The following is a 229,228-nucleotide window of genomic DNA, read 5'->3' on the forward strand; positions in this document are numbered from 1 at the left end:
CCTTGACAGGCGGGATGGAAGCCTGACTGGTGGCCTCGTGGTATGAAGTATCAGGAGGTGGCAATTCAACATATGGAAATGGAGGAGAAAGTGGTTGCGGGCAGGCTACTTTGCGCAGTGCCCGTCGATTCCTTCGCACGATGGAGCCATCAGCCATACGTACAACATAAGAGTGGGGGCCGGCCTGTCGAACAACGACAGCAGGGACAGACAACCCACCATCCGGTATCTTGATCCTGACAGTGTCTGCCGGGGATAGCACGGCCAGATCGGTGGCATGGGCATCATAGCCCTGCTTTTGACGGTCTCTGAGCTGCTGCATCTTCTGCAGCACCGGGAGGTGATCCAGGTTGGGCAGGTGTATGGCTGGAAGCGTTGTCCGCTGATCCCTGTTCATCAGGAGTTGAGCCGGCGACATGCCAGTGGACAATGGAGTTGCCCTGTACAGAGCAGTGCAAGGTGTATGTTGGAAGCAGAGAGAGTCCGCGGCCTTGCAGATGAGCTGTTTCACAATGTGCACCCCTTTCTCGACTTTTCCATTGGACTGCGGATAGTGCGGACTGGAGGTGACATGCTGGAAATTGTATGACCTGGTAAACGTGGACCATTCTTGACTGGTAAAGCACGGGCCATTGTCGCTCATGACGGTGATTGGGATTCCATGTCATGAGAACGTCTCCTTAAAGGCTTTGATGACGGTCCGAGAGGTGAGGTCCAGGAGCTTCAGCACCTCAGGGTAATTCGAGAAATAGCCGATGACCAATACGTAGTCGCGACTATTCGCATGAAAGAGGTCGATGCCAACGTTGGACCATGGAGAGGTCACTGTGTAATGCAGTTGGAGCATCTCCTTGCTCTGCACTGGCTGGAACCACTGACAGGTAGCTCAGTTCAGGACCGTGTTCATGATGTCCTGGCTGATGCCAGGCCAGTAGACAGCTTGCCGGGCTCTGCGTCTGCACTTCTCGATGCCCAGGTGTCCCTCATGAATCTGGTGCAGCACCAAGCTCTGGAGACTGAGCGGAATGACAATCCTGTCCAGCTTGAGGAGGATACCATCAATCACCGTCAGGTCATCCTTCACATTGTAAAATTGTGGGCACTGCCCTTTCTGCCAGCCATTGGTGAGGTTGTGGATGATGCGCTGCAAGAGGGGATCTTTGGCTGTCTCATCACAGATGAGAACTACCTTCTCATCTGTCGCCGGGAGAGTGCTAGCACACAGCTGCACCTGCGATTCGATGTGCTGGATGATCTCCAGCGGCTCACTGGGCAGGGTGACGGAGCGGGACAATGCATCAGCAATGATGAGCTCCTTGCCAGGTGTGTACACCAAGTTGAAGTCATACCTCCTAAGTTTAAGCAGGATTCTCTGCAACCAAGGCGTCATGTTGTTCAGGTCCTTGTGGATGATGTGGACCAGAGGCCTATGATCCGTCTCGACAGTGAATGTTGGCAGGCCGTAGACATAATCATGAAATTTGAGGATGCTGGTGAGAAGACCCAAGCATTCCTTCTCAATCTGAGCATATCTGGTTTCAGTAGGCGTCAACGCCCTTGATGCGTCGGCTACTGGTGCCCAGGATGATGTGTCATCTCGTTGAAGCAACACCGCACTGAAGCCATCCTGACTCGCATCTGTGGATATCTTTGTCTCCCGGTCCGGGTCAAAGAATGCCAGGACTGGTGCAGTGGTGAGCTTGGCTTTCAGCTCCAGCCACACTGTCTGGTGTGCCGCCTTCCACTCAAAGGCAGTTGATTATTTTCACCAGGTTGCGTAGGGCCTTGGTGTGTGTGGCTATGTTTGGAATGAACTTGCCCAGAAAATTGACCATACCCAAGAAGCGCAGCACCACCTTTTTGTCCTCAGGGACCTTCATCGCCTCGATGGCCTCGATTTTGTCTGTGTCCGGGCGCACACCATGCTGTGAGATCTGGTCGCCTAAGAACTTGAGCGTCGATGTGCCAAAACAACATTTGGGCCTGTTTAACTTTAGGCCGTTGGCATGTACACGGCGGAATATCTTCTGGAGACGGGGCACATGTTCTTCAGGGGTCGAGAACCATATAATGATGTCGTCCACGTACACACAAACCCCTTCAATGCCTTCCATCATCTGCTCCATGATGCGAGAGAATATCTCCGATGCCGAGATGATGCCAAATGGCATGCGATTGTAGCAGTATCTGCCAAAAGGCGTGTTGAAGGTGCAGAGCCTTCTGCTGGACTCTTCCAGCTGGATTTGCCAAAATCCCTGTGATGCATCCAATTTGGTGAAGAAGCGTGCATGTGCCATCTCACTTGTGAGTTCCTCCCGCTTCGGGATGGGTTAGTGTCCCCGCATGATATTCTTATTGAGATTCTTGGGATCAATGCAGATGCGCAGGTCCCCCAAAGGCTTCTTGATGCCTTTTTGCCGAAGATCCTTGAGCTGTGCCTGCAGGCGCTCTCTCAGTGGAGCAGGGACATGTCGTGGTGCGTGGACCACTGGCTTGGCATCAGGTCGTAGCAGAATCTTGTATCGATATGGCAGCGTGCCCATCCTGTTGAACACATCTGGATACTGGACGAGGATGTCATCGATGCCGGCCTGAAGATCCACATGGGAGGATGTTGTGGTGTAAACCTTTTGAATGAGGTTCAGCTGCTTGCAGGCATGTGCACCTAATAGGGATGCCCTGTCCAGCTTAACAATTTCAAAGCATAACCGTGCTTGTGTGTGTCGGTTGGACACGTGCAGATGGCATAATCCCAGTGCTGTGATGGCAGTCCGTTGTAATCCAGGAGCTTGCAGGCAGCTGGAAGGACCGTGGGGGGCTTCTTAATGCGTCTGAAGTCTGCCTGTGAGAGGAGGTTGGCAGAGGCACCTGTGTCCAGCTTGAACTGGATGGGGCAGTGGTTGACCTTCATCACTGCTCGCCATTCGTCCTCGGAATCCACAGCTAGGATTGACTGGACTTGCGATGAATCTGGTGTGGCATATTCACACGTTGTAATAATGCCCACACTGTAGGCGTTGTCCAGGCATTCATCAGCTAGATCCGTTGCACTGCCGGGATCAGAATCCTCTAGGCGTTGTTGCACATTCCAGATGTGCCATCATCAGAATTGGGAGCGCTGGCTCCTGACTGGCGGTGCCGATCTGCACAGGGCTGCATAGTGCCCAGGCTTCCCGCAGTTTAAACATCGTCTGCTTCTTGCAGGGCAGTGTTTCTTTAAATGGGCGGTGCCACAGTTCGAACACGTCATGATGTCGGCCCCGTGCATCGTAGCACATGCGCAGTGCGGTTCTCAGATGTCTGCACCTGCGCAGTGCAGGTTTCGGCCGCTTCGTTATCCCGTTCGCATTGCGCATGCGTCGGGCTGCAGGAAGAGCGTGCGAAATGGCCGCTTTCGTCAATGTTGAGGCGATGCATCCGGGAGATGGGAGGCTAGTTTATCATTTTCTGCCGTTTTGTACTGGGAATAGTGATTTTTAGCATGTTCATGCACTGTGTATGTTTCAAACGCAACTGGCAGGGTCATATGCATGATCTTCAGTAACTGCTCTCTCAGAGGATCAGAGTGAACTCCAAAAACGATTTTGTCTCTGATCATGGAGTCAGTGATAGCACCGAAGTTGCAGGATTGCGCTAGCAATCTAAGGTTAGTTAAATATGAGGTGAAGGATTCGTCTTTACCTTGCAATCGCTGCTTGAATATGTAGCACTCAATGATTTTGATGGTGTCCACCTCACAGTGGCTGTCAAACTTGTCCAGGATGGTCTGAAACTTTGTCTTGTCTTGGTCTTCGGCGTAGTGAAAGGAGTTGAATATTTCCAAGGCATGATCACCCGCTGTGGTGAGGATAAGAGCTATCGTCCATGCCTTAGGCGCACCATTGAGGTCTGATGCTTCGACGTAAAGCTGACATTTCTGCTTGAATGTCCGTCAGTTGGCACTGAGACTGCCGGAGGTCCTGAGCTGATGAGGAGCCTGAATCTTCTCCATTGTGCCGGTATACATTCGCTGGTCATCACGGATCTTGCTGAGTTGAACTAACTAGATTGAACAGACCCCTGGTACCATGTTGTGTTATGTAATTTGGAATAACACGAACTGCCATTTGATGCAGGTTTGGGTAAAAGATGCTCCAGACTTTGAAGTGAGTTCAATGTGTTTTATTGAACTATTAGCACAGTTCTCAATGAGTTTGAAGTTCTGCTAATCTAAATGTAGTAACTCAGTCTAACTGAACCAGCCTTGCTCTCAGCCACGTGCTGGGGTGTGATGCTGAGGATACACCCTGTCTCAGTCTGTCGATGTTGGTCTGTGGGAAGAGGTGCCCCATCCCCTCCACAGTGAGACACCACCTCTGAGTGCCCCAACCGCCCACCGGCCGTGCCCCACTCCATGTGCTCATCAGCTGCATGTTTGCATATCATGACAAGGGTTACACTCCTGGACTAGTTCCGCAGCCCGCTCCCTCAAACACTCACAATGACTTCACTTGGACCTGGGGCTCAACAGCTTGAAATGCATGTTGACGCATTGTGAAACAACTTTGTTCTGTTCATCGGCTTCATAGCCGCGCGGCTTCAGTATTATTGTAATTATTTATGGAAAGATTTAAAAGCAAAGCTCCACTTGCCGCTCAGAATGAAAAATGTTCAGCCCCGAGACCTTCAGTCATTTGCAATTCAAATGACGTTTCAGGGCAATTGAGTTTGATTCAATTAGAGTTAGTAAATAATAATTTTGAAAGTAAAAGCCTTTTGCCATTAAAGCAATCTGAACTAAGCACAAAGCTATTTTGTCTATGTAATCCCCCCAACACAATCTTCCAACACTTTGTGGAGACTGAGATCATCCTTTCAGTGAGCAGACATCCCCCCACCCCCCTCTCACACACACACTTTCACCGTATTTCAAATACAGAATTCAAATCTTAGCATTACAGGCTGCGGATTATAAAACAAAACAAAATCTGTGTTAATTATTGGAGCCCGGAAATGATTTAAATGATGGATCTCTGAAGACATGTAATAATTTAGTAATAGTCTAAATGGGAAAGTCCCAGGGCAGAGATACCAAACAAGTCTCTTCAGTTTGAGTCTTCTCGTTGAGGAAACACCAGCTGGATTCCGGCCTCGTGAAGTTTACAAACGGACCTGAAAAACATCATTGATGTTTACCCAATTATCAAACCGCATTGTGGGTGGGATATTATTGCACCATTTGCAGCCCTGATTATTTTTCATTGTGGATCATTTCGATGCCAGTTCTTTGATCGATTTTCTTTTTCAGAACGGAGGAATCCTTGAAATTTCGATTTTGTTTTAAACTGTTACGGGGTGAGAGAGGGGGGATCGTATATCTCTCAGTGACTCCAAGCGTCCACCATCCAGCCTGTATCCACTCTACACGATAACCGGAGTAACTGCTCGGACTGCTGGTGTCCTCAGTGTCACTTGTAGCCTTTGCCTGAGGAAGGATCTTAAAGACAAGGGGCGAAATTCTCCCCCAACGGCGGGATGCCCGCCGACTGGCGCCAAAGCCGGCGCAAATCAGACGGGCATCGCGCCGGCAAAAAGGTGCGGAAGTCTCCGCATCTTTGGCGGCCTAGCCCCAACATTGAGGGGCTAGGCCGACGCCGGAGGGATTTCCGCCCCGCCAGCTGGCGGAAATGGCGTTTGTTGCCCCGCCAGCTGGCGCGGAAATGCGGCGCATGCGCGGGAGCGTCAGCGGCCGCTGTCAGTTTCCCCGCGCATGCGCGGGAGCGTCAGCGGCCGCCGAAAGTTTCCCGCGCATGCGCAGTGGGGAGAGTCTCTTCCGCCTCCGCCATGGTGGAGGCCGTAGCGGAGGCGGAAGGGAAAGAGTGCCCCCACGGCACAGGCCCGCCCGCGGATCGGTGGGCCCCGATCGCGGGCCAGGCCACCGTGGGGGCACCCCCCGGGGTCAGATCGCCCCGCGCCCCCCCCCAGGACCCCGGAGCCCGCCCACGCCGCCTGGTCCCGCCGGTAAATACCAGGTTTGATTTACGTCGGCGGGACAGGCAATTCCTGGGCGGGACTTCGGCCCATCCGGGCCGGAGAATCCAGCGGGGGGTCCCGCCAACCGGCGCGGCTGGATTCCCGCCCCCGCCCAATCTCCGGGAGCGGAGACTTCGGCGGGGGCGGGGGCGGGATTCACGGCGGCCAACGGCCATTCTCCGACCCGGCGGGGGGTCGGAGAATGACGCCCAAGCAGTCTGGGGGAATCCTTTGACCGAACGATTGTTACAAATAGGCCACTGGCGGCTTCCACTATATAGGATTAGGCCAAAGCGTATTTTCATCTGCACCGTTTTGCGAGATGTAACCAGTTTTTAATGACAGTTAATGATAACCCCTCCACTTGGATCACTGCTGATGGTGTTTCTTAAATCAAGAAATAGTCAATTAACCAAAAAAACAATTAACGTGACTATAATCATGGGCTTTATGAATAATGCATGCCATTTTCATAATTACAGCTACAGATTGGATTTCTACTAAATGTGTCCAAAACAGTGGGTAGCTTGAAGCAGTGAAGTTTCCATTATATGTTTACTACATTGTAAATATTTATAATTTACTGGTTCAGGAATAACAATCAGCAACATGTTCTGTATAAGAACTTCTTCCCGTCGATAATGATTGATTTTTACAGTAATATCACTGCGAATTCTTTTTCTTTTAGTCTAGAATAGACAGGGCGGGCCATCAATTAATTATAATTGTGCAACTGGACGTGGCCCATCCCTCAAGCAATCTGCCGTGACACACATCTCCAACTTGGGTCAATGTGAAGAATAAAGGTCCCAGATGACCAGAGGCTGCTTTCCCCTTTGAGAGGGGGGTGGGGGGGGGGGGGGGGGGAGAGGGGAGGGGAGAGGTGACTGGTGGTGATTTACCCTGAGGATCACCACACCTCAGGCGAGGGGCAAGGTTAAGAAGGCTTGAATAGTCAGACCGGCTATTCTCATTGCCTGGGTCTGCCATGCTGAAGGGTGAAAATCACTGTATTAATATACTGGTTCAACTTCAATCACAACTTCAATCGCAAAAGTCGATCGATTCTTTTAAATGCCACCGGGAAGTTTGCTTTCTCCTTGTTAAGTTTCACTCTGAGATTGGAGGAAGCGCTGGGGCAGGTTTCCAATCAGATGAAGGGGCTGAGGTTCGACACTCTAGGCTAACCTGAGTGTCAGACGTGAAGCTCTTGGACATTTCACAAGAGTGCGGTTCAACCCAGAACGTTCCCTGTACATGTGATGCTGCTGCTGCTGTTGTTTTGTCTAGTGCCCAGGCTGAGGTTGGCGCTGCTGGCGACAAGCACCAGGGAAGTGGAGACCTGTCAATCATTGCGATCTTTAGGAATAAAACTGCCGGCAGCTCGGCCAGCCTGTTCCAGCTCCGCTCACACACTACCTGCATTGAACCAATCCTCATGCGGCGGCAGCAACGGGTTTCAGGGTCTTTTTTTTTAAAGGGGTTAGAACAATTTAATTCTTTTCAATTCTCTGACTCGGTCAGCCAGCGCGATATCGATGTAGTTTGCCGAAACTATGGACAAGACTTATTCTTTGACGGCTCATTACGACGAGTTTCAAGAAGTTAAGTACGTGAATAAATTTAGCTCCGGGACTCTGCACAATGGTTTAAACCTTCACCTGAGCTCCCGCAAGCAGGACAGGAGCGGCAAAAGTAGAAAGGGAGAAGTGAGATGGAGCAAGAGGGAGATCTGCCTGCTTTCTGGCTTGGTGTTTGCAACAGGGCTGTGCATCATCCTGAGCAGCATGCTGGTGCTCAAGTACTTGGCAGCCGAGCAGGAAAGTCACTGCCGGGAGGAGTGCAGCCGCAGGAAAACCTTCAGCAAGGCGGCCAGGTTGATTGCAAGCAACATCGACCCCACCATCGACCCGTGCAAAGATTTTTACACTTTCTCCTGCGGCGGCTGGCTCAGAAGACACGGTATCCCCGAGGACAAACTCAGTTACGGGACGGTCACCGCCATCGCCGAGCAGAACGAAGCCAAACTGCAGCGGCTCCTCATGCAACCGGTGAGGAGGTATTCCAGGGAGTCGGCCGAGAGGAAGGTCAAGCAGTTTTACAAATCCTGCATCAATCTGAAAGAGATCGATCGGCTGGGAGCGAAACCCATGTTGGACATCATTGAGAGCTGCGGCGGCTGGGACATCACTGGCAGCGGGAAGAGAGCTGCGCGGAGTTTCGGCGAACTTTTGTATAAAACACAGGGCGTGTACAGCACCGCCGCCTTCTTCTCCCTGAATGTGAACGTGGACGATAAAAACTCTTCCCGGAATGTGATCAGAGTAAGTCTTGTGAAATGTGTAGAAGCAAGAATGGAAAATATAGGAATTCTGCCCTAAATTGGATCAGTCCATTAAATAAATGTCATTCACTGCACACAGTCACACCCAGACAGCTCAGCGATCAGAACCCATACCCAATCGTATTGGCTGAAGTAAGGACTCGCATTAATATCCAGACTATCCTGATTCTCAAATTGGAGACAGAATCTTTAATTGGGGAAGTGCATCATTATAGTGTGTCTGGACAAGCCATATAAAAATACAAAGAGCGGAAAGAGAACGAAACCTGTGCTCTGAAGTAGTGTTCAGCATCGCGGCTTTTCAATTACTGTCTAGGGGACAGAGGCATTTCTAATCCACTAACCAAACTCCCTTCAAAATATACTGTACCCGTTAGAGCGCTTACACAATAAGACTAAATGAACCTTTAGCTCGCAAATTAGTATCTAATTTATCCCACTAACTGCGGGGAAGTTACTATTATTAAAGAGTCTGAGCACGTGGACAACTATGAAGTGATCAGAGAGCCAGCAAGGGCATGTGAAGGGGAAGTCAAGTCCAACAATTTAGTTGATATTTTTGTTGATACAGTAGCTGGGGTGGTAAGGAAGCTTTGAATGTTATTCATATGGAATTCCAGAAGACATTCAATAAGGTTTCACACTGTTCTCAAAAATGAAAACATGGGCAACTGGAGGTAATCTATCGGCAGGGCTGGATAATTGATTAGATAGGTGAGCGAGAGAGAGTGAGAATAATCATGGATATGTACTTAAATTGGCAGGATGTGACTAGTGGCACCACCCCAACCACATACACAATGGTCCATACCAAAACCTCAGCTTTGCATTCTAAATTAATTGGACAGAGGATTCGAGAGCCATTTATCCAAGTTTGCTGATGACGCATTAAAGAGTGTAAATGGAAACAAAAAGTTGCCAAGGTGCATTGATCGATTAAGTGGGTGGGCAAAATTGTGGCAGATGAAGGCTGATTTTTTGGGGGGGACGGGACATGTGAGGTCACCGGGATGGAGTAAGAAAGATAATTTGGTAGGAAACTAGGACATGTGGAAAAGGAAAGAGATTTAAGGATCCCAATAAAAGTGGGTAGATAAGTAGAAAAAAAATCAAAAGATCAATTTGATGTTGGCCTTTATCACCTATGAGTTAGAAGATATGGTGCAGTTACTTTAGGGGTTGGTTTAGCACAGTGGGCTAAAAACAGCTGGCTTGTAATGCCCAAACAGACACCAGAATGTGACGTCTAGGGGCTTTTCACAGTAACTTAATTGAAGCCTACTTGTGACAATAAGCGATTATTATTATTAGTTAGACTCCATTTGGAACATTGCATTCAATTCTAGGCACTTCATCTCAAAAATGATAACTTGGGGCTGGTGGGAGTACACTGCCGATTTACTGAATGCTAGAAGGGTTAAATTGCATGCACTCAGTTTGTATTAGTGTGAGCATAGACGATTAAGGAGTTGCCTAATTGAGCTCTTTAAGATGATGAGAAGGTTTGATCGAATAGATAGAAACTATTTCCTCTGGTGGGGGAGTCTAGAAGAAAGGGACATGACCTTGGAATTGGAGCGAGACATTTACTGTCACATCAGGAAACACATTTTCCACAAAACGGGTAGTGGGAACCTAGAATTCTCCCAAAAAGACTTGAGGCTTGCTCAGTTTCAAAACTGAGAGTCACGGTAAAGCAAGGGTATTAATGGTTACAGAACAATGATGGGAAAATAGAGCTAAGATATAGATCAACCATGATGTAACTGAATGATGCAACAGATTTGAGGGAAAGGATGGCTCATTCCTGTTCCTGTGTTCCAAAGTGCAAATTCAGTCTTCTTCCATCTCAAGATACAAACATAGTTGCAGTTTTATTCAGGTGATGGTCAGACATCTTTATAATCATTAAAAAGCATAATCCCGGCACAGACAAATTTAGAGAACAGCTTTTGATTGTAGCTGTTTATCATGTGGTGGATTCGCAATGTAGGAGGAGACCTGCCTTCAATAGATCATTAGATCTGAGAAGTGACAACTCCCTTCCTCAGACAGAACAATCTGTGTAATAATGCAGGTCATCAATTTCACATAGGTGGAATATTGCTTTTAATTGACTCGAAGTAATGGTGTGGCAAAATATCATTCAAAAACAAAATAAAATGTAGATATTTGCCCAATGAATGCATTATGAAAAGTAAGATAAAATCAGGATACAATCTTATTTCTATTATTTTTGAGCCAAATATTAGCTGATCCTTTCTGGCTATAAAATAACTAATGTTTTATTTTGTTGTGAACTAAACTGTACAGCTTCAGATAATTTCAGAATAATTTGTGCCATATACATCTATTTTAACATATTTGTGCTTACTGGTTTTAATAAACTGTAAGTGTAATAAGCATATTATTCAATTGTGTAAACATCTTGGCCAGGTCCACATTTCAACTGGTTTCCATCTATGATGATTCTTACTCCTTTACACCAGAAAGCTATCAACTCGTCGAGTTGCAAACACTGGATAAAATGTTTTTTTGTTGGATCACAGTAGCAAATCTGCCCTTCCCTAAGACCTGTTTAATAATCTTTCCTTAACAGTCTTAGTGTTGCAGAGAAAATCTCTTTATGACCCATTCTGCTATCTTGCTCAGATACAACTCTCCATGCCCTGGATCCCTTGTGGCTCTGGCCATGACCTGATCCAGATCCCACGCTCCTTGGGCGCGATTCTCCACTCCCACGCTGGTTGGGAGAATCGCCTGGGCCGCCAAAATTTCCGGGGACGCCGGTCCGACGACCTCCCGCGATTCTCCCAAGCAGCGGGAACGGCCCGGTCGAGTTTCGCGGGCCGCAGGCCGGAGAATCGCCGGAGACACCCAAAATGGCGATTCTCCGGCACCCCCGCGATTCTGAGGCCCGGATGGGCCGGGTGGCCAGGCCAAAACGGCGGGTTCCCCCCGGTGCCGTCCACACCTGGTCGCTGCAGTCGTGGGCGGTACGTGAACGCTGGGGGGGCGGCCTGTGGGGGGGGGCGAGGGGGGATCCTGCACCAGGCTTCACCTGCAATGTGGGGTGGCCCGCGATCGGTGCCCACCTATCGTCGGGCTGTCCTCTCTGAAGGAGGACCTCCTTCCTTCCGCGGCCCCACAAGATCCGTCCCCCATCTTCTTGCGGTGCGGATTTGGACAGGACGGCAACCACGCATGTGCGGGTTGGCGCCGGCCAACCTGCACATGCGCGGATGACATCCGTTATGCGGCGCCGGCCGCATCATCTATGCGACGCCGCTTTTACGCGGGCGACAAGGCCTGGCGTGTGTAGATGACGCGGCCCCGATACTGGCCCATTGTCAGGGCCTGAATCGGTCGGGACCGGGGCCGTTCAGCGTCATCTTGAACCTCGACGGCGTTCACGACGGCGCGGCCACTTCGGCGTGGGAGTGGAGAATCACGCCCCTTGTTCTCGATCAATACCCTATGTACCGGGTAAAAGCTCAGATTTCCAGATAGTCCAGGTTTCCATTCCAACTATGCATCCCTTCCTCCAGCTGACTTAAATCTCTTTCCCTCAGCACAGAATAACTTTCTCCTTCCCTTTAGTTGTATCTCATTCAGCCCAACAAACAAAAGGTTACTCTGCAAGTTACCAGCCTAATAATTGCTGCAACTATGCTCAAATATCTCATAATACTTTTCTCTTTCTCATCATAGACTTGTGGCCAGCAATATTTTAGCCCTGTCTCATTCAACGTTGAGGCTTCAAGTTGCCCCTGTGCACAAGGTGAAACCTTACAAAAAGTTTATTACTGTTAATGTTCAACATTAATTAACTGAATCTGCTGGACCATCATATCTTACGCATATCACTTTTCTGCAGGGGTAAAATGTATTACAGCATGAAAAATGTATTAAGTCAGGTTGGACTTTAACCTGGTGTAAGATTTCTTACTGTGCTCACCCCAGTTCAACGCCGGCATCTCCACATCATAGCATGAAAAACGAGTAAGGAGGGAAACATATAAAAAAATTAAAGTGTCATATATATTAAATCGGACATTGGAAGTCATTTGGTATTAACTTTGTTACATTCACAAGCTGTGATTATTAATTTGCTGACACTTAATGTCATTAAATATGAGTCAAACATGTGCCACGTAAGGAAAAGCAAAGAACCAAAACTAAACCGTTATTTACAAATTAAAAAAGACCCTTATAAAGAAACAAATTCTGCAACAGAATAAATTACTCAAACTAATTTACATAAAAGAGAAAAAGACAGGCATTTGTATAGCATCTTACACAACCTCGGGGTGTCTCATTGTGCTTTATAGGCAATGGAGCAATTTTGCCATTGTTGTAATGTAGGAAATGTGGCAGATAATGTTTGCATAGCAAGATACCACAAGCAGCAATAGTGGTGTGACCTCTTTTTGAACCACTGCAGTCCATGTGGTGTAGGTACACCCATGGTGCTGTTAGGGATGGAGTTCCAGCATTTTGACCCAATAACTGTAAAGGAACAGTGATATATTTCCAAGCCAGGATGGTGTGTGACTTGTGAATGGAAATTGCAGGTGGTGGAATTCCCATGCATCTGCTGCCCTTATCTTTCCAGGAGGTTGATGTGACGAATTTGGGCGGTGTTGCCGAAGGAGCCTTGGTTCGCAGTGCATTTTGCAAACGGTTTACACTGTTGGCATTGTGCACCAGTGGTGGTGGTATGAATGTTTCAAGGGTGCATTGGGTCACACGGGAGGGTTTAAACTAGTATGGCAGGGGGGTGGGCACGGGAGCAATAGGTCAGAAGGTGAGAGCATTGAGGGAGAACTAGGGAATAGGAACAGTGTGGCTCTGAGGCAGAGCAGACGGGGAGAAGTTGCTGAACACAGCGGGTCTGGTGGCCTGAAGTGCATATGTTTTAATGCAAGGAGCATTACGGGTAAGGCAGATGAACTTAGAGCTTGGATTACTACTTGGAACTATGATGTTGTTGCCATTACAGAGACCTGGTTGAGGGAAGGGCAGGATTGGCAGCTAAACATTCCAGAATTTAGATGTTTCAGGCGGGATAGAGGGGGATGTAAAAGGGGAGGTGGAGTTGCGCTACTTGTTCGGGAGAATATCACAGCTATACTGCGAGAGGACACCTCAGAGGGCAGTGAGGCTATATGGGTAGAGATCAGGAATAAGAAGGGTGCAGTCACAATGTTGGGGGTATACTACAGGCCTCCCAACAGCCAGCGGGAGATAGAGGAGCAGATAGGTAGACAGATTTTGGAAAAGAGTAAAAACAACAGGGTTGTGGTGATGGGAGACTTCAACTTCCCCAATATTGACTGGGACTCACTTAGTGCCAGGGGCTTAGACGGGGCGGAGTTTGTAAGGAGCATCCAGGAGGGCTTCTTAAAACAATATGTAAACAGTCCAACTAGGGAAGGGGCGGTTCTGGACCTGGTATTGGGGAATGAGCCCGGCCAGGTGGTAGATGTTTCAGTAGGGGAGCATTTCGGTAACAGTGACCACAATTCAGTAAGTTTTAAAGTACTGGTGGACAAGGATAAGAGTGGTCCGAGGATGAATGTGCTAAATTGGGGGAAGGCTAATTATAACAATATTAGGCGGGAACTGAAGAACATAGATTGGGGGCGGATGTTTGAGGGCAAATCAACATCTGACATGTGGGAGGCTTTCAAGTGTCAGTTGAAAGGAATACAGGACCGGCATGTTCCTGTGAGGAAGAAAGATAAATACGGCAATTTTCGGGAACTTTGGATGACGAGTGATATTGTAGGCCTCGTCAAAAAGAAAAAGGAGGCATTTGTCAGGGCTAAAAGGCTGGGAACAGACGAAGCCTGTGTGGCATATAAGGAAAGTAGGAAGGAACTTAAGCAAGGAGTCAGGAGGGCTAGAAGGGGTCACGAAAAGTCATTAGCAAATAGGGTTAAGGAAAATCCCAAGGCTTTTTACACGTACATAAAAAGCAAGAGGGTAGCCAGGGAAAGGGTTGGCCCACTGAAGGATAGGCAAGGGAATCTATGTGTGGAGCCAGAGGAAATGGGCGAGGTACTAAATGAATACTTTGCATCAGTATTCACCAAAGAGAAGGAATTGGTAGATGTTGAGTCTGGAGAAGGGGGTGTAGATAGCCTGGGTAACATTGTGATCCAAAAAGACGAGGTGTTGGGTGTCTTGAAAAATATTAAGGTAGATAAGTCCCCAGGGCCTGATGGGATCTACCCCAGAATACTGAAGGAGGCTGGAGAGGAAATTGCTGAGGCCTTGACAGAAATCTTTGGATCCTCGTTGTCTTCAGGGGATGTCCCGGAGGACTAGAGAATAGCCAATGTTGTTCCTCTGTTTAAGAAGGGTAGCAAGGATAATCCCGGGAACTACAGGCCGGTGAGCCTTACGTCAGTGGTAGGGAAATTACTGGAGAGAATTCTTAGAGACAGGATCTACTCCCATTTGGAAGCAAATGGACGTATTAGTGAGAGGCAGCACGGTTTTGTGAAGGGGAAGTCGTGTCTCACTAACTTGATAGAGTTTTTCGAGGAGGTCACTAAGATGATTGATGCAGGTAGGGCAGTAGATGTTGTCTATATGGACTTCAGTAAGGCCTTTGACAAGGTCCCTCATGGTAGACTAGTACAAAAGGTGAAGTCACACGGGATCAGGGGTGAACTGGCAAGGTGGATACAGAACTGGCTAGGCCATAGAAGGCAGAGGGTAGCAATGGAGGGATGCTTTTCTAATTGGAGGGCTGTGACCAGTGGTGTTCCACAGGGATCAGTGCTGGGACCTTTGCTCTTTGTAGTATATATAAATGATTTGGAGGAAAATGTAACTGGTCTGATTAGTAAGTTTGCAGACGACACAAAGATTGGTGGAATTGCGGATAGCGATGAGGACTGTCTGAGGATACAGCAGGATTTAGATTGTCTGGAGACTTGGGCGGAGAGATGGCAGATGGAGTTTAATCCGGACAAATGTGAGGTAATGCATTTTGGAAGGTCTAATGCAGGTAGGGAATATACAGTGAATGGTAGAACCCTCAAGAGTATTGAAAGTCAAAGAGATCTAGGAGTACAGGTCCACAGGTCATTGAAAGGGGCAACACAGGTGGAGAAGGTAGTCAAGAAGGCATACGGCATGCTTGCCTTCATTGGCCGGGGCATTGAGTATAAGAATTGGCAAGTTATGTTGCAGCTGTATAGAACCTTAGTTAGGCCACACTTAGAGTATAGTGTTCAATTCTGGTCGCCACACTACCAGAAGGATGTGGAGGCTTTAGAGAGGGTGCAGAAGAGATTTACCAGAATGTTGCCTGGTATGGAGGGCATAAGCTATGAGGAGAGGTTGAATAAACTCGGTTTGTTCTCACTGGAACGAAGGAGGTTAAGGGGCGACCTGATAGAGGTATACAAAATTATGAGGGGCATAGACAGAGTGGATAGTCAGAGGCTTTTCCCCAGGGTAGAGGGGTCAATTACTAGGGGGCATAGGTTTAAGGTGAGAGGGGCAAGGTTTAGAGTAGATGTACGAGGCAAGTTTTTTACGCAGAGGGTAGTGGGTACCTGGAACTCGCTACCGGAGGAGGTAGTGGAAGCAGGGACGATAGGGACATTTAAGGGGCATCTTGACAAATATATGAATAGGATGGGAATAGAAGGATACGGACCCAGGAAGTGTAGAAGATTGTAGTTTAGTCGGGCAGTATGGTCGGCACGGGCTTGGAGGGCCGAAGGGCCTGTTCCTGTGCTGTACATTTCTTTGTTCTTTGTTCTTTGTTCTTTATCAAGCAGGTTGAATTGTTTTGAATAGTGTCAAACTTATTGAGTATTATTGGAGCTGCACTTATCTAGGCAAATAGAGTATATTCCAGCGCAATCCTGGATGGTGCCTTGTAGTTGATGGACATTTCTGGTAAATGGTAATCCCTAGGATGTTGAAGGTGGGGTGTTCAATGATGGTAATGCCAATATCAAGGGGAGGTTGTTTGGATCTCCCTTGTTGGTGATGGTTACTGCTTGGAACTTGTATGGCATGAATGTCCCACTTATCAGACCAAAACTGTGTGTTGTCCAGGTTTTGCTTCATGTGAACATGGACTATGTCAGAATTTGAGGAGTTGTGAATGGTACTGAACGGCGTGCAACATCAGCGAACATCCCCACTTCTGACCATGTGTTGGAGGGAAGGTCAATGATGAATGAACAGAAAATGGTTGGGCCTAGGTCATTAACTTTAGGAACTCCTGCAGCGATGTTCTAGGGCTGGATGATTGGTCGATAACAATAATAATCATTTTCCTTTACGCTAGGTACAACGCCAATCAGTGGAGAGTTCCTATTGATTTTAATTTGGTTGTGGTTCTGCTACTTTTGAGGGCAAGGGCAAAGTACTGCTGAGTAAATCCCTGATTTGTTATGAGTTTGTTAATGAGCATAAAACTATATTGTGGACCTGTGATAGAAAAGAATTGGAATTTTCCTTTGGAAAGATATAAAGGAATAAAGAGCCTTGAACTTCCATTCACAATTTGGCAGTATACCCAAACGTTTTCCGCATGTAACCCCATTTTAAGCCTCAGATTTTGAATGGCCCCCCTCCCCACATTGAGTGAAAATTATGGGCGAGTGGTGGGGGGAGTTGGTGAGTGGGGCAGTAAAGTTTGAGAGATGTTCAGCTGGGGAAGGGTTTAAAACTGCTGGGTTTGCCTTGAAAAAAAATCAAAGACCCACCTTGTTACAGGCTGCGTTATAGCTGCAACCAGGCCTCGGAGAACAGACAATTAAGCCACACCCACCGACATATATAAAAGAAGAACATTTAAAGCTGTCAAAACTCAGTCCAAGCTCCACTGCCGCCATTGTTGCCTCAAAGGTTGCGACCTCAAAGCCCCATCCTGCAACCCCACTGGGAGTTGCAACCCACAGTTTGGGAATCCCTGCAATAGGGGTATATCACATGAAAGAAGCCCACAGCTGGTGGTTGAAGTGGAATTTGTTAATGGGTGCTCACACAATGGAGAATTTTGAACCCCCAAAACTGGATAGATTTGGGTGTTATGAGCATTACAATTTTCAGACCCAATTGCAGCATTCCATGAACCTGCCCAAGGATGGGGTTTGGTGACTAACCCACTCTCAGGAAGTTTCTCTCATTTGAATATTTTCATAAGGTTGCGTGCTTCCAATTTTTCTTGACCGTTTCAGCTTTAACGTTGGTTATCTATGTTTCCCAGAAACTTCACAGTTAAAGGCAGACAAGGGCTGTTGCATGGACTGGGTTAGTGCCTTTGCAGCACTACTTGTGAATGCAATCGTACCCCTCATCTGGCGATCCAGTTCCCACCCAGTGTCCTCCACGACCTGCAACCTTCTCCCTGTGCCTGCCCAGACTCCCACATGACCTCCGAAGGCTCTCTGTAGTCTTCTACATCCCACTCTCTCTGCCTCTCTATGATCTTCTCCTCTGATCATCTATGCTGCCCAGCTGCACTCTGGAGTTGCAGGCTTACCCGCCCACCATCCAGCCTCTTAATTTCACTACTGTGGCTGGGGAGGGAACTATCAAAAATAACAATCTGCTTTTAAATTTGGCAAGACCTGAGCGGGGCCAGTTCTTATTGGTTACCCAAGTGTGCTGGCCAAATAATATTCTGTACTAACATCTTATATATGTGTCTCTTTAGTTTGGTGTAACATGATAACCTCTATTGGGGTTTGGTTTAAGCCCCAATCCATAACTTGGAGACATGACTTATTATATTGTGGGAAGTGATAACTCTTGGATGAGGACTTCAGCTGATCCCATTGCAGCTTTTGATAAAGAGGTTGTCCTGAAGTACTTCAACTAGGACCACCAAAGTGAAATTACCCGCTGATTCCTCTTATTGCTGTTTTTTGGACAGTGCTCTGTGAATCGGCGACTGTTGTGAATACATTTGAAAAATTATTATGTAATTGTAAAGTGCTTTGAAACTCCTGGAACCTGAGAAAGGTGCTATATTAATGTAGTTTTCTATCTATCTGTATATTGTCATATCACTGTATATAACGTCTGGTTCAGTAAGTTCAATATGTTGGCTAGTTGGCAGAAACATATCTATTTAGTAAACTTCATTTTTTTAATGAAGAGAGTGTGACTTTTCAAGATTTGTGGGACCATTTTTTCACCAACCTCTTTTTGCAAATTTTATTAAATTTTGTGGTTAAAACAATTCTCTCCATGCACATTTAAAAATCACTATTTGTGATCCTAGGTAGTTACGATGCTAATGAACTAGATTTAATATTGTTTCCTCATAGACTGCAAGCAATTGGCATTTGCAGGCTTATCTCTTGTGGTAGTCACCACTGATTGTATAATAATTGTAACGATGATTATTAGAGGTAATATGGTAAGGCTCCTGTAGTATAGGTACCGGGGTAAATCTCTGCCTGCTGGCTCCGCCCAGTAGGCGGAGTATAAATGTGTGTGCACACCCGAGCTGCTTCCATTCTGGTAGCAGCTCTAGGAGGCCACACATCTCTGCTTAATAAAGCCTCCATTATTCTCTACTCTCGTGTCGTAGTAATTGATAGTGCATCAATTTATTAAGCAGAGATATTACAGCGATGGAACTTCGTATCAAGCTTGATCGCCTACAGCTGCACCCTCAAGCAGACAATGCCACGTCAGCCTTCGGCCACTGGCTAGCTTGCTTCGGAAGCTACCTCAGATCATCGACTGAACAACCCTCGGACGCACAGAAGCTCCAGGTCCTGTACTCACGGGTGAGCTCCGATATTCTTCCCCTTATCCGGGATGCGCACACTTACACTGAAGCAATGGAGCTTATGAAAGGACATTAAATTCGGCCGATCAACAAACTCTACGCCAGGCACCTCCTGTCCACGAGACAGCAACTCCCCGGTGAGTCATCCGCCGATATTTGGCGTGCCCTGCACATCCTGACAAGGAATGTGATTGCCAGGCAGTTTCAGCAGTCGAACATATGGAACTTTTAATCAGGGACGCTTTTGTTACGGGCATGGGGTCGGCGTACATCCGCCAGCGTTTATTAGAAGGGGGTACGCTTCACCTCGAGGCGACCAGACAGCTTGAGAACTCAATAACAGTAGCATCCTGTAATGTACAGTCGTAAGCCCCCAACCGCACGGCACCCTCATGGACATCGTGGGCCCCACCAGCTACAGCTACCACCCCCAACACACCTCAAGCCTGCACCGTGTGGCAGCCAGCCAACCCCGGGGGGCGCAAATGCTACTTCTGCGGGCAGACCAAATACCCCCGGCAGCGCTGCCCGGCGCGGAGTGCAACCTGCAAGGCCTGCGGGAAGAAGGGACATTTTGCTGCGGTGTGTCAGGCCCGATCGATCACTGCAGTTTCTAGCCCCAGCGTTCCTACACCCCCCATTGGCAACCCATGGGCGCCACCATTTACGTCCCTGCAGACCACTTGCGGCCTGTGGGCGCTGCCACCTTCCTCCCAGCAGACCACGTGCGGCCCGTAGGCGCCGCCATCTTTAACGCCGCCTGCCGTGGGCGCCGCCATCTTCGGCGCCATTTTGGACGGCACCCCAGGACCCCTGCTCGTCGGGAACTTAATCTGGCCATTCATCGCCTGCCACCAACGCAGACCAGCCCGGGTTCTACCGGCACCAGCCGCAGCTCGCCTCCACCACGCTCGACCAGTCCCGGCCTCACAACCTCGCAACCGCGACGACGACAATGAAAGTCGATGGGCACAAGACTTCCTGCCTTCTTGACTCCGGGAGCACGGAAAGCTTCATCTACCCCTCTACGGTAAGGTGCTGCTCCCTCGCGGTACACCCCGTTACCCAGAGAATCTCCCTGGCCTCCGGATCCCATTCCATGGAAATCCGGGGGTACTGCATCGCCACCCTCACTGTCCAGGGCGTAGAGTTCAGCAACTTCCGACTCTACATCCTTCCCAACCTCTGCACTGCCCTGTTACTCGGCCTGGACTTCCAGTACAACCTCCAAAGCCTAACTCTAAAATTCGGCGGACCCCTACCACCCCTCACCGTATGCGGCCTCACGACCCTTAAGGTCCACCCACCTTCCCTGTTTGCAAACCTCACCCCGGATTGCAAACGCGTTGCCACCAGGAGCAGACGGTACAGTGCCCAGGACAGGACCTTCCTCAGGTCGGAGGTCCAGCGGCTATTGCGGGAAGGCATCATTGAGGCCAGCAACAGCCCCTGGAGAGCCCAAGTGGTAGTAGTTAAGACTGGGGAGAAACACAGGATGGTCTTTGACTACAGTCAGACCATCAATTGGTACACACAGTTCGACGCATACCCCCTCCCAGGCATATCTGATATGGTCAATCAGATTGCACAGTATCGGGTCTTTTCTACAGTGGACCTGAAATCTGCCTACCACCAGCTCCCCATCTGCAAGGCGGACCGCCAATACACTGCGTTCGAAGCAGATGGCCGCCTTTACCATTTCCTTAGGGTTCCTTTCGGCGTCACTAATGGGGTCTTGGTCTTCCAACGTGAGATGGACCGAATGGTTGACCGGTACAAACTGCGGGCCACCTACCTAGATAACGTCACCATCTGCGGCCACGGTCAGCAGGACCATGACGCTAACCTTCTCAAATTTCTCCACACCGCCAAACTCCTTAACCTCACGTACAATAAGGAGAAGTGAGTGTTCCGCACCAACCGCTTAGCCATCCTTGGCTATGTTGTGGAAAACAGAGTTCTAGGGCTCAACCCCGACCGCATGCGCCCCCTCATGGAACTACCCCTCCCCCACTGCCCCAAGGTCCTGAAACGCTGCCTGGGGTTTTTCTCTTATTATGCCCAGTGGGTCCCTAAATAACTATGCGGACAAGGCCCGCCCACTCATCCACTCCACAGTTTTCCCCCTGACGGCTGAGGCCCACCAGGCCTTCAACCGCATCAAGGCAGACATCGCCAAGGCCACGATGCACGCGGTCGACGAGTCCCTCCTTTTCAGGTCGAGAGCGATGCATCGGACGTTGCTCTGGTCGTCACCCTCAACCAGGCAGGCAGACCTGTGGCATTCTTTTCCCGCACCCTCCAAACCTCCGAAATTCAGGACTCCTCTGTCGAAAAGGAGGCCCAAGCCATCATGGAAGCAGTGCGGCATTGGAGGCATTACCTGGCCGGCAGGAGATTCACTCTCCTCACTGACCAACGGTGGGTAGCCTTCATGTTCAATAATACACAGTGGGGCAAGATCAAAAATGATAAAATCTTAAGGTGGAGGATCGAGCTCTCCACCTACAATTACGAGATTTTGTATCGCCCCGGGAAGTTCAATGAGCCCCCCGATGCCCTATTCCGAGGTACATGTGCCAGCGCACAAGTGGACCGACTCCGGGCCCTACACGATGGTCTCTGTCACCCAGGGGTCACCCGGTTCTTTCACTTCATCAAGGCCCGCAACCTGCCCTACTCCATTGCGGAAGTCAGGGCGGTCACCAGAGACTGCCAGGTCTGCGCGGAGTGCAAACCGCACATCTACCGGCCAGACCGAGCACACATGGTGAAGGCCCCCCGCCCCTTTGAACGCCTCAGCATGGACTTCAAAGGGCCCCACCCCTCCACCGACCGAAACACATACTTCCTGAACGTGGTCGATGAGTACTCCAGATTCCCCTTCGCCATCCCATGCCCCGATATGACATCTGCCACGGTCATTAAAGCACTCAACAGCATCTTCGCCTTTTTCAGTTTCCCCGCGTACACCCACAGCGACCGGGGATCCTCCTTTATGAGTGATAAGCTGCGTCAGTTCCTGCTCAGCAAGGGCATTGCCTCGAGCAAGACGACCAGCTACAACCCCCGGCGAAACGGGCAGGTGGAGAGGGAGAATGGGACGGTCTGGAAGGCCGTCCTGCTGGCCATGCGGTCTAAAAATCTCCCGGTCTCCCACTGGCAGGAGGTCCTCCCCGACGCGCTCCACTCCATCCGATCACTACTCTGCACTGCAACGAATGAAACCCCCCCCCATGAACATCTCCTTGCCTTCCAGGAAAGGGTACAACTACTGCACGAGAACCCGCAGTATGTCTAAGTGGCGTACCCTGACTGGCGCCAGGACACAGTCTCGCTCCGGGACCTGGCACAAGCTGGATCCCCACCCTTTCACCTGGGGATGAAGATGAGGACAGCACGTTCCCGGAGTCACAGGTGACCAAGTTGGCGCCTGCATCACCACCGGCACCGAGGCGCTCACAGCGGAGGATCAAGGCACCCGACCGGCTGAATTTGTAAATGTCGCCTGGACTGTAAATTTTTCTCCAAACTGTAAATTTTTCCACCACCCCCACTGGACTCCTTTTAACAGGGGGTGAATGTGGTAGTCACCACTGATTGTATAATAGTTGTAACGATGTTTATTAGAGGTAATACGGTAAGGCTCCTGTAGTATAGGTACCGGGGTAAATCCCTGCCTGCTGGCTCCGCCCAGTAGGCGGAGTATAAATGTGTGTGCACACCCGAGCTGCTCCCATTCTGGTAGCAGCTGCAGGAGGCCACACATCTCTGCTTAATAAAGCCTCGATTATTCTCTACTCTCGTCTCGTAATAATTGATAGTGCATCATCTCTGTAATCAATAAACATCTCATAGCCATTGTGTTGGGGAATCACTGGTCCCAGTTGTTTATACAGGCCTTGCTATGAACTGTGAGAGATGAAAAATGCACACAATTTTGACACAGAATGCAGATTGTACAAATAACAGGTTATTGTGCAGAAAAAGGATATGAAAAGATTGGAGTGCAGAACACAGGGATCAAATTCATCTTGTTTGAGTGAAATAACCTGATACAATGAAACAGGAAATGGAAATAATCAGCAGGTCTGGCAGCACAGAGAGAAACAGAAGACGAAATACAGATTATCATATTTAAGTGAGCCATTAGACACTTTTCTGCACCTCACCACACCGTCGAAACTCTATAGTGAGACAATATGGCAGCATAGAAAGATTAACCACATGATCTCTTGTCAGCCATGACCATTCACCTGAGAAGATGGAAGTTTAGTGGCTCCCCTCCACCCGCCATGCCTCTTGAAGGCCACAAACTCCCTCCTTCCCTCCCTCCCTTCCTTCCCTGCCTCTGACTGCAGCCAATGGCATAATGAAAGGCAGCTCTGCACCATCGTCGGGTCTTGATGTTGTGAGACCCATGAGTCTGGACCAGCCTGCTTCAATGTGAGCTTCACCATAGAGTGGATGGAGAACACAAGAGAGCAGTTTTGACATTCAGTTGCCTTATAATTATTAGGGTGACCTTTTAGTTGGCCATTTGTGCTGACCTTGAACTGCACTCACCCAAAAAGACCCTCCTCCCACCTTGAGGGATCGCTCAGACTGAGTAACTGCATTGTCAAAGTCAGTTTGGAAAAATAGTCCACATCAGCTTTGAAACTCGTTCCACCACTTTCTATCCTCCCCCTGCCCCCATGAACCACTGAATATCACCGTTCCTCTCCCCTCTGTCACACTTGAACTTCCCCTATTACCCTGGGTCCCGTCATGATCCACCTCCGCATGGCTTCACTGCCCTCAGAGCCGACAGTTGTTACCATCCCTAAGCCCACCCTAACCCTGCTCCCTCCCATTATCCAAGCCATCTGTTCTGTCCTACTCTGTGACCAACTAGATGAGATCAACATCCAGCAGACTCTCACCCTGGGCCTGCCACCCTACCGGAGCCCACCCCACTGTGACTGTGCCCTCCTATCAACAGGACCCTCCTCGGACATTCAGTCCTCCCCCCCCCCCTTTACTTCCCCTGATTTGCCACTCCTCTTCCCTTGATACTTTCCCCACCCTTCTCCTGTACACCTGCCTCACCAGTCCAGCCTTCGCTCCACACCTCCACCCTCCCCCACCTGCCACCCCTCCTCCCCTCCCTTCCAGCCTTCACCTGCCTCCCTTGCCCAGCCTTGGTGCAGCTTTTGTTTGGCACTCAATATGAGTGAAATTCTGCGAGGTCTCCAACAAGATGAATGTAACATCCACAGAACTCAAAGCTTTGGAAGAGGTGAAGGTTACCAGGTGCACGCCACTTATATACAGTCGTAAAACTCAATGTTGTAAATCTCGCTGGTGGGGAACTTAATTTTGAGGGGAAGCTTGCTCCGGGTACGCTACCTATTATAACCCTGCATGGGACTCATCCAGCAGGGGCCGATTGTTCCCTAGTGCTGATTGGATTGTGAGTTAACCAGCACTAGTATAATCCCAGCAGTAGGTCAGTTACTGTAGCAGCTGACAGAAAAGAGTGAAGGCCCAGAGATGTGTAACTGAGTTCTGTGTAAATACTGCTGTTATGCTGACTAAACATCTTTCCTATGAACTCTTTGGACTCCCCCTTTGCCATTTACTTCAGTACCCTTTAAATGAACATGCAGGAGATGCTAACGTTTACAAGTGGAGCTCCTGACAGTTTGCGTTGAGAAGCGCGACCCATCTTTAACCTGCCGTGAAAGTCAGGAAAACAAAATTCCAACAGTCTGCCAGCATCGGAAAACAGATTTCGTTTGCCTCCCACAATGTTTAAGTTCCCCTCTCACTATGATTGCCACTGCTGGTGGGAGCAGAAAATTCCACCCTGTTTGTCTCTCCTGCCAGATGCTTCTGTAAGGCAACTTACTGACGGAGTGCAGCATAGTACGTTTGACATGCTTTTTATTGATGCGACCATCAATTCACACGAGGTGAAGAGTTGAAGTGAACAGCGGTTTTAATCAGCTAGATCTGTACTGAGTGCTGCCTACAGGCTGCAGATCTATATTCCTCCCCCGAAGGGGCGGAGCCATAGTCAGAGCCCAAAAGGGCATCAACATAATACAATACAATGTAATGCAATACAATGATGAATGGTAGCAGTAATACATTCACCACATTCACCCCCTGTTAAAAAATTGAAGTCCAACGGGGATGAAGTGGGCTCACAGATCGAGTCTGTCCAGCACCTTGATCGTTCACTGCGATCGTCTGAGCTCTGGCTTTGCTGCGAGCATGGGTGTTGAACTCGTTGACTCCGGGAGCGTGTCGTCTGGAGCTTCATCACTGTAGGTCGGCGATGGGGGAGGTGTAGGCCATGTAGGGGCAGAGGCAGTGTTTGGTGTAGGGTGGGGGCATAGGTGATGGTCGCAGGGGAACCGGCGGGTGCCAGATCCCAGAGGGAGACTGTACCTTGTCGGCCGTCGTAGGCATACTGAGGGTTGCCGTGAAGGAGCTGGACCATCTCGACAAGGGGGTCGGACTTAAGGTTCCTCACGTGCTTTCAGAGGAGAACAGGCCCCGGCGTTGTCAGCCAGGACAGAAGCGAGCCCCCGAGGTGGATTTCCTGGGGAAGACAAAAAGGCGGTCATGAGGGGTCTCATTCGTGGCTGTGCAGAGGAGTGACCTAATTGAGTGGAGCGCGTCGGGGAGGACCTCCTGCCAGTGGGAAACTGGGAGACGTCTCGACCATAGGGCCAGAAGGACGGCCTTCCATACCGTTGCGTTCTCCCTCTCCACCTGTCCGTTTTCCCGGGGGTTGTAACTGGTAGTCCTGCTCGAGGTGATGCCCTTACCGAGCAGGTACTGACGCAGTTCGTCGCTCATAAACGAGGAGCCCCGGTCACTGTGGACGTAAGTGGGGAAACCGAACAGGATGAAGATGCTGTGCAGGGCCTTAATGAAGGTGGCTGCGGTCATGTCGGGGCATGGGATTGCAAAGGGGAAGAGCGAGTACTCGTCAACGACGTTAAGAAAATACACGTTGCGGTCAGTGGAGGGGAGGGGCCCTTTGAAATCGACGCTGAGGCTTTCAAAGGGGCGGGATGCCTTCACCAGATGGGCGTTGTCTGGCCGATAGAAGTGCGGCTTGCACTCCGCGCAGACTTGCCAGTCCCTGGTCATGGCCCTGAACTCCTCGGTGGAGTGGGGCAGGTTGCGGGCCTTGATGAAATGGAGAAGCCGGGTGACCCCCAGGTGATAGAGGTCATTGTGGATGGCCCGGAGTCGGTCATCTTGCGCGCTGGCGCATGTGCCGCGGGGCAGTGCATCTGGGGGCTCGTTGAGCTTCCCCGGACGATACACAATATCGTAATTATAGGTGGAGAGTTCGATTCTCCACCTCAAGATTTTATCATTCTTGATCTTGCCCCTTTATGTTGTTGAACATAAAGGCTACCGATCGTTGGCCGGTGATGAGGGTGAACCTCCTACCAGCCAGGTAGTGCCTCCAATGCCGCACAGCTTCCACAATGGCTTGAGCTTCTTTTTCGACCGAGGAGTGTCGAATCTTGGAGGCGTTGAGCGTACGGGAAAAAAAGGCCACGAGCCTGCCTGCCTGGTTCAGGGTAGCAGTCAGGGCGACATCTGACGCGTCGCTCTCCACCTGGAAGGGGATGGACTCGTCCACCGCGTGCATTGCGGCCTTGGTAATGTCTGCTTTGATGCGGCTGAAGGCCAGGTGGGCCTCAGTCGTCTGGGGGAAGATGGTGGCTTTGATAAGTGGGCGGGCTTTGTCCGCATAGTTGGGGACCCACTGGGCATAGTATGAAAAGAACCTGAGGCATCTTTCCAGGGCCTTGGGGCAGTGGGGGAAGGGGGGTTGTAGGAAGGGGGCGCATGCGGTCCGGGGTCGGGCCCTAGGACTCCGTTTTCCATGACATAGCCGAGGATGGCTAGTCGGGTTGTGCGAAAAACGCATTTCTCCTTGCTGTAGGTGAGATTGAGGGCTTGAGCGGTTTGGAGGAACTTCTGAAGGTTAACGTCGTGGTCCTGCTGATCGTGGCCGCAGATGGTGACATTATCCAAGTACGGAAACGTGGCCCGCAGCCCGTACTGGTCCACCATTCGGTCCATCGTTCTTTGGAAAACCGAGACCCCGTTGGTGACGCCGAAGGGAACCCTGAGGAAGTGGAAGAGGCGTCTGCCTGCCTCCAAGGCAGTGTAGTGGCGGTCTTCCGGGCGGATTGGGAGGTGGTGGTATGCGGACTTCAGATCTACCGTGGAGAAAACCCGGTAGGGTGCAATCTGATTCACCATGTCCGCTATCCGGGGAAGGGGGTACGCATCGAGCTGCGTGTACCGATTTATGGTCTGGCTGTAGTCTACAACCATCCGGTTCTTTTACCCGGTCCTGACGACCACCACTTGGGCTCTCCAGGGGCTATTACTGGCCTCGATGATCCCCTCCCTCAGGATGCGCTGGACCTCTGACTTGATAAAAGTCCTGTCCTGGACACTGTGCCGCCTGCTCCTGGTGGCGACGGATTTACAGTCGGGGTGAGGTTCGCGAAGAGCGAGGGTAGGCCTCAAAACAGCTATTCGACAATGTGAATCTACTCCCACTAAATCAGGGCAACGTAGCAACTGGCGCCACTGAATCCAAAAGGGATTTCTTGGCAGATTCTCCGATTGTAAGAAGGAGCTGGAATTTGTTATCATAGCTACCCTGTATGGTCCTGATCACCCAATGTGACTATCTCCAAAGGAAGTTCAGCCGATTGTAGGTTGAACTGAACACACCACCGCATTAAATAGTAGTATATTGTTTACTGGAGTTGTGAGTTTGTTAGAACTGAAGGTTTATCAAGATGGTGGATTTACCATCAGGGGCAGAATGGTAGCATTGTGGATAGCACAATTGCTTCACAGCTCCAGGGTCCCAGGTTGGATTCCGGCTTGGGTCACTGTCTGTGCGGAGTCTGCACATCCTCCCCGTGTGTGCGTGGGTTTTCTCCGGGTGCTCCGGTTTCCTCCCACAGTCCAAAGATGTGCAGGTTAGGTGGATTGGCCATGATAAACTGCCCTTAGTGTCCAAAATTGCCCTTAGTGTTGGGTGGGGTTACTGGGTTATGGGGATAGGGTGGCGGTGTTGACCTTGGGTAGGGTGCTCTTTCCAAGAGCCGGTGCAGACTCGATGGGCCGAATGGCCTCCTTCTGCACTGTAAGTTCTATGAACAGGTCGCAGATTTATCAATCCCATGACCTTTGAGGATTTTAGCAGTTGAGAGTAGGTTAACAGCCCCAAACCTAGCACAATATTGTGATAAGCTGCAGTTACGCACAGAGATTGATATATCTTGGTATCCTGTGATAAACAGAGCCAGATTTTATGCGAAGCTGGATTCGTACAGTTTACAGAGGTGACACATCTTATTTAATAGAAGCTAGAGGAGTTTTGATCTATCTTCCTGTGTGTATATGCGGAGGTAATGCCCTTGAGGACAACTATGGAGATTGCTCAGGGAAAATGTGGCAAGAAGTAAAGTTAGATTTTGTTTTGACTGATTCAACACATTTTAAAAAGTGGAATTAGAAAGCCAGCTATGAAGAGTGGAGAAAGAGAGTGGTGTAGAAAAACACTTATATTCCTGCCTGAGCACTCCACATATACGCTGTGAGAAAGAAAATATTTTAATGGCGTTTTGAGTTATATAATTCTGGTTATACATTATATTGAGGGATAATATGACAGAATTCTTTATCATGGTGGATAGAGAGGTAGTTGATTCTAACACTAGAGTCCTGAATCTCAATAAAGGTAACTATGATGGTGTGAGACATAAGTTCGCTATGATGGACTGGAATACATTACTGAACACGGACAGTGGCCAGGCATTTAAAGAACGAATGGATGAACTCCAAAAATTGTTTATTCCTATTTGGCGCAAGAGTAGAAAGGGAACTGAGGCCAAACCATGGCTGACAATGGAAATTAGAGATGATATTACATTCAAAGAAGGGGCTTAAAAATTAGTAAGAAAAAGCAATCGACCTAAGGATTGGGAACAGTGTAAAATTCAGCAAAAGAAGACCAAAGGATTGATTAGGAAAGGGAAAATACAATATGAAAGTAAGCTAGCGGGGAACATAAAAGCTGACTGTAAAAGTTCGTATCGGTATGTAAAGAGAAAGGGATTGATAAAAACGAATGTAGGCCCCTACATCAGAAAGGGGGAATTCATAACAGGGAACAAGATAAATGGTGGATAAATCTCCAGGCCCTGATAATCTTCATCCCAGAGTACTTAAGGAAGTGGCCCTAGAAAGAGTAGATCCATTGGTGATTATTTTCCAAAATTCTCTGGACTGGAATGGTTCCTACAGATTAAAGGGTGGCTAATATAACCCTGCTTTTCAAAAAGGGAGGTAGAGAGAAAACAGGAAACTGTAGACCAGCGAACCTAACATCGGTAGTAGGGAAGTTGCTAGAGTCCATTAACAATGATTCCATAGCACAGCATTTGGAAAGCAGTGGTGTAACCAGACAAAGTCAGCATGGATTTACGAAAGGGAAATCATGCTTGACAAATCTACTGGAATTCTGTACTGTACTGGAAGATGTAATTAGTCGTGTTGACCAGGGAGACCCGATGGATGTGGTTTATTTAGACTTTCAGAAGGCTTTCGACAAGGTCTCACATAGTAGATTACTATGTAAAGTTAAAGCGCCTTCGATTGCCGTTAGTTTCTTGAGATGGATAGAAATCTGGTTAGCAGACAGGAAGCAAAACGTTGGAAGCTCATGCTAACTTTTAGTGATGGGGGGAGGTTGCCCCTCAGGAGTCAAGGATTAGAGGTGTTGCCCATGTCTGCAGGAGTTGCATTTTCCATGAGTGGGAGTGTGGGGAACCTCAACCTCACTTTGAGGTCAGGGGACCCTTTCAAAATGGCACCCTGATCTCAGAGGAGCCGGTCTTGCCATCGGGTTTAGTTCAACATTACAGAAAAGGTTCTAAGGGCACAATCTACTGGCCATGCTGCACCCGAAAAGCAGCGCTCCCAGGATCTACCCGGCTCGTCACCCCTCGCAAGATCTAATGCGATCTCGTGAGACGTCGTGATGTGACGCCCGCCCATTGTGGGCGGGATCACCTTTTGTCAAATCTGCATATTAGAGCAAAGCAGGTAGTAACACTCTAATATTCAGTTCCCTGAGGAACACACGATGTTGGGATCTATCCCCTTCACCTTGGAGACCTTGAAGAGCGCCGTTCAGAACTGGTCTCCACAAAAGGCACTCCCGGGGGCTGGAGGCCCCAGGAGCATGCCCTCTGGGCAGGATGGTACCCTGGCCTCCGAGACATTCTGGCACTGCCAGCCTGGAATCCTGGCAGTGCCACCTGGGTGTCAGCCTGGTACTGCCAGTATGCGCAGGTGGTGCTGTCAGGGGCACTGCCAGGGTGCAGGCTGACACTGCCATGGTACCAAGCTGGCATTTTCTGCATGGTGGTGATTGGGCAGGGATGCCCTGTTTGTGTGTGGGGGGTGCCCAGGGACCCCCTTACAGTGTTTTTGAGCATGGAAAAGTGAGGATGACGTGTTGGGGGCTAGAGAGATCGGGATGCCATTCGATCTCTCCCTGCACTGAGGAGTTTCAGCGAGCGGGGCTCAAAGGTGCAGGAAAGGGAACAAGTGCGGCCTTGGTCGCACATTCCCTGCTAACCAGAGTTGTGTTAGATATCATTGTGTTTCTCATTGCTGCGAGTTCCAGAAAAACGTGGCTAAACGCGTTCGCCATGGGACATAGTTCCCTAAGTGTGGGATTTACCAGTGCGAAACTCCCCAATCTTCAAAGAAAATGACTAGGTGTGGGTGAATACCGGTCTGGATTTCACCAAAAGGGCCGATGTGAATCACGGCGTCAAACCTACCCAAAATGGCACATAGGGCACAATTCAGCGACTCCGTTGCGCCCGGCACGGCCCATGCGCAACGGGTCAATCGCGCGAGAGCCCCAAATCGGGCTCCGCGCTGGGCCTATCGTGAGTGACCTGACTCGCTCCGCCCAATCTGGATCGTGCACATGCTGGGCAAGCAGCCATTCCTGCTGGTGAAATCAGCTCACCAGCAGGAAATCTCTCCAAGTGTGGCGTCAGTGGCGAGAAACTCCCCAAGGCCAAATACAAACGCCAATGTGCCGTGGAATGTCAGGGTGATTCCCAGCACTGGAGCCACCGAGAAACACCCCACCAAACATGGCTGAAAGAGGACTTAGCTTTAAGTCCGCTGAATCGCACCCAAGATTATTTTCAATTTGTGACACCTTCTCCTTCAATCACACTCTGGTGCTTTGTGGTAAGGCCCTATACTACAGGTACGGGGGTAGTTCCCCGCTTTCTGGCTCCGCCCAGTAGGCGGAGTATAAATATGTGTGCTCCTCGTACAGCAGCCATTTCGCCAGCTGCTGTAGGAGGCCACAAACCTTAGTGTAATAAAGCCTCGATTGCATCCAACTCTCGTCTTTGTGTAATTGATCATGCACCAAACTGGTTTTCCCTTACCTAACTCTCCCGGTTTCAGTTAAAGTTGTGCTCTGTATCCTTTTGTATTTTATATACTTTTATACTGTTACAGCTCAATTGTCTCAATTGAAACTTGAAGCTGGAAAAAACAATCTCTTCAGTCCTTCTTCATGACTCACTTGTTTGATACTACAAATCAAATGAGGACTTGAATGTCTGTCACTTTGAACTCTTATTCTAGATCTGATATAACTAGAGAATTATATAGTTGAAGCAGGACTTTCTGTATTTTTGTCAGGGCCACGAAGAATCCAGCATGAGTTTTAAGGATACAAAGTAATAACATTTATTTACAATAACATATATGTATAACAGCAGCAACTTCCCTTGCTGCACACTCCTTCCTGCTGGTTCCAAACTGGCCAGCTTTATTTATACTTGGAGTTTACTAGTGGTTTCTCCGCCCCCCTCATTGGGGAAGCTCATACTCCCACAGGATTGTGGGATTGTCATTAGTCCCCAGCCAATGGTAAGCAGGCAGGTTACAACATGTATCTTGTAGTTTATGGTTCTGACCATGTCAGCCAGCATTTTAATTGTTAAATAAAACCAAACATTGATGGGAATACACTGCCGGTAAGTCAGCATGAATAAAGTGAAAACAAGGTTATTTTGTGTGTGTACAGCTCTGTTAAGAGCCATCTTTTCTCTTTACAGATGCTCTGTGATCTGAAGTGTATTTCCTGCATTTTCTATCTTTATGTCAGGTTTTCAGGATCTACAGTATTTCTTCTATCCTATTTGCATTGTTGATTATTGATTAAGTGTACTAAAGCTCTAGTACCAGATTGCCTCAGTTAGTTGATTCAGAATCAGGGGCGGGATTCTCCGACCCCCGCCGGGTTGGAGAATCGCCGGGGGCTGGCGTGAATCCCGCCCCCTCCGGTTGCCGAATTCTCCGGCACCGGATATTCGGCGGGGGAGGCAATCGCGCCGCGCCGGTTGGCGGGCCCCCCCCCCCCCCGGCGATTCTCCGGCCCGCGTTGGGCCGAAGTCCCGCTGCTGGAATGCCTGTCCCACCGGCGTGGATTAAACCACCTCTCTTACCGGCGGGACAAGGCGGCGCGGGTGGACTCCGGGGTCCTGGGGGGGGCGCGGGGCGATCTGGCCCCAGGGGGGTGCCCCCACGGTGGCCTGGCCCGTGATCAGGGCCCACCGATCCGCGGGCAGGCCTGTGCCGTGGGGGCACTCTTTTCCTTCCGCCTTCGCCATGGTCTCCACTATAGCGGAGGCGGAAGAGACCCCCTCCACTGTGCATGCACGGGGATGCCTTGAGCGGCCGCTGAAGCTCCCGCGCATACGTCGCCCGGCAAAGTCATTTCCGCGCCAGCTGGCGGGGCACCAAAGGCCTTTCCCGGCAGCTGGCGGGGCGGAAATCAGTCTGGCGTGGGCCTAACCCCTCAAGGTGAGGGCTCGGCCCCTCAAGATGCGGAGACTTCCGCACCTTTGGGGCGGCGCGATGCCGGACTGATTCGCGCCTTTTTTGGCGCCGGTCGGCGGACATCGCGCCGTTTACGGAGAATCCCGCCCCAGAAATTTGTGGATCCAAATCCTATTAACCTATTTGCGTGCAATATTTGACCTGGCCATTCAGGATTGTGAGGATTGCTGCTGAAATAAACAGCAAAGGGGAGTCCGGAGAGTTCATAAGAAAGACATTTATTCAGCACAGCAGCAGTATTTACACAATACCTGGTTACACATCCCAGGGTCCTCACTCCTTGTGATACTAGTGCTGGTTACCTCACAGCCCAATCAGCACTAGGGAACAATTAACCCCAGCTGGATGAGTCCCATGCAGGGTTCTAACAGCTGCATTATCAGGAGCATTTTCATTTGGACCCTCTGTATTTTCTGGTTGTTAAGATCACGTTCTTCAAAGAAGAGTGTGAATTCTCCTCGTATGTTGACCATCCTTCCCCTTTCAAACTAAGCCAACAAAACAGATTGGGCATTGATTTGACAGGTGTTTGGGGGACTTTACTACATGTAAAATGACATGTTTGAATATATAACAGTATCTGCATTGCAAATGTGAATTATTGCCCGTAACATGCCGTGGGACAATTATGAGAGATGTGATGAGGTGTTACATCCATATAAATGCTTTATTTCTCAACCTCTTTGTCAAGATGTAGCTATGTAAAAAACAGTGGATGCCAGCTCACATAATTTTAAATCTGAGATTGATTGATTATAGCTAGTCATGAGTATGAAGAGAAGTGGAGCCAAGGCACGTAAATTAAGTTATCATACAGATCTGCCATGATCCCATGGGACGTGGGCATTGCAGGTAAGGGCAGCATTTATTGCCCTTCTCTAATTGTCATTGAAAAGGTATTAGTGAGCTAGCTTCTTGAATCCAACTCAGTGACTTTCTCAGTTATTTCATAGGGCAGTTGCAAAATTAACCACCTTGCTGTGGGTCAGAACAACATAAGATATATGACCAGAGGAAACCATATGGCCCCTCCAGCCTGCTCCACCATTCAATGCAATCCTGCCTAACCTTCAGCCTCAACCCCACTTTCTTACCTTCTTTCCCTCTCCCGTGACTTTCTGAGGGACCAATAATCTGCCTTTCGCAGCCTTAAGTATATTCAGCAATGGAGCAGCCACAAAATGGAAACAAAGTGGAAGAGCAGAAAAGCAAGAGAAGCTGGTAGTAGATATAAAAACTTCACTGCCATGAGCAGGATGGGAAAATAAATGGTGTTAGAATAGTACTAAGTGAGGAAATGAAGGACAAGGTGCTGGATGCGGACACAATCAATGCCGGAATCGTCAAAGTGAAGAAACCAGGAGCGAAATAGTTATTTTTCACCACAGAACGTGTGCGGACCAGAGATGAAAAAAGAATTCTGGGAACAGATGGACAGCATAATTCAACGGGTGGCACAGTAGCACAGTGGTCAGCACTATTGCTTCACAGCGCCAGGGACCTGGGTTTGATTCCCGGCTGAGGTCACTGTCTGTGTGGAGTTTGCAAGTTCTCCCCATGTCTGCTTGGGTTTCCTCCGGGTGCTCCGGTTTCCTTCCACAAGTCCCGAAAGACGTGCTGTTAGGTGAATTGGACATTCTGAATTCTCCTTCGGTGTACCAGACTAGGGGATTTTCACAGTAACTTCATTGCATTATTAATGTAAGCCTACTTGTAACACAAATAAAGATTATTATTATTATTATTAAATAATACCAAGCAGTGACAGGTTAGAGGCAGCAGGTGATACCAATGGACACATTGTCATCCTTGCTGGACACGGTTTGGAGAAACAAATGAAGAAGATTCCAACATCCTAGAGTTTACCGTGTCAGACCAACTGACAATGCCAAATAACCGGTACCAAAAATACAGAAACTGTCTTATAATCTACAGCGGTGGTGGTAGAAATGGGACTACATCGTGGTTAAAAAAACATACAAAGAAAACAAATAAGCGCAAAGGCTTCCCAAGTGAGGAATTGACCAGCCAACATAGAGTGTTGATGTTGGAGCTGGTTGCAAAGAAACAGTAGAAAACAAGTGGTTGATAGAACATCAAATGGTGGAAGCTCAAAGGTCCACAAGTGAAAGGGGAATTCAAACAGCCGATGGAGAGACAGCTAAGGGAAATAAAAGAAATTATAACAGACACCGTGGAAGACCTGTGGAACCCAGTGGCAGACCGGATTAGGAAAACTGGTAAAGAAGAATGTGAAAGATGATCAGGGAGGAGAAAGGGTGGAAATGGAACTTGGTGCTGAAATGAAAGTACAGAAAGTGCCGTCAAAGAAAAGAAGGAATTCAGACTCAAAGAAGACAAAAATTGGAATACTAGTCCAGTGACATAACCATTATGCTACCATCCCCACTACCCTGCATTCAGTTCATAGGTTTTCCAACTGATGCTTCTAGTTTTGTAACATCTGTGCATTTGAACATTTCCTGCTGAGTTTTAAATTCAGATCAGTAACATATGTTGAAAAACAGCAAGGGACACCCATCACCGATCCATGGGGTACTCGATTCAGCACTCTTCCCCTTCCATAATCAGCTCAGAAATAATTTTCTAACATCTGTCTGCTATTTCCTAACCTTCATTAAATTTCTGAGCCTTTCCCAGAATCTTTCTTTCCACTTAAGCTTTTTGATCAAAATGCCGTAAAAAGCTTTTTGGAAGCCTCCATCTGCAGCATTTCTCAGTCCATTTGGGGTGTCACTTGCTCAAAAAAAATTAAGACCTTTAGTCAGGCAGATCTGCCCCTTGTCAAGCCATGTTGAGTTCATGTTGCATAGCTGTCAATATACAGGTAAGCTGCAACTTTATTCTTGTTTTATTTGATTTATGAATAAACAATCCACCATCCAAATAATTTTGACTGAGTGTACTACATTTCATGCATTGGTGATGTGCTGCTCAACAGGTCGACTGCAATTTCTCGAGGCTGTTTATTGAATTTAGACTAATATCATTTGGCTGCTGTTTGCAATTGCTTACCAAAAGCAAGAGAATTTTCAATAGTAGCAGCTTCAGAATTACCCACTAATGAAAAGGGAAATCATTCTCCAAAGTTTGACTACAATACTGACTCATTCTTGGTGGTTCTTCCGATCAGTGAGACTGTAGGCGAGGTTTTACCGGTGGGGAAATTGGCGTTGGAGCCATCGACAGTAATGGTGGCTTTCTCTGTCGTATAGTCATGGACATTGGGGGAAAAAAATCAAAGGGGGGGTCCCATGATGTATCATCATTGGTGGGACAACTTCTAATATGCTCGCCCTGTGAGCAACCTAGACACTCGTGGAACAGGGCGCCATTTTTAATGCTGCCTGACCACAGTGAGAGTTCATCCTGGAATGCCCCCACTCCTGCCCCGACCCCTCTTCAGCACTGCTCGGGCACTGACCTCCGGGAGGGTGGGGGTGGGGGGTGGGAAGTGGTAGCGCCGGGGAGCAGTGCCAGAGGGCAGTACCCGGACATGACCTTCTCCTGCGCTCACCTGAGCCCTTCAGGGAGGTCGACCCACCAGGTGCAGTTTGTTTTAACATGAAAGCTGTCGACTCGTCAGTGGTATCACTCCTGTGGCGCAGTAACATTTCCTCACAGATTTACCAAATGCAATTAGTTGGGTTTCTACTCTGGAATCCTAACCAAAATTTGGGGTTTTGTTCTGGATCCGTAACAAACTTAAATTCTTCAGCTCCTGTGGTGGCATTTGAACTGGTGGTTGGAATACTAGTCCAGTAACATAACCATTATGCTACCACCAGGGAGAGACCCGTTGTGATTCACGCCATTCTGCCCTCACACCGTCGTGGATGTATTTTCTGAGCGAGGCTGGGGAGGGCGTTGGGGTGCGGGGAGGGGGTTTGACTCATGTGTAGGGGCCTGGTAATCATATATTGATATATTCAAATGATAGCCCCAATGTTAAATATCGGGAAACACGGCCGTGACCAGCAGGAGAGGAGACAATCACCTCAAATGTATACATTGACGTAAAACGCAATTTGGAAGTTCTCATGATATTTTCTGCTCCCATCTCGGAACCCGCCAAGCACAAACAGGTGCAGAACATCCAGGTTTGTAGAATTTGGGAACTGGACAAAGGAATAGGTCCTCATGTGACTGAGCTTTGACTGTGGTGGCATTTGGCAATAGGATTGCAACAGGGCCATGAATCTTAAATAAAAGTAGTGTTAAATTAACTGATGTGGTAATAAACAGAATGATGAATGTGACCATACTAAAGTGCTTCAAACAGTGATGACAGTGAGTAGTTGCTGCTGAAAAATAATCAGTGACAGATTGAAGTGGAAACTGATTAATTTGGCTTCAGCCCCATATTGACCCAACTTTTGCCAGATATATATTTTCTACCAATGTAAATTCTTGCAAATTCAAGTAAATCATATAAATTCACTAATTTCTATGTATGAGTTGGAAAATAATTAAATTTATTAATAACTGTCCAACTCGATTGCTTCCTGAGATAAGAGGGCTGCTCTGTGAAGAGAGATTGAGTAGATTGGGCCTATACTTCCTGGAGTTTAGGAGAATGGGAGGTGATGTCATTGAAACATAAAGCTGCAAAAAATTTTCAGAGGCAACAGCACGAAACAGATGCTGTCTAATCAGCTACCTGTTAACAGCAGTGTCGGATATTCAGTTCTTCTGCAGTCAATGGAATGAAGTATCAGCCGCTGCATGTGGTGGATAGGCGGCTTCTTTTGTGCCACTGCCCAAGGGGAATTACTACCCCACAGAAATCTTAGATGGCTTGGCAGAATAGATGGTGGCAGGCTACTTCCTTGGCAAGAAAGTCTAGAACTAAGGGTTAGTGCCTCTGTACAACAGATCGGTCATTTAGGACTACTCAGAACGAGGGCAATTAGGGACGAGCAATAAATGCTGGCCTAGCCAGCGACATCTAGATCCTCTAAATGAATAAAATAAATGTCATCACACTGAAGGTCATATGCCTTCGTAATTATCTACCCCTGAGGGCTGTAGATGTTCAGTCATTGAATACACGCAAGACTGGGATAAACACTGATTGATATTAAGATATATGGGGTTAGAGCAAGAAAGTGGAATTGCAATCCTAGTGCAAATATTGAAATATATTAGCAAACATGTATACTCACTATCCTGTATATTATTAGCAGACAAGGCGCTTTAGAAATTTTATGAGAAATAGTTTATTAAATCAGTAATGACACATTTGTTTCCTTTCAAACTCTGAATTATTCTCAGTTACAACTAAAAAAGTCTTAGTTTCTAGCTTGTATTTACTTTTGTAAAATTAAACATATTGGGTGCGATTCTCCCCCCAAACTTCTAAGTTAATTTGTGGTGGGTTTTTCAGGGTGTTTTCCATTGGCTCTGCCAGTGAGCTTCCCATCGGTATCCAATGACACTTTGTCACTTCTTTGGGCCTTTCTCACTGATTTAGCCCACACTTAATTTTGTTTAGCACTGGGGAGCTGAACTCCGAGATCGGGCTGCCATTTTGAAAGGGTGCCCCGATCTCTAAGTGAGCTTGTGGGTCACTCCCCACCCATGGGCACTGTCACCTCCCACACACATGGACACGACCCAACATCCCACAAGTGAGGACAGCCCGCTATGGGGGCCCTGGGGGTCCCCTCTCTTCAGGCCCCCCCTAAGCCCCCACCCATCACCCCCACAACCTTCCGGAGGCCCCTACTTACCTGTCCTGCACTGCCCCACCCTTAAACCCCCCCCCCAACCCTCATTTCATGGGCATGGCCCCCCACGCCCCCTGGCAGTGCCACCCTGGCATTCGAGCACCCTTGCACTGCCACCCTGGCACTCAGGCAGTGCTCCCAGCTTGGCAGTATCATCCGGGCACCTTGAAAGTTCCAGGGTGGCAGTGCCAAGTTACCAGATGGCCAATGCCAAAGTGCCCAAGTTCCAAGGGGAGGGCCAGTGGGCCACCCTGCGCTTACCCTGACCACCCAGCAGTCTCCGAAGGCCTGGGAGACCCCCCAGGTGCCGTCCGCCTGGTCCACGCAAACGTGGACCAGCACTGATCAACGTCTGGCTGCAGCCTCCCTGGGAGGCTAGAGTATCGACAGAGGCCGGTGGATCCCGGGCAGGTAGACTGTAAGTAGATTTACGACCTACTTTCAGGAGCGATGTTTGGTCACGTCCATTTGGGGAGGAGTTCCGACTCTGACGTCTCAAGGGATTTTGGTGAATCCTGCGACGCGGGGACGATGTTGGGAGGCTCGCTGCAGGCCTCTTCCAGGATTCTCCGGCCGCGTTGTGCTCTCACTTGAGCGCAACATGGCTGGCGAATTGCACCCATAATGTACTTTATGAATATCAATGAAAAGATTGCTGAGGTACGTGCAAGGTTTAACATAAGACCATAAGAAATAGGAGCAGGAGCCATTCAACCCTTCAAGCCGCACCGTCACTCAATAAGATAATGGCGGATCTTCTAGTTCAACACCTGGGGCTGGATTCTCCGCACCGCCGAGCCACATTTTTGCCTCGACCCGCCGGCAGGATTCTCCGTTACACCGGCTGGTCAATGGAATTTCCCATTGTGGGGCAGCCCCACGCCGTCGGGAAACCACTGGGTGCCGGCAAAACGGTGAATCCCGCCCCGCTTGCTGCACCATTCCTGTGTTGTGTGATGTTTTTAATATGTTTTTAAAAAATGTTTCTATTGGGTTTTATACATGGTATACTTGCAAATGTACATACAGAGAAACCAAAAAGAGATTTAAAAAAAATAAAAACAAAAACATAGGGAGTAAAAAAAACCAGAGGAAGCATGTATACAAAGAAGCAAGAAAAATGTCCCCCCTTCTCTTTCTTTTTTATACACAAAACCAATAAAACAAAAGCAGGTGGAAGGGGGACCTGGTGGTGCCCCTGATGCCACTTGCATCTCTTGGTCGGTTTTCTTTTTTGTTTTTGGCCATTTTCCATTTGCCTCAGCTCCGGCCAGCTGTCATTCCTTCTTCCTCTTTCTCTCTTTCGCTTGCTGTGCTTGTTGTGGTCGTTGTCGTTTCCTGTGCTCTCCCCCCAGTTTGTGTTCCCTCTCTTTCCTCCCTTCTGGCTCCCCTCTGTTGTTCTCCTTCCCTCGTCCTTCCTCCCTCCCTCCCTTCCCTCTCTTCTATCGCATCTTGGCTACCTTCCCCTGGCTCTTGGCTACTTGTTTATTTGTTTGTTTGTCAGCCACAAACAGGTCCCAGAACAGTCAGGTGAATGGCTCCATGTTTTGCGGAAGCCATCTTCCAACCCTCGGATGGAAAATTTGATTTTCTCCATTTGGAGAAATTCCGATAGGTCGTACAGCCAATCTGCAGCTTTAGGTGGTGTTGCTGACCACCAGCCGAGCAGGATTCGACGGCACATGATCAGGGAGGCAAAGGCAAGGGCATCTGCCTCCTCTCCATGTAGAAATCTGGCTGATCTGATACCCCGAAGACTGCCACTTTCGGGCATTGCTCCACCTCATCCCCACCACTTTGAACATTGCCTTGAAGAAGGCTGTCCAGTACCCAGCAAGTCTGGGGCAAGACCAGAACATGTGGGCGTGGTTGGCCGGGCCGCCTTGGCACCATTCACATCTGTCCTCCACCTCCGAGAAGAACCTACTTATTTGGGTTCTTGTTAAGTGGGCTCTATGTACCACTTTTAGTTCTGTTAGGTTGAGTCTTGCACACGTGGAGGTGGAGTTGACCCTATGTAGTGCTTTTCTCCAGAGTCCCCACCCCATTTTGAGCCCCAAGTCTTCCTCCCATTTCCTCCTCGACATGTCCAGTACAGTGTCGGTCCTCTATCAGCCATTCGTACATGTCGCTACAGTTTCCTCTACCTAGAATGTCTGCGTCCAGTAGTTCTTCTAGTAGCATCTGTTGCGGTGGTCGGGGTACGTCCTTGTCTCCTTCCTCAGGAAGTTTATAAGCTGCAGGTATCTGTTTGTCACTCTTAGCTAGCTTGAATATCTCGGTCAGTTCATCCAGTGTTGTGAACCTGCCGTCCGTGTGTAGGTCCCTGACTGTCAGTGTCCCCCCTGCCCTGTCTCCACCTTTTAACAGTGGCGTCCGTAAGTGATGGCGCAAACCTATGGCTATCTCAGGTGGGGACTTTGTTGGCCATTTTGGTCAGGCCGAATTGTTGCAGTGGCTGCTTCCAGGTCTGGAGGGTGGCTACCACCACTGGGATGCTGGAGTGTTTATTGGGTGGGGATGGGAGTGCCGCAGTGGCGAGGACCCGGCACGAGGTCCCCATGCAGGAGGCCTCCTCCACGCGCACCCACTCGGCTTCTGGCTCCTTAATCCATCCCATTACTCTTTCTGCTGTCGCTGCCCAGTGGTAGTACTGTAGGTTTGGGAGGGCTAGCCCCCGCTGGACTTTGTTTTCTGTAGGATTATTTCTAAGTAAGAAGAGGTACCTAGGCAGCACGGTTATTTTGATCGTCTGCACTCTCCCCGCGAGGGAGAGTGGGAGTGTGTTCCATTTCTGCAGGTCCTTTTTTACTTCCTCTGTCAGACTGGTGAGGTTCCACGCGTGAACCCCTGTCCAGTCATGAGCGATTTGGAGCCCCAGGTGGTGGGATTTGTATCGGGCTTGTTTAAATGGCAGTCCCACCAGTGCTGCCCCTCCCCCTTGCGGGTTCACCGGGAAGATCTTGCTTTTGCTCAAGTTGAGTTTGTAGCCCGAGAAGCCACCAAACTCTTTCAGGAGAGTAATGATTCCGTCCATGCTGCTTTGTGGGTCCGAGATGTAGAGGAGTAGGTCATCCGCATCGAGCGAGACTCTGTGCTCTCTGCCTCCCCTTTAGATCCCCCTCCAGTTCTTTGCTGTCTGAGAGCGATCGCTAGTGATTTGATCGCTAGGGCGAACCGCAGCGGGGACAACGGGCATCCCTGCCTGGTACCCCTGTACAGCTAGAAGTACTGGGAGCTGGTGTTGTTTGTCCGTACTCTCACCATGGGAGCGTTGATGTTTTTAACATGTATAATTCTATCGATCTTATTGAACATACTCAGCGACTGACCCTCTCAGCCCTCTGGGACAGAGAATTCTAAAGATTCACCATCCCCTGAGTGAAGAAATTCCTCCTCCTCTCAATTCTAAATGACCTGTCTCTTATTCGGAGACTGTATCCCGTGGTTCTAGATCCCTCCCAACCACGGGAAACATCCTTCCTACATCTATTGTGCCGACCCTGTAAGAATTTTGTATGTTTTGAATTAAATCACCTCTAATTCTTCTAAAGTCCAGAGAATAAAGGCCCATCTTTCCTCATAGAACAATCCTTCCATCCCAGGAATTAGGTTTTGTTGCACTCCCTGTCTGGCAAGTATATCTTTTGTTAGGTAAGGAAATCAAAATTACACCCAATACTCCAGGTGTGGTTTCACCAAGGCTCTATATAATTACAGTAAGACATCTTTACTCCTACCCCCAAATCTTCTTGTAATGAAGGCCAACATACAATTGGCCTTCCTAATTGCTTGCTGTACATGCATGTTAGCTTTCCGTGACTCATGAACAAGAACATGCAAGTCCCTTTGAGGTTGCATTTCTTAGCCTCTTACCATTTAAGAAATACTCTGTATTGCTGTTTTTCCTACCAAAGTAAATAAGCTCACATTTTTCCACATTACAATCCATCTGCTAGATTTCTGCCCGCTAGCATTGCCATAATGTCATAGAGTTGATGAAATATCATTTTAATTTCTGTACATGACGGAAGCTCCAACATTTTAAAATGGCATTTAGGAAGAAAGAAGTATCAAATGTACAGTGTTTATTGGAGTAAGTTTCTCCGACAACAATGTAAATCTAAATCCATATATTGCATCCACCTCCATACCCAGGCAAGTGATTCATCTGCCAATTATGAAACATCATTCATTCTTCAGTGCACAGATGATAGCATCTCCATGCTATCATCTACCTGCACCTTTTACAACATGGACTTTAAATCCAGCTCTCCAAACATTTCAATCTAATATTTGTAAGTGCTTCAGTTTTGCATGGGGCTGCCACTACATGGTGGATTAATGACGTTTGGGATTGAGACCAGTTAAGCAGCTAATTAGCTACTTGATAAATATGAAACTAGTATAATTATAGGTCTATTGAGATTGACCAGCTTCTTGTCATTAAAAGACTCAAATTCTTATTTCATGAATCTAACAAAAGGAAAACGCCCACTGGTTGCCATTTTGATTAACAACCAATAACATTTCAAATAAAAATGTTCTCTTTAAAGAGCAGAATATACTCCGGTATTTTTCAGTCTTAATTTGATTTACTTTTTGTTATCTGAATATATCTGTATTGTATCACATATTGTTATCTTGAAACATAAATATAGTTAATAGATACTGCATTCCCTCAACCAGACCAATTACCACTTGATATAGTGCCACAATGCGATCAGTTAAGATATACAACCGATAATAGATTTTAGTTCTAGTCTGATTTCTAGGCAAATCAGGTGTAGTTTTAAATGTTCTTGCATTTATTCTGGGTCATGTTTTGTTTAATCTGTGGGGAGAAAAACTGAAAAAAAGACACAATTTTTGCAGCATTTGAGAATCCCACTTTTTACAATCCAGTCATAATTATATTGATGCGCATTTTAAGATTTTTACTAATAATGCCTGCCAGCACAGAGTTAGCAATATAAGATCCAAAGCATTGTTTATCTTTTGAATGTTCGCTAATATTAATTGGTTTTGTTCAAACATCCACTTAAAACAAAAAGAAGAATCTTTCCCTTTGGAACAAAGCCATATTTGACATTCTAGATTAATAGATGTGAAAGTGAAATTCGTTTGTTACCGTGTTTTATAGATTGACCAAGATGGACTCACACTGCCAGAGCGTACACTTTATTTTGGGCAAGATGAAGAAAGTGAAAAGGTAAAGCATCCATAAATCTTTTTGGTGTATTAAAACATAAATGAAATAATCAGAAGAAATCTACACGTGCCACTTAATTTCAGCTGTGGTTAAGTAGGTATACAAATTAGATCAGATTGTACTCGGATGATAAGTTAATCAGTAGAATAATACTGTGCATTTCCAAGCTTTAATTTAGAGAGTGAATGGTGCAGCGACTTACAACATTTTCTTACCTCAATTGGGATGTGAACTCAGATACAGACAATAGGAATGCAATCATTTCACATCCTTTGCACATCTTTGAGGAATTGCCTATTTTGATAGCTTTCAGTGAAAAGGCCTGTGAAAATGTCACCATGATGTTCCATGTGTTGCATTTGCTCTCCTAGTCCCTTATATATCTGTACTTGTACCATTGCTCCGGTTAATTTTCCCTAGCTAAAGATTCTTCAGCCATGAAATTGGTCTTCCAAGTGCCACTAGAGCTGGCCCAGTCTGTGTAATGCCTGTGTAGCCATACTAGCATTCACCAGAAGCATCTAGAATGGGCAGGTCATTGACAGAAAGAAGAAATGCAGAAGGGGAAGGTTAGTTTGAAGGAAGTGGGTTGGGTGGAAAGCAAGAGTTTGATGGTGACACCATCTGCTGTTTGCCCTTCATGTCAGATAGCAGGATGAGAGTGAAGTGGGATATGAGAAAGGGTGTGAGGCAGGAAAGTACCATCATCCTCAGTGTTCTCAGTGATGTCACAGCCATCCCCATGGAGCAACGCACTGTCTCCAGAGGGCCCTGGAAAGGCATGTTTGTTAGTCTCTGGTCAGTTGTTTGCTATTCCCTGCTGTTATGAAGCACCTTGTCCTGCAAGAGAGAGAAAGGAATTGCCAACGAGTGTTTTACAATGTTTTCGGTGATATACTTGCCATGGTTGAATAACTGTCGGTATGTGGAAGCAAAGAGAAATGGTTGTGAGTGTATGAGGGCAGAGTTAGAGTTTCTGTGCAGCATTTGTCCTGATTGCTGACGAGTGAATAACAGGAATGTGCTTCAGTTAACAACGTGAGAGGTTTGAGGCACCATGGGTAGGAGATGCCATTCAAGGGTCTTGACCACTTGTGAGAGGTCACTGAATTTTTGCAGACATTGCAGCCTCAGGGCTGGACTCCAGGAACTGATTCCTGACTACCTGTTCCCATTCCTTTCTCAAGATATTACTTGAGGACCTCTGGGGAAACATGGCGGCCGGGATTCTCCGACACGGCGCCGGGTCGGAGAATCCCGGGGGGGCGAGAATCGTGCCCCGACACCAGCCTCCCTATTCACCAGCGTTGTTTTTTGGGTGCCGGCGGGATCGCCTCCACGCCGGTTGGCGGCCGTTGACAGCGGCCCCACCCCCCTGGCGATTTTCCGGGCCCCGATGGGCCTAGTTGCCGATGAGTTTGGCCCAGTCCCCCCGGCGTGGATTACTCACCTCACACACGGCGGGACCTGGAAGGTAAGTGTGCAGGGGCCTTCCTGGGGGGGGGGGGATCCAACCCCGGGAGGTGGTCCCACGATGGCCTGGCCCGCGATCGGGGTCTATCGATCGGCGGGCGGGCTGGTTCCGTGGGGGCTTACTTTACTCCGCGCCGGGCACCTGTAGGGCTCCGCCATATTGCCCGGGGGCTGGCGAAGGGAATGCATGTGCGTAAATACGCCGGCCGTTCCGCACATGCGCGAGATCACGCCGGCCATTCTGCGCATGGGCGGACTCGCGGGGGCCGTTCCCCACCGGCTGGAGCTGTGGGGACAACTTCGGCGGCAACCTAGCCCCCTAGAAAGGTGAGAATTCCGCACTTTCGGGGGCAGTTGACGCCAGAATCGTCGGCACCGGTTTTCCCGCTGGCGTGGGGGACATAGCCCCATTTTTAGAGAATCCCATCCGGCATCTTTCCTCCTTTCCATCTTGTTTACTAAGTCCTGCAGCACCCCATCTGAAAACTTGGGACTCTTTTCTTTGACCTATTGCTTCATTTACTGAGCTTTACCTTTAAGCCAAACCTCGCAGAGACTGGTGCATTTCTGTTGCACGTAGCTTCTCTTTAAGAGCTCTAGGCTAGTTATGTGTTGACCTTGATCTGCAAGCGCCTGGGCCCCCGTTGAGTGTGCAGCTAGTAAATGGCACGTTTTGTGTTTGGCTGGATGTTCAAATCATTTAGATGTGCAAGAAGTATAACATTTACTGCATAATTACACCCACAAAGGGCCTTGTTAAATATTTCCCCCTTTGTGTTCAACTTCCTGATATTAAAATTTTGGAACAGAGCTGCCTATATCTTCTATTAGTTCATTTGAAGAAGCCAACTGCACAGATTTGGGATGTCTCTCCCCACCACCCAGCCTGCAGTCTCTCCGGACTGAGAGACCCCTAGAATGCTGAATGCTGCTTCCGTGCTAACTCTGTTGCACTCAGAGTAGACCAACCGGGCCTGTTTGCCTGGAATCACCTCAGCTCACTGAGCTGCTTTGGATATGCTTGTGTTCAGGGATCATTTATTCCCATTGCATCTGACAGCAATCGGTCAGTGTGTAATAAGGAAAATGATTTTCATACTTGTACAGCTCTTCAATCTACCACGTTTCTAGTTTTTGTTCAAATGTTTAGGTATTAACTAAACCTTGTACAGCCAGAATCACATCAATCAACTCACAAGCGTAAATGTTGTGTTCTCTAGTGTAACATCAACAACTTGCCATGCAAAAAATTAAAAATCTCAACGGCAAGAGCAGTTCTAACTCGCAGCAAATGCTGAAATGCTCCTCTGCAGCAAAATCAGGGCCCATGACGAGGCAGTACCACAAACCGCCACCAGATGTTTACTCTTGCAGAGAAAGTGCTTAAACATTTCTCCAGTTTTAATGAATATAAATCTTTAAATTGTTGATGCCGCTTGTTTTTTCTGTTGTATTTAGTAATTTGTGAATAAATAGGTCAGCTTGTCAAATTCAGTCACGCAACATTTAGGGCGCGATTTACTGCCTCATGTGCCCAACTTGGTGGCGTGATGAGGCTGTTGAATCTCACTGAGTGGGACACAGATCAGCATATTTAAATGAGCCGTTTGGCTCATTTAAATCTGCCTGCGCGGATTCTCCCAGCATCTGGTGACGAACAGCCGCACCAGCGCGGTCTGGACTAGGCGCTGTTTAGTACTGGCCTTCACAAACGTGGACCTGGGGGATTTCCCAGGCATTTTAGGTGGTCGAGGACAGGGCAGGGTGGCTACCTGGCTGTCCCACTGGCTTCTGGGCACCTTGGCACTGCCAGGGGTGCCAGGGTGGCACTGCCAGACTGGGGCACTGTCAGAGTACTGGGGCGGCAGTGCCAGGGTGACCATGTGTCAGGGTGACACTGCCAAAGATCAGAGCCTGAGGAGGTCCATGCCCTTGAAAGAGGGTTGAGGGGTTTATGAAGGGTGAAGAGGTGAAGGTCAGGTATGAATGGGCTTCATAAAGGTTGGGGGTCCTAAAAGGGGGAAGTCCCGAAAAGGAGGTGGGGAGGCCTGAAAAGGGGGGGGGGCCCTCAGCACTCCCATAGCGGGGTGTCCTCACTTGGGGCGTGTAGCGTAGTGCCCATATGTATTGGGGGTGGGGGGGGGGGGGGGGGGGGGGGTGGGTGACATTGCTAGTGGGTGAGCGGGGGAGGGGAATCCTCAAGCTCACTTAGAGATCAGGGCACACTTTCAAAATGGCAGCCCGATCTCTGAGGAGCCGGTGTGGCGGCGGGTTCGGCTCCCCAATGATGCAAACATTTCTAAGTGTGGACATGATGGGGGAGAAACCCCCCATGCACAGAAAAGTGTGATTGAATAGTGGTGTGGATCCCACCCAAAAAGCAGGTGAGAAGCATCTTGCCAAGCGCACCCAAAATGACATTTAAGGTGCGGTTTCATGGAAAGGTTTCTCAGTGCTCAAGCAGGAAGTGCCGTGAGCTTTCCGACGCCCGGCCTGACGAGACCCTCACGCTGAAAATGACTGTCCCACCGGCTGATTCACTGGGACAGCGCTTGCCAGCCCCCAGCTAAAAAAGGAGAGCAGCACTTAAACCGGTCCTGCACAGTCAACCCCACACAGCTGAGAGCCATGCAACCGAGGAGACCGGCCCCACAATTCGGGGATGCCAACCTGGCTAGATTGTTGGACGCGGTCAAAACCAGATGGGATGCCCTGTTTCTCGGAGGGGCTCAACGGGCCAGCCACAGGGCAGCCAGTGCCACATGGGAGGACGTGGCAGCCCCCTCAGCTCGGGGAGTGCCACCTGGGAGGAATGGCAGCCTGTGCTGCCACTGGGCTGCACGGGTGAGTTACCCCCCAGCCCCCAATACTCGTCATCCCCCCCATATTCCCCATTGCCTCCCATACTTCCATCCCCCCCATACTCACACCTCCGCCCCGCGATGAACGAAGCATGCGGTTCACGATGCCCTCTCTCAGTCCTCACAGGAGAGGTTGACACACAACAAACGGGAGAGGGCATTGGCGGGTGGCGGGGTGCCGACATCAGAGTCCTCATCCCTCTACAAGGAAAGGGCCCTGGAGGTCGCAGTGTGGCCTGAGGACCGATCTATCACCGACCTAGAGGTTGGCGTACGGCACAGAGGTGAGCTTCCACTAGCCCCACCTAGATTACCGTCACAAGTGAGTTGTTAATGCCGTGCAAACTGAACTATCCCTCCCACGGACCATGTGTCCATTCTTCCATGCGATCCTCATCCGACGGTGCCGTCCCATCTGACATTGTTCCCTCCCCCGGCTCCGATGAGAACACCTTGGAGGGGAGTTCCAAGGAGACCACTGTATTCACGGCACAGCTGTCACCTCCACCCTCCACCAGCACAGAGACAGTAGTGGACAGGCTTCTGGGGCACATCCTGGTGAGCACCACACAGCTGCTGATGTACATCAGGCGAAGGCCGGAATGCCCAGACGAGACTGTCAGAGGTATACTGGATCCCAGGACCCAGCTGGTTCCCAGTCCGATGCTGAGCCTCTGGACCAGGTTTACCCGGAGTTGATGCAGATGCTAGGGTGCAGCCGAGATATTCAGAGGGAAATGTCAAAAAGGCTACGGGTGCAGGAGATAGCATAGAGGCCAACACTGCTAGATTGATGACCGCAGGGGAGAGCCTGGTGTATGACGATGGCAGCATGAGTGGAGGTACCCAAGGCATGGTTCAGTCGGTGCTGGCCATGGCTGAGTGCCTTGACAGCATGTCCGAGTCGCTGGGGGTTCGTGTCCCAGTCCCACGTGGACCTTGATGAGTCGCTGCGGAGCATATCCCAGTCTCAGGTAGGCCTTGTCGGGGTGCTCCAGAGCATGTCCCAGTCACTGAGGAGCATCACTGAGGGCGTTGACACCATGCTCCAGACATTGGGGAGCCGCCAGGGCTAGCAGATCCAGGTTATGGAGAGGCAGCTGGGGCTCAATCCAGCTGTCCCCCCGTCCCAAGGTGAACCCAAGAGCCCTATGGCCATCATCCGGGAGGTGGGGCACTGGGTGCTAACACGGAGCCACCCTACAGAGTGGCCACCACCAGCTCCCTTGAGTTCCACCCCCCTGACAATGGCGAGTCTCGGAACCCGGAACGGGGTAGCACAGCGGGACATTTGCCGCTGGCAAGTGGGCCAAGCCCTTCTGGCCCCAGGGCCCCGAGAGGATGCCTGCCAGGGGCATCGGAGGCCATTGGGCACAGTAGGCAGCAGGCTGCCTCCACCTCTGATGTGCATCATGGGGACACAGCTCAGCGGTAGAGCAGGTCGAAGATCACTGAGAGGGCATGGGGTGGGGGGGGGGGAGGACGCGATGAGGGGGAAGGAGGGGTGTGGGAGGTGGGGCGGCATCATTAGGGGATTGGGGCAGTTGGGGCCACATATGTATAGAATTTCTAAAAGTTGCACTACAACCGTGGGCAGCACGGTAGCACAGTGGTTAGCACAGTTGCTTCAAAAATCCAGGGTCCCAAGTTCGAATCTGGGCTTGGATCACTGTCTGTGCGGAGTCTGCACGTTCTCCCCGTGTCTGCGTGAGTTTCCTCCGGGTGCTCCGGTTTCCTCCCACAGTCCAAAGATGTGTAGGTTAGGTGGATTGGCCATGATAAATTGTACCTCAGTGTCCAAAAAAGGTTGGGTGGGGTTACGGGGATAGAGTGATGGTGTGGGCTTGGGTAGGGTGCTTGAGCCGGTGCAGACTCAATGGGCATGGAGCTCCAGGGAGGGAGGGGAGGGGAAAAGCTGAGGGATGGTGGTAGGGAGGGTGGGAAGAGGGGAGGGAGGGAATAGGGGAGGGGGTTTGATGACGGACGAGGCCACATCCTTTGTGAAGAGGGAAACGATGAGGGGTTCCCTGGCCCTCCGGACTTGCCGGACCCTCGCTGCTGCCTGATGCATGATCAACTGCACAAAGACTAAAGTTGGGTACAACTGTGGCTTTATTACAGTCAGATGCGTGGCCTCCTGCTGCAGCTGGCGAAATGGCAGGGCACTGGAGGTCATGCATATTTATACAGTTCTCCCTGGGCGGAGCCAGCCGGCAGGAGCTACCGGCGAACCTGTAGTGCAGGTCCTACCTTACATCTCCTATTACAGTGGTTCACCACATTCACCCCCTGTTAAAAATGAGTCTGGCGGGGGTGACGTGAAACTATATACCAATTAGTGCAATTATGTACAGTGGTAGGGAAAGAAAAGTCCATGTTGACGGTCCGGTGTCCGTCAAAGGTTCAGCCGGTCCGGTGCTTTGGTGCTTCGTTGGGAGCGGCGTAACGGTAGCGGGGAAGTCGGTGCTGGCGGTGGTGGAGGTGGCACCGATGACGGTGGTGGCGGTGCTGATGCTGGCCAGTCATCGGGGAGCTCCGGGAGCGTGCAGAAGTCCTCTTCGTCCTCTTGTGCGGAAAAGGGGGGGGTGCTCTGGTGGGGTCAATATTGGCGGCGCGGTGGGAGGTGGGGGTGGGCGCATTGGTGGGGGTGTGTTGGGGTGGAACCTGAAGGTGCCAGGTCCCTGAGTGAGACAGTATCTTGGCAGCCGTCGGGGAACTCAAAGTAGGCATATTGAGGGTTGGCGTGGAGCAGGTGAACCCTGTCCACCAAGGGGTTTGCCTTGTGGAGTCGGACGTGCCTACGGAGAAGGACCGGTCCTGGAGCAGGGAGCCAAGTCGGGAGCGACACCCCGGATGTGGACTTCCTGGGGAAGGTAAAGACACGTTCATGGGGTGTGTTATTAGTGGCGGTGCACAATAGTGACCGGATGGAGTGTAGAGCGTCAGGGAGGACTTCCTGCCAGCGAGAGGCTGGGAGGTTCCTGGACCGTAGGGCCATCTGGACGGCCCTCCAAACCGTCCCATTCTCCCGTTCTACTTGCCCGTTCCCCCGGGGTTGTAGCTGGTCGTCCTGCTGGAGGCTATACCGCTGCTGAGCAGGAACTGACGCAGCTCATCGCTCATGAATGAGGATCCCCTGTCACTGTGGATGTAGGCGGGGAAACCGAACAGAGCAAAGATGGTGCTGAGGGCCTTGATGACGGTGGCAGACGTCGTATCGGGGCATGGGATGGCGAAGGGGAATCTGGAGTACTCATCGACCACACTGAGAATGTACGTGTTACGGTCGGTGGAGGGGAGGGGCCCTTTGAAATCCACGCTGAGGCGTTCAAAGGGGCGGGAAGCCTTCACCAGGCGCGCATGGTCTGGCTGGTAGAAGTGAGGCTTGCACTCCGCACAGACCTGGCAGTCCCTGGTGACTGTCCTTACTTCCTCGATGGAGTAGGGCAGATTGCGAGCTTTGACCAGATGGCACAATCGAGTGACCCCTGGGTGACAAAAGCTGTTGTGTATGGCCCGGAGTTGGTCCACTTGTGCGCTGGCACATGTACCTCGGGAGAGGGCGTCTGGGGGCTCGTTGAGTTTACCGGGGCGATACAAGATCTCGTAATTATAGGTGGCGAGCTCGATTCTCCACCGCAAGATTTTATCATTTTTGATCTTGCCCCGCTGTGTGTTATTGAACATGAAGGCTACCGACCGTTGGTCCGTAAGGAGAGTGAATCTCTTACCAGCCAGGTAATGCCTCCAATGCCGCAAGCTTCAACGATAGCTTGGGCCTCCTTTTCGACGGATGAGTGTCGAATTTCAGAGGCATGAAGGGTGCGGGGAAAGGTTGCCACGGGTCTGCCTGCCTGGTTTAGGGTGGCGGCAAGGGCGATGTCTGAAGCGTCGCTTTCTACTTGGAAAGGCAGTGACTCGTCCACTGCGGCATCCCGGCCTTGGCGATATCTGCTCTGATGCGGGCGAAAGCGTGTTGTACCTCGGCCGCGAGGGGGAATTGGGTGGACTGGATGGGTGGGCGGGCCTTGTCCGCATAGTTTGGGACCCACTGAGCGTAGTAGGAAAAGAACCCCAGGTAGCGTTTGAGGGCCTTGGGGGAGTGGGGGAGGGGAAGCTCCATGAGGGGGCGCATGCGGTCGGGGTCGGGCACGAGAAGTCCGTTTTGGACTATATAGCCGAGAATGGCTAACCGGGTCGTGCTGAACACACACTTCTCTTTGTTGTAGGTCAGGTTGAGAAGAGTGGCAGTGCGGAGGAATGTATCGAGGTTGGCATCGTGATCCTGCTGGTCATGGCCGCAGATGGTGACATTATCTAAGTACGGAAAGGTGGCCCGCAAACCGTATTGGTCGACCATTCGGTCCATCGCTCTTTGGAAGACCGAGATCCCATTTGTGACACCGAAAGGGACCCGAAGGAAGTGGTAGAGGCGACCATCCGCCTCGAAGGCAGTGTATGGCCGGTCCGACCTCCGGATGGGGAGCTGGTGGTAGGCGGATTTCAGGTCAATTGTTGAGAAGACCCGGTACTGCGCAATCTGATTGACCATATCAGATATGTGTGGGAGGGGGTACGCGTCGAGCTGCGTGTACCGATTGATGGTCTGGCTGTAGTCCACGACCATCCTGTGTTTCTCCCCAGTTTCAACCACTACCACTTGGGCTCTCCAGGGGCTGTTGCTGGCCTCAATAATACCCTCCTCAAGCAGCCGCTGGACTTCGGACCTGATGAAGGTCTTGTCCTGGGTGCTGTACTGTCTGTTCCTATTGGCAACAGGCTTGCAATGCGCAGTTAGATTGGCAAAAAGGGAGGGGGGATCGACCTTGAGGGTCGCGAGGCCGCAAACGGTAAGGGGGGGTAAGGGCCCGCCGAATTTGAGGGTGAGGCTCTGGAGATTGCACTGGAATTCCAGGCCCAACAGGAGTGCAGCGCAGAGATTAGGAAGGACATAGAGGCGGAAGTTACTAAATTCTATGCCCTGGACCGTGAGGGTGACTGTACAAAAGCCTCGGATTGGGACGGAGTGGGATCCGGAGGCTAGCGAGATCCTTTGATTGGCAGGGTGGACCGCGAGGGAGGAGTGCCTTACCATATCTGGGTGAACAAAGCTTTCAGTGCTCCCGGAGTCCAGCAGGCATGAGGTCGCATGGCCGTTGATTTTAACCGTCGTTGACGCGGTGGCCAGGTTGTGCGGGCGAGATTGGTCCAGCGTCATCGAAGCAAGCTGCGGATGCTTCAGGTGGCGAGCGTGTGCGGTTCCGATGTCGGGGTGTCCGGGGACCCTGTGAGGAACACGATGGCGGCGCCCATGGTGCGTTCATTGCGGGGTCGGGACAAGATGGCGGTGCCCATGGTGCGCACATTGCGGGGTCGGGACAAGATGGCAGCGGCCATGGGGCGCACGGGCCGAAGGGGGACAAGATGGTGGCGCCCATTGGTTGCACATGGACCCGGGAGGAGAAGATGGCGGCTCCCATTGTGTGTCTGGCGTGGGGGAGGGAGCGATAGCGGGTGCGATCGCAGCGACTGCGCAGGCCTGGCACACAGCCGCGAAGTGGCCCTTTTTACTGCAGGCTTTACAAACTGCAGTGCGGGCCGGGCAGTGTTGGCAGGGGTGCTGCTGCTGACCGCAGAAGTAGCAGCGGGGACCCCCGGGGTGCGCGGATCGGCATGCGGTGCAGGCGTATTGCGAAGACAGGGCCCCGGCTGAGGAGGTCGTCCGCGGGGTCCAGGAGGGGTAGGAAGGGGTAGAAGGGTAGGCAGCGCAGTGGGAGAGGTACGATTGTACGTTATGGGATGCGCCCGTCATGGAGAGCGCCAAGGTTTTTGTCTCCGCCAGTTCGAGTGTGGCCCCTTCCAGCAATCGTTCTCGGATGCGGTCCGACGCAATCCCCGTCACGAAGGCATCGCGCATGAGGAGATTCGCGTGTTCGGCGGCCGTGACGGCCTGACAGTCACAGTCCCGTACGAGTGGGATAAGTGCCTTCCAGAAGTCTTCGATGGACTCACCAGGTAGTTGCGAGCGGGTGGCAAGTACATGCCTGGCGAAGAGCGAGTTTGCCTTCTGCTTGTAGTGTTCTTTGAGGAGTTCCATTGCTTTTGTGTAAGTCGTGGCATCTTGGATCAACGGGAACACGCTGGAGCTCAGTCTGGAGTACGGGACGTTTATCTTCTGAGCCTTCGTTGGCGCGGGGTCCACAGCGTTGATGCAGGCCACGAAACATGCTCGCCAGTGAGTAAAGTCTTTCCTGGCGTCGGGCGAGTGCGGATCCAGCTGCAGGCAATCGGGCTTAATTTGGATATCCATTCTGTGGAAAATCTGACTGTAATAAATTGATGCGCAATCAATTGCACAAAGACTAAAGTTGGGTACAACTGTGGCTTTATTACAGTCAGATGTGTGGCCTCCTGCAGCAGCTGGCGAAATGGCAGGGCACTGGAGGTCATGCATATTTATACAGTTCTCCGTGGGCGGAGCCAGACGGCAGGAGCTACCGGCGAACCTGTAGTGCAGGTCCTACCTTACATCTCCTATTACAGTGGTTCACCACACTGCCATCTGTCCTTCAGCCACCGGCTGATCCTATGGGTCCTCCTGGGGATCGTCTTCCAGCCCCTCCTGGTCCGGTACCTTCTCAACCTGGTGTCATTAGCCAGTTCCTCAGCGGGTACCCCATATCCCCTAAGAGCCAGCCGCCTATCCTGGGGTGCTCCTCGAAGAGGTGGGGAATGTCGGACTGCCCCAGGATGTAGCTGTCATGCACACTCCCGGGAAGCGTGCACACACGTGCATGATCTTTATGTAGTGGTCGCACACGAGCTGGATGTTCAGGGATGTGGAAACACTTCCTGTTGATTGAGGGCACTCGCAGATGGCCCGGTGAGCACAAGGCGACATACGTGCCATCTATTACCCCCTGGACCTGGGGCATCACGGTGATATTGGAGAATCCTGCTGCCCGGGCATCCTGTTAGGTCTGGTCCATGTCAAAGTTTATATATCATGTGGAGATGCCGGCGTTGGACTGGGGTGAGCACAGTAAGAAGTCTTACAACACCAGGTTAAAGTCCAACAGGTTTGTTTCAAATCACTAGCTTTCGGAGCATTGCTCCTTCATCAAGTTTATACAGTTTGCTGCCAGGGCAAACAGGGCATCTGTGATCTTGCGGACTGTAGCTTGTGAGGTGCCGCACAAGTCCCTGCTTGAGCCCTGGGATGACCCTGAGGCGCAGATGTTCAGGGCTGGGAGACCTTGACGGACAGCGGGAGTGGGTATCCTCCTCCTCCACGTGGTGCCAAGTCCACAAGGACATGGCACAGGCACCGCACTGTCTTCTTGTTGAGGCGGAGTCTCCTGCAGGACCCGTCATTTGCTCGAAGGACCAGCGACGCCAATACATCCTGGGTTGTTGCCGGCCTCCTCCTCTGTGCCCTCCCTGGCCTGATGAGTGGCCAGGTCCTCAGGGTGTGGGGCGGGCCCCTGCATATGTGCCGCCATCTGGAGCCTGTATCGACGCTGCTGACCCTCCGCCTTCTCCAGCGTCTGGCCCCACGGCCTGCCAGCAGCACCATGAGGGCTGCCTCTGCAGGGTCCAAGATATCATCCATTCTGAGTAATATCTGTAAGGATTAGAGAGGGTGTCCCTGGCACAGGGGCCCAGCTCCCGGGTGTTCATATGTTGGCTGCTGCATCCGTGGTGTTGCCTCCGCAGTGTTCTGCCACAGTGTTCATGCATCAACTTCTGATTGGGATGCTAGGCAATAAATCACTCTTGCTACATTGCACGCCTACCCATGGGAATCCACCAGGGAGCTGTGCACTGCTCACTTAACTATGATTGCCAGTTCCCTATTAGCAATGGCCTTCAGCCGCCCGGTCAGAGGCCTCTGCGGTCAGTAGAATTTACGGTGGGGCGAGGGCTGGGGTTACCCCTGGAATGGGAACACACAATTCCCAGGGGTGGCATGGCGGACCCGCGGGCACTGAGCCACCCATCTTCTTTCCTCCCCGCCAGGCCATGGGCGGGAACCCCGAGTGACCCGCTCTGGGTCACTGTCCGTGTGGAGTTTGCACATTCTCCCCGTGTTTGCGTGAATTTTGCCCCCACAATTCAAAGATGTGCAGGGTAGGTGGATTGGCCGCGCTAAATTGCCCCTTAATTGGAAAAAATTATTTGGGTATAGTAAATTTATTTTTAACAAAAGAAATGTTTTCGTTGAATTCCGTCCTTAAAATGTAAGGCTCCTAATTTTGTCACAGGACTGATAATTCTTATAACCAGCAAAGAGAAATGTCTTTATTGGATCTATTATTAGCCTTCTGGCATAACGTCACACAAAGTTACAAAATATTTTCAACAACTTTTACATTATTCATGTCAGGAAGCAAAAGCATGATAACTGATTTTTAGTACTTTACTAACACAAGATTAAGAATCAAAAGTATAGGAATTCACAAATATCCCAGTAAGTTATTCCAAATTAGTAACAGCAGTAATAGAAAACATGATATTAATATACACCTGTTATGCAATTTCCTATCTATTGCACATTTAACAATATGTGTGAAAATCTTGCTATGGTTTGCTCAATCACATCAAGTTGCATATCTGAGGCCTTCAAAAATTTCGTTTTGTAAAATATTACTGTAAAATATGAAAGCTGCTGACGGTGTATGGAGGTTACTTGTATGGCTGCACGAGAGTGGAGGATTATTTAATAGAACATTTCTCAGGCAGGATATTCCGATTGGAATGTCCTGCTCCTAATCTAGGCTAATATTCCAGTGCAGTAATGAGGAGGTCAGCTAGCATCTTCTGGATGAGACCAAGACACTGTCTGCCCTCTCAGGTGGACGTAAAGATAATGGGCCTGGTTTTCCTACCGTGTTGCCCCCGGCGCTGATCCTGTTGGGTGGGAGTATCACGAGAGGCCAAAAACAGGCCTTGCGCCAGGCTCAGAACTACACCTGATCTGTGGCACCCAGAACAAACTGGATCACGCCCTCGCAGCCGTGATCCAGGTAATGATTAACATAGGATGATTAACATAGAATTTACAGTGCAGAAGGAGGCCATTCGGCCCATTGAGACTGCACCGGCTCTTGGAAAGAGCACCCTACCCAAGGTCAACACCGCCACCCGATCCCCATAACCCAGTAACCCCACCCAACACTAAGGGCAATTTTGGACAGTAAGGGCAATTTATCATGGCCAATCCACCTAACCTGCACATCTTTGGACTGTGGGAGGAAACCGGAGCACCCGGAGGAAACCCACGCACACACGGGGAGGATGTGCAGACTCCGCACAGACAGTAACCCGAGCCGGAATCGAAACTGGGATCCTGGAGCTGTGAAACAATTGTGCTATCCACAATGCTACCGTGCTGCCCCCAATGATAGTAATGATAGTAATGGCTCATTCAAATATACACAGCCGGGTTGAGGCCACATTCATCCGGCTCCCAGAGTCACCAGCCGCGACAGTGAGTCCTCACTCGAGCATTGATTAGTACGTGTCTGCACAAACTGAGACCAAGCATGGTGGCCACTCCAACGTCTCCGATGCGATTGGAGGCTTCCGGATAGTCGGGGACAGTGCAGGGCAATGCTTTGCCTCCTGGCATCAGGGCACCCAGGCATCTTGGCAGTGTCAGGTTGGCACTGCCAAACTGTCAGGGCCTGAGGTGGCCATTCCCGTGAAAGGGGTGGTGAAGGGGAATATGAAGGGTGAGGGGCTGGAAGGGGGGAATATGAGGAGACATTTTGCACTGATCGCCACAAACAAGGAACAGCCAGAGTGGCACTCGGAGGAGCCTCCCTGGAGGAGACGTCATGAAGATTGGGGAAATGAAGGAGGGTGTCCTGAAAGGGGGGGCTAAAGAGGGGAGGGGGGAACTAAAAGGGGAAGACCTAAAGATGGCGAGGCCCTCAATGCCCCCATAGCAGGGTGTGCGGTGAGGGGTGGGGGGTAATCGCTATGTCTATGGGGAGTCATGATGTCTGTGAGTATGGGGGACCCTAAAGCTCACTTTGAGATCAGGCCACCCTTTCAAAACGCCCCCCCCCCCCCCCCCCCCCCAAACCTCTGAGGGACCAGACTGGTCGGCGCGTTAGTTTGCACTGCAGAAAGAATTTAGAAGTGTGGGCTTGACTGGTAAGAGACTCCCCAAACCCCCCAAAAATGACTACGGGCGCGATTTACTGGCCACGTCCTGCCGGATCCTGGACGGGACACAGCCGGTAGATCCCGGGAGAGGCATCTTGCGGGATTCCCAATGTCGGAACGCCTCGCTAGATCTAACCAGTTCTCCTGAGATGTTGCGATCCGAATCTCGCCTACAATGGGCGGGACCCAGTCTCGCACACCGTTAAGTGAGTTTAAAAACTCACCGCTGGATCGAACGGCTACCCAACATCTATTGGCCTTGCTGAGGAGAGCCCAGTCGGGTGTCGTTTTGCACTGGTCCCCACAAAGGGGGTGCAGCCAGAGTGGCACTTGGAGGGGCCTCCCAGGCAATTAGAGGCCCCAAGGTGTCCCTCCATGGGCAGGGTGGCACCCTCACACTGCTGGTGCCACCCAGGGACCTTGGCACTGCCAGCCTGGCACCCTGGCAATGCCACTGTGGCACCTTGGCAGTGCCACCTGGGTGCCAGCTTGGCACTGCCATGGTAAATCAGGTAGCACTACCAGGCCAGATGGGGTGGTGCCAGGGTGGCACTGCCAGGCTGCCAAGCTGGCCTTTTTCCCATGCCAGGGATTGAGCCTGGGAGTTTCCTGCTCATGTGAACAAAACACAAAGAACAATACAGCACAGGAACAGGTCCTGCAGCCCTCCAAGCCTGCGCTGACCATGGTACCTGCCTAAACTAAAACCGTCTGCACTTAGAGTCCGTATCCTTCCATTCCCACCCTATTCATATATTTGTCTAGATGTCCCTTAAATGCCACTATTGTACCCGCTCTCACCACCTCCCCAGGCAGCGCGTTCCATATATTTACCACCCTCTGTGTAAAAAGCTTGCCTCGCACATCTGCTCTAAACTTTCCCCCATGCACTCTAAACCTATGTCCCCTAGTACTTGACTCTTCTACCCTAGTACGAAGTCTTACTACACAAGGTTAAAGTCCAACAGGTTTGTTTCGATGTCACTAGCTTTCGGAGCGCTGCTCCTTCCTCAGGTGAATGAAGAGGTATGTTCCAGAAATACATATATAGACAAATTCAAAGATGCCAAACAATGCTTGGAATGCGACCATTAGCAGGTGATTAAATCTTTACAGATCCAGCGATGGGTAACCCCAGGTTAAAGAGGTGTGAATTGTATCAAGCCAGGACAGTTAGTAGAATTTCGCAGGCCAGATGGTGGGGGATGAATGTAATGCGACATGAATGAAACTCCATCTTCTACCCTAGGAAAGAGCATCTGACTATCCACTCTGTCCTTGACACTCATAATCTTGTAGATCTCGATCAGGTCGGCTCTCAACCTCTGTCGTTCCAGTGAGAACAGACCGAGTTTATCTAACCTCTCCTCATAGCTAATGCCCTCCACACTAGGCAACATCCTAGTAAACCACTTCTGTACCCTCTCCAAAGCATCCACATCCTTCTGGTAGTGTGGCGACCAAAATTGTACACAATATTCCAAATGAGGCCTAACTAAGGTCCTGTACAGCTGCAACATGACTTTCCAATTTTTATATTCAATGCCTGAACGATGAAGGCCAGCATGCTGTATGCCTTCTTGACCACCTTATCCACATGCGTTGCCACTTTCAGTGATCGGTGGACATGCGTGCCCAGATCTCTCTGCCTGTCAATACGCGCAAGAGTTCGACCATTTATTGTGTAATTCCTCCATGTATTGGACCTTCCAAAGTGCATAACCTCATACTTGTCCAGATTAAACTCCATCTGCCATTTCTCCACCCAAGACTCCAACCGGTTTATATCCTGTTGTATCCTCTGACAATCTTCTTCACTATCCGCAAGTCCACCAATTTTTGTGTCGCCTGCGAACTTACTAATCAGACCAGCTACATTTTATTCTAAATCATTTATATACACCACAAACAACAACGACCCCAGAACTGATTCCTGTGGAACGCTGCTAGTCACAGCCTTCCATTCAGAAAAGCACCCTTCTACTGCTACCCTCTGTCTTCTGTGCCCAAGCCAGTTCTGTATCCAACTTGCCAGCTGTCCTCTGATCCCATGTGACTTCACCTTTTGTACCAGTCTACCAAGCGATACCTTGTCAAAGGCTTTACTGAAGTCCACGTATACAACATCTACTGCCTTTCCCTCATCTATCATCTTTGTCACTTCCTCGAAAAACTCGATCAAATTAGTGAGGCACGACCTCCCCTTCAGAAAACCACGCTGTCCATCACTAATAAATCCATTTGTTTCCAAATGTGAGCAAATTCTACCTCTAAGAATCTTTTCCAATAGTTTCCCTACCACTGACATAAGGTTCACCGGCCTATAATTTCTTGAATTATCTCTGCTGCACTTCGTAAACAATGGAACAACATTGGCTATTCTCCAGTCCTCTGGAACTTCACCTGTAGCCAATGGGGATACAAAGATTACTTCAAGGCCTCAGCAATTCCTCCATTGCCTCCCTTAGTATTCTGGGGTAGATCCCATTAGGCCCTGGGGACTTATCTACTTTAATGATTTTTAAGATGCCCAACACCTCCTCCTTATAGGTGAGTTGGGGGAGGCAGTCTGGGAGTCGCATTTATGGTTCGGAAGATTGGGACGGCATTTAAAAATGGTGTCCCGATCTTTCCTGCATCAGTGCAGGAAATGTGTCTGAGTGCAACCTCCGTGGAGCAAGTCCTGCCATGACTCGAAAAAAAGCCAAAGTGCCGTTAGATACTGAAGTCGTTCCGGGAAGGACCCTGCTAATCCCATCCAGAACATACTTTTTTTTAGTTAAATCGGGCTCTAAGTGTGAGTGAGTACGTGTTTGGGTCTCACCCAAAAAGCCGACGGAAACACCTTCACCAAATGAGCCCAAATGACTCTTAGGCCGCAAGTCAACAGAAGTTCAGTTTGGGAGCCTTTGGTGGGTGTTTCTCGGCTGGCGTGTTGGCGAGATCGCAGCTTGTATTTCCCCTGTGGTTGTCCCCCTCTCGAACAGATATACCCCTTTGGATACTGTCGGGGGGGATAGCCTATCAGGGGAAAACAGCAGCAGCCAGAGCAGTGGCACCACGGCTGGCTCTGATGTTCAGAAGGGAGGGTCAAAGCGCAAAAGAGTAATAGTTATAGGGGACTCTATAGTCAGGGGAACAGATAGGCGCTTCTGTGGACGTGAAAGAGACTCCAGGATGGTATGTTGCCTCCCTGGTGCCAGGGTCCAGGATGTCTCCGAACGGGTAGAGGGAATCCTGAAGGGGGAGGGCAAACAGGTAGAGGTCGTTGTACATATTGGTACTAACGACATAGGCAGGAAGAGGCATGAGGTCCTGCAGCAGGAGTTCAGGGAGCTAGGCAGAAAGTTAAAAGACAGGACCTCGAGGGTTGTAATCTCGGGATTACTCCCTGTGCCACGTGCCAGTGAGGCTAGAAATAGGAAGATAGAGCAGACAAACACGTGGCTAAACAGCTGGTGTAGGAGGGAGGGTTTCGGTTATCTGGACCACTGGGAGCTCTTCCGGGGCAGGTGTGACCTGTATAAGATGGACGGGTTGCATCTAAACCGGAGAGGCATAAATATCCTGGCCGCGAGATTTGCTAGTGTCACACGGGAGGGTTTAAACTAGTATGGCAGGGGGGTGGGCACGGGAGCAATAGGTCAGAAGGTGAGAGCGTTGAGGGAGAACTAGGGAATATGGACAGTGTGGCTCTGAGGCAGAGCAGACGGGGAGAAGTTGCTGAACACAGCGGGTCTGGTGGCCTGAAGTGCATATGTTTTAATGCAAGGAGCATTACGGGTAAGGCAGATGAACTTAGAGCTTGGATTACTACTTGGAACTATGATGTTGTTGCCATTACAGAGACCTGGTTGAGGGAAGGGCAGGATTGGCAGCTAAACGTTCCAGGATTTAGATGTTTCAGGCGGGATAGAGGGGGATGTAAAAGGGGAGGCGGAGTTGCGCTACTTGTTCAGGAGAGTATCACAGCTATACAGCGAGAGGACACCTCAGAGGGCAGTGAGGCTATATGGGTAGAGATCAGGAATAAGAAGGGTGCAGTCACAATGTTGGGGGTATACTACAGGCCTCCCAACAGCCAGCGGGAGATAGAGGAGCAGATAGGTAGACAGATTTTGGAAAAGAGTAAAAACAACAGGGTTGTGGTGATGGGAGACTTCAACTTCCCCAATATTGACTGGGACTCACTTAGTGCCAGGGGCTTAGACGGGGCAGAGTTTGTAAGGAGCATCCAGGAGGGCTTCTTAAAACAATATGTAAACAGTCCAACTAGGGAAGAGGCGGTACTGGACCTGGTATTGGGGAATGAGCCCGGCCAGGTGGTAGATGTTTCAGTAGGGGAGCATTTCGGTAACAGTGACCACAATTCAGTAAGTTTTAAAGTACTGGTGGACAAGGATAAGAGTGGTCCGAGGATGAATGTGCTAAATTGGGGGAAGGCTAATTATAACAATATTAGGCGGGAACTGAAGAGCATAGATTGGGGGCGGATGTTTGAGGGCAAATCAACATCTGACATGTGGGAGGCTTTCAAGTGTCAGTTGATAGGAATACAGGACAGGCATGTTCCTGTGAGGAAGAAAGACAAATACGGCAATTTTCGGGAACCTTGGATGACGAATGATATTGTAGGCCTCGTCAAAAAGAAAAAGGAGGCATTTGTCAGGGCTAAAAGGCTGGGAACAGACGAAGCCTGTGTGGCATATAAGGAAAGTAGGAAGGAACTTAAGCAGGGAGTCAGGAGGGCTAGAAGGGGTCATGAAAAGTCATTGGCAAATAGGGTTAAGGAAAATCCCAAGGCTTTTTACACTTACATAAAAAGCAAGAGGGTAGCCAGGGAAAGGGTTGGCCCACTGAAGGATAGGCAAGGGAATCTATGTGTGGAGCCAGAGGAAATGGGCGAGGTACTAAATGAATACTTTGCATCAGTATTCACCAAAGAGAAGGAATTGGTAGATGTTGAGTCTGGAGAAGGGGGTGTAGATAGCCTGGGTCACATTGTGATCCAAAAAGACGAGGTGTTGGGTGTCTTAAAAAATATTAAGGTAGATAAGTCCCCAGGGCCGGATGGGATCTACCCCAGAATACTGAAGGAGGCTGGAGAGGAAATTGCTGAGGCCTTGACAGAAATCTTTGGATCCTCGCTGTCTTCAGGGGATGTCCCGGAGGACTGGAGAATAGCCAATGTTGTTCCTCTGTTTAAGAAGGGTGGCAGGGATAATCCCGGGAACTACAGGCCGGTGAGCCTTACTTCAGTGGTAGGGAAATTACTGGAGAGAATTCTTCGAGACAGGATCTACTCCCATTTGGAAGCAAATGGACGTATTAGTGAGAGGCAGCACGGTTTTGTGAAGGGGAGGTCGTGTCTCACTAACTTGATAGAGTTTTTCGAGGAGGTCACTAAGATGATTGATGCAGGTAGGGCAGTAGATGTTGTCTATATGGACTTCAGTAAGGCCTTTGACAAGGTCCCTCATGGTAGACTAGTACAAAAGGTGAAGTCACACGGGATCAGGGGTGAACTGGCAAGGTGGATACAGAACTGGCTAGGCCATAGAAGGCAGAGGGTAGCAATGGAGGGATGCTTTTCTAATTGGAGGGCTGTGACCAGTGGTGTTCCACAGGGATCAGTGCTGGGACCTTTGCTCTTTGTAGTATATATAAATGATTTGGAGGAAAATGTAACTGGTCTGATTAGTAAGTTTGCAGACGACACAAAGGTTGGTGGAATTGCGGATAGCGATGAGGACTGTCTGAGGATACAGCAGGATTTAGATTGTCTGGAGACTTGGGCGGAGAGATGGCAGATGGAGTTTAACCTGGACAAATGTGAGGTAATGCATTTTGGAAGGGCTAATGCAGGTAGGGAATATACAGTGAATGGTAGAACCCTCAAGAGTATTGAAAGTCAAAGAGATCTAGGAGTACAGGTCCACAGATCACTGAAAGGGGCTACACAGGTGGAGAAGGTAGTCAAGAAGGCATACGGCATGCTTGCCTTCATTGGCCGGGGCATTGAGTATAAGAATTGGCAAGTCATGTTGCAGCTGTATAGAACCTTAGTTAGGCCACACTTGGAGTATAGTGTTCAATTCTGGTCGCCACACTACCAGAAGGATGTGGAGGCTTTAGAGAGGGTGCAGAAGAGATTTACCAGAATGTTGCCTGGTATGGAGGGCATAAGCTATGAGGAGCGATTGAATAAACTCGGTTTGTTCTCACTGGAACGAAGGAGGTTGAGGGGCGACCTGATAGAGGTATACAAAATTATGAGGGGCATAGACAGAGTGGATAGTCAGAGGCTTTTCCCCAGGGTAGAGGGGTCAATTACTAGGGGGCATAGGTTTAAGGTGAGAGGGGCAAAGTTTAGAGTAGATGTACGAGGCAAGTTTTTTACGCAGAGGGTAGTGGGTGCCTGGAACTCACTACCGGAGGAGGTAGTGGAGGCAGGGACGATAGGGACATTTAAGGGGCATCTTGACAAATATATGAATAGGATGGGAATAGAAGGATACGGACCCAGGAAGTGTAGAAGATTGTAGTTTAGTCGGGCAGTATGGTCGGCACGGGCTTGGAGGGCCGAAGGGCCTGTTCCTGTGCTGTACATTTCTTTGTTCTTTGTTGTTCTTTGTATTCAACGGCACTTAGTGCCAAAAATTAAGCCCCTGTGAATCTTGATATTACTGGCTCCCTCGCCGTCTGATTCGCAGGAGGAACAAGAGGGAGATGCTTTTAACGTTCCTTCAGTACTCGCTCACTGTTAATACACAAGCATGGCAGGCCTGCTCCTTGCTTTGGTGATGCTGACCTGATCAGGCTTCTCGATGCTGTGGATGAGAGGCGAGTCACCCTGTTCCCTCGAGGGGGCCGGAGAACCAGCAGCAGGATCAGCAATGTCGCCTGGGAGACAGTGGCACCTGCAGTGAATGTGGGCAGTATGACCAGGTGGACCGCCGTCTAATGTCGGAAGAAGACAAGTCACCTCCAACGATCGGCAAGGGTCAGTTACCACCTCTGTCCTGGCATCAGTTCCGCCTGCCACCCCTCAACATCCCAAACTGACTCCTTCCCCCCCAATTGACTGGCTGACATCTCACACCCTTACAACATCCATTCGCCAAGCTTGTTCCTCAGAACTCCCTGGCACTACCAGCACACCCCTTCATTTCCAGGTGAGGTGCCCTCATATGACACCTCCAATAGACCCCCCGACCCATCAACCGTGCGGCTCACCATGCCCTCTCTTTGTCCCCACAGGAGAAGATGGCCATAATAAGTGTGAAAAGGTGAAGATGGGGGGTGGAGTCCCAGAGATCCAAATCCCCAACCCCTATGAGGAATGAACCCTGGAGATTGCAGGCTTGCCTGAGGAGAGAGCAATGACCGGCAGCAAGGTTGGCCTGCTTCAGAAAGATGAGGATCCACTGCCTCTTCACCCAGATAACTTGTTTCAAGTGAGTTGTTCATGTCCTATTAAATTAACCTTTCCCTTTCACTGATCACGGGCGTCATTCTCCGACCCCCCGCCGGGTCGGAGAATCGCCGGGGGCTGGCGTGAATCCCGCCCCCGCCGGTTGCCCCCCCCCCCCCCCGCTGGATTCTCCGGCCCGGATGGGCCGAAGTCCCGCCGATAAATTGCCTGTCCCGCCGGCGTGGATTAAACCACCTTTTGAACGGCGGGACAAGGCGGTGTGGGCGGGCTCCGGGGTCCTGGGGGGGACGCGGGGCGATCTGGCCCGGGGGGTGCCCCCATGGTGGCCTGGCCTGCGATCGGGGCCCACCGATCCGCGGGCGGGCCTGTGCCGTGGGGGCACTCTTTCCCTTCCGCCTCCGCCACGGTCTCCACCATGGTGGAGGTGGAAGAGACTCCCTCCACTGCGCATGCGTGGGAAACTGTCAGCGGCCGCTGACGCTCCCGCGCATGCGCCGCCCGGAGATGTCATTTCCGCGCCAGCTGGCGGGGCAACAAAGGCCGTTTCCACCAGCTGGCGGGGCGGAAATTCCTCCGGCGCCGGCCTAGCCCCTCAATGTTGGGGCTCGGACCCCAAAGATGTGGAGCATTCCGCACCTTTGGGGCGGCGCGATGCCCGTCTGATTGGCGCCGTTTTGGGCGCCAGTCGGCGGACATCGCGCCGTTTCGGGAGAATTTCGCCCCACATGTCCATTGTCTTGTAGGATCTCCATCTAGTGAGGCCAAGCCATCCGGAGTACCCCCCCCCCCCCCCCCCCCACCCCTCCCCGAGTCTTAAAACATTCAGGTGCTTGCAATGCGTGGCACCGAGGCCAACACTGCTAGGGTGGCGGCCACAGTGAAAAACCTGGGCCACGACATCTGCACCTTGAGTGATGTCCAAGGCATGGCTCAGTCTGTGACGACCATGGCTGAGGGCCTCGATATCATGCCCCCCCCCCACAATCCTGATACCGGCGCATCTGAACGGCTGTGGGCAGAACAGGTTGGCATGGCGACACCTGGGCCTCCAGCTCCAGGCCCACCAGAGGATGTCCGCCACAGGAGAATGCGGAAGGCAGCAGGCTCCCTCCACCTCTGATGTGCATCCCGGGGATACACCTAGACGTACCACCAGACCACTGAAGGTCAAGAAGAGTGAGGAACACTGAGTGGGCACTGGTGAGGTCACTATCTGTAGCTACATGGAGTGGAAATCTGACACAGTAAAATGTTCACCATTAAAACATGTCATACCTCAGACTTGTGAAGCCTCTACATCAGGCCTATGTGCACCCCCACCCCATGTTCCCCCGCCCCATGCCTTGCCCCCCTCCTTGGGCACAGTGGTCCAAGATCAAAAGCCCCCGGTGCAGACTCCGTTCAGAGGATGGGTGTGAGCAGAAAGACAGGAGTCAAAATTTATCAGATCCTGAGGAGCACCAGAGCTCTGCTCACAGCGAGTGATCATCACTCGCCTGCTTTCTATGGTGAGCCGCTGACAATAGCAACACAAGCCATCATCCTGGAGTGATGGTACAGCGTGGTCGGGGTGGGGGCAGTGTGATGGGGGCAGGGGGGTTGGGGGAGGGAAATGGGTGGGGGGAAGGGAAATGGTGGGGGGGGGAAATGGGAGGGAAGGAAATGGGGTGAGGGGGGAATTGGGGGAGGCGGGTTTCAGCTGATGGAAACTGCCGACGATGAGGACCTCCCTGGTCCTCCTTGCATGTCGGAACCTCGCTGCAGCATGTCCCCCATCTTCCGGCTCCTCCTTGGGCTCGTCCTCCAGCCCCTCCTGGTCCGCTTTCTCCTTAGATGAGGCTGCATTCCACCCCCCACCCCGCCCATCCGGCCTCATATCTGTGCCAGATTGTTGAGGGGACAGTAGACCACCACAAAGCGGGAGATCTCGTGGTGGGGTGTACTATAGTGCACCACCAGACCGCTCCAGGCATCGGAACCACATTTTCAGCAACCCTATGCACCGCTCAATGCCAGCACGGCTAGCAAAGTGGGCCTTACTGTATCGACTCCCCACCTTGGTCTCAGGCCTCTGCACCAGCGTCATTAGCCATCTCCTTAGCAGGGATCCCTTGTCCCCCACGAGCCAACCCTCCATCTTGGAGATACTGGAAATCTCCAAGTGCCCCAGGAAGTAGCTGTCTTGCACGCTTCCAGGGTAGCAGGCACACATGTGCATATTTCTGAGGCGGTGGTCACATAAAATCTGACCATTCAGGGAGTGGAACCTCTTCCTGTTAACATAGGGCATTCCCTGATGCCCCGGTCGCTCGCATGGTGACATGTGTGATAGTCACCACTGTTGTATTATATTATATATATGGGTATTACGATAAGGCCCCTGTACCACAGGTACAGGGGTAGATCCCTGCCTGCTGGCTCCGCCCAGGAGGCGGAGTATAAATGTGTGTGCTCTCCGAACAGCAGACATTTCGTAAGCTGCTGTAGGAGGCCACACATCTCTGTGTAATAAAGCCTCGATTACATTCTACTCTCGTCTCGTCGCAATTGATAGTGCATCAATTTATTACACAGAGATTTTTCAGAGATGGACCTCCGCATCAAGCAGAATCGCCTGCAGCTGCATCCTCAAGCAGACAACGCCAAAAAGGACTTCCAACATTGGCTAGCTTGCTTTGAAGCATACATCGGGTCTGCGCCAGGCCCATTCTCAGAAGCACAGAAGCTCCAGATTCTGTACATACGGCTGAGCTCCAACATTTTTTCCCCTCCTCCAGGACGCGCCTACCTACGCAGAGGCCATGGCACTACTGAAGGAGAATTACGCTCAGCAGACCAACAAGATCTATGCCAGGCACATCCTATCCACGCGGCACCAACTTCCTGGTGAGTCTGTGGAAGATTTCTGGCGTGCCCTGCTCGCCCTGGTGTGAGACTGTGACTGCCAGGCTGTTTCGGCCACTGAACATTCGAACCTGCTAATGAGAGACACGTTCATTACGGGCATAGGGTCTGACTACATCCACCAGCGCCTCTTAGAAGGGGCCACGCTTGACCGCGCGGTGACCAAGAAACTAGCGCTCTCGCTCACCTCACGCAACGTACAGGCTTATTCCTCCGACCGCACGGCCCACCTCCCCTGTGCATCATGGGCCCCACCAGCGGCCACCCCATCGTGGACCCCATCAGCGACCGCCCTCAGCCAAACCCACGCCTGTGCCGTCCGGCAGCCAACCAACCCTGGGGGACCCAAGTGCTACTTCTGTGGACAGACAAAATACCCCCGGCAGTGCTGCCTGGCGCGGTGCGTGCTCTGCAAGGCCTGTGGCAAGAAGGGACATTTCGCTGCAGTGTGCCAGGCCTGCTCAATCGCCGCTATTGTCCCAGCACCCCCCACATGCAGCCAGTGGGCGCCACCATCTTCCCCTCCTCAGACCACGTGCAGCCAGTGGGCGGCACCATCTTCCCCTCCTCAGACCACGAGGGCGGCGCCATCTTGCTCCACTCACAACATGTGCGACCCGTGGGCGCCGCCATCTTGCTTGCTTCAGAACCAATGGGCACCGCCATCTTGCCTGCCCCAGGACACGTGCGGCCCATGGGCGCCGCCATCTTACCTGCCTCAGGACCCCTGCCCGTTGGGCACCTCATTGGGCCGCTCATCGCCTGCAACTGCCGACGAGGCGTCTCGCCTCGGTCACGATCGACCAGTCTCAACCGCACAACCTCGCGACCGCTTCGACAAAGGTGAAGGTCGACGGGCACGAGATATCCTGCCTTCTGGACTCCGGGAGCACTGAGAGCTTCATCCACCCCGATACGGTAAGGCGCTGCTCCCTCGGGGTACACCCCATTAACCAAAGAATCTCCCTAGCCTCCGGACCCCTAGTCCGTGGCGATCTGGGGGTACTGCATCGCCACCCTCACCATCCAGGTCATAGAGTTCAGCGGCTTCCGGCTCTATGTCCTCCCCAACCTCTGCGCTACCTTGCTACTCGGCCTGGACTTCCAGTGCAACCTCCAGAGCCTAACCCTGAAATTTGGCGGGCCCCTACCACCCCTTACTGTTTGCGGCCTCGCGACCCTTAAGGTCAACCTGCCTTCCCTGTTTGCAAACCTCACCCCGGATTGCAAACCCGTTGCCACCAGAAGCAGATGGTACAGCGCCCAGGACAGGACCTTCATCAGGTCTGAGGTCCAGCGGCTGCTGCGGGAAGGTAACATCAAGGCCAGCAACAGCCCCTGGAGAGCCCAAGTGGTAGTGGTGAAAACTGGGGAGAAAAACAGGATGGCCGTTGACTACAGTCAGGCCATCAATCGGTACACGCAGTTCGACGCGTACCCCCTCCCACTCATATCTGATATGGTCAATCAGATTGCACAGTACCGGGTCTTCTCGACAGTGGACCTTAAATCTGCCTACCACCAGCTCCACATCCGTGAGGCGGACCGTCCGTACACCGCGTTTGAAACAGACGGCCGCCTTTACCATTTCCTTAGGGTTCCCTTCGGCGTCACCAACGGGGTCTCGATCTTCCAACGGGAGATGGACCGAATGGTTGACCGGTACGGGCTGCGGGCCACTTTCCCGTACCTGGACAACGTCACCATCTGCGGCCACGACCAGCAGGACCACGACGCTAACCTTTTCAAATTTCTCCACACCGCCACCCTCCTCAACCTAACTTATAACAAGGAGAAATGTGTATTCAGCACAAACCAATTAGCCATCCTCAGCTATGTGGTTCAGAACGGCGTTCTAGGGCCCGATCCCGATCGCATATGCCCCCTGATGGAACTCCCCCTCCCCCACTGCCCCAAAGCCCTCAAACAATGCCTGGGGTTGTTTTCGTATTACGCCCAGTGGGTCCCAAACTATGGGGACAAGGCCCGCCCACTCATTCAATCCACCGCTTTTGCACTGATGGCCAAGGCTCACCAGGCCTTCAACCGTATCAAGCCCAACATCGCCAAGGCCGCGATGCACGCAGTCAACGAGACGCTCCCCTTCCATGTCGAGAGCGACGCATCAGACGTTGCTCTGGCCGCCACCCTCAACCAGGCAGGCAGGCCCGTGGTATTCTTTTCCCGCACCCTCCATGCCTCCGAAATTCGGCACTCCTCCGTCAAAAAGGAGGCCCAAGCCATCGTTGAAGCTGTGCGACATTGGAGGCATTACCTGGCCGGCAGGAGATTCACTCTCCTCACTGACCAATGGCCGGTTGCCTTTATGTTTAACAACACACAGCAGAGTAAGATCAAAAATGATAAGATCTTGAGGTGGAGGATCGAGCTCTCCACCTACAATTACGAGATTTTGTATCACCCCGATAAGCTCAACGAGCCCCCCGATGCCCTATCCTGAGGTACATGTGCCAGCGCACAAGAGGACCGACTCCGGACCCTGCACGGCGATCTCTGTCACCCGGGTCACCCGCTTTTACCACTTCATTAAGGCCCGCAATCTGCCCTACTCCATCGAGGAAGTCAGGGCTATCACCAGAGACTGCCAGGTCTGCGCGGAGTGTAAAGCGCACTTCTACCGGCCAGACCATGCGCGCCTGGTGAAGGCTTCCCGCCCCTTTGAATGCCTCAGCGTGGACTTCAAAGGGCCCCTCCCCTCCACCGACCGCAACATGTACTTTCTTAATGTGGTCGACGAGTATTCCCGATTCCCCTTCGCCATCCCATGCCCCGATATGACATCTGCCATCGTCATCAAAGCCCTCAACACCTCTTCGCTCTGTTCGGTTTCCCCGCCTACTTCCACAGCGACCGGCGATCCTCATTTATGAGCGAGGAGCTGCGCCAGTACCTGCTCAACAGGGGCATTGCCTCGAGCAGGACGACCAGCTACAACCCCCGGGGAAACGGGCAGGCGGAGCGGGAGAATGGGATGGTCTGGAGGGCCGTCAGCTGGCCCTACGGTCCAGAAATCTCCCGGCCTCCGCTGGCAGGCGGTCCTCCCTGACGCACTTCACTCCATTCGGTCGCTCCTGTGCACCGCGACCAACTAAACCCCCCATGAACGTCTCTTTGCCTTCCCCAGGAAGTCCACCTCTGGAGTTTCGCTCCCATCGTGGCTGGCAGCTCCAGGACCCGTTCTCCTCTGCAAGCACGTGCGGCTCCACAAGGTGGACCCGTTGGTCGAGAGGGTACAGCTACTCCCTGCAAACCCGCAGTACGCCTACGTAGCGTACCCCGACGGTCGCCAAGACACAGTCTCCCTCAGGGATCTGGCACCAGCTGGGTCCCCCCCCCCGCCCTGGCGCCACCCTCCCCTCCCCCGGCACACCCCACCGCGGCCCCCGCTCCAGGATAATCCGTCCTCCCCTTGCTCCCACCCAGGGATGAAGAGGATTTCGACACGCTCCCGGAGTCACCGAAGACCAAGCCGACGCCTGAGTCGTCACCAGCGCTGCGCCGTTCTCAACGACAGTTCAAGGCGCCCGATCGTCTAAATTTGTAACCTTCTCTGTAATTTTAAAACCAATCTGTATGTATATAAGTTTCCACAACCCCTGTTGGGGGTGTATGTGGTAGTCACCACTGTAATATTATATTGTATATATGGGTATTCCCAGCCAAGGCGGAAAGTCCTGCAGCCCAGAATCTTGGTGGGCCTGTTCCAGTTCGTAGGTGATATAGTCTGATGCCAAGGCATACAGAACATCGGTCACCTCACGGTTGCATTTGTGGGTGGAAGATTGAGATATGCCACACAGCTTCCTGCTTGAGCCCTGGAATGACCCGGCGGCATAGTGGTTTAGTGCTGCAGTGATCCTCATGGCCACCGGGAGTGGGTGTCCTCCTCATCCATGGGGTGTCACATCCGTGAGGACACGACACTGGTGCCACACTGTCTCTCATCCGAGATGGAGTCTTCTGTGGCATATGCTGTCTGTCAGCTCACAGAATGGGCAACAGCGCCTGTACACCTTGGGCTGTCACGGTGTCCCCTTCTAGGTCCCTCCTCAGCTTGATGGATGGCCAGGTCTTCAGGGTGTGTGGCCCCCTGCACATGGGGTGCCTCTGCTGGTGTTGTGGCCTTCTATGTCGTCTGTCCACCTCGGCTGCAACAACATAGCGAGGGCGGCCTCCCCGACATCCACACCAGCAAACACTTTTTTATCTGCAAGAAATTGGAGAAGGAGAAAGACCGACATCAGTTAAGGCTTCCACCCCGGGACCCTCAAATCCCTCAAGCATCTCCACCCTTACCATGACTGTCCCACCTTCTCTCAGAGTGCCATCCAGCAAGCCCGTTGTGCTGGCAAATCTTGCTCTGCACACTCGCTCCTGGCCACATTAGGAGCCCCTACATCCCAGACCTCTTCCGGGAACATTAGGAAGGCCGTGCTCAGCTGCCGTCCAGTCATCCAGACTTTTACCCTATGTCTGCCAGAGGATCCTCAATGGTGAAGCTCTGCTCTTTAGTGCATGTAGTGCACTAATCTTCCTCTGAGTCATGGCACCTGAACTTTCGAGGAGGGACTTGGGAGTTCAGGAGTGTGAAGTGCTCTCACAACTAACAGGGCTAATTCCTCACTTGAAATAGCCTTCAGCTGTGGAGCTAGAGGCTGCTCACAGTCAAAGGGGGTGAAATTAACTTTAAGGAGAGAAACTGTAGCAGGGCTCTGTCCTGGGAAAGTTTGGTAGGACAGACAGGCTGCAGCTGTCGTTGTCCCTGTTATGGGTCTCCACAATATTTAAAGATGGCTTGAAGGCCTCACAGATCATCTGCTCACTTATGTTTCTTCTTTAAATGGTCATTGGATAAACATATGGGTGATAATGGAGTAGTGTCGATGGGCTTTAGATTGGTTTCACAGGTCGGCGCAGAAGGACTGTACTGCGCCGTAATGTTCTATGTTCTATGTTCTGTTCATGGAAGCTTTGTGTGAGCAAATTGGCTGCTGCATTTCCTACATTATGCTTAATCACTTGTATGATGCTTTATTAAGTTCTGAGGTTCGGAAGGGCACTATATAAGTGCAAATCTTTCTTGACCTTTTCTTTGCAAAAAGTAGTAATGGATTTTAGCAGATATGCGGAGAAGGAGCGTTAATCTTCTCATTTTTGTATGCGTTCAAACTTGGGTTTAGTGGCCAGGTTAGGCTGTAGTTAGTCATACACTTACTCTTGAGCTTCACTGCATGTTTGGCTTTTTTACCCATGATATTTTGCTTCAGTGTTCCTCTCATTTCTTTCAGCCCAATAAACCAGTTTTTCAGCAACTTGCAAAGTATGAAACTAGCAAAATGAGAGCAAGAGAACCTTTCTTCATTCAAGGGTAAAATTCAGTGCATCAAATCTAGTTCATGCAAATTAATTTAAGAACTAACACTAAAGTTAACTTGCTAATGTAGAATGCATGTGGCAATCTCACTGAAAGAGTTCATTGCTGCTAGTGAAAGAACCAGGATAGGAAATAACAGAATTGGCAGATGGAAATTAATAAATCTAGATTTTCAGAAGGCAATTGATAAAGTGCCTCAAAAGAGACTTGTGTCTAAAATGAAAGCTCTTATGATAAAGGAGGAATTGTAAATTACTTCATAAATTGACTTCTTAATTGGAAACCAAAGGTAGATCAATGGTAGTAATTCTAATTGGACAGCTGTGATAGCAGAGTCGCAGAGTTCAATCTTGAGACTTAAGCTATTCTGAATATAAATGACATTTCATATTAAAAAATGTAGGTTGAAGATATTGATGCAAAATGTATGACACCAGCTGCAAAGAAAAATACCTGGGGCGAAATTCTCCCCCAACGGCGCGATGTCCGCCGACTGGCGCCCAAATTGGCGCCAATCAGACGGGCATCGCGGCGGCCCAAAGGTGCGGAATGCTCCGCATCTTTTGGGGCCAAGCCCCAACATTGAGGGGCTAGGCCGGCGCCGGAGGGATTTCCGCCCCGCCAGCTGGCGGAAATGGCGTTTGTTGCCCCGCCAGCTGGCGCGGAAATGCGGCGCATGCGCGGGAGCGTCAGCGGCCGCTGACAGTTTCCCAGCGCATGCGCGGGAGCGTCAACGGCCGCTGAAAGTTCCCCGCGCATGCGCAGTGGGGAGAGTCTCTTCCACCTCCGCCATGGTGGAGGCTGTGGCGGAGGCGGAAGGGAAAGAGTGCCCCCATAGCACAGGCCCGCCCGCGGATCAGTGGGCCCCGATCGCGGGCCAGGCCACCGTGGGGGCACCCCCCGGGGTCAGATCGCCCTGCGCCCCCCCCCCACCACCCAGGACCCCGGAGCCCGCCCACGCCGCCTGGTCCCGCCGGTAAATACCAGGTTTAATTTACGCCGGCGGGACAGGCAATTTCTCGGCGGGACTTCGGCCCATCCGGGCCGGAGAATTGAGCGGGGGGTCCCGCCAACCGGCGCGGCCCGATTCCCACCCCCGCCCAATCTCCGGTACCGGAGACTTCGGCGGGGGCGGGGGCGGGATTCACGGCGGCCAACGGCCATTCTCCGACCCGGCGGGGGGTCGGAGAATGACGTCCCTGTTATCCAAGCAGATTCATCGAATATAAATCTAAGGATGTTATTCTGACATTTTATGAAGCATTCAAAAAGCCACATTTGAGCAGTACATCACATATGATTACCATATATAGAAATGACTTTGAGGCATCAGAGTGGATTCAGAGAAATGCAACAAAATGATTCCAGATTCATATTCTTTTAATGAAGAGAGCACAAGCATTTGAATTTACTCCATTACAAAAATGATTAAGGTGGATGTGACTCAATTGTCTTAAAATAATCAAGGAACGAGGTAAATTGATTAAGAGTACTTTCGTACTTTATGTAAAAGTACAGTTGAATAATTAGAGAACATGATCATGAAGCGAGTTTTTGATTTATGCAATAGTGTGCCACCATTTGTGATATATTCTCTGCTGACACACTCGAGGTAATTGTCATGATATGCAGACACACATAATGATATACAGACAAGCAGCTAATGGACACAGAGAACAGGACATGACCAATAAGCAGGCAGGACACTTAGGGGTGGGATCTGACTATAAAAGACACAAGGCACTCACACTCCGCCTCTTTCCACTGATGAACATCTAGAGAGTCAGTCAAGGGTGTTGTTACAATCTCACACCTCCACCATGTGGCTAAGAACTAGTAGGTTCAGTCAGACCGAGTAACCACACTTAAGTTAGCAGAGAGTCGAACTCACAGAGAACTGTGCTAACTGTGCTATTAGTTCAATAAACCTGATTGAACTAACTTCAAGGTCTGGAGTATCTTTCTGATCTAAGCTGTATCCAGTTGCAGCCAGTGTTAGACCAGTGTACCTAACACAATATGACACCCAGGAGACTACTAATTTAAGGTGGCTTACCTCAGTCCATTCCGTGACGACCAGCAAATGTATCCCGGCACCATGGAGAAGATTCAGGCTCCTCACCAGCTCAGGACCTCCGGCAATCTCAGTGCCAACTGGTGGATATTCAAGCAAAAGTTTCTGCTGTACATCGAAGCCTCAGATCCCGTGGGTGCGACTGATGCAAGAAAGATCGCGCTTCTCCTCTCAACAGCGGGTGATCAAGCGATCAAACTCTTCAACTTGTTTAACTTCACCGAAGGCCAGGACAAGACAAAGTTTCAGACCATCCTGGACAAGGGGCTGGTTTAGCACAGGGCTAAAGAGCTGGCTTTTAAAGCAGACCAAGGCAAGCCAGCAGCATGGTTCAATTCCCGTACCAGCCTCCCCGAACAGGCGCCGGAACGTGGCGACTAGGGGCTTTTCACAGTAACTTCATTTGAAGCCTACTTGTGACAATAAGCGATTTTCATTTCATTTTTTCATGTCCATCTGGTCCGGGACCTGGTCCATCATTCTCAGAGGGCTGGTCTGTCGAGCGCGTTCCTGTCCCTTGATCAGGAGAAGGCGTTCGACAGGGTGGATCACAAATATTTATCGGGACTCTGCAAGCATTCGGGTTTGGGATGGATTTCATTTCACAAGTTCGATAGTCACTGTGAAGTGGACATCAATGAAATCTTCAAGCGCTGCATATTCAAACAACTCTTCAAGGTAACGATGAATCTTTCAATGCCTTCTTAACTAGCCTCCGCCTGCTAGCGCTGTCCTGCAGCTTTGGTGATATTGCTGACTCCATGATCAGAGGCCAAATCGTGTTTGGAGTTCACTCTGATCCACTGAGAGAGCAGCTCTTAAAAATCAAGGGACCCTGCCAGTCGCGATTGAAACATGTACAGTGCATGAGCATGCATAAAATTGGTATTCACAATACAAATCGGCTGAAAATGAGAAACTTGCCTCCCACGAGGCAATGAGCATGCAGGCCATCTCCCGGATGCAGCGCCTCAGCATTGAAGACAGCGGCCATCTCGCACGCTTTTCCCGGAGCCCTACGAATGCGCGATGCGAACGGGATAACGAAGCGGCCGACACCCACACTGCACAGGTGCAGACGTCTGCCGACCGCACTGCGCATGTGCAACGACGTACACGGCGTCACGACGCCGACGTCATGACGTGCCCGAACTGTGGCAACGCCCACTTAAAGGGACACTGCCCTGCAAGAGGCAGGCGATGTTTAAACTGCGGGAAACCTGGACACTATGCAGCCTTGTGCAGGTCTGCACCACCAGTCAGAGGCCAGCGCTCCCAATTCCGACGACGGCCCGTCCAGAATGTGCAACGATGATTACAGGACTCGGTAGGCGGACCCCACATGAACATGCCACACCTAACTCATCTCGCATTCAGTCCATCCTTGCTGTGGATTCGGAGGACAAATGGCGTGCGGTGATGCAGGTCAACCGCTGCTCCATCCAGTTCAAGCTGGACACAGGTGCTTCTGCCAACCTCCTCTCACAGGCAGACTTCAAACGCATCATGAAGCCCCCCAAGGTCCTTCCAGCAGCCTGCCAGCTCCTGGACTATAACAGTAATGCCATCACGGCACTGGGGTCCCGCCACCTCGTCTGCAACCGGAGTACCCGTGCAAGGCGAAGGTTTGAAATTGTCAAGCTGGACAGGGCAACCCTACTGGGCGCGCAGGCCTGCAAAAAGCTAAACCTGGTGGAGTAGGTTTATTCAATGACATCCTCCAACGTGGATCTTCAAGCTGGCATTGACGACATCCTCGCTCAGTATCCAGCTGTGTTTGACGGGATGGGCACTTTGCCATACCGGTACAAGATCCGACTGCGACCTGATGCCAAGCCACTGGTCCATGCACCACGCCGGGTCCCGGCTCCGCTGAAGGAGCGCCTGAAGGAACAGCTCAAGGAACTGCAGCAGCAGGGGATCATTTCCAGGGTAACCGAACCAACTGACTGGTCAGCTCGATGGTGGTGGTTAAAAAACCCTCTGGAGACCTGCGAATCTGCATTGATCCCAAGGATCTCAACCAGAATATAATGCGTGAACACTACCCCATCCCGAAGCGGGAGGAACTCACCAGTGAGATGGCACATGCACGGTTTTTCACGAAGTTAGATGCGTCACATGGATTTTGGCAAATCCAGCTGGATGAGTCCAGCAGAAGGCTCTGTACCTTCAACATACCGTTCGGTAGGTACTGCTATAACCGTATGCCGTTCGGCATCGTCTCGCCATCGAAGATATTTCATCGCATCATGGAGCAGATGAAGGAGGGCATCGAAGGGGTTCGTGTTTACGTGGACGACATCATCATGTGGTCCACGACCCCTGAGGAGCATGTTTCCAGTCTCCAGCAGGAATTCTGCCATGTCCACACCAATGGCCTGAAGCCGACCATGGCCAAATGTTGCTTTGGCATGTCGACACTCATGTTCCTAGGAGACCAGATCTCTCAGCAGCGCGTGAAGTCCCGGAAGACAAGAAGGCGGTATTGCGCTTCCTGGGCATGGTCAATTTTCTGGGCAAGTTCATCCCAAACATGGCCTCACACACCACGGCCCTACGAAACCTAGTGAAGAAGTCCACTGCCTTCGAGTGGAAGGCGTCCCATCAGGCAGAGTGGTTGGAGCTGAATGCCAAGCTCACCACGGCACCCGTATTGGCATTTTTCGACCCAGACAGGGAAACTAAAATCTCGACAGATGCGAGCCAGGATGGCATCGGTGCGGTCCTGCTGCAACGCGATGACACTGCATCCTGGGCACCAGTTGCCTACGCATCAAGGGCAATGACGCCCACCAAACAAAAGTATGCACAAATCGAGAAGGAATGCCTGGGCCTTCTCACTGGCATTCTCAAGTTTCACGACTATGTCTACGGCGTGCCGACATTCTCAGTCGAGACGGATCACAGGCCCCTGGTCCACATTATCCACAAGGACCTTAATGACGTGACGCCTCGGTTGCAGCGCATCCTCCTCAAACTCAGAAGGTACGACATTGACCTGGTCTACACGCCTGGTAAGGAGCTCATCATTGCCGATACACTGACCCGCTCCATCATCGTGCCTAGTGAACCACTAAAAGTCATCCGGCAAATTGAGTCACAGGTTGAATCACAGGTGCAGATGTGTGCTAGCACCCTCCCGGCAACTGATGAGATGGTGATTCGTATCCGTGAGGAGACAGCCAAAGACCCCCTCTTGCAGCGTGTTATGCAACACCTCGCCAATGGCTGGCAAAAAGGGCAGTGCCCTGAATTTTTCAATGTAAAGGACGACCTGACGGTGGTTGATGGTATCCTCCTCAAACTGGACCGGATTGCAATTCCACACAGTCTCCAGAGCTTGGTGCTCCGTCAAATCCATGAGGGACACCTGGGTATGGAAAAGTGCAGACACAGAGCTAGGCAGGCTGTCTATTCGCCCGGGATCAGCCAGGACATCATGAACATGGTCCTTAACTGTGCGACCTGTCAACGCTTCCAGCCAGCGCAAAGTAAGGAGACACTTCAGCAGCATGAAATCGAAATCTTTCCGTGGTCCAAGGTTGGCATCGACCTCTTTCATGCAAATGGTCGTGATTACGTGTTAATCATTGATTACTTTTCCAATTACCCTGAAGTTGTGAAGCTCTCAGACCTCACATCGCAGACCGTCAACAAGGCCTGTAAGGAGACGTTCTCCAGGCATGGTATCCCACTCACTGTGATGAGTGACAATGGCCCGTGCTTCAACAGCCATAAATGGTCTCTGTTTGCCCAGTCGTATGAGTTCAAACACATCACTTCCAGCCCACACTATCCGCAGTCAAACGGAAAAGTTGAGAAAGGGGTACACATAGTGAAGCAGCTCATCTGCAAGGCCGCGGATTCTGCATCTGACATTCACCTTGTGCTGCTTGCGTACAGGGCGACCGACCCCACTGTCCACTGGCATGTCGCCGGCTCAACTCCTGATGAACATGGACCTGCGAACGACACTTCCAGCCATACACTTGCCCAACCCGGATCACCTTCCGGTGCTGCAGAAGGTGCAGCAACTCCGAGACTGGCAAAAACAGGGCTATGATGCTCATGCCACTGATTTTCCCGTGTTATCCCCGTCAGACACTGTTCGGGTCAAGATCCCTGATGGAGGCTGGTCAGCTCCAGCTGTCGTTGTTCGACAGGCTGACCCCGCTCGTATGTTGTGCGTCTGGCTGATGGTTCTGTTGTGTGACGAAACAGACGGGCACTGCGCAAAGTTGCCTGCCCGCAACCACATTCTTCTCCGTTTCCTTCTGTTGTTTTGCCACCTCCTGATACCTCGACTCACGAGGCCACCAGTCAGGCCTCACTCCCGCCCATCAAGGCGCTGTCGTCCCCACCGCCACCTCTCCGGTGGTCGACCAGGATCAGACGCAAGCCACAGAGACTGGACTTATGAACATTTGTTCTGTTTGCTATGTTCTATGTTCTCGCATTAGACCACTATTTTCACATGTACATATGTTCACATCCACTGCATGTATATATGTTAATATTGGCCTATTCCTGTAAATACGTTCACATTTTTCATCCAAACATAGAAAAAGGGGCGATGTCATGATATGCAGACACACACATAGTGATATACAGACAAGCAGCTAATTGACACAGAGAACAGGACATGACCAATAAGCAGGCAGGACACTCAGGAGTGGGATCTGACTATAAAAGACACGAGGCACTCACACTCCACCTCTTTCCACTGATGAACATCTAGAGAGTCAGTCAAGGGTGTTGTTACAATCTCACACCTCCACCACGTGGCTAAGAGCTAGTCTGGTTCAGTCAGACAGAGTAACCACGCTTAAGTTAGCAGAGAGTCGAACTCACAGAGAGCTGTGCTAACTGTGCTATTAGTTCAATAAACCTGATTGAACTAACTTCAAAGTCTGGAGTATCTTTCTGATCTAAACTGCATTCAGTTGCAGCCAGTGTTAGACCAGTGTACCTAACACAACAGTAATCATGTTCATTCTTGATTCAGGTGAGAAGGGGGTTTTGCCAAAACGCGGGTAAATGTTTTTTTTTAAAGGATATGATCAGATTTTGAGAAAGTACTAGATAGTAGAGAGAACTGACTGGGCCAAATAACCTTTTCTTATTCCTCTGTCCTTGCGTTCTAATGAATTTTCTGGCAAATTAAAATATTGCTCAAAAGGAATTCATTTTTATATTCCCAGCAATTCACTTCAGTCGTTAAAATTGGTTTGTCAGATAATCAGGTCCCAAACCACTTATGTACATTGCCACGAGCATGCTGCAATGATTAGTGAAGAAATGTATTGTGCAGTTGTTGTCTCTGTCTGCCTTTAATGTGTCACCGTTGGTATTTGGTGTTCTTCTGAATGGTGATTTTGCTATCTGGGGCTTGGTGCACTAAGTGAGACTCCAAGTGCAGGCCCCAGGCTGCTTGCCAATTCTTCCAATGCATGGGATAAGCCAAGGATCGCATGCCTAGTTTGTGGTATGCCCCATAGATGCTTCAGATGTAGGTTACTTGAAGAGGGCTGAACTCTAACCTAGTTTGGGATGTACCTTCTAAACCTGTAGTAGTGAGAGCTACACTAGTCTCTGACAGTGATCCATCGACAAACAGAATTTGAAATATGTGTAGGGCTTCAAAAGGTTATCATGATTTTTGTGTAAAGTATTAAAATAAAATGATATTTTCAGCCCTCGTTCGGAGAATAATTTGCAACATATAATTGGATTATAGCAGATTTTTGGGCCGATGGACGTCAAACATGTCAAATGACTAATTTTAATTTTAGATGCTTGGCGGGAAGTGAATGGGCAGAGCATGAACCTCGTTACCATTGTTACTGGTATGCAATCCAAGTCATTTAGAGATTCAAGCCTTATTTGCATACTGTCAGCGAGTTGTCATAGCCAAACTGAACGCTGTGTAGACCAAAGCCGTAGCTCTCAGGATCAAGTTCTCCACACCCGTCCCATTGGAAAGCAGGTCAATGTCCAATGTCCAGCCCATTGCCCTCTAACAGTAGTTACACTGCAGGACAAAGTATACAGGAAGAAATATCTGGGGTGTGTGAGAAAGGTACTGCATTAATCATGGGTGACTTTAATCTTCATATAGATTGGGCAAAACAAATTGGCAAAGGTAGCCTGGAACATGATTTATAGAATATATTCGGGACAATTTCTTGCAGCGTTACCTTTTAATGCCAACAAGGTTGCAGGCTATTCTAGATCGGGTAATGAGCAATGAGACTAGATTTCAATGCAATGAACATAACAGTGAACTAGGAAACTAGGTTAGAAGGTCGGATACTAGAGATGCAGTAACTGACTTTTCAAGAGATATTTAGTAACTCTTAGCTAAGATTTATCCCAGAGAAAGAAAGACTCTTTGAGAAGGGTGCATCATCTGTGGCTAAATAATGAAGTTACGAGTTGTATCAAATTGAAAGGAGCACTGTAGAAATCTAAAAAGATTAGTGTCAGGGCAGAAGATCAGTCAGATTTTAAGAACCAACAGAAAATGACTAAAAACAAGTGATAAATTAACGAACGAGAGAAACTAGCTAGTAATATAAAGAATAGATAGTAAGTGTTTCTACAGTATTTAAATAGGAAAAGTCCAAGTAAAAACTCATGTTGGTTCTCTAGACAGTGAATATGGGGAAATAATAATTTAGAACATGGAAATGTAGGAGGTATTGAACAGATATTTAGTGTCTGTCTTCACTATAGAATACTTAGCGAACTTCCCAAAGATACTGGAAAATCAAGAGGTGAACAGGAGAGAGGAACTTAAAACAATTACCATCACCAGGGAAAGGATACCAGAAAAACTATTAAACCTAAACACTGACAAGTCCCTAGGACTAAAGGGCCTGCATCCTCAGGTCTTAAAGAAAGTGGCTGCAGAGATAGTAGATGCATTGGTTCTAATCTTCCAAAATTCATTAGATTCTGGAAGGGCCTGAGCAGGTAGGACAATAGCTAACGTTACTGCTACTCAACAAAGGAGGAAGACATAAAGCTTGAATCTACAGGTCAGTTAGCCTAATGTCCGTCATAGGTAAATTGTTAGAATTCATTATTGAGGACGTGATAGCAGGATGCTGGGAAATCATAATGTGATCAGCCAGAGCCAACATAACTTTCTGAAAGGGATCTCATTTTTAACTACTTTATTGGTCTTTTTTGAGGAAGCAGCAACAATAAGGTAGATAATGGGAACCTGTAGATGTGGTATACTTAGTCAGTAAAACAAAGATAGTTTTAAGGGATATATATTTGCATCGGTAAACATTATAAATAAGGGCTGGATTCTTTGGCTGCGCCCACAGCAAGATCACCACGGACGGGACACGGACCGTGTAAAGACCCATTGACCCCGAGTGGGAATTTCCAGTCGCCTGGCGAGCAAGGCCGAAGAATCCCGCCCAAGGTGTAGTTTTAAACGTGTTTAATTTATGTTTTTATGCCTGGAAAGGTAAAACCTGTCGTTAGATTCATGCTGGACAAAGATGTTTGTATGTGTGGGGGTTAGTTAAGTTTCAACTGAGTTTCTATTTCGCTTAGAGAGGGCAACGGTGTGAAAAATAAATCAAAGGCACAAGCATGCAGTTGCTCAGCAACTGGAGTTCCTTGTAAGGTAGAAAGTTTTTAAATTTAGTTTAGATAATTTGAGAGCAGTTGGAGACAGGAGGCGGGATTCTCCGAGCCTCCGTGCTGAAATTGCGCTTGGCGCGGGGTGGAGAATGGGCGTCAATCACGAGATCAGGGGCGTCATTCTCCGACCCCCCGCCGGTTGGCGGGACCCCCCATTCAATTCTCCGGCCCGGATGGGCCGAAGTCCCGCCCAGAAATTGCCTGTCCCGCCGGCGTAAATCAAACCTGGTATTTACCGGCGGGACCAGGCGGCGTGGGCGGGCTCCGGGGTCCTGGGGGGGGGCGCGGGGCGATCTGACCCCGGGGGGTGCCCCCACGGTGGCCTGGCCCGCGATCGGGGCCCACCGATCCGCGGGCGGGCCTGTGCCGTGGGGGCACTCTTTCCCTTCCTCTTTCCACCATGACGCCCCTGATCAGTTATTGCAGCTGATAGGTGTAGTTTAACTCGTAGTAGATATTGTGTTTGCATGTCGAAGTAATGTGTGTGTAAATAAACCATCTTTTGAACTGACTAACTGGTTGTGTGGTCATTTGACCGATATAAGGGAAAGACTTATGGTTCACCGAGATAAATAGAAATACCCACAATATTGGCAACGCTGTTGGGACATAACATCATATTGACGACTTTAAAGAGCAACAGTGGGAGCTGCAAAGAGGCAGGCTTCCAAAAGTACAAGTTACAGTCCAGATAACCAGGGAATTGGGATAGAAAGAGTATTTAAGACGACTGGAGTTAAGTGAACAGAGACCAAAGTATTGTTCGGAAGAATTCAAGGAAGAGTGAACAAAGTTTTCTGAGTTAAAGAGACATCGCGGCAAATAGGCTTAAAGTGGGACAGTAGACTTCCGAGATGGATGAAAAACTTGATGTAATTTTAATACAGTCTGAGGATCGAGAATTAAAGCAATTGTGAGCAGTTTGCACAGTGGTCAAGACAAAGAAATCTTTTGGCGCTGGTTCGAAATCCTGGACTGGATTTGCTGTTAAAAGTGGAGAGGAAGAGACATACCTAAAGGTTACAGACCAGACGAGATTGAGGAAGGGGTGGGTTAGCCAAGTGTTCCACTCAGGACTGGACTCAAAGACCAGGGGGGTAGCGATCTTGATCAGCAAACGAGTGGCATTCGAGGCAGGGAGAATCGTGTCAGACAAGGGGGTTAGGTACATAATGGTGAGTGGGAAGCTCGAGGGGGGGCGAGTGGTACTTGTGAACATATATGCTCTGAATTGGGACGACGTGGAATTTATGAGGCGGGTGTTAGGTAAAATCCCAGACTTAGAGTCACATAACCTGATCATGGGAGGGGACTTCAACACAGTCATTGATCCGGAACTGGACCGGTCAAAATCCAGGACAGGGAGGAGGCCGGCTGCGGCAAAGGAATTGAAGGGTTTTATGGAACAGATGGGGGGAGTAGATCCATGGAGGTTTGCACGTCCAAGGACGAAGGAGTTTTCCTTTTTTTCACATGTCCACAAGGTATACTCTCGCATCGACCTTTTTTTATTCTGAGCAGTGCGCTAATACCGAAGGTGGTGGATACTGAGTACTCGGCAATTGCATGCCCCACACTGGGTGGATCTACGATATAGTGTGGAGAGAGGGCAACGCCCGCTGTGGAGACTGGATGTGGGGTTTCTAGCGGACGAGGCGGTCTGTGGGCGGGTTAACAAGTCCATCCAGAACTACCTGGAAACAAATGATACGGGGGAGGTCTCTGCAGCGACGGTCTGGGAAGCTTTCAAGGCAGTAGTCAGAGGGGAATTAATCTCGATATGGAACCACAGAGAAAAGGTGGAACGGGCTGAGAGGGATAGATTAGTGGAATAGATACTCCAGGTGGACAGGAGATACTCGGAGGCCCCGGATGTGGTGTTACTGAGGGAGCGGCGGAGGTTACTGGTGGAGTTTGGGCTGTTGACCACAGGGAAAGCAGTGGAACAGTTGAAGAAGGCAAGGGGGCGATCTAGGAGTATGGGGAAAAGGCAAGCAGAATGTTGGTGCACCAGCTCAGGAAAAGAGAGGTGGCCAAGGAGATAGGTAAAGTAAAGAGTAGAGACAGTAATACTGTCCTGGACCCAGCGGGGGTGAACGAGGTGTTTAAGGACTTTTATAGTAAATTAGATGAGTCAGAACCCCCGGCTGGCGTGGAGGCGATGAGGCAATTTCTGGATCAGTTGAGGTTCCCGAGGGTGAAGGAAGACCTGGTGGAGGGGCTGGGAGCCCCAATTGAGATTGAAGAAACAATTGGTGGAATTCTATAATAGATGTTCAGAGATATTGAGCCCATTGCTGGTGAGGACATTTAAGGAAGCAAGAGAGAAGGGAGTCCTCCCCCCAACAATGTCGCAGGCCTCGATTTCATTGATCTTGAAACGGGCGAAGGATCCAGAGCAATGCGGGTCATACAGGCTGATTTCTCTACTGAATGTGGATGCCAAACTGCTGGCTGAGGTACTGGCCACAAGTATAGAGGATTGTGTCCCGGGGGTGATAGGGGAAGACCAGACGGGATTTGTAAAAGGCAGGCAACTCAAGCCCAATATTCGAAGGCTTCTAAATGTTATTATGATGCCCTCAGAAGGAGAGGAGGCGGAGGTGGTGGTAGCGATGGATACGGAGAAGGCTTTTGATCGGGTGGAGTGGGATTACCTGTGGGAGGCGCTGGGAAGGTTTGGGTTTGGTGAGGGCTTTATTCACTGGGTGCGGCTGCTCTATCAGGCACCAGTAGCGAGTATGCATACGAACTGGCTGAGGTCAGGGTATTTGGAACTACACCGAGGGGCGAGGCAAGTGTGCCCCCTCTCCCCGTTACTGTTTGCTCTGGCCATAGAGCCATTGGCCATTGCGTTAAGGGCCTCTAGGAACTGGAAATGACTGGTTTGGGGGGGGGGTGGAGCACCGGGTCTCGCTCTACGCAGATGACCTGCTCTTGTACATTTCGGACCCGTTGGAGGGGATGGGGGAAGTAATGTGAATCTTGGCGATTTTTCGGGTTATAAATTGAACATGGGGAAAAGCGAGATGTTTGCGATCCAGGCAAGAGGGCAGGAGAAGAGACTGGGAGAGCTGCCGCTTAGAATGGTAGGGAAGAGCTTGCGATATCTGGGAATCCAGGTGCCAGGAAATGGGAGGTACTACACAAGTTAAACCTATCCCGGTTGGTAGAACAAATGGAAGGGGACTTTAAGAGATGGGACATGCTCCCGCTATCACTGGTGTGGAGGGTACAGACCATGAAAATGACGGTCCTCCCCAGATTTCTGTTTGTCTTTCAGTGCCTCCCCATCTTCATCCCTAAGGCCTTTTCCAATCGGGTGAATAAGATTATTTTGGGCTTTGTGTGGGCGGGTAAAACCCTGCGAGTGAAGAAAGTGTTGCTGGAGCGCAGTCAAGGGGAGGGTGGGTTGGCGCTGCCAAACTTCTGCAATTACTACTGGGTGGCTAATATAGCCATGATCAGGAAGTTTGATAGTGGGGGAGGGGCCGGCATGGGCGTCATGTAAAGACACCAGTCTGGGAGCATTGGTAACGGCACCACTGCCGTTCTCGCTGGCCCGATACTCCACAAGTCCGGTGGTAGTGGCGGCTCTGAGGATCTGGGGGCAGTGGAGGAGATATAAGAGAGTGGAGGGAGCATCGATTTGGACCCCAATTTATAACAACCACAAGTTTGTACTGGGTAGGTTAGATGGCGGGTTCCGGAGTTGGCAAAGGGCAGTAATTAGAAGGATGGGGGATCTATTTATAGACGGGAGCTTTCCCAGCTTGAAAGCTTTGGAGGATAAATTTAAATTGACAGCAGGGAATGGTTTTAGGTATTTGCAGGTGCGAGACTTCCTGAGAAAACAGGTGCCGGCCTTTCTGCTGATGCCGCCACGGGGGATATAGGATAGAGTAGTCTCCAGTACCTGGGTGGGAGAGGGGAAGGTTTCAGATATTTACCAGGAGCTTTCGGAGGCGGAGGGAACTCTGGTGGAGAAGCTTAAGGGCAAGTGGGAGATCGCGCTAGGAGGAGAGATGGGCGGATGCCCTAAGCAGGGTTAATACCTCTTCATCGTGCGCCACGCTTAGCCTGATACAATTTAAGGTAGTCTGCCGGGCACACATGACAGTGGCTAGGATGAACAGGTTTTTCGGGGTAGAGGACAGGGGTGCGAGGTGCGCGGGAAGCCCAGCAAATCATGTCCACATGTTTTGGGCATGCCCGAAGCTGAGAGGGTTTTGCTAAGGCAATGTCCACGGTGCTAAAAACACGGGTGGTGCCGAGTCTGGAGGTAGCGATCTTTGGAGTGTCGGAAGTTCCGGGAGTTCAGGGGGCGAAAGAGGCCGACGTCTTGGCCTTTGCCTCCCTGGTAGCTCGGAGACGGATCTTATTAATGTGGAGGGACTCGAAGCCCCCGAGTGTACAGACCTGGGTTAGTGACATGGCTGGGTTTCTCAGTCTCGAGAAAATAAAGTTCGCCTTAAGAGGGTCAATGTTAGGGTTCACCCGGAGGTGGCAGCCGTTCGTCGACTTTCTCGGGGAAAATTAAAAATGTCAGCAGAAGCAGCATTCTGAGGGGTGGGGGGGGGGGAGGGGGGGGGGTGGATTGTTGTTGTCTGGTTGAGGTGTGTGAAGATTGGGCTGGGGGGGGGGAAATGTTTATTTTACCATGTTGATGTCATTGTTTTTGTTATTGTTATAAACATTTTCAAATACCTTAATAAAATATTATTTTTAAAAAAGTGGAGTGGAAGCTTTGTTTAGCAGTGTTATTTGTAAAACTCGATTTCGGAAAGAGAACCAACGAGGGAAAGCATTATAATAGGAAAATATTTTTTTAAGTGTATTTTTGGAAGTGGAGTTTCAAAATTCTCGTGTGCCAATTATCTGAGGGGGATTCTGAGGAGAAAGCCACAAACATTAACTTGGGTTCACAGTGGTGCGTATATTTGACCACAGACATCTTGTGTGCTTAAAAACGGACTTTGTGTTAATGAGACCACTGTAGAATAAGATATACTTTGTAATCTGCGTTGATCCTAAAACCAGGGTTTAATTGTTAAACTAAGGGGAAGGGGGGAGTAAAGGCATATTGTATTATAATACAATGTTTTCATATTTAATAAATATTTTTTCTTGTTAAAACTAATTAGTGGTCCTGTGACTCTGTTCCTGCACATTTTATCAAAAAAAGGTAAAAGTTATGCTTTTTTGAGCCAGGTTTCTCTTTTAAGATCTTCCCGTCCAGTTATAACATCAACTGGGATCATAACAACTTAGAATTTCAAAAGATATTGATAAGGTGCCACAGCAAAGATTAATACACAAGATAACTAACAGGAAGTAGAGAGTAGGGAAACAATTGTATTTTTTGGGTTGCCAAGTTCCAAGGAATGGAGTGCCACAGAGACCACTGCTGGACCGCAACTATTTACAACTATATCAATGACTTGGATTAAGGGACAAAAGGTAACTAAATCTGTCAAGGACGCCAGGATAGGTAGGAAAGTACATTGTTAAGAGGAGGTAAAGAGTGCAAAGGGTTAAGTGAGGGGGCAGATGGAGTATAATGTGAGAAAATGTGAATTTTCCACATTGACAGGAAGATTAGAAAAGTAGAATATTATTGAAATGGAGAGAGATTACAGAACTGGGTGGTAGAGAGGGATCTGTATAGAATATCTGTATATAATATTAGGAAGGTTTTACTACAGCTGTACAGGGTATTATTGAGACCACTTATGGAGTACTGCATAGTGTTTTCTGGGGCGAAATTCTCCTCAAACGACGCGATGTCCGCCGACTGCTGCCCAAAACGGCGCCAATCAGACGGGCATCGCGCCGCCCCAAAGGTGCGGAATGCTCCGCATCTTTTGGGGCCGAGCCCCAACATTGAGGGGCTGGGCCGACACCGGAGGAATTTCCGCCCCGCCAGCTGGCGGAAACGGCCTTTGTTGCCCCGCCAGCTGGCGCGGAAATGACATGTCGGGGCGGCGCATGCGCGGGAGCGTCAGCGGCCGCTGAAAGTTTCCCGCGCATGCGCAGTGGAGGGAGTCTCTTCCGCCTCCGCCATGGTGGAGACCATAGCGGAGGCGGAAGGGAAAGAGTGCCCCCATGGCACAGGCCCGCCCGCGGATCGGTGGGTCCCGATCGCGGGCCAGGCCACCGTGGGGGCACCCCCCAGGGCCAGATCGCCCCAGGATCCCGAAGCCCGCCCACGCCGCCTTGTCCCGCCGTTGAAAAGGTGGTTTAATCCACGCAGGTGAGACAGACAATTTATCGGCGGGACTTCGGCCCATCTGGGCTGGAGAATCCAGCGGGGGGGCCCGCCAACCGGTACGGCCCGATTCCCGCCCCCGCCGAATATCCGGTACCGGAGACTTCGGCAACCGGCGGGGGCGGGATTCACGGCAGCCCCCGGCGATTCTCCAACCCGGCAGGGGGTCGGAGAATGACGCCCCTGGTCTCCTTATTTGAAAAAAAGATAAAATTGCGCTGGAAGCAGTTCAGGGAAGGTTCACCCGACTTATTCTTGGGGTGAAGGGCTTATCTTACGACGAAAGGTTGAACAAGTTGAACTTACAGTGGAGTTTACAAGATGGAGACATATAAGATCCTTGATAGCATGGCTAACGAGAGCATATTTCCTCTTGTGGAGACTAGAAATAGGGGACACAGTTTAAGAATAAGAATTTAAGACTGAGATGAGGAGAATTTTTTTCTCTCAGAGGGTCATTAGTCTGTGAAATTCTCATACCCAGAAAGCAATGAAGACTGAGTCACTACATTTATTCAAGGCAGAGTAAGATAGATTTTTGCTAGACAAGAGAGTCGAGGGTTATTGGAGATAGACAGGAAAGTAGAGTTGAGACCATAACAGTTCAGCCATGATAATCTAGTGGAACAGGCTCAAAGGCTGAATGGTATATGCCTGCTCCTAAGTCGTATGTTCCTAGATCACAGAATTACTTAGAATTATGCAGAAATTGTAAGAAAGAAACTGGCTATTTGTCCAAATGATCTATGGAAGTGTTTATCATACACATGTGCTAACCCTGCATTCCTGCTATGTCCCTATATCTTGTTTTCTTCCTGTTCCTTTAAACACCTATCTGACTAATTATTTTAAATGTTCATACCTTGCTTCAGTCACTGCCATGAATAATATCTTTCATAGCTTACAACCCTCTTTGAAAAATTGCCCGAAATTCCTTGTGTTTAATTTTGTATCAGTGGGTTGAATTTAATTGAATTTAATACTACGTAGGTGCGCTGGGAGACAGTGGGGCCCATATAATCAGATGGAAAGGTGTGGATGAAGACCCTGTGGTCTTCCCAAACCCCCCCCCCCCCCCCGCCCTCCCACCCAGTAAGTCCAAGGCAGGAAACATAAAGGAAAGCCTTCTCAATGGAAATCAATTGATGCTACTTAAGGTCCTCATCTTGTCATTACTGTGCTACTGCATTAAATCATCAGTGGGTGGGGGCCATGCCATGTGGGCAACCAACTAAGTGAACCCTGGAAGGTATACCTGTGGCCTGGGGACAGGGGCCCTCCTACTTGGGCTGTTCATACCCCGTGGAGACACCCACCGGAGGTAAGGGCTACCCACAGTTGAAGCCTGCCCTTCAAAATTAACTCTCCTCCCCTCATCAGTGCCTCCGCAACTGGTCCTGGCGAACCTGCTGTATCTACTCACCCTCCAGGCTCCAGCGGTGATCCCGCAACCCGGACATCTAACAGAATCAACAGTGTCCACTGCTCCTGGTGACTCGATGGGCATTGGAGATCTGCTGGCCTTGATTAGTCAGCAGTTATTGGAGGCAGGATATCCACCCCTGGACACAATCAGGAATTAGATGCTAACCAGGTAAACGCCTAATTGGCACCAAATCGAGTGGAAGGGTTCAGAATGGCTCTCTAACCATGGTTCAGCTGGGCCACCATCGCAAGCAATAAATTTTGCCCTATGTCCCCATATTCTAGGCTCATCAATCAATAGAAACAATTTGTTTATATCAATCTAATCGCTTTATAATTTCTTTAACAACTCTTTCAAATCACTCTGTAATCTTCTCTGTATGAAATCAGTCATAATTCCTTTTTCATATCTGTATTTCGTTATACCACGCTGCTTCATAGAGTTTCACTGCGGTATCCTCTCTATTGTCTCAATGCTCTTCCTACAGCTTTGAGACCAGGGCTGCACAGAGATATATTTTCACTAATATTTTATACCTATTCACCACTACTTCTCAATTTTTATTTTTATATTTCTCACACGAAGAAAGTCAAGGCTGGACAAGAGCCCAGAGTTGGAGGGTTGTGAGGGTTTAGGAAGTTGCAGAGATAGGGAGGAGTGAGGCCATGGAAGGATCTGAAAAAAAGGACAAGAATTTTAAGTTTGAGGCTTTGATGTATTGGGAGCTAATGCAGGTTAGTATGCACAGCGGTGGGTCAACAGGATTTGGTGTGAGTTGGGACAAAGGTGACAGAGCTTCGGGTAAGCTCATGTTTATGGAGGGTAGAAATTGGGAGGCCAGCTAGGAGAGCTTTGTAATTGTGGAGCTTGGTGGTAAGAAAAGCGTGGTTGAGCCTGCAACCATGACATTCCCCCCTTTTCTAACCCCTTCTTTGTGACAGGGAATTGAATATGTTCCAGAAACAGGGGCGGGATTCTCCGACCCCCCGCCAGGTCGGAGAATCGCCGGGGGCTGGCGTGAATCCCACCCCCGCCAGTTGCCGAATTCTCCGGCACCGGAGATTCGGAGGGGGCGGGAATCGCGCAGCGCCAGTTGGCGGGCCCCACCCGGTGATTCTCCGGCCCGGATAGGCCGAAGTCCAGCTGCTGGAATGCCTGTCCCGCCGTCGTGGATTAAACCACCTCTCTTACCGGCGGGACAAGGCGGCGTGGGCGGGCTCCGGGGTACTGGGGGGGGGGGCGATCTGGACCGGGGGGTGGCCCCACGGTGGCCTGGCCCGCGATCGGGGCCCACCAATCCGCGGGCGGGCCTGTGCTGTGGGGGCACTCTTTTCCTTCCGCCTTCGCCACGGTCACCACCGTGAAGAGACCCCCTCCACTGCGCATGCGCGGGGATGCCGTGAGCGGCTGCTGACGCTCCCGCGCATGCGCCGCCCGGCAATGTCATTTCCGCGCCAGCTGGCGGGGCACCAAAGGCCTTTCCCGCCAGTTGGCGGGGCGGAAATCAGTCCGGCACGGGCCTAGCCCCTCAAGGTTAGGGCTCGGCGGCTCAAGATGCGGAGGATTCCGCACCTTTGGGGCGGCGCAATGCCGGACTGATTTGCGCCATTTTTGGCACCGGTTGGCGGACTTCGCGCCGTTTACGGAGAATTTCGCCCCAGATTTCTGGTCTGACCAATGTCAATGGGGTTTCCCACTGCAGGTACCTGGGAAACCCACAGCGGCCGTTTGCCGTCGACGGGACCGGCCTGAAAATTCTCACCAATATTTGAAGGCCCAGTGGTGACTTCCCACCACCATTTTACAAGATCTGCCAGCCTTTGAAACTGCAGAGCTTAACCCCTGACAGTGCACACCCCCACCCTCCTGACAGTGCACACCCCACTCACACTCCTTACAGTGCTCCTCCCCACTCACCCTCCTGACAGTGCACACCCCACTCACCCTCCTAACAGCGCTCCCCCAATCACCCTCCTGACATTGCACCCCCACTCACCCTCCTGACAGTGCAGCCCCCACTCACCCTCCTTACAGTGCACCCCCCCACTCACCCTCCTGACAGTGCACGCCCCCACTCACCCTCCTAACAGCGCTCCCCCCAATCACCCTCCTGACAGTGCACCCCCCCACTCACCCTCCTGACAGTGCACACCCCCACTCACCCTCCTAACAGCGCACCCCCCACTCACCCTCCTGACAGTGCACCCCCTCACTCACCCTCCTGACAGTGCACCCCCCACTCACCCTCCTGACAGCGCACACCCCCACTCACCCTCCTGACTGTACTCCCCCCCACTCACCCTCCTAACAGTGCACATCCCCACTCATCCTCCTGACAGCGCACACCCCCACTCACTCTCCTGACCGTGCACCCCCCCACTCACCCTCCTGACAGCACCACCCCCACTCACCCTCCTGACAGTGCTCCCCCCACTCACCCTCCTGACAGTGCTCCCCCCACTCACCCTCCTGACAGTGCTCCCCCCACTCACCCTCCTGACTGTACTCCCCCCCACTCACCCTTCTGACAGTGCACCCCCCCACTCACCCTCCTGACAGCGCACACCCCCACTCACCCTCCTGACTGTACTCCCCCCCACTCACCCTCCTAACAGTGCACATCCCCACTCATCCTCCTGACAGCGCACACCCCCACTCACTCTCCTGACCGTGCACCCCCCACTCACTCTCCTGACAGTGCACCACCCCACTCACTCTCCTGACAGTGCTCCCCCCACTCACCCTCCTGACTGTACTCCCCCCCACTCACCCTTCTGACAGTGCTCCCCCCACTCACCCTCCTGACTGTACTCCCCCCCACTCACCCTTCTGACAGTGCACCCCCCACTCACCCTCCTGACTGTACTCCCCCCCACTCACCCTCCTGACTGTACTCCCCCCACTCACTCTCCTGACAGTGCGCCCCCCACTCACCCTCCTGACAGTGCACCCCCCACTCACCCTCCTGACAGTGCACCCCCCACTCACTCTCCTGACAGTGCACCCCCCACTCACCCTCCTGACAGTGCGCCTCCCACTCACCCTCCTGACTGTACTCCCCCCCACTCACCCTCCTGACAGTGCACCCCCACTCACCCTCCTGACTGTACTCCCCCCCACTCACCCTCCTGACAGTGCACCCCCCCACTCACCCTCCTGACAGTGCACCCCCCACTCACCCTCCTGACAGTGCACCCCCCACTCACCCTCCTGACTGTGCACCCCCCCACTCACCCTCCTGACAGTGCACCACCCTACTCACCCTCCTGACAGCGCACACCCCCACTCACCCTCCTGACTGTGCACCACCCCACTCACCCTCCTGACAGTGCACCCCCCCACTCACCCTCCTGACAGTGCACCACCCCACTCACCCTCCTGACATCGCACGCCCCACTCACCCTCCTGACAGTGCTCCCCCCCACTCACTCTCCTGACAGTGCTCCCCCCCACTCACTCTCCTGACAGTGCTCCCCACTCATCCTCCTGACTGTACTCCCCCCCACTCACCCTCCTGACAGTGCACCACCCCACTCACTCTCCTGACAGTGCTCCCCCACTCACCCTCCTGACAGTGCACCACCCCACTCACCCTCCTGACAGCGCACACCCCCCACTCACCCTCCTGACAGTACTCCCCCACTCACCCTCCTGACAGTGCAACCCCCACTCACTCTCCTGACAGTGCACCCCCTCACTCACCCTCCTGACAGTGCACCCCCCTACTCACCCTCCTGAAAGTGCGCCTCCCACTCACCCTCCTGACAGCGCACACCCCCACTCACCCCCTGACAATGCAGCCCCCAGTCACCCTCCTGACAGCGCACACCCCCACTCAGCCTCCTGACAGTGCACCACCCCACTCATCCTCCTGACTGTACTCCCCCCACTCACCCTCCTGACAGTGCACCCCCCCACTCACCCTCCTGACAGTGCACCCCCCACTCACCCTCCTGACTGTGCACCCCCCCACTCACCCTCCTGACTGTACTCCCCCCCACTCACCCTCCTGACAGTGCACCCCTCACTCACCCTCCTGACTGTACTCCCCCCACTCACTCTCCTGACAGTGCGCCCCCCACTCACCCTCCTGACAGTGCACCCCCCACTCACCCTCCTGACAGAGCACCCCCACTCACCCTCCTGACAGTGCACCACCCCACTCACCCTCCTGACAGTGCACCCCCCACTCACCCTCCTAACAGTGCACACCCCCACTCACCCTCCTGACAGTGCACCCCCCACTCACCCTCCTGACAGTGCACCCCCCACTCACCCTCCTGACTGTGCACCCCCCCACTCACCCTCCTGACAGTGCACCACTCCACTCACCCTCCTGACAGTGCTCCCCCCACTCACCCTCCTGACAGTGCACCACCCCACTCACTCTCCTGACAGTGCTGCCCCACTCACCCTCCTGACAGTGCACCCCCCCACTCACCCTCCTGACAGTGCACCCCCCCACTCACTCTCCTGACAGTACTCCCCCCCCACTCACTCTCCTGACAGCGCACCCCCCCACTCACTCTCCTGACAGTACTCCCCCCCCACTCACCCTCCTGACAGTGCACCCCCCCACTCACTCTCCTGACAGCGCACACCCCCCACTCACCCTCCTGACAGTGCACCCCACCACTCACTCTCCTGACAGCGCACCCCCCCCACTCACCCTCCTGACAGCGCATCCCCCACTCACCCTCCTAACAGTGCTCCCCCCCACTCACCCTCCTGACAGTGCACCACCCCACTCACTCTCCTGACAGTGCTCCCCCCACTCACCCTCCTGACTGTGCTCCCCCCACTCACCCTCCTGACTGTACTCCCCCCCACTCACCCTTCTGACAGAGCACCACCCACTCACCCTCCTGACAGTGCACCCCCCACTCACTCTCCTGACTGTGCTCCCCCACTCACCCTCCTGACTGTACTCCCCCCCACTCACCCTCCTGACAGTGCACCACCCCACTCACCCTCCTGACAGTGCTCCCCCACTCACCCTCCTGACTGTACTCCCCCCCACTCACTCTCCTGACAGTGCGCCCCCCACTCACCCTCCTGACAGTGCACCCCCCACTCACCCTCCTGACAGTGCACCACCCCACTCACTCTCCTGACAGTGCACCACCCCACTCATCCTCCTGACAGTGCTCCCCCACTCACCCTCCTGACAGTGCACCCCCCCACTCACCCTCATGACAGTGCACCACCCCACTCACCCTCCTGACAGTGCACCCCCCACTCACCCTCCTGACAGTGCACCCCCCCACTCACCCTCATGACAGTGCACCACCCCACTCACCCTCCTGACAGTGCAACCCCCACTCACCCTCCTGACAGTGCACCCCCCCACTCACCCTCCTGACAGTGCACCACCCCAGTCACCCTCCTGACATCGCACGCCCCACTCACCCTCCTGACATCGCACCCCCCACTCACCCTCCTGACAGTGCACCCCCCACTCACCCTCCTGACAGTGCATCCCCCACTCACTCTCCTGACAGTGCATCCCCCACTCACCCTCCTGACAGTGCACCACCCCACTCACCCTCCTGACAGTGCACCCCCCCCACTCACTCTCCTGACAGTGCTCCCCCCACTCACCCTCCTGACAGTGCTCCCCCCCCACTCACCCTCCTGACAGTGCTCCCCCACTCATCCTCCTGACTGTACTCCCCCCCACTCACCCTCCTGACAGTGCACCCCCCCACTCACCCTCCTGACAGTGCTCTCCCACTCACCCTCCTGACAGTGCACCCCCCCACTCACTCTCCTGACAGCGCACACCCCCCACTCACCCTCCTGACAGTGCAACCCCCACTCACTCTCCTGACAGTGCACCCCCTCACTCACCCTCCTGACAGTGCACCCCCCTACTCACCCTCCTGACAGTGCGCCTCCCACTCACCCTCCTGACAGCGCACATCCCAACTCACCCCCTGACAATGCAGCCCCCAGTCACCCTCCTGACAGCGCACACCCCCACTCACCCTCCTGACTGTACTCCCCCCCACTCACCCTCCTGACAGTGCACCCCCCCACTCACCCTCCTGACAGTGCACCCCCCACTCACCCTCCTGACTGTGCACCCCCCCACTCACCCTCCTGACTGTACTCCCCCCCACTCACCCTCCTGACAGTGCACCCCTCACTCACCCTCCTGACTGTACTCCCCCCACTCACTCTCCTGACAGTGCGCCCCCCACTCACCCTCCTGACAGTGCACACCCCCACTCACCCTCCTGACAGTGCACCCCCCACTCACTCTCCTGACAGTGCTCCCCCCACTCATCCTCCTGACTGTACTCCCCCCCACTCACCCTCCTGACAGTGCACCCCCCCACTCACCCTCCTGACAGTGCACCCCCCACTCACCCTCCTGACAGTGCACCCCCCACTCACCCTCCTGACTGTGCACCCCCCCACTCACCCTCCTGACAGTGCTCCCCCACTCACCCTCCTGACTGTACTCCCCCCCACTCACCCTCCTGACTGTACTCCCCCCCCACTCACCCTCCTGACAGTGCACCACCCCACTCACCCTCCTGACAGTGCACCCCCCACTCACCCTCCTAACAGTGCACACCCCCACTCACCCTCCTGACAGTGCACCCCCCACTCACTCTCCTGACAGTGCTCCCCCCACTCATCCTCCTGACTGTACTCCCCCCCCACTCACCCTCCTGACAGTGCACCCCCCCACTCACCCTCCTGACAGTGCACCCCCCACTCACCCTCCTGACAGTGCACCCCCCACTCACCCTCCTGACTGTGCACCCCCCCACTCACCCTCCTGACAGTGCACCACTCCACTCACCCTCCTGACAGCGCACCCCCCACTCACCCTCCTGACAGTGCTCCCCCACTCACCCTCCTGACTGTACTCCCCCCCACTCACCCTCCTGACAGTGCACCCCCCCACTCACTCTCCTGACAGCGCACACCCCCCACTCACTCTCCTGACAGTACTCCCCCCCCACTCACCCTCCTGACTGTACTCCCCCCCACTCACCCTCCTGACAGTGCTCCCCCCACTCACTCTCCTGACAGTACTCCCCCCCCACTCACCCTCCTGACAGTGCACGCCCCCACTCACTCTCCTGACAGCGCACACCCCCCACTCACCCTCCTGACAGTGCACCCCCCCCACTCACTCTCCTGACAGCGCACACCCCCCACTCACCCTCCTGACAGTGCACCACCCCACTCACCCTCATGACAGTGCACCACCCCACTCACCCTCCTGACAGCGCACGCCCCACTCACCCTCCTGACAGTGCATCACCCCACTCACTCTCCTGACAGTGCATCCCCCACTCACCCTCCTGATAGTGCACCCCCCCACTCACTCTCCTGACAGTGCTCCCCCACTCATCCTCCTGACTGTACTCCCCCCCACTCACCCTCCTGACAGTGCTCCCCCACTCATCCTCCTGACTGTACTCCCCCCCACTCACTCTCCTGACAGTGCTCCCCCCACTCACCCTCCTGACAGTGCGCCTCCCACTCACCCTCCTGACAGCGCACACCCCCACTCACCCTCCTGACAGTGCAACCCCCACTCACCCTCCTGACAGTGCACCACCCCACTCACCCTCCTGACAGTGCAACCCCCACTCACCCTCCTGACAGTGCGCCTCCCACTCACCCTCCTGACAGCGCACACCCCCACTCACCCCCCTGACAATGCAGCCCCCAGTCACCCTCCTGACAGCGCACACCCCCACTCACCCTCCTGACAGTGCACCCCCCCCCCACTCCCCCTCCTGACAGTGCACCTCCCACTCCCCCTCCTCACAGTGCACACCCCCCACTCCCCCTCCTGACAGTGCACCCCCCCAGTCACCCCTCTGACAGTGCACCCCCAACTCACCCTCCTGACAGCACACACCCCCCACTCACCCCCCTGACAGTGCACCCCCCCACTCCCCCTCCTGACAGTGCACCCCCCCCAGTCACCCTCCTGACAGCGCACACCCCCACTCAGGGCACCCCCCACTTCCCCTCCTGACAGTGCCACCCCCCAGTCACCCTCCTGACAATGTACCCCCCCACTCACCCTCCTGACAGTGCACCCCCCCAGTCACCCTCCTGACAATGCACCCCCCCACTCATCCTCCTGACAGTGCACCCCCCCCAGTCACCCTCCTGACAATGCACCCACCCCCCACTCACCCTCCTGACAGTGCACCCCCCCAGTCACCTTCCTGACAGTGCACACCCCCCACTCCCCCTCCTGACAGTGCACCCCCCCAGTCACCCTCCTGACAATGCACCCCTCCACTCCCCCTCCTGACTGTGCACCCCCCCAGACACCCTCCTGACAATGCACCCCCCCACTCCCCCTCCTGACTGTGCACCCCCCACTCACCCTCCTGACAGTGCACACCCCCCACTCACCCTCCTGACAGCGAACCCCCCCAGTCACCCTCCTGACAATGCACCCCCCCCACTCACCCTCCCGACAGTGCGCCCCCCCACTCCCCCTCCTGACAATGCACCCCCCCCACTCACACTCCCGACAGTGCGCCCCCCCACTCCCCCTCCCGACAGTGCACCCCCCCCACTCACCCTCCCGACAGTGCACCCCCAACTCACCCTCCCGACAGTGCGCCCCCCCACTCCCCCTCCCGACAGTGCACACCCCCCACTCACCCTCCCGACAGTGCACCCCCCCACTCACCCTCCTGACAATGCACCCCCCCACTCCCCCTCCTGACAGTGCACTCCCCCACTCACCCTCCCGATAGTGCACCCCCCCACTCACCCTCCTGACAGTGCACCCCCCCAGTCACCCTCCCGTCAGTGCGCACCCCCACTTATTGCCTGGGTTGCCATCGTGCTGGTGAGCTCTGACATGCTAGCTGATTCACTCAGAGCTGCACTCCTTTATATCTCAGAAAGTTCTAAGTAAATCTTCAGAAACCAGCGTTAGTCTTGGGGAAACAATCCATGTCTGAGTGGATGTAGCTAATCTTTCCTCTAACGTAGGGAATCACACAGCAATCAAGGCAGGGTAAAACATCATTCCAAAATTTTAAACTTCCCCCAAAAGTACCACACCTGTGCACAAATCAGGAGTTTTTTAAGCTCCCGAGGCACATCACGGACTTAAATTATGTATTTCGCTGCTCCCCATATTGGGAAATTGAGGTCATTGTCTTTTTGTGCTGTATAATTTTGTATGTTTCTGAGTTCCTCTCCTGTTTCTGGCTTCTTTAAGTGAAACTGACAATTAATTTAAATTATGAGTACATTTCTGCCATTGTCTCACTGAGATCTACTTCTATGAAAGAAGATATAACTGATGGCAAATTTGCAATGTCAGTTGCACTTATAGATGTCGTAGCTGAGTTCTATTGTTCAGGTGACAGTGGAGACCCACGTTGGGCTGTGTTTTGTCAGCTGCTGCCTGATCTCCAGTTAAAATTAAATAGCACAGACTGTGATTCACTGAATGACAAGTATGTGTCTTCGACTATCAGCAAGTCTTCCTTACGAGTGGGAGCACCAGCGAAAGTGAAGCAGTGCAATGCATTGTAATTGCAAGTCCTGAGATTGAATACAACACTTTGACTCTCTTGAGAAAATATAAAGCACATTTATAAAACCCTGGCTATGATTTTCCTGGCCTGTTAGTCACGGGCGCAAATCCCGCAATGGCTGGAAACTCTAGAGGGAGGGCCATATGTGCCCCCCCCCCCCCCCGCCCACTACCCACTACTGGCTACGTAATCAGGTTCATGCTCCAGTGAGGGTGTGAACCTGATTTCCATTAATTTAAATACAGTTACGTGTTCAAAATCGGCTTAACACCGAATATTCCGGAAACGTCAAATGTTCCTACCGCTGGCAAAACAGAGACCAGATGTGATGGCCACGCCAGTGGCTTGGAGGCCATTGTAGTCCCCTGGTGGTCGGGGACATGGCAAGGCAGTGCCCTGGTACTATCCTCTGGCAGTACCGACTTCGGGGAAGGGCCCAAAGGGGGAAGAGCCCAAAGGGGGAGGGGTATGAAAGGGGAGGGGCCTATGGGACATCTATTGGGATGGCCCCAATGCCCTGATGATGGTGATCAGCAATTCCTGTTAAAAATAACTCTGGTTCTAGTTTCCAGGGTCAGAATTGACAGTCTATTGAGCAACTACATAAGGATCAAGAGCAGGAGTAGGCCATTCAGCCTATCAAGCCTGCTCCACCTTTCAAAAAGATCTTTGTTGCTCTGATTGTGGCCTCACCTCTGTGGTATTATCATAAATGTAAGAACTGCAAAGGTTAATGAAATGTCTAGATCAGCCACCAGAGGGAGCTAGAGTTACAAGTATATAAGACATTGATGCTAAGCCTTGTGGGGAGAGAAGTGAAAGAGATAGCTTGAGTACAGACTGATGGAAAGATAGTGTGAGTGAGAGCAGATCATAGTTTATAATAGTGTTGAGATTGGTTGTAGATGGGTGTAGATTGTATGTTAATTATCAACTTTATTATATAGGAGTACTTGTCAAATCCAAATTAGTAGCGTTAATAAATTTATAGCTTTGTTCAAGTTAAAGCTACTTTGTGAATACTACGCCAATCATCCTGAATTTAGCAACACACATGAACACCACAACCTCTGCTTTCCTGCCGGTGTATGGGAACATGAGAGAAAATAACACCTTGAAATCAACGCGGTGGTCAAGCAATTCCAGAGCTCATTCTGACATTAAGGAACCATGAAGTTCTTGAGAAAGAGAAAACAATTCTCAGTTTAAAATAACTACAACAATTTATTGATATCTTATCCATTAACGGCACATGTTTTTATCGAACAGATTTTGATAGCATACAAAGATCTGATGGAAAAATTAGTGAGTCTCCTTGGGGGAGGTGATGCCAAAAAGAAGACAGAAGAGATATTACAATTAGAGATGCAATTGGCAAATGTAAGTAAAACAACAAACTGGCTGTGACTTACTGTAAGGCTTTGACATAAATCAATGTTAAATCGATTATTCCTGTTTTACTCCTAATTACAGTCATAATTCCATTCATAAGAGAAAGCAAATTGAATAGCATAAAAGTAGGCTATAAATAATGTACTTCGTCAATTCTAGGATGCAGTAGATATTACCGAATCATATTGGACATTAGGTTATGGAACTCTCGCATTGATCAATATTTACTTGACACTTGTGACCACAGTGTGATCGACCGGCAATAGCTACTTCAGTTCAATAAGAACATAGAATATCATAACAGGTATTTTTTGAAAGATCAGTAAATATGGTTAAATGTTGCTGAAACCAATGAAAAGAAAATGTACATTAGGCAAAATGGCTGGAGAAGCACACATGTGGCCATGGAATGATGAGCTGTTATATCAGCAAAGCCAGCATTAAGAGTACAGTACAGCATTTAAAAAATCTTATTTGTTAGTTTGGCATGCACCACCTGAAGGATGGTGGAAGCAGATCCAATAGTAACTTTCAAAAGAGAATTGGCTAAGTATTTGCAAAGTCAAAATTTACAGGGCTTTTTTGGGGGGGGGGTTGATGATGAGGAGGAAAGCAGGGGGGTGGGACGAATTGGTTAGCTCTTTGAAAGAGCTAGCACCGACATTGCGGCTGCATGGTCTTCTCTGTATGATTCTAATTTCAAGGTCTGTTTCATAAATTCTAAACCAGCTCATCTGAGGACTCCTTGTTTTCAGGGTGATTTAGCGAAAGAACATATCAATGAAAAGCATTTGCTGGAAGACAACTGACATAAATCAACAGAGTTTGATTACAGGAAATAATGGAAAGAATTTGGCCAAAAACGTACATCACCTGAAAATGTGTTTTGATTCAGTGGTGCATTGCACCAAGTGGTTGTCCAACACACTGTGGCAGCGGCATAGCAGGTTTCCCTAAAGTTGTGATTACAAAGTGCTTGCATGTAATATATTTGATTACATTTCATTGTGAATTGCAAGTCACGAGTCGGTGAAGTCACAAGTGAATGACGAGTGTTGGGATGACTGCCCACACATCGTGTTATCTTGTACTTCTGCTTTGACATTGTTTTTCACACAGGACCCAATGGGAATGGCCACGTATTGACTGATTGAACTTAGATTGCAAAAGTGCCTAATCTGATTGAGGAAGTGACCAAACGGTTGACCACTGTGGTTACTGCCTTTGTCAGCATCCAGCAGAGACCAATAGTACAACCAACCAATCATGATTTGTGGTTGTCATTTCTTTATTGTTGAAATGTGAGTAACAGGTTAATTTAAGGAAACTATTTGTTGCAATAGTGCATTTTGTGGAAATATCTCATACAATTTATTTTCCTAAAAAAAAAATGACTGAAGGTAACAATTTCTGAATCGGATACTCTAAGAAGAGACATCAATACCATGTACAACAAAATCACTTTGAGAGAATTGCAGCGCATAGCACCAACTGTGAGTAGCTTTAGTTTATTGAAAATAAATTTGTAGAGTTAATCTTCTCACCTATAATTGTACATGTAAGTACCATCCCTTTTCCATTTCACAGGTTCAGTGGAAACGTTTACTGGACAGAATTTTTCATGATAACCTTTCAGAGGATGAAGAAATTGTAGTGCTAGCCACTGATTACATGCAGAGAGTTTCGGAACTCATATCAAAGACTTCTCCAAGGTAAGATGTTTCAAGACTTATGAAATGTTTTTACTGTGCTACAGAGTTATTTTATTGAATCAAATTCCTAAGATTCCCTCATCTATTTTGTGGTAGATTATTACAGTACTGTAATTCACGTAAAAGGCTTAAGATATAGACTAGGTACTTTGTAGGAAGTGGAATACAAAATTAGCCTATTAATGGAAATCTGACTTGAGTTATATAGGCGGGCCATCTTCCAAATGGAATATACCACAGGGTTTCATTGAATATTGGGGGTTCAAGAGGTAGCTCACCACCACCTTTTCAAAGGAAATTACCATGTCCATTAATACTCTTTTCCCGTGGCTTCTGTGTCTATTAGCACCCCGTTTCCCTGGGTTTCTGTGGCTATGACTCATCTTTCATTCTCACTCCACAGTATAAATATTTCCCACTTTCTCTGTCTTATAGCTTTAACAAAGGGTCATCTGGACTCGAAACGTTCGCTCTTTTCTCTCCCTACAGATGCTGCCAGACCTGCTGAGATTTTCCGGCATGGGCTCAAGGGAAATTAGGGATGGACAATAAATTCTGGCCAAGCCAGCAATGCCCACATCCCATGAATAAATAAAAAGAAAATAAATTCCTGTATATAGTGATAAATGTTGAATAATTTATGTAAACATTATGGAATTTGGGCTCATTGCATGATATTACACAGAGGGAATAAGTAGGCTACAAGCCTTCTCAATATTTTGTATATATTATGCTTAGACTCAACTAGCAGGGAGAGCATAAGCAAATCTTTTTATGCTCCAAGCATGCACATGTAGAACCTTCCTCCTTCCCACTGCACTTCAAAGCAGGGTCTAACAATTAACGGCAGAATAGATTCCTATCTTGGAATAAGACTGCAGATTTTAGCAATGTTAACTTGGGGAGCTGAACCTTTGCTACCTCTGAGTCTTCAATTTCAAAACAGATTACATTGTACTTAAAGAACAGGCTCCTTTAACCCGAGTACAAAAACAGGACATCAGCACATGGAAGTTGTTCTCAAAACAGAATGCAATGTTAAGAATGACTGAGAAAAATCAGAGGTTATAATTTTAGAAACTTCCTTGTCTCCCCTAAGTATGGCGTGAGCTATAGACTTCACATCTCCTCTGATCACAATTGATTTGATTACGTCTAATAAAATTGTAATTTAGTATGCTGTTTTGTTTCATTTTCTCTGATTGCATCACCACATTATGCTGGGCTGTTTCCAGTCGATCAACAAAGACAATCTAGCAGCCATAAAAATTTTAATACCTGTTGGGATATAACGTTTAATACCTGTTAGATATAAATGTTTTACCGGCAGTTATATACCCATTTCAAATAAGTGACTTTTATATTTGCTCAGATAAGTCATTAAAGAAATAATTCAATTAAATTCTAGACAATAAACAGGGTGCAGACATTTTCCTAAAGTTCAAAATCTAAAAGGCGCATCTTGGGCGCCAAAAACGGAGCGAATCAGTCCGGCATCGCGCTGCCCCAAAGGTGCGGAATTCTCCGCATCTTGAGGGGCCGAGCCCTCACCTTGAGGGGCTAGGCCCGCGCCGGAGTGATTTCCACCCCGCCGGCTGGCGGGAAAGGACTTTGGCGCCCCGCCAGCTGGCGCGGAAATGACTTTGCCGTGCGACGCATGCGCGGGAGCGTCGGCGGCCGCACACGGCATCCCCGTGCATGCGCAGTGGAGGGGGTCTCTTCCGCCGCTGCCATAGTGAAGACCATGGCGAAGGCGGAAGGAAAAGAGTGCCCCCACGGCACAGGCCTGCCTGCGGATCGGTGGGCCCCGGTCGCGGGCCAGGCCATCGTGGGGGCACCCCCCGGGGCCAGATTGCCCCGCGCCCCCCCAGAACCCCAGAGCCCGCCCGCGCCGCCTTGACCCGCCGTTCGAAAGGTGGTTCAATCCACGCCGGCTGGCGTAGGTTGACAGCGCTCAGACGCCGGCGCGATTTCCGCCGACCGGCGCGATTCCCGCCCCTGCCGAATCTCTGGTGGCGGAGAATTCGGGACACGGCGGGGGTGGGATTCACGCCAGTCCCCGGCGATTCTCCGACCCGGTGGGGGGTCGGAGAATCAAGCCCCTTATTTCTGAGCTTCAACTTCATTCCTTCAAACTTGCCATCTTTTGAATCACAAAAAGAAATGATTCAACCAATCGTTTCCTGTGCTTTTCCTTTCCTTTGTGATGATCATAAATGCATGCCCCCAGAATGGGAGAGTTAGAAGGGAGCTATTTTGTTGATATCCTCTAGCTGGAGAAAACTGGCCTACAATGATCTACAGGAGGAAAAAGACAAAAGCTGCTGTTAGAAAGTTGTCAATGGCAGCCCTCTTACAGCCCACGGCAACCTTCAAATAAATGCAGGCCAGTGAGTTGAAAGACCCATTGGCCGGGATTCTCCGTTCCGCCAGCCGGCCAATGGGGTTTCCCATTGTGGGCAGCCCCACGCCGTGGGTGCGCTCTGGCGCAACGGAGAATCCCGACACCAGAGAATCCAGCCCATTATTTTGACTCGGGCGAAATTCTCCGGTATCGGCTCGATGTCCACCGATCGGCGCCCAAAACGGTGCAAATCAGTCGGGCATCGCGCCGCCCCAAAGTTGCGGAATCCTCCGCATCTTTGGGGGCCGAGCCCCAACCATAAGGGGCTAGGCCCGCACCGGACTAATTTCCGCCCGGCCAGCTGGCGGAAAAGGCTCTTGGTGCCCCGCCAGCAGGCGGGGAAATGACATCTCCGGGCGGCGCATGCGCGGGAGCGTTAGCGGCCGCTCACGGCATCCCCACGCATGCGCTGTGGAGGGAGTCTCTTCCGCCTCCGCCATGGTGGAGACCGTGGAGACCGTGGCGAAGGCGGAACGAAAAGAGTGCCCCCACGGCACAGGCCTGCCCGCGGACTGGTGGGCCCGCCCGCGGGCCAGGCCACCGTGGGGACACCCCCCGGGGCCAGATCGCCCGCGCCCCCCCCCAGGACCCCGGAGCCCGCCTTGTCCCACCGGTAAGGTAGGTGGTTTAATCTACGCCGGCGGGACAAGCATTCTAGCAGCGGGACTTCGGCCCATCCGGAGAATCGCGGGGGGGGGGCGGCAACCTGCGCAGCGCGATTCCCGCCCCCGCCGAATATCCGGTGCCGGAGAATTCGGCAACCGGCGGGGGCGGGATTCACGCCAGCCCCCGGCGATTCTCCGACCTGGCGGGGGGTCGGAGAATCTCGCCCAGTATTTCCGGCAGGTGATTAGAGTGAGTCTTGCAGGTTTACCTCTGGGCTGCTGCTGGCCATTCGAGTCCATTGGGAGCTGGTGCTACTGGGGTGGCCTTTAACCCAATTTAAGAACAGCTAAAGAAGAAAGCACCGGACAATATCAAATTAAAAATAAATTAAATTAAGCAACTTGGATATTAACATTAATTCAATCTGTCTACTCAAACTTAATATAAGTTGATATCAAGCCTCAGTTAACTAGTAGAAAAATACCTAATATTCAGATTGGTATGGGAAAACTTGGAGAAACAAATAATTAGGTCATAAATCCCAAAGGATTGTTTGATTTTAGGGGAAAGAATTTTTTCAGATCAGGATAATCTGCTTTTTAATCTGCGTGAGTAGCAATTGGCATTCACGAGTGTAACCATTTTTGTTTCTGCGCAATTTATTTCTCAATGTGCTATTTCCCTTTTCAGCTTTCCTAAAGCTGTTGCCTTCTCATTATTAGTAGCCTAGGGCTAGTCATTATTCACATATGAACATTGACCATGATTGTTGGCAGACTTTGAATTTGAAGTATTATTTGTGGAAGTGTCTGGAAAGCTGAAGTGGCCAACCACACAAAATTACTGTGATAAATATGTAGAGGTTGAAACCTACGCCCGATTTTAATGGGGGGACCAGTTTGGCGTGAATGAGTCAGGGCCCGGCTTTTTACGGAGTCAAGTTGAGTCGGGAGCCCTTTAAAAATGGCAGGCTGATCCCGCTTCCAGAATTCTTGACCAGAATTGCATGTTGTGTGGTTTTCGGGTTAGTCTTTTAGCGGATGCGGGCTGGTTCCTGTCAAAATCCTCCATCTGGCATTCCCAACCTGGCCAGCTTCATTGTGAAGGTCTTCAACTGCTCCTCAATTTTTGTTGAGTCGGGCCAGGTTTTTAAAGAGTCGTGGTTCTCAGCTACTCAGAGGAGTCATGAACCTGAGTGTGGATGAGGGGGCCACATTATGCCCTTCCACCCACCCCCTGGGGAGGATTCTTTGTTCCCTGCCGCCAGTAGTGGAGTTCCCCATGCAGCATAGAATGCTGTGCAAGGGAAAAAATGGGATCGGCACCGATGCTCCGCCCCTCGTTGCAGCAGCATTGGGGTTCACGGGAGGATGCAAATGGGTCATTTGAACTTATTTGTAACCCATTAAAGCGCTAGACACTGGATTCTTGATGCCTGCATGGTGCTCCAGCTCTCTGGGCCTGGATTCACGTGGACCCGGATTGATGCAAGTATTTGCCAGTGTGGCCCTGACGCGATGGACCTCACGGTGGGCCAAGGGGGTAAGTATTTAAGGAAGGTGCCCCCAAAGGCCATCAGAGGGCCCACTACCCCACAACGCAATTCCTGTCCATCCCTCCCACCAGATCCCCCCCATCAGCCCCTCCCATCAGAACCTCCATTCAGTGACCCCCATAACAGAGACCCGTTCCCCAACATCTAGTCATAATTGACAGCTCCTGACCACATCAAAAGCAGTTAAGTGGTTTCTGCTGAGAAAAAGAGGAGTGAAACACTTAACTCCAAGATTTATATAAACATTGCGGTTAGGTCAAAGCAGGGTACTTCAGATGCATTCAAGCGTGAAGGGACATGAAAATAAGCAATCCAGATATATGGCTGTCTGGAAGATATTACCCTGTCAATTGCAGCCTACTATTTCTCTTTGATAGTGAATAGAAACCTTGCAACTCAAACGATCTGAGGGGGTTTAATACTTTATGATGTGTTTTGACTTTCTAATAGCTTCTGCTTTCTGGACATTTGCCTGAGGCACCAGGTGTAGGGTGCACTTTAGCCCCTTTAGTAAGGACCACTCTTTAGCTTCCAAACATGGGTGACTGATATGTGGGAGTGGTCTCTGATATGGGGGGGGGGTCTCTGGTGCGTGTTGCCTGATGGGGAGGTCTCTGATGGAGGGTTCATTGAAGAGGGGGATCAGGTCACCCTCATGTATGTGTCCTGTGTGTGTGTGGGGGGGGGGGGGGGGGGGGGGGAATCCAGCAATTCTTGTGGTGGTGAGGGGGAGGATGCCCCTATGTTTCAGGAAGGGGCTGAAAAGCCTTTCCCGAAAACCACACAACATGCAATAGGGGTCAGGAATTCTGGGCCTTGCTATTGGGCTGCCTGCTCAAAATGGCGGCCTGCTCAAAATGGCGGCCTGATAGCGGCATACAGAATGGAATCTCTTGCACTCCCCACCATGCATGAATTTGTATAGTTAGGGTGAACAAATCATGTCTGGATGCTGCTCCTAGTGCCGGCGCAAATCAGAAGCAATTCAGTTCCAGTGGGAGAGCAAGGGGCTGGATTCTCCGTTTCAACGGCTAACTGCCGGCTGAAACGGAGAGTTTGCAGGCGTTTTATGATGCCAAAATTGACGGCGAACCCTCACTGATTCTGGGACTGGTGAGGGGCTAGCAGTGGCGCCAGGTGAAACACCCAGCTCTCACGCCGTAAACGGCCGGAGAATGGCTGAGTCCATGGTCACGCATGCGCACGGCGATAACCTGCAGCGGCCACACTGTACAACATGGCACCGGCCATGCATGGACCCCACAGGCCACTCCTTGGCCACCCCCAACAGTACTCCCAGCCCTCGCGGAAGCCCCCCTCCCCCGGCCAGAGGCACGGCTCCCGGCCGAGTGTGGCGGCGCTGGACACAGTCTGCAGCTGCCGCGCTGGGTTCCCGACCGCTCAGACCACATGTCAACCGCGCGCTCCAGAACTCGGCCCATTGGGGGCGGAGTATCACGGGAGTGCCTTCCGGTGACGCGCCAACGCCGTTCCAATGGCGTGCAGCGCCTGACGAGATTGCAGTATGTCCGTCGGGATGAGCATGGCTGACCGGCGTTAAACCACGCTGGCCCCGATTTGGACATCGAAAGGGATTCTCTGCCCGATCGCTGATTATGGTATCGGCATCGGGCAATGGAGAATCCCGCCCAATATCTCCCAAATGGAGAATCCAGTTCCCTATGTCTCTTCATGCCCCCATGCCAAGTTATGCTTCCCAAGCACCACTTCAGGCCTCTCATGCTACCTATCCAGCTCGCCCTTCCACACTCCCATTAAGGTGTTTCATGCCTCCTATGCCAAGTTACACTGCACTATCCATCACCTCACCCCTGCTCCCCTCCCCCCTCCCCCAGGCCACCCATGATCCATGTCCCCTATGTAAATTCTTGCACTTCCATGTCCATTGGCCCACTGTACATTTTCTTGAACCAATTAAAATTGCAGTGTAAAATGGGGTGTGTTAAAATAGGCTTTGAAAAATGGACTCCTTTCATCACTTTCCCCGACACTTTAAAAAGGGTCAATTATCCAGGCCCTTCGAAGTTTCAAAAACTACAAGCATTTGAACACTAATGTGAACAGACATTATGAAATTGACTGCAAAGATCAGAGATCTTGTGCTGCCAGTCAAACAATGTCTCTTCTGGGGAGCTGATGTTTCATTATTCTAGTAGGTAGCTTGCTGAGCCCAGGCATTGGAATTTTCCCAGATCCTCCTACCGACCTCGAAAATGAAAATCCTGGCCCCAGATGTCAGCACAAAAGGCACCTAGTCTGACAGAAAGAGGCTTTGGGTATTTTAACTTCCGGGCCTTATTTAAATAGCACCTGCTGACTTCCCACACAATTCAGGCAGTAAACAGAGCAAATTTGTGCAAAGAGTCAACCTGTTGAGCCAGAAAGCCAATCTCTTTCAATGGTTAATGCAAGGATTCCTGATTTGAAGATCAGAGGGAGGATTTTCCTCGTTCTTCTCATGGGTATTGTAAGGGTTCTTCCTGTTTATTCCCTTATTTCCCCTTCCTTTTATTTTTCCGTTATTATTTTTGACCGAAGGATGATTAATGGACCTGTATCTTTAAGTCACACAGCAGACTTCAGGGGCGGGATTCTCCGACCCCCCCCGCCGGGTCGGAGAATCGCCGGGGGCTGGCGTGAATCCCGCCCCCGCCGGTTGCCGAATTCTCCGGCACCGGATATTCGGCAGGGGTGGGAGTCTCGCCCCGCCGGTTGGCGGCCCCCCCCCCCGGCGATTCTCCGGCCCGCGATGGGCCGAAGTCCCGCTGCTGGAATGCCTGTCCTACCAGCGAGAATCAAACCACCTCTCTTAGCGGCGGGACAAGGCGGCGCGGGCGGGCTCCGGGGTCCTGGGGGGGGCGCGGGGCGATCTGGCCCCAGGGGGTGCCCCCACGGTGGCCTGGCCCGCGATCGGGGCCCACCGATCCGCGGGCGGGCCTGTGCCATGGGGGCACTCTTTTCCTTCCGCCTTCGCCATGGTCTCCACTATGGCGGAAGTGGAAGAGACCCCCTCCACTGCGCATGCGCGGGGATGCCGTGAGCGGCCGCTGACGCTCCCGCGCATGCGCCGCACGGCAAAGTCATTTCCGCGCCAGCTGGCGGGGCACCAAAGGCCTTCCCCGCCAGCTGGCGGGGCAGAAATCAGTCCGGCGCGGGCCTAGTCCCTCAAGGCGAGGGCTCTCCGCACCTTTAGGGCGGCGCGATGCTGGACTGATTCGCGCCGTTTTTGGTGCCGGTCGGCGGACATCGCGCCGATTGCGGAGAATCCCGACCCAGAAGTTACAGGAGAGATCAATCTCCTAGGGCGTGATCCAATGGCCACGCTGTGCCCAAAAAGCAACACACCGTGACGTGGCCGATAAAAGCTGGGAGACCCCGCTCCCAGGCTCTACCTGACTTGCAACAACTCCCGAGATCCAATGCACTCTCGCGAGACGTTGCAATGTACATCCCACCCATTGTGGGCGGGATCTCTTTTTGGCAAATCTGCATATGAGAGTGAGACAACTAGTCACTCTTGCAGATTCCCAAGATTCCTGAGGCTTTGGGATTTATCCCCTTCGCCTTGGAGACCTCGGGTGACTGCTGTTTGGTACAGGTCTCCACAAAAGGGGACCAGATGGAACGGCACTTGTGGGATCTCCCAGGGGTTCAGAGGCCCCAGAAGCATGCCCTTATGGAAGGTTGGTGGCAAGGTGCACAGATGGCACTGCAAGCTGGCATGGGCGGTGCCAAGCTGACATTTTTGCATGCAAGCAATCGGACCAGGGGTGCCCTGCGTGGGTGTTCCGTGGGTGCCGGGGACCCTCCCATAGAGCCGCGGGCTGCAGAAATGTCGGGGGTTGCTTTGGGGGCCTCGGAAATCGGGACGCCATTTTTAATGGCTACGCTTGGGTGTTCCAGCGAGTTGAGCTCCCCAATGTACAAAACATGGCTATGTGCAGTCTCAACTGCGTGTTCCCTGCTGAGGCCCCTTATACAATGTGAGTCGCGTTCTATAGCCATATGTTTGTCGGCACTGCAAGCGTTGGTAAAGACATAGCTAAACAAGCTCCCCATGGGACTTTGTTTCCAATTAGTTGAATTGCGCCCCTAATCTCTGCTTGTTTGAACAGGAACTGCAGACGTGTCAGCACCAGAGAGTGAGAGATAGGGTGGGACTCGGTTTAATTGATTGGCTGATGGGAAATGAATTGGTCCAAAAGACCATACTCTGCCCAGTATGATTAGTGGTGTTTGGATCCTATCCCAGTGGAATGTCTTTTAGAGCCTCAAGGAGTTTCAGTTTTTAGGCACAGGGAGAAGGTCTCTCTCGCTCCTGTGTTCTCTCCAGAAAATCTGTGAGGGCTGAATTTCTGAACTTGCAAAGAACCTGAATTAATCCATCTACAGGAAAACCATTACAGGCAGCAAACAAAAACCAGAACCTGCTATCTCTCTCCAGAAAGACTGTGAGTGCTTCATCTGAAACTACAGAGGTATGAACGAATCTACAATAAAGATAATCATCGGAAACAAAGACTCTTTTTTCCTTTTTACTTATGATTTTTTTATCCCTTTATTCCTTTCTGTGTTTGTCTGCCCTGTGTGTATATAGAGTGTGAGGGGGCAAGTTAAAGTAGGGTTTAGGAATTAGATAATAGTAAACCAGTTGCATTTGCTGCATATTTCATCACAGCTCTTGTTATGAATAAAAAGTAATTGTGTTTTCATTTACAAATCTGGTGGCTGTAATTATTGGGCAGCCAAGGGCCAAAGACTTATGGGGCGGAATTCCCCCCCCCCCCAAAGCCGGGCGGGAGAATCGCTGGGGCGCGCGCGTGTCCCGCCCCAACGCCCGCACGCGATTCTCCCACCCCCCCCCCCACATCGGCGCGGCGAGAATCACGGCAGGCCGCTGGGAGAATCGCCGCCCGCCGTTTGCAACGGGCGAGCGGCGATTCTCCTGCCCGGATGGGCCGAGCGGCCTGCCCAATACGATGTGTTCCCACTGGCACCGTCCTCCCCTGGTCACTGCCGGTGGGAACAGCGCATGAACGCTGGGGGGGGGGGGGGGGGGGGGGGGGCGGCCTGTGGGGGGGGGGGGGGTTCCTGCACCGTGGGGGGGGGGCCTCCAATGGGGTCTGGCCCGTGATCGGTGCCCACCAACTGGCGGGCCGGCCTCTCTGAAGGAGGACCTCCTTTCCTCCGCTGCCCCGCAAGATCCATCCGACATCTTACTGTGGGGCGGCCTCGGGGAGGACGGCAACCGCGCATGTGCGGGTGACGTCATTTACACGGCGCCAGCCGTGTCACTTACACGGCGCCAAGGCCCGGCGCGCGTAAATGATGCGACGCCGCTCCTAGCCCCCCGGGGGCAGGAGAATAGGGGGCTGGGAGCGGGCTCCGATGCCGGAGTGAAACATTCCGGTTTTCACTCCGGCGTCGGCACTTAGGCTCCTGATGGGAGAATTGCGCCCAGGCTATTTTCCCAAGAATTATTGGTTAATTCACTTGTGTTGTGACTCCAGGTTAAGTGGGGCTGGCATTGACCGTGCACTAACCCAGGGTGTTGAAACAGTATGTGCTGAGTATCGAAAATATTGGAACAATGAGCAAGTCGGAACACACTCCATTTGATCACTACCAAAGAGTAAAAGGTTAGAAAGACAGAGAGCAAAGAGAGATGTGAGGGCGTTGCAATTAACAAATATGCCAATCACAGAGGTGAATTGAGCGACTTGCAAATTGCATAATAGAGACTGTTGGATGATAGAAATTATAATCAGTGTGGTCATGGAGTAACATGAAAAGAATATAATGTAGATAACACGAGAGAATCAAGGAGGCACCAAAATGGAAAAATGGGGGAGAAAGGAGCTTCAACAAAGCAGAACTGAAATTTAAATAGCAAATACTGGCTAAATGCTGTGTTGTGCCAGTCCAAGAACATAATTAATCACAATAGGGGCAGATCTTTCACACATACTGAAATTCTGACAGTCTCCACCATAAATGCTTTTTCCTATTTCCCTCCAGCTGGAAATCTGTTGACTCAATCAACCACACACAGTGGTCAGAATTATTTTTCAAAGTGTTGGTTCCGATGAAAAAACCAGTGAGGTTCCCGCTGATGCCAACCGCAGGAAAACTCACCAAGTACTGAGCCTCTTTAACAATGTTTTGTTCCCATATGATTAACGCTCTGTTGTGGCGGCTTAACTCCGATTCACTCGCCCCGGCAAAGCATATCTCTGCAATCGGTGGGGCGCTCCTTTTAAACGTCTCCACAGCACTTCTTCCAAGTCCTGTTGGGGGATGGCTGCCACGAAGATAGCACCAACATTTCCGGTGGAACCCCTCACCAAAGTCCTGGGTGGTGTGGAACAGCCATGTGACATCCTCTACTCACGTTCCTGCAGTTGGCCATCAATCAAGGTCAGTGGGCAGTGGGCGCAATAGTGAGTGCCAGCTCACTCCACAAGAGGAGAGGTCAACATTGCTGGAAAGAAGATGAATGACCTTCTTTGTGAGAGTGGATAATCTACTCCTCACAGCCCTGCTCTCTGTCACCTCCCACCCATGCCAGACTTCATCACCATCTAAACCAGCATGACTCCCATCTCCACTCTCCCCATCCCTCTCATTGCAGGCAAAACCGGTGTGAGCGGGAACAGCCTGCCAGAGTCGTGCCCGCGCTGAGAACTCTAATGCCCTGTGAGGAGAGAGCCCTGGAGCTGCTGGGGAGGAGCAGGACTGCACCTGTTCAGAGGGCGAAGTGGGGACACAAGACAAAAGTGAGAACCATCAAGACATGCAGCCGTGTGCAAGCCTCATCATGTAAGTTAACTTTCTCTCATCATTTATCCTCCGTGATGCACTAATGCCATCTCACTTCCCGTGCAGGTCATCCTCCACCAGCGCAGATACTCCCACCCCTGTGGGATTAACTAGTAGGCAGGCTTCTGGGCCACTTACTGGTGAGCACCTCACAGCTGAAGATCCACAGCAGGCAGAGGAAAGAACATTTCAAGGAACTGGCACTCTGAGGGATGCCAGAGCCCAGGACTCAGCTGAGCCCCTGGCCTGTGATGCACCCCTGGATCCAGTCATCCCAGAGCATCTGGAGATACAAAGGCAAAGTTGTGAACATCAAGAAAGGATGACCGCATCCCTCCTGGGATTGCAAGGCCAACTGGAGGAGTCCCATTGCCTACTGTACAAGGAGATGATGCGTCACTCCAGTGCAATGGAGACATCACTGTAAAGATGGAGTTCGCAATTGAGTCCTTGGCACAGGACATGCACTTCATGGCGGGCAATGTCTGCTCCATGGTTCAGCTCATGACCTCCATGGCTGAGGGCATTAGCTCCATGGTGCAAGGCTTCAACTGCATGTGCAGGCACTAGTGAAAATCCATGAGTGTCAGCTCCAAAAGATGACAGGGCTTCTGGATCTCACTCCAGCTGCTACTCCAGCACATGGAGGAGCCCCAGTCCCCGGGAACCTGAATGGAAGAAGACTGGCAGGAGCGCAGCCAAAGGCTTTCCACCCAGCAGATTCTGGGGGTGTCCAGCCCACCTGACACCCCCCCTCCAGGCCACACGCTGAGGAGAGCAGCACTGGAACAACCTATGCAGCCCAGACCCTCAAGGTCCAAACTTCCCAGGGGACGCCCACCAAGGTCATCTCGGGCAACAAGGTGTGGAAGCTACCAGGTCACCTAAACCTCTGCTGTGGATCCAGGGGATAAACCTAGATGTAGTGGGAGGGTGAGGAAGAGTCAGAAACCAAAGGCACCTAGTGTGTATGGGTGAACATCGGCACTTATAGAGATAAATCACCATTGTAATATCGCTGGAGTATTAAACTTCACTTAGTTCACCCATACAGATCCTCCATGCTGTCATTTCATGGCACCATACTCTGCAAACTCTCACGCACACTCAGGCCTTCACCCTGTGGAGTGTGAGAATTTTTCATAGAATTTACAGTGCAGAAGGAGGCATTCGGCCCATCGAGTCTGCACCGGCTCTTGGAAAGAGCACCCTACCCAAGGTCCACACCTCCACCCTATCCCCATAACCCAGTAACCCCACCCAACACTAAGGGCAATTTTGGACACTAAGGGCAATTTATCATGGCCAATCCACCTAACCTGCACATCTTTGGACTGTGGGAGGAAACCGGAGCACCCGGAGGAAACCCCGCACACACGGGGAGGATGTGCAGACTCCGCACAGACAGTGACCCAAGCCGGAATCGAACCTGGGACCCTGGAGCTGTGAAGCAATTGTGCTATCCACAATGCTACCGTGCTGCCCGAATTGCAGTGCTGTGACTCCCACCTCCCACACCGACAACGCAGTAAAGACGCGCCACTGCTGACACAGCCCACCCCCCACAGATGACAAAGTGTGGAGATCCTGTCCATCTCATACGTAAGGTGGAGAAAAATATCAAGACCCCTGACTTCGGATGGGCAGTCGCAGTTGCATTTTGTTGGCCAGCGACTCTGAACCCCACGATAAGCCCATTCATGGGCAGGATGCGCTCAGCTCTCTGTCAAGCAGGAGTCAGACATATCACTGAGGATGAGAGGAGATTCGCTCTGTCCTCAATGGATGATATAATCATTCTCCTGCAGTATGGGCTTTAGCGCGCTGCCCATGAATGTGGGAACTATCACGGGAACTTCCTGCAGGCATCACATTAGTGAACTGATGTCAGACTTCATGGTGGAGAGCTCTTCACTCCCTAGTCCTGGTTGTCTCCAAATCAAGGGGCAACGAGGACGTCTCTAGCCCGTGGCCCCATGCGGGCCTGGTCATCACCAGAGGTCCTTCCTTCTCCTTCTCCATGTGTTGACCCTTGCCGCCCTCCTTGACCTCCTTCATTCAAGGCACTCCTCCTGGTCCAGCTGTTCTCCCCGCTGCAGTCCCAGGTGTGCAGAGTGCAGCAGACCACAATGATGTGAGACACCTTCTGGAGGCTGACTTGGAGGGCTCTCCCGACCCATCCTGACACCGGAACTGCATCGTCAGCCATCCAATCGCCTGTTTGACCAGCGCATGCTTAGACATATAAGCTTTGTTGTAGCGAGCCTCAGCGGGTGTTTGTGGCCTCTGCACTGGCATCGTCAGCCACATCCTGAAGGGGTACAAGAGGAGCCATCTCGCCAGCTGCTGCTCTCCCTCGAGGATGGCTGGGATCTTTGAACACTGCAAGATGTAACTATCATGGATGCTCCCTGGGAAACGGGCACACATCTGAATGATGTATATTGCGTGGTCACAGACAAGTTGGACATTGAGGGAGTGGTTTTCCTTGTGGGTCATAAATGGCGTCCTATGCCACCATGGAGACCACAGAGCCACTTGGGTGCAGTTGTAGGCACCCTGCATCTGGGACATGCCCGCTAAGCGGGCAAAGCCCCTGGCCCTGGCGTCCTGGCTCGCCTGGTCCCGGTCCAAGTTGATGAACATGGGAGCCCTCACAAAGAACACACCTGTGATGTCCCTTATGCATTTGTTACTGCACAGGGCACCTCTGTTTTCCTGAAATGAGCCGCTGGCATAGAAGTTCAGAGCGGCAGTAACTTCCATGCAGCTCATGCCCTCTGGCTTCACAGTGCTGCCAGAGTGTGTGGGTTCATTCGCACTGAACGCCCCCCCTCCCCCACCTCCCCCAGCCCCGAGTTGAGCCCAGCTGGGTCACCACACCCCCTTCGCTGCCTTCTCTGTGACAGTTACCCCGGGTGCTAATAGCAATCCAGAGGTGAGGTCATCAGGTTCTTGTTTTTATATAGCGTTGTAAACCGCGTCAGCGTGACATCACGCCGGCGACTGATGAATATTCAATGAGTGGGGAAGTCCCGGAGGGAGGGTTCATTCATATTATAATGTATCAAAATGTGGTTCCCGGCCTTCCACAGCAGAGTTCTCATCACACCGCTGGTCAGGGGCCTGGAAAATCACAAATCAAAATCTCACTGGAGAGAATCACATTTTCTGATTCTCATTGTAATTTCTACTCACATCATCGTTCTCACTGAGAGCTAACACAGGCTCAAAATCGCCCAAGTGTGTCCTATCAAGATGGATGGTGACAGCTACTGACCAAAACTATTAAAGTCAATGTTCAGATCAGAGAGTTGCAGTGGACTCAGAAGAAGGACAAAATGCTGTTCCTGCATTGATCTGGCTGGAATAGTGCAGAGCGATCGAACAGAATCTTCTAGAAGCGGCGGGAGTCTTAGCAATGGCTGCAGAGCCAATGAGAGCCCCGCTGTCATATCTTTGAGTTTGCTGCAAAGAGAAAAGTTATGGAGGTGCCCACAGTCTGGATTCTTACAAACAAAAGTAGACGTTTTATTTAGGGATGTTGCTCATACAATTGAAGATGGAGAACTTGAAGCCCGCGCAAACACTCACTGCTGACATTACTACAAGATCACGTGACACTTCACCAGCAGGGATGTATTCTCTGATACTTAACGCCTGCGTTCCCTCTTTTACTGAAGACCTGCATCATCTTGTTCAATTCAGGCATTTCACACACCAGCTGTGAGCCTTCCATGGGAACAAGTATCATGGGGTTGAAGTCCTGCCTGCTGAGAGCTGCCAGCCATGGGGCTAGTAATTCTATTGAATGGTGGCGGCACACTGGGAGGCGGTGGCTGCTGCTGGTATGACATCTAACTGAGGCCTAGTATCATCATTGGATCTCAGGCCAGAGTTAAGTGGTGACAGGATGGTGGTAGCTGCAGGATAATGGTTGCTAGAAGGCTTAAGACTAGAAGCAGAAAGCAGGAATGGAGTATATGGCATCAGGGAGTGGGGCAGAGGTATGTCAAGAGAGTGTCAGTGGAGTTGATATTTGGGGGTTGGGTTTAGACCATGGCTAAGGCGGGAGGTCATGGAGGGTTGAAGGAATCATGAGGGTTATATGGTCAGGGTGGAACTTGAGGAGATCACAGGCTGTGGGGTGATTCTGAGATGATAAATCGATATGGCAGCATCTGGTTGTGAGTAGGAGTCTAATCACAGTGATGGAATCGAGATTGTTTGAGGACCTGTTGAATCCTGCTATTCGTGCTTCCCTTCAGTTATTGGATCTCCCAATAGGAAGTGTGGCCCAAAGCCTGCTATAGTCTGAGGCATATCGCCTTTGGAGCATATTTAAATATAATTCTTGAGAGCAGTCAAATTGCACATTCCAACCCGTCTCTATTAAAAGTGGAAGTGGGAATCATAGAATCATAGAAGTTTACAGCATGGAAACAGGCCCTTCGGCCCAACCAGTCCATGCCGCCCAGTTTTTACCAGTAAGCTAGTCCCAGTTACCCGCACTTGGCCCATAACCCTCTATACCCATCTTACCCATGTAACTATCTAAATGCTTTTTAAAAGACACAATTGTACCCGCCTCTACTACTACCTCTGGCAGCCCATTCCAGACACTCACTACCCTCTGAATGAAGAAATTGCCCCTCTGGGCCCTTCTGAATCTCTCCCCTCTCACCTTAAACCTATGCCCTCTAGTTTTAGACTCCCCTACCTTTGGGAAAAGATGTTGACTATCTACCTTATCTATGCCCCTCATTATTTTATAGGCCTCTATAAGATCACCCCTAAGCCTCCTACGCTCCAGGGAAAAAAGTCCCAGTCTATCCAGCCTCTCCTTATAACTCAAACCATCAAGTCCCGGCAACATCCTAGTAAATCTTTTCTGCACTCTTTCTAGTTTAATAATATCCGTTCTATAATAGGGTGACCAGAACTGCACACAGTATTCCAAGTGTGGCCGTACCAATGTCTTGTACAACTTCAACAAGACGTCCCAACTCCTGTATTTAATGTTCTGACCAATGAAACCAAGCATGCCGAATGCCTTCTTCACCACCCTGTCCACCTGCGACTCCACCTTCAAGGAGCTATGAACCTGTACTCCTAGGTCTCTTTGTTCTATAACTCTCCCCAACGCCATACCATTAACTGAGTAGGTCCTGGCCTGATTCGATCTGCCAAAATGCATCACCTCACATTTATCTAAATTAAACTCCATCTGCCATTCGTCGGCCCACTCGCCTAATTGATCAAGATCCCGTTGCAATCCTAGATAACCTTCTTCACTATCCACTGTGCCACCAATCTTGGTGTCATCTGCAAACTTACTAACCATGCCTCCTAAATTCTCATCCAAATCATTAATATAAATCACAAATAACAGTGGACCCAGCACCGATCCCTGAGGCACACCACTGGTCACAGGCCTCCAGTTTGAAAAACAACCCTCTACAACCACCCTCATTTCTTCTGTCGTCCAGCCAATTTTGAATCCAATTGGCAACCTCACCCTGGATCCCGTGAGCTTTAAGCTTCTGCAACAACCTACCATGCGGTACCTTGTCAAAGGCTTTGCTAAAGTCCATGTCGACAACGTCTACTGCACTGCCCTCATCTACCTTCTTGGTCACCCCCTCAAAAAACTCAATCAAATTTGTGAGACATGATTTTCCACGCACAAAGCCATGCTGACTGCCCCAAATCAGTCCTTGCCTCTCTAAATGCTTGTAGATCCTGTCTCTTGGAATACCTTCTAGCAACTTACCTACTACAGACGTTAGGCTCACCGGTCTGTAGTTCCCAGGCTTTTCCCTGCTGCCCTTCTTAAACAAGGGCACAACATTCGCCACTCTCCAATCTTCAGGCACCTCACCTGTGGCTGCCGATGATTCAAATATCTCTGTTAGGGGACCCGCAATTTCCTGCCTAGCCTCCCACAACATCCTGGGATACATTTCATCAGGTCCCGGGGATTTATCTACTTTGATGCGCTTTAAGGAATAGGGAAGGGAAGGTAGTCATCGGCGGGAGGGGGGGGGGGGGGGTGGGGGTAGGAGATCCGGCAGGGCTGAATAAGGTGTTCAGGGACTTCTATAGTAACTTTACACCTCGGAACCCCCCCACCCTCCCCCCGGGGCTGGAGGGGATGGGGCGCTTTCTGGATGGACTGAACTTCCCAAAAGTGGGCAGGGGATTGGTGGACGGGTTGGGGCCCCCGATCAGGACCGAAGAAATATTGAGGGGCTTTGAGGGCCATGCAATGGGGTAAAGCCCCGGGGCCGGATGGGTATCCGGTGGAGTTTTATAAAAAGTTCTCTGAGATAGTGGGGCCGGTGCTGGTTAGGGTTATAATGAGGCAAGAGTCAGAGGGGTTTTACCCCAATGATGTCACAGGCCACCATCTCCCTGATATTGAAACGGGACAAAGACCTGAAGGCATGTGGGTCCTATAGGCTGATCTCTCTGCTCAACGTAGATGCTAAAATACTGGCCAAGCTCTTGGCGGCTAGGATTGAGGACTGTGTGGCGGACGTTATTATGGAAGATCAAACCGGGTTCGTCAAGGGCAGGCAGCTGGTGGCCAACCTAAGAAGGCTGCTGAATGTGATCATGATGCTCTTGGAGAGTAGGGAGGCAGAGGTAGTTGTGGCAATGGATGCCGAGAAGGATTTCGACCGAGTGGAGTGGGACTACTAATGGGAGGTGCTGGGACGATTTGGGTTCGGGGAGGGCTTTGTCGACTTGGTCAGACTGTTGTACCAGACTCCGGAGGCGAGTGTGAGGACGAATAGGATGACATCTGACTATTTCAGACTTTACCGTGGGACAAGGCAGGGGTGTCCCCTCTCCCCACTGCTGTTTGCGTTAGCAATAGAGCCGCTGGCAATTGCCCTGAGAGCTTCCAGGGGTTGGAAGGGGCTGGTACGGGGGGGGGGGGGGGGGGGGGGCGGGGGGGTGGAACACCGAGTTTCATTGTATGCAGACGACCTGCTCTTATACATCACGGATCCAGTGGCTGGGATGGATGAAATCATGGGAAACCTGAAGGAATTCAGCCGGTTCTCGGAGTACAAACTGAACATGGCAAAGAATGAGTTGTTTGTAGTCCAGGCGAGGGGCCAGGAGGGTAGGTTGAGGGGGCTGCCATTCAGGCTAGTGGGGAACAGCTTTAGGTACTTAGGGATACAGGTGGCACGGGACTGGGGCCCTCTGCACAAGTTGAACTTATCTCGGTTGGTGGAGCAAATGAGGGCTGAGTTCCGGAGGTGGGCTGCGCTCCCACTGACACTAGCGGGGAGAGTGCTGACGGTTAAAATGACGATCTTCCCGAGATTCCTGTTCGACTTCCAGTGTCTCCCCATTTTCATTCCGCGGTCTTTTCTCAAGAAGGTCAATAAAATGATTACGGGATTTGTGTGGGCGGGGATGTCCCCGCGGGTGCGGAGATTGATGCTCAAGAGGAACCGAGGGGAAGGGGGGCTGGCGTTGCCAAACTTTAGTAACTACTACTGGGCAGCCAGCATAGCTATGATAAGGAAGTGGATGGTGGGTGCGGGGTCGGTTTGGGGGTGAATGGAGGCCGCTTCATGCAGGGGCGCCAGTTTGGCAGCCCTGGTCACGGCTCCCCTGCTACTCCCGCCAGCACGGTACTCCACCAGCCCCATAGTGGTGGCGACTTTGCAGATCTGGGGCCAATGGAGAAGGCACGTGGGGGGAGTGGGAACATTGGTTTGGTCCCCAATTTGCGATAATCACCGGTTTGCCCCGGGGAATATGGACGGTGGGTTCCGAGCATGGCGGAGGGCTGGGATTGAGAGGATGGGGGATTTGTTCTTGGAAGGGAGCTACCCGAGATTGAGGGTGTTAGAGGAGAAATTTGGGCTGGCGAGAGGGAATGAGTTCAGGTACTTGCAGGCGCGGGACTTTCTACGCAGACAGATTCCATTCTTCCCACACCTGCCACTTAGGGGGATCCAGGACAGGGTAGTGTCCAGTGGATAGGTGGGGGAGGGGAGGGTCTCGGATATAAAAAAGGAATTTATGGGAGCAGAGGAGACACAGACCGAGGAGCTGAAGCTTAATTGGGAAGAGGAGCTCGGGGGTGAGATGGAAGAGGGCTTGTGGGTGGAGGCGTTGAGTAGGGTAAACGCGATCGCAACATGCGCCAGGCTCAGCCTGATTCAATTCAAGGTTGTCCATGTCATGATATTCAAACACACACATCATGATGGACACACTAACAGGCAAATCAGAGTACACAACACCACAACCAATCACAGACAAGAACACCAACCACATAAAAAGCACGAGCACGACACCTGGAGGTCAGTAGGTCTGGGGAGAAGGAAGCATGAAAGAGCTGTTGAAACACCACAAGCAGGGAGCCCCCCACGTGCAGAGTGCAAAGACCAAGTTGTAAATAGTGAGTTTAAATAAACAAGCGTTGTACCATATGCAACTGTGTTGGCTCTTCTGTGTGTTAGAACACCCAACACCACATGGTACAGGAGTGGATCGATACCTGCCTACCAACCTGCCATTCTGGACATGGACCACACCGGCAAACCGCAGCCGATGCAAGTCACGGGGAACCTAGGCACCAACTGGAAGCTCTACAGGCAGCGATTTGACCTGTACATCCGTGCCACCGAAAAACAGAATGTCTCGGATGATTCGAAGATTGCAATGCTCCTCTTCTACGCAGGCCCCCACCCAAATGATGTCTTTAATTCACTGGTGTTCGAGGAAGGCGAAAACCAGGCCAAATATGACACGGTCATCCTCAAAATGGACCAGCACTTTCAAACTGAAGTAAACGAAACTTTCGAAAGATACATCTTTCAGCAACGCCTGCAAGGTAAGGAGGAGCTTTTTCAACCCTTTTTGACGCACCTCCGGATTCTGGCGCAGTCCTGCGGTTACGGCACCACCACAGAGTCCATGATCAGGGACCAGATTGTTTTTGGCGTTGCCTCCAGTGGCCTACGCCAGCAGCTTCTTAAAATAAAGAGCCTCACCTTAGCGTCTGCTGTGGAAGCCTGTGTCCTCCATGAGAATGCTGCCTGCCGTTTTGCCCGATTTCAGGCGTCCGAGTTGGCACGGAGGGGGTCCCCAGCCGTCGAATCGGCAAGCCAGGCCGCCCACGACGTTGAACGCATCCAGGCCGTCGATTTCTTCCCGCCCCACGGCCCGGACGACAGCGGCCGCTTCCCGCGCTTTTCGCGGTCTCCCGCGCAGGTGCGCGCCAAGAATAACGGCCACAACGAGGGACGCACTGCGCAGGCGCGCCCACCGCAAGATCGCACTGCGCATGCGCAGTGGCGCAACGAACGCCGTGACGTCATGACGTGCAGCAAGTGTGGAGGTCTACACTTAAAAGGGCAATGTCCTGCAAAATACCAACAGTGCAACAGATGTGCCATGATAGGCCACTACGCAGCCCGCTGTCGTGCGGCTCAACCCATGGATCCGGCGCATCCTCGACAACCTCGCACACGAGTCAGGACCGTCCAGCCCACGCATCAAGACTTCCAGTTAAGTGATGCAGATGACCAGGATGACTTCAGAGTTGCCGTCATTGATGTCAACAAGGTCAATGCCATCAATCCAGACGATGAGTGGTGTGCCACCCTGACGGTCAACCGATCGCGCGTCGCCTTCCGTCTGGACACCGGCGCATCCGCCAACCTGATTGCTTACTCTGCAGTCCAGGCCATGAAGGTCAAACCACTCATCACACCATCCCGGCTTAAGATGGTTGACTATAACGGGAACGTTATCCCGTCCGTAGGATCTTGCCAGCTACAGGTGACTCACAAGAGGTACACGGCCACACTCCCCTTCGAAGTTGTGGGCTCATCAAAGGACTCGTTACTGGGCGCACAAGCGTGTAAGGTCCTTCACCTGGTACAGCGCATCATGTCTCTCTCTCCAGATGAGATATCCGACTTCCCGGATGCTGAGTTCCACGCGAATCTCCATTCCCTCCTCGCTCACAACCAGGAGGTTTTTGAAGGCATGGGGACATTGCCACACACGTACAAGATTCGACTCAGACCGGACGCCATCCCTGTCGTTCACGCACCTCGCAGGGTTCCTGCGCCTCTCAAAGACCGCCTCAAGGCACAACTGCAGATTCTTCAGGACCAAGGGGTCCTATCCAAGGTCACGGAGCCCACGCCATGGGTCAGCTCCATGGTCTGTGTAAAGAAGCCCTCTGGCGAGCTCCGTATATGTATAGATCCAAAAGATCTGAACAACAACATCATGCGGGAACACTATCCCATCCCGAAACGAGAAGACCTCACCAGCGAGATGGCGCGAGCCAACATATTCACTAAATTGGATGCGTCCAAAGGATTCTGGCAGATCCAACTGGACCCGGCCAGCCGAAGACTATGCACATTCAACACCCCTTTTGGCAGATTCTGCTACAACCGGATGCCATTCGGCATCATTTCGGCATCTGAAGTATTCCACCGCATTATGGAGCAGATGATGGAAGGCATCGAAGGGGTACGTGTATATGTGGACGATATCATCATTTGGTCCACCACTCCGCAGGAACACATGCATCGTCTTCGACGTGTCTTCACCCGCATACGGCAAAATGGCCTGCGTCTCAACCGTGCGAAGTGTGCTTTCGGCCAGACGGAGCTGAAATTCCTCGGGGACCACATCTCAAGGTCCGGGGTCCGTCCCGATGCAGACAAGGTTAGCGCCATCACAGCCATGCCACGACCGGCTGACAAGAAGGCTGTCTTAAGATTCCTGGGCATGGTCAACTTCCTTGGGAAGTTCATTCCCAACCTGGCTTCTCATACAACAAACATGCGCCATCTCGTAAAAAAATCGACGGAATTCAACTGGCACCAGTCGCATCAGCAGGAATGGGAGGAGCTCAAGCACAAACTGGTCACGGCACCAGTGCTGGCCTTCTTTGACGCGACTCGCCCTACAAAGATCTCAACAGACGCCAGCCAATCTGGTATTGGAGCGGTACTCCTGCAAAAAGACAGCACGTCATCATGGGCCCCGGTTGCGTATGCCTCACGAGCCATGACCCCTACCGAACAGCGCTACGCGCAAATCGAAAAAGAATGCCTGGGCTTGTTAACTGGACTGGACAAGTTCCACGACTATGTGTATGGCCTGCCACGATTCACGGTCGAAACTGACCACCGCCCCCTGGTCAACATCATTAACAAAGACCTGAACGACATGACTCCTCGCCTCCAGCGCATCTTACTCAAACTCAGGAGGTACGATTTTGAACTGATCTACACTCCGGGGAAGGAACTCATAGTGGCGGACACTCTTTCCCGAGCAGTGAGCACACCACCAGATGCGGAGGGGTTCGTGCGTCAAATTGAGGCACACGTGACTCTGACAGCAGCAAATATGCCAGCTGATGATCCTTGTCTGGCCCACATACGCGCAGAGACGGCGACTGACCCTCTGCTGCAGCGAGTGATGCGCCACATGACGGAAGGGTGGCTAAAAGGGCAGTGCCCCCAGTTTTACAATGTGCGAGATGATCTCACCAATATAGACGGGGTCCTTATGAAATCGCATAGGATCGTCATTCCACACAGTGTGCGCCAGATGATTCTTCGTCAACTACACGAAGGCCACTTGGGTGTCGAAAAATGCAGACGAAGGGCCCGGGCGGCGGTATATTGGCCGGGTATTAATGAAGACATAGCCAACATGGTGCTCAACTGCACAACCTGTCAGAGGTTTCAGCCGGCGCAACCTCCGGAAACACTTCTACCACACGAGATGGTGACGTCCCCCTGGGCGAAGGTGGGTGTTGACCTATTTCACGCGCTCGGCAGAGATTACATTGTTATTATAGACTACTTCTCAAACTACCCGGAAGTCATGCCTCTCCATGATCTGACGTCGTCCGCAGTCATTGGGGCCTGCAAGGAAACGTTTGCTCGCCATGGCATTCCAAGGACTGTCATGTCAGACAATGGACCTTGTTTTGCCAGCCGTGAATGGTCGTCCTTTGCCGCAGCATATGGTTTCACTCATGTGACATCCAGCCCTCTGCATCCACAATCGAACGGGAAGGCTGAAAAGGGTGTCCACATCGCAAAGCGGCTCCTGTGCAAGGCGGCTGATGCCGGATCGGACTTTAACCTTGCCTTGCTGGCCTATCGATCGGCCCCGTTATCCACGGGCCTCTCGCCAGCGCAGCTACTAATGGGTCGCTCCCTCAGGACGACGGTACCTTCCGTCCTGGCACCGACAACAGACCATGAGGCGGTTCTTCGGGACATGCAACTGCAGCGTGATCGCCAGAAAGGTCGGTACGACACACGAGCGACGGACCTGCCCCCCCTGTCCTCCGGGGACAAAGTACGCGTCCATCAACCGTATGGTGGCTGGTCAGCACCGGCCGAAGTCCTCCGACAAGTGGCTCCCCGCTCGTTCCTGGTTCGCATGCCGGATGGTTCCGTGCGTCGCCGCAATCGGCGCGCCCTTCGCCGACTTCCACGTTCACAGCCACACAACACGCCAGATCCTCAACAGGCTTCCGAGGATGACTTTGTGGAGCTGCCGCACATCACGCCCTTTCCATCGCCACCCATGGCCATGCCTGCACAGCAGCCGGTGGTTCTTGATCCACCCTTAAGGCGGTCAACCCGAATTCGTCGCAAACCCATTAGAATGGACTTATAATACAGTTCATATGTTTAATAAGTTGGACAATTTTACATGATAACCTGTTGTTGTTTATCGTTCCAGATGTCGTCTGACTGGACAACTGTTCAAAATTTTTTTTCTTCTTCTCTCGTTCGCATTTCTGTTATGTTATGGTACAACTGGATTCATGTGACGCACTCGACATCGCCCCATGTACATAGTTCCGTCATAGACACATGCTGCACACGACACACACACACTCTTAGATGCACTCACGTCACGATCATATTTATTACCACGTAGGCACATATCTTTGTAAAAAGGGGGGATGTCATGATATTCAAACACACACATCATGATGGACACACTAACAGGCAAATCAGAGTACACAACACCACAACCAATCACAGACAAGAACACCAACCACATAAAAAGCACGAGCACGACACCTGGAGGTCAGTAGGTCTGGGGAGAAGGAAGCATGAAAGAGCTGTTGAAACACCACAAGCAGGGAGCCCCCCACGTGCAGAGTGCAAAGACCAAGTTGTAAATAGTGAGTTTAAATAAACAAGCGTTGTACCATATGCAACTGTGTTGGCTCTTCTGTGTGTTAGAACACCCAACACCACAGTCCACTGGGCCTACATGACAGTGGCCCGGATGAGCACATTTTTCGGAGTGGAGGACGGGTGTGCCAGATGTTTGGGAGGACCGGCGAACCACGTCCACATGTTTTGGGCATGCCCAAATCTCAGGGGGTACTGGCAGGGGTTCGCGGATGTTATGTCCCGGGTACTGAAAACAGAGGTGGTGATGAGTCCAGAGGTGGCAATTTTGGGGGTTTCGGAGGACCCGTGAGTCCAGGAGGAGAGAGAGGCTGATGTTTTGGCCTTTGCCTCCCTGGTAGCCCGACGACGAACTCTGTCGGCATGGAGGGACTCAAAGCCCCCGAAGTCGGAGGCCTGGCTATCAGATATGGCGAGCTTGCTAGGTCTGGAGAAAATTAAGTTCGCTTTGAGAGGGTCACTGTCAGGGTTCGCCCGGAGGTGGCAACCATTTATTGACTTCTTCACAGAAAATTAATCGATGGCGAGGGGTGGGTTAGGGTAACGTAGATTAGGGGGGTAGTTAAGCTGGTCTTTGGTCTTTGTAGGAGGGGAACTGGTTGTCTTGCACTATAATGATTGTTTTTTGCACACTGTTTTATAATGTTGTTGTTTATTGTGCCAAAATGTCTTAATTAAATTGTTTATCAAAAAAAAAGTGAAAGTGGGAGCATTTGCATTTGAAATTTTAACCTATGCTCCACCATTATTGGAATAGGAACATGGGTTTTCATAACTCAATATGATATGAACCTGTGACTCCTCCAAATCATCTCATGCATTTCCAGCGTAAATTTGTATAGCCGAATATTGCCGAGGACCTTTTTATTCCTGTATTAATTTAATCAGATCTTTATATGGTCACTATTTCAGTGTGTCCTCGCCTACAGAAAACCAATGAAGATCTATGTCAGTCATCTGTGTATGATACCCATTACCGAAAGTGCTCAAGACTGCACTTACCTGCTTTCAGAATCAGAGGCAGAAGTAAAAAGCGACAAAGATGAGGGAAAATAAGTAAACAAAATACATTTAAAAAGTGATGAACATGAGGAAGCCTTGGACACTGTTATAAATTTAATACAAATGACTCATAAAAATGGTAATATTTATTTACAAAGGCCTGGTATTTTGCCAGGCCTGCCGTGTTGATTATGCAAACCTACAATGAAGCGTTATATTTGTTTTTCACTCCCCATGACAGGCCATCAATGATAATTTCAAGTGTTTACACTCTAACAGAACCTCTGAATACTCAAGTGGCTTTAAAGCTATTACAAATTCAGTCTGAATTGATTCTATCATTGCACCCTTAATGCAGACGTTAACTTGTATTTTGACCTATTTTAACCCTTTTATTGCCAACTGAGTATTTGCTTCGGAAGGTGGAGATGGTTTGTTTTAACAATTATGTTCAACCTTCAATAATGTGATTGACTAATTGTTCAGGGCGCGATTTAACAGAAACATTTCTAAGTGTCATTTTGGGCGCGATTGGTGGGGTGTTTCTCGACGGCCGTATTGGCGCGATCGTGGCCTGAATTTAAACCCCCACAAGCTTCTCCCATTACTGGTGGTCTCGCCATCTGATTTGCGAGGCTCGTGCCTCAGCATCTCGCCACTAACAAGCGGGAGCTGCTTTTAAACACTCCCTCACCACTCACTCCCAGTCAACACAAGCATGGCAGCGCAGCACGCAGACCTGCTCCTCGCTTTGGGGATGCCGACCAGGCCAGGCTTCTTGACGCTGTCTATTTAGGACATCCTGTTTCCCCAAGGGGGGCGGAGAACCAGCAGCTGGGACACCAATACCGCTTCGGAAGCAGTGGCAGCGGCTGTCAGTGCCGGCAGTTCAATGTCGTAAGAAGACTGATGACCTCCATCGAGCTGCAAGAGTAAGTTACCACCTCTCTCCTGACATCAGTTCTGCCAGCCCTCAAGTTCCCAATACAACACCCCTCCCACAAAACAATGGCTGACACCTCGTACCCTCCCCACATTCAATCTTCGTGCTTGTTCCTTAGCAGCCCCTGACACCCACCAGCACAACCCTTTCATGCCCATTGCAGTGCCCACACATGCCACCTGCTATAGACTCCTCAATCCATCAAGCGTGCAGCTCACAATGCCCTCTCTTTGTCCCCACAAGTGAAGAAAATTCATAATAAGTGGGAAAGGGCCAAGACTGGGGCAGAGTACCAGGGATCTGAGTCCTCACCCTCTATGAGGAATGGAAATCACAGGAGTGTCTGAGGAGAGAGCAGTCAGCGACAGCGAGGTTAACGTGCGCCGCAGATGTGAGGATCCACTGTCCCTTTACCCAGATGACCTGTCCCAAGTGAGTTGTTCATGTCAGACAAAATGATCCTTCCTTCTCACTGACCACTTGCCCATTCACTCACAGGATCTCCATCAGAGTCAGCTCCCCGCCCCCCCCACCCAAGAGACCACGTCAGAGGAGAGCTCCAAGGAGACTACCATCGATGCATCAGAGCTATCACCCTCATCTTCACCATGGTGGAGATACACACTTTGGTGGGTGACATTAGTAGACAGGTTTCTGTGGCACAAAGTGGTGAGCCCCACACAGTTGCTGATGCACATCAGGTGGAGACAGAAACATCCAAGGGAATTAGCAGTCAGAGGTCTGCCGGCCCCCAGGACTCTGCTGAGTTCCAGTCAAAATCCGAGCCTCTGGACTAGGCTATCCCAAAGCTAATGCAGATGCTAGGATATGGCTATGAGATTCAGGAGGGGATATCAGCAACATTCCAGTGAGTGCATAGCCGTTTGGAGGCGTCCCAATGGCTATGGGCGTAGGAGATGATCCCAACAATGCATGGCACCGAGGTCAACACTGCAACTGCAGTGGAAAGCCTGCAGCACGAGGTAGTGTCTTGAATGATGGTGTCCAAGGCATAGCCCCTTACACCCACCAGCACAACCCCTTCATGTCCAGTTGCGGTACCCACACATGCCACGTGCCAAAGACGCCCTGACCCATCAAGGTTCAGAATGCCCTCTCTTTGTATCCACAGGAGACGATAATCCGTAATAAACAGGAAAGGGCCAAGACGGGGGGGTTGGAGTACCAGAGATCCGAGTCCTCACTCCCTATGAGGAATTGGCCCTGCAAATTGCAGGGTTGTCTGAGGAGTCTTTGACGACCATGGCTGAGGGCCTCGACATCATGCCCCAGTCACTGAGGGACATGTCCCATACGCTGGTAGACATTGACAAGGCACTGCAAAGCGTGGCCCAGTCACTGAGGGGCATTGCTGAGGATTTTGACATCATGGTGCATACAATGGGGAGCCAGGACTGGCAGAGGCAGATGACACAGAGGTCTCTGGAGCTCACTCCAGCTGCCCCTTTGTTGCATGGAGACCTCCAGGGCCCTGTGGCTCCATCAGGGAGAAAGAAGCTTGGAGGCCTACCCGGGACCTGCCACCAAGGAGACAATGGTGGTCTCCAGTTCTTCCGAACCCCCCCCCCGTGCACTTTCTGACACCGGTGCATCTCAAGGGCACTCTACAGAACAGGGTGGCACAGCGAAGCAAGTGACAGCGGTAAGTCGGCCTGTGCCCACCCGCTCCAGAGGATGTTCGCCAAGGACATGAAAGGCCACTGGGTGCAACAAGCAGCAGGCTGCCTCCACCGCTGATGTGCGTGCTGGGGTCACAGCTAGACGTAGCACAAACAATGTGAGATCAAGAAGATTGTGGAGCATTGGGGGGTGCAGGGGTGGGTGAAGGTCACTATGTGTAATTAGGGGAAATAGGTGTTTGGTGAGACAAAGTTTCCTGCAGCACATGCTGTCTATCACCTCCTTGAAAGACCAACAACACCTTGGGCCATCGCTGGCGTTTCTCTCCCCCCGCCCCCACCACCGCCACCACAATCACCACCACCACCACCTCGGCCTCGACCACCTTGGGCAGCACGGTAGCATTGTGGTTAGCACAATTGCTTCACAGCTCCAGGGTCCCAGGTTCGATTCCGGCTTGGGTCACTGTCTGTGCGGAGTCTGCACATCCTCCCCGTGTGTGCGTGGGTTTCCTCTGGGTGCTCCGGTTTCCTCCCACAGTCCAAAGATGTGCAGGTTAGGTGGATTGGCCATGATAAATTGCCCTTAGTGTCCAAAATTGTCCTTAGTGTTGGATGCGGTTACTGGGTTATGGGGATAGGGTGGAGGTGTTGACCTTGGGTAAGGTGCTCTTTCCAAGAGCCAGTGCAGACTCGATGGGCTGAATGGCCTCCTTCTGCACTGTAAATTCTATGATAATCAAATGCTCCTGCACCCATACCCTTGCCAGGAACATTAATGAGACCATGCTCAGGTGCCCTCCCCTGATCCACATACTTACCCGATGGCTGCAAGGATATTCCCAGTGCTGAAGCCCAGCTCTTCACTTCAGTGTTTGATTGTTGGCTGCTGCCTCTATGGTGCTGACACTTCTAGAGTTCAGACAAACTGTTCAGGCTTCAAAGTGTGATTGAAATACGATACAATATTCATTGTCTGAGACATGGCACGTGTACCCACGAGAAGCCAGCTGAGAATATTTTATTTATTAAATGGTCAAATGTAACAAAGATTTGAAAATCAACTGTGTAACATTCCACATCGCCACACTAACCATTAAACAACAAGGAAAGGTCACTGTTCCATCTTGGTACCAACATAAAGCTATATCTGCTCATTTTCACGAACAAAAACAGATAGTGTCACCCCTCGCAGGTTCCTCAACAGAAATAGATGATAAGCCTGAGAATGTGTTATCACCTCCAGAACTTTGTCGTGGAAATGATCTGTCCATCAATGTGTGACTTGTACCATGTATCAGTGCCTTTTTCTGTCCAGGAGCCACAGCTGTGCAGGCCCAATCTCACCAGAACCAAATCTTAGCATCCACATATTCCACTGGTGCTCAAGCTGCAGTTGACCATCCTTGACTTCCAGCGTGTTTAACCCGCGGTGACCTGCCAGTTACATGCAGCACTCACCACACCAGCAACAAAAGCATCAGCAATCTGCAAAAGCATTCCGTCATCAGTTGGCCCATTTGGATCGATGTCACGCACCAGGTCCCGCAGCATCTTCTTGCCTCAAACCGGATTGCCTTCTAGACAAATACATCCCAAGAGCCTGGTGTCCTAGGACCCAGGTACCGTCAAAAAAATTGTCCTTCCTTCTGGCTGCAGTAAAGGAAGGAAACAGCAACAGCAGCCTCCAGGCATCTGTAACAACCAGCAGGAGCAAGCAGCAAACACAACCTGCAGTTGTGAAGTGCTCTCACATCTAAAACGGCCAATTCCTCAATAGCAATAGCCTTCAGCTGTGAAGCTAGAGGTTACTTACAGTCAAAGGGAGTTAAAGTGACCTTCAGCATATAACCAAGAGCAGGGCTGTGCCTGAAGTGTTTGGTAGGATAGTCAGGTAGCAGCTGTAGTTGCCCCTGTTATGGGTATCCACAATATTTAAAGATGGTTTGAAGGCCTCACGGACAAAAAGCCCCTTACACCCCCACCTCCACCTCTGGCCCAGGGTCGATACCTGACCTTAAATGCTTCAGACCCCACCCCCCACCCCCGACCACGCCCAACCCCTCTGAAGGGTACTCCCCGAGAACTGGGGCAGCAGCTCTGGTGCCCTTGAGCTGCATGGTGGAAAACGGAATGGTTACTCACCACCTCAGTTCCCCTCAGCGGCCATTGCGCCAGCTTCACATTTTTAAGAAGTAGTACTAAACGCGCCGGTGTGATTTCACCCTCGGGAGCCAGTTAATTCCCAGGTGGCCATTCGTTACATTCGACTTCAATGCAATTAATGCAAATTAGGGTTAATGATACGCTCGCCATTTGTGGTGAGATCCGGCGCTCGCCATCGAGAGCGGGCCGGTTAGATCGCAAACTGAATTGTGCATGGCGCAAATCTCAATATTGGCCTTTCCCGCTATTTAACCGGCGCATGCAGCTCCACGCCGGACGCAACACAATGGTTAAATCACACCCATAATCTGTTACTTGAGCAGAAAGGCAAAGTGATTGGCATATTCAGACATGAATATGAAATGATTTAAACATAAAAGTTTTCTCCACATGCTTACTCCCAGGGAGTGACTGAAAAAGGAAAGCTTCAAATTTAAAATTCCAATTGAAAGAGACAGTAAACATAATTACTGGTCATTGCTATTTATTTTACGCTGAATCTCCTCTACTGGAGGCATGGACACCTTACCTGGAGATGGTCCTATGGTGCCAGATATTCTCCCGCACATTGAACAAAAGGTCGTTGGAGACACTGGGGCGGGGTTTTCCAGCCTCCCTGCAGCATGTTTTCCAGTGGCAAAGGCTCACCATTGACCGGCAGCAAAATCTCACCAATGCCTACAGTGTTTTGAATGGCTCGCCCATCCTGCCATGTGTGGGGGGATCGTCTTTAGCAGGACTGGAAAGTCCCACCAGTGGGAAGAACTAGAATATCCCGTATTGGCAGATTGATTCTATAGGATTAACAACTTCAAGCCAAATTGCTCCCCCTAACCAAGAGGCACTACGGTTAATTTCAGTACCCTTACCACCACTCCTATTAACGTCCATTAACTTCACTAGACCTTAACTTGGTGAACCTTCATTGCACTTCCTCACTGGCAAATGTATCTTTCCTTGGGTAAGGAGACCAAAACTGCACACAATACTCCAGGTGCGACCTCACCAAGACTATATAATTGCAGTGTGATGTTTTTATCCCTATACTCAAACCATCTTATAATAAACAAAAGAGAAAATGCTGGAAAATCTCAGCAGGTCTGGCAGCATATATAGGGAGAGAAAGGAGCTAATGTTTCGAGTCCGATGACTCTTTGTCACAGCTTTGAAAAAAAGTCATTGGACTTGAAACGTTAGCTCCTTTCTCTCCCTACAGGTGATGCCAGACCTGCTGAGATTTTCCAGCATTTTCTCTTTCGTTTCAGATTCCAGCATCCACAGTAATTTGCTTTTATCCTCTTATAATAAAGGTCAACATATCATTTCTCTTCTTAGTTGCTTGCTGTACCTGTGTTAACTTTCAGCAACTCATGAGCAAGGACACCCAATTCCATTTGTAGATCAACACTTCTCAGATTCTCACCACTTAAGAAATACTCTGTATTTCTGTCTCTGCTATTAAAATGAATAACCTCACGTTTCTCCATATTTCATTCCATCTGCCAATTATTTTTCCCACTCGCTTAACCGCTCCAAATCCACTTGTAGTGTCTTTGCATCCTCCTCACAACTCTCACTTCTACCTGATTTTGTGTCATCTGCAAACTTGGAAATATTACCTTTAATCCCCACATCCAAATCATTGATAAATTGTCAATAGCTGGGTCTCAAGCACTGATACTTGCGTTACCCCATTAATCACAGCCTGCCAAGCTGAAATGATGATTTATTCCTTCTCCGTTTTCTGTCCATTAATCAGTTCTCAATCCATGCCATATAGTCCCCCTAATTTCATGCACTCTAAATTTGTTTGCTAACCTCTTGTGTGGAGCCCCAATCAAAAACTTTCTGGAAAGCTAAATATATCACATCCACTACTTCCCCCTTATCTATTCTCCTAATTATATCATCAACAAACTTCACCGGGCTTGTTAAACATGATTTCCCTTTTATAAATACATGTTGACTCTGTCCAATCCTACCATTATTTTCTAAGTGTCCTGTTATCACATTCTTTATTATAGATTCCATAATTCACAGGAGGAGCTGGGGAACTGGCAAGATGGATGCCGCACAAAATTTCCTTGTCTCCATTCTTGGCCTTTCCCGGGCCTTAACATTCTCCCCCGAAAATCAAACCTGGGTCTTCCTCATCCGAGTGCCTCAGCTAATTAGTGGATACACTCAAGGGTCCATTGTGGAGCTTGTTTGAACTCTCAGGGGACTCATACCAATCATTAACAACAAACTTAGAAGCTTTCTATATTGGGGAGAAAAATCAAATTTCTTGTTTCCTACTGAAGGTGGTAGAATAGGGACTAAATATCCAGATTTCTCATCTGTGTAGTTAATAGTGCAAACCATATAAAATATCGATAAACAGAAGTAAATATTTCTAATTTAATAGTGTAATTATGAATAGCCCACAGAATATTATTTGATGTGCAGCAATGACGTACTTGATCTTTCAGAATACTGCACAATTACATGATTTGGCGCATTGTCGTTGCTCTGAGCGAACATCTGTCTACACCATTCAGAGATGCAATTCATGAGTTCTCTAAAGAATTAGATGGCACGGAGAAACAGATTGATCTGGGTAAAATGTGCTTAAACCAAGCCAATAAACAATTTGGGATGGCTCTCGGAGCTCTTTTTGTTGAAGAATACTTCACATCTTCCAGCAAAATAAAAGTAAGTTTTTTTCCCATTAAGATTCTGACAGCAGAATAATTTAATACTTTGAATTATCATGCAGATAAGCCATCAGTTTAAAGAACTATGATTATTTTTATTCTGATAAGGTACAACAACTAGTTGAAGACATTAAGCATGCATTTGATCGTCAACTAGATGAATTAGATTGGATGGATGAAAAGACAAAAGAAGCAGCAAGAGCAAAGGTCTGTTGCAATAATCCTACTGAAATATCATTAAGCGGCACTAAATAATATTGGGTTTTAATATCGGATTTTGCATCATGTAATTAGGTTTGACATGAAATGCAGTCTAAAATCAATGATAATACATCAGTCCTCGTCCTCCTCTGTAATTAGATTACAACTGTACATTGTCAGTTTGACTTATTTGCATGTGAAAAAGGAAGAATTTCCATTATACAGTACCTTATCATGTCTCTTAGAAATGTCCCAAAGTGTTTCACATAGATTGAATTACACTGTGCAGCTACCCTTGTTACATGGATAAACTCTGTCTGATCATTTTCAATGTTACACAGGAAAGTTCAGTGCTAATTGTAAACACAATGTAAGTTTGATGAGTTCAGTCTGACCTCCAGCAATGTAAAAAAAAATCCAGATTCGGATACCAAAATGAAGTTAAGGATTTAGTAAGTGGCACAACTTAAAAATGTGGCATAAAGGATATTCTCCATTGCACTGCAAGCCTGCTGCTCAAGGACGCAATGAAACTTGAGCTCTAGCAAATGTTTATACCATAGAGTATGTTTCAGAATAGTACCGTGTGCATTAATACTATTTCAAGTTTTTGCCAGTATGGTTAATAAGATAATCAAAGGGCAGCACGGTGGCACAGTGGGTTAGCCCTGCTGCCTCACGGCACCGAGGTCCCAGGTTCGATCCCGGCTCTGGATCACTGTCTGTGTGGAGTTTGCACATTCTCCCCTTGTTTGCGTTGGTTTCGCCCCCACAATCCAAAGATGTGCAGGCTAGGTGGATTGGCCACGCTAAATTGGCCCTTAATTGGAAACAATGAATTTGGTACTCTAAAAAAAATTTTTTAATAAGATAATCAGCCGTTCACAGGATGCTTCATTAACCAAATCATGTGATTTTAACAGTTGTAGTATTGGGATTTATTTCCCTGCATGTCATAGGAAAATTGCAATGTTTCTGAATATTATATTCTAATGCACTTTTATTGTTTGCAGCTTCAGTATATGATGGTCATGATTGGCTATCCAGACTTTTTATTAATTACCAATGCTGTTGATAATGAATATGGTGTAAGTATTGAAAATTTCTGCTTCCAAGTGTTTCCAAGATAAATGACTATTATTAGCACCCTATATATTCTATCTGATTTGATTCATGTTGGCAGATTACCATATGAGACGAGTTTGGAGGTGGTTGAAAAGTTGATGATTAACAATCAATGGTGCAATATTAATGCTGTGAAGAATGTCTAACAATATCCTCTTTATATCCACTAGAGGATTATTCAATATTTGACCACAGTGGTGTGTACATTGATAATTAAAAGATAAACATGTACTTCTTTTTGTAGTTGTTAGATTTATTTTGTTACCAGGAAATAAAAATGAATAATAATTAGATGATACAATGTGGGCATACTTCATGTTGGGAGCCCAAATTAACATTTGAAAATTGCTACAGGGAGACTGGGAGTGCTGGAAGTTGTCAGATGCACTGATGGGTGGAGGAATTTTTTCCTCTTCCCCCCCCCAAAATGTAAACAAAATAAAACTAACAACTACAAAATTGAGCTGCCTTGCTAATGTATATTGCCCTGTGCCTAACAGGCATTAATAATGCAAGGCTAGCATCATGATGCTTGTAGATGTGATGGGGCAGAATTTACCGGCTGCTCATGCCAGCAGGATATTCCTGTCCCACCGACGGCGCATGTGTTTCACAGCGACGAGGAGTGCTGTCAACGGGACATCCGGTTGACAAAGGCAGGATCAGAAAATCCCACTGGTGGGCTCACTCCGCCGCCGAAAAACACGTGGTGGGTTGGTCAGTAAATCCTGCCGTTGTACAGGAAATTCTGTCCACAGCTTGTCCAAGCAGCAATAATAGGATCATGACCTATTCAGAATCATAGGAAAATACAGAAGCAGTAAATTCCCTTTGATAACATCAAGTTCGAGCAAATTTCTGGAATCCATAATTTAAGATAGAAAGATTAAGCGTACACAAATGGCTCAACCAAGAAGAGCAGCATAGATTTATTAAATACTTTTGATAAATTTAATAGACATTTTAAACAAACGTTGAAGAAAATTGACAAAGGCAATGAAGCAGTCAACATGGTACATATGGATTTTTAGAAGACATTGAATAAGATATCTAGAAAGAAGCTTTTAAGGTAAATTCAGACAATGTGCAAAATCTGTTTCAAAGAACTGACACAGGCACAATGGATCAAATGACCTCTTTCTATGTTCTATCAATTCCAAGGTTTTATGATCTTAAATAAGAGGAAAGGTGGTGATATGGGTAGAAAGTTGGCTTATAGAGGGGAAGCAAAGACTGAGGAATGAGTTGTGAGAGCAGTAGAAATGGGAACATAGTGGGAGCAGCAGCAATGAGAACAGAGAGAGAGCAGCAGCAATGGGAACACAGTGAGAGCAGGAGCAATGGGAACACAGAGAGAGTGGCAGCAATGGGAACACAGTGAGGGCAGCAGCAATGGGAACACAGTGAGAGTAGCAGCAATGGGAACACAGTGGGAGCAGCAGCAATGGGAACACGGTGAAAGCAGCAGCAAGAGAACACAGTGAGAGCAGCAGCAAGGGAACACAGAGAGAGCAGCAGCAATGGGAACACAGTGGGAGCAGCAATGAGAACACAGAGAGAGCAGCAGAAAGGGAACACAGAGAGAGCAGCAATGGGAACACGGTGAGAGCAGCAATGGGAACACACAGAGAGCAGCAGCAATGGGAACACAGTGAGAGCAGCAGCAAGGGGAACACAGTGAGAGCAGCAGCAATGGGAACACAGAGAGAGCAGCAATGGGAACATAGTGAGAGCAGCAGCAATGGGAACACGGTGAAAGCAGCAGCAAGAGAACTCAGTGAGAGCAGCAGCAATGGGAACACAGTGAGAGCAGCAATGGGAACACAGTGGTAGCAGCAGCAAGGGAACAGTGAGAGCAGAAGCATTGGGAACACAGAGACCAGCAGCAATGGGAACATAGAGCAGCAATGGGAACACAGTGGGAGCAGCAATGGGAACAGAGAGAGAGCAGCAGCAATGGGAACTCAGAGAGAGCAGCAATGGGAACACGGTGAGAGCAGCAATGGGAACACACAGAGAGCAGCAGCAAGGGGAACACAGTGAGAGCAGCAGCAATGGGAACACAGTGAGAACAGCAGCAATGGGAACACAGTGAGAGCAGCAGCAATGGGAACACAGAGAGAGCAGCAGCAATGGAAACGCAGAGAGAGCAGTAACAATGGGAACACAGAGAGAGCAGTAGCAATGGGAACACAGTGGGAGCAGCAATGAGAACACAGAGAGAGCAGCAGCAAGGGAACACAGTGTGAGCAGCAATGGGAACACGGTGAGAGCAGCAATGGGAACACACAGAGAGCAGCAGCAATGGAAACGCAGAGAGAGCAGCAGCAATGGGAACACAGAGCGAGCAGCAGCAATGAGAACACAGTGAGAGCAGCAGCAAGGGAACACAGTGAGAGCAGCAGCAATGGGAACACAGTGAGAGCAGCAGCAATGGGAACACAGAGAGAGCAGCAGCAATGGGAACACAGTGAGAGCAGCAGCAATGGGAACACAGTGAGAGCAGCAATGGGAACACAGAGAGCAGCAGCAATGGGAACACGGTGTGAGCAGCAGCAATGGGAACACAGTGAGAGCAGCAGCAATGGGAACACACAGAGAACAGCAGCAATGGGAACACAGTGAGAACAGCAATGGGAACTCAGAGGAGAAGCAGCAAGGGAACACAGTCGGTGCAGCAATGGGACACTGTGAGAGCAGCAGCAATGGGAACAGAGAGAGAGAGCAACAGCAATGAGAACACAGTGAGAGCAGCAGCAATGGGAACACAGGGAGAGCAGGAGCAATGGGAACACAGAGAGAGTGGCAGCAATGGGAACACAGTGAGGGCAGCAGCAATGGGAACACAGTGAGAGTAGCAGCAATGGGAACACAGTGGGAGCAGCAATGGGAACACCGTGAGAGCAGCAGCAATGGGAACACGGTGAAAGCAGCAGCAAGAGAACACAGTGAGAGCAGCAGCAAGGGAACACAGTGAGAGCAGAAGCATTGGGAACACAGAGACCAGCAGCAATGGGAACACAGTGAGAGCAGCAATCGGAACACAGTGGGAGCAGCAATGGGTACACAGAGAGAGCAGCAGCAATGGGAACACAGAGAGAGCAGCAATGGAAACACACAGAGAGCAGCAGCAAGGGGAACACAGTGAGAGCAGCAGCAATGGGAACACAGAGAGAGCAGCAATGGGAACACAGTGAGAGCAGCAGCAATGGGAACACAGTGTGAGCAGCAGCAATGGGAACACAGTGAGAACAGCAGCAATGGAACACAGTGAGAGCAGCAGCAATGGGAACACACACAGAGCAGCAGCAATGGGAACAGAGTGAGAACAGCAATGGAAACGCAGAGAGAGCAGCAGCAATGGGAACACAGAGAGAGCAGCAGCAATGGGAACACAGTGGGAGCAGCAATGAGAACACAGAGAGAGCAGCAGCAAGGGAACACAGTGAGAGCAGCAATGGGAACACGGTGAGAGCAGCAATGGGAACACACAGAGAGCAGCAGCAAGGGGAACACAGTGAGAGCAGCAGCAATGGGAACACAGAGGGAGCAGCAGCAATGGGAACACAGAGAGAGCATCAGCAATGGGAACACACAGAGAGCAGCAGCAATGGGAACACAGTGAAAACAGCAATGTAAACGCAGAGAGAGCAGCAGCAATGGGAACACAGAGAGAGCAGCAGCAATGGGAACACAGTGGGAGCAGCAATGAGAACACAGAGAGAGCAGCAGAAAGGGCAGCACGGTAGCATAGTGGATAGCACAATTGCTTCACAGCTCCATGGTCCCAGGTTCGATTCCTGGCTTGGGTCACTGTCTGTGCGGAGTCTGCACGTCCTCCCCGTGTGTGCGTGGGTTTCCTCCGGGTGCTCCGGTTTCCTCCCACAGTCCAAAGATGTGCAGGTTAGGTGGATTGGCCATGTTAAATTGTCCTTAGTGTCCAAAATTGCCCTTAGTGTTGGGTGTGGTTACTGGGTTAAGGGGTTATGGGGACAGGGTGGAGGTGTGGGCCTCGGTAGGGTGCTCTTTCCAAGAGCCGGTGCAGACTCGATGGGCCGAATGGCCTTCTGCACTGTAAATTCTATGAAAAGGTAACACAGAGAGAGCAGCAACGGGAACACGGTGAGAGCAGCAATGGGAACACACAGAGAGCAGCAGCAATGGGAACACAGTGAGAGTAGCAGCAAGGTGAACACAGTGAGAGCAGCAGCAATGGGAACACAGAGAGAGCAGCAATGGGAACACAGTGAGAGCAGCAGCAATGGGAACACAGTGAAAGCAGCAGCAAGAGAACACAGTGAGAGCAGCAGCAATGGGAACACAGTGAGAGCAGCAGCAATGGGAACACAGAGGGAGCAGCAGCAATGGGAACACAGAGAGAGCATCAGCAATGGGAACACACAGAGAGCAGCAGCAATGGGAACACAGTGAGAACAGCAATGGAAACGCAGAGAGAGCAGCAGCAATGGGAACACAGAGAGAGCAGCAGCAATGGGAACACAGTGGGAGCAGCAATGAGAACACAGAGAGAGCAGCAGAAAGGGAACACAGAGAGAGCAGCAATGGGAACACGGTGAGAGCAGCAATGGGAACACACAGAGAGCAGCAGCAACGGGAACACAGTGAGAGCAGCAGCAAGGGGAACACAGTGAGAGCAGCAGCAATGGGAACACAGAGAGAGCAGCAATGGGAACATAGTGAGAGCAGCAGCAATGGGAACACGGTGAAAGCAGCAGCAAGAGAACACAGTGAGAGCAGCAGCAATGGGAACACAGTGAGAGCAGCAATGGGAACACAGTGGTAGCAGCAGCAAGGGAACAGTGAGAGCAGAAGCATTGGGAACACAGAGACCAGCAGCAATGGGAACATAGAGCAGCAATGGGAACACAGTGGGAGCAGCAATGGGAACAGAGAGAGAGCAGCAGCAATGGGAACTCAGAGAGAGCAGCAATGGGAACACGGTGAGAGCAGCAATGGGAACACACAGAGAGCAGCAGCAAGGGGAACACAGTGAGAGCAGCAGCAATGGGAACACAGTGAGAACAGCAGCAATGGGAACACAGTGAGAGCAGCAGCAATGGGAACACAGAGAGAGCAGCAGCAATGGGAACACAGTGAGAGCAGCAATGGAAACGCAGAGAGAGCAGTAACAATGGGAACACAGAGAGAGCAGTAGCAATGGGAACACAGTGGGAGCAGCAATGAGAACACAGAGAGAGCAGCAGCAAGGGAACACAGTGTGAGCAGCAATGGGAACACGGTGAGAGCAGCAATGGGAACACACAGAGAGCAGCAGCAATGGAAACGCAGAGAGAGCAGCAGCAATGGGAACACAGAGCGAGCAGCAGCAATGGGAACACAGTGAGAGCAGCAGCAAGGGAACACAGTGAGAGCAGCAGCAATGGGAACACAGTGAGAGCAGCAGCAAGGGAACACAGTCGGTGCAGCAATGGGACACCGTGAGAGCAGCAGCAATGGGAACAGAGAGAGAGAGCAACAGCAATGAGAACACAGTGAGAGCAGCAGCAATGGGAACACAGGGAGATCGGCAATGGGAACACGGAGAGAGCAGCAGCAATGGGAACACAGGGAGATCGGCAATGGGAACACAGAGAGAGCATCAGCAATGGGAACACAGTGAGAGCAGCAATGAGAACACAGAGAGAGCAGCAGCAAGGGAACATAGTGAGAGCAGCAATGGGAACACGGTGAGAGCAGCAATGGAACACACAGAGAGCAGCAGCAAGGGGAACACAGAGAGAACATCAGCAATGGGAACACAGTGAGAGGAGCAGCAATGGGAACACAGAGAGAGCAGCAGCAATGGGAACACAGTGAGAGCAGCAATGGAAACGCAGAGAGAGCAGCAGCAATGGGAACACAGTGAGAGCAGCAGCAATGGGAACACAGTGAGAGCAGCAGGAAGGGGAACACAGTGAGAGCAGCAGCAATGGGAACACAGAGAGAGCAGCAATGGGAACACAGTGAGAGCAGCAGCAATGGGAACACGGTGAAAGCAGCAGCAAGAGAACACAGTGAGAGCAGCAGCAATGGGAACACAGTGAGAGCAGCAGCAATGGGAACACAGAGGGAGCAGCAGCAATGGGAACACAGAGAGAGCATCAGCAATGGGAACACACAGAGAGCAGCAGCAATGGGAACACAGTGAGAACAGCAATGGAAACGCAGAGAGAGCAGCAGCAATGGGAACACAGAGAGAGCAGCAGAAAGGGAACACAGAGAGAGCAGCAATGGGAACACGGTGAGAGCAGCAATGGGAACACACAGACAGCAGCAGCAACGGGAACACAGTGAGAGCAGCAGCAAGGGGAACACAGTGAGAGCAGCAGCAATGGGAACACAGAGAGAGCAGCAATGGGAACATAGTGAGAGCAGCAGCAATGGGAACACGGTGAAAGCAGCAGCAAGAGAACACAGTGAGAGCAGCAGCAATGGGAACACAGTGAGAGCAGCAATGGGAACACAGTGGTAGCAGCAGCAAGGGAACAGTGAGAGCAGAAGCATTGAGAACACAGAGACCAGCAGCAATGGGAACATAGAGCAGCAATGGGAACACAGTGGGAGCAGCAATGGGAACAGAGAGAGAGCAGCAGCAATGGGAACTCAGAGAGAGCAGCAATGGGAACACGGTGAGAGCAGCAATGGGAACACACAGAGAGCAGCAGCAAGGGGAACACAGTGAGAGCAGCAGCAATGGGAACACAGTGAGAACAGCAGCAATGGGAACACAGTGAGAGCAGCAGCAATGGGAACACAGAGAGAGCAGCAGCAATGGGAACACAGTGAGAGCAGCAATGGAAACGCAGAGAGAGCAGCAGCAATGGGAACACAGTGAGAGCAGCAGCAATGGGAACACAGTGAGAGCAGCAATGGAAACGCAGAGAGAGCAGTAACAATGGGAACACAGAGAGAGCAGTAGCAATGGGAACACAGTGGGAGCAGCAATGAGAACACAGAGAGAGCAGCAGCAAGGGAACACAGTGTGAGCAGCAATGGGAACACGGTGAGAGCAGCAATGGGAACACACAGAAAGCAGCAGCAATGGAAACGCAGAGAGAGCAGCAGAAATGGGAACACAGAGCGAGCAGCAGCAATGGGAACACAGTGAGAGCAGCAGCAAGGGAACACAGTGAGAGCAGCAGCAATGGGAACACAGTGAGAGCAGCAGCAATGGGAACACAGAGAGAGCAGCAGCAATGGGAACACAGTGAGAGCAGCAGAAATGGGAACACAGTGAGAGCAGCAATGGGAACACAGAGAGCAGCAGCAATGGGAACACAGTGAGAGCAGCAGCAATGGGAACACACAGAGAACAGCAGCAATGGGAACACAGTGAGAACAGCAATGGGAACTCAGAGGAGCAGCAGCAAGGGAACACAGTCGGTGCAGCAATGGGACACCGTGAGAGCAGCAGCAATGGGAACAGAGAGAGAGAGCAACAGCAATGAGAACACAGTGAGAGCAGCAGCAATGGGAACACAGGGAGATCGGCAATGGGAACACGGAGAGAGCAGCAGCAATGGGAACACGGGGAGATCGGCAATGGGAACACAGAGAGAGCATCAGCAATGGGAACACAGTGAGAGCAGCAATGAGAACACAGAGAGAGCAGCAGCAAGGGAACATAGTGAGAGCAGCAATGGGAACACGGTGAGAGCAGCAATGGAACACACAGAGAGCAGCAGCAAGGGGAACACAGAGAGAACATCAGCAATGGGAACACAGTGAGAGGAGCAGCAATGGGAACACAGAGAGAGCAGCAGCAATGGGAACACAGTGAGAGCAGCAATGGAAACGCAGAGAGAGCAGCAGCAATGGGAACACAGTGAGAGCAGCAGCAATGGGAACACAGTGAGAGCAGCAATGGAAACGCAGAGAGAGCAGCAGCAGTGGGAACACAGAGCGAGCTGTAGCAATGGGAACACAGTGGGAGCAGCAATGAGAACACAGAGAGAGCAGCAGCAAGGGAACACAGTGAGAGCAGCAATGGGAACACGGTGAGAGCAGCAATGGGAACACACAGAGAGCAGCAGCAAGGGGAACACAGTGAGAGCAGCAGCAATGGGAACACAGAGAGAGCAGCAGCAATGGGAACACAGTGAGAGCAGCAATGGAAACGCAGAGAGAGCAGCAGCAATGGGAACACAGTGAGAGCAGCAGCAATGGGAACACAGTGAGAGCAGCAATGGAAATGCAGAGAGAGCAGCAGCAATGGGAACACAGAGAGAGCAGTAGCAATAGGAACACAGTGGGAGCAGCAATAAGAACACAGAGAGAGCAGCAGCAAGGGAACACAGTGAGAGCAGCAATGGGAACACGGTGAGAGCAGCAATGGGAACACACAGAGAGCAGCAGCAATGGGAACACACAGAGAGCAGCAGCAATGGGAACACAGTGAGAGCAGCAATGGAAACGCAGAGAGAGCAGCAGCAATGGGAACACAGTGAGAACAGCAGCAATGGGAACACAGTGAGAGCAGCAATGGAAATGCAGAGAGAGCAGCAGCAATGGGAACACAGAGAGAGCAGTAGCAATAGGAACACAGTGGGAGCAGCAATAAGAACACAGAGAGAGCAGCAGCAAGGGAACACAGTGAGAGCAGCAATGGGAACACGGTGAGAGCAGCAATGGGAACACACAGAGAGCAGCAGCAAGGGGAACACAGTGAGAGCAGCAGCAATGGGAACACAGAGAGAGCAGAAATGGGAACACAGTGAGAGCAGCAGCAATGGGAACACAGAGAGAGCAGCAGCAAGGGAACACAGAGAGAGCCGCAACAATGAGAACACAGTGAGAGCAGCAATAATACAAAGAACAAAGAAAAGTACAACACAGGAACAGGCCCTTTGGCCCTCCAAGCCCGTTCTGACGATGCTGCCCGTCTAAACTAAAATCTTCTACACTTCCTGGGTCCGTATCCCTCCATTCCCATCCTATTCATGTATTTGTAAAGATGCCCCTTAAATGTCACTATCGGCCCTGCTTCCACCACCTCCTCCGGCAGCGAGTTCCAGGCACCCACTACCCTCTGTGTACAAAACGTGCCTCGTACATCTCCTCTAAACCTTGCCCCTTGCACCTTAAACCTATGCCCCCTAGTAATTGACCCCTCTACCCTGGGGAAAAGCCTCTGACTATCCACTCTGTCTATGCCCCACATAATGGGAACACAGTGAGAGCAGCAGCAATGGTTACACAGTAAGAGCGGCAGCAACGGGCAGCACGGTAACATTGTGCATAGCACAATTGCTTCACAGCTCCAGGGTCGCAGGTTCGATTCTGGCTTGGGTCACTGTCTGTGCGGAGTTTGCACATCCTCCCCGTGTGTGCGTGGGTTTCCTACGGGTGCTCCGATTTCCTCCCACAGTCCAAAGATGTGCAGGTTAGGTGGATTGGCCATGATAAATTGCCCTTAGTGTCCAAAATTGCCCTTAGTGTTGGGTGGGGTTACTGGGTTATGGGGATAGGGTGGAGGTGTTGACCGTGGGTAGGGTGCTCTTTCCAAGAGCCGGTGCAGACTCGATGGGCCAAATGGCCTCCTTCTGCACTGTAAATTCTATGATAATCTATGAATGAGAACACAGTGAGAGCAGCAATAATGGGAACACAGTGAGAGCAGCAATGGGAACACCAAGAGAGCAGCAATGGGAACACACAGAGAGCAGCAGCAATGGAAACGCAGAGAGAGCAGCAGCAATGGGAACACAGAGAGAGCAGAAGCAATAGGGACATAGTGAGAGCAGCAGCAACGGAACACAGTGAAAGCAGCAGCAACGGAACACAGTGAGAGCAGCAGCAACGGAACACAGTGAGAGCAGCAGCAATGGGAACACAGTGAGAGCAGCAGCAATGGGAACACAGTGAGAGCAGCAATGGGAACACAGAGAGAGCAGCAGCAATGTGAACACGGTGTGAGCAGCAGCAATGGGAACACAGTGAGAGCAGCAGCAATGGGAACACAGTGAGAACAGCAGCAATGGGAACACAGTGAGAACAGCAATGGGAACTCAGAGGGAGCAGCAGCAAGGGAACACAGTCGGTGCAGCAATGGGACACAGTGAGAGCAGCAGCAATGGGAACAGCGAGAGAGAAACAGCAATGAGAACACAGAGAGCAGCAATGGGAACACAGGGAGATCGGCAATGGGAACACAGTGAGAGCAGCAATGGGAACACAGAGAGAGAATCAGCAATGGGAACACAGTGAGAGCAGCAGCAATGGGAACACAGTGGGAGCAGCAATGGGAACACAGTGAAAGCCGCAGCAATGGGAACACCGTGAGAGCAGCAGCAATGGGAACACAGAGAGAGCAGCAATGGGAACACAGAGAGAGCAGCAGCAATGGGAACACACACAACAGCAGCAATGGGAACACGGTGAGGGCAGCAGCAATGGGAACACAGTAGGAGCATCAGCAATGGGAACACAAAGAGAGCAGCAGCAATGGGAACACACACAGCAGCAGCAATGGGAACACGGTGAGGGCAGCAGCAATGGGAACACAGTGGGTGCATCAGCAATGGGGACACAGAGAGAGCAGCAGCAATGGGAACACAGTGAGAGCAGCAATGGGAACACAGTGAGAGCAGCAACAATGGGAACACAGTGAGTGCAGCAGCAGTGGGAACACAGGGAGAGCAGCAGCAATGGGAACACAGTGAGAGCAGCAATGGGAACACGGTGAGAGCAGCAATGGGAACACACAGAGAGCAGCAGCAAGAGGAACACAGTGAGAGCAGCAGCAATGGGAACACAGAGGGAGCAGCAGCAATGGGAACACAGAGAGAACATCAGCAATGGGAACACAGTGTGAGCAGCAGCAATGGGAACACAGTGAGAACAGCAGCAATGGAACACAGTGAGAGGAGCAGCAATGGGAACACAGAGAGAGCAGCAGCAATGGGAACACACACAGCAGCACCAATGGGAACACGGTGAGGGCAGCAGCAATGGGAACACAGTGGGAGCATCAGCAATGGGAACACAAAGAGAGCAGCAGCAATGGGAACACAGTGAGAGCAGCAATGGGAACACAGAGAGAGCAGCAGCAATGGGAACACAGTGAGAGCAGCAATGGGAACACCGTGAGAGCAGCAGCAATGGGAACACAGTGAGAGCAGCAGCAATGGGAACACACACAGCAGCAGCAATGGGAACACGGTGAGGGCAGCAGCAATGGGAACACAGTGGGTGCATCAGCAATGGGAACACTGAGAGAGCAGCAGCAATGGGAACACAGTGAGTGCAGCAATGGGAACACAGTGAGAGCAGCAACAATGGGAACACAGTGAGTGCAGCAGCAATGGGAACACAGTGGGAGCAGCAGTGGGAACACAGAGAGAGCAGCAGCAATGGGAACACAGAGAGAGCAGCATCAATGGGAACACAGTGAGAGCAGCGGCAAGGAAACACAGTGAGAGCAGCAGCAATGGGAACACAGAGAGAGCAGCAGCATTGGGAACACAGTGAGTGCAGCAGCATTGGGAACACAGTGAGTGCAGCAGCAATGGGAACACTGTGAGAGCAGCAGTGGAAAGGAATATGGGCATTGTCCATGATTCCGGACTTGTCTGCATGTGGTTCGAGCAGCTACTATTGAAGGCAATTGTAATTGTTGACCTTTCGTGCAAGGAGAGGGGGGCTTGTGGCTAGGGGGGTGTGAGTGGAGTAGAAAAATAGAGAAGTCATGCTACAACTGCTCGAGACAAATGTGAGACTGCAACTGGAGCACTCTGTCTAGTTTGGTGTCCTTATTTAAGGAGGGATGTACTGCCTTGGAAACAGTTCAGAGAAGGTTCACTAGTCTGACTCCTGAGTTGAAGGGAATGGCCAATAAGAAAAGATTGGGCCGCTACTCATTGGACTTTAGAAGAATGAGGGATGATCTTATCGACACATGTGAGATTCTGAGTGGGTTTGGCAGGGTAGATGCTGAGTTGTTTCCCCAATGGGGGAATATAAAATTAGGGGTCACAGTTTAAAAATGTTGGATCCCCAATTTATGAAGTAGATGAGGAGGAGTTTATACTTTAAGTGGGTCGTTTGGTTGGAATTCTGTACCCCAGACAGCAGTGGAGCCTGGCTCATTGAACATATTCAGGCTGAGTTCGACAAATATTTGTTCGACAAGGTAGTCAAGGGCAAGGGGTATGGGGTTCAGGCCGGAAAGTGGAGTTCAGGCCACGGTCACATTAGACATGATCGAATTGAATGACAGAGCAGGTTTTGTCAGCCAAATGGCCCAGTGTTGTTCCTCTTTCTTATATTCTTATTGCGAAATTACCGTTTGAGAACAAAATATTGCTTTTCAGCCTTTATGCAGCTACAGTTCTTAAAATTTCCTCTCCTGTTTCAGTTCGAAGTGAATGAGAGCACATATTTTAAAAATGTGCTTAACAGCATAATGTACAATATCAAGCTCTCAGTAAAGAAAATACGGCAACAAGTGGACAAGACTGCGTGAGTATTTTTCTCTTTCACTTTCTGAAACAAACCCAACTTGGTGAAAACCGTAATATCAGTCTTGTGGTGTTACATAACATAAGAACTAGGAGCAGGAGTAGGCCATCTGGCCCCTCGAGCCTGCTCCACCATTCAATGAGATCATGGCTGATCTTTTGTGGACTCAGCTCCACTTTCCGGCCCGAACACCATAACCCTTAATCCCTTTATTCTTCAAAAAACTATCTATCTTTATCTTAAAAACATTTAATGAAGGAGCCTCTACTGCTTCACTGGGCAAGGAATTCCATAGATTCACAACCCTTTGAGTGAAGAAGTTCCACCTAAACTCAGTCCTAAATCTACTTCCCCTTATTTTGAGGCTATGCCCCTTAGTTCTGCTTTCACCCACCAATGGAAACAACCTGCCCGCATCTATCCTATCTATTCCCTTCATAATCTTATATGTTTCTATAAGATCCCCCCATATCCTTCTAAATTCCAACGAGTACAGTCCCAGTCTACTCAACCTCTCCTCGTAATCCAACCCCTTCAGCTCTGGGATTAACCTAGTGAATCTCCTCTGCACACCCTCCAGTGCCAGTACGTCCTTTCTCAAGTAAGGAGACCCAAGTTGCTGTACATTAGTAACCTGGAGTGCAGACATACTGCTGTATGAATCCTGTCAATCTTAGTTGGGTTACTGCAGGGAAGCACAATATAAAGCAGATGCTTTCCTGTCCTGAGTTGTAGATTTAACAATTGTAAATTACTGTGTTGTATTCTTTGTTGTTGGTAATTATATTGTCACTGAAATAATTTTCAACAAAATTTGATAACATTTGTAATTCAAGAATATCTTTGTTTACAGATGGCTACTTCCTCCTCAAACTCTAAATGCTTATTATTTATCCACACAAAACCAAATGGGTAAGTGAACGGAGATCAGTATATCACTGTCGTGATTATCAATAAAGCTTCCTTTTCTACTACGATGGTAGTCAAGAAGAGGTCCGGAAAGGAGAATAAAAATGATTTGTTTTCAACCCTTAGTGTAGGAAAGGTATATATAAACAACAGTCCAGGTCCAGTCGAGACTATTCTGGACCCAGCTCATACCTTGGCCGGGTTTTATCCTGTGGAATTAATGAGCCCGTTGCTGCACCTCAGCCTCTCAGCTGGGGAGCTGTTACTCCAGGAGGCTCACGAGGAGATTAATCAGGTCATCCCTGTGGGTATCGTGGGGGTTATAACATCCCCCCCCCCCAAGTCCATAATTTCCTCTGAAGTATGGATGTAGGAGGTCTTCCTCTCTTTGCCCATGGCTGTATCTCCTGTGGCTGAAGGGCTGGATCGGGGTTGTTTAGCGTGTCGAGGATCACCATTTCCTCAAACACCATCTGGGGGTACTGCTGCCGACTGATCCCAGTCAAGGTCCCATCGGAAACCTCGGATGGTTGGGTCGCCATCTCGGAGTCCAAGTCCACCACCTGTCTCATCTTGGTGTCGGGACCCCCAGGGGGCGACACTCCCAGGCCGCCATGTGCTGAGCTGATGTGGCTTGAAGACAGGGATGTGTCCTACCACTGACCCCTGCTCCGGAGCTGATCAAGGTGCTGTCCGATCAGAAGTCTTTACTTGGTACGAGACTGGTCGGAAGAACTACCGTCTAGCGATCATCCCCAACTATAGCACTTGCTTTGAAAATATAACGCGTGTGCTCCATGTACTGAGCCCAGTCCTCCACACCCACATCAAATGCATTGAGTCTGTCAAAGAGCGGCATTTAAAAAATGGTGCAAACTGTATTCTTACGTGAAGAAAGGTGGCTGTACACCAAATGCCTCAAAGTGCCGACTGTGATTCTGCTTTACCCTCTTTGACAATATGGTAGCCAAGGAAGAGTCCAGAAAGGAGATTCAAAGATGGTTTATTTTCAACCCTTGATTTAGGAAAAGTACATAGTCCAAGCAATAGTCCAAGTCCCAGCCGGGACTATTCAGGATGCCAGAGATCCGAGCCTCACAGCCTATGAGGAACGGGCCCTGGATATCGCAGGATTGTCCAAGGAGAGAGCAGTCACCGTCAGCGAGGTTGGCTTGCGCCACAGAGGTGAGGATCCACTGCCCTGTCACCCAGATGGTCTGTCTCAAGTGAGTTGTTCATGTCAGACAAAATGAACCTTCCCTCTCCCTGACCACATGCCCATTCGCTTGCAGGATCTCCAAATGATGGGGCCAAGCCATCCAGAGTCATGCCCCTTCCTGCCACCCAAGAGACCAGCTTGGAGGAGAGCTCCGAGGAGACCATCATCGAGTCCTCACAGCTATCACCACCACCTCCACCAGCACAGAGTCACACACCTTGGTGGGCGATATTAGTGACAAGGCCTCGGGGGGCACAGTTGCTGCTGCACAGCAGGTGGAGGCAGGAACATCCAATGCCGGGGCACGTCAGAGCGTGGCCCAGTCACTGAGGAGCATCACTGAGGATGTCAACTCTATGGGGAGGTGCCAGGACTGGCAGAGCCAAATGACACTGAGGCCTCTGGCATTCACACCAGTTGCCCCTCCATCCTATGGAGTCCCCCCAGGGCCCCACAGGCACTGTCAGGGAGGAGGAAGCACTGGAAGACAACCCGGGGATGGCCACCAAGGAGACAATGGCAGTCTCCAGTTCTTCTGAATCCCCCCCCCCCCCCTCCTGACACCGGTGCATATCAGGGGCGGAGGGCAGAACAGAGTGGCATGGCAACGCCAGTGACACCGATATGTCGGCCAGAACCCACCGGGGCCTCTCGGCCTCCAAAGGATGTCTGCCAAGGGCACAGGGTGTGGAAAGAAGCAGGCTGCCTCCATCTCTGAGGTGCACCCTAGGGACACACATAGAGGTAGCAGTAGACCGCAAAAGATTAAGAAGAGTGAGGAGCACTGAGTGGTCACTGGGGCTATCACTATCTGTGACAAATATTGAATTCTTTACCCATCAGTCTGGCCTCAATAAAACTCGAGATGGATTTGTAGGCATAGTATTATTTATTTTTACCCGACTTGCAAGTCTGACTCGCTTCACAAAAACCCAGAACACAAGCAGCCTCCTGGGTCTTCAGAATCGAGTGCTATTGGAGACTAAGCCGGTCCCGCAGGTGTAACCCGCAGCTGGAAGAGTGCAACGGGGAGCAACTTAAGCCATGTCAGTCCCGTGTCTGCTCGTAATTTAGCCAATTTAGTTTTGAGGGTCTGATTGTGTCTCTCAACCAACCCGGCCGCCTGCGGTCTATAAGCACAGTGTAACTGCTGGCGTATACCCAACAGGGAGCAGAACTCCTTGTTAATCTGTCCAATAAAATGAGGCCCGTTATCAGAACTTAACTGAGCTGGTATACCGTACCGAGGAATGATTTCCCGCATCAGAACTTGAACCACAGTAGCAGCTTTATTATCGGTAGTCGGAAACGCCTTGACCCATCTGCTGAACACATCCACAATGACCAAAACATATTTATAACATTGACACCTTTCTAACTCAAAGTAATCTATTTGGAGCATCTCAAAGGGACCATTGGGCAACGGGGTTTGCCCCATACCACAAGGGGTACCTTTGCCGGTGTTATATTGACAGATCAAACACCGATTACTGATACTCTGGGCCAACCCCTGCATTTTAGGGTGCCACCAAGTGTCCAGCAACAAATCACTAGTCCCCCGAGCCCCACAATGAGTTGCAAAGTGTACACATTCGATGACCCATAAAGCCAGTACATCAGACATACAAGTCTGATGTGCTGGCGTGGTCCATAAAGAGGAAACAGAATCATACGTACAACCTAACCGTTTCCACATTTGTTTATCACTCTCAGGAGCGTCCTCCTGTAACCTTATGACGTCTTGGATGGTTGGCATTGGCTTGTCAGAAGCAGACATATTTATAGCAGATCGTTTAGTCTGACTTAACATTTTAGGCACCATCACTTGCTGAATTTGCGCAGCTGTCCGCGCTGCACAATCTGCTTGTTCATTACCAACGTCAACTGGGGTCTTACCGTTTGTATGGGCAGCGCATTTAATGACGGAAATCTGCGCGGGCATAAGGAGGGCCTGCAGTATGTCATTAACTAAACCCCGGTGGGATATTTCCGTGCCGGCCGAGGTAAGGAATCCCCTATTCTTCCAGAGCTGTCCGAAGTCATGAACTACTCCGAAGGCGTATCGGGAGTCAGTGTAAATATTTACCCGACGATCTACCCCTAATATACATGCACGGGTAAGGGCAAAAAGTTTGGCTTGTTGGGCTGAATAAGGGGTCTGAAAAGCGGCCGCTTCTAGGATCAGACCATCCTGATCTACGATTGCGTAACCGGACAGTTTCCGGCCAGTGGGGCTTACTAATGCACTGCCATCAACATACATAATCATGTCAGGTTGTTCTAATGGAATATCACTCAGATCGTCCCTTATTGTGGTAGTTTCCTGAATCAAGGCTAAACAGTCGTGGCCAGGTGCGTCTTCATGGACAGAGGGACCGCTAAGAAAACAGGCTGGATTGATAGTGATACAGTATTTAAATGTCAGACGTGGATTGTTCAAAAGGTATATTTCATACCTATTCTGACGAGCTGCGGTAAGATGCTGAGTCTGCAATTGCCCCAGTAGTGCGATGACCGAGTGGGAGCTATACACCGTAATATCCTGTTGGAGAGTTATATTGGCAGCAGCCTGCAAACTATTGTATATCGCTGCCAAGATCTGGGTGCAAACAGGGTGGCCCAACGCCACTGGATCAAGTTTGGAAGAGTAATATGCTACGGGCCGGTGCTTGTCCCCATGTTGCTGGGTGAGTACCGCTGTTGAACATCCTTCCAGAACAGTACAGTATATCTGGAACGGTCAGTCATACAATGGCCTACCGAGGGCTGGTGCTTGTAACAAGGCCTGCTTCAGGCAATGGAAGGCTTCGAGTGCCTCGGTGGTGAGAGTAAAATTCCCCCCTTCACTAGTGTAAGGCGTCAGCAGCTTTGCATAGACAACGATGTTTGGTATCCACTGCCTACAATAATTCACCATACCCAGCCAATGACGGACCTCCTTAGCTGTGGTAGGGGCGGGGAATTGGCATATTGGTTCAATCCTACTGGGTTCGAGACTTCTTTCTGTGGCTGTAAGTAAAACTCCTAAGAACTTGACCTTTGTCTGAGCCACCAGGACCTTTGATTGTGAAACAACATAACCCAACGAGGATAGGTGGTTTAATAACTGGATCACATCATCCCTGTTACTGGGCTCGTCAGGACTCGCTACCAATATGTCATCTACATACTGCACTAGAGTGGAACCATGCTCCAATGTCAAGGCTTGGAGTTGGGTCTGCAGACATCTGGAGAAGTGCGTAGGTGAGTTGACGAACCCCTGTGGCAGTCGGGTCCAGGTATACTGCTGTCCATTGTAAGTGAGGGCAAACAAATATTGGCTTTCAGATGCGAGTGGAAGGGCAAAGAAGGCGTGCTGAAGGTCAATTATGGCGAAGACCCGGGCTTGAGCTGGAATTTGAGCCAGTATGTGGGCAGGATTAGGGACGAGAGCATGTAACGGCTGTGCAATGGCATTGATTGAATGTAAATCCTGTACTAATCGGTACTGGTCTGGTTTGGCTGGTTTAGGCACAGCAAGTATGGGGGTGTTACATTCTGATTGGCAAGGGACCAAAATACCCTGTTGCAACAGCTCTCGGATTAATTTGTCTATAGACGGGGCAGCTTGGGGTTTCAGGGAGTATTGCCGAATGGAAGGCAGCTTTACAAGGTCCTTAATCGTTACCTTAATAGGTGTAACATTTGTCTTTCCCACTTGTGATGGGTATTCCGCCCAGACCTGTGGATTGACATATTCCAAAACATCACGTCCCCGGTGATGCTGAAGTCGAATGTTAATCGTTTCAGGGACCTCAAAATATTTTATGGAAGTGCCTTCTGGCGTGACATGAAGTGCGTACTCTGTTGGATCTGAATGATCCACTGCCCTCCTTACCATAGGCCCAAGATCCTTGGCATGGTACTGGTCGTGGACCTGGCGTGTAATATGAGGGCCTACAGAAGCTGACTGTGGCCATAAATATGGTGGTATTGTAACAAAATCGGCCGTGACTGTGGCTGTAACTTTGACTTGCCTTTCGGTCCCAATTAACGGCCGGTATTTGTCCTCCAACTCCCTGTTTTGTCCAGTTCTGTCATAGGTCAGGGTAACGTGATGCAGTGAATGTTCAATGTCTAACGTCCACCACTGGGGAATGATAGAAATATAGCACTGTTGTCTCATCCTCCATGATTGAGCCGTTACCCCTTCGTCTCCGCACTCTAGCTGTAGCTGGAAGATACACAGTAAATCTCGGGCCAACAAGTTACAGTCCAATCCAGTAGTCACCACAAACTGATGATCCGCAGACTTATTCTCGTAAGTGACTGTCACAGGTTCAGAAATAGAATACTCACACACCTGTCCTTGGAACCCCGACAAATGCTGGGCGTGGTCGGATAATGGTAGTCGAAGTTCTGATTGTACCGAAGACATGGCTGCTCCAGTGTCGATTACAAATGGGCAGTGTTGATCTCCTATCTGCAGAGAAATAATAGGTTCCCTGTCCGATTGGAGAGTCATTATGACTAAATTAGCTAGTCAATCCTGTGTTGGGAAAGGGTTTGCCTGGGAGAAGTCAGTGTATCTCGTCTGTCCGCCCCTTGGTGGGTACCCCCTTATTTGGGTCGGGTTGTCTCCTTCTGCTGCCCGTCTTTTAAAGGGGCATTCCTGTTGCCAGTGATCTGCACGGCTGCAATTAAAATATGCATTGTTCCCTCTATAATTGCCCCGTCCTCTTTTCCCAGTAGACCAATGGCCCCTCAGAGGGGGCGGCAGTTGTAAAGCTATTGGTACATACGGTGGGCCATAAAGAGGAGCTGAGTGTCCATTTGGGTGGGTTTGATATCCTCCCCCGTGTTGATCCACCCACCCAAGGTCACAATATTGGGGTTCCAGCTGGTAAGCCACCGTTTCTGCCGCTGGTTGGGGTCTCAGATCATCCTTTTTCATTACATACTCAGTCTTAATCTTTGTAACTGAGCCTCCTTCTTGTCCTCCACCCTCCTTCCAATAAAATCTGACTGCCCTCGCCATCTGAGGAGGGTCATTCTCTGTCCAATTCATGTTATTACATTTCACGACAGTAGCCACGGAAGGTGGTAGGCAATGCATTAACATAGCACAATATTGACGGGAATTCTGACCATTTTGGTATGGCAAGTCGCCTGACTGCCCACGGTAGATTTCATTAAAACTTTCCAGAAATTCCTCTGGCTCTTCAGTCTTTTTAGGTTTGAGGTCTAAGATAGCAGAAATGTTTATGGGCTTTTGAAATGTGACATTCGACGCATTCAGAATTTGTGCCCGTCTATCATCGTCCAAAGCATGGGCTTGCTGGAGTGCGGCGTGGCTAGCATAATTCAAGTGATTGAGATGATTGCGGTACTCTGCTGGGGTTAAAACCTGCTGGACTAGGGCCCAGAGGTCCCTAGAATCAGCTTGATAAACTGAGATGGTAGTTCTCATATAATCCACGAAAGCAGCAGGAGATTTCTTCCTGTCTGGGATTGCAGCCAGAATAGCCATCATCTCACTGGGTCTCCATGGGAAATAAACATCTATCGTGGGCTGGGCAGCCGCCGTCACAGCGTCAGGGTTTGGTATTTTCCTAATCGGCAACGGTCTCAGAGTCTCACTAGGGGGCGCTCTAGCTGATTCCTCTGGCTCTTCAAAGACTTCGACGTCCTTCCCTGTCACTAGGGGGAGCTCCAGCTCCTCAGAACCATCCCCATCCTCTTTCTTTGTTCTCATACTTTTCTGTCCTACCATATCGGTCTGAAGGGATCTAGGTGGTATGTGTGATTGTTTCTGGATAGGATCAGGCCCCTCTCTCATTGTCCGAGATCGGGTCCTAGATCTAACTGGGCTTGTTGAAAAGAGCTCTCCTTCTCTAACAGACAGTGAAGATGCTAAAATAGGACCCAACATATCAACCGAAGGGGCTGGAGAGGCTGGCATGATTTGAATCTGGGGAGCAGTGACTGGATATAAATTATGATGCTCTGGTGGTTCCAGAATTAATGCAGACAATGCTACTGGTGCAGTCGGGACTCTGGCCGACATGGTCCAATTTTCTAATTCTTCATCTTCTGTCAATGCAAGGCCAGCCATTGAACTACGTAGCCCTTTTTTTTTTGTTGAGTCCACCCTGTCTTTACTTGCGCGTTTTTTGAATGCACACTCCTTTTTCAAGATCTCCAGAGTTTTCTGGTTCCCCCCTTCACTAATTGGAATTCCCATTTTAAGGGTATTTTCTTGCCAACTTGATAACATGATCTTATCTCTTTCCTCTTGACAATATTGTCTCCATAATCCAATTAATTATTTTGCTTTCATACTTTGGCTCTTTTTCCAGATTTTTCCCTGAATTTTCTTAACGATGTCCAGGTCTTTAGTGCCCCCTAGTGGCCATTCATCACCCAATTTGTTCCTTAAGGTTGCTGACATTTTCCTAAAATCTCTCGCTTTATCTGGATAAATATCACATAATATTTGCAATGGCGTGTCTGGATCATTCGTGTTATTCAAGCAATTCCCCATAATCTCAAACTAGTCCTCAAGACTGCGGTTTTTCGCCACTCCAGTCCAAGGATACAATTTTAGCTCAATCAACTATAGATTTAAAAACACTCATTGAACTAAACCCTCTATATCTGAGGTCCCATCAGTTCATCAAAAACACTCACACATGGAATTAAACCATCATTTTGATGTCCCATCAATTCCAAAACTAACCCAAAACCGAATCATCAATTATGAAATCCTATCAGTTAAATTTTCTAATCCCCAGACTGACCTTTGATTTCGTTGAGACGATCTTTCCATACCAACCGCGAGTGACCAGACTAATCAGACCATAAGAAGAGGGGAAAAATCAATGCGCAGACATTTTCCAGCTATACATTGTGGGCCCTTTTCCACTTTCCTTGTCCAAAATCAGTCTAATTCTGATTTTGCGGTTGGTCAGAACCGTCTTGAGAAATCCCGGGTTTCCGGCACCAAATGACAAATATTGAATTCTTTACCCGTCAGTCTGTCCTCAATAAAACTCGAGATGGATTTGTAGGCATAGTATTATTTATTTTTACCCGACTTGCAAGTCTGACTTGCTTCACAAAAACCCAGAACACAAGCAGCCTCCTGGGTCTTCAGAATCGCGTGCTATTGGAGACAAAGGAATCTCTACAAATACATTCAAATGGCATCAAGTTTCACATAAACGATTCCCATAGGTCATCCTATACCCCTCCTGACCTGGCCATACAACCTAATTGACTCACTTCTCATTCGTTCCCCTGGCCTCTAGTTACCCAGCATCCTTTTCTCCTCCTCTACCAGACACCACTCCCCCCTTCCTTGCCATGCTCTCTGAAATCCTTTGTCTGTGAACTCCCTAGAATTAGACCGGCCTACATCTACATTACTGTAACTAATATATTTAACCTAACTATTTTATATCACATTCGTCATCTGTAGCTAGGGGGAATGGAAATGTAAAATGTTCACTATTAAAACATGTAACGCCTGATACATGTGAAGCCTGTCATTTTATTCTCTCACAGTAGGCCTGCCTCCACCCAAACCTCCTGTTGCCCTCCGCTACCCCCATCCCACTTTTGCAGAAACTGAGAGCAGCAGAACTTTCTTCACAGCGAGTTTTCATTGTTACATTACCGGGTTTAAGTAATATATGTCGTTACTAACTAGATGATATTGAAGAACACTCGAGTCTTCAAAGTAAACTGAAAGAATTCATTAAGTAATGATAAAACAAATAAATGAGTTTGACACTCTACTGAACTAACTCTAGCAATAAAGTAAGGATAACTAACTGTACAAACTGTATCTAAGTTACACGTGGTGGCTCGGCTGAGACCTCTCTGTTACACTGCTGTTCACTGCTAACTCCTGCTGGAAAGAGAGGGAGAGCTTCTGTGAGCTCAGTTAATATAGTGGGTTTTGTAATACCCTCTAGTGGTCATGCCACAGCTCGGTGTTGTGATTCCCCCTTTAGTTACATGTATCATTACAATCATCACTCTCTTGCCTTGAATAGTGATCCACTGACAGTGCCGACACAGACCCATCATCATGGAGTGATGTTGCATAGACCCTTGGAGGATGGAATAGGGAGGTCGGGAGTAAGTGGTGTAAGGGCAGCACGGTAGCATGGTGGTTCACAGCTCCAGGGTCCCAGGTTCGATTCCCGGCTTGGGTCACTGTCTGCGCAGAGTCTGCACATCCTCCCCGTGTGTGCGTGGGTTTCTTCCGGGTGCTCCGGTTTCCTCCCACAGTCCAAAGATGTGCAGGTTAGGTGGATTGGCCATGCGAAATTGCCCTTAGTGTTGGATGGGGTTACTGGGTTATGGGGATAGGGTGGAGGTGTGGGCTAGGGTAGGGTGCTCTTTCAAAGAGCCGGTGCAGACTCGATGGGCCGAATGGCCTCCTTCTGCAATGTAAATTCTATGATAATGGGGGGGGGTAGATTGGAGGGAGACGAGATTGGGAAAGAGGGGGGTATGGGGGGGAGGGGAAAGGAGGGAAATGGGGGGAAGAGGCTTGGAAGGTGGAAAATGGGGAGGGGAATTTTTGGGAAGGAAGGGAAATGGGGGGTGGGTGAATAGGGGTGTTGAGCTAACTCATCCTATGAGAATCTGGAGATGTTGTGGGCCTCCCTGGCATGTCGGACCATTGCTGCTGCCTCTCCTCTTATCCACCAGCTCCAACTCGGACACGTCCTCCAACCCCTCCTGGCCTGCCCCCTTCTCCTCAACAGCCGCATGTCCCACCTCCTCCAGCCTGTTGCACCAACCCCCCGCTGTGCCAGGTTGTGGGCACAGCAGAACACCACAAAGCGAGAGACCCTCTGGGGGGTGCACTGCAGGGCACCACCAGAATGGTCCTGACGAGAAGCTTGATTTTGGCCAGTCCCACTATTCACCCAGCGTACCCTGATCCGCGCCGGGTGTAACGCATGGTTAAATCACACCCCACACCTAAAAGGGCTCCATTTCCATCTGAGGTGTTTTGTTGATGTAGTTGAGAAAAATCAGTATTTTCTTGCACCCTGTTATTTTTGGTCATTCTTATCAAATGTCTTATGAAAGTGTACAGAACTGTGGGGTTTACTGTAGCTGGCACTTCCTCAAATAGATTAAGGAGATTAGTCAGGCATTATTTTCCCCAACAGAAGCTGTGCTGACTTATTTTAACTGGATTGTTGTTATGCAGATAAACAACCAACTTACTTCTGCTCATGTGCTAAAGTTTAGAAATGACAAACATTTTCTGTACTGTATTCCTGTGGAAGCTTGATCAGCTAAGAATAGAATAGTGAGTGTTGTGTTTGTTATTTGTCAGGATTGGTTATCTATTTAACATTTTTACCTTGACAAGGCTTTCGCTACATTTAGAACTGGTCTCGAGGCAATGAAAACATTGTTCAATCTCATGGTCCTAACTTGTCATTATTGTTAGAAATGTAAAAAAGATTGTTTTCTTTAATCTGCAGTGATTTCATGACCCCAGCAGAGAATCTATACATGAAAAGAGCCAGAAATAAAGAAATGACCCTAATTTCCTGACTGACATTTGCTTCACATTTAGCTGCCTACGGAAACAGTGTACCCCTAAGTGTATGCATACAAATTTGTAAATTGTGCATCAACTTGTTTTCCAGTAATAGATATGTTACTGATGCGAGGGCGGGGGTGGGGATCATTCATTTAAATAGACCTGAGCGTAAAATGGTCGACAAAGGAGGGGGAATAATAATTAGGAACCAAAAAGGAAATAGTCTTGTGGAGCCAGAGGGCCTGGCAGAGGTGTTAAGTGAGCACTTTGGATCAATCCTTCCACGCAGAAAAAGCTGGGCTGGGTTCTCCAGCACCCCAGCTTTGCGTTTTTCCTGTTTGCTGGTGGTGGGATCCTCTACTCCCTCCCCTTGTCAATGGGAGTTCCCATTGAAGCCACCCCACGCTGCCAGGAAACCAGCGGGAAAGGAGAATTCCAATGGCTGGAGAATTCCAGCTCTGATTTCCCCCTGCTTCCCCCTTATGTTGGGATGTTTCCCAAACCCTCAGAGTGGTGTGATCCAATTCTCTATTGAGTTGAATCAGTCTTGCAGGTGTTAAGACATAGGAGCAGAATTAGGCCATTCGGCCCATCAAGTCTGCTCCATTCAATCATGGCCGTTATATTTCTCATCCCCATTTTCCTGCCTTCTCCCCGTAACTCCTGATCCCCCTAAAATTCAAGAGCCTATCTATCTCTGTCTTAAAGACATTCAGTGAATTGGCCTCCACAGCCTACTGCAGCAATGAGTTCCATAGATTCACCACCCTCTGGCTGAAGAAATTCCTCTTCATCTCTGTTTTGAAGGATCGGCCCTTCAGTCTGAGGCTGTACCCTCGGGTTATAGTTTCTCCTACTAGTGGATACATCCTCTCCACATCCACTCTATCCAGGCCTCTCAGAACAGAGGTTCCAGTTTAAGCAGTATAGAGTCAGGCATTCAAACCTGGACAGAGCTCATTTTCTGTGCTGCTGCTTGCAAATGGTGAAAATGGCAAACCAAGGTTTCTTAGTACCACAGGACAATATTACTGGTTCCACCAGCTAGGAGATAATGTCACGTGACTCTCACCATTCTACTTTGGCTTTGGCAAAGGGTGTGTATCCCTTTCTCTGGATCCCTGAGATTATTGCTCCAAACATTAAGTTTTAAAGGCAGGTTGTTGGGTCTAAGCAGATGAATCAGCTCCGGTTTGCCAGGCCTGGCGTATGAAATGTAGATGGCCTTTATATTGTTCCCTTTTGAATTTGGTCTCTGCACCCTCCAGGGTGTTGTTAGGGTCTCTTTGGGGATAATGAGATGCCAGTTTCTACGAAACTGCCATATTAGCACTTATTGTTCGAGGGTCCCAGACAGACATATCTTCCGTGATTTTAAAAAGGATCCTTGTCTCGTTTTTTAAATTTTGGAACCTAGCCATGGGGATAGTGTATGTATATTAATGTGTTTGGCATCTTTTGTATTCACCTCTTCAGTATTTCCAGCTGGGATCCTGCAGCCTCCACTTTATGATCCTGAATTTCCCCAGTAAGTATTCCAAATCAATAGCATGTCCTAGCTCATGAACATTAATCATTTTGATAAATCACTTTTTAAATTGCTTCGTGCCAAATTATCTGTTGACAGGTCCCTGAACTATGGAGGTATCGGCACTATTATAGGACATGAATTGACACATGGCTATGATGACTGGGGTATGTTTTAGCCTCAGAAAAAATCTTACACTTTCTGCTTTTGTGTGCCATAAAACTGGATCCAGTATTTATATTTCCATTCTGATATACAGGGCAGAAATTATAATCATTTGCCGTGTCATTAAATCCTTCACTGCAATCTATCACATATTCTGGTGGATGAACAAGGTTAGTGGGAATGTGTTTGTGGTTGCAGCTGTAATGCTGGAGATTTACAATGAGACTTCTAAAAAAAATTATGGACACACAGAAAACATTTACGGTGAACAAAAATTATAGTTAGCATTGTCTCAAAATGTGCATGGTGACATTATACGGGTTTTGCCAGTAAAGGATGAGGGTAAAATACTAGAGAAACAAGAAAACTAACAGTAAATCAAGAGGAGGTAGTAACTGGATTCAATATAAGTTTTTAAAAAGGTGATGGAGAAAGTGAGCAGATTAAAGATAGACCTCTGTTCAGCAACTGATGGCTTCTACTCCAGGATGCTAAAAGACAAAGATCCGCACTATCATATTGTTCTGACTCCCTGGGCCAGCGCGCAGTCAATCCCAGCCCCATTAGACCAAGAGTTGCAACGCAATTGGAATTAATAAATTATTCTTCGAAAAACACCCAATGTCTTTGACTCTTGGCTGCCCAATAACTGCAATCAACAGGTCCGTAAATTTAAACACAATTAAGTTTATTAATAACGTGGTGCAGTGGTTAGCACTGCTGCCTCACGGCACCGAAGACCTGGGTTTGATCCCGACCCTGGGTCACTATCCATGTGGGGTTTGTACATTCTCCCCGTGGGTCTAACCCCCACACCCTAAAGATGTGCCGGGTAGGTGAATTGGCCACACTAAATTGCCCTTAAATGGAAAAAAAGAATTAGGCACCCTAAATTTATTTTTTTTAAAAGAAAAAGTTTAATAACAATAACTATAATTAAATATGTAGCAAATGCAACAGGTTAACTATTATCCAATTCTTATCCCTCACACTCTCTCTCTACAAAACACACACAAGGGGGAAAGAAAGAGAGAGAGGAGGGAGGGGAGAGAAAAGATGGAGGGAGGGAGGGACGGAGAGAGAGACAGAGAGAGTGTGAGTGAATGAGTGAGAGAGAAAGAAAAGGGGGGAGAGAGAGAGAGAAAAGAGGGAGAGAAAGAGAACAGAGGGAGAGAAAGAGAGAGAAAAGAGGGAGAGAGAGAGGAAAGAGAAAAGAGAGAAAGAGAAATGCTTATTTTCACTGACATCCATAACTCCCCATGGTTCTCTGAAAAATCATCCGACATGGACAGGATCCAATCACCGTCTGTTGCCGGGCAGAAAATCACCTTTTGGCCAATTCATTGGCCGCATCCACTATTCTCCCCTTTCTTTCCTATCTTTTTTCTTTCCTTACTTTAATCTTCTTATTTTCCTACATCAGTCTTATCTCTGCTTGGTCTTTTGCCTTCCATTTCAAACATAATGAAACTGCTGGTCCTGCTCATTACCTTGTGGTTATGAGTGTTTAGATCAATGCAGGCACTAAGGATTCCATAATGTCTGGTGTGCAAGGATAAAAATCAACTGTTTATGTTCACATCATAACAGAAATTTGGTTTAAAATCTAAAATTGTCATTTCAATCTAATTAGACAGAATAAAGTTATCTTAAAAAGCAATTCCAAAAACTGTCTTTTGATTACTTATGCAACTACTTTGGACAGAAGGCCCACCTCTGCTTAATATAATAATTTTTCATGCTTGTTGTCGTAGTAATTAACGAAGCCTCGAGAAATGTTTCACCCATTCCAAACAGAGAACAAAATAAATGTTGCTCAATAGGTGGTACTTATTTTGGTGAATTGTCCAACTGTGAAAAACATGTATGTTGGCAGGCAGTTACATAGAGATATCATATCAAATCACTGTATCATATCGTAAACTCATTCTATAGTGAATTGCCATATGCAAATGCAAAATAACCCAGTTGCAGTACAATTGATTCCCAAATGACTATGGAGCTGAGTCCCTGACTCGCAGTTTCACAAATGTTGGTTTATGTTATTAAGTAGAGGATTTAATGGGAGCCAGAACACTCAGAGTGAAATTGAAACAGGAGGAGGAGTTGTCAGTGTACAAAAATGCTTTTGAATGTAAATTTGCATGCCACATAATGTGAAAATGCCATTGTTATAAAGGTTTTGCACAATATTTGTTCTGTTTCAGGAAGTCATTATGACAAATATGGCAATTTGAAAAAATGGTGGACAGAAGAATCCTATGATAAATTTATTCAGAGAGCGCAATGCATTATAAATCTGTATGAAAACTTTACTGTTTACGACCAACGGGTAAGCTCTCTGATGCCCATTTCTTCTGAATAATCATGAGTTATGTATTAAGCTAGAAACACTTATATAGATGATTCCTAGAAAAGCAAAAGTAGTTTTAAAATGTGTATCAGAATGTTGTAAAAAAAAAATAGTAAGGAAGCAAGATATTTTGTAGATCCATTCAGGCTCATTGAACAGAATATTAGTGAAGGGTCTTAAGATCTGAAAACTGGAGGGAATCAAGAATAGGCACATTTATATATGATATTCTCAGGCTGAATTTTCTTATATTATGACACCCCCAAATCAGGCAGAATAATGGTGTTAAAAGGGGTGAAGAGTTAATGCCAAAAGCCACCTTTTTTTAAAGTATTTTTATTCGCTATATTGTCATCATTTTCACCATACAAAAGAAAAACAGAAACAAAATCAATCCCAACAATATAAAGAAGAAAACAGCCCCCCCCCCCAAACCACACCTCCTTCCCCCCCCAACAGTCAACGGCAACCAACTCCCAAAAGTGCATAATAAACAACCCTCAAAAATTGTAGAATCCAACTTTGCCCCCCACTCAGCTCAAAATTCACGTTCTCTAGGGTCAAAAGCTCCAGTAGGTCCCCTCGCCACACCGAGGCACAGGGTGGAGAGACTGAACTCCACCCCAACAGGGCCGCCTACGAGTGATCAGCGAGGCGAAGGCTAAAAGATCTGCCCCTGCACTCGCCTGCAATTCAGGCCGGTCTGACACCCTGAAAATAGAACATCAATGTGCTAAATGTGCTCGGGGCTTTTCACAGTAAATTCATTGCAGTATAATGTAAGCCTAAGGTGACAATAAAGATTATTTTTATTTATTATTATTATTAAATACCGTCCTCCAAAACCTTTCCAGCTTCGGGCAGGAAGAAAACATATGAACGTGGTTTGCGGGGTCCCTCCCACATTGCTCACAAACATCCTCCACCCTCTTGAAAATCTGGCCCATCGTTGATTTTGTGAGGTGCGCCCTGTGCACCACTTTCAACTGTATCTGCCCCAGCCTTGCATATGAGGTTGAGGCATTTGCCCTCTGCAGCATCTCACAACTCCTTCAGATCCGTGAATCATCCCCAAAGAAACAAGTCCTTCATTTCTTTGATCCCCCTTTCGTTCCATCTCCGAAACCTCACATCTATCCCCCCCAGCTCGAACCCATGATTCCCCTTAATCGGCATCCCCCTGACCCAGCCCTCAGCTTAAAATGGTGCCTAAACTGCCTCCAGATCTTCAATATGGCCACCGCCACTGGACTCACCGAGTACCTTCCTGGAGTCGTTGGGAGGGGCGCTGTTGCCAGCGCCCGCAACTCCGACCCCCTACATGAGCCCTCCTCCATCTTAACCCATCGGGCCTCCCCCTCCTGTGTCCAGCCCGGCATCTGAAAATGAAAGAAATGAATGCATCTTCTCTGCATTCGCCGCCCAATAGTAGTACAGTAATTTTGGGAGGCCTAGCCGATAAGAAATCTCAAACCTCTGCCTGTCGCCTTCTCTGCAAGATGACCTCCCACCACCCCCCAGATAAATGAGGAGATCAATTTGTCCACCCCCCTGATACACCATCAATAATAGACGATGGGTGATAAACATAACTAAGGCTTTTATACACTAAACAGCAAGCCTCCTGCCTCTGGACCTGAACTGGGTCCGGAGGCGGAGACTTGCCACTTTTATACAGAAGTCCCGAGGGAGGAGCCACAGGCGGAGCCAGCCTGGACAAGCCCAGGCATATACAACACAGCACAGTGAATATAATACAATGAACACAATAATGTAGTTTACCACATTCACTCCCTGTTTAAAAAAAGTCCAGTGGGGGGTGAAGTGCTGTTAAAGGTCAAGTCTGTCGGGGACCTTGACCTTCCGCTGTGACCGCCTCAGTCCCGCCTGTGGTGTGGGCGCCGGCATCGAGACCTGCGCGTCCGGGAGTGTGTTGTCATCTTCTTCACCCAGATGTTGAGTCGGTGAAGGGGGGGGGGGGGGGCGGTGCCTGCGGGAGTCAGTTCGTGAGGGAGGTGGGTGGAGTTGGGGGGGGGGGGGGGGGGGTTGGCGGTGTAGGGTGGGGGGTGGTGCTAATGGTCGCCGGGGAGCCTGCAGGAGCCAAATGCCGAGAGAGACCGTGTCCTGCCGCCCGTTCTGGTGTGTCATGTAGGCATATTGGGGGGTTCGCATGGAGCAGCAGGACCTTCTCGACAAGGGGTTCGGTTTTATGGCTCCTCGCATGCTTGCGGAGAAGAACGGGCCCCGGGACTGTCAGCCAGGATGGAAGCGAGACCCCGGAGGTGGACTTCCTGGGGAAGGCAAACATACGCTCATGAGGAGTCTGGTTAGTGGCCATACATAGAAGCGACCGGATGGAGTGGAGCGCATCGGGGAGGACCTCCTGCCAGTGGGAGACTGGGAGACTTTTCGACCGTAGGGCCAGAAGGACGGCCTTCCAGACCGACACGTTCTCCCTCTCCACCTGTCCGTTTCCACGGGGGTTGTAGCTGGTCGTCCTGCTGGAGGCAATGCCTTTGCTGAACAGGAACTGGCGCAACTCGTCGCTCATAAAGGAGGAGCCCTGACCACTGTGGATGTAGGCGCGGAACCCGAACAGGGTGAAAAGGCTGTGCAGGGACTTGATACCGGAGGCAGAGGTCATGTCAGAGCAGGGGATGGCGAAGGGGAATCTGGAGTACTCATCAGCGATGTTGAGGAAGTACACGTTATGGTCAGTGGAGGGGAGGGTCCCTTTGAAGTCCATGCTGATGCACTCAAAAGGGAGGGAGGCCATTACCAGATGTGCTCTGTCTGGCTGATAGAAGTGTGGTTTGCACTCCGCGCAGACCTGGTTGTCCCTGGTCATGGACCTGACCTCCTCGATGGAGTCGGGCTGATTGCGAGCCTTGATAAAGTGGAAAAAGCGGGTGACCCCCGGGTGACAGCGGTCGTTGTGGAAGGCTCCGAGTCGGTCTACTTGTGCGCTGGCACATGTACCGCGGGACAGGGCATCTGGGGGCTCATTGAGCTTCCCGGGCCGATACAAGATGTCATAGCTGTAGGTGGAGAGCTCGATCGTCCACCTCAGGATCTTGTCGTTCTTGATTTTGCCCCACTGCGTATTGTTAAACATGAAGGCAACCGACCGTTGATCAGTGAGGAGGGTGAATCGGCTGCCGACCAGGTAATGCCTCCAATGTCTCACAGCTTCTACTATGGCTTGGGCCTCTTTTTCGACGGAGGAGTGTCGAATTTCGGAGGCATGGAGGGTACGGAAGAAGAAAGCCACGGGCCTCCCTGCCTGGTTGAGTGTTACGGCCAGAGCAAAGTCCGACACATCGCTCTCCACTTGGAAAGGGATGGACTCGTCCACAGCGTGCATCGCGGCTTTGGCGATGTCTGCTTTGATGCGATCGAAGGCTAGTCGGACCTCAGTCGCCAGGGGAAACGTGGTGGACATGATCAGTAGGCGGGCCTTGTCCGCGGAGTTGGGGACCCACTGGGCATAGTAAGAGAAGAACCCCAGGCATCTCTTCAGGGCCTTGGGGCAGTGGGGAAGGGGGAGTTCCAGGAGGGGGCGCATGCGGTTGGGGTCGGGCCCTAGGGTTGGATTGGATTGGATTGGATTTGTTTATTGTCACGTGTACCGAGGTACAGTGAAAAGTATTTTTCTGCGAGCAGCTCAACAGATCATTAAGTACATGGTAAGAAAAGGAAATAAAAGAAAATACATAATAGGGCAACACAACATATACAATGTAACTACATAAGCACTGTCATCAGATGAAGCATACAGGGTACAATGTTAATGAGGTCAGTCCATAAGAGGGTTATTTAGGAGTCTGGTGACAGTGGGGAAGAAGCTGTTTTTGAGTCTGTTCGTGCGTGTTCTCAGACTTCTGTATCTCCTGCCCGATGGAAGAAGTTGGAAGAGTGAGTAAGCCGGGTGGGAGGGATCTTTGATAATGCTGCCCGCTTTCCCCCGGCAGCGGGAGGTGTAGATGGAGTCAATGGATGGGAGGCAGGTTCGTGTGATGGACTGGGCGGTGTTCACGACTCTCTGAAGTTTCTTGTGGTCTTGGGCTGAGCAGTTGCCATATCAGGCTGTGACGCAGCCCGATAGGATGCTTTCTATGGTGCATCTGTAAAAGTTGGTAAGGGTTAATGTGGACATGCCGAATTTCTTTAGTTTCCTGAGGAAGTATAGGCGCTGTTGTGCTTTCTTGGTGGTAGCGTCGACATGGGTGGCCAGGACAGATTTTTGGAGATGTGCACCCCTAGGAATTTGAAACTGCTAACCACTCCGTGTTCCATGACATAGCCGAGGATGGCCAGGCGGGTTGTGCGAAAGACGCATTTCTCTCTATTATAAGTAAGGTTCAGGAGTTTCGCGGTGTGGAGGAATTGCCGGAGGTTCTCGTCATGGTCCTGCTGGTCACGGCCGCAGATGGTGACGTTGTCTAGGTACGGGAACGTGGCCCGCAGCCCGTATTGGTCAACCATTCGGTCCATTTCCCTTTGGAAGACCGAGACCCCGTTCGTGACGCCGAAGGGAGCCCTGAGGAAGTGATAGAGGCGGCCGTCTGCCTCGAAGGCAATGTATTGGCGGTCCTCCGGGCGGATAGGGAGTTGGTGGTACGCAGACTTCAAGTCGACTGTAGAGAAGACTCGATGCTGCGCAATCTGATTGACCATGTCAGATATGCGGGGGAGGGTGTATGCATCGAGCTGCGTGTACCGGTTGATGGTCTGGCTATAATCGATGACCATCCGGTGCTTTTCCCCAGTCTTGACGACCACCACTTGGCTCTCCAGGGGCTGTTACTAGCCTCAATGATCCCCTCTCGCAGGAGTCGCTGGACCTCTGACCTGATGAAGGCCCTGTCCTGGGCACTGTAGCGTCTGCTTCTGGTAGCGACGGGCTTACAGTCCGGGGTGAGGTTTACGAAGAGGGCGGGTGGGGCGACCTTAAGGGTCGCGAGGCTACAGACGGTGAGGGGGGGGCAGGGGTCCATTGAACTTTAGGGTAAGGCTCTGGAGGTGGCACTGGAAGTCGAGCCCCAGTAATAGGGCAGCACAGAGATGGGGGAGGACGTAGAGCCTAAAGTTGGTGTACTCTACGCCTTGCACAGTGAGGGTCGCGACACAGTACCCCTGGATCTCCACTGCGTGGGATCTGGAAGCCAGGGAGATTTTCTGGGTCGCGGGTAGGATGGGGAGGGAGCAGCGCCTGACCGTATCTGGGTGTATGAAGCTGTCCATGCTCCTGGAGTCGAAAAGGCAGGTCGTCTCGAGCCCGTTGATCCGGACGGTCATTGTAGACTTCGCGAGGTGGTGCGGCCGGGACTGGTCCAGTGTGACGGAGGCGAGTGTCGGAAGATGGTCGGCGGACCGGTCGGCGGTAGCGGCGGCCAGCGTACGGTCGGGCGAGCTGGGTTCCCGGGAGGCAGCGGAGGTGCCCCAAGGTGGCGGCCCCCATGAGTCGCACATGGCGGGCGGGGTGCAAGATGGTGTCCAAGATGGCGGCCCACGTGGGTCGCACGTGTCGGCTGAGATTAAAGATGGCGGCACCCAGGGGTCGCACATGGCGGGTGGCGCGGCAGCTGGAGGTGGCCCCGACCGGCAGCAGGCAGCACTGCTGGGCCTAGAAGATTTAGAGGGGGTCGGGGCTGGCAGGCTTTTGCGAAGTGGCCCTTCTTCCCACAGCCGTTACAAGTAGCGTTCTGTGCCGGGCAGCGTTGTTGGGGGTGAGTACCCTGGCAGCAGAAGTAGCACTTCAGGCCTCTGGCGTTGGCGGGCCGCTGCACGGCGCAGGCTTGCGTCGTGCCCGGGTCGGCAATGGCTGCGCCCACGAGGCCCACAAGGGTGCCGCGCGGTCGGAGGTGTAGGCCCCCATGTTCTGGGAGGCCACCTCCAGTGAGTTGGAGAGCTGGACTGTGTCTGGGAGGCCGAGTGTCCCCCCTTCTAATAAACGCTGGCGGATATAGTTCGAGTGCATGCCCGCGACATAGGCGTCCCTGATCAGCAGCTCCGCGTGCTGGGTAGCTGATATCGCCCGGCAGTCACAGTTTCGACATAGGATGCGCAAGGCATGCAGGAATTCTACAAGTGATTCCCCAGGGCGTTGGCGTCTCTGGCGAGGAGGTGCCTAGCATATACCTGGTTGACGGATTTCACATAATGTCCTTTTAGCAGCATTATCGCCTCCGCGTACGAGGGGCATCCCTGATGAGGTTAAAGTCTCTTGGGCTCACCCGTGCGTGGAGGACCTGCTTCTTCTGGAGGTCCGTGAAGTCTTCGTTGAAAGATGCGCGGTAGGCCTCGAAGCAGCTTAGCCAATGTTCAAAAGTCTCTGTAGCGTCAGCTGCTTGTGAGTCCAGGTGCACGCGATCAGCCTTGAGTGAGGAGTTCATCTTGAGTGAAGAGTCCATCTTTAGAAGTTTAGTGTATTAAATTGATACACCATCAATAATACATGATGAGTGATAAACGTAACTGAGGCTTTAATACGGTAAACAGCAAGCCTCCTGCCTCTGGACCCGAACTGGGTCCGGAGGCGGAGACTTGCCACTTTTATACAGGAGCCCCGAGGGGTGGAGCCACAGGCGGAGCCAGCCTGGACAAACCCAGGCATGTACAATACAGCACAGTGAATATAATACAATGAACACAATAACGTGGTTTACCACACACCCTGAAGAAAGATTTTGGTAAAAAGACCGCCAGGCACTGGAATAAGAACAAAGATCATGGTAACACAAAACACAACTGCCCTCACCCGCCTGCCAACAACAGAGGGAGGTTGTCCCACCTTAATAAGTCGGCCTTCGCCCGTCTCCCCACCAAACTAATTAAATTATATTTTCAGAGCCCACCCCAATCCCAGGCCACCTGCACCCCCAAGTACCTAAAATGGGTTGCCACCAAACTGAATGGCAGCCCTTCCACCCCTTCTCCTGGCTGGGATATCATCTGTAGCGCCCAAAGACTCCGTGAGACGAATAGAGTGAAGTCGATGAGGCTTTATTAAGCGTGTCTGTTTCCCCGCAGCTCGATAGTAGACTGGCCTGCGGGGGAAGACTCCGGCTTCTTATACTCCGCCTTCAGGGCGGAGCTAGAGGTTAATGGCCAACCAGGACCCGGGATCTGTCAGCCAATGACATTAGGGCTTCCAGTCCCACATGACCCCCAATACATACTACCACATTCACCCCTTGTCAAAAATGAACCCGGCGGGGTGATGCTTCGTATGGTGGTAGGGGTTTACAGGGCTGGTCCTGGGAGGAAAAAAAAACATTCACATGGCAATACAGTATTGTACAAGTTTGTCCTGTTGCAACTATTTACAGAGGGTATAGGAAGAAAGCAAAATGTTCTTGTGAAAGTCCATATTTAGTTTTAGATCGACGCCACGAGTCGGTCGGGTGGTCTGGTCGTCCGTGTCGATCGCCTCGGCCCCGGTGGTGGTGGTGCTTGTACCGGTGTTGTCGCCTCCAGGAGCCTTACGGTTTCAGCTTGGGCTTTATTCTTGGTCGGTGCTGAGGGGAGGGGAACCGATCCTCCTGGGAAGGGGGCGGTCGCGGGGTGCGGCGGTGGCAGGAAGGGGGGGGTTGGGTTGATGGTGTCGGGGGGGGGTGCGTGTTTCCAGCGGGCGCCAGATCCCGCAGGGAGACCGTGTCCTGTCGGCCGTCGGGGTACTCCACGTAGGCGTACTGGGGGTTCGCGTGGAGGAGGTGAACCCTTTCGACCAACGGGTCCGCCTTATGTGCCCGCACATGCTTTCGGAGCAGGATGGGTCCTGGGGCCGCCAGCCAGGTCGGCAGCGACGTTCCAGAGGAGGACCTCCTAGGGAAAACAAGGAGACGCTCATGAGGCGTTTGATTAGTGCTCGTACATAATAACGACCGGATGGAGTGGAGAGCGTCCGGGAGGACCTCCTGCCACCGTGAAACTGGGAGGTCCCTGGACCGTAGGGCCAGTAGGACGGCCTTCCAGACCGTGCCGTTCTCCCTCTCTACTTGCCCGTTCCCCCGGGGGTTGTAGCTGGTCGTCCTGCTTGAGGCTATGCCCTTGCTGAGCAGGAACTGGCGCAGCTCGTCACTCATGAAAGAGGACCCCCTGTCGCTGTGGACGTAAGCGGGGTAACCGAACAGTGTGAAGATGCTGTTCAGGGCTTTAATGACTGTGGCCGCGGTCATGTCAGAACAGGGAATGGCAAAAGGGAAGGGGAGTGTTCGTCCACCACATTAAGAAAATATGCGTTGCGGTCGGTGGAGGGGAGGGGCCCTTTGGAATCGAGACTGAGGCGTTCAAAGGGGCGGGAAGCCTTAATCAAGTGCGCTCCATCCGGCCTGAAAAAATGTGGCTTGCATTCCGCGCAGATGTGGCAGTCCCTTGTGACTGTACGGACCTCCTCTAAAGAGTATGGGAGATTGCGGGACTTGATGAAGTGGTAAAACCGAGTGACCCCCGGGTGGCAGAGGTCCTCGTGGAGGGTTTGGAGGCGGTTAATTTGTGCGTTTGCACATGTGCCGCGGGATAGGGCATCGGACGGCTCGTTCAGCTTTCCGGGACGATACAAAATCTCATAGTTGAAGGTGGAGAGCTCGATCCTCCACCTTAAGATCTTGTCGTTTTTGATTTTGCCCCGCTGTGCATTATCGAACATGAAGGCTACCGAGCGTTGGTCAGTGAGGAGAGTGAATCTCCTGCCGGCCAGGTAATGCCTCCAATGTCGCACAGCTTCCACTATGGCTTGGGCTTCCTTTTCTACTGAAGAGTGGCGGATTTCTGAGGCGTGGAGGGTCCGGGAGAAAAAGGCCACGGGTCTGCCCGCTTGGTTAAGGGTGGCCGCTAGAGCTACGTCGGAGGCGTCGCTCTCAACCTGGAAGGGGAGGGACTCGTCGATGGCGCGCATCGTGGCCTTTGCGATATCCGCTTTGATGCGGCTGAAGGCCTGGCAAGCCTGACAGAGGGAAGGTCGTGGTCTGTATTAGGGGGCGGGCCTTGTCTGCGTACTGGGGGACCCACTGGGCGTAGTATGAAAAGAACCCCAGGCAGCGTTTCAGGGCTTTTGGGCAGTGCGGGAGGGGAAATTCCATGAGTGCGCGCATACATTTGGGGTCGGGGCCTATTATCCCATTGCGCACTACGTAGCCCAGAATGGCTAGCCGATCGGTGCTAAAAACGCACTTGTCCTCGTTGTACGTGAGGTTCAAGGCTTTGGCGGTCTGGAGGAATTTTTGGAGGTTGGCGTCGTGGTCCTGCTGATCATGGCCGCAGATGGTTACATTGTCGAGATACGGGAACGTGGCCCGCAACCCATGTTGATCAACCATTCGGTCCATCTCCCGTTGGAAGACCGAGACCCCGTTTGTGACGCCAAAAGGGACCCGTAGGAAATGGTATAATCGCCCGTCTGCCTCGAAGGCTGTGTACTTGCGGTCACTTGGGCGGATGGGGAGCTGATGGTAGGCGGACTTGAGGTCCACGGTGGAGAAGACTTTATATTGGGCAATCCGATTGACCATGTCGGATATGCGGGGGAGAGGGTACGCGTCTAGTTGTGTGTACCTGTTGATGGTCTGGCTATAGTCAATGACCATCCTTTGTTTCTCCCCTGTCTTCACTACTACCACCTGCGCTCTCCAGGGACTATTGCTGGCCTGGATTATGCCCTCCTTTAGTAGCCGCTGGACTTCGGACCGAATGAAGGTCCGGTCCTGGGTGCTGTACCGTCTGCTCCTAGTGGCGACGGGTTTGCAATCCGGGGTGAGGTTCGCAAACAAGGACGGGGGTTGCACCTTGAGGGTTGCGCGGCCGCAGATAGTGAGTGGGGGTATTGGCCCGCCGATTTTGAACGTAAGGCTCTGTAGATTGCATTGGAAATCTAATCCCAGCAAGGTGGGGGCACAGAGTTGGGGAAGGACGTTTAGTTTGTAGTTTTTGAACTCCCTCCCCTGCACCGTTAGGGTAACTATGCAAAATCCCTGGATCTGTACGGAGTGGGATCCTGCAGCTAGGGAAATCTTTTGTGCGCTGGGATAGGTGGTCAAGGAACAGCGTCTTACCGTGTCGGGGTGTATAAAGCTCTCCGTGCTCCCGGAGTCGACTAGGCATGGCGTCTCGTGGCCGTTTATTAGCACCGTTGTCGTCGTCGTCTGGAGTGTCCGGGGCCGAGCATGATCGAGCGTAATTGAAGCGAGACGTGGTTGTAGTAGTGGAGTGGGGTCCGTTGTTGCCGTCCAAGGTGGCGTCGGGGATGGACAAAATGGCCACCCCCATACATCGCACGTGGCTGGGGGGTCACAAGATGGCGGCGGGGGTGGACAAAATGGCCGCCCCCACGCGTCGTACAGGTCTGGGGCGGTCCAAGATGGCGGCGCCCCTCCTCCCCTCGTGGTGGCCGAGACCCAAAATGGCGGCGTCTGTGGGTCGCACATGGTGCGCTGGGGGGGCTGGGAGCGCTAGGACCGCGAGCGCTAGGACCGCGAGCGCTAGGACCGCGCGGAGCTCCGTCACCGGGGACAGCGGTGGTCGGGGCCCAAGTAGGTGGCGCCGGCGGGTCAGGCGTGGGGCGCGGGATGGGGGTTAGGGGGGCGTTAGGGATGCGCAAAACTCCCTCCTCTCCGTGGAGAGTGTTGGCTGGGACCCAAAGCGGTAGCGCCGGCGGGTCATACATGGGCTGCGGGAAGGGGGGTTGGAGAGCGTAAGCGGCGTGCAGGGCACCCTGTTCTCCCGGGACCGCGGTGGTCGGGACCCAGAGCGGCTGCGCCTGCGGGTCGTACATGGCGTGCTGGGGGGGGTGGGGCGCGTAAACGGCTTGCAGGGCTCCCTGTTCTCCCGGGACAGCGGCGACCTCGCGGGACCGGCACACAACCACATAATGGCCCTTTTTCCCGCAGCTTTTGCAGATAGCTGCGCGGGCCGGGCAGCGCTGTCGGGGGTGTTTCGCCTGGCCGCAGAAATAACAGCGGGCGCCCCCGGTGCGACTCGGCGTTTGGACCGCGCAAGCCTGTGGGGTGTCCGGGGGGGTAGGGGGTTTGCCGCGACGGGTATGTACGGGGCCCAATGGGCTGCCTCGCGGTCGGGGCCGTAGGCGCGGGTATTACGCGCGGCCACGTCGAGGGAGGCTGCTAGGGCCCGTGCCTCTGAGAGTCCTAGCGACTCTTTTTCTAGAAGTCTTTGGCGGATTTGGGAAGATTGCATACCTGCCACAAAAGCATCGCGCATTAACATGTCCGTGTGTTCGTTTGCGTTCACCGACGGGCAGCTGCAGGCTCGTCCCAAAATCAGCAGCGCGGCGTAGAATTCGTCCATCGATTCTCCGGGAGCTTGCCGTCTCATCGCGAGCTGGTAGCGAGCGTAGATTTGGTTAACTGGGCGGACATAGAGACTTTTCAGTGCTGCGAACGCCGTCTGGAAATCCTCCGAGTCTTCGATGAGGGAGAAGATCTCCGTGCTCACCCTCGAGTGCAGGACGTGCAGTTTATGGTCTTCTGTGACCCGGCCGGTGGTCGTTCTGAGGTAGGCCTCGAAGCAAGTCTGCCAGTGCTTGAAGGCTGCTGCCGCGTTCACTGAGTGGGGGCTGATCCTCAGGCATTCCGGAATGATCCTGAGCTCCATAGTCCTTTTTAGGCACGCTTAATAAATTGTAGCGCACAAAGACTCCGTGAGACGAATAGAGTGAAGTCGATGAGGCTTTATTAAGCATGTCTGTTTCCCCGCAGCTCGATAGTAAACTGGCCTGCGGGGGAAGACTCCGGCTTCTTATACTCCGCCTTCAGGGCGGAGCTAGAGGTCAACGGCCAACCAGGACCCGGGATCTGTCAGCCAATGACATTAGGGCTTCCAGTCCCACATGACCCCCAATACATACTACCACACCATCAAATACTCGCTCTTGCCTAAGTTCAATTTATACCCCGAGAATGCCCAAATCTTTGAAGCAGCCCATTATACTCCCCGCCGACGTGCTCGGTTCCGAGATGTACAATAGCTGATCATCAGCATATAAGGATACCCTATGCTCCGCTACCAACCCCCCCCCCCCCACACACACACACCCCTCCCCACTAACCTTCCACAGCCCGAGCTCCTGGCGTGATGGTCAAGGGCTCTATAGCCAATGCGAACAACAGGGGAAGACATGGGGCACCCCTACCTTGTACCCCGGTGAAGATGCAAACGTTTGCCATCAGCTCCTAATACAACAGCCATACCCATGCCATGAACCTCAGCCCAATTCAAATTCTCTCTGAAGCCGCCATCAAGTAACCCCACTGTGCCCGATCAAACACCTCTCTGCGTCCAGTGCCACCACCACCTCTCTCCTTTCCCCTCCCCAATCACCTTCGGGAGACATGGGTTGTGCACCTTACAATTGGAATTGATACAAATTTATGATGCATCTCTTCTGGTTCCAGAAAACAAATCACATCCTTCAAATTAAGATACACAAAGGTATATTTGTAGAACACTGGGAAATCAATATTACATTTTTCAGATAACTTTAAGGGTGATCTAAGTCAGGGTTTGAAATTACTGAAAAGATTGAAAAAAGAACGCATATTTCAGTCAAGTGTATCGTAGGCAATAACGCTGTGGTGACTGAGATCACCCACACCTATAACCCAATAACATAGCCTCAAGAGATCAAGAAAATATTCTAAGGCATTTGTTGCTTTAGAATGTCAGTAATGATTGCTCCATAGATGATCTGATGATCACCCGAACAAGGCTTTCTGGATTTAATTAGGAAACACCCCGAGAAATGTGTGCACACATGTCATTGATAGGCTATGTAGGGGGATGGGGACTGGGGGGGGAGCTAACGGGGGAGGGAGGGAGATGTTTGGGCAATTGTAACCAATGGGTTTCTTCAATTTTGTCTATAATACGAAAGGCAACACCGAAAGAGTAGAAAGGTGTGCAATATGGACCGAGTACAAAGACTGCATCCGAATCCCTACTCGCATCCCAGACTTGCACAGTTCAGACTGAAGGAGAGAGAGTGAGCATTGCCTCTTTGTCCACCTGGGAATATGCTGTTATTTCGGGAACTGGGATTTCCATATCAAGTCTAGGCTGCTCGACAATATATATCTCGAAAGGAATCTCAGACTGCTAATTACAAATTATCAATGCATGTTAAATGTGCAGTGTAAAGCTGGTTCCACTAATAAACTTTAAATGTTCTACTGTCAATTATCATGATAGAGGAAATGTTCGGGCAAAACAATAAACTCGAGTCAATCTGAAAAATACCAACACCCTCTAAAAAGACAATAGACGGGATTCTCCGGTCCTCCGGCAGCGTGTTTCTCGGTGTTGTGCTGTTCGCTGGTGGCGAGATCCTCTATTCCTGCCGCTTGTCAATGGGATTTCCCATTGAAGCCACCCCACGCCGCTGGGAAACCGATGGGTGGGGGTGTGCTGATGGAGGGAAAAGAGAATCCCAGCAGCCAGAGAATTCCAGCCAATAAGATTGTAATTTCCAAAAAATATGTGATGCTTCGTGTGAAATCCATCAGATTTCTACGGGAGTATATCAACAATATACTTTGCTACTATTGGTCTCCCTCTACAGGTCAGTGGCCAACTTACACTTGGAGAAAACATTGCTGATATGGGAGGACTTAAACTTGCATACTATGTGAGTGAACGACTAATTTTTTTAAAAATACAAATGGATCTTTTGAAATGCGCAATAACTATAGCCAACAGCTATTTTACCTCTATTCCAGGCTTATCAGAAATGGATTCGAGATCATGGTCCTGAACGTCCCCTTCCAGGCCTAAAATACACCCATAATCAACTTCTCTTCATTGCATTTGCTCAGGTGAAAAAACAAGGTTTTAATTTTTAATGGAGTGTCTTTCATAAACTCCCTGTTATAACCCCCATGAGAAAGCAATCATTGATCTTCCAAAAGGTTCATTGAACACGAGAGCCCCAGGTAGGGATGGAGACCCACCATCCGAGGCTCGTTAAGACTTAGGATAAAAGTAGGCCCAGGTCAGGGCCTGGTGAGACCTATCCTCTCCTTCGGGTCGACGCTGTGAGTGAGATGCTTTGTAAAGTTTAACTTGTTTATATGTAAATAAATTCACCTGTGTTTCTGACAATTTCCTTATGAGTTATTATACTCCCATTCATTCATTATGTTTGAGTGCACAGGAGATACCTAGGTGTCCAGAAATTGTTTATTTCTCTATCAATGAATGTAACTTTATGTCATAATTTTTCTGTGTATTATTGTTCAGTGATATAATTTGTGAATATATCTGAAATGAAAAGCTAATCTCAGTGATGATAATTATGAAACAACTGGTCTGTTTCCCTTGGAGAAGAGGAGATCAAATAGAGGTCTTCAAAAGCAGTAGGGGTCTTGGCAGATGGGGAGAAACTGTTCCCGTTGGCAGAAGAATCAATAATAATAATAAATCAAAGGGCAATGATTTATGGTGATTGATGAAAGAAGTAACATTATTATGAGGAAAAGCTTTTTTACACAGTGAGTGATTAGGATCTGGAATACACTGCCTGAGAATGTGGTGAATGCAGATTCAATCGAAGCTTCCAAAAAGAATTGAATAATTATCTGAAGAGATAAAAATTGCAAGGTCTCAAGAAAAAGGCAAAGGAGGGGGATCTAGGTGAATAGTTTCTGTAAAGGGCTGGCACAGACATGATGGGCTGAATGACCTTCTGTGCTGTAACTACTCTATGGTTCTATGATTTGAGATCAAACATAGCAAGGAAGCCTCCTCCTAATTAACACCTACCCCCTCCCTCAGGTAATGAAGCAGTGTCCCTCCATGATAAACACCACTTGGAAGAAACACTGAGGGTATCAAAGACACAAAATGTATTCTGGGTGGAGTTGGGGTGGGGAAGTGCATCAATGTTCGTCACCAAGGTTGGCTCAGTAGCATCCCTATTGACTGAGTCCTGAAGGACAAAGGCCAGGATTTTCTGCCCCTGCCCATGGCTAGGATTTTCCAGTGCTGCCTGAAGTCAGTGAAATTTTGGCTAGCTCTTCAAATTTTCTACACCTTCCCACACGCTCCAGCTGCGGGCGGAGACAGAAAATCCCAGCCATGTTTTTAAAACAAATTATGCTTTCATGGAATGGGGGTGTCACTGGCTGGGCCAGAATGTATTTCCCTTCCTTAATTACCCATGCATACCTGCCACACTGGACATGAGGCAGTTGGTGAGGGAACCATCAAGAGGGAAAAACTATTTGACCTCATCTTCACCAATCTATCTGCCAATTGTGCATTTATACATGGCAGTATTGGTAGCAGCGACCAACATACCGTCTTTGTGCAGACAAAATCCCATCTTCATACTGAGGACCACTGACATAACCTGTCAATGAAAGTAGTCCAGGAGCAAGTTGACGATTTTTTCCAGTAAGGGACTGCTGCTGAGAAGGGTTTTTTTTTTCATTTTAAAAGGGTCCTGAGCATTTAAATCACTTTAGGTTATTATACAACTGATTTGTTGAGAGAACTTACCCAATGGGGAAATGGACCCAATGGGAAAAGTACTCCAATGCATCTCAAAGAAATTATTGTAGGAATAGATACCTTTTTTGGTTCCCGAGTTGGGTTTGGGTTCCCCCTATGGTTCATACTTCCTCTGAAATGTCAACCACATCTACTTACTGAAGAGGTGCAGCACCGTTAATATTGTGGGGGTGGGATGTAAACTGAACCCACCTGTCCAAGTGGAGCTGGAAAGAGTGGAAGTGCTGTGTGTGAACTGACTGTCCACACACAGCCTTATTCTGCCCTGGTGAAAATTGCCAGAAAGGAAAATGGGGGCAGGAATCCTTGAATTAGGGAATTACCGCCATTTTGAAAAGATTCCCAAGTTATCCAAACTCAATGAAAATCCAGGCCTCTTAATTCAGGTGCATTGCTGGCTTCTAACAATCCAATGGTGGGATGGTATGGGATAGGTGGGTGAGAGGGTGTGGGCATGAGATTTAAAATTTAAGTTACAAACTAGAGTAACGAGCTAACTGTTCTTGAAGTGACAAATTAGAAAATGGTGTACCAGATACTGGGCTGGTGCAGCATTCAAAACTGAGCCTAAAGAGTAAAACTATAAATGTAGCAAAACATTCCTTTGTGTCCCATTGTTAGATACGTGCAACAAATATTCTGCTTATGATTCATAGTGAAAGATTATTTTCAACATTCATCGGATTTAGTTTAGTCAAGCTTTGGGATTTAGTCCCTGGATCATTTTCTAGCCCTGAGATCAGAAAAGGGGATTGAATGATGTCGAAATGCCTACCCTAATCTAAATATTCTTACGAAAATCAGGAAATTAGGCATACACTGCAAAAAGATCAGTCGAAGGCAGTGACTTTTAAGCTCCTTGGAGTTATTTCCCTTAGTCAATTTTCAGAACAACTTTATAAACCCCAGTTGAAGGGAAATAATTCTCCATTTCTGAGCAGCAACTATGTTTTATAAATTAAAAACTGCTCCCCCGAGTTCTTCCTTTAACAAAGTACTGTGAGGTACATACATATCTGGACTGCTCTCTCATGATCAGACAATCTGTTCCCAGGTCTCTGTTATTGTTATTATGGCTGTTAATGGGGTGTGTGACAGTAGTTTGACTCGCTCCCTAAATTTTCCATCCGGGAAGCACCTGGCCTCCCCTGCCAGAAGGTAAAGCCAGTAACATTTGGGAAATGACTGGTGCTGGTCTGAAAGGCCTTGTATACTGTAAAATGAAACATCAGCTTAGCCCACTACCAGTCATTTCCAGGCTATGATGTTTTTTCCTTCTGCTCTCTCCCACCAACATCCGAGCTCACATCAGACTTCTAACCACACCCAATGCTGGCCACTGTCGCTTTAGTACATCTTTTGCACAACATTTTTGCAGATGTACTTTTACTGTGATGACATTAACTCTTTCAGTTCTTACTTTCTCTCAACACCGCACATCCACACCAAGACCTTGAAAGACAAACACAAATCCTGGCAATGTCAGCATGACACCATTGCAGCATTTTCTTTTAATATCTCTGTTTGATGTCGCTGTACAGGAAGAGTTGTCGCATCAGAACAATATGAGGAACTTGATGTGTGGCACAACTTGTGATCTAAAATAGAGTTTTCCTTTTTATCATTTTGGCTTTGCATTTGTATAATTAGATTGTTGTGGAGAATTCAGAATATCTAAAGGAAATAGAATCGGTATAAGCAGAATTCTTTGAAGCAACACAAAAATTAAAAACATCATGCAAAAATATTACCACAGTATTTAAGCCAATGAAGAGGAAGATTCTCTAGTGGCTTGTCCCATTGATATAAATTATAACTTGCGTTATTATTGATCTTGCATTGTTGTCTCAAACCAAACCTTGTCTGATTGGTTATCAATGTTACTAATGCCAGGGAGGGAAGCCCAAATAAATAGGTCCAAAAGGCACAGCTCAGTTCCGGCTATTGGTAGAAATGTTTTCTTAAAACTAAAATTCCAGATTATAGAATCACAGAAAGAGGCCAATCGGTTCATTATGCCTGTGTAGCTCTATGGTCCAACTAACTGGTAAACCACTGTTACACCTTTATTAGGTGATGACCTGTACAGGTAGGGCCTGTACTATAGGTTCGCCGGTAGTCCCTGTCTGCTGGCTCCGCCCAGTAGGTGGAGTATAAATATGCGTGTCCTCCATTCAACAGCCATTTCGCCAGCTGCTGTGGGAGGCCACACATCTTAGAGCAATAAAACCTCCGTTGTATCCAACTCAAGTCTTTGTTCAATTGATCGTGCATCAATTTATTGCTCTAAGATTTTCTAAAAGATGGACCTCCGTATCAAGTTGATCGCCTGCAGCTGGATCCGCAATCAAGCGACGCCAAAAAGGACTTTAATCACTGGCTCCCTTACTTCGAGGCGTTTATCAATTCAGCGACCACCCCTGTTCCGGAGGCTCAGAAGATACAGATCCTGTACTCAAGGTTGAGCTCCAACGTGTTTCCGTTGATCCAGGATGCCCGGAACTACGCCGTCGCCATGCCGCTTCTCAAAGAAAACTACTCAAAGAAGACGAACACGCTCTTCGCCAGGCACGTACTCGCCACTCGCTCTCAACTCCCTGGTGAGTCCATAGAAGACTTCTGGCGGGCCCTAATCCCACTCGTCCGGGACTGTGACTGTCAGGCCATTACGGCCACTGAACATTCGAACCTCCTTATGCGGGACACGTCGTCATGGGGATTGGGTCGGACCTCATACGCCAAAGACTGTTAGAAGGGGCCACACTTGATCTGGTTGAGACAAAGAAGCTAGCGCTCTCTATGACGGCCGCCTCGCGCAACATTCAGGCCTACCCCCCCCCCCCCCCCAGCCACGTGGCCCACCCCTCCTACGCATCGTGGACCCCACAGACGGCCGCCCCAGCGGGGGCATTACCCAGCCAGTACGCCTGCACCACACACCACCCCGCGCACCCCAGGGGTCCACGATGTTACTTCTGCGGCCAGCAGAAACGCCCTCGCCAACGCTTCCCGGCCCGCGCAGCCTTTTGCAAGGCTTGCGGCAAAAAGGGGCACTTCGCCGCGGTGTGCCAGGCCTGCGCAGTCGCCGCTATCGCCCCCACCCCACTAGTCTACAAACAATGGGCGTTCTCATCTCACCGGATCACGCGCGGCCAGTGGGCGCCGCCATCTTCTCCCCCTCAGTCCACGTGCGGCCCATGAGCGCCGCCATCTTGTCCCCCGCAGGATCTTCAGGCGCCGCCATCTTGTATCCTCCACGGGGCATGGACACCGACAGCATTCCAGGACCTGGGCCCCCCAGGCTCCTCATCATCCGACGCCAGCGACCACGACTCGCCTCAGTGACGATCGACCAGTCTCATCCGCACAACCTGGCCACTGCATCGACCAGCGTGAAAATCAACGGTCACGTGACCTCTTGCCAGCTGGACTCCGGGAGCACCGAAAGCATCATACACACGGATATGGTAAGGCGCTGATCCCTTGCGGTACACCACGCCAACCAAAGAATCTCCCGAGCCTCTGGATCCCATTCCGCCACGATCCGGGGATACTGTACGGTCACACTCACAGTCCAGGGAGTAGAATTCAGCGGCTTCCGCCTCTACGTTCTCCCTATCCTCTGCGCTGCTCTTCTACGAGGCCTGGACTTCCAGTGCAATCTCCAGAGCCTAACCCTCAAATTCAGCAGGCCCCTACCACCCCTCACTGTGTGCAGCCTCGCGACCCTAAAGGTCGATCCGCCTTCTCTCTTGGCAAATCTAACCCCGGATTGCAAACCTGTCGCCACCAGGAGCAGACGGTACAGCACCCAGGACAGGACCTTCATCAAGTCCGAGGTCCAGCGGCTGCTTCGGGAAGGCATCATCGAGGCCAACAACAGCCCCTGGAGAGCCCATGTGGTAGTCGTTAAAACTGGGGAGAAACACAGAATGGCCGTGGACTACAGCTAGACCATCAATCGGTACATGCAGCACGCGCATACCCCCTCCCACGCATATCTGATATGGTCAATCAGATTGCACAGTACCAGGTCTCCTCAACGGTAGACTTCAAATCCGCCTACCAACAGTTCCCCATTCAGAAATCGGACCGTCCATACACTGCTTTCGAGGCAGACGGTCGTCTCTATCACTTCCTCAGGGTTCCCTTCGGCGGGGTCTCGGTCTTCCAAAGGAAGATGGACCGAATGGTCGACCGGTACGGTTTGCGGGCCACGTTCCCCTACCTAGACAACGTCACCATCTGCGGCCATGACCAACAGGACCATGATGCAAACCGTGCCAAATTTCTCCACACCGCCACTCTCCTCAACCTCACCTACAACAAGGAGAAGTGTGTGTTTAGCACGACCCGCTTAGCCATACTTGGCTGTGTGGTCCAGAACAGAGTTCTGGGGCCCGATCCCAACCGCATGTGCCCCCTCATGGAGCTCCCCCTTCCCCACTGTCCCAAGTGGGGCCTCAAACGCTGCCTGGGGTTCTTCTCATACTACGCCCAGTTGGTCCCAAACTATGCGGACAAGGCCCGCCCACTCATACAGTCCACACACTTTCCCCTGGCGGCCGAGGCACAACAGGCCTTCGCCCGTATCAGAGACGATATCGCCAAGGCCGGGATGCACGCAGTAGACGAGACATTGCCCTTTCAAGTAGAGAGCGACGCATCGGACGTCGCCCTAGCCGCCACCCTCAATCAGGCAGGCAGACAAATGGCATTCTTCTCTCGCACACTTCATGCCTCAGAAATTCGGCACTCATCCGTCGAAAATGAGGCCCAAGCTATCGTTGAAGCTGTGCGGCATTGGAGGCATTACCTGGTTGGCAGGAGATTCACTCTTCTCACTGACCAACGGTCGGTAGGCTTCATGTTCAATAACGCACAGCGGGGCAAGATCGAAAACGATAAAACCTTGAGGTGGAGGATCGAGCTCGCCACCTATAATTACAAGATTTTGTATCGCCCCGGCAAACTCAACGAGCCCCCAGACGCCCTATCCCGAGGTACATGTGCCAGCGCACAAGTAGACCGACTCCAGGCCCTGCACGACAGCCTTTGTCACCCGGGAGTCTCACGGGTTGCACCATTTTGTCAAGGCTCGCAATCTGCCCTACTCCGTCGAGGAAGTACGGACAATCACCAGGTCTGTGCGGAGTGCAAGCCGCACTTCTACCGGCCGGACCGTGCGCGCCTGGTGAAGGCCTCCCGCCCCTTTGAACGCCTCAGCGTGGATTTCAAAGGTCCTCTCCCCTCCACCGACCGAAACACGTATATTCTCAGTGTGGTCGATGAGTACTCCAGATTCCCCTTCGCCATCCCATGCCCCGGGATATGACGTCTGCCACCGTCATCAAAGCCCTAAACACCAGCTTAGCTTTGTTCGGCTTCCCCGCCTACATCCACAGTGACAGGGGATCCTCATTCATGAGCGATGAGCTGCGTCAGTTCCTGCTCAGCAGGGGTATTGCCTCCAGCAGGACGACCAGCTATAACCCCGGGGGAAACGGGCAGGTAGAGAGGGAGAACAGGACAGTATGGAGGGCCATCCAACTGGACCTACGGTCCAGGAACCTCCCAGCCTCTCGCTGGCAGGAGGTCCTCCCTGATGCACACCACTCCATTCGGTCACTGCTGTGCACCGCCACTAACAACACACCCCATGAACGTCTTTTTGCCTTCCCCAGGAACTTCACATCCGGGGTGTCGCTCCCGACTTGGCTCGCAGCTCTAGGTCCAGTCCTGCTCCGTAGGCACATCCGACTCCACAAGGCGGACCCGTTGGTGGAGAGGGTGCAATTGCTTCATGCAAACCCCCAGTATGCCTACGTGGCGTACCCTGGCGGCCGCCAAGATACTGTCTCCCTCAGAGACCTGGCACCGGCAGGTTCCACACACACACACCCCTCCGGCCCGGCGCCACCCTCCCCTTCCCCGGCGCACCCAGCATTAACCCCACCAGGACCAACTGTCCTTACCCTGCCCACGCCCGAGGATGAAGAGGATTTTGGCATGCTCCCGGAGTCACCGAACATTGGGCCAGCATCGACATCGCCGCCACCAGTACGTAGCTCCCAGCGGAACATCAAGGAACCCCCACGCCCCCCCCGAGGACCCCAGAAGCCGCCCGCGCAGCCAGGTCCCACCGGTAAGTACCTGGTGTATTTTACGACGGTGGAACCGGCCTAAAACGGGCAGCCACTCGGCCCATCGCGGGCCGGAGAATCGCCGGGGGGGCCGCTGCCAACGGCCCCCGACTGGCGCGGCGCGATTCCCGCCCCCGTCAAATCCCCGGCGCCGGAGAATTCGGCAGCCAGTGGGGGCGGGATTCATGCCGCCCCCCAGCGATTCTCTGACCCGGCGTGGGGTTGGAGAATCCCGCCCCTGGAGTTTCCCTGATCGAAATTCTCCCGAAACGGCGCAATGTCCGCCGACTGGCGCCCAAAACGGCGCCAGTCAGACAGGCATCGTGCCACCCCAAAGGTGCGGAATGCTCCGCATCTTTGGGGGCCGAGCCCCAACATTGAGGGGCTAGGCCGACGCCGGAGGAATTTCCACCCCGCCAGCTGGCGGAAACGGCCTTTGTTGCCCGGCCAGCTGGCGCGGAAATGACATGTCGGGGCGGCGCATGCGCGGGAGCGTCAGCGGCCGCTGAAAGTTTCCCGCGCATGTGCAGTGGAGGGAGTCACTTCCGCCTCCGCCATGGAGGAGACCGTGGCGGAGGCGGCAGGGAAAGAGTGCCCCCACGGCACAGGCCCGCCCGCGGATCGGTGGGCCCCGATCGCGGGCCAGGCCACCGTGGAGGCACCTCCCGGGGTCAGATCGCCCCGCGATATTCCCCAGGACCCCGGAGCCCGCCCATGCCGCCTTGTCCCGCCGTTCAAAAGGTGGTTTAATCCACGCCGGCGGGACAGGCAATTTATCGGCGGGACTTCGGCTCATCCGGGCCGGAGAATCCAGCCGGGGGTCCCGCCAACCAGTGCGGCCCGATTCCCGCCCCCGCCGAATATCCGGTACCGGAGACTTCGGCAACTGGCAGGGGCGGGATTCACGGCAGCCCCCGGCGATTCTCCAACCCGGCGGGTGGTTGGAGAATGACGCCCCCTATGTCTCACACCTGGGGAGGGATTCTCCGCCACCCGGCCGGTCGGAGCATCGCCGGGTGGCGGCGTAAATCCCGCCCTGCCGCCCCGCAATATTCCCCGGCCCCCCAAAATCCCGTTGTTGTGAATCACGCCGTGCACCTCGGAGAATGTCGAGGACCGGTGCGACGCAACGGGCCCGGGACTGCCCCAATTCTCCGGGCTGGTTGGGCTGAAATCCCGCCGGCGTGACCCGCCGACGTAAATCAAACCACCTATTTAACAGCGTCAACCAGTCGTGATGGTTGACACCAACCAGCGCGGAGGTGGGGGTCAGCGTGGGGCGGCCACCAGAGACGTGACGGCACGGCCGCAGGTGGTGGGGGGGGTCGCAGGAGCCGTTGGAGTGTCCGGTGGGGGGGGTGGGGGGGGGGTTGGGGGGGAGAGGGAGGGGCTGGGGGAGGTGGCTGGGGGGGGGGCTGTGGGAGGGAGCGGCTGGAGGGGGGGGGGGGAGGGGGGTTGGGGAGGGTGCGTGCTGGGGGAGGGAAGGGAGGGAGGGGTTGGGGAGGGTGCGTGCTGGGGAGGAGATGGGGTGTCTGGGGAGAGTGCGTGCCGGGGAGGAGAGGGGGGGGGGGTCTGGGGAGGGTGCGTGCTGACGAGGAGAGGGGGGTGTTTGAGGGGGTGTGTCGGGAGGAGAGGGGGGTGGTTGGGGAGGGTGCGTGCCGGGGAAGAGAGGGGAGAGGTTGGTGAGGGTGCGTGCCGTGGAGGGGGGGGGGGTTTAATTTTATAGGAAATACGTGGACCTGCTGGGCCCGTTGCTAGTGAAGACTTTTAATAAGGCGGGGGAGGAGGGGACCTTGCCCCCGACAATGTCCAGGGTGCTGATTTCTTTGATTTTGAAGCGGGACAAGGATCCATTGCAATGTGGGTCGTATAGACCGATCTCACTCCTCAATGTTGACGCTAAGTTGCTGGCGAAGGTGTGGCTACGAGAATTGAGGACTGTGCCCCGGGGGTGATTCATGAGGACCAGACGGGATTTGTGAAGGGTAGGCAGCTAAACACAAATGTACAGAGGCTCCTCAATGTGATTATGATGCCCTCGGTGGAGGGGAAGCAGAGGTAGTGGCAGCTATGGATGCGGAGAAGGCCTTTGATCGGGTGGAGTGGGAGTATCTTTGGGAAGTGTTGCGGAGGTTTGGGTTCGGGGAGGGGTTCATAAGTTGGGTCAGGCTGCTATATAGAGCCCCGTTGGTGAGTGTGGCTGCGAACCGGCGGAGGTCGGAGTACTTTCGGCTGTACCGGGGGGCGAGGCAGGGGTGCCCCTTATCCCCCTTGTTGTTTGCACTGGCAATTGAGCCGCTGGCCATGGCACTGAGGGAGACCAGGAAATGGAGGGGATTGGTTCGGGGGGGAGAGAAACACCGGGTGTCGTTGTATGCCGATGACCTGTTGTTGTATGTTGCGGATCCAGTGGAGGGGATGGCGGAGGTCATGCGGATCCTTAGGGAGTTTGGTGACTTTTCGGGGTATAAACTCAACGTAGGGAAGAGTGAGCTCTTTGTGGTGCATTCAGGGAACCAGGGAAGGGGGATAGACGAGCTACCGCTGAAGAAGGCGGAAAGGAGCTTTCGGTACCTAGGGATCCAAGTAGCTAGGAGTTGGGGGGCCCTGCATAAGCTCAATTTGACGAGGTTGGTGGAGCAGATGGAGGAGGATTTTAAAAGATGGGATATGCTGCCACTCTCACTAGCGGGTAGGGTGCAGTCGATCAAAATGACGGTCCTTCCGAGGTTTCTCTTTGTGTTCCAGTGCCTTCCCATTTTGATCCCCAAGGCCTTTTTCAAATGGGTAAGCAGGAGCATCATGGGATTTGTGTGAAGAGGGTGTTTCTGGAGCGTAGCAGGGACATGGGGGGGGGGCTGGCGTTGCCGAATCTATGTGGCTATTATTGGGCAGCCAATGTGGCGATGATCCGTAACTGGATAATGGAGGGAGAGGGGGCGGCGTGGAAGAGGCGAGAGATGGCGTCCTGTGTGGGCACGACCCTGAGGGCGCTGGTGACGGCACCGCTGCCGCTCTCGCCGACAAGGTACACCACGAGTCCGGTGGTGGCGACGCTGAAGATCTGGGGGCAGTGGCGGCGACATAGGGGCGAGGTGGGAGCCTCGGTTTGGTCCCTGATTCGGGAGAATCATCGGTTCGTCCCGGGAAGGATGGATGGGGGGTTTCGGAGCTGGCATCGGGCAGGGATCAGAAGAATGGGGGACCTGTTCATCGATAGAACGTTTGTGAGCCTAGGGACGCTGGAGGAGAGGTTTGGGTTACCCCCGGGAAACGCTTTCAGGTACATGCAAGTGAGGGCGTTTGTGAGGCGGCAGGTGAGGGAATTCCCGCTGCTTCCGTCACGTCGGATTCAGGACAGGGTGATTTCGGGTGTGTGGGTTGGAGAAGGCAAGGTTTTGGCGATTTACCAGGAGCTGAAGGAAGAGGAGGAGTTAAAAGGCAAGTGGGAGGAGGCGCTTGGGGAGGAGATAAATGAGGGTCTGTGGGCTGATGCCCTGAGTAGGGTTAATTCTTCCTCCTCTTGCGCCAGGCTCGCCTAATACAGTTTAAAGTTACTCACAGAGCGCATATGACAGGGGCGAGGTTGAGTAGGTTCTTTGGGGTGGAGGACAGATGTGGGTGGTGCTCGGGGAGCCCAGCAAATCACGTCCATATGTTCTGGTCGTGCCCGGAACTGGAGGGGTTTTGGAGGGGTTTTGCGAGGACTATGTCCAAGGTGGTGAAAGTCCAGGTCAAGCCGAGTTGGGGGTTGGCATTATTTGGGGTATCGGACGAGCCGGGAGTGCAGGAGGCGAAAGAGGCCGGTATTCGGGCCTTTGCGTCCCTGGTAGCCCGGCGGAGGATTTTGTTACTGTGGAAAGGTGCGAAGCCCCCCAGTGTGGAAGCTTGGATGAATGACTTGGCAGGGTTCATCAAGCTGGAGAGGATAAAGTTTGCCTTGCGAGGATCTGTGCAAGGGGTTCTCCAGGCGGTGGCAACCGTTCCTAGACTATCTCGCGGAGCATTAGGAGGAGGTCAGCAACAGCAGCAGCCGCCCAGGGGGGGGGGGGGGGGGTTCTTTTGGGGTGGCGTTTGGGTGAAGGTGGGGGTTTTCCCCTCTTTGTGTTTTCTACTGTTTTGTTCCTTTTTCTTGTTGGGGGGGGGGGGTTTGTTGAAAATTTGTTGAAACATTTGAATAAATATATATATTTTTTAAAAGGAACTACAGGGGATAGAGATGAACACCCTAGGGCGCGGTCCCTACTGTGCAGCTCCCCCGACAAGCCTGACCGCCCAAGAGACTCCGGTCTATGGTCGCGGGCCCAGCTGTCATGGCGGGAAACATCTCCGGATTCCGCTGAGGGTGATTCGGGTCCATGCGCGACGTGCGATCACCGGCCCAGGCGTGACCTCAGGCAGCGAGGGCCCCCGCGGACGTTTCATCTGGATGAGCCGGACGAAGAGGCTGCGATGCAGTTGAATTGTATGGCGGCGCCCCATGTGGCTCCCATTCGGGTTCCAGTGCAGATAAATGACCATTTATTAAATCCTCCGCTGTGCCACATTTCTGCGCCGACCGGCCGGCGGGAGTCTCCGTTACGCCGGCCGGTCACTGGGGTTTCCCATTGTGGGGCAGCCCCAGGCTGTTGGGAAACCCCCGGGCGCCGGCAAACGGAGATTCCCGCCGGTGGAGAAACCAGCCCAAGAGTTAGATAATGGGGCAGCGTTTTCAGTTCTGGCACGGAGCACCGTTGACTGCATAAACGAGCAACTGAGTATTGTTGGGATTACATTGACTCTGGTGGTTTATGGGTGCCAGCCGGCTCACCTCCCTTTCGTTATCGTTCAAGGGAATGGTCCTAGCCTGATGGCCGTGATTGCTTACATCATTTGCGCTTGGGCTGGCAGCACATTCTCCAAATGGGGTCCGGTGGCCTTTGCGAGGTATTCATCAAGCACCCTGAAGTCTTCAGGGACCATAAAAGGGTGTGGCCAAGATCCAGGTTTACCTGGAGGCTCAGCCGCCCTACTTCCAGGTGGGCCTGATCCCTATGTCTTGGTAGAGAAGGTGGAAACTGAACTCAACAGGTTGGAGAGTTTGGGCATTATTTGGCCTTTACAGATTGGGCGGCTCTGAGATCCCAGTCCTGAAATTGGACAAAACGGTCCATTTGTGCAGGGATTATAAACTGATGGGCAATACTGCTTCCAGGCTGGATCGTTACCCCCATGTCCCGCATCGAAGACCTGCAACATAAATTGGCTGGTGGATGCTCGTTCATGAAGCTAGATATGAGTAATGTTCGAACTCGACAGATCCTCCCGCAAATATCCTGCAGGATGTTTGAGGTGAGGGATGCATTTAGTGTCCCTGCTGATTTTACCTGCAGGAAGTGCTGCCATCTCCAGCTCCTCCAAGACCGAGTTAGGGAACTGGAGCTGGAGTTGGAAGAACTTCGGATCATTCGGGAGGCAGAAGGGGTCATAGATAGCAGCTTCAGGGAATTAGTTACACCAAAGATTGGAGATAGGTGGGTAACTGTAAGAGGGACTGGGAAAAAACAGTCAGTGCAGGGATCCCCTGCGGTCGTTCCCCTGAGAAACAAGTATGCCGCTTTGGATACTTGTGGGGGGGACGACTTACCAGGGGTAAGCCATGGGGTACGGGCCTCTGGCACAGAGTCTGTCCCTGTTGCTCAGAAGGGAAGGGGGGAGAGGAGCAGAGCATTAGTAATTGGGGACTCTATAGTCAGGGGCACAGATAGGAGATTTTGTGGGAGCGTGAGAGACTCACGTTTGGTATGTTGCCTCCCAGGTGCAAGGGTACGTGATGTCTCGGATCGTGTTTTCCGGGTCCTTAGGGGGAGGGGGAGCAGCCCCAAGTCGTGGTCCACATTGGCACCGACGACATAGGTAGGAAAGGGGACAAGGATGTCAGGCAGGCTTTCAGGGAGCTAGGATGGAAGCTCAGAACTAGAACAAACAGAGTTGTTATCTCTGGGTTGTTGCCCGTGCCACGTGATAGTGAGATGAGGAATAGGGAGAGAGAGCATTTAAACACGTGGCTACAGGGATGGTGCAGGCGGGAGGGATTCAGATTTTTGGATAACTGGGGCTCTTTCTGGGGAAGGTGGGACCTCTACAGACAGGATGGTCTACATCTGAACCTGAGGGGCACAAATATCCTGGGGGGGGGATTTGTTAGTGCTCTTTGGGGGGGTTTAAACTAATGCAGCAGGGGCATGGGAACCTGGATTGTAGTTTTAGGGTAAGGGAGAATGAGAGTATAGAGGTCAGGAGCACAGATTTGACGTCGCAGGAGGGGGCCAGTGTTCAGGTAGGTGGTTTGAAGTGTGTCTACTTCAATGCCAGGAGTATACGAAACAAGGTAGGGGAACTGGCAGCGTGGGTTGGTACCTGGGACTTCGATGTTGTGGCCATTTCGGAGACATGGATAGAGCAGGGACAGGAATGGATGTTGCAGGTTCCGGGGTTTAGGTGTTTTAGTAAGCTCAGAGAAGGAGGCAAAAGAGGGGGAGGTGTGGCGCTGCTAGTCAAGAGCAGTATTACGGTGGCGGAGAGGATGCTAGATGGGGACTCTTCTTCCGAGGTAGTATGGGCTGAAGTTAGAAACAGGAAAGGAGAGGTCACCCTGTTGGGAGTTTTTTATAGGCCTCCTAATAGTTCTAGGGATGTAGAGGAAAGGATGGCGAAGATGATTCTGGATATGAGCGAAAGTAACAGGGTAGTTATTATGGGAGACTTTAACTTTCCAAATATTGACTGGAAAAGATATAGTTCGAGTACAATAAATGGGTCGTTTTTTGTACAGTGTGTGCAGGAGGGTTTCCTGAAACAATATGTTGACAGGCCAACAAGAGGCGAGGCCACGTTGGATTTGGTTTTGGGTAATGAACCAGGCCAGGTGTTGGATTTGGAGGTAGGAGAGCACTTTGGGGACAGTGACCACAATTCGGTGACGTTTACGTTAATGATGGAAAGGGATAAGTATACACCGCAGGGCAAGAGTTATAGCTGGGGGAAGGGCAATTATGATGCCATTAGACGTGACTTGGGGGGGATAAGGTGGAGAAGTAGGCTGCAAGTGTTGGGCACACTGGATAAGCGGGGCTTGTTCAAGGATCAGCTACTGCGTGTTCTTGATAAGTATGTACCGGTCAGACAGGGAGGAAGGCGTCGAGCGAGGGAACCGTGGTTTACCAAGGAAGTGGAATCTCTTGTTAAGAGGAAGAAGGAGGCCTATGTGAAGATGAAGTGTGAAGTTTCGGTTGGGGCGATGGATAGTTACAAGGTAGCGAGGAAGGATCTAAAGAGAGAGCTAAGACGAGCAAGGAGGGGACATGAGACGTATTTGGCAGGAAGGATCAAGGAAAACCCAAAAGCTTTCTATAGGTATGTCAGGAATAAGCGAATGACTAGGGAAAGAGTAGGACCAGTCAAGGACAGGGATGGGAAATTGTGTGTGGAGTCTGAAGAGATAGGCGAGATACTAAATGAATATTTTTCGTCAGTATTCACTCAGGAAAAAGATAATGTTGTGGAGGAGAATGCTGAGCCCCAGGCTAATAGAATAGATGGCATTGAGGTACGTAGGGAAGAGGTGTTGGCAATTCTGGACAGGCTGAAAATAGATAAGTCCCCGGGACCTGATGGGATTTATCCTAGGATTCTATGGGAGGCCAGGGAAGAGATTGCTGGACCTTTGGCTTTGATTTTTATGTCATCATTGGCTACAGGAATAGTGCCAGAGGACTGGAGGACAGCAAATGTGGTCCCTTTGTTCAAAAAGGGGAGCAGAGACAACCCCGGCAACTATAGACCGGTGAGCCTCACGTCTGTAGTGGGTAAAGTCTTGGAGGGGATTATAAGAGACAAGATTTATAATCATCTAGATAGGAATAATATGATCAGGGATAGTCAGCATGGCTTTGTGAAGGGTAGGTCATGCCTCACAAACATTATTGAGTTCTTTGAGAAGGTGACTGAACAGGTAGACGAGGGTAGAGCAGTTGATGTGGTGTATATGGATTTCAGCAAAGCGGTTGATAAGGTTCCCCACGGTAGGCTATTGCAAAAAATACGGAGGCTGGGGATTGAGGGTGATTTAGAGATGTGGATCAGAAATTGGCTAGCTGAAAGAAGACAGAGGGTGGTGGTTGATGGGAAATGTTCAGAATGGAGTACAGTCACAAGTGGAGTACCACAAGGATCTGTTCTGGGGCCGTTGCTGTTTGTCATTTTTATCAATGACCTAGAGGAAGGAGCAGAAGGGTGGGTGAGTAAATTTGCAGACGATACTAAAGTCGGTGGTGTTGTCGATAGTGTGGAAGGATGTAGCAGGTTACAGAGGGATATAGATAAGCTGCAGAGCTGGGCTGAGAGGTGGCAAATGGAGTTTAATGTAGAGAAGTGTGAGGTGATTCACTTTGGAAGGAATAACAGGAATGCGGAATATTTGGCTAATGGTAAAGTTCTTGAAAGCGTGGATGAGCAGAGGGATCTAGGTGTCCATGTACATAGATCCCTGAAAGTTGCCACCCAGGTTGATAGGGTTGTGAAGAAGGCCTATGGAGTGTTGGCCTTTATTGGTAGAGGGATTGAGTTCCGGAGTCGGGAGGTCATGTTGCAGCTGTACAGAACTCTGGTACGGCCGCATTTGGAGTATTGCGTACAGTTCTGGTCACCGCATTATAGGAAGGACGTGGAGGCTTTGGAGCGGGTGCAGAGGAGATTTACCAGGATGTTGCCTGGTATGGAGGGAAAATCTTATGAGGAAAGGCTGATGGACTTGAGGTTGTTTTCGTTGGAGAGAAGAAGGTTAAGAGGAGACTTAATAGAGGCATACAAAATGATCGGGGGGTTGGATAGGGTGGACAGTGAGAGCCTTCTCCCGCGGATGGATATGGCTGGCACGAGGGGACATAACTTTAAACTGAGGGGTAATAGATATAGGACAGAGGTCAGAGGTAGGTTCTTTACGCAAAGAGTAGTGAGGCCGTGGAATGCCCTACCTGCTACAGTAGTGAACTCGCCAACATTGAGGGCATTTAAAAGTTTATTGGATAAACATATGGATGATAATGGCATAGTGTAGGTTAGATGGCTTTTGTTTCGGTGCAACATCGTGGGCCGAAGGGCCTGTACTGCGCTGTATTGTTCTGTGTTCTAATACGTATGATAAATACGCACAGGGGACTCGACAAGAACACTCGGCTGCCTTTCGGGGTGACATCAGCACGTGCAATCTTCCAGCGAGTCATGGAAAATATCCTGCGGGGCTTACCGCGCGTCATAGTGTATTTGGATGATGTCCTAGTCATGGGGAGTACAGACCAGGAACATTTGGAGAACCTTGAGGCAGCATTGCAGCACTTCTCAGAATATGGCATCTGCCTGCGCTGTGCAAAGTGTGTATACCACATGAAGGAAGTGGTCTAGTTAGGGTATCGGGTGGACCGGGTCGGCTTACACCCCGTTGCTGAGAAAGAGCAGGCCCTGAAGGATGTCATGGAATGTCACTCGTTTTTGGGGTTGGTTAATTACCTTGGGAAACTTGTCCCGAACCTCGCGGCCTTACTGGCTTCTTTGCTTCTGCTCCTGAGGAAACACCAGGCCTGGGTGTGGAATGCGGCCCAGGAAGCAGCTTTTCTGTGTGTTTAAGGTGATGGTCGTTCTTCGTAGGTCCTAATCCACTATGAACCAGCCAAACCGTTGATCATCACGTGTGACGCGTCACCTTATGGAATTGGGGCCTTCCTGGGAGCGGCCGATCTCTTTCGCCTCTCATACACAGGTGGTGCCCGAATGTAAATACGCAGATTGAGAAGGAGGGTCTTCGCTGGTCTGGCGCTGGTCTTCGACGTGAAAAGGTTTCATCAATACGTCTACTGCCACCATTTCTTTGTCAGTATGCACTATAAGCCCTTGCTAGGTCTTTTGCGCGAGGCCAAGACAATCCCGCCCATTGCCTCTACACAAATCGAGCGCTGAGTCCTGTTACTGGCTGCTTATGAGTATTCATTTAAACATCGGTCCAGTACCCACATTGCACATGCCGCCGTGCTGAGCCGACTGCCCTTGTCGGCCAATGCTGCGGCAGCCAGCCAGCCCCCCCACCCCCACCTCGGACGAACTGGTCGCCACATTGAATTTCATGGACTCCCGCTGGTCACTACATCACACAGCCGAGACTGGACGCAGGCAGAAAGACAAATGGTGTCCTACTGGTGGGCACGCAGGTTGTTATCCCGGCAAGGAGTCAAGAGCTCGTCTTGAAAGACCTTCACAATGGGCACCCAGGAGTGTCCAAAATTAAGATGATGGCGCGGAGCTATGTCTGGTGGCCAGGCCTAGATACCAACATCGAGAAGATGGCTCAGCCGTGTTCCATCTGTCGGGAGCACCAAAAGCTTCCTTCGGCTGTGGCCCTTCGCCCCTGGGAGTGGTCGGGTCACCCTTGGGCTCGAGTGCACGCCGAATTTGCTGGTCTGTTCCTGGGCTCGATTTTCTTCTTTTACTAGACGCCCATTCCAAGTGGATAGACGTCCACAAAATGACAGTGATCAAAATGAGGCAGTGGCGTACTGGTATTGTTGAACTAGTAAAGCAGAGCCCCAGGGCAATGCTCTGGGGATCGGGTTCGAATACCGCCATGGCAGATGGTGAAATTTGAATTTGATTAAAAATACAATCTGGAATTAAAAATCTAATGACCAATTGTTGTTTCACTAATGTCCTTCAGGGAAGGGAGGTTGTCGTCCTCACATGGTCTGACCTACATGTGACTCCAGATCTACAGCAATGTGGTTGGCTATTAAATGCCCTCAGGGATGGGCAATAAATGCTGACTTAGCCAGTGATGCCCACATCACTGCCCACATCGTTGTGAAAGTCTTTCATGAATGAATAAAAAAACCTCCCGTGCGACCGTTAAGCGGTTGCACATCTATTTCTCGGCACATGCCATTCCTGAGGTCATTGTCGCAGACAATGGTGATCCTTTCACAAGTGAGGAGTTCTCGGTGTTCCTGAAGGCCAACGGGAGTCGACCTGTGCAAACTGCCCCGTGCCACTTGGCGTCCCAACAGGTTGGCAGAGCAAGCCATTCAGGCATTTATACAGGAGCTCCGGAAGCAGGCTTCGGTTTCGATGGGTAATAATAATAAATGTTATTAGTGTCACAAGTAGGCTTATATTAACACTACAATTAAGTTACTGTGAAAATCCCCTAGTCACTGTCATGATATGCGGATACACACATAATGATATACAGACAAGCAGCTAATGGACACAGAGAACAGGACATGACCAATAAGCAGGCAGGACACTCAGGGGTGGGATCTGACTATAAAAGACACGAGGCACTCACACTCCGCCTCTTTCCACTGATGAACATCTAGAGAGTCAGTCAAGGGTGTTGTTACAATCTCACCCCCCCCCCTCCCCCACCACGTGGCTAAGAGCTAGTCTGGTTCAGTCAGACAGAATAACCACACATAAGTTAGCAGAGAATCAAACTCACAGAGAACTGTGCTAACTGTGCTATTAGTTCAATAAACCTGATTGAACTAACTCCAAGGTCTGGAGTATCTTTTTGATCTATGCTGCATCCAGTTGCAGCCAGTGTTATACTAGTGTACATAACACGACAGTTGCCACATTCCAGCTCGTGTTCATGTGCACTGAGGGAGAATTCAGAATGTCCAATTCACCTAACAGCATGTCTTTCGGGACTTGTGGGAGGAAACCGGAGCACCCGGAGGAAATCCAGGCAGACAAGGGGAGAACCTGCAGACTCCGCACAAACAGTGATCCAAGCTGAGAATCAAACCCGAGTCCCTGGTGCTGTGAAGCAACAGTGCTAATCACTGTGCTACCATGCTGCCGCTTGTTTCCTATTCTCCTATCAGACCACGCTGCGCGCAGTGACTGGGGTTGGCCTGGCTGAGATGCTCACAAGAAGATTTTCTCCAGTCCTCTAATACCATATCCAAGGAAGATTGAAAGAATGTGGGTGCAATTCAGCAGACATCTCGCTTTTCAACAGCACTTTGCTCTTTTTGTGGCTTCGGGGAGATTCTCCGCCACAATCACGACATCTTGCGAGATTCAGTTGAATCTTGCGAGATGTTTCCAGTGTCACAAATCTTGCGAGAGGCCGCTCATGAGATTCAACGGCCTCGCCCCGATAGCAAGGCGGGCGCGAGGAGGCCACTGAATCACACTTTCTACTTTGAGAACTGCCCATCTATTACGTGCCTCCAATATATCTAATTTGATTCTATCTAACATGCCGCCTCCTTTACAATGACATAGGCAGCACAGGATTCTCTGTTCGTACCGGCAGCGCACCCCTGCCTGTGGGTTTCCCGGCAGCATGGGGAGGCTTCAATGGGAGATCCTATTGACAAGGGGTGGGGGTACAGCGAACAACACACCGCCAAGAAACACACGGCTGGGGGACCAGAGAATCCAGCTCAGCATTTTCTTTGCACTCACTTTTTCTGTTTTCTTAGGTGCTCACTTAGTACCTCAACCAGGTCTCTGGCTCCACAAGAAGATTTTCTTCTTGGTTCCTAATTGTCCTTGCCCTTCCTTTGACTACCATTTTATTATTTGAGTTTTGTAAAAGAGTTTTGGTTTCCCGTTTATGTTAGCCACTAAACTATTCTCAAATTCATTTTTTGTCCCGCTTATTCTTTTTTTACATTTCCTTTGTAGTTTCTTTACTTAGCTTGATATTTACTGTGTCAGGAAATTTATATTTGTCATAAATCTCCTTTTTATAACCGCAAAATTCCTCTGTCCCGTTCTGCTGCGCTAAATACAGACGGGCAGAATTGCAGCATGTCCTAGTCTCCGGCCAAGAGCCCATCCAAATTCCTAGGGACAGCGCCATTTGAGGAGAGCCACCAACAGCTTATTTCCTGCCCTGGGACGGCCTTACCGACCCACTTGAGGCCCAAGTTAGCCAAAGAAAAATATATATTTTTCATAATTCTTTGGCTTCGACTTGTGCGGCTCCGCTGTTCATGTATAGAATTGATCTATTTCCGGATCAATTAGCTTGTTATATCAAACAGTTGGAGCCTTCACAGGCTGACAAACTACTTGTCAACTGATATGAGCTCTGATGGTGTTTTTCAAAGCACTAAAAGGAGCAATTTTCCAGCAAAAGCCCAGAAATGTGTTCAAGACGGCTTGCCATGGGAGAACTCAGCTAAATCCCCACCAACCAGAATCTCGAGCAGGTCAGGCCTAAGCGTGGTAGAATTCCAGAAAAAGTGGTTTCTGGTCCGTTCTCCAAGCCCACCAGATGGAAATCACATTTACAACCAACCGAAGCATTTTAGGGTCAATGGACTCATTTTGAACTGTGTGCTAGTGGAGTTAAAATCGGACCCAAATATATCTAAACATTTCAATAGCCAGCCCAAATAATTCTTCAAACTTTTATTTCCTTTGTTGACTTACCACAATGAGGTTAACTCTGCGGCAGTTTGCAGCTTACTTAAAGGGAAATAAAAATCAGAAGAGTTGGGACACCAGTTGCTGATTCATTATCACTCATTCTACCTAATTACACACAGTCAAAATTAATCCCATTGTATGATGGTTTGTAGCTTTGAAAAGGGGAGAAATTCTCCGGTATCGGCGCGATGTCCGCCGACCGGCGCCAAAAACGGCGCAAATCAGTCGGGCATCGCGCCGCCCCAAAGGTGCGGAATCCTCCACATTTTGGGGGGCTGAGCCCTAACCTTGAGGGGCTAGGCCCGCGCCGGACTGATTTCCGCCCCGCCAGCTGGCGGAAGTGCCCCGCCAGCTGGCGCGGAAATGGCATTGTCGGGCGCCGCATGCGCAGGAGCGTTACCGGCCGCTCACGACATCCCCGCGCATGCGCTGTGGAGGGAGTCTCTTCCGCCTCCGCCATGGTGGAGACCGTGGCAAAGGCGGAAGGAAAAGAGTGCCCCCATGGCACAGGCCCGCCCGCGGATCGGTGGGCCCCGATCGCGGGCCAGGCCACCGTGGGGGCAGCCCCGGGGCCAGATCGCCCCCCGCCCCACCCAGGACACCGGAGCCCGCCCGCGCCGCCTTGCCCCGCTGGTAGGAGAGGTGGTTTAATCCACGCCGGCGGGACAGGCATTCTAGCAGCGGGACTTCGGTCCATCTGGGCTGGAGAATCGCGGGGGGGGGGGGGCCGCCAACCGGCGCGATTCCCGCCCCCAGCCGAATCTCAGGTGCCGGAGAATTCGGCAACCGGCGGGGGCGGGATTCACGCCAGCCCCCGGCGATTCTCCAACCCGGCTGGGGTCGGAGAATCCCGCCCCAGATCACAATTGATTAAATGTGCTATCAGCTGAATATATAAGGGGATAAAAGGGATATCTGTGCCACTCCAGTGTAGTACAGTGAGAATGTTGTTCCATCAGACATGCTATCTTTTGGATAAAACATTCAACCGAGATCCCCTTTGCTCCCTCCGGTGGTTCTAATTTATCCCATTGCACCATTTCAAAGAAGAGGACAGGTATCCCTGCAGTCCGAGACAACATTCATCCCTCAACCAACATCTCTTTAAAACAAACAGTTTGGCGCAGATCTTCTGAACAGCCGCAACGAGCCACTCTGCTTGAAAATTCCCCCAACTTGACGCTGCTGTGCATTTCTCCTGGGGTCCTTCCGATCCCGGCTTTCACAGAAATGCGTAGCGCAGCATCCATCGGGAACTCCATCAGAGTGGATTAGAGTGGGAAGGAAGATAGGACATGCCCTCTTTTTACAGCACCAGCTGCCGCACAGTACGTTTAAAAGCCTGGACTTAATGCTAGTGAATGGGTCAGTGGATGGAGGAGTAAGTGGCAAAGTGAGTAGATTGGTTGGGTGGGTAGGGAGGCTGAGGTTTTAGTGGCTGAGGGTTTGTGGGTATGTAGGTAAGTTGGGTGGCACAGTGACACAGTAGTGAGTGCTGCTGCCTCACAGCACCAGGAACCTGAGTTCAATTCTAGCCTTGGGTGACTGTAGAGTTTGCAGTATCTCCCTGTGACTGTGAGGGTTTCCTCCGGGTGCTCCGGTTTCCTCCTACAAAGATGTGTAGGTTAGGTGGTTTGGCCATGCTAAAATTCCCCTCGAAAGATGTGCAGGTTCAGTGGGGTTAAGGGGTGAGTGTGCCTAGATATGCTGTTCCTTCAGGGGGTCAGTGCAGACTTGATGAGCCAAATGGCCTCCTTTTGCACTGCAGAAATTCTATGGATCTGAGTGGGTGAAGTGAGTAGGTGGGTGAAGTGATAGGTAGAGTAGGTTTGGGGGCTAGTCGGGTTGGGTTGGGAGGGAGTGTAGTGGAGTGGTCAGGAATAGTAATTTTGTTAGGGGAGAGTTGAGTGGTCGAGAGGGGTAGTGAGGCTTGGTCAGAGGGGAGAGTTGGATTGCGTCAGACGGTTAGTCGAGTGGTCTGGATGATAGTCGGTTTGGGGGCTTAGTTGGGTGGTTGGATTTTGAAAGGGCTGCTAGTCAGGTGGTTGGGGGTGTAGTCAGGGGGAAAGCTGGTGGGGCAGTCAGGGGGGTAGATGGGAGTTCAGAGAGGGGGGTGATGAAGAGTCAATTGTATCATTACCCCCTAGTGTTAGTCTAGATTTTAATCTAATATTTCTTGGGTGACTACTCAGGTAAGTATCTTTGACCTGTGCCAAGTCTCCAACTGTATATCCGAGTTGGAATCCTTCGCAGAGGATCCCGGGGAGCTGGGGAATCGGCCCATTTGCAGTAGAAACTTCCCAGGTATTCCCTATTAGGGCTGTGCATCAGGGCTTCCACAGATTCCTGATACACATCTTCAGTCGTATGTCTGGTCTCCGATAATGCGGAGGTCGGCTGTTTGGTCCATTATCTTGATATTATCACATTGCTGTTTGGGGGAACTTGCTGTACACAAGTTAGGTGCACCTTTTTCTACATTTCAACAGCGAGTAGAGTTCGTAATTACTTAATTGGTTATAAAGTGCTTTGGGACATTCGGAGTTTGTGAAAGGTACCATATAAATGCAAGCCCTTCTTTTTCACCAATTACCAGCTTTGGAATCCCAGCTCAACCTGAGCCATGCCAGTGATCAGTCTGAGTTAATTTAGACAGCTAATTTTGGGGTTACTGTCAGTTAGGTGTGAAACGCATGTCAGAAGTCAGTGGTTCCAAGTGCAGAATTTTGCACTCCCCTCCCCACCATCCATCCCCACACTGGAAATGTGAAATTGCAGGATGGGATTGAACCAGTGGATGTACTCTACTCATAAGTCCATAAGACATGGGAACAGAAGTAGGCCATTCAGCCCATCAAGTCTGCTCCGCCATTCAATGAGATCATGACCGATCTGCTATGATAATCCTCAACTCCACTTTCCTTCCTTATCCTCTGTCTATCTCAGCCTTGAGCATACTTAATGATCCAAACTCTACATCTCTCTGCGGTAAAGAATTCCACAGATTCTCTACCCTCTCGAGAGAAGCAATTCCTCCTTAGCTCTGTCTTAAATGGATGTCCCCTTACCTCTGATATTATGTCCTCTGGCCCGAGACTCTCCCGCAATGGGAAACAACCTCTCAGCACCTGTCACCCACCTGAGAATCCTATATGTCTGTAGTGAATACAGGCCTAACCTACTTTTAAAAAAATATATATATTTTATTGAAATTTATTTCCCTGAGCAACATTTTTCCCGCTTACAAAACAAGCGAAACGATAACAGTAACAAAACAGACATTTTTAAACTTTTTAACAATAATAATAATAATAATATACAAGTAACAAAACCTCGTACTCTATTGACCTATACTCAACTGAGCCTCCTCCCCCCCCCTCCCCCCTGGGTTGCTGCTGCTGGTCATCCGTCTTCCCTCTAACGTTCCCCTAGGTAGTCAAGAAATGGCTGCCACCGCCTGGTGAACCCTTGAGCCGATCCTCTCAGGGCAACCTTTATCTGCTCCAGTTTAATAAACCCCGCCATATCGTTTACCCAGGCCTCCAGTCCGGGGGGTTTCGCCTCCTTCCACATGAGTAGGATCCTGCGCCGGGCTACGAGGGACGCAAAGGCCACGACATCGGCCTCTTTCGCCTCCTGCACTCCCGGCTCTTCCGCAACTCCAAATAGAGCTAACCCCCAGCCTGGTTTGACCCGGGTCTTCACCACCTGCGAAATCACTCCCGTCACTCCCTTCCAATACCCTTCCACTGCCGGGCACGCCCAAAACATATGTGCGTGGTTTGCCGGGCTCCCGCCACACCTCCCACATTTGTCCTCCACTCCAAAGAACCTGCTCAATCTTGCCCCCGTTATGTGTGCTCTATGTAGCACCTTAAATTGAATCAGGCTAAGCCTGGCGCATGAGGAAGAGGAATTTACCCTGCTTAGGTCATCAGCCCACATACCCTCCTCTATCTCCTCCCCTAATTCTTCTTCCCACTTTCTTTTTAGTTCACCCACCGACTCCTCCCCCTCTTCCCTCATCTCACTATAAATCTCTGACACCTTACCCTCTCCGACCCACACCCCTGAAAGCACCCTGTCCTGTATCCCCTGTGTCAGGAGCCGCGGAAATTCCCTCACCTGTTGTCTAGTAAACGCCCTCACCTGCATATATCTCAAGAAATTCCCCCGGGGTAACTTATACTTTTCCTCCAGTGCTCCCAAGCTCGCAAAAGTCCCATCTATGAATAAATCTCCCACCTTCCTAATTCCCAACTGGTACCAGCTTTGAAATCCTCCATCCATTCTTCCTGGGGCGAACCTATGGTTGTTCCTGATAGGGGACCCCACCAGGGCTCCCCGCACCCCTCTCTGTCGCCTCCACTGTCCCCATATGTTCAGTGTTGCCGCCACCACCGGGTTCGTGGTGTACTTTTTCGATGAGAGCGGTAGCGGCGCCGTCACCAGTGCCTCTAGACTCGTCCCTTTACAGGACCTTCTCTCCAGCCTTTTCCACGCCGCTCCCTCACCCTCCATCATCCATCTACGTATCATTGCCACATTGGCGGCCCAATAATAATCTCCCAAGTTCGGTAGTGCCAGTCCTCCTCTGTCCCTACTGCGCTGAAGGAACCCCCTCCTTACTCTCGGAACTTTCCCTGCCCACACAAAGCTCGTAATGCTCCTATCTATTTTATTAAAAAAGGTCCTGGTGATTAAAATAGGGAGACATTGAAATACAAATAAGAACCTCGGGAGGACCATCATCTTAATTGCTTGCACCCTGCCCGCCAGCGATAAAGGCTGCATGTCCCACCTCTTAAAGTCCTCCTCCATTTGTTCTACCAGCCGTGTCAGATTAAGTCTGTGCAAGGTTCCCCAGCTCCTAGCGATCTGAATCCCCAAGTATCGGAAGTTTCTTTCCACTTTCCTTAGCGGTAAGCCTTCTATCTCTCTACTCTGGTCCCCTGGATGTATCACATATAATTCACTCTTCCCCATGTTTAACCTATACCCCGAAAATTCCCCGAACCTCCTCAAGATTCGCATAACCTCTATCATCCCCCCCGCTGGGTCCGACACGTATAGCAATAGGTCATCCGCGTATAACGAGACTCGGTGTTCTTCTCCCCCTCTAGTCACCCCTCTCCATTTCCTGGAGTCCCTCAGCGCCATGGCCAGAGGTTCAATTGCCAGCGCAAACAACAATGGAGACAGCGGGCATCCCTGTCTTGTTCCCCTATATAATCGGAAATACTCCGATCTATGTCGACCTGTAACTACGCTTGCCGTCGGTGCCCCATAAAGTAGTCTAACCCAGCGAATAAATCCGTTCCCAAACCCAAACCTCCTTAACACTTCCCATAAATACTCCCACTCCACCCTATCAAATGCCTTCTCTGTGTCCATTGCCGCCACTATCTCTGCCTCCCCCTCCACTGAGGGCATCATTATCACCCCTAATAGCCGTCGCACGTTAACATTCAATTGTCTCCCTTTTACGAACCCTGTCTGGTCTTCGTGCACCACCCCTGGGACACAGTCCTCTATCCTCGATGCCAGCACCTTTGCTAGCAGTTTGGCGTCCACGTTCAATAGTGAAATAGGTCTATAGGACCCACACTGCATCGGATCTTTGTCCCTCTTCAAAATTAGCAATATCGTCGCCTCCGACATTGTCGGGGGTAGTGTCCCCCCTTCCCTGGCCTCATTGAACGTCCTCGCCAACAACGGGGCCAACAAGTCCACATATTTTCTGTAGAATTCCACCGGGAACCCGTCCGGCCCCGGGGCCTTCCCTGCTTGCATGCTTCCCAGTCCCTTAATAACCTCGTCCACCTCAATCGGCGCCCCCAGGCCTGCCACCGCCTGCTCCTCCACTTACGGGAACCTCAACTGGTCCAGGAACTGCCGCATCCCCTCCCCTCCCTCTGGGGGCTGAGACCTATACAGTTCTTCATAAAAGGTCTTAAACACCTCATTTATCTTTCCTGCCCTTCGCACAGTGTCTCCCCTTTCATCCCTAATTCCTCCTATCTCCCTCGCTGCTGCCCTCTTTCGCAGTTGGTGCGCCAACAGGCGACTAGCCTTTTCCCCATATTCATACCTCCTCCCCTGTGCCTTCCTCCACAGTACCTCCGCCTTTCTGGTGGTCAGAAGGTCAAACTCGGTCTGGAGTCATCTCCTCTCCCTGTACAGCTCCTCCTCCGGGGTCTCTGCAAATTCCCTGTCCACCCTTAAAATCTCCCCCAGTAATCTATCCCTTTCCTTGGCCTCTGTTTTCCTTTTGTGGGCCCCAATAGATATCAGCTCTCCTCTGACCACCGCTTTTAGTGCTTCCCAGACCACTCCCACAGGGACCTCGCCGTCGTCATTGACCTCCAGGTATCTCTCGATACACCCCCTCACTCTTGCACACACTCCCTCATCCGCCATCAGTCCCACATCTAATCGCCAGAGTGTTCTCTGCTCCCTGTCCTCTCCTACTTCCAGGTCCACCCAATGTGGGGCATGATCCGAGACCGCTATGGTTGAGTATTCAGCTTCTTCCACCCTAGAGATCAACGACCTTCCTAAAACAAAAAAATCTATCCGGGAGTACACTTTATGGACGTGGGAGAAGAAGGAATACTCCCTAGCCCTGGGTCTAAGAAATCGCCATGGATCCACTCCCCCCATTTGGTCCATAAACCCCTTAAGTACCTTGGCCGCTGCTGGCCTTCTTCCAGTCCTTGAGCTGGATCTACCTAGCCCCGGGTCCAGCACCATATTGAAGTCCCCTCCTAAAATCAAATTTCCTGCCTCCAGGTCCGGAATACGCCCCAGCATCCGTCTCATGAACCCCGCATCGTCCCAATTTGGGGCATACACATTAACCAACACGACCTCCATTCCCTCCAGCCTACCACTCACCATTACATATCTACCTCCACTATCTGCTACGATGTTCTTTGCTTCAAATGCTACCCGTTTCCCCACCAAAATGGCCACCGCTCTGTTCTTTGCGTCCAGTCCTGAGTGGAACACCTGTCCCATCCATCCTTTCCTTAGCCTAACTTGGTCCGCCACCTTTAGGTGCGTCTCTTGGAGCATAACCACGTCTGCCCTTAGTCCTTTCAAATACGCGAGCGCTCGGGCCCTTTTTATCGGTCCATTCAGGCCTCTCACGTTCCACGTGATCAGCCTCACTGGGGGGCTACCTGCCCCCCTCCCGTGTCGACTAGCCATTACCTTCTCTAGGCCAGTCCCATATCCCGCCTCCGCGCTCCCGCTCGCTCCCCCAGCGTCGCATTCCGCCCCCGACCACCCTCTCTTTAGCCATTTCCTTTTGGATTTCCGCAGCAGCAACCTTCTTCAGCAGGTCCACGCACCGTCTCACCACCTCGTCCTGCTCAGGCCCCCATGTCACCTGTGGTTTCTCCGCCGCCATTTTGTTCCACTCCCTCTGACCTTCTGGCTGCCGATTCTTCGGGCTGCAGCCGCCGCCGCCGGTTTTTCCCTCCGTCGTTCGGGGGGGACTCCCTTCCCTCGCGCCTCGCACCGGGTTTTACGGCCGTCCAAGTCCCCGTTGGGGCTCTTAAAAGAGCCCGAAGTTCCGTCGGAGCTGGAGCCGCCGAAACGTGCGGCTAGCTCATCCCTGCCGCAACCGGAAGTCAGGCCTAACCTACTTAACCTCTCCTCATAAGAAAATACCTCTATACCCAGGATCAACCCAATGAACCTTCTCTGGACTGCCTCCAATGTCAGTATATCTTTCTTTAGATAAGGGGACCAAAACTGTTCACAGTACTCCAGGTGTGTTCCGTTTTAGCAAGACTTCCCTATTTTTATCACACAAGACTTCCCTATTTTTATACTCCACTTCCTTTGAAATAAAGGCCGACATTCCATTTGCCTTCCCGATTACCTGCTGAACTTGCATCCTAGCTTTTCGTGATTTATGCACATGGCCTTCAAATCCTTCTCTGTTGCAACTTCCTGCAACTTGCAGTCTTTCTCCATTTAAATAACATTCAGCTCCTTTATTATCTCTACAAAAGTGCATAACTTCACATTTTCCTACAATGTATTCTATCTGCCAAGTTTTCACCCACTCACCTAACTCGTCTATCTCCCTCTATTGACTCTTTCTGTGATCCTCACCACTTGCCTTCCAGCCTATTTTTGTGTCATTCACAAACTTGGCAGTAGTGCATTCACTTCCTTTGACAAAGTCATGAATATAGTAAATAATTGTGGCCCCAGCACTGATCCCGGTGGCACTTCTCTAGTTACAGATGGCCATCCTGAAGAGTCCCAAATCTCTGCCTTCTATCGGTTAGCCAATCCTCTATTAATGCTCATATACTACCCCCAACTGAAGGGACTGAAGGTACGGTTGCTCAATTTGTTGACGACACAAAGATAGGTGGGAAAGTGGATTGTGAAGAGGACTTAAGGAGGCTACGAATGGACATAGATAGGTTAAGTGAATGGACAAAAATCTGGCAAATGGAATGTAATATGGAAAAGTGTGAAATTGTCCATTTTGGCAGGAAGAATAAAAAGTTCATTATCTAAATGGTGAGAGATTGCAGAGCTTTGAGGTGCAGAGGGATTTGGGTGTCCTAGAAGATAGAATTATAGAATCCCTAAAGTGCAGAAGGAGGCCATTCAGCCCATCGAGTCTGCACCAACCCTTTGAAAGAGCACCCTACCCAGGCCTACTTACCCGCAACTCTGTAACCCTACCTAACCATTGGACACTAAAGGGCAATTTAACATGGCCAATCCACCTAATCTGCACAGCTTCGGACTGTGGGAGGAAAATGGAGAACCTGGAGGAAACCCACACAGACACGGGGAGAATGTGAAAACTCCACAGACAGTCCCTCGAGGTCGGAATCAAACCCGGGTTCCTGGTACTGTGAGGCAGCAGTGCTAACCACTGTGTCACCATACCACCCACAAAAGACTATTATGCAGATGTAGCAAGTAATTGGGAAAGCTTATTGTGAGGGGAACTGATTACAGAATCCGGAGGCTATGCTTCAGTTGTACAGGGCATCAGTGAGATCACATTGTGTTTGGTATTGGTCTCCTTATTTAAGGAAAGATGTAAAAATGCTAGAAACTGTTCAGAGAAGGTTTACTCGACTAATACCAGGAACGGGCGGGTTGTCTTACGACGAAGGGTTGTGAGGTTACGTTTATATCCACTAGAGTAAGAGGTGACATGATCAAAACCTTTAAGATCCTGAGGGACATCGACAGGGTAGATGTGGAGAGAATGTATTCTCTTGTTGGACCCCAAGGGGTCACGGTTTAAAAATAAGGGGTCGTTCATTTAAGACCGAGATTAAAATAATCTTTTACTTTCAGAGAGTCATGAGTCACTAGAATTCTCTTCCTCAAAAGGCAGTGCAGGCAGAGTCTTTGAACATCTTAAGGCAGAGCTATTTAGATTCTTAATTAACAGGGAGGTGAAATATTGCAGGTAGCCAGGAATGTGGGGTTGAGCTTACAATCAGATCAGTCATGATCTGATTTAATGACAGAGCAGGCCTAAGAGGCGAAGTGACCTACTCCTGGATTCTCTCCAAGTTCCTACCTGCCCCATCCTCACAGCCATTTTACACTGTGACAAGCAGGGCCTCGGATCCAAAGCCCAACCTTGCTCCAGTTGACATCCTTAAGTGACCAGTTAATGACCACAAGGGCCGCTTCCCACACAGCTTCCATTTTTAGGTTGGTGGGCAGATGACAGCTCGGGGTGAGGGGGCACTCAGATATGAAGAAAGGTAGATCTCGGCCAAGACGTGGTGGAGGGTGGGTTGTCTCCATCAGAAGCCCTCTTCTCACTGGCGTACCTCCCCACTGGCCTACCACCCAAAATCCCAATGACCCCCTTTGTAACCCCCAGTCTTACACTACCTTCTCGACACTGGGACCCCTGACATTCACCTGGGTCTTTGGTTCCCAGGACTTAGGCTCTGGCAGCTCCATGCAGTGCCTCTTCTGGCCACTGCTGCACTGTTGCTGGAGGAACTGGAGAGTTGCCGACCAATCTCCAAGGCAGGACTTCCTCCCGACTGAGGGTCGGAAATCCCTCATTATGCAAATCAACACTCGTTAGTGTATAAAATGGCAGTGGGACTCTTGAAGTCAGTGGTGATGTGTTCCTGCTAACTCTTAAAAATTCAGGTCCAAATTATTTCCCAATGTGACCTCATTTTAATGCCCCAGACTGAAAATTGTGGGGTGAGCCTGGGGACGCAGGATGGGCGTTTGAGAGATGTCCAGCCTGGGAGGGATTTAAAACTGTTGTGTTTGCCCAGAAAAAAGCGAAGGCCCACCTTTTTACAAGCTGTCAATTGTTGCAGCAATCGGGCCTCAGAGATCAGATGGTTAAGTCACACCCATCAATACAAACATTTAAAGGGACCTCGCAGCTGTCAAAACTCAGTCCGAATTCAGTGACCGATATTACTAACTTGGAGCTTATAACCCCAAGGCCACATTCCACAACACCACTGGGGGTCATGACGAGGGTTGACAACCATCTAGGACTGGCCTGGAGACTCCAGAAATTTAAATTAATTTCCGGAATACTGCTGCGTGCAACCCTAGAGAAAAATCATTGGGATATCAAAAAAGATTATTGTATTTGTCATTCCCTTTGAACATTTATTTTCACCATTTATAAAAATATTGAAAATGGGGGGGGGGAAAAGCTGTTTGGCTGACAGTCAAGCATCATCCAATTGGATAATGAGTTGTTTTGCTTCACTGTTAGCAGAGGAAGGCAGCGTGTCACAAGGATGAATGTGCTGGCTGACTGATGGTTGAGAGTGAGGGGCAAGTAATGTGATGAAACCTCCAGGAATACATTGAATCACAGTTGGCAGCCTTATTCGCAACCCACAGTTTGGGAACCCCCGGGCCTGGATTCTCCGATAATGGGGCTAAGTGTTTACGCCGTCGTAAAGACCGTAGAGTTTTACGACGCCGTCAACAGGCCCCCAGGCCCACTGATTCAACAGCCCGCAAGGGGCCAGCACGGGCTCCACGGGAAGCGCCTGAGGGTGCGGCCGCCAACACGCGGTGGCAGATCCGCCCCAAACACTTCCGTCGCATGGAAGATGGCCGCCCGCCGTGCAGCGCCGAGATTTTGGGAGGGAGAACTGGACACCCTCCTGGACGCCGCGGAGCAGAGGAGTGGGTTCCTGTACCCCGCACCCAGCAACAGGGTAGCAGCCGGCACTATCCGGCGTTCATGGATGGAGGTGGGCGATGCCGTTAGCGCCGTCGGGACGCTTGTCAGGGCAGGCAGTGCGGCAAGAAGATGCAAAACCTACTCAGGGCAGCCAGGGTGAGTACCCATCACTGTGCCCATGGCACCAACCCTCTACTCAACACACATGAGCCCCCCCACCCCCACAGTGCTGTTATGGGTCAGGGATTAGAGAATCCCAAAGTGTATCATGGAGTTCACCTGACCCACAACTTTTAATAGATTGTGGAATGGGGAGCACACATCTCACTCTACAGGTATGGTACAGCAGAAAATGGACCAGTGGTTTTTAAAACAAAACAATGTTTATTCTATGAACTCACGTTAACCTTCCTAAAACAAAACAGTGAACATCTTAGCAACCAGTAAATCAAATACACCCCCCAAAGAATACAGCACTAAGTAACCTGTATGCTGTCCTTTTACGGCCAAAAGACTTAACAAACCTTCAAACAGGAGCACATTAGAGTTTACATTCAAGACTGAAAACATTTATCATTCTTCTGAATTCACCAAATGATCCATAGATAGTCTTTGGATGGCAGAGATCAACAGCAGTGCTGCTCACATACACACCCAAGCTTTTCTCAAACTGAAACTAAAAAGCAGTAGAGCTCAGCTCCACCCACACTCTGACATCACTCCAGTAACATGAGCAGCTCCATTTCTTAAAGGTACATTTCTTAAACACCCATTTCTTAAAGGGTACTCTCAAATGACAGTGGGACAGTCCCACTCCTGCCCTGACCCTCATGGCTGCACCCACCCATGGCAGCCGCAGTTACCTCGTGCCCTGTCACCAATGCCATCACGGACCCAAACGCTGGGCAGCATGCGTTGGACCGTCTAACACTGCTGATGTTTGTGTGCCCCCCCCCCCCAGGATAAGAATGCCCATAACCACAGAGAGCGGGAGAAGACTGGTGGGTGGGGGGGGGGGGGAGCACCTGAACTGCATCCCCTCACCGTGGCCGAGCAGAGGGCACTTGACCTCGCTGGCGGACCCAAGGATCGGGAGGTTGCCGATTCCGAGGTCGGGGGCGTGCCACCAAGTGAGAAGCGCCCCTGCCTGGCCGTGGCCCCTCACAACACATTTGTGTCAAACCCCCCTCACCAAAACCCTCCAACCCCACCCCCACCTCACCACAACCCCCCTACCCCCCTTCACCCCACCCCACACCCCCTCATCACAATCTCCCCACCCCACCTCACCACAACCCCCCCCCCAACCCCCACCCCACTACAACCCCCACCCCATCCCACCCCCCTCACCACAACCCCCCACCACCTTACATCCGCCCTTTGGTCTAACCATACATTCTGCCTTGTGTCTTACAGGACCAGCCGGCAATGTTCCGGGCCTGTCTGACGCCCCCAGCCAGTGCCAGGGCCGGTACCCTCCAGGGACGCGAGCATCAGTGGGGAGGCCAGCCACCTCAACAGCCCTGCGCCCGATACATCTACACAGGACACATCTACACAGGACAAATCTACACAGGACACATCTACACAGGACACATCTACACAGGACACATCTACACAGGACACAGCTACACAGGACACAACTACACAGGACACAGCTACACAGGGGCCGGAAACAGAGGGCACAGAGACAGATGGGACGGACACACTGTACACAACCACATGGGACGGACACACAGGGGATGGCAACAGAGCACACACTGACACAGGGGACGCCGGACTTCGGGTCCGATGAGGACATTGCGTTAGACTATCCGGCACTGCTATCATCCACATCCTCCACCATCGCAGAGACTATCACCTCGGTTGGGATCATTACTGAGGAGGCGTCTGGGACACTTATTGGTGCGCACCAGACAGCTGCTCCGGTACAACAGGTGGAGGTAGGAGCAGCCGAGGGACCGGACGGTCGGAGGGCAGCCCAGCCCAGCAACCAGCTGCCGCCCAGACGGGTCCCAGGTTCCTGGAATTTCTACTCCCACCCATAGATGCAATGCAGTCAGCGACCCAGGGACCAGAGAAGGGGATGACAGCTGGCTTGCAGCACTTGCAGACGCAGGTGGAGGAGTCCAACCGTGTGCAGGAGCAGGGAGTGGTGCCGGTCATGCGAGCCACTCAGGCCAAAACCGCACGGGTGCCATCCGCGTTGGAGACAATGGGGACGATGGTGTTGGACATGGGTCACGTTATGCAAGACGTGGAGCTTTCTGTGCAGGCGGGGGTTGTGGCCCTGGACATGGCTGCCCACTCACAGGCAGCCATGTGCCAGAGTCATGAGCAGATTGCGGCGGCGCTCCTCACTGTGGCCCAGTCCCAGCAGGCCATGGCTGAGAGCATCCACGCCATTGCCCAGGTGCTGGCCTGTGTCGCACAGACCCAGAGGGAGATGGCGCAGTCCCAGAGGGAGGTGGCACAGTCCCAGTGGGAGGTGTCACGTTCCCAGTCAGGGATGGCCCAATACCTGAGCTCCATAGCCGCTAACGTCCAAACCCTTGTCGATGCCACGGCGGGACCAGGACTGGCAGCGCCAGATTTCGGGGGTGCCTCGGGGGAGGGATCCGCTCGCACCCCCATCCAATGAAGAAGCCCAGGGGCCACCAGGCAGGAGGAGGTGTTGGGGAACACCGCACCACCTTGAACTCCCCCCCCCCCCCTCCCCCCCACCGCCCCTGGTGCATCTGGTGGACAGTAGGCAGAGCAGCCCGGCAGTATGCCAGCCGGCACGCCCGAAGAGTGGCCGGCCACATCCAGGCAGGGCCGCCCCAGGAAATGTACGCTAACGGGGACACTTATCGCAAGGCAGGAGTCTCGGCAGTCCATCATCACTCCTGCTGAGCCGTCTGGGGAACCACTTAGGCGTAGTGATAGGGCCCGTAAGGCCAGAAGGTTAGACACTGAGTAAGTTGGCACAGGTGCAGGGCACAGTTAAGCTATCGGGGCTATGTATATAACTGTACAAATTAAACACTTTTTATCACTGATGGAAGCTGCCTCTGTGCTCTGTCCGATGTGTGCGGGGGTGGGGAAGGAGGTTAGTGCCGCTGTGGCTGAGGAGGTGATGGAACATTGAGCCCGGAGAGTGTTCCGTGCAGCCCCAGTAACCCCCCCCCTCACATCCACACCTGGCCGAAGGTTGTTGGGTCTTTGTGTGTGCATGAGTCAGACATTGTCTAACGAGTTCATCGCAGAGCGGGCAGTCATCATCCCCCATGCCATGGACCAGACCCACTGTCACTGGCAAACATGTGCTCCTAGCTTGATGTGCCGCAGGTGGATGTGAAATGGAGGGGTGGTGTGGGAGGGGAGGGTGGTCGGTGGTGGGGGAGGTGAGTGTGGTCGGTGGTGAGGTGGTGCCGTGTTGCGGTGTCCGGCCGAGCGCAGACTCGGAGAATCCAGCCCCTGGTCAATGGTATTAATGCCTCACTTAATCCAATCTAAAATCAGCCATACGCCAGGCTATTTGAAATATGTGTCTTTTTCTGAAGTTCAGTAGTGTATAATTGATTTTACTCATTGCAAACTAAAGGATCTGCTATGTATAATAAATTACCAAGGGGTGCCAAACAAATAATTATTTCCTCCAAAAATAACTCTCAACAATAATAATCAATAATAACAATTACCTTTCTCGTCAGATTATTTATTTTTTAATTTGACATTGTGGTATTTAATGTGAACTTCCTAATTAAATGCGGACTGATTTTTAATTATTACACTGCCTCATTAGAACTGGTGTATGAAGAGAAGATCCCAGTCTATCTACCTACAGCTGCTTACCGACAAACATGCCCCAGAACACTACAGGTATCGTTCTTTACAATGTTTGATCCTTCTGCCTATTGCATAAAACTAAAAAAAAAATGTTTATTTTAAATTATTTTGAATTTACGGGTTTTATCACATTATATTGAAATTATTTTGATTTGCAGTCATACAGCCGGACCAGCCTCCCCGAACAGGCGCCGGAATGTGGCGACCAGGGGCTTTTCACAGTAACTTCATTTGAAGCCTACTTGTGACAATAAGCGATTTTCATTCATTAACATTGTTACTTCAACTGTATTTTTTCATGTGTTCTGTATAACAAAATAGTTCCAAATATTTTTCCTCAAATTGAAGTGCTGACACAAACAAAAGTTAAATAAATCATGGCAATGGGTGCGATTCAGTGGCTGCGTTGCGCTCGAGCGAGAGCACAATGCGGCTGCTAGATCCCGAGTGAACCCTCGCGCGGACCTCCCGACAGCCTTTGCGCTTCGCGGGATATACCCAAGTCCCGTGAAGCTTCGGAATTGGAACCAAACAGCGTTCATTAAAGTAGGTCTTAAACCTTCCTACGGCCTTGCTACCCAGAAGCTACCCTCCCTCAATCTACCAGCCGGGCGCCGATCAGTACTGGTCCACAAGAATATGGACCAGGCGGAACGGCACCCGTGGGGTCTCCCGGCCATTGGAGGCCCCAGGCTGGTCAGAGATAGTTCCCCTGGAAGGTGGGCACCTTGGCACTGTACGTCTGTCAACTTGGTATTGCAACCCTGGCACAGCCAAAATGACACTTCCAAGCTGGCAAGAGCACAGCCAGGATGGCAGTGAAAGGGTGCCACAGTGGCACTGTCAAGGGTCAGGGCCCAAGGAGGGCTACACACATGAAAGGAGGGTGGAGGAGGGCTTTCAAGGGTGGGGGCCTGCAGTGCAAGGGCCCCTGGGAAGTTTGGGGGGGTGACAGGTGGGGATCGTAGAAGGGGAGGCGCTGTAGGAGGCCTGAAGAGGGGAAACCCCCAGGGACCCCTTAGCGGGGTGTTCTCACTTGGGGGGTATGGGGTAGTGTCTACGTGTGTGGGCGGTGACATTAACCATGCGTGGGGGGGGGGGCTGATCTCTGGGTTCAGATCCCCAGTGCCAAAACAAATTCTAAGTGTGGGCTAAACTGGTGAGAAACTCCCCAAGGCCCAAAAAAGTGACGAAGTGTTGAATAGCGGTGGGGAACTCGCTGGCAGAGCCGACAGAAAATTCCATGAAAAACTCACCACAAACAAACTTAGAAATTCATTGGGAGAATCGCGCCCTAAGTGTCAATGGATAATGGTGGTGTACTCCCTGAAAAACCTGCCAAAAATGAATTTAGAAATTTTGCCATTGATTTCCGCCTAATATATTTTAAAGATACTGCGTATAAATACCTTAAATCTACAATGTACACATATTTTTCATTTGTACTCTGGGTAAGTTCCACTAGTATGGCAATAAATACAACCCATCCTTAGTTACTGTGGGACAGTTGTACAACTTTATGCTACATAGCAATTGTTTTTACAGCCGAATAGCCTACATGGCCATCTCAAAAGGGATTAGATGTCAATAGAATAGATCCTGATCTTACATGATGGTGTAAAATGTGTCATTGTGAGCGGCAGCTCCTTTTACACTTTTTCCTTTGACATCTCTCCTTTTTAAAATTTCTATTGTGTTCAAAGTTTCCAAAAGTAATGTCCTTGTTTCATGAGTCATGAATGGTCACTGTCTCCTTATATATCCTACAACCCCCAAATGCATCATAGTCCTCCCTTGCCAATCTTCCAGCCGAGCACTCGGCTAATTGAACTTTCCCCAATTAGTCCAACCCAAACTTTTATGATTGGGATGTGAACCATATCATTAATTTACAAATCTGGGCCTTATCTTTGACAAAGAGAAAGGTAGGTGGTCAGGAACTTTCCAATTCCACAATTCCATCTTCACCCTGAAGGAGCTGGTCCGGCTTATTTTTATGTCTGGGAGGTGGCCATGGGCTGAAGACAAACCTGCCCCCATTGGATGTGGGTCCAAGGTGGCAATAGAGGTGGGCAGATGATGAAGTCAGTAGGCTAGAAAGCTCACCTGTATTTACTAGGATATTTGCCCAGTTATAATCATGACTGTCAGGCTCTCTAGCCTTCACTCCTTACCTGCTCACCTTCCACCCATTCCCATGCCTCCTCCATGGCCCTTCTAATGCCACTCCACCCCAGTGCCCCTTCCATTACCCCCTTGTCCCTCCATGTCCAGTCATGTATTCTCCATACTCACTGTTTCAATATCCATGTACAGAAACAGTGAGTTATTGTTAAGTTTGACAAGTCTTTGAAATACTCCTGAAACTGACAACATTAGCGAACACATTTTGAAACTCTCCTTTGTTCATGCTACAGCCTCATAAAGATGTCAGTAACACACACTCACAATATCAATGACAAGAAGCTTTAACTCACTTTTCACTCTTAATCTTATATAAATAAACACACAGACATTGAAAAACTCAAATAAAGATCAGGTTAATACAAGGTAATGAAAATGCCAGTCAAACAAAGATAGTGATCCGCTGCAAACTGTATCAAAATTGCATACAGGGCTAAGTCCGTTGGCCATTCTAGGAGCTCAGCCAAGCATTCATAATGAAGTCATCTGAAAAATACATGTGTCTAGCTCTCAGTTATGTTGACACAATTGCTAGATGGCCTCATAATGAATGGTTTGGTTGAGCTCCAAGAAAAGCTAATGAACCAAGCTCAGCAGGAAATATTGAGTTAGTTTGCATATTTGATTAACATCCTTATTACCATTTGATAACCTGCTCTTTCTTTCAAGAGTGTTTTTTTCAATGCTAGTGTGTTTATGTGGACAAGATTAAGAGGTATGATGTGAATTGAAGGTTTCCTTAATGGGACTGTCACTGCCTGTGATTGATTGAAAGATTTATGTTAAATTAAGAGGGCAATGGTTTTGAAAGAATGCTGAATGTTTGGATATTAATTTGGTTTCTGACTCAAGACTGAGGGTCTCCCCGTGGTTCATGTCTCCTCTGAGATGTCCTGAACCTTGTTCAGTAACAAAATAGGCCCAGCTCCATCAAAATTGTGAGGGAGTTTTATAGATGAATACAATGGGAATAGAGAAATACCGACCCCGAAGTGTAGAAGGTTATAGTTTAGACAGATATGATCGGCGTAGGATTGGAGGGCCTATTCCTGTGCTGTACTTTTCTTTGAGTTTGGAATGCCCACCCCTCCATAGGAGTTGTCAAAGGTGGGAGTGCCTTGTGGGTGGTAGTGGCTCATGCAGGCTCGCTTCCTGCACCCTTATCACACACAAGCAAAAATTGCCAGAAACAGGAATGTGGTGGCAATCCCAGAATCAGGTACTGCTTGCCATTTTTAAAGTCCTCCTCACCCGGCCTTGTTAGCCGTTTAGCTGCTGTTGTATAAAGAGTCAAAAGTTCTGCGCCTTCTCACAAACACCTTTATTTTCCTTTAACACAACTCTGCACAAAAACTCTATCATCACATCACATGCCTCAAAGGCCACCTGAAGCTTCTTTACATAGCAGTGTCAATTACTGGATACTTAATATAAATGAGACATTTAATTGGAATGTCTCTTAACCCATTCCTTAACAGGCCTGACTCCTTGAAAATTTGGCCCTTGGTCTATATCGCTATTCCTCTGTACCTTCTCAATCTTCAGACACCTCACTTTGTTCCATACTTTTCATTTCTCCCCCTCAAATTCTGTATTGTCTACTACACACCAAAGTCCCACCACATTTTTCATAAAAGTATCCTCCCCATTTTCTTCATACAGCCTTTACATTACGTAACTTCTCATCCTTCATGAATTCAAACTCAGCTTTCCCTGATTTTTCTTGTTTGTTTTCATTGTACTTCGTCCATCCTAAACCCTTAATCCCAGATAAATTCTCTCAACCATGTTTTCAGCCACCATTGCTATTTTCCATGCTCCCAATGATGGACAAGACCTAAGAAGTTGCAACACAAAAACAAACCATTTGCTGCAAAAATTCCAAGCTAATATTAAACCTTCATGGGAACAAAGTCGTTTTAAATCAACCTTATTCCCTCCTTAAGTCCTCCTTCATCCATTTACCCAGTCTAATATTGAATGTTAACATTGTTTGTGCCTCAATCACTCACACTGTAACACCCTTCGGCTCAACAACACCTCCCAGCCTCCAAACTTTCTGATACTCTCTTTTTGTTCTTTTCTGCATCATGGCTCCCTTTGTCCCACCATCAATACTGCACATTTTCTTTGTATAGTTTTCTCCTACAAACATCAATAAAGTATTCAAACACTTACATTATTATGGTAATTTGCTAAATAGTGTGGAAAGGCAATCTGTTAAGTATGCACTTATTTTTTTTTAGGTGAAGAATAGATGTTTTGTTTCTCAACAGCAAGCCCAATGATCTGGAAAGAGCACAGATCATTCGAGCAAACCTAAATGGATGATAGCAGTAATTTACAAGTAAAGTCTACCTTCATTCATTTGCCTCTTATCAAACAGAGTTTTATTTCTATCTCTTGTTTGGTTTCCTCTGTTTCTTCCACTGTTCCTTTCATCTCTGTTATCTTGTTCTTTCTTGGCTGCCTGTAAAAAACAATTATCAATCCACTTCAGACTCTAGTGGAGACATTTTCCATTCCACGTGTCAGCTTGGAGCAGTGTATCCTGTTCACTAACACTGCCAAACCATGGTGGCCATTTTCTAATTTAAAAACTGAGATCAAAATGGAAGTTATGTATCTTGTCAGTCTCTTGAGCCAAGGGACATTTGTGCCAGTTTTAATGCACATGACTCACTCCAAACCTTTACTGGGTCAGGTAGACCCTGTTTTAAAATATATATAATTCTGGCCATATTCCTATGTGCTCTTCCAGCCTTCAAATTGCACACGATTGGTTTTTATGTATTTCCATAGTAAGAATGTAACTTCCAGGTTGACCTGTTGAGGAAAATATCCTGTTTCGACACTTTAAATTCTATGTAATTTTGAAATTGAGTCTAAGAATACTAAAGCGATACATCAGTACACATAATTATTTTCCTGCCCATTCCTTTCTGAATTCGGGAACTGTGAAACAAAATTCTTTATCCACAAAAGCATGTCGTGTATTTCCTGACTAGCCAATCTATACTCTCTAAATGCTTCTCATTTTCGAAGATTATTTTCCACAGCATCAAAAACACATACTGTAAATAGCTTATTAGAACATGGAATGTTTATTACAGATGGCTAACACAAAATTTAAACAGGAATAGAAAAGTATTTAAAAAGGAAGACTACAAAAGAATACGAGGAAAGGGAGATGGGAGTAGACAGTACAGTTCCTGCGATACAGTTCAAAAAACATTATCAGCCAAAATACTATGGTTCAACAAACTAAAAATTCCCCAGCTCTTCTGAAGAAACAAAGCTTTGGTTCCACAGACATGAATATATTTTACTATGTCACCTAAGTGACTATTCAACATCTCGGAGTCTAAAATGTATGGGCGCAATCTTCCCAAAAGGAACAAAGTCCCCGAACGAGCTCGTTTAGCCGCGTGTTTCCCAGTACTCGCAGTGCCGAGAAACACATGGCTATTCAACGCGACTCACTTTGAATAAGGGACCTGAACAGGAAAGCACGGCCAAGACCGTACTGAGCCTTGTTTTTTACAATGGGGAGCTCCACTCGCCGGAACTCCCCATTGTGGCGAGAGATTGGGACACGAATTTTAAATGGCGTCCCGATTTCCTCCCTCCCTCCCAGCCCGAACGCAACATGGGAGGATCCCCCGAATCCCCCGAAACCCACAATGGGTGTGCCAGGGTACCGAGGTGGCACCAGCAGTGCAGGGCACCACCCTGCCCAAAGGGCATACAGCTGGGGGCCTCCAATCCTCTTGGAGACCCCCACAAGTGCTGTTCCACCTGGTTCCCATTTTTTTTTCCCCAAAAATATACTTTATTCATAAAATCTATCATAAACATTACAGAACATTTCGAATTGTCTTGATTGTACATTTCCATCAGAGTTACACATTCCCTTGACTTTCTTCCATTCAATTTTGATAACATTACACACATATCGCTCTTTATGTTACAATTCCTTCTGAAACATTTACATTGTCATGTTTCTTTTATACATTGGAGTGTTAATGACCCAAACCGAGGGGGGGGTTACACTGTTACCCGCCCCTTGGTGTACATTTGCTGGTAAGACCTTACACAGTGGTCTTTCCCCATTGCGCCTTGGCGGCAGCTGCCCCAAGCTTGAGTGTGTCCCTCAGCACGTAGTCCTGGACCTTGGAATGTGCCAGTCTGCAACACTCGGTCGAGGACAGCTCTTTGCACTGGAAGATCAGCAAGTTTCGGGCAGACCAAAGAGCGTCTTTCACCTAGTTGATGACCTTCCAGCAGCAGTTGATGTTTGTCTCGGTGTGAGTCCCTGGAAACAGTCCGTAGAGCACAGAGTCCTGTGTCACAGAGCTGCTCGGGATGAACCTTGACAAATACCACTGCATCTCTCTCCAGACCTTCTTTGCAAAGGCACATTCCACAAGGAGGTTGGTGACCGTCTCATTTCCCCCACAGCCACTCTGAGGGCAGCGTGCAACGGCGCTGAGCCTGCGGGTGTACATGAAGACTCTGACGGGGAGGGCCCTTCTCACCACCAGCCAAGCTAGTTCTTGGTGCTTATTTGTAAGTTCTGGTGATGAGACGTTCTGCCAGATGACTCTTGACAGTCTGCTCAGGGAACCATCCAACGTCCTCCACAGTCTGCTTTTCCCTGAGGGCCTCGAGGACATTACGTGCTGCCCACTGCTTCATTGCCACCTGGTTCCCATTTGTGTACCAAACGATGCTCGCCCGCGGAAGCCGAGGCAAAGGGATTGAATCCCAAAGCCTCAGGTACCTCGGGAATCTGCACATTTGAGTAAGGATTACTGCCTCGCTCTAATATGCAGATTTGTTGAAAAGTGATCCCGCCCATTGTGGACAGAATTTCCCTTGCAACGTCTCGTGAGATTGCGTTGAATCTCGTGAGGCGTTGCGAGCCTGATAGATCCTGGGAGCGGGGTCTCCCGGCTTTCACTGGCCACGCTGCACCATGGTGAGGCGATTTGCCAATGCAGCGTGGCCGGAGAATGGCGCCCTATATGTCAGCAGACTATCTGAGTGTAAAGGGCTGACATCCAACTCAAGCCCAATCCTCTTCCCATTCAAAATCAACTTTTAGCAGAGGCCAATGAATAACAATCGGAACTAGGAACTTCTGCTTTTTTGCCCCACACACCCAGCCTCGGGGCACCAATTGTAGTGTGTCAGTCCAGTATATTTAGTGCACAAACCAATGATTGACTGTAGGATCATCTGATCTCTGTGGTTCAGTCAGGTATTTCACAAATAGTGGTTGCTAAACATGACCCCAACAAAATATTGATTTACAAGAATAGGTTATGTATATTGCAAGTGGTAATCTTCCTTTTTATTTTAACAGGGTTTTTGGGAGTGTTTCCCAGTTTGATGAATTTGGAAGGGTATTCCATTGTCCAAAAAGAGCTCCAATGAATCCAGTTGAAAAGTGTTCAGTGTGGTGATTTCAAATGTACTTTTTAATCTAAACAGCAGTTTTATTTTTTCCTTAGTGTTTAATAAAATGTGGCCAGTTCTTTTTATCTTGATTGTATTTTTAATTTCTTAAATAAAAATAGCTGAATTCCTCTAAGTGTATTAAGAACAGCAAAATATCACTACTTTTATGGTTCACCTGGTATGCACATATTTATAAAAGAGGTTCAAATAAGAACCTGTCTCTTTTCACCATGCCTTCGTGTTACCAGTCTTAAACTACTTTAGAAAATCAGTGTTTCATGATTGCGCTGTATTTCATGTTATCATCGCAAAATTGTGTTTCAATGTATGCCAATTGTTAAAAATCAAACCGGATGTTTTAGACTGGTTGAATATTTGTGCACTTTATTGAAAACTTATTGGAAGCTGTCTTGCAAATAAAATTGTATCATATAAATATTTAGTTTCTTTTTCTTTAAGTGCTTAGCAGAAAGTGGAATAAAATGCACCAAATTATTTGGGCTTCTTAATTATGTGATACCTAGTCAAACACAGGCTCATCAGTCTACAACTTTTGTGATGAAATTGAAAATATGGCTAGTTTTTTAAAAATTTAATGTAATTAAGCTAAAGTGTTATTGCTTTAAATGTCAAATAAGCTGCCATTAGTTCTTTATCGCCTCTATAGTTACACTTTACTTTGAAATTGGAACTTGGCTATGGATAATGTAAGAAAGTTGGTTTTCAAAATCCTGGCAAATATACGGTGAGGAAGCAGATGAATCCTTAACATCCTCCTCCAACTCTTTGACAAGGAACCATCTGGGGTTGTCCCATTGGTGTAGACTGATATGAAATAAGCTTGACTTGGCTTACCAAACTGCATTACATTTAATCTAGTTCAGATCAAAAGGAATTTAACTTAACCCTTGGTTAACCCTGCAGTGCGAGTGAATTAACTCTTTGTTACTCAAGTATTAAGCAAGATGCCATGCACAGAACGCTATTTATTGATTACAAATCACAACTTAACTTTAAAGTTGGGTACAGAAACACATAATAGACATACATAAATATAATGAGTTGCCTACCAGTTGAGTAGCAAATCATTACTGGAATTAGTTACTCAACAAAATGGGAAGCAAAAGTCATACAGTTAATTCAGTGTAACACTAAGTCATCATTAGCAGTGACCCAACTCTCAGGTTATGAATTAGTGAGAATAATTCCTTAGATAGCTGACAAACTAACAGCTTTGGACAGCCAGGCTATCACATAGCTCAACTCTACATATGTGGTGAGCAACATTCAGAAATTATACAACCTCATCTTCAGATTTGGTATGATTGAGTTCCTTTCCTGAGATATGGCTGTGAACTTTTGGAGCATTGATTCAATGAACTCCTTCATGAACTCCTTTTGAGTTCGGGAAGTTGTAGATTTGTGAGTTGCTGTTTAAAAAGTCATGGCAAATGACTAAAATTTATCCTGCAGATAGTATACACTGCAACCACAGAAATAGATGCTTTGGCTAGTAAGTGAAGTGCCAATCACACAGACTGCTTTGGCTGAGGTGGTGTTCAGCTTTGTCAGTGTTGATACAGATGCACCCATCCAAACAAGATGTCATTCCATCACATCTCTGATTTGTGTCTTATAAATGGACAAAAGGCTTTGGAGAGTCATGAACTAAGCCATTTACCACAAAATACCCAGCCTCTGGCCTATAGCTCTGACATTTATGTTACTGGTTCAATAGCGTGTCTGGATATTCGAGAGTGAGGTTATAAAGAATCTGTGTGAGAGTTATTATTGGCAGATGATAACATTAGGATTTGAACAGGAAAGAGAAATGAAGGTTTTAAGGAAGCCAAGGTCGTCCTTAAAGGTCTTCCTTTGGGCAGCACAGTAGCACAAGTGATTAACACTGTGGCTTCACAGTGCCAGGGTCCCAGGTTTGATTCCTTGCTGGGTCACTGTGCAGAGTCTGCATGTTCTCCCTGTGTCTGCGTGGATTTCCTCCGGATGCGCCGGTTTCCTCCCACAGGCCAAATACGTGCAGGTTAGGTGGATTGGCCATGATAAATTGCCCTTAGTGATCAAAAAAAGAGGTTAGGAGGGGTTATTGGGTTACGGGAATAGGGTGGAAGTGAGGGCTTAAGTGGGTCGGTGCAGATTCGATGGGCCGAATGGCCTCCTTCTGCACTGCATGTTCTATGTTCTAGAAAAAAAAAGGTGATATGGGGAGCTCAGATTGAGAGGCAGAATTAACTTGAAGGAATGAGAAGTGTGGGAGTTACGACGTAATTTGAAATAATGAAGGTTCCCAGTGCAGAGGCCAACAGAACAGAGAGGGGGAGCATTTCTAAAAGGAAGTCAGCATAGGACCAAAATGAATTACAGGACAAGGGTTGTAAATTAAAGACATGAGCAATGGGAAGGTATGAGGTACTCGATGTAGGACAGATAGTGAAGGTGTGGGCAAGCAGGGAAAAATATAGCAAAATGAGGGAACCAAAGGGAAAGGAGAGACTGCCACTAAGGCATGTTTCTACCAGTGTCAGACTATAAACGTAATCATCCATGATGAGGTTGTGGATGACTAATATTTTGTTGGCAAGTGAGCAAATATTCAAGAGGGCAAACTGGCAGAGCTAATTACTAAACTGGTGCCAAGGTCCAGCTGCACAGTATGGAAGAGGTGAGCAAGATAAGGAGAACCTTGGAGAGATTAATACCTGAGCCAATCTAAGTGAGACAACTGACAGGAGTTAGGGTTGCTGCTCCTTAAAGAGGCAGTGATAAATATCACAGTGAATGCTAAGGAACTAATGGGAAGCGTTATCATTTTCATTGGGATTCCATGTTGAGATGGTGTTAGGAGAAAAACTAGGCTAAGGATTTAGGTTTTCTCACCGGCACTCAACTTAATTCCCTCACCCAGGACAGGCATAAATGTCCAGAGCGTGATTTAAGGAACTAGTCAATTGCAGCATCATTCTCACCATATTCCAGTTTGCCAGATTGTATTGAATTCCCAACTCATATTGAAATGACTATCGGACGGGCAAAACTAGTCTGGGACACACAACATTTGTTGGTTTGTAAACATTAACAATTGTAAACTGACTCTGGTTGAGGTGGCTAGAGATGTCAACATGCTCAAATACAAAGAACAGTTGTTCCTGGAGGAGTTCTGATTCACAAACGTTGCCTTCCCAGGTTTGGGGTGTTGTTCTGGTTCACTGCTAACTTATGACCAGCAAAGTGATATTTAAATTAAATTGATCATGATGTGCAACAATGTGATCACTGGGTGTTGAAGGGTCACTGGCCTGAGATAGCCCCATAACAACAAGAACAAAATACGGCAGATGCTGGGATCTGAAATAGGAAGAAAAATACTGCAAAAATTCAGTTGTGACCTTTCGTCAGAATTGAAGATAAACCTTGGCAGCATGGTGGCACAGTGGTTAACACTGCTGCCTAACAGCTCTAGGGACCTGGGTTCAATTCCGGTCTCGGGTGACTGTGTGTGGAGTTTGCATTTCTCCCAGTGTCTGCGTGGGTTTCTTCCAGATGCTCCGGTTTCCTCCCACAGTCCAAAGATGTGCACGTTAGGTCAATTGGCTATACTAAATTGCCCCTTAATGTCCAAAAGGTTAGGTGGGGTTATTGGGATAGGTTGGCAGCATGGGCTTAAGTATGGTGTGGTCGCACAATGGTTAGCACTGTTGCTTCACAGCACCAGGGTCCCAGGTTCGATTTCCAGCTTGGGTCACTGTGTATGCAGAATCTTCACGTTCTCAATGTGTCTGCGTGGGTTTCCTCCGGGTGCTCTGGTTTCCTCTCACAAATCCTGAAAGACATGCTGTTAGGTGGATTGAATATTCGGAATTCTCCCTCTGTGTACCCGAACAGGCGCAGGTATGTGGCGACTGGGGGATTTTCACAGTAACTTCAATGCAGTGTTAATGTAAGCCTACTTGTGATAATACTCTTTTTGCACTGTAAATTCTGATTCTATAATTCTATGAAACCACTGGTAGAAGGGGTAGGAAGATTTATGGTGTAACAGAGTGGTGATGGATATAGTAAAGAAACAAATAGTTGTGCCCAATTGAGGCAGAAATAGCTGCACAAAAATAATCTGATTGCAACAGAAGTGACAAAGAAAGTCTCCAACAAAAACACAAATAGAACAAGGTGGAGGCAGAGGTTATGATATAAAGCTGCTGAACTCAGTATTGAGCGTCCGAGACTCTCGGTTCCGCTCTTCAATCTTGCATTGAGCCTCCCTGATGCTGTAGCAACCATGATCGGAAAGATCAGAGTGGGACCAAGGTGGAGAATTAAAACAACCTTATGCCCAGTGACTGTCCTGTTACGGCTGCTGACTGAGCTGTTACGTTTCAAGCCTTCTCTGCGTTGGC

At 50.4% G+C, this 229,228-nt stretch overlaps 1 protein-coding gene across 3 annotated transcripts; it reads left to right on the plus strand.

The window, feature by feature from the left end:
• Positions 1–7,177: 7,177 nt before the first annotated feature.
• ecel1 (endothelin converting enzyme-like 1) lies at positions 7,178–225,252 on the plus strand. 3 transcript variants are annotated; one of them, XM_072474277.1, is made up of 17 exons: positions 7,180–8,336; positions 44,019–44,087; positions 102,573–102,683; positions 104,096–104,188; positions 104,283–104,407; positions 137,264–137,486; positions 137,570–137,695; positions 138,703–138,777; positions 151,191–151,294; positions 152,148–152,206; positions 164,455–164,506; positions 164,606–164,673; positions 166,879–167,003; positions 180,595–180,660; positions 180,752–180,847; positions 217,126–217,202; positions 224,722–225,252. In XM_072474277.1, the coding sequence occupies exons 1-17, from the start codon at positions 7,569–7,571 to the stop codon at positions 224,819–224,821; spliced, it is 2,337 nt and encodes a 778-aa protein (XP_072330378.1). In that variant the 5' UTR covers positions 7,180–7,568; the 3' UTR covers positions 224,822–225,252. The 3 variants fall into 3 exon arrangements, with proteins under 3 accessions (XP_072330380.1, XP_072330378.1, XP_072330379.1); XM_072474278.1 differs by having other exon boundaries at positions 7,181–8,336; positions 137,597–137,695; XM_072474279.1 differs by lacking the exons at positions 164,455–164,506; positions 164,606–164,673 and having other exon boundaries at positions 7,178–8,336.
• The last annotated feature ends 3,976 nt before the right edge of the window (positions 225,253–229,228 follow it).

Source organism: Scyliorhinus torazame, chromosome 14 (assembly GCF_047496885.1).
Source record: "Scyliorhinus torazame isolate Kashiwa2021f chromosome 14, sScyTor2.1, whole genome shotgun sequence".
NCBI lineage: Eukaryota > Metazoa > Chordata > Chondrichthyes > Carcharhiniformes > Scyliorhinidae > Scyliorhinus > Scyliorhinus torazame.

What these genes read in the sequence shown, in the direction of transcription:
- ecel1 (XM_072474277.1), top strand. Translation starts at nt 7,569, where the DNA reads ATGGACAAGACTTATTCTTTGACGGCTCATTACGACGAGTTTCAAGAA. An exon ending in GACTTAAACTTGCATACTAT is followed by an intron (nt 180,661 to 180,751) that starts GTGAGTGAACGA and finishes CCTCTATTCCAG; the next exon opens with GCTTATCAGAAATGGATTCG. An exon ending in CATGCCCCAGAACACTACAG is followed by an intron (nt 217,203 to 224,721) that starts GTATCGTTCTTT and finishes TTATTTTAACAG; the next exon opens with GGTTTTTGGGAGTGTTTCCC.